This window comes from Toxotes jaculatrix, chromosome 21 (assembly GCF_017976425.1).
Source record: "Toxotes jaculatrix isolate fToxJac2 chromosome 21, fToxJac2.pri, whole genome shotgun sequence".
Taxonomy (NCBI): Eukaryota; Metazoa; Chordata; class Actinopteri; family Toxotidae; genus Toxotes; species Toxotes jaculatrix.
This window is the reverse complement of record NC_054414.1, coordinates 7,114,478-7,324,986: the sequence shown is the minus strand read 5'-3', so window position 1 is coordinate 7,324,986 and position 210,509 is coordinate 7,114,478. Positions and strand designations below refer to the sequence as shown.

The window sequence follows — 210,509 nt, the reverse complement described above, 5'->3', positions numbered from 1 at the left end:
TTGTATTATATCTTTGTGAGGACATCATTGACATAATGCATTCCCAAGCCCCTTACCTTAACCTTAACCATCTGAACTGAATGCCTAACCCTAACCATAACCAAAACACATTTCTAACCTGAACCCTAAAACCATGTCTTAACCCTCCAATTTAAAGTTGTGAGGACCGACCAAAATGTCCTCACTTTACCACAGTGTCCTCACTCCGTAAGCTCTATTCTCAAATTGGTCCTCACAAAGATAGATCTACAAACACACACACACACAATGACATCTGTATGCACATACACACACACACTCCCACACATGATCGCTCTGGCATTCATTAAGTCTTGTCTGTAATTGAGTCTAAATAAGTGTGTACTTATGTTAGAGAGGAGCTCTGAGAGGCTGAACAGCACAAACACAGTCAACACTGGTCTGCATACAAAATACAACACTAAGACTTAATCTGTTGGCACTTAATGCTGCATTAAGTTGATTTAGGTTTTGTAATAATCTATTGGGTGTTCATATTCCACTTTGACCTCTCCCTGTGATCAAAATACAATAAGATAAAATAAGTATAAGTATAAGAAAAATGGCCACTTAATTAATATGACATTTATATGCATACTACATAGCTTCAACTTTGACAAGTGGTCACATATGACAATTTACTGGTGCAGCCATGAAGATAAACAAAACAGGTGTGTTCACTTTCTGGCATTGCAGCAATGATGCAGTGTTTCCCTGTTCTTCCTCCACACACACACACACACACTCACATACACACAGAAACAGACAGAGCGTGATGGAGACCTTTGCTGTGGCTCGTCAGTGTTATTGATTGTCAAACTGTGTGACATTTCGGTTGTTAGGTTATTTCAGGGCAGCAGGAATTTCTGCACAACTTTTGCAGTGCCCTTTTTTATGAAGTCTTGTTGTTCATGTGTTTCTGAAGAGGGTTTAGTGCTTCTGCTGGCATTTTATTTGCGTGGGTGACAAATCAAGAAGGGAAGCAGAAAAAGTTTTTGCAGGGATAGTTTGACATTTTGGGAAATACACGTATTCTCCTCCTTGCGGAGATTTAAATGAGAAGATTGATACCACTATCATGTCTGTAGTGTTTGCTAAATATGAGGCTACTGCCAGCACAGGTTAGCTAAGCTATAGGCACAAAAACTTGTTTTTATACATTTTGTTTATGTGCAAATTAAACAAAGAAGACATAATGTATTAATTAATGAGCTTTACAGATTCTGGTATGTTGATTCTTAGCTTTGGACAGAGCCAGCCTTAGCTGATTCCCCTTATCTATAGTCTTTGTGATAAGCTGAGCTCACTGGCTACATATTTAGCATATAGACTTAAGTTTATATGACAATCTTGTTTGCACACAGTTTCGTATTTACACATGCAGCAGATATTAGCACAGCAATAATGTCAATATTAGCATTTATTTGGCGTTGTATGTCTGGTGACCTGGCAAATGTATTTTCAATGTTAACTCCCCTTTAAGTCTTCATCAGCTCCAAAAGGAAATATTTAGCTCTTAAGCTGCCAGATGTTCCACTATGTTCGCCAGCTACAAACTAACTTTGTCTGTCTCTTATTTGGTGTTGGGCAGGCAGTGAACAGCTATGAGAGCTGTGAGAGTCAATCAAAACAGAAACATTTCTGGCCAGAAACCCCAAACAATGAGCTGAAAGGCCCTACAATGCACTGTAGAGGTGACTGTAGGGGAACTGCAGTCAGGTGACATTTCCACTTTGAGCGACCCCTTTCACATTGTCACATTGTTTTCACATTGTGATATGATTTATTTTCATTGTAGAAATGTTTATTACAGCAGCTTTAAGCAAGGTCTGAATATTGTAAATTACACATATGTGAGCCAATATTCTCTGTCCCCCTCCTCTTTCTCTTTTTTGTCACTATAAAAGCTGGTGGTGCAGCTAATAGTGACAAATTAATGACCCTGCCAACATACAGATCCTGAAAAATCATCTCAGGACTCATCTTATTCTGTCATGTGGCTGCTTGGCTTAATAGAGGCAGCACCCAAAGCCATTAGACCCCCCACTCACTGCCTCCCCCATCCCCCGCAGACTCCTCATAAGAAATTATCTCTGCCCTCTCCTCCCACCTCCACACACTTCTCCCTTCTCCAATCCAACTCCCGTCACGTCCTCATCCTCCCGTCCATTTTGTGCCTCCCTATTTCTATCACTCATTCATCATTTGGTTTTTCCAACCCCCACCCCCCCAACTCTCCATCACGGCTCCTATAGAGATGGTAATGTGACATGAAGAGGATGGTATCTACGAGCCATTGATCAGCATCAAACAAGACACATTTAGATACCCCTTAGATACTACCCCCCCCCCCCCCCCCTTTCCTCCCCCTCAACTTACCTCATCGTTTAATGAATGGTTGTTTTTTAGGAAGAAAATTATGTCAGGTTTCCCATGTCAATGGCAGGTATTTGCAGTAAACAGGAGAGAAGAGAGAAAAACAATACAAAAGGCTGAGAAGAAATGAGATAGATAGATAGATAGATAGATAGATAGATAGATAGATAGATAGATAGATAGATAGATAGATAGATAGATAGATAGATAGATAGATGTAGCTGCTGTTGTGTCTGCCAAGGAGGGTGACCCTGAAATGGGACCCTGACAGCTGGCCAACAGGTGGCCACTGACAGACCCTCTCTCTTCATTGTGCATGGATCAGCCAAGAAACACACACACAAATACACACACACTCCTCAGACTTAGCACCCAGGCCATTGGGTGAAGGAGGCCAACCAAGAGGGGGGAGGGGTGTTTGTGTTTATCTGTATGTGTGTGTGTGTGTGTAAGAGAGCAATGGGGGAGGGGGAAGGTAAGGCCTAGCACACACCTGTCTGATGATCCCACCTATGGCAGAGTTGATGGAGAGTAATGTTATAGCCCCCTCCCCCCTCAAACCACATGGTCCTATACACCACCTGGACTGACAGTGAAAAAAAAAAAAACTCCTCCTGCTTGTCTGTGTTTTCACTGTAGTGTTTAAGTCTAGTGACTTAAACATCAACATCGTTTTTATATTTTCATTAATTTACCTGGAAAAAGAGAGGAATTATAGCACATAACAATTTAACTTCATACTGCTCAACTCATTTTGAACATTGCTGCCATTCATCCTTTTTTTCAAATTTACTGTCAGATTTTATTGTCTCAAGACCATTGATGCATGGTATGGAGAGCAAACAACAAATGCAATACAAAAATGACAAAACAATGGCACTGGACAGGAATGACGTGACTATAAATTTCTGGATTATCCAGCTGCGACAGAGAGCTGAAGTCTTGACATGACATGCTCATGTACCACTAGCTTTTATAACTCTATCTATCACTCTGCATTTTCTCCACTGGACATTTTTGAAGTCAGTACTTACCAGGTTAGGGTTAGGGTTATTACTCCAGTAATAGAGTAAGACATGAACTCAAACTGTGGCCCTGTTTGGGACTGTATCATCATCTGTTTGGGACAGTCCCATTTGGTTCCCATAGAAAAGGTCAGGGAAGTGATTGTGTGCTGCTGGTGGGGAGGTTAACTGGACATGCATGTGCCAAACCAACCAGCGAGTTACTCTGTGAAAACATTTCAGATAAGAGATAAATCTCATCATTCTCTCTGTTTGATCCACATTTACCAGAGAAATGAATGTTAATCGAACACTCCTACATTATCTGACTGAATTTAGTTTTTATTTTACTTTCTAGCAGCCTCCCCCAGAGGTCAGTAAATCTCTTTTTAACTTTTTAACATATTGGTATCTTCCAAGCTCCTCATAGACCACATAGTACAGGTTGTCATTTTAACTTATAGAGTTTACTTTTTCAACAGACAGATTTTTTTGAACCTCCCTACTTCACATGCATACAACATAATTACAAAAATAAACTGATGTCTGCAACTTGATGTAATGTTCTATATTTATTAATAAGGGCAAACAAAGCCCTGCTCCATCCTTGAAATTTACTCATTAGTCATTGTAAGTGGGGTTGAAATTAGTAGCTGAGTATGCATAGTGTAAGTAAGCCCTGTTTGATTGTTGCACATTTTTTGAGTTTGATACTGTTTCTCTAACCCTGTTTTCCCCTCAGAGAAGCAGATCATTAAAGTTCCATCTTATGTTCCAGTGAGTTCAGTAGCAGTTCATTTGCATTTTGCTTCCATCTTAAGTCCATGAGCTTCCAATTAGACACCATGAAAGGAACTATTGAGTGTCTCTTCCTCACAACACATGAGCGCTTTCAACCCAAGAAAGACACCATTTTGAGAAGCACATACATCTTGAACGAAGATGCTTTGTCTGGATGTGCTGCCTTTGTTTGACATGAAGTAGGTATCATAGAGAGAGTCGTATGCAATCCCAACATCACGTTACACTGAACTCTGGAGATTGTGCATCAACAAGGGGGACGAGCCAGCGGAAATAACTGGATCTTATATAGTACTGTAATATGACTTACTTCCTGAGCACACCCCCAACCCCCAACTCACCCCCCAGCACACACACACATTTCCCTGTCATCTCCAGAGGACAATCCTCCTCTTCCTTACCATGTGTCCTCCAGCCGCCCTGAAGACCTGCTCTTATCATCCACTCATTGGCTCCCGGTAACTAATTACACACACACACACACACAGGTGCACCTACACGCACACACCTCATTAGCGATCACTCTAACAATACTCTTTCCCTCAATGCCCTCTCAGAATCCCTCTGATGGTTAGTAATTCTCTCTTTCTCTCTCTCAGACTGTGTATGTGAGCGCACACGACCTCCCCCCTCCCCTCCTCCCGTCTCTGAGTGGGTTACGTCTCACTGGATTCATTTTCATGGAACTGTTACCTGATATTCACACGGCACACATGGGGCCCGGAGAGGAAGGAGAAGAAGAGAATGTCGAAAAAACAAACAAACAAAAAAAGAGAGGAAGAGGACATAAACAAGGTGAAGGTTAAGAGAGAACAGATCCGATGAAAGAAGAAGTGAAGAAGTGTGAGGTTCACACTTCAACCTGCCCCCGAGCAGGTGAGCCAAGTTTGTTAAAGTTAATGATGCACTGTCCAGTAACACTGAAGTATACAGTGGGTGTGCTTTAGGGATCTGTGTTAGGCCCCCTGTAGAATTTAGTTTATATAATTGATCTGCGCTGAAAGACAAGACTCTTGTATGGAAAACCTTCCATACAATCTATTTCCTCCCAGATTAAGGCAAAATCCGCTTGTTTCAAGAATTTCTAGAATCAAGTGTCACTTTTCTGAATACTTGAGGAGGAATCTGACTCATTTAAAAACAAAAGAACTTTCTAGTTCTTGAAAAGCCTTCAAGAAAGAAAGTATTTTGAACTCAACAACCTACATAATGTCAAAATATGTGTATTTTTGCAGAAGTAGACTAAGGTCAGATAGTGTTAAGTAGGTAGCACTTTCATTCTCAGAGCAAGTCCAACTACCTTTTAATATAACATGATCCCACTTAAAACATATAGTTTTTACAGTGTGAGGGGAAACTGAATGAGCACAGTCGTCGGTGGAATGCGGCTCTCCCACATTGCACCTCTCTTATTGTTCTTAATGAGATGGTCTGGTTCCCCTCTCTTCATTTCATTCTGTTCCAAGATGGGTCAATAGGGATGCATAGCTGTGAGGATGGGGCCATTGTGTCCGGTGTAAGACAAGCAGGACTAATCATTGTACAAGGCAAGTCTGGGCCTGCCTGAACCGAGGGGCGGCCGCTGGCTGTTACCAGTCAATCGAGGTGGTGTGATGGGCCATTATGACTCAGCATAGGTGGATGAGAAAGACATACGCACACACAGTAAAGCTGAAATCATAATTACTGTGCAGGTGGTTTGTCTTTGAAACTTGATCTTGCTTCTACAAAAAAAAAAAACAAAAAAAAACTTAAGACTCCCAAATAGGTAATTTACAGTTTTGTTCACTTGTCATCCCACGTGATAGTGAGAGGTCACGTAACAAGGCACTTCTCATATTTTATAACCGGTGTTGGAATATTACTACTCAAACCTTCTCAGGTCCTGAGTTCTCATATTTGAGTATTTCTGTTTCATGCTACTTTATATTCCTCCTAAAATTCACACAGAAGTATTGCATTTTTACTCAGATATATTTCTTTCAGCTTCAGTTACCAGTTTGCTGATTAAGGTTTTACAAACAAAATACGTAGTGTAGAAAATCTGTTGCGTTGTTATACTCAACTGTATTTAAAACGCCGTAGTAAAAATGAGCTGCACCTCAACAAACTACAACAGGAAATGCAACTTCCATATCAATGCACCACTTATAATAATATGATTATAGTAGAACATGTATACAGAAGAATTATGAGCTCTTTTACTTTTGACATCTTAAGTGCTTCGTGCTTGGGCAGCCATCTTCTAGCCGTTGAGACTGCATACTCGGGTATATTGGCATACAACATGAACAATCATAGAGAGAACTGGTGGTGACAGGGAGCTTGATGAAGAGCTTACTCCAAACTAACTGCTCGCTTTCAAGAACAAACACGCTCACATTCCTTGATGTCTCTTCGTGGTTACCACCCGAATTTGTTCGGGGGGTAGTTCTCAACACGACCCAATGAAACTCCAGGAGATATTGTTCAAATAAAACTCCACTGGGCTGCTGTGAATGCAGCATGACATACCTTCCACTCTTCAACATATTAATTAACGCAAATATGCAAACACACGCATTCGAACAAATCCCTCCAACTAAAACTAAATTATATTAACTTCAAGTTCTATAAACCATCACGTCTCACAGCAGGACATGGTGTTCCACTTCCCTGAGCGTGGCTGAGGAGGGACTTTTTTTGTTGGTCAATCATCAGCGTTTTCTGCAACAAGACAACCGTGAAATAGGATCTGATTCGAAGACTTCCAAAAATCGGATACTGTATGTTTGCCACTATTAGATGTATAACAAATTTATGCAAAGAGAGAGCAGTCACCCTGTCTGATCACAATGCAAATCAGCCTCAATCATCTCAATTCCAGTTCTCCAAATGTCTTAACATCCCATCTCTCTTGTTCCTCATCTTCCTCCATTATTTCTCCGGGGCAACAAATCAGAGCCTCCCCTGTCCGAGATACAATTTGACAACCAAATCAGTGTCTCAGGAAGGCACCACGCGCCATAAGATGAGGCCAGACTAAACACTATCATCAATGTCCATATAAAGTGCAATTTTCTCCCTGACTTTCTATTTCTGAAACTTGCTTGAAAATTCTCCTTTTGATGGGCTACAGTATTGATTGGTCTCCTTCCTTTGTGAAAAAGCCATTTCACTGGGAGTTTACAAATTGATCCTGAACTTCGGCAATCAGCTAATCATCCTCTGATAACTGAGAGGAAACAGTTTCAAGTGTCTAACGGTCCGTTGAAGAACGGGTACGAGAGGACAAGACTTATATTTGTTGGGTGAAACCAGTGGAAAATTCCACACACGCCCTCCAACAGATCACTACCTCCACAACAGCTTCTGTCAATACCTTTAAAAGGATTAAGGTTAAATCAACAGCATGCTCTTTCCTCTCATTGCTAGACATCTGTAAACTCCACTTTAGTTTGTTGTTTTATCATGTGTCTTTTGTGAGGTGTGAGGTAGAGAGAACACACACACACACTTTGTCATGTACTGTACACACCTGTACTTGTCGGCTGTTTAATCTTAAACTCTCCGATCTGTTTACTGTGGGTCACCTGCGTCAATAGTGCTCGGATGCAGCTCTTCCTCAAGATAAGCACCTCACTCTTTGTTTCCTCCTCTCTCTCTTTCTCCCTCTGTGCAATGGAGCGACAAAGACGCAGATTTTTTAACAGACAAAAATGCCAAGAAGCGTGGCTGTATCATGTAACGCAGCTTTTGTGCGACGGTTGGGTGTGTGTTTGTTCTTATAAGAATTACTGGCAACTGTCCTCCCTTTGCTTCTCGGGCTCTGTGCTGCCATCATCTTTCATTTCTGACAGGCTTTGTGGCATCGTCGGGGCAAGCTTGGGCTTGCACAGCCAGCCCTCCCAAGGTCTGAGGCATGCACACACACACACACATACACACACACAGACACACACACACAGACACACACACACATTCATACACGCAAACACAACCTCTCGTCCAATCAAATGGAGACCTTGTAAATGCCCCACAACTAAATTACTGATTTTGGAGAGAATGCAGCTCTTCAGACGAGGCCAATCATGTGTGGCTTCTGCTAAAGAGGCTACGGTTGCCTGCTAACCCGTCTGACCTCCAGCCATCGTCAAGGAGAAGGGGGCAGCATTTTGTGGCACCTTTTTTTGTGTGGTTTTGTTTTTGTTTTGTTTTTTTTGTTTTTTTGTATTTTTCCTAATTTGGCAATCATCAGTGCAAGACAGAACCACCTCCAGAATCTTTGGGGATGGTGGGTTATCATTACAGTTCAAACAGTTAATCTTCTTTTACTTGAAATTGTGAGTCAAACTGAAATTTGAGCTGTCTTCACTTTTTGAATAAGAAAATATAAATGAACATAAATATAATGATTGTGAATTCTATTATAAATAGCTGTCTGTTGTTCAGACAGGGATAGAACATTTGTGGACATAAGCTGGCTCGTTGCACTCAGTCTGTCATTACCATGTCTGGTCTTGAAACAATCTGGTCATAATCACCCTTTCCTTTATTCTTCCTCTCAAGTTAAACACAGAACAATTTGTACTTAACAGTTTTCCTGTCCATTCAAACTGCCGCTCCATCCTATTGGGTACATAAAACCCAACCCCTCCTCTTTCACCCCTGACAAAACCAAGTACATAAACTCAACAGCTCTACCATCCTGCCTCCTTCCCCTGGTAGTATATGCGGTAGACACAACAGGCGTGATGTTGGCCGTTTACAGGGGGGCTTAGTCGGTCCTGCCAGGCTCTTTATAGTGTGGGGTGGGTTGCAACAGTGAATGGGCCCCTGCCAGCAGCCAGCGGTGGTCAGGGCTATACATGGGAGAGGGTCTCGGCAGGGCTCTATTGTCATGGTAAACGGGGGTTTCAATGGAAGAGGATGGGCAGGACACACACATAAAACAGAGGAAAACATGAGGAGGGGAGGGAGGGAGAGGAGACAAACACTCGACCACCTCAGAGATGGCACACATGTAAGCTAGCAGACGGGCCCCAAGCATCTACCTTTATGAGACATCAGTTCGATCATTTCATACACTATACCAACACCCTGTCCTTAGCACTACACAGATATACTTGACTCCCTTTCTGACGCTATCACAAACCTCCATAAAGCCCAGGTAAAACCATTCGCTATTCTATGGGGGGGGGGCACGAGGGGTTATAGGCCACTATACATTCAGAAGGTGTTCTTGCCCTCTGGCTGCATTATGTCACATGATATCCTTTTATTTATTTGTTATAAAGGTAAACACACTGTTGCATATTGCAACCTTTATGGACGGAAACATAATGGGAGCATGTGTCAGCTGCCTGCTTTGGCGCAGGGAGGGCACAGAAAGGGTTAAAAGGCTCTGGCTGCCTGATAATCCTCCGCCGTTAAAAGCCCTCCAGAAAGACGTGACGTGTGTGAGGTAATCAGTAAAAGATTCAAGTGTGCCAGTGAGTGTGTATACACACACAGACAGACACACACATGAGGAAGCACAAACACTGCTGAATGAACAAAACGGGAGGGAAAAGACGGACTAGAGGAGGGAAGAAAAAGAACAAACACTCCTCCTCTCACTCTTTTTCTTTTCTCGTTTTCACTCAGCCCCTTTCTCCTCCTCTCCGTTGTCTCACTCCCTGCTGCGTCAGTACAATGTGATAGAAATTTTCACCAGAGTTCCCTCTCAATAAAGCAAACACACACACACAGTCAGATCCAAGGATGACTGATATGACCTTTTCCCTTTCTTCTCAGTCTTGTATTCCTGTGTCATCTTTCTGTTCTCTGCTTTTCTACTTGTGTTGCTTGCTGTGGGGCCGTTTTTGAGGACAGTGAGACCACCTTGTGAGATGCTACTCTCTCTCGTGTGTTTCACTACGGCCGGGAGCACACTGACAAAATGACCAACTTTTTCTATCCACACACTTTGCTGTGCATTTTTCGTCGTTGGCAGCAGGTGTAATTGTAAAAACATGCTTCTCAAAAGTTGAAGGGTGGGAAAAGAAAACTGAACTTTGAGAAAATGCTTTTGTATAAATGACATATAAATGAAAACTTCAACATAGCAGCAACTCTCTGTCACCTCCAGCTCTCTCTTTGGTCACTCATGCCAATATGGCAAATAATGTAATTTTAGTTCTTATGCTGCCATATGACTAAATGAAGGCCACACTACAAAGGTTTATCCTGCTGTAGTGAAGCAGATTATTCTATCATGTCCGTCACTCTTTCCCTCTATGTCTCTGGTTTTACAGCTACAGAAGGACTTCAATATTACATCCCACATATATTCATTCAGCTGTCATTACCATAATTCTTCCCCTCCCTGGCTCAGATGGACCAACCAGTCTCTGGCCAAAGATGTTTAATTGCCCTCTGTGTCGCAGCATCAAGCATTCAAAATCTGGCATTTAGATGCTTAATTGACTGTCACTGATAATGGGATTGTGTTCATTCAACCTGGGTGCTATGAGGGACAAAGCCTATGAAACTGACAGAGAGGGGAAGGGAGTGAAGGGTAGAGAGACAACACTGACCCCATTTCCTGCTACAGCACATAATCCTTAATTAGTTTTTAAGTAATAAATTTAGATGGTTTGTAACATTGCTAAAGGAAAATTTTTAGCTAACGCCTGTACATTTTTTTTCCAAGTCTAACAATACTCATGCCATATGAGACGTCTAAACTCCACAGTCCAAAATTCAGCCAAAGCTAACGTGACGGCTTTGTCACTTCAGCAAACGTAATGTGACTACTTTTACCTGTTAGCATTTCACTGACATTTTTGTTTAAAGTTTCTGTATAACTTTAGGTCTTTCCATGCACACAAATGGCAAAAGCATGTGCTGGCTGCACAGGTACATTACACACACACACACACACACACCGCTCTGTGCCCACTGCAGTTTGCGGGTAGTTGGCCTCTTCCCTGCAGCCTCCCGGAGGAACATAGATGTTAACTGGCATTGTTGGGGGAGGCTGAGCTGAGGGTGGTTTTTAATAGCTCATGATTACTCTGGAGAGGGGAGCCCATAATTACAACCACAAATGATTTCACGCCCCTCACCCCCATGATGTGCTCTGAACCTAATCACAGGGAAGCACAGAAGGGGTGTAGCGGAGGAACTGGAGCTTTGACAAAAGAGGTCTCCCCTTTGTTTGCTGACAGGAAATCGAGAAAATGAAATGTGCTGTGTTTCAACAAGTAAGAGTACTGCACCGCTGAACAGAAAGTTCAAAGACTTCTTCCTTGTCTACTAGATCTCTAAAATGCTGATCATACAAGCACCTTTGTGGTTACAAGTGGTGAAAAAGGTAGTGATGAAAACTCAAATAGCCCTTAGCTAAGTTCTTGCCTAGGTCCAAAGATATTGACATTTGAGGCAAGGTTGAATTTTCTGCCTTTTTACATACATTACATAATCTACATCTTCTGTATAGGATTTTAAAAAAACGCAGTCTTCTACTGCAATAACTATGTGCTATTTCTCGTCCCAAATTTAAATGTATGCAGTTGAAGCTGTATGCAGTTGAAGCTGCAAATAAACACAACGATTACTGTGTTTTTATTCACACCACTTTACTGTTATGAGGTACATTTAATGAGTTGCACTCCTTTTCCCAAAGCCAGAATAAAGGCCTGTCATTTCCCAGACATATCACTGTGCCCCCTTCGCTTGCGATTGTCTATCTCCTTTTACTCTGCAGGTTTTTGTCAACAGTTTCTCTCATATAGCCCGCTGACATCCTTTCATCTCTTCCCGAAAAGCTTGAGAAGGTTTATTTGTCATTGCCTCATTTGTGCTTGCTTCTTTTATCCATTAAATGGGCTTCCACACAAACCACAGTGAGACAAGCATAGTGGTACAACACAGGCCCTTGCTGCTTTGTAGAAAGAAGGAGCAGTTACTTGGTGCAATATCACATCGATGTAATGCCATTTTTCTAAGAAACCCGATGAACATCTTGAGCTTGGTGTCCTCAAACATGGCAACAGTCTTTGCACACACAGACACACACCTTCACATGCTTTGCTACTACTTGACAATGAAGCAGAGTTAGCATTCTGCCCACACATCCCTTTTGCCCAGCCCATGCCAGCCGGCTAGCCAGCCAGACACACAAACGCACAATGGCCAGACTACATGTCCTTAATGGAGGTGCAAACAAACAGAGGAATGCTGGGCAGAGGATGGTGCAAACCGTACGTCTGCCCACATCAGCCGGCCCTCAATAGAGATTGGCCAAGAACGCGTAAACTGGCCCTGCAGGAGTAAAATAGTAAAATGGGGCTTCTCTTCTTCTTCTCTTTCACTGTGTGACTCAAGGCCTGAAAGAGAAAATGCTGGAACGTGAACAAGTGTCTGACACTTACCCAAAGCTTTAACATTTACTTACAGTGACATTTTATAGGCAGTAAGCTTGCAATGGAAAGCCAGAGATACATTTCGTGATCAAAAGAAGAAAGCAGCCAATAGTACAAGCAAGAAAAGCAATCCCCAATTATTTTTTGTCTGCTGCACACTACACCCCGTCAGATGAACTCAAGCACCTCTTCATCGATGCCACACATCATGTTCAGATGGATGTTACAATGTGCAGTGTCCTGAAAATCCTAAATAAACCTTTAACAAGCTGCTGGAATTAAGATAATTCAAAACAATACTCCAGGATGATTCTGTTCTCACTGAGAAATTTACTAAGACACATCAGGTTTTTCAAGTACTGGATGTTTAATTCTAGAGCAGTGTCCATTGTTTCCTCTCGGTAAAATACAAGAAATATTTCATCCCACATTTTCCTCATTAATATTTCCCCTAATGATGTTCTTCAGCCTCAGTGTTGGAGGTGCCCCAGCTGTCTCCTTCAGTAGGAGAGTAAACAAGCTGAGAGCTCTCTGCAGCCGCAGACACAGATTGCTATGGCCTGTTACTCTCCCCACCACTAATTGACCATCGGCCAAAGGACACACCTCAGCCCTTCTGCTGCGTCCCTTCCCCCGCTCCCTCTCATCCTGTCTTTGTGCTCGTCTCCCCTCACCGCTACCGTCCTCATCCCTTGTACATCCCTGTTTTTCTTCTGCTTTCTCTGAACGTCAGCCGTTCCGTCTCTTCTCCATCTTCCCTTCCCTTCAATTCGCTCGCTTTCATTCATTTCATCTTCTCCTCTCTTCTTTTGCCGTACCCCCTCTGCCTGCCAGAGCTGTCTGCAGCCTTGCATAATTAGCTGGACCGAGCCGCAGTAAGTCTGGTCCAGGTCTGGCTCGGGCTCAACCCGGCTCATTACAGAGAATATGTCTGTCTGCCCTGCCCTCCTCCTCCTCTTTCTCCTCCTCTGCTTCTCTTTACTATCATACAGGGTGAGTTTGGGGATTCAGATGGTGAAAAGACATAACCACGTGTCTCTGAGATCAGACAGAAAGACACTGGATATGTTCACATTAAACTCACGGTGTCCCTTCTCAGTTTTCTGTCCTATATGAGTTTTCAGCTCTGATTTTAATTGCCTTGGGCAAAATATGGGATCCACAGATGATCCTGTATGCTTTCATGTATGCATATTATACTAGAAACGTGGAGAAACCATGGCAGTTGCCATATGAGCATATTTAGGGCTGCTTTATAGTCTTTCACAACCAGTTTATTGGAAATCAAATGTGTTTATAGCTGTTCTGAACAGTCACATTGGGAGGTCACATTCTGTCTGGTTGATGGTTTCAGAAGGTTACAGGAAATGGTCTGCACAGACCTGTCGCTATGCAAGGTTTAGACAGAGTATAAATCCTGATTTACACACTTTCCAGGAGCTGGTTCTGATTCTATTTCAACGGAATTCAGTCTAAACTTAGCAGCACAGTCCAGATTTGGAGACTTGACATGTCAGTAAAAGACCAATTTCACTGCTTGAATTTTAGTCAGATCCACAAATAAGAAATCTAAAGCCCAGCTTCTTCGTCCACTATGTCATAAATGCTCTTCTTTATTGAATTATATAGAATAGTTTTTCAGTAAGTAGCTGTTTTTGCTGGCTTCTGTTCCTTCATACCCTGGTGCCACAGTTCTGCCAATTTCAAAACAGTCACCAAGTACTTCAGTATTGCATATGAAGGCATGTGAATGTTACCAAGGTGAATGGTGAATATCAAGGAGCAAGACGGAGGACAAACACAGACTGACAACTTTTAACTTCTGTGTCATGTTAACTTATCTCCCTACAGTCAGTGCAGCGCTACCAACTCTCACATACCTTTGAAATTGATACAAAGTGTACAGGTAAGAACAAAAAAGATTGAAATAATGCTTTCACACATTTCTTTTTACGCAAAACTCAATAAAATGATGATGACGAATTAAATCTAAAGCACAACGTACAGTGGCTGCACAAGTAATTCAGACAGAACAGATAAGACGTACATAGCAGTCCTACGGTACAAATATACATTGAAAGCTGAAGAATTCCTCTGGCGTAGCTCCATTGTCTGAGTGTTCAGTCAGTGTGAAAACCTTCAAGGCTTGAAGGAGAACAGGAGCTCATCAGACAATGACAGGTTACGTAAGTTGTCCAGCCAAAGGACTTCTGTTACAACAGGGGAACTTATTTTTACAGTCTCAAAAAGCAAGGGTCTGAAATTCTGTCTGTGCTCATTGATTTTTTTTTTCTATGGCTTTGAATACATTTTTCTAACAGTTTTATCTTTCCTGTAGATATGATAACACCATACAAAGTACAGTTAAAAGAAAAGTTCAAATCTGTCCCCTATTTCTCTGTCATGACTTGCCCCTAAGGGGGCTGTTCTCTGAACACTTTTATGTTTTGAACTCTTTTGTGGACATTTGGACCTTTTCAGTCTTGTTTAGTTTAAGTTTTGTTAATAGTTCCTGTTTTTTTTTTTTTTTAATCATAGCCCTTGTGTATCTTGTCTTGTTCTACTTCCTGTCTTTGTCTTGTTTCCCTCCATTTGTGATTGTCTGCCCAGCCCTAATTGGTTTCACCTGTTGCCCATTGCCTTGTGTATTTAAGTCTCCTCATTTCCCTGTGTTCTTGTCAGTTTGTCTGTGTCCGTAACTGAGTCTGTGTCTTTGTCTGTGCCACGTCAAGTCCCTGTGTTTGTTCATGTTCCTGTGCCTTGCGTTTTCCCCCTCATGGACTTACCTTGATTTCCTTTGTTTATAAGTACAGACTTTTGTATTTTTGTTTAGTTTTGTTCCCAAGTGTTTTTCTCCTTCGTGGATGATTTTTAGTTGAGTTTTGTTCCCTCGCCCTGCACACTTCCAGTGATTTTTGGTTTGTTAAAAGACTTTAAGTTACTCCTAGCCTGTCTTGGGGGGTTATTGCATTTGGGTCCAAGTCCTTGCCCCGCTGTGACATTCTGCACAAATTCTCCCACAGGAGTTATAAAGAGGTGAATAGCCAATAACATGCATGTTTTCTGCATCTGATCTACTTGAAGGGCACTCACTCAGTTGGCAAACAGGGAACATGTCAACAAAAAAATAATAGCAAATTACAATCTATGCCTCTGGAAGACTTTTTTTTTTGCCTGAGCAAAACACCTTGGCAGGCTTATCAGGCAGCTTATACAGCTTCCTGTCAAAAACCTTTTACGGTGAAAAAATGTGTATTTTTGACACAAAATTTGGTTGCTTTGATGCTTTCATCCATCCTAGAGGAGTGGTGGTTCACTGTGAAATGTCTCAGCGATGATTAGATGGATTGCTGTGAAATGTGGCCCAAACATTCATGTTCATCACAGGATGAACTGTAAAAATATTAGCGATACTCTGATTTTTCATCTAGCACCGTCATCTGCTGCATGACCACACTGGTTTATGACCAAATACCTAATACATTTTGATGAGTAATGCAATTCACAGCTGCATGTTCAAGAGTGGAACAATTGACCCAAGGGTGCTCTACAATTGCAGGTCACGCCAAGGTTGCATTTTGTTAGGTCACTAATTGGCCATGAAGGGCATTCTGCACCATTAGGGACAACATGTTTACTCTCACCTTGTTCTTTTTGGTCTCAATATATTTTGTCATTACTGATGATAACTGTAGTCTCCCAGATCTGTAATATGCATGGTTAATTCCATAATTGTGGAATTATTTGACAGTATTTGCTCAGTCCATATTGTTTGTACTCCTTTGTATCCTATTGCCTGCCATCATATTTGGTTTTTAACTTTCTCTTATTTGGCTGGAAGTAACTTGAAGATCACTTTAGGACACAGTGTTGTCCTTTTATTTAAAAACGTGGTCTTTTAACTGTGTTTCTTTGTTCATAATGTCATCTCCCCATATTACACCACCAACTGTACCCCCTTACTCACATTGGCTAATTTTGCTGCTCTCTCCAGTATCTTCCTGTCTCTCAATTACCTATTGTCTCTCATTTTCCCGAGCTCTTCTTTTCTCCAATTCATTTACAACTCTCAATCGTGTCTTCGCTCCACGGTGCTGCCTCTGATCTTCCTCCTCTCTGTCATGTCTGTGCTGTTCTTTCTTCACCTCTCGCTGCATCTCCTCCTCACTCTCAGTCTCTCTTTCTCCCTCTTCTTTTGCTTTTTTTCCCTTCACCTTTTCCCAGTGGAGGCCTTGGATCGCTTTGTTCTCCAGTGGCTAATTTGACTGTTCTGCTTGCCAACCTAGCAGCGGGAGCTCTCTCTCTCTCTGTGTGTGTGTGTGTGTGTGAGTGTGAGTGTGTGAGTGTGAGTGTGTGTGTGAGTGCCACACTTCTCCCCTGCCAGCTGCTGTTATACAACACAAGTTCTTGCCTTTACACTCAAACACCTCACTTGCCAACAAATATGTACACACACATATGCGCACACACACAAAACCGCAGCCTTAATATGGGCCATCATGGTTTTTTTTTCATTGTTGTTGTTTTGTTGTTTATCACTTTCATGCAAGCATAGACTGTCTATATGCAGGCTTTTGCTCTCAGCATTCATGGGAACTGTAATGACACTTCAGCTGATTATACTTTATGTTGTGTACGTTATCTCAGTGCTCGGAAAGATCATTATATGAGGTTTAAATTGTATATACGTCTCCTCCTCCAGTGGCTCTCTACATGACAGACAGGCGGACAGGCGTGAAGTTAAAGCAAAGCAGCAATTGGTTCCGGCGAGCAGAGTCTAATCAGCCATCAGGCGCGAGATCCTTAAGTGGCTCTGAAAAGAAGGGACACACACACACACATACGCACACAAATGAAATGCATATCTGTCTACCCACACAAATCACATGCAAGTGCAGAGTTAAATACTGAAGGCCACACACAAATGCATATGTATAAACGAACGCACACTCCAATAGCTATCATCATGTGTATCATCTAATGGGACTGCTTTGAACTCAGAGCAGCAGAGCACTTGATGTGCTAACAGACTGATGTGCTAAGCACATATCCACACAGAGTCACACACATACACAAATACACACGGCTCATATGAGCCTGATGTCTTACCTGTCAGAAGCAGGTGTGGTCTCAGAGGACCCAATCAGTTTTAATTAACCCCTTGTGGTGGAAGGTGGACGGGGGACAGGTGTGGGAGGGAGAAAGGAGAGCAAGAGTAAAGGGAGAGAAAACCAAGTGAAGAGAAATGTGTGCTGCTATTGCAGGAGAGAGAGAGGAGAGATAGGAATCAACAGGGAAAAAAGCCAAAAACATCATGAGCTTCAGTTTCAACCCCTTCACTGGTAAAAAGTATCTGCGTGCATCCATTGTTTCCTCTCACTGACTGTATGAGCTACTGTTTAGCATTACAGTAGCTCATTGTAGCATTGTCACCCCATCTGCAGAAAAACTGACAGAGACCTGTCAGCCAGTAAGACACCAGCATTTCCACCGATTTTCCTGTAAACCCTCTCTGATTGGTCTCACCACCATTCATTAAAGATGAAGGTCTGTTTACTGAAGGTGCAAAAGTACAACAAGTACACCATTGCTGCCTTTTTTTTACTGATGTTCAAATATGTACTGACAAACAAAGTGGGGAATTATTCAGGAATAAAGAAAAAAAAAATCTTCAGGGCTACAGTAACCACTGCCCAGGCCAGGTGATGCCCATGCTTCATAGAAAGACATCAGTATCCATGAGTTCTACAATGGAAATTTGAAGTTGTGTTCAACAGACTTGAGTTAAAAACATTATGTCACACATATCTGTGTGTATGAGTCTCAAGAATAATTTGACAAGTTGAAAATATAGCGCTTGACTGCGTATCTTATTTAAATAACTCAGCTTTGGTCAGTAATTTCTCACACCTTTGACTGATCATTTCTAACAGGGTTCATTAAGGGAGTGTTCAGCTCGCTCAGGCTCAGGGGACACGAAGCTGCTCACCTGCGACACCCCAATGTACCCACAGTGGGACTCACTCAATATGATCATTTACCTTCCAGCTTTAGGTTTTATCAATAGACGGGCTTCTGAGCGATGATTTGCTTCCATGCAGGGGGCAGCTACCCAGAATGACTAAGAGCTTATGAGGACATGAACATGAAAAAAAATGTTTTTGTGCCGAAACTGCACAAAAGTAACGAGAGGAAAATGTTCATTATTTCAAGCAGGAAACCTGCCTGTTAACTCAGACAGGAGAATTAGCTGTTAGCTTCAGCAATCGGGTCAGGATTTAATAAAGGCTGTGGATGCTTTCACACTGAAACTGCAGGAATAAACACCAGTTTTAAGGTCACACAGCTCACACTGTTACTTTTAATTTGAGACTGTTTAATGAATATTGCTAAGGCTCTGTGTTTGACATGAATTTGGTGTTTCAGTTTGTGAGTATCCTTGACAGAGGAGCAGACTGGGGGCTTTGTCGAGTTGTTGCGTTTATAATTTGCCAGAGAAAAATAAAATGAACAGGGGCACAGTCTGATCAATAATCAGTGATTAAATCCTTTTAAGTTTTGCATGACTGAAGCTCTGCTTGGTTACACAGAAACTTGTTTTTTATTTCATGCATTCTTCTTCCCTGTCAAAACCTGGCACCTACACTACCCACAATGTAACTCAAACACCACCCATTCTGCCCAAGATTTGGGTGTGTTATTCTAGAAGCAGCTAATGTAGCCTCGAGCTGCTGGTTTGAAGCAGAGACGAGGAGCGGGAAACAGAGGTCTGACCGCACAGATTTGTTTCAGTTTCATACTTGAGGAAATGTATCAAATTTCTCACAGCTCCCTGTGGAGCCACAAAAGGCTTTATATAACTTTTTTGGGGTGTGCCATAGTGCTCCCCTACACCTGTAAACAGATTTAGGTTTGAATTGAAGAATTCTTACAAATAAACCCCTTTAATTGCAGTTTTGGGGACAGTTGAGACTTGGCTGGGCTAAATTGGAGAGACACAACAAATGCAAATGCTTCCACTGGAGCACAAGCGGTCACTGAGTGGTCAAATTAATGTGAAAATGGTGTAAAACATATGCTTTTGTATGAATCTTAACCCAACACCTATGGGAGATTACGCACCAGCGTGTATGTGCTCTCCGCCACTGTCATCAAAACTGATCTGTCTCTGTCTGCATCGTCCACGATGAATGAAGAGAAGACAATGGCGCAGGGGAGTCTGACATTGACACAATGACAGCCAGTGTTTGTTGCGTCTTTTGCACACACCTTTTACAGACGCATCCTCGCCAACACATTGACCCCACATTCATAATTGAAGGCATGGTGGTTATTGCAGCTAAGGCCTGGTAGATAGGGTGTCGCTCTGCAGTCATCCTTATGTAATCAGAGGTGATTTCCTGAGAAGGAAGGGATGAGGTCATGGTCAGTAAACAGATGTCAGTGAGTCACTCTTAAAGAAGCTGTTTGAAGGTGAATATTTGGATTTTCTTGTCACTGTAATGCCAAATACATTCAGAGGAGCTGTAAATATATATAAATATATATATATATATATATATATATATATAACTGTACATTTCTGCTATGAAATCTGTTCATTGCTTCAATGCACAGATAAAGGACGGAGACAGGGCTGTTGTAATCCTAAGAAAGAGCTGGATGTGAAATGTACTTAGGAGCACATATGTGTATTGGTGAGTGTTTTGTGTGAGAACCCCCACAGAAAGTGTGTGTGTGTACGCTGTGTACAGCTCCCCCGGTGAGCCAAATGCTACACCGCTTCACTACGCCAATCGCAGCTAATCAAATAAGAGCTCTCAGCGGTGTGCAGACATAGGGAGAAGAATTTAAGGACAGTGTGTGTGTGTGTGTGTGTCTGGAGGAGGGGATGGCGGAGGCAGTCTAGTGGCTTCAAGAGGTCGTGGATAGTTGGGGGTGGAAGGACACACACCTGCACCACCTTGTACTGCTGTCAAAGACACACACGCATGGATGGATGCACACATTCAAGCATCACACACCCTTAAATAGACACAACAGCCGATACATAAATGAAGCACACACATCTGGCGTCTTTTGTCTGTCTTATTTTTTGCTTTTTCGTTTTTCAGTACACCTCCTTGACTTTCTCAATCTTTCCGTACCACATGAATGGCCTTGTCGGGGAAAAAAAAAAAAAAATCAAATGCTAATGATGAATGACTGAATCCAAGGTCTCACTGAAGGCTGACTGCAGATGGCATTTTGATTTACTCTATATTTTGCAGTTAAAACAAGACATATACTGACACATTTTGGAGGAAAATACACATCCATTTAGGATTAGAAACTAGTGTCATACTGATCTTTAGTAGATTTAGTGTAACAGTAATCACTTCTATGTCATGTTAACCTCTACTTTAAAATCAACTGAAATGAGGACATTAGGAACATGACAGGTGGTGTCAGTGAAGGGGTACTTGAGCTGATCTGATCTCCTAGGGGTATAGCGGTACGTTTGACATGAACAAGTTGGAAGCCACTGATCTAGATAACCAACAACTTCTGAAGCAACTCGTCCATCTCAGACAAGACAGCACTAAGAGAACATTCAGCTGCCTCAGTGACAGAAAGTTGCGCTTCGTAAGTCGAAGCTGGATGTGGACAGCTCCAGATGAATTCTGGAGCTAAGATGTTTTCTAACCAGGAGTTTCCTGGCTGAGAATCAGGCAGAGCAGCAGGCCAGATTGAGAGGGTTGGTCCAGGCTTGTTTTCTGTTCTGCTCCTTGGCACTGAGATTGACGCTGTGTGAGTGGCAGAGCTCCAGCGCTGTCCTGGCTCGCTTTCTACACTCTCGTCCGTGCTCACCCTCCTGACACGCTGCCCTCTGGCTAGCCCTCTGTGTGTGGGCATGAGTGTGTGTGTGTGAGTGTTTGACCGTGGTGAGGGTTCATGCATTTGTATCTGTGAGCCTGAGTAATCTGTGACTGCCTTTAGTCTGTGTGAACGATTGTTTCTGTGCTATGCGTGTTTATGTGTGTGTTGTGTGTATGCGTGGCAGCTGTGTGTCCTCCTCCTGTCTGCCTGTGGGACAATCAGCGGCTCCCTGCGACCACAGAGACCGAAGGCACGGGGCAAGAATGTCTTTCAGTGACCGAGTGGTGGATGCCAAGATGCGAACACACACACACACACATAGGCCATAAGAACACACACACTGTATGTGCTGTCACACAAGTTGCTTTATTGTAAAACAATTTATAAAATTTTCTTATGAATATTGTGTTTTCCAGGCGAATGTTATGGAGCATGCACACTCTTAAGGTGTGACCACACCAGCATTTAAATCACAGACATTAATTAATTTCAGTGGAACCATCGTGATTAATGGAGTTAATAAATTTCCCTGTCACTTGCTGTTGTGACCAGGTCTTTAGAGCTGCCTTAAAGAACTTTCTTTTCATTATACAACCTGTGTGATAATGCTTTTTAGCAACGCTGAAACATAACCAGATGTCAGCAATGAAGTTGGTTAATGAAAGTAGATTAAACTGAATTAAATTAACAACTATAAATAATCAAAATGGTAGCCAAGGTAAAAATAAAAAATAAAAAATCAGAGTTAACCTCACTCACTCAGCAACACTGTCACTGAGAGGCAGACATGGAAGGTCTGCTCTGTGGAGTACAAGAAAAATGTAAAGGTCAAGGCCCTCGTGGAAAAGGCACTTTGAGCACTCAGGAGCATAACAGATGGAAATGGTTTGTAATGTCGCTGCACCCTGTAGCTAATGTCCAGTCCTGAGTATATTTTCCACATGTTACAGCCTCACCTCTGGAGAGGATCGTTACAGAAACAGGCCGAGAGAAGCAGGGGAGGAAAAAGAATAAGAGACACAATGAATGTCACATATAAGCCCTGCGCACTCCCGTGAATACAGTGGGTGAATACAGCCTCTTTGGCCTTAAAGAACCTCTATAATTGCCATCTGTGTGTGAGCAGTTGTGTTTGCACTCATTTGCACCCCTGCATTTATCTGCACTACATGCTCTGAATAAATAAAATTAGCACATCAAAACTGAAACAAAATCTAGAGGGTTTCTGTGTGGGTTCATGGCGCACTGGCAAATTGGATATCCAGTCTTCATTAGTCATCACCACATTCGGAGGAATAAAAGCTCTTCTGGACAAAAACTCCACCAATACGGCTTTTGATGAAGGACAATGCCAAGAAACATTCAGCTCTCATAGTAATGATCCTGTTCTTATTGTATGTAAACATGACCATGTGAACACTTGGACCACTTATGCAAGTAGGTAAAACCGCTATCTTTGTAAATGAAAGAAAACCCCCTTACCCTGCTACACTGCAGTCCTTTTATTCTAATTTACCATCCACAGTTCCTTTCAAAATGGAACAGGCCATCTAAATGGAAACCGAATTAGCATTTCATGCATAAACAACAGTCTTTCAGAAAGACTATTTAGGTGTGTTTCCTGCTTAAGCCCCTCCTCTCCTGTCAGACCAGTCTGGAGAGGCATTAATGGATGGTCTGTCCACTGAATATCATCCCAGTCTTTTTCCCTTATCAATATGTGATGAAGGCTTGGAAACCAGAGATGGATGACAATTTCCCGCCAGTTCGGAGAGATGAAGGTGACTCCTACTGAAGGTCCTTTCCTGATATATGCGTGTGATTATTTGCCTACATGTAGCGACCAGGAAATTTCATTCATCGAGTGATCTAACACTTAACCTGTACGTGTAATCATGCACACTCAGGGGTTCCCAAGGGGCTATAAAACAGGCTTAGGGCATTTATCCACTGCCACTTTTTTCTTTGTGACACAATGAAGGATCTAATTAGTGAGGGCCCCCCGCCATCATGTGTCTTCTATCTGTTCTGCCCCATAAAGAATAGCTCTGTGGCTATCCCCAATAAATGGGGAGCTGAACCCTGTGTCTATGTCACGCTGGGAGGGGTGCTTCTTTAGCAAAGCTGGTTGACCCTGTTTATGCCTGACTCTAATCAGGAGCAGTCCAGAGGGTGCCATGATGGCAATAAAAGACAGAACACACCCTCTTCTTGTCTCTGTTTCTGCTTGTGCCCTCCACTGTGTAACCTTCCCAAGCTAACACACGCATACCCAAATACAGAGACTGATGCAGGGCCTCCCAGAGGGGGCACCAGGGAGGGGGTTATAAAGCATTATAAGCCAGGTTAGCCTACAGTGACAGCCCAGCTTGTTCCTCCTTCTTTGAGCAGGTCCGCGTGCTGGGCAGTCCCAGCCTCTCATCCACCATGCTGAATAGAACCACGGGGCTCTGGCTCCACAGAGATAGTGTTATCTGGGCCACCACGGGGCCCCAATTGCAGCCGTGTACACACACGCTCAGCGGGCAGCACACACATCAGCGTGAGTGCAGACAAAGAAATCTGTGGACCAACACAAACATTATGGGCATATAATGTAACCGCACACAAGCAAAGGTGCACACGGTCGCAGACAAACAGAGACAAATGTGAAGGTTCACACATGTTGCACACACACACACACACACACACACACACACACACACACACACACACACACACACACACATATATACACACACACACACACATTCGAGAGTAATGGATGCCTCTTTAACCTTCCACTTGACAGTGACTGTAACACTGGTGTTTCTTCTCCAACTCTCCCATTTCCTCTGCTAACAGAGGTGACCTCCAGGCCTGTAACTGGTACAAAATGGTCTGAAGCTGCCAGAGAATCAGCGTCTCTACCAGCTGGAGCGATTTTCTCCGTGCAGGGTGGTCAGTGGTCGCACACCTCGGCCTAGAATCTTGCTGCAGTCCCTGCTGTTTCAAGGAATCTGAGTTATTCCACCCATTCCTGGAGATTTCCACACATGACCTGTCGGCGCTGGGGGCCGTGGGCCGGAGGGACGGGGATAAGCCGCATTTCTCCCCTTTTCCCCCCAACAATTTCAATTAAAAAGAGATTTGAGGTGGAAAAGCACATTTTCATACAGGGCATGCAATGAAAATCCTGGAAAAGGTTGAGATGAGATGTGGTGCTAAGGTTTGAGGGCATTTTCTAACAGCTACAAGATCTGTCTGTTTTTGTAGTGAATGCTCTGATGCAGGATCAACATGGTGAGTGCACCAACCAGGTGGATGCATGGCCTTCAACTATTCCCATACTGTAAATATACAATCTTAATCCTCTCTAACACAAGCTTTTTGATTTTAGAGGATGCATATATATTTTCCTGGAGTCTGTCTGTAATTACCTCTGCACCAATAAATGTTTTCTGACAGTGAAGTGTGTATTTATTGTCTATGGCAGTAATTTGGAGTTGGCAAAAGTGTTGCTTAGGGAGTTGTTGATCGTATTCTTCTTGTCTGTTCTGATATTTATTTATTCCATTTCTTTTATCCCTAAACCTTTCTTGCTTTTACACCCATTTTTTCTTTTTTCTCCACCAATGTGCCACCAACAGGTCAACATTTTCTCTTATCCAGAGAAATATCTAAACCTATAGATATTCATGGTCACCAAGGGATGAATCTTGGTGACTTCTCAAGTGTGAACATGAGGTTCACATTTGTGGTTTGGAGCAAAACAACAACTGTTGGATAGATTGTGATGAAATGTGGATCAGACATTCATGTTCCCCTCAGGATAAACTGTAATAACTTTGGCGATCCTCTGACTTTTCATCTAGTGCTATCATCAAGCCAACATTTCATTTTGTCCTGTACTTTAGTTTATGACCAAATACTTGCAAAACTAATAGCATTCCCATGAGCCTCAGCTGTAGTGCTAATTAGCAATAGTAAGCATAGTAGTCTCTCAGAGCTGCTAGCAAGACTGTAGACTCTTAATTTTTGCACAGAAATGTATTTTTATATTTGTAATCTTGTATGACATGTTACCCACTTCACTCTGTCTGAAAACCACTCTGACCTCAGACACTGGTGGGTTCAGTGCAGTTATGAGTGTTGTTGTCTGAATAATGATCATAGAGTTAAATACACACTTCACTTACATGTAAGTCTGAAGGTAGAATTTGTGATTGCCTAACATGGCTTATCACTTAATATTGTACTGGTGGATATGCCATTATATCTACCCTCTGTATATTTCAAATGCCAAGCAAGTTCAGACCTGTCTGTGTTGATTAATGATAAACCCTGATAGACTTTTATCTCTTGACTGCACACACAGAGCTCTAACCCAAACAATAATCCTGACCTCAGCAGTATACATACACCTTCCGTCATGTGTTCATGTTTTAATCTCTGATATTTCACAATGACAATTGAAGGATACATGTTTGTGTTACTGTTCATTCTTTAATTGACACCATTTATTGCATCAAGGCATGATTGCATTTTTAAACAGCTTTAAAAAAGTACAAATGAAAATAACATGGTAAGATTAAAGAGTTTGTATCAAACTTGATCAATGTGATAAAATAAGAAAATCTGGCCCTCAAGAGTTGAATTTATGTGTCTGCTCATCATTTGTCACCCCAAACCAGTAGTTACTATCCTCATACATAATTTGAAATTCAGATTTGTGAAAACGAACCATACAAATAAAAAAAAAAAACAGACATACACCAAAGAAATCAATAGGGGACAAAAAGAAATCCATCACCCAGTGACAGAAAACACAATGCTCTTCTTTTCTTATTAGTCAACACAGAAACACCAATGAACTGCATATTCCTTATCAACAAATTTGGCATAATATTATCAACAAATGCCCACTTTTGTATATATTGGAAAAAAACCCAGTATATTTAAGCAAACAAAACTTATTGCAGTGTTGAGTTCATTGTTCAAAAAGAAACCAATATGGACAATTACAGCATATATGCATCATTTTCATCATGGTCGGTAAACACCATTTTAATACCATAAAAAATAAAACTAAACATCCTGAAAAAAAAGCTGTCTTGCTTTCCTAAAACTGCTGCCTTTCAAAGTGCATAATGTTCGATTTCATGACTCAATTTCAGGTCAGCTCCACTTTTTGCTTTGCAATACATAACTGTAGACAAATGGCAAATGTTCCTGCCCAGCTTCACACTATATCCTTTAGTGAATATATATTTAATCGACTATATAACAAAGTTATAAGTGACTGATTTCTAATCTCAGGCTATGGATTTAAAGGTTTCTCATGTCCGTCCTGCTCTGATAGCTTCATCTTTCACCATAACACAACATAATCAACAGTTGAGATGAATGGCTGATTTCACTGCATGTTAGTACAAAATGTTAAATGCTAATGTAGCAAAATAGAATCCTGTATGTCGTCTGAGTCCCACAGTGACAGTGCTTATTTGTAGAGAGTGCTTTGAAAGAAGGTCGTTGGGTTGTCTTCTGTCACTGCGGTCATATAGCTGTAGCTTACAATTCAGTCCAGTTCAGCACTCGGTTGAACAGGCCTCCTCATATTTGAGTTCTTAGAGTTCCAAAATAAAATCCAACTTAAAGGATGTCCAGTTATGTGCACACGGATAAGCTCTTCTTCCTCGTGAAGAAGCCATTTACTGCCATTCATCCTACAGAGTGAGATGATCCTTCATAGTCTGCATGAAACTTTAATTTGGTTTATCAAAGTTACTCTGTTGTATTGTCATTTCATTATGTCTGCTGTGCATCACGTTACGCACTGCTTCCTGTCAACCACTTGACTTCCTCAGGAAGAAATGGGAGTCTCTGCCAGGAAATAGTCCCTTATTATGTTAACCAATAAACTTTATAGTCAGTGTCTTTTATTATGGGCATCTTTGTTAGCTGGGTTTGCCGTTCAAGTTCAAGATAGGTTTGATATGATTGTGTTTATATTTTAACAAAGAAACAAGTAAATGTTACAAAAAAAATAAATTACAGACGCAGTGTACTGTAGAATGATTGGAGGAAATGCAGAAGTAACCATGCTGTAGCTGTCACCAGTGTTATCCTTTTAGGGGTAATATGGAGTTGGACCAGCATTTAGCAATGTTTAGATCAGGGGAGTCGATTAGGAGTCAATGAGGTTTGATGTCCAAGGTCACAGATAGGCCTCCACTCGCTCCCATGGCTGCATCTCCGTGAAGAAGCCCTCGTACAGGCCGAAGCCCTGATCCAGAGTAAGAGGAATTGACTGCGCCTCCTCTTTGATTTCCTCCCAGGGCTGCAGCATGGCCTCCTCAGGCTGCTCCGGGAACAGTGTGGAGGGCTCGTCGAACTGCTGCAGGTGGTGGTGGCTCTGGAGCAGCTGATCCTGGTCCAGCTGCTGCGGATGCTGCTGCGGCACATGGAGCTCTCCCATATTGACAGTGCACTCCATTGAAGCAGCGCTCAAGTCCATGTAACCGTAGGGCTGATGGTGGCTCAGGTGTTGGCTCTGACCCATGAGGTCCCCGCCACCGCCGCCGCACCACCTCCCAAGTCCTGCCGAGTGCTGCCTCCCCTGCATGGAAACTTCCATCTCGCAGCCCAGGGAGCTCAGCGCTGTGTTGATGTCCAAATCCTCAAAGGTGCTACAGTTCCCGCTGAGAACATCATCGAACACTGACGCCAGGTCAAAGTCCCCCCTCAGGATGTCTGCTTTTTGGGCTTCTGTTGCTAATAGAGGGGACTCAGTTACCCTCATCACCTTGTTGCTGTTTTTAGAGGGCAGATGCTTCCGTTTGCCGCCCACCCCCTGGTAAGGGCAGCCATTTTGGGTGCTGTGATAACCCTGAACCAGTTTGCTCTGTCGATGTGTGCTGCTGTTGTTGCTGCTGTTGTTGTAGTGATTTGCAGACATTCTCCTGCGTTTAAAGATGCCATTGACAAACATGTCTGCATACTGAGGATCAATCTGCCAGAAACCTCCTTTCCCTGGCTCGTCTTTTTGTCTGGGGACCTTCTTAAAACACTTGTTGAGGGACAAGTTGTGACGGATCGAGTTCTGTGGCAAAGACAAAAAAAAAAAAAAAAAGGTATTTAACATGATCCCATTGGCTTTGAGTTGTTCGAGTTAGTCATGCAAAAACTGAAAATGCCAGCTTGTCTTTGTAAAGGAGGCAGGAAGAGAGAATGGTGTGTGTGTGTGTGTGTGTGTGTGTGTGTGTGTGTGTGTGTGTTGGGGGGAGCGTATTGTTGTTGTTTGTATAGGAAAGCAAATGTACCTAATGAGGCTTTCTAGTAACTGGCAGCTCTGTGCATTTCAAACATGATCAGCTGTGCTTAGCTGCCATCTCTCTCAGGAGCCCTCATTAACACACACACACACAAACACACACACACACACACACACACACACACACACACACACATTAAAGTGCTTTCTCCACTCCATCACCATTCCCCTCAGACAAAAAAATGAGCACTCTCTTGGAAGATGGAAATTTCAGACTCTTGCATTAAAAAAACACTTGCCAATGGAAATCATCAAAGGCAGAAATTAGACACTAATCCTGGAGGTGGGGGGGTTGGAGGTTTTCAAATTTACAATTCATCTGAAGATTTTTATCTTCCCACGCTGATATAAATAAAAGACCTTGTCTGATGCCCTGTTGTCTAAAGACGTGGTGTCTGATGGTGACACTGGAGTCAATTGCTCACCCTTCCCTCCCTCACCTCACCATTTATCTGACTCATCAATAATAGAAGGAGAGCTATCCGGTCTCGGTTACCTGCCAGCTGGGCTCCGCGTGTCTGTAGTAGCAGAAATTCTCTGTTATCCAGTTGTAGATGGTGGACAGAGTCACTTTGGGCTGCTTGCTGGCCTGCATGGCCATGCAGATGAGAGAAGCGTATGAATAGGGCGGTTTGACTTTGGGGTTGGTTTTGTAGTCGACCTCAACCGGCGGGCTGGCCTGGATGGGGATCTGTGAATAGACTGATGTGGGATGTGCGCAACTGGCAAACCGCGGCGCCGCCGTGGAGTCGCTGTCGGAGGTAACGGGGCTCCCGAGGTACAGAGGCATCCCGGTGGCGGCGGTGTCCCCGGCCGGAGGGCTAGACGGTGAGTCGGTGCCTCCTCTTGGGAAGCCGAGCCGCTTGAGAAAGAGGTGCTGCTGGGAGGACGGGCAGCCGGGTCCAGCGCCGTTGGGTCGCTCCGGGTCCGCGCTGAGGATCGAGAAATTCTGGAGCCAGTGGAGGCTGGTGAGACTGTCGTCAAGAGGGGCAGAGTCGGACCCGGTGACCTGATCCTCCGGGTAGACCGCCAGCCATTTCTCCTTAAACTTGTTAGCGATGTCAGGGCTTGTCAGGACCGGCATCCTGGCTTTGTGCGCACGGTGAGGGCTCAACACGACCAAAGGATCTTCAAATCAGCATTTAAAGTTTTGTTTTATCTAAGGGTCAAAGAAAAAAGTATAAAAACACAAACGCAGTTAATCTAATGAATCTTAATGTTCATCATACCCAGATGTCAAATAAATCACCACGGATACACTATGTACGGTAAAGATATATATATATTAAAAAAAAAAAAAAAAAAAAAAAGCAATATATTCATCCCATAAATTACCAAATGATGCGTAATTGCCCTACCTCCGGTGCAGCCTTTTTGGAGGAGATGCTCTGTGTGCACCTGTTGCAGTCCGTCCCTGCCTCTCCTCTCCAAGGACTCAGCGGCGCACCCAGTCTCTGCGCAACAAGTGCGGCGGGGGGAGGGCGAAGAGCATCCAGCAGCGGCTCATGTGGAGGAAAAAGAAGGGGAGAAAAAACGCAACTCAGGACAGATCCATGTCGACTCAGGCTAAAACCGGGCCGTTACGCATCCGAGCGCTCTGCTCTGTTCGAGTGTCCGTGGGAGGTCAAGACGTGAGAATGTGTGGAGGTTGTAAAATAAGCCGCTCTTAAAGCCCGAGAGACTGCCCACCATCCCTTTAAACGCCTGGGGGGGATTTCTGATTGGCTGGCTACCTCTGCTTCTCCAGGTTTCACTATAAGTCTCTCTCTCTCTCCCTCTCTCCTCTCTCTGCATCTCTCTCCATCTACAGAAGGGCGAATGTTAATGTCTTGCAGGGTCACTACACTTTAACCAGCCAGTTTCTTGTCTCTCTGCCTTTTTTCCCCCTCCTTCTTGGTCTGAAATGTGACCTCCGTGGCGCGCGTCACAGCCCCCCTCCCTCCACCCCACGGCTGGCGCTGAAAAAGACGCGCCACATGTCCCGCTTGTACACTTTTGCACCTGCAAGTAAAGAAGCTCACTTTAACTGATAAGCCTGTACTTGTCATGGCTTGACAGTATGGGTGTTATTAATCTTTCAATATCAGTTTCGTTTGATCATGTTGTGCATGTCGCTCTGATCATCTAATGTTTTTTTTAATCTCCAAGATTGTGCAGATTGATCCTCTGATCAATATTTCATCAGACATGTCAGATATTTATTTATTTAGACTTGAGTTCAGCACAGGACAAGATTTTTTTAAATAGGAGTGAGTAGAAAGGGTGTTGTCATCCACAGCCAAGATGCTTCTATTTATTATTATTATACACAGTGGAAAATTAAAACCTTAATGACCAGGCAGTGATAATCTAGTCTACACAGGTTGGCATGTAACACATTGTGTGCTTAATATTACGGAGATTCTGTGCGTGCAGAAGTCCACGGCAGAGTCAGGCTGAATCATGAAGAAACACTGCCACACTGTGGATTAATATTGAACTGCCGCTACACCAGAGGGATAAACCACTAAGGGTCTCACCTGCTGGTAAAACAGGCAGCATGGAGGCTCTGAAGGTAAGTCTCCTACAACCTGAAGATAGCGCTGAATGTTTCCTGTAGGGATTCGCTTGAGCAGGCCAGAGGACTCTTCAGGACTGCATACCAGCTGTGAGCCAGTGTTTATTGTAATGGCTTTTTACCCTGCATTATCCCTGACAGTGCTGTGGGCAATGTATGTTTTCACTGCAAATGTCATAGATCAGGCAGCTTGACCAGTCTCATTAAAATGCAATCAGCGCTCACTGATTGATTTAAACTTTTCACACATGTAAAGAAAGTTTCACATAAAATCTTGTGAAATGCGGTGAATACAGATGGCACGGGGGTTCAGAAAATGTCAAATCAAACCCTCCTCTCTCATTCCTGCTATGTTGACACTGTAATCTGGCTGAAATCCCATGTTGCAACTTCATGCTGTTTGAACCCTTTTGCAAGTACCTCCTTTCAAAACAGGCCTTGCCCTGACCCCAGTGTCCTATTTCACCAAAGCCAATGTCCAAGTTTTTTTTTTTTACAAAAACTCCTGCACCAAAAGTGTCTGCACATGCTGTTGCACCAGGCTTCTGATTTGAAAGATTATATATTTATGGCTTGATAATTATCGAATCATGTTGGGTATAGTGGTCACTGTTGTCTGTAGATATGGGATACATAGCTGCTATTTCCTGAACAAACCCAACATCTGGTGAAAGTCAAACATGGCATACTGTAACACTCAACGCAACTGAATGACTGTGGGATGAAAGTAGAAAGCCTACAACCAAGGAATTTCACAGGAGCTGTGGCCCACGATTGTTAATGATGGTTCTTGCTCAATGACACAGCAAAGCCTGAGGATATTTCATACAGTGTGCAGTGCCAGCCATCTTTTTTCCTCTCTCAAACAGATTTTATCAATACATCTGTTGAGGTTAAAGATTTGGAGAGCAGAGGCTGACAAGGGCTGGCATTCAGTACAGGGCACCAGGAGGGATGGGAGGCAAAAAATCCACGCTGCAGCTCTTCAAGAACTGGGATACGTCAGGCCAGCTGTTGCATCCCGTCAAGGAGGCTTGATTTTTAAAATGTCTCCAGGTTTGTTCAGGTTCTTGACAAAGGGTTTGCTGGTGAGACGGGTAAATGTTTGAACAGCTGTTCTTATTGTTGCCGGGCTTCATGCTGTCCTTCAGCAGGAACTAAGCACACATACAGTATGGCTGCAGTGCATCTAATGGGTTGAAAGAGGGTGCTGAGGACTGATACACCAGTATGGATTTCTTGTTAATAGTGCCATTAACCTTTACAAGGATTTTAATTCATAATGTCCCTGAATTTATGTCCTTTGGCTACCAAACTGTGAAGCTCACTAATACATTTTTTGGGGAACAGTGGAGGACCAGCCGATTAACACAATAAGATATTTAGACATACTAGACAATGGTCACTAAACTAACTTGCATGCATACATCCATGCATAGGTATATTGTAAGTTTAAGATGTAATTTTTGCCTTTTTAGTTTGATCTTTGCTTTAATGCACAGTGCTAAAAATTACCATGGTAAATTTTGACCCTTGAGATCAAAGCAAGGAAAATGCTTCATGGTATGTTTGTTTGTTTGTTTTTTCCAAAATTGTGGAGCACCTGCACTGCTGTCTACAACACTGGAACTTTGTAGACTGTGTCTCTAATCATTTGAGCATCACATTCATGCAAAATTGTTTTATTTTTATAACCACAATCTGTAGTTTGAGCTAATAAACACCAGGAAAAAATACAGCATGCTTGTCTGGAACTCTAATCTTCAAATTTTTAATGTTTCTGTCTTTAATTTGATTAAAGAGTCTCATAGTGTATTAATTTGTGGTAAGTGCCTGTGAATGACACTGATGAGGCTGTAAGTAACAAAGAACTAGATTGTGAGCCAGAGTATCAAAGATCACTCTAGAATATAAATATGTATTGTGAAACCTCCAAGTTTTTGAGTAATATGAAGTAGGAGTGAGTGATTTTATGATTTTATTACCATGGATGTCAGTGACCTCAAATTCACCCAGTGTAACAGTAAATGCTGTTTTTTTTTTTTTTCAGGGGCTTCGTTTCACCAGCAGGTGTCTCTGTTTCCAATCTTTCCTCAATCCTCTCACACAGCTTTAGCTGCTACAAACATGCCGTTGATAAAAGAATGTTTAGCGTATACAGTTACCCACAATTCTGAGCTAATCAAGGGCTCATTTTACGCACAGCATGCTCTAAAACGGATGATTAAGAAACCTAGATATTTCCTTTCACTTGAGTATTTTGCAAATGGAACAGCGAGGCATTTAGAGCGTTTGACTTTGCAGTGGGGGGAGCGTTTCAAGATTTATAATCTCAGTTTAACTCTGTCATTGTCTTTCAGATGCCACCTCTGTTTCAGCTACCACAAAAGGCTCTATTCTCATCTCTCTTTCTTTTTTAAATCTCAAAGAATACCAGCTGGCATTGGAAAGAATAAATTGTCCTGCTTTGCTTAACGACTTATTATTATATGCTCATTAATTTCAGTCATTTATAGTGGCAGGGTGGTTAAACCGTTAGTATGCGTCCTAATGGCCATCTGGATTAAGCTGGGAGTTGAAAGGCACGACAGCTTATATTTTCTATTGCAACCTGGTTTTAAACTTGGTATCTAACCTGCTGCAGTGTCCTTGAGCAAGCCTACATAGAATTTGCCCTGCAACCCATCACATGAAAGCCCGTACTCACTCTGTTACTACAACAAATGAGAAATGGGGATGATGAGAAAGGGTTGTAGTACCACCGCAGTCCGCAATGATGTAAGCAGATAAACACACACACACAGAAGTAGTTTTATGAGAAGAGGTACGCAGAGTAGACTTGAAGCTTCTAAGCATGCACCCATAGCTGTCGGCTGTCCCTAACTTAACTCCGAGCGATGTAATTGGCGATGGTGGATTTGTTTACCATATTTGGCAAGATAGTGACACAGCGCGCCTGGGAATTGGACGAGAGCGGCCGTCATTCACAAAAGTCTGCCTTCTGGAGCTTTACAAACAAAGCGCGTGCTCACGGGAGTTGTAGTCCAAAACAAACCCTTTCTGGGATTCCTCGCGTCGGGACTTATCTCCCGTGCACTGATTTCAGTGCCACGCGTGTTCCGACGTTTTAAAAGCACTGGCCGTGATGAGCTATTTTCGATATACGCAACTTTAAGTGGGAAAATTAAGCCTCATCAGGCGGCAGAGGACAGGCCGATCCGGGACCCTCCGCTTGCAGCATACAAATCCCACCGGCGATGCTCTCTCTTGATTGGCTGCGGCCCCCTGTCAATCACGCAGGGCTCCTTCCACTACCGCTCCTACAGTAAATATTTGTGTTTGCTCAACCGGCTGTAATGGTGGACGACTGAGGCAGGGGAACGGAATACAACCAGAGTGAAGAAAGAGAGGAAAAACGGTCGAAAGTCTGCTTCAGAGCCAGCCGCCGCGAGTAGGACACGGGCTTCGTCGAAAATGGATGAACTCAAACATCAAGTCATGATTAACCAGTTCGTCCTGACGGCGGGTTGTGCGGCAGACCAGGCGAAGCAGCTTTTGCAAGCGGCACATTGGCAGTTCGAGGTAAAAGCAAAGAGGAAACGGCAGAAGCTCCGGCGTTAGGGTCGACGGGGTGTCGTTAGCCGCACGGCTAATGTTTATGTCTGACCGGCCGTTAGTTGTGACCGGAGCTCGCCTCCGTCTGCCTCTCGCCACTTTTGACGCTCGCTCTCGCAGCTGAACACAAACACAACACAACACAACACACAAAACAAAGCGTTAGTGTTCGCAGTGTGCCCGTGTTCAGTGTGGCCGGAGTCGGTCCACTCTCGAGCCAGAAGTTTTGCTGTACGTGAAGTGGATCTATCTGTGCTTTGGCCAGACTAAATCAGTAGGGGACACGGCAGCCATGCAGTAGGGCGAAGCGTACAGCCAGCACATCCAATTAGACTTTACTCTAGATTAAATACTATAATCCGACACATGACAGCGGTGAACAGGCGAGGCCAGCGAGTGCTATTACGCAATAAAGATGACCGACGTGTTGTATCGACCAGCCTAAAAACAGCAGTTTGGTACATTATTGTTTAGTCTGCGGTGAACCGAAAATACATTTCATGTTTCTTCGCCGCATGCTCGTTTTATTGTTTGTTTTTTTCTATTTATATAAACGCTTAAATAAACGACGTTTAGACCAATTGTTTGCCTGAAAGCTGTATTTAATTATAATTAATCTTCTTTGTGTTTTGTTGTAGACTGCCCTCAGTGCCTTTTTTCAAGAAACAAATATTCCATATGGCCATCATCATCAAATGGTGAGTGCAGAGAGGAGGGGGTGATGATAACATACTTTTTTTCTTACGTTCTTCATTGTCCTATTTATTGAAATTTATCAGTCATATTTTAAAGATGGTATTTCTTTAAGGCTACTATGTTGTGTTGGGTGGGATGTGGGCCGATAAACAGCCCTTATAGGCCAGGAGGGATGATGTTGTACTAACAATAACAAAGCACATGTCGGCCATGTTGTGAGCTTCCAGAAATAAACACACAGGCAGGCATGCAGCTGCAGCAGCCACACTGAGAGAGAGAGAGAGAGAGAGAGAGAGGCTGTGAGTGTGTGTATGGGAGAAAGAGGGAGCGGGAATGATAAATGTAGATATATGAAATGCCACATTTTCACTGTATCAACTGAGGTGCATAACGAAAGGAAGGGCCCCTCAGTTTCTGGGTAAGAGAGAAAAAAGTCTTTTTCCAGGAAGAGGACAGCTACCTCTCACAATAGACCCTTGTGCTGTTGCAATTGCCTTGGGTAATTTGGTTGTTTCGCCCTGACTGGGTTGTTGCTGCCCCCGACACGACACACATTGGAGACTTTTAGGAGCAGACAAATCAGAGAGGAGTAAACTGGAAGGCGTTAGGGCTGTAGGAGACTCCCCACACACATACACACACACACACAGGGGTTGGACATTATGAAACACTAGCAGTATTTGGGCTTTTAGCAGCAGCCCATTTTGGCAGCACACAAGCCTTTGTTTGCAGCTGCATGCATGGCAGCGTCCAGCAACAGCTGCCCTCTGGAAGAGCCTGACATGGATGTGAGGGGATTTTGGATGAAATTGTTGATCATTTCTTTTAGCTCTCTCTCAAAGCTCACTCTGTGGTCGGTTGTGTTAGGCTTCACCGTTTGTGTGGGAAAGACAGCTAAACATTTCAGCTTTGCGTTTGGTAAACAGAGAGATGCTAGGGAAAAAAAGAGGATTTGATTTTTTTTATTGCTTTGTGTGCGAGTGTGTGCGTTTTTATATCCTCCGAGTTAGTGCAGTATCGCCAGTCAGCATAGAAATGGCTCATAGTGAGATGAATCGCTTTTATCACAGCTTTATTATAAGAAAGCCAGACCTCCTTTATCATCAGATCAGTAAATAAGAGCATCTCAGCCCCCTATTTAGCTCATGAAATGTGTCACTTTAATTTAGAGAGTAAACTGTCTGCCAAATAGGGCTGAGCTCGATTGCTGCAGACACTGGATAATGAAAGTCAGAACGCAAAGCACCTACGTGTGTTTGCGGTGTTATTGTTAGAGGCATGTTCTTGCATAATCACAAGTTGACGTCTCCCCTTTTTTGCATATGCTGGCGAGTGCGTGCGTCTCTGTTTTTGCTTGTGTATTTTACGTGCATGCATTTGTATTTTGTGCATGCACCAGAGTGGGTGTTTGAGTGTGAGTCACAACAGTACTACAGTAGGGCAGCCTGTCCAACCTTCCTGCAGCTTATCAGGCCACAGTGTTCGTTGGTATACAAATCTAATCCATTTTGCTCTCGCTCTCACTCTTAACTCCCTCTCTCTCTTTCTCTCTCTCTCCTGTGCTCTCTCAATTTCAGTTCAGTTCAATTCAGTGTGCTTTATTGGCATGAAGGTCAGGTGAACGATATTTCCTAAGTGTTATGGATAACGCATTTCAATAGTGAGGTGAGGAAAAAAATACACTTTAGAGTTAACACAATCAGCGTTAAGTTACAATTCTGTTATACACGGCGTTGCGTCAGTGTTTTGTGTTACAACACAAACTGTACTGAACTCATCCTTGAGATTGCTATTTTGGCTAGGGGCCTCACCCCAACCCCAATGGCCCCAACAGACAGCCCGTAGACATGCAGTTCTTGGCAGCGTGGTGAGTTAGGACGTCATGTAGGTCAGTTAGTTTCTGGATGCTGTTCAGTGAGCTGGTTTATGCTAATGTTTTTGAGGTCCAAACACAATGTATGAGGCTGAATGTGGGGTACCAGATCACTTTCCCATTTAAATTGGGCATTATAGTAGAGAAACCATCTCGGGTCCAAAAGTGCTGTTGTTTAATAAATACATTTGTTTATGTTATCCTGTATCAAATATCAGATAGTGAGTTTAGCTGGTCCTCTCACCTGTACTTTCCTCTCTGCAGTGAACACTGAAGGATTTAACTAAAGCTCTTGACATTATTATTTCTGTTTACTAACAGTCCCAGACCGTAGGGAGTGCCTTCGTTTTGGCACATGATATGAAAGAGCTACAATCTCTGCACAGGCACAAAGTTAAGACTGTTTATTATTTGCTTACATGTGTTTATGTACACTATATGTTTCGGTGAGAGCCGCACAGCCAGATGCGAATGTCGCCTTGAAAAGATTGTCTGTTTATCTCTTGTGTTTTTGAATGAAGTCATCAGAGCTTACACCTATGTTCCATGATGGACGCCCAGGCCTTAAGCTCAGTCCAACCTGCTCTGTGTTTTGTGCAACCCCTCCCTGTCTACTCCCAGTTTTCTCCTCCACACACACCCTGCCCACACAAACACAGCAACCACACCACATTCCTACAGGATGCAACTCTCGCACCGATCCAAAATGGACCCTTTCACGGCAGAAGGTATAACTAAAAACACAGCACCTTGTCTCTTTCTTGACTTTATACACTCTCACTCCTCTTGCCTCTCTCCCTCACTACCTCTCTCTCTCTCACTCTGTTTACAGACACAAAACATCAGGCTCTGGAATTCAATTTGCCGTTCATGTTTCCTGTTAGAGAATTTTATAATCATGGCCTGTCCTCGTGCTCTGGTTTTAGCCACGTTCTCGAAGCAGCTGCCACCTTCAGAACAGCGTGTTGGCGCGTTCGCTCACACTTGCATGTACAGTGTGTTTCTGTAGCTTCTGGCTGTTTGTTGCTCTTATCAAATATTATGCGCACATTCTTGTGCCCCTGCCTTTGTTTGTTTTCATACATATTCTATGGATTTCCAAGCTCATATTAAGGCATTGCTTATGTGAAGTCAGAGCTATTTCTGATACCTTGTTTACAATATCTCATTACACAGTTGAAATGCCAGCTGTCAGAAGTGCCCTGCCACATAGACATTGTCACCCCAATGTAGAGTAATGATAGAGAGAAAATCCCTGGTCATTTGTAAGCAAAACTACCTAAAATTCATTCTTGTGTACAAAAGAAAGATTTCATTAGGACTAGGTTCTTGTGCGCATGAACAACATCAGGAAGTAGTTTTATTTTTTTCTTTCATCATGGTTTTTGAGTGATCTAGTCTGGACAGTGTAACAACTGCCTGTTCATTTAGTGTCTCTGTGAATTTGGGCGGGGAAAAAACGGTCACTTCGCTTAACGCTCATGCCAATATCAGTGTTTCCATGATTTATATCTCTCCATGAGGGGCACACACGGCCACAATAAAGTGAATGAATCCTCATGTGACCACAGAGGAGGAAGTAGCCCAGCTGGATGACTTCCATTGCTGTCTGGGAACATGTGACGGCCATCATGTGACTAAGCTGGGAAACAAGCTAACTGAATCACAAAGCCTGGTTTTACATGTGTGTATGTCCTGCCAGAGTTATGGCTAATAAAAAAAAATTGCATTGAGGTCATCATGTGACAGCCTTGCAGTAAAGTCAGGACTGTGGTGTTGAGAAGTATGTTGTGTTTAGTAGGTCGGGGTAATAAAAATAATCTCCTCAAGAAATATTTCACATTCTCCTTTCCCTCTTGAATCATATCTTCACTTTTACTTTGTCTGCCTCTCGCTCTCACTCCGATATGCTCTTGTGCTGAAGTAAAAACAAAGAGACACCCTCCGTCTCTTGCACAGTCCCATTACACTGTAAATATTGTCCTTATTGTGTGGATCTGTCCTTTTTCCTTTTCTTAGTATTTAAATGTAAGCAGTCATCTTCAACTATATCCATTCAAAGAATTTTTAATGTTTCCTCCTACTGTTGAACACAACTTAGCCTGACCCACATTCTGCAACCCACAGGATCATGAAGAAACAGCTCCACGGTTTGAATGATCACTCTTTTTTTTATTGTGCTGTAATTGCCATTCATTGCTGGCATCGTGCACGAGGTAAATGAGACTGGGATTTTTATGAAGGCCAACGTTCAGCTCTGACTGTGTGCGTCCAGTGACGTAGCAGAATAGTATTGGGCACTGCAGGGCAAGTGATAAAAGTGGGCGTGAGGTTGTTTCAAGGCTGTTTCCTGGCAATATGAACACCCACCAGGAGAAAGGAGGAGGGCTTGGTGTGTGTGTGTGTGTGTTTCTGGTAACTACAAACATTTGGTTTTGGTGTCCGGGTGTGGCTTTAAAGAGGATTTTTAGAAATCCAAACTTTTCTCATCCATGTGAGATCTCATCTGACTCAGATTTGAAGTGTGTGGTGTGCCCATGCAGAAGAGCAAAGGTATAATTAGCTTCATAAATCACGGTGTGACAGCATGTACGACTCTGTCTCTACTTCTGTCTGTTTATCATCACACTGTAAGAGATGGAGGAAAGGGTTAGCTAACTAAAGTATATAAAGGATCGGGCTGTTTCTTAAATGGCAGTGAGGAATTGATGAAAACAAGTGTGGAAGGGTGTTTGGCTAGCACTAAGGGTGAATTAGGCTAGTAGCAGGGCAATGCCAGGTATTTGAATGGAAGATACAATAACTGGATTGGAACAGTGCTGCTTTGTGTCTGTGCCACAATACAGACAAGGTGTTCTCTGTCCTGTTGCAGACTTTACTTACGGAGTTATTAAGTGCAGAATGAGGTGAAATCCAGTTTATTTTCTCCCACTGTTTGGGTATTTGAACATGATTTCATGAGTATGTGTGTGCAGTTGTAATACCCTGGGTGTGCATGCAGCAGTGTGTCTCAGATTTCAGAGTTAATCATGTCTAGGTCTGTTAATGTTGTTAATGGGTGTACATGCATCTGTGCCTGCATCTGTGTGTGTGTCTGTACCCGTGTGTCGTACAGCCATGCCAAGCAGTTTGCCACATCAGAAGGGGCTTGGCCTGTGCTCTGCATGTTCCAGCGTGTTGCCCTGCATGTTTCCAGGAGCACAGCTTCCCAGAACCCTAACCACACACACAAAGAGCCATATGCACACACACACACACACACACACACACACAGGAACTTTGGCTCAAGGGACTCAGGCAGTGGGAATCCATGTGGGATGGCTGCAAGGACCAGATGTGTTTATGAGCGTTGGAGTTAGGTTGGGTTTCACACTGATTCTTGGAGTCACAGAGTACACTCAGAGACACACAAGAGGTTAGGCCTATGGCTCAGGAAACACAAGCAGCACATGGGAACCTTGTCTGTTGCATAAAGAGAGAGTTGTCACATTATGTCTCCCTGGCCTGTTTTCTCAGGTTAGCTATAGCCCGTGCTCATGTCAGCTGACTTCTGAGCACTGGCTCACTGGGACCTCGTCCTACTATTCCTGTGCTGTCCCCCTTCCATAGCCTTGTCCATCCCTTTCCTGCTTTCCGGGCTAACATTCATGACCCTTGACTCTTCTCACCAGTCCCTGTTTGATCCCGTTCACCCTCAGCGCAGCTCTTCAGTTTCTTCTCTTCTTTTATAGGAGCAGGATGTAACTTATTATAGCTGATATTTTGAATCTATATTTGCATTTTGTTTTGAAATTAGAAATCTCTTGGAACAACCAACCATTTGTCTGTTTTTTCCATCCTTGCATCTGTTGTCATCTGTGCAAACACGTCAGTCATGATTTTCTATGTTTTTGTCTCTGGCGAAAAACTCAATTTTCCTTCAGTGACAACAACACTGAGAATTTTTGATTTAAGATTTCAAAGAAAATCCCCATCATGTAGTGTTCAGTAGTTCAGACTGAGGCTGGAAACTGACACAGGTTAGAAAACCTTACGTATGTGTTGCATGTAAAGGTGGTGAAAGACAAACTAAATTTAATCTGCAATGTATGCGCAGCCTTAAGAAAGATATCTTTTGGCAAGCTCAGTGTTTGCATCGTAATCATGTTTTGCTCTCGCTCACGATGACCTTTGGCCTAGTAGTTTCTGTTGCCAGCCTGTTACCAGTTGACAGGCCAAACCCCCTTTTTTCTAGATACCAGTGGTCCACTGAACACCTATTGTTAGCCTGGTAGCCATTGTTGTGAGCAGTGTAGTGTGTGCTATTGGTCGAACACACCACATGCTCCTCTCAGTCCCTGTTCTACTATCTTCTGCCTGTAGCCATTTTCTTTTACTGTTTCTGTTTCTGTTCTTAACGTCATAACGCCTTTTTTTGTTTTTCTTTCTCCTGCTCCTTCCTTTAATATACAGTGTCAGAATACACAGGACACAGCCTGGCTAATGATCAGCTGAGTCCCTCGTGAGCTCCAATCCACCCGTGGCCCTGTGTGTACACAATATTAACTCACACACAGACCATACACAGACCCAGGCTCAGCTGCTAGAGGGTGGGTGAGGTGGAAGGAGTGGGGGGTCAGGGGTGAGGGGGCGGTCACTTGAAACGTTCAGTAACACCTGTCAACCTCCTTCATTTTGTTTGGGAAAGAAACATCTAGTTTTGACATCCAGCCATTCCCATAAAACCCTGTCACCTCCATGTTGGTGAGCTATGTGATGGGATAATAATAAAACACAGACACAGAGAGTTGCTGGTTTGGTTTCGGGATGATGTGGTGACACTAACTCGTGCCAAACCTCCAGTACATGTGTAGATGAAGGGCAGATTTCCATGCACAGCTTGGAGAGGATGTTGGCGAACGCATGGATGGAGCTCCTGTTGTTTAGTTCAGTGTGGAGTATCTCAGAAATATGCACGTAAGTATTATTACACCTTATTCTAAACAGGCAAATCTGCTGCTGAAACAGTGAATTTGCAGGTTTTTAAAGGTCAAAGAAAATGTCATGAAATTATTTGTTCAAATGGAAGTTCTTAAAAACGATTAAAGTCACTTAGCTGTTATCACCCTAATTTCACCACATAACAATGGCTTTAACTTTTTGTTTTGTAAGCAAACAAATACACACATAACTATCATTTAAATCCAAGTATTGTAATTAATTACTCATCATGTCTGTTATGGTTAGCATAGTTGGCATGCTACATTTGTTAGTGGGTCATGGTTGCATTGGGATCCAACTGCAGAGCTGCAGCTCCAAAACAAAAAAAAAGAAAGGATTGCTTGGCTACATACGCACCATAAGAGCACTCTCTATTTAAATATTTAACAGGCAGGCAGAATCATGTACAGTTAATGCAGCAATAGTCTGTGCAGCCTGGCCTCGCTCTGTTATTCTGTTACTCTCTTTCCTTCCTTATAGATCCCCTTCCATTTTTTTTTCTCAGCTCCTGTTTTACCAAAAGCTCCCCCTTCCTCCCCTTTAGGCTTTCTTTTGTTGTCACCCTTTTCTTTCACTGTTTGCCCCATTCATCTCCTTTCTTCTCTTAGTTATAATCTTCCTTGCTCTTCCATTTAGCCCCCATTTTCACAGTCCCCACAGGGCATCCGTCAGAATCAGCCCTACAATTATATCACTGACTGTAAAGCAACAGTATTAGACTTCAGTCACGTTCACACCATGTTTGTAGTATGATCCATAAATGTGAAGCTTTAATTTGTGGCATCTGATTGTGCTTCATTTACCTTTGACACTGCCAAGCTACAAGGAAACCAGACCTTGAATGTCAGTAATTGGAAGTCACATGGACTCACAAGTAGCGTGTTTATTGGACACAGTTTTGGTCAAAACATCCAATTCCAGTTCCCGTAACTATAGCGCAGCGGGCCTGTCTCTGCTCTTTGCCAGCAATATGATCTACTGTGGAGACATTTCATATCGTGTTGAGGCCAAGTTTGACATCAGTTTATCTTGTTAATCTTGGCTTTCAGACTGTGAGAGCTTCATAGCTATCAAGAGGTCAACATTCAGCCCATAACACGTTGCTTTTTGGGGTTCACGTCAGCTGTTCGGATCGCGTTGTCGGGTCTAACAAACCGCGCTGCAGCGTTCCTCAAAAATGGACAGAGACCCGCATTGTCAGTGTTGCCAGGTTTGAATGGCATTGTTCTCGCATGCCCAAACAAACCACAAGGAAAGAGTGAGTGTTTCAGAATGCATTCAAAGTGCTTCTAACATGCTTTACGTGAATGCACCTGAGACTAGTTCAGACCTGATGCTGGTGGAACCAAAGCATCCTCCCACACTTCCAGCACTTAAAACCAGTTAAGACATAATCTTCAGTTTATGTCTCGTCTTTATATCTGGAAACTTTGTTTTCTCTCTTTTATTTGCTGTAAGAAGCATGATTACATTTTCCCTTTTCACCATTGCACCGCTTTAAACCTCTGAGCCGCCCCTTAATGGTCCTGACTGTGTTCACCAGTTTCAGTGGAAAACTTGGATTAAGGATTAAGGTTAAATGCCTTTTTGACTTTGTCCAGTGTCGTGAGGTCATTTCCAATAACGCTGATGGAATACAAGCAGTGAGACCCATCAGCATTGAGTAAGAGGTTCCTAGAGTTGAGGCTTTTTGAGTTGTGACATGACCTGTCATTGTGTAGCCAAACCAAGGAGACGAATTCTGTCATAAATGTCAACAACAATGTGGAGATGTGGTTCCAGGAATACTACACATTTGTCTGTGATTATTTAAAAAAGGATGGAAAGTTCATTTTAGCCTCGCTTTCTCTGTGAAAAGAAATGAAACTTTGGTAGCTATCAGTAAAATGCCTGGAAACATGTGGAAGACCTTATTACAGTATAACTAAACTTCTTAGGCTGAGCTGTTTGTGGTTAAACATTATACATTGCCTTGACATTTAAAAAAAAAAAGCCAAATAAACATTTTGAAGTGTGTGGCATAGCTACAAGAGCCAACCCACCAATGCAGAGACTTAGTCTTGTTTTTGCAGTTGTGGAGCTTGTTTTATTTTGCAAGCTGACAGACTTTCTGGAGTGAAGAAACATTTCCTGACAGTCTCTCTGACCAGTCTCTGTCAGCAAGTGTTATTTTGAGTAATACCAAAAATCCACAAATCAAATTTCCTAATCTTGAAATGAACTGGATTAAAACAAGTTCCAAAAAATTTTAGATTTCAGGCCTGATACACACATAACTGTTTGTTTTTAGTGTCAGACAAGTTTCATTTTGCATGGTGTCAGATTCATGGTGAAGAGTATTATTTTAGGCTATAAATCATAAAGCAACATCCTGCTGAAAGTAGTCTTTTTGGCCAGTAAATACCTTCCATTGAACCGTTAAATGTTATAATCCAGACAGAAGATGCAGTTCTAGTAAGAACATGGGCTCGAGGATGGAGACGTCAAGCCGCGTGTTTCACCGTCATTCTCGTGTCTCACAGATTTCTCAGCACAGTTCGCTGTGAGCGCTGACAGAATGTGTGAACTGTACGCAACGAGCCACAGACTGGAGGGAGAAGAGGGCGAGGAGGGGGAAGTGAGAGAAAGATAGCAAAGGGAGAGAAAACAGACATGTCATAGGTTCACGGTGATGTTCACAGCAGAGGGAATGACTGAGAAAAAGAAGCTGGGCTTCCATCTAGGTATTGTTTTGCACATTTGGATGCATGCAACTACAAATACAAAACCTTTGAGCTTTATTTAAAGTAGATATTTCTTGGCAAAGAAACTAAGTTTGAGTAAGTGGTGATGCAGACATGGTCAAATTACTTCAGTTTAATTTCAATAACAGTTCAGTTCAGCTTTGGATATAGTGAAATTTTATATTGCCACTGTTTGTGTATTTATTTCATTGTGTGACAGCATTAGCTGGAACTAGATAACAGTAGTTTGAATATGACATTTTTGATCAGTGAGGAAGTCTGTTTATATGTTACAACTAAATGAATGCAAACAAGCCGATCACATTTTAATTATTGCAAAATTTGGCTTAAAATTTCTGTGTCAGCTGGACAGAAACATCCAGAAAATCTGAAATGAGATCAATAAGTGTGTGTGTGTGTGTGTGTGTGTGTCAGGTAGAAGGTCTGAGGTAAACGTTAAGCGGCGGGGGTCGCAAGTCAGGGTCACAAGACACACACAGACCCTCGGCACAAGTATGCAAGAGAATAGAAAGCTTCTTTTTTCAGACTGGCAGGCACACACACACTTGATATTTCTGAGGAATGTGGTCGGTTAGACTGGAAATAACTCCAGCTCATCTGTGTTTGTGGACAACACACACACACACACACACACACACACACACACACACACACACACACACACGTACACACACACACATATGTACACAAACGAAGGAGTGTTTAAGGTTTGTGGAGCCTCACCACTGGCTCAGACCAGGCATGTTTAGAGTGGTCTCTGCCAGTCAGCCATGCGTTCCCCGTGCTGGGCTCAGCAAACAGGCTTGAAGAGAGGGCAGACAGGGCCGGGCCGCCGTGGCCACAGAGCCAGGCCTGCATCAGCCCCGTCCCATCAACAGGAGATCTGCACTCTGCTTCCTCATAACAACCGTCCCCATGACAACCTCTCAGTTGGCTCTGTTTTGAACACAAACTGCCTCTCGCTGTCTTTAATTTCCCCTTTCTCTCCATCTGTAGATCTTGAAGAAATGGCTGCTGCAACACACTTTCTGTTGTATATGCGGTTACATGCACTTCCACATGCTGTCGATCACACTGAAGGTCATCACACAAGTGCTGTTAACATCTGCTTGTGTTTCTAAACACTGTCTGAATTAATAGATATTACTTGAGTGATCTTTTTAGTGCTGTTCTGACTTAAAATTCTTATTTTTTTAATTGATTTTTTATTATTATTTTTGAACTTGATAACTTCTTTTTTTATCTAAATGATCGTGCAGGCTTGTTAACTAAATAACAAAGCCCACAGACAGACCTTTTGTTGTTTACAGACATTTGTTTGGGTTTACTGATCTGACGCTTCTCAAATCACCCCTTATAATGTTTTGGAGAAAAGACCAGAAGTAGACAATTAACTGTGTCAGAGTAACATCAATTTAAAAACAAGTTTACCTCACCAGACCCCTCACTTTGTCCCTGAACATTGCTGAACTGGCACATACTTGCAATGCAAACAGCAGCTGCATATGTTTTTCTTTCTTTCTTGCCCAGTTGCTGTACTGTGCCAAACACCACTGAAGTAGTTTTTTTTAATTTCCTTTTCACACCAAACATTTGGCATTACAATAAACAAAACTGAGCCACAATTTCAAATATGCATCACAACATTATGTATTTCTATATACTTTTACAAAACATATTTATGTGGAAAAATGTCAAGTAAACGCACAAAGAAATGCTACAAGGCCAAAGTTAATGCTGATAAAGGGCTTTTTTCCTCTTCTCCCAGGCTTTTTCAGAGTAACTGGCTTGTTTAAATGTTTGATATTTCAACAGCCAACTCAGCCTTTGTGCTTTATTCCTATTATATATGAAATACTGAATGAGTTTCTCTTTTTATCTTATATCTTATTCTTGAGTAGTTCCAAGTATAAAGGGCAATAGAAAAGAAAACAACGTTCTCAACATCTCAACTTTCTATTTGCTCCATGAGATGGAACAAACAGAAAAGCGTACAAACTCTTGTGTGTCTTTTGACTGCGAGCTGATTATTTTTCTGTCGCAAATAAATATCTTTCTTCTCAGCCTGCTTTGTTTCAGATCAGTAACATATCTGAGCTACATGTATTTTCCAGTTAAACACACATGGTTATCGCCCCTCTGTAGACAGCTGTGTGTAAATGTGCACAATGATTTTCTTTAATAAATTGTTAACCCTCATGTTGTGACTACAGATAATCCACGTGCCCGTTAGTTGTCCGGGGCTCTGTTCAGACCTGGTGTTAGAATGTGTCTCGGGGGACACACAGGTGGACAGCCCCGAGGTGTGAATGCACCCATGTGTTCTCAAATAGTGTAAACTGGCTTTGTCCTCGACGCCTGAAATTTTGAAACAAGAGAAATGTTGTGATTGTGTAAAACACACAGAGGAATAGATTGAGTCTGTACTGTTTTGCTTCCTTCTTCCTCTTCTTCTTTTTGTTTGTAGTGGAATAGGCGGAGGTAGTGCACTTCTGCCTCTGGTTAAAACTGCAACACGTTTGATCTTTGCAAACGGAAATGATGTTTATTTGCATATAGAGCGGAGAAGTGAGATCCAATCACTTGTGGTCATTCGAGACACATGTGAAGACGCGCTTTAATGCCAGGGGCGACCTGACGCGCTTAGAGCCCGTCCACTTGTGATCGGATCTCCGGAGGCTCTTGTCGGTGCCAGGTCTGAACAGGGCCAGAGAGCCAGCTGGATGTGAACGTCCGTGCGCACGCAGCAGCCTCGGCAGCTCCTGCAGCATTCGTCTCTCCTTACCTCGGTGCAGTGAGAGTTAATCTGCTTCTCGGCTGCTTAATGCGCACAAAGGGAAAACACACAGTAACCTGCTTCCTCAGTGTGCTGCACCAGAGCGGTGTTTTAATCTGTGTGTAGGAAATCCTGTGGAGTTTTTACCTCAGGTGTTGTTTTCACCGCTCTGACAACCGGCAGGTCATGTGCTCTAATACTGTAGGCTTAAAACACAACACTTAAACTTGTTGTGTAGAGATCACATTTATGAAATATATAAATACATAAAATATACAATGGCAGGTGAAATATTTATCCCATATTTGTGTGTAATTTGTGTGTGTGTGTGTATGAGCATGTGTATGGGAGTTCCAGTGGAACAATGGTGAAGCTGACAGTTCTGGGCTCTGCTGAAGCTTTTATCAGTGACAAAGAGTCAGATCCAAACTCTGACAGCCTGGCAGAGAAGACAGCTGCTGTGTCTTTGGACCAGATCCTCTTCCCCGTGGGTCGATACCGTCTGCGTCTCTGACTCCGTCCAAGGTCCCCTGCACAGACAGACAGACAGACACACACATAGAGGTGTGTTGTGTTATTTTATGAGTTGGAGGAGTGTGAGGTGGGCATTTGTGAGGCGCACACATGGTGTTTGAAGTTTTATCGTCTGCCTCCCTCTCCCATCTTGCTTGTTTTGGTCTGCTGTTAAATGTGAAAAAATACATTTGTACAAGTGGAATGTAAATGTCCTTTAGCTGACTGCAGGTGTATATTTATACCTGCTCATCTGTGTATGTGTTTATGGATGAGTAAGTCATTTGCAAAGGTCTCAGCGGACAGTCTGAAAGGTCACGTGTCAGCATTTTTGGCTCATTTTCCTTTCCTCGGCAGTACACAAGGAGTAAAGGCAGGAGGCCTCGTCTATTGTTTTCTACCTGAGTACAACTGATCACGAGGTTTAGGAAATCCAACCAGTAACCTCCACTGCTGCCCGCCAAGAACACGAAGGATCATAGAGGTCACTGCAGCATTCCAGGGTGTCTCTTTACCACAGGAAACAGCCTCAGAGACATGAGACAGCGTTTCCTGTCAGAGTGCACAGTGGACACGCTCACCTTTCATAACAGCGTGCCACTCTGAGAACCCCTTGGCCCGGCCTGGCTTGGCTCAGCATGGCCTCAGACCGTGTATTCTCAGCGCCAACCTGCAAGCCGCAGCACTTTTAGGGGGCAAGGTAGTCCAATTACATCCCCGGGGGAGGAGTGGTGTTCCTGTCGCTCTGTTGTTTTTCTGAAGGCCGCATGTGCGTTAAGACTGCGTGCCACAGTCTGAGCATCGTGGGTAACGGAGCCAGGGGGAGATTAGATACCACAGGTCAGCCTGAGATGTGGTTGTCAGCAAGAGGAATGTGGTTCTCCAGCTTTTTTTTTTCCTTTTCAGCATTAACATTTTTTTGTCTAGTGTTTATGTGTGATTGCATCTGCTGTTTCCAGTAGTTGATTCATGGAGCCGATGACTCCCAGTTCCAGAAACCCCCCCCCCCCCCCCCCCCCCCCCCCCCCACCCCCACCTCTCCCCCAAAACACACAGCCTGAAACTGTAGAAAGTCTGAGCACGGAGCATTCTTGCATTGTAGAAAACATTCGGACACTGAGGACACTTGGGGGGAAAATGTGCATAAACACAGTTCAAGTGGTTAATAAAGTAACCACTTGGAGGTTTGTGGGCGCAAACAATCCAAGCTCATAATCTATCCTGTCAGTTTTTCTTCAATCATAAGTAAATTCGATCTCATAAAATCATATTCCTCGATGCTGCCAAGCTGTTTTCTTCCACTGCTTATGCCTGGTGATTTAGGATTATTTGGCCATGTAGGTGCCTGCCCTGTTAGCCTCTCAGCCCAGGCTCTTATTTTTAGATGGCAAGCCTCCTGGCTAAATGTAGCTCCACCTCTGCTTCCCTGTGGAATACAGTAGGTTGTTGTTTTCCTGGTCACAAATGGACGGGGACGTAGAGGAGGAAGCGGGGCATGAAGCAGTGGGTGAGAAGCTGTGTTAGAGAGGACACCGACATCGACGACGATGAAGGCTTACTGTATTTGAACAGCCAAACATGCTGGTTCACATGGCCTGTTAGCTGCAAGGTGGTAGGTCCTGTGTTGTTTTTGGCATGTGGGTGTATTATGTGTGCTCGGGGTGTGGCGCTAAAAGAACTCCTGGCAGAAGAACAATAACAGTGCTGGCACAAAGGAGGGTCGGAGCAGGTCAGAGCACAGGGGAATGTAATAAGTCCAAGGAGACTCGGTGTGTATCCATATGTGTTCTTACGTGTGTGTGTGTGTGTCCACAAAGCAACATTTGCTGTTATTCTCAGACTGTCCAAGTTTATCCAGTCTGCTAAATCAGATTGTACTTAAAACAGGAAGTGGATGTAAACAAAGGACTTTAATGTCATCATCAGGACCCTCTGGGGAGGCAAAGAGTGCCTGGGATTCCCCTAAATTTCCCTTCAGTTATACAAAACAGTCTGCCTCCTTTAAAGGCGTTTTAAACACTGCTGAAGACAGTTTTTTTGTGAAGGTTATTTCTGGAAAAATGTTGTTTGCTGGCGTGTGTTCTTTATACATGAAGGTAACTGGCCAGTGTAGACAGCACCACAGCAATCAAGAAAAGTATAGAAAAAAAGAAAAAATATATTCTACATGAGGAAGAGAGACCAATTTCCACTGCATAAACTCAGTAATACAGTTGCATTTGGCTCTGTCACCCTACACACAGACACATAAGCCACAGCTGAAAGAAGAAGTTCATTATGTGTCGTCTGTCAAGTTATTCTCCTAATAACTATTATTTTCTCTATAGTTTGATCTGATGATCATTGTCTCAATGAATTGATCAGTGTTTTCATCTATGATGTTAGAAAATAGGAGGAAAAAAGCAAAGAGCCCAGGCTCACATCTTTATATTGGTTGTTTTGTCCAAACAACAGTCCAACAGTCCAAACCCCAAAGATATTCAGTTTACAGTGATTATAAACAGAGAAAAGCAGTAATTCCACTATTTACATTTCAGAGGCTGGAGCTAGGGTTGTTGTTGTTCTTTTGTTTTTTTTTGGCATTTTTGCAGAAAAAAAAGTTGCTTAAAAAAAGCAGTCAATTAGAAAAATTGTTGCTGATGAATTTTTCTGGGTGATTGGCAAATCAGTTAATTGACACATCTTTTCAGCATATAATAGAGCATATAGGGTGGATTTCTCCTTTAAAGTCTGAACCTAATCATTAGATATATGATAAATGGACCTAATCATGAGATGTGTTTCCTTTCCTTTGGATATGCATTCATCTTTTCCCTCTCTTTCCTCGCTCATTCCCAGATGTGCACCCCAGCCAACACACCAGCGACGCCCCCCAACTTCCCGGACGCGTTGACCATGTTCTCGCGGCTGAAGGCGTCCGAGAGCTTCAACAGCAGCAGCGGCGGCAGCCCCATGGCCGCCTCCATGGCCACCTCACCCCCGCCCCCCCAGGTCGGCGGCTGGGGCGTCTCACCAAACGTACCTAATGTGCCGCAACCTCCACAGGGACTCTGGACTCAGGGGCAGCCCCCCACGCAGCCCTGCCCCGCCTGGCCCACAGGGGTAAACCCGCACGCAGGCGCTGAGCAGAAGGCTAGTGTAGCGATGGAGGCTGAGAGATGAATGGCCGCACGGGACTGAAAAAAAACCCCACCCCTCCTTGCACCCTGGGGAGGGAAGAAAACGGGATATGAAAGTGGGGGAGGGTGGGAAGGGTGGGAGGTGATAATGGGTAAAAAAAAAAAATGGGTATTGGTCTTTTTTTCCCAAAAGACGGATGGATATGGAAAGAGATGGAAACTACGCAAACCAAGAAAAACTCAACGTGGACAATTTAAGAAGAGGAGAAAACCAATGCAAATGTCAATACAAAAATATAAAAAAAAAAGATACGCACACACATAGTAATAAGAGAGCAACTGAAATCTTTGTTAGTTTTTTCCTAAGTAAATGCATAGATAAGAGAAATATTATTGAACTAAAAAAAAAAAAAAAAAAAACAGAAATTTTAAAAAAAATTGTCACGCCCAAGGATTCTATGTGATGTTCAAGGACATTCAAGGCAGCAAACTTAATTTTCTGTTTTTTGTTTAGTTTTTTTTTTCTTTTGTTTTTTCATCTTTTCAGCCAGTGTTTTTTTTATCACTGGTGTTTCTGTGTTTCTGCAACTGTCTGTGCTGCATGAGGAGAGAGAGGAACTTGCGATGCAGTGTTTTAGATTGACTCAAAAATCATCACGCACTTGAGTGTGAGTGTGTACGCATGTGAGCGGGTGGTCAGGTTTGTAATCAAAAATGTATACACACACACACACACATATATAAATATATATTCTTACACACACACACACACACACGCACTCACACACACTAGCGTTTAGTGGAAACACCTCCATACTGTCATCCCCATCGTCAAAGGTGGGACTTTTCTTACCTCACCTGGTGGTCACCTGACTTCTTTCAGCCAATCAGGGATTCTTCTTAAAACAACCATTGCCGCCGCCGACACAGGACATGTTTTTAAAGGTTTTTTCTTAAAAGGCAGCAGCCGCTCTGGTTTATGCTAAATGATCCTCGCTGCAACAACTTTTTCCTGACACAGTTTTAAACCTGGACTCAGACTACAGCTGTCCACTGTATACTTTTTCTCTGGAGATTTGGGTTATTACGAGAAAAAAGAGAAATCGTGGTTTAATGTAATATCGTTTATAATGCTAATTGTTCTGTTTTTGTTGACAGGTTAAGGGAGGTGGCTTTGAACTTGGGTGGGACTTCAGGTTGATTTTTATTTTTGTTTTCCTGGAAAGAGTGAATCAAACGCAGCTAATATGGCTCCAGATTTAAAAGACAGAAAAATGAAAAATGAAAAAAAAAACAAAAAAACACGACTACTCCATCTTTGTAAACAGAATTGCCACTTTGCATGATGTGTTCATAACGTGTAACATCTTTTGTAGCAAACATACATGAGGTCGAGACATGTTTATGAGAGGGGGTGGAGTTAAAGCTGAGGGGTGGGGTGGTGGGTGTTATTCCCGAAGCTAAAAGAAACGCAGTGGTGCAAAGTGTCTTGTTAGATATGAGAAACAAAAGAGATGAAAATGGATGTGGGGCAGCTTGGGGAAGCCCACCACAGGCAATTTGGGAACACTACAGACTACTTTCAGATATACAGCATATATAGTATATACACCCTCAGATACTGGACTACAGAGGGTTTTTTACAACATGTAGGTCTCCAGTTTTGACCAGTCCCCTGGTCCATTGATACTGCTGAGGGACTGTTCAGGGATGACCCTGATATATGGCAATATTTTAAAAGCAGGGTCTGCCCCCCCGCCCCTTCTTTTTTTTTTTTTAGTTTGTCCTGTTTGGATTATTTTTACATTCGATAAAAGAAGAGAGAGTTAGAAGAGATATTTTGAATAGCTGAGGGTCTTTTTTTAAAAAGATGGTTTGGGGGAAAAACAAATTATGGATATAATAATGAATAAGTAACCAACGTCCTTTTCATTGTTTAGACTAAACTAATGTTTGAGTTCATCCTTTCTCCATGCTTCATACTTTATTTGGTTAAATCAGAGCGTTTCCGGGTGGGCCTGTTCCTAAATGGTTTCTCATGTATGTTTCCCCCCTTGTATGACTGTATGAGACCATTCCCACAATATTTGTGGACTACCTGATAATTAACTTATCATTTTTGTGAACCTAAATAAATATTGTATGTCAACCTAATTGGCATGGTTTACTGGAGTGTGTGAGCATTGGCACTGCAGTTTGAACAGATTGAATATGACGTTTTTCAAAGGAAGGGGCCTACATACTGTAAATTGTTATTTAGTTGTGTGTGTGTGTGTGTGTGGGAACTATAGACACCAGAGCACTGTGTTAAATAATGACACTAGGAAGATGGATGCATCATAATCTCACGCTTGGCTGCCCCTCAGCCAGGCGGATTTAACAGTCACCCAGCCAGACAACAAAATCATGTTCTACAAACCTCTCCGTCTTTTTCTGTGTCTCTCTCCCTCTGTCTCTCTCTCTCGCTCTTTGTGTCTTAGAACTAAGCAATCTGTCTGATGCTCCGCTAGCTGAAGATGGAAGGGCTGGAGATGAAAGCCAAAATGGAGGAGAAGAGGGAGAAAAGCTTTTGAAAGAGGGAGTTCAGCTCTGCGGCCATCGCTGTCTTCGCCTCTCTGAATCCACAGCTCTTTAGATGTAAACACAAACAAACACCAGCTGCCTGCACGCATGCAATCGCCATAGATAAACTCCCACCACGTGCACACCAACACACACACACACACACACACACATGCCAGTGGTGTTGTGGTGGTGGTGGTGGTGGTGGTGGTAAAGGAGGGTCACAGAGTTCTCTATGTCCTCAGCTCACCTCTTGACTGCTTCCTTCTCTGCAGGAAATAGGAGAGAGATTCCCTCTGCTGATTGCCGTTTGTGCCACTTTGGCAGCGTTTGAGCTGCTGTGAGTGTTTCAGAGAGCCTCGGGTGAATGCCGACAACTTGGCATCGAGCACTGCGGTGCATCTGAGCATGTGGGAACCAGAATAGCAATAAACACAGCAGGTTTGTCCAAGAGCAACACGGAAATACCCAGTATGAGAAGGCAGCAAATGAGGGCTTGAGGCCACCATTGTTTAATAACGATGAGGCAATAAGTTTAATAACGACACTGCGTTACATATTCAGACAATGCTGTGATCGTTGGCCTTTTTAAAATCATTTACAGACAGTCCTGTTTTTAGTTTGGTGATAAATTTAGCTCAGAGTTTCTCCAGAAAACAGCCATTGTACTGCTGATGTAAACAAAACATAAATCACGTCATATTCTGACATCAACACTTCTTGGAAAGAGCTACCAGAATAGTAACTACATGTTCAGAGCAGCAAAAGCAAACGCTTGCATTTTCTGTCTCTCTCTCTGTCTATGGAAAAGTGTCGCATTCATCCAAAACATACTGTATATGCAAATTGGCTCTTGTTAGCATAGCAGGGGGAGACAGCTCTGTCCAGTTTATCTACCCTTCACACAAAACCAGGACATTGTTTTCTGGGTCACTGCATGGTGTGGACACAGCACAGCGTCACAGATGGCACACCATCGGTACACCTGTCTCACTTCAATGTGTAAACACAACTATGTTGGTTAACTACTGCAGAGCACTTAAACGTTTACAGCTTGACCTTAATTTTTATATGTTAACTGCATTTTCTGTAAAAAAAAAAAAAAAAAAAAAAGACTGCACTTGAGGAGATTACACAGATATGCTCCGCTAGATACCCACAGAAAAATCCCAGTGTCGTGTTTCAGCTTTTTTAGAAAGACAGATGGATGAAAAGAAGTGTTAAGAAATGTTCAGCCAAGAGCAGGGAAAAAGAAGCCAGCTCAGTGAGGTGAAGCGTAAATGTGTTTGTACGGGAAGAACAGCGCCCCCCTTCTGTTTTGTTTGTAAAAGCCATTAGGGCCTACGCCAGTCGAAATGGATGCTCGCAGATTAAAAAACTCAGTTTTCAAGTAGGTATTAGGAACACAGTGCTTGTAGGCATTATATTAGCAGGTACAGTGTTCAAGTCCATCTCTGTAGAAAGGGACAGGGTGGCTGTGCAGGCAGGAAGGGGATAGAGGACACTGCGCTCTGTGTGGAGGTGGGCAGGGGGACAGAACGGACACACTGACTTTGGGTGCGTTTGTAACCTGGCACCCCCCCCCCCCCCCCCCCCCCCCCGTTCTCTTCTACAGGTGGAGGCTCCGGCTCTGCAACGGATGAACTGCAAGCTGGTAAAAAAAAAAGCTCAAATTCATCAGCAGATTTTTGAAAGAGGATTTTGTCCTTTTAAAAAAAGTAACAATAAAACAACAAATGAATATTGAGATCAAAGAGAAAACAAAACCCAGATCTTCCACTCGCCAGTCGAAAATGGTTGGTGTTGGAGCGTCGCCCAAGATTCAATGAGAGAATGATTCATCATGTCCGGTCAACACCAGCCAGATTTCAAAGCTGGTAGAAATCACTCGGAAAATGAGCAGCTGTGAATTTTAATGATGCCACATCAGTCACTCAGCTTGTCTCAATCTGTATGTTCTGTGTTCCTGGAATTGTGTTTGTTCCCTTCGGAAAAAATTGGAAATGTCCTCAACTGGGCCATTAAAAATGTAAAATGTGATGTCTAAATTAATACATCATGGCACCAGCCATGTTTGTTCGTGGTGATTCCCCCTCTGTCAGACTCCAATGACCAAATAAGGTACTTTTGTCCTGTTTTATTTTGGCTTGAATTTCAGATGGATGATTATACATCACTGATTTTTCTGGTGTGTACATAGTCCAGATTTGCGGCATCTCCCATGAGCCCCCTTTGCCTCCTTGTATTAATCTCTATCTATTGATCTACTGTCTGGAAAAATTGAACCCCTTATTGTTTTAGCTAAGATAAAAGACCGTGTCACTGTGTTAGCATTCAGCAGCAACTACAGCTTCCATCATGGCGCTTCTGTGGCTAGGACACGAGATATGTTGCCATTGCTTTGGTGCTAACATAACAATTTTTTTTTTTGTTTTAGCATTTTTAAAAATGATGCTAAAATTTTAGGATCCAGTTAAACCCACCCCAGTGACACACAGTGGAAAACAATCCAGTCAGTCTGGATAGATGGGCTTGTTTGTTTACAGTGATTCACTGATGTTAGACAGTGTCACAATAACACCTTTATTATAATGGTCATAATATTATAATGTGCAGTGCCGGTGTTACCAGCTCTGTGTGTGTGTGTGTGTGACCACAGTAAACCTGTGACAATGGCTGTGTGCCATTTCAGCCACGCTGCGGCTGAGATCCTGAGTTGGACACAAAGCCGGCTTTATCTCAGCTCTCACTGTTGTATCAGAGCTGCCTGGCTGGACACATAGCACCGGGCCTAGCAGCCACACACACACACACAGTACTGAGACAATACATTACACTTAGACTGGAAGCAGAGGAAGTTGTGTGTGTTTGTGTGCAAAAGTGTTTGTGTGTGTGATTATAAAGAGACCACTGACCACCAGGGGAAGTGACAGAGACAGACGTGTTGTTTCTGTTCCCATGGTCTGTGGTGGCATTTGGCGGAAAGAAGCAACATGATGTATGGTCACTGTGTGTGTATGTGAGTGTGTGCGAGAGAGAGAGCGTGGACATCGTGTGTATGCCAATGTAACTTCACAGAGTCTGTGAAGTGATGTGTGAGTGGACAGACAGGTCAGATGAGCTTCATAACAACATCATGGATCAACATCTTTCTTTCTGTTCCTTTCTTTCTTTTTCACTTCCGTCTGTATTTTCTTCTCGATAACACCCTCCTCCTCCATGCACATGAGCTTTTTCACTCTCACTCTCTCTCTCTCTCTCTCTCTCTCTCTCTCTCTCTCTCTCTCTCTCTCTCTCTCATTCTCACTCTCACTCTTTCTGTCTGTCTCTTTCACTCCTTCACAGACAGACAAAGAGACAGGAATGTGGAGGAAGAGATTTTCTAAAGACACAGAGGAGAAAAAAAACCAAGCTATAAAACACATTTTACAGGTGAATTAGCAGGTTGTTACACTGCAGGGCATCACAGCGACACACAGTAGTGACAGTGACTGTGTCTGTTAACCCTTTATGCTATAGCCCTGCTTTGTGGCAGCAGTCTCTGTGCCACTCTGTATTTACGCACAGTAAAAGCCTCGCGGTTAATCATCAGCTGTTCTTCTGCTTGATAAAGTGACACAACAGAATCATTTCACGCTCCTCCCTTGCACTCAGTTTAATTTCTATAACCCAGTGTGAGCTGCTCTACATCAGATCAAACCTTGTTTTTCCGTTGCAGTCCAACTCTGCCGCTCGGCTCTGTTGTCTTGACTGCGAGGCAGCTCAGTGGTGACAGCAGGGGTTCGATTAGATTAGATGAAACATTAATGATCCCTGTGGGCCACTGCAGCAAGCAGGCGACGACAGCGTACATCAAAGAGGAATGTAGCACACATGAGGTGTATGCACACATGCAGCACTTACATGTACAAACATATCACAATGTGTGAATTAGCAATAGAATGAGTATTAAAATACTCTATTTTAATAATAGCCATGACTTTTAAAAAATGCCAGTATGCAGTACACTGAAAGACAACTTGTGAGAAGAAACTAATATTTTCACATCAGTGTTTTCTTTTTAATCACATTAAGTTCCACTTTTTTCCGCATTTATTCAAACATGCACTGTAAGCATTTCGTGCCTTTTAGCCATCAAGCCAAGACAAAGCTTGTTTGAACGCCTATGTTTATATGTTTACACTGTGTGAAATATTCAGACATAAAACTCTGATGTTTGTGGCTGCATCATTCCATCCAATGGAAAGTTTTTAGATCCCGCTTGCATCATTTTACGCACAATTTCCTCCCAATTCAGCCTGATATAATTGCGTCTTTGGAAAATTTGAGCGATCCACTAGAAATTCAAAGAAAGTTCTACAGGTCTGAACAAAGTTTGGATGCACAGAATGAGTTTGCAGTTACTGACCCTGATGTTTAAAGGATGGGTTCACTTTTTATTTTTAAGTTGACCTCAAAACAATACTCACAGGCCAAAGCTATTATAAGGCTACATCTATCTGAGTGAGCAAAATCATATGGGTGTCTTCCAGAGTTGTCTAAAAAAAAAAAAAGAAAGAAAAATATTTAGGCTACATCTTCACACGAATGCTTGTAGCAAATTTCATTGTAAAATCCATCCAATAGCTGTTGAGACATTTCACTCAAAACCATAAATGTCAACTTTATTGTGCCACTAAAGGAAAACCCAGAGGATCACCACTGTCAGCAGGACTTATCCTCTGGAAACCATGAACCTATGAACTACATGTAATGTCAGCCCTCCAAATAGTGGTTGAGATATTTCAGTCTGCACTAAAGTGGCAGAGAGTCAGACTGTCATCTCTAGAGCCTTGCTGCTAGCATGGCTAAAAATATATAATAATGCCAGCCTTAAGATTAACACACAACAGAATCCTCCTGCTGTTTTATGCCACCGAGAGACTTTGTAACCCAGTGACAGAGTCTTCTCCGTCCTCTCAGCCACAGTCTTGTGTCTCCAAGTTCACTGTACATCTCAAAATGAACATGTCAGTGACCCGCACATGTTAAAATACTGCCTGCATCTTGTTTAACAGTCTCTGCAGGTGATCACGCATGTGAACAGCAGTGGCCGCAGATGTGTTGACAAGTCAATCCACCTGAGAAAAATGAGCCTGCGCCCTGAGGGGAGGCACGCTGTGGTAACACACAAGGAAACTCTTGTGATTTGTCACTGTGATTTATCTTTGTTGTTCGAGGCATAACAATGAGGAGCCGTGCGGGTTTAATCTCTGAATTTTTACTGCTGAACGATGCTGTTTGGAGATTTTAAGGGAAGCTCTATTACATAACCCTCTTGTTGCAACAGATGATTTACGGCGGCGATATGTGTGCGAACATAACTCGTGTGCAGAGAGGTGTCTGCGGGGAGTGTGATGTGGTGTCTCTAATGCAGAACTGGAACCGTCCTCGTTTGCCTGTTGCTGCAGCTGCAGACATCGTTTTTCATATAAGACCTGCATGCTGGCAGCATGCCTGACAGCCTCTCTCCTGTCCCGCTTTCTCTGTCTGCTCCTCCCTCCTTTCACCTCCTCTCCCCTCTTTTTATGTTTCTCTCCTCTCTCACTGACTCACTGTCCCCTTACGCAAACACATTAAACACATGTCCCCTCTCATCCTTGACTGAGTGGCACAGTGATCTCGCCTGTCTGGCCAAAAAAAAAGAGATGGAAAACTGTTTGTTATGACATAATTTTAGCCAACATGTTTGACACAGTGACAAAAACCGGCTGCTGTGAACTTGTCTGCGTGTTTGTATGTGTGTGTGTGTGTGTGTGTGTGTACACACATTCAAATTCTCCCCCTATTACTCAGTGTGAGAGTCCAGCTGCAAACTGCTGTAGAGGAAGTGGTTCTAACAATGGTGTTGTTCAGTCAAGAGAACAGCAACATCCACTCCCTCACTCACCCACACTGTCATACCACACTCGTGAGTATCCTCAATGATGACATTCATTCCTGGCACCCTTATCTGTACCTGATGCTAATCTTGAGCCTAAACACAACCCTAAATCAATATACAGTGTGTTATATATTTAAAACACAAATACAGCTATAAAAATTAAGCAACGCAACAAGGAAATAGTAAAAAGATTAGATAAGATAAAAAAGATAAAGATTAGACAGCTGTTATTAAAGTAAAAGTATGTCTTAAATCGTGTTTTAAAAGATGTCCCTGACTCACATGGGTTTTAGTTTAGTCCTCATAAGTATAAGAAATACATGAACACATCCACACCCACACACACACAAACACACTCTAATCCTGGCATGACGCAACCCTCTGAGCAACTATATGTCATCATCACTGAGACGTCCGCTGGGAGGGAGAGCGACCCAGTACAACATGCTGCCTAATGGACACAATGGACAGCAAAGCGTGTTAACATCATCTGTCTCTTCTACTATACAGCAACAGCTGGTAAACACAGACTGGCCTATATCACAGCAGTGAGGTATCACGGTACTGTCACTGTAAAAGATTAAGTGGTTTGATCGGCCACCTCAACACACTGCTGAGATTGGAAATTATTCAGGGCTGTTCCAAAGCTGTGTGAAGTGTTTCAGTGTGTCCCACTGTACTGTTACTAACAGTGTTAGGTCCTGGTCTATGAGGTTAATTTAAAAACCAATGGGATATGGGGTGGGGATGGTGGGGACAAGTCCTGCTTTGACCTCCAAAAACCCAGTAAACATTACTTCAAACACTTATTTTGAATTGTTTGGGGTCAAGAGGATAACAGCGGTCTCAGTGTTTTAACATTTGCACTGTTACAGTAACGCTATTGTCCAACGACACGTGAGAACTTTTTGTTGCTGAATAATGAAGCTCATTAACCATCAATGACTGTGTGTATCCTTTCCTGGGTGACTAATACCCTGACAGGTGGTGCACACACATACTTTGCTGTTATTTGATCTGCATGCTTCTCTCTCTCTCACACACACACACGTGCTGTCAAACAAGCAGCTGAGAAATTAGGTCTGTCAGTAAACATACATGTGTGTGTGTAAAAAGTGGATGTAGTGTATGTGCGTGTAGGGGGTGAATAAAACTTGATGGAGAGAAAGAAAGAAAGAAAGAAAAATACGAAGCTTGCATAAGACTCCTTAATATTTCAGGTTGGTACATGCACTGAGGGATGAAAGAAAGGAGAGCTGGATGGGGGTCTGCCACTGCAGGACCGGTGACGTCAGCCCTGTAAACTGAGGATGAAATCCTCTTTAGACCTGCTCCTTTAATGTACCATCCTGACATCTAGTGGTCAGCCGCTAGATCAACGCTCAACTCTATAATTTCAAGGTTTTGTTCTTTTTTTTTTTTTAGCACTGAAAACACTGATAATAAAGTTTTTTTAATAAAGAAAAAAGTATAAACCGAATTTCTTATTTACTTGTCTGTATTACATCTGTGTTTTCTGAGGCTGAGCACTCTGGCCCAGATACAACTTCCACAGTGCCATGGAAACCCCAAGAAACAGAAACAGGTTGGTGACGACACCTTATCATGCTGTAATGTTGTATATAAAGTCACATAGGAAATTAAAACAAGGTCTCAGATAAGGCTTATGAAATACACTCTTTATCTGTATGCACATGAAATTACCGTCTGTGGGCCTTTATGTTGTATACGAATGGAGTGATTTTGTGCGAGGAATATAGGTCAGACATCATCTGCTCTGCTGATGTTATAAACTGGCTCCAGGCTTTATTGATGCTACGGTGGCTTGCTACTGTCATATGGGGCCAACTGCCGCATTTCACAGTTGAACAAGCCGGTACACTGTGTGCGACCATACACCACAAGGTTTGTGTTATTTTTAGAACAATAATCGACTGAGACATAAGTGTTAACCAGCACAAAACAGCGTGTGTTCAGGCCGTGACCTTTGAACTCAGCTTTGTCAGCGCAATTTGTATCTAAACCCTTTTCAAGGGTTTCTTGTGGCTAAAATGAAATGCTCAATTGTCCATCACAGCTAAAGGTCACCGGCAGGATGAGACATGTTACCAGATGCATTAATGCGTACACTGTGATTTCATGTGATGTATGATGTGGTGTGCCAGTAGTCCTGCTTTTGTCTTAAAATATGAACTCAAATAACTCTATGAAATTTTCATGACTGTTATCGTAATAGAGTTTTGTACATAACCTGCACTGGTACTGGTGTAACCCTATATTTGTGCTGCACAGAATTTTTAAAGCTGCTGAAAATTTAAAGCTACACCAGTGACCAATTTTATTTTATCAATGGATCAAATGACTACACGTAATGTGAAAGAATTTGCTCAGTGTGATAAACCCACAAGGATTTGTTGTGTGATCCTCATCGGTGCGCGACTGGTGCCTGTAAACTGCTGTCAACACCTCTGTATGACCACAGTCTTCCTGTAATGTCAGCCACTGTCCATTGTCCTGCATATGCCCAACATTTGGGCATATGCTGGCAACATTTGCATGTTTTACGGTTTTACGGCCACTTATTTGTTTGTGCCCAGTGTTTACATTACTTAAAATGAACTTTCAGCCACTGATGCCTCTGTTGAAGCTACAGTCAGAGTCAGGAGCCCGTATTGAGCAGATGATGAAAACATACCATTCATAGGAGTCTTTTTCACAATGCTTTGGATTTGTTTTTAAGGATTATTTTGAGAGAAGACAGACTTTTATAAACTTGTTCAAGAATTTCAAGTTTCTGGTTTTGAGCTTTTAGGATTCAGCACTTTGTTTAAAACTGCTTCAAAAACACTTTGATTGAAGTCTCTGAACCAGGATGGAGATTCCAGGCCATGACCAGGTGTGCCTTCAGTCCTTCATTCGGACACCAACCGTCACGTTGACTCCAGGCGCCAGTTCAGAGCCACAACAGGAGCAGCAGGATGAGTCTGAAACTGAGCCTGAATCCAGCAGGGAGACACCAAAGCCAAACAGCAGCCACCCGCCTCTGGTGCTCGTCCAGTTGCGCATACAACAGCTTTGCAACAGGCGGTTGGTTCTGCAGCACTTCAGGAATAAGGAAGGGAGTGATGGTGACGGGACCACAGAGGAAAGTGAGTCAGCCCCTTAATTTTGATGATTAAAAAAATAACACATTAGTTTAGTAAACGAGCCTGTGAGCTGTGACTCAGTAAATGTATATGAGCAATGAGGAGTGATTTAACTATCACAATAAATAAATAAATAAATAAATAAAATAAAAATAGCATTTGAATAATTCTTAGTCATTAGTTTGGTAAAACTTATTATAGAGTCTCAGGTGAAAAATGTTGAGATGAAAAGAAACTCACATTTATTGTTAATCACTGGCGACAGACTGTTATTGCAGCTATCAAAATACAGTGTAAAGAAAAATATTAAGCTAACACCTGTCCTATCCAGTTGGTTAAAAAAAACTTTTTTAAACAGCAGTACATTTAGAGACTGACATATGCATATAAAAGATAGAAAGATAGTGTATTTAGAGTTTTATATAATCCCTCTCTTCACTAGAACACTTTGTTATGGTTTGTAGAATAATTTTTTCCAATGGAACTGAGCTAAGTATTTTATTGAGGAAAAAAAAACCCACACAAACTCAGGTGCAGATTAATTATTGATTGAGCTTTAAATAGAAACATTTTTCAGAACAGTTGTATTTCTTCTATTTCTCATCTGGTGACAGTTTTTATCCAGATCCCCCCAACTTGATGTTTAAAGGTGTAAGTTTAAAATGAATGTTAATAAATAAATGTTTCGAAGCCAGTTTTGATTTTCTATACAATAGAAAAAAAATAGATTGTTTGAATTTCCAGTAGCCACACCGCCAAGGATGTTCAACTGTGATGACTTGAATTGTTACAGTAGCGTGATCATATCCTAGGCGGTCACCAGTAATACATTTTAATACCAATGGAACAAGAGAGGAGTTAAGAAAAGGATCAATACGACTGGCTTGTTGCCCACTGCCTGCTCCATGTATCTCTATTAGAGTCTGGATTTTGCAGCTACCAAATGTCCTCTGAAAAAAGGATATACTGTATATACATCCTTGGATTGGATGTGCCGTTCCTTCTTAGACAAAATCATAAACCTCCTACTATTACCAAGGCCTCAACTGAAGTATATATTCCCAGCTCATTCAAAAATTAAATAAAAAATGTGACTATAACTATTACTTACTGATGTATTTCCTCATATTTCTGACTACTAGTGGAGTAACTGAAAATGGTTCACAGGTAAAGTAGCTTTGTAACTTTGCAAACTTCCTCTCCCTGTGTGGTGTCTCCAGTGACCTGTGAGAACAGTGATGAAGTGTGTGAGCTGGAGGCCATCCAGAAGGAGCTGGAGGAGCTGCTTGTTAAAAAGAAGGAGTTGGCGAAACAGGGAAAGAGCTCCAACCACACACAGGAAGGTACACTTCCTCTCCAGGCTTCTTTCTTTTTCACTTAATATTTGAGTTTAAAGTTCTCTTTTTGTATTACTGGATAATATACATGAATACTACTTGTATTTTATAGGCAAAATTATGCAACTTCATATGTCATTAGCTCTGGCACTCAGTGGCTGGATAGTCCTCTTTTTTGCCAACCTAGCTTCATGTTAAAAACACTCATGTTATTTTACATAAAGATATTGCTCATTGCATCTGTACTGTCACTCTGAGGAAGATGTTTGAACTGCTCATGTTTTAAATCAGGTCAAAATGATGCACGTCCCACTTTTTACAAAACTAAGACGCCCCGTGGGGGGATCTACACGCTGCCGCCTCCTCAGCTAAAACAGGAGGACATCACACTACAGCAGGGGGCAGGAACACCAACAGGCCCGGTCGTTCCAGGTGAGCTACACCAGCTCACTCACACAGAACACACATATAACATGGACACCAGGCATTTAAATATATCCTACTCTCTATTAGGCCTGTAACATTGTCCTCTGTCTCTCTCATGGACAAGTGGACAAACTGGATCGGATGTCGGCCATCACTCAGTGTCCGTCCTGTGAACAGGTCGTCTTCACAGAAACCTACAGCACGATGAGCGAGGCAATGTGGCAGATGTGTTGCTTGTGCTCTGTGATGGGGTACATCTTCTTCGACCTGACTGACTGAAGAAATATTTACTTTGCTAGACTGCTGAATTAAAAGTGGTCATTTTGTCATTTTGTGAAAAATTCTTGTGGCGATGATCTTCTCTTCAAAGATTGACATTTGACCTCGAACGTCACGTATCGCATCTTTGTTCTCCTCCTAACAGGTGTGTCGCAGGCTGCTGTCTGATCCCTTTCTTCATGGACCGCTTCAGGAATGTCCACCACAAGTGCTCCCTGTGTCAGGCACACATACACACCTATCGACCATTCTGACGTGGAGGTTTTCCCAGGGGACTCCATGAAGGAAACTCCACAAGCATTTTCACATTTTGCTTTTCATCAAGGACTTTTTTTGCACATGCAAACATAGTCTTTAGAAACAGTGCTGACATGTGTCTATGACTGATGTCACTAGTGTCAGAGACTGATGCTGCTGCTGGGAAGAGACAGCTTAATGGCTTATCAGCAATCTAGTGGCCTTTGTGACCAGTTTCCATGGTATTAGGAAAATATAGTTGTGAATATCCAATCTGACAGGAAAATGGAACTCTATCTCTGAACATATGCAAACACAGGCATATAACCCAATGAGTCTAACAAAGAACTGTTTTCATACAGTGACAAAACACAACACAATTCAAATGTAGTGGCTCCCTTCTTTCCACTGTTTCTGTTCATGCACCAGTTCTTTTGAAGGCAATATTATTTAGTTTGTAATATATAATGTATATATAATGATATATGTTTTTTTTTTTTTTACTTCTGCAGAGGCATTCACAGTACACTAAATTTTATTGACACATAAAGGTATACAGTACTTATGTATATACATCTTTTTGAGTATTTACAAAATGGAGAGCCCATGGATGTTACACATGTATAAAAATATGCATTACTTCTGTATAGATATATAAACAATGTGCAAAACATATGGCATTACAAACAACAAGAGGTGGCTGGTGGAGACAGAGAGGAGACTCGGCTACAAAGAAGATTGTAAATCAGCTGATGAGAACCACAAAAAAAAAAAAAAAAAAAAGAGATGGGAGGCTATTATATGCCCTGTTGGTATTTTGAAAACTGTGTTTGACAGCTGATCGGGGTTTGGAAATACTTGTCTGTTTTATTGCTGCTGCTTCTTTCAGCATTGTCAGAAATCATCAATACATTTTGTCTAGAGTTTGTCCCTAAAAGGCATGTCAGTCACTTTGGGATTGTGTTTTGATTGTTGGTGGGCACGATTTTGTTGCGTTACCGATCTGCACTGAGGGAGTAAACGCTGGAAGATGTCTGCGAGTAAACTTCCTGGCCATAACCGACTGTTATAACCCACTCACTGTATTTTAAATGTTTGATCTCTGTTGGACAGACACAACACGAGGAAGCATTACAGTAATATGTTCACTAATATTCACTCTGAACCTGTTTTTCTTTCTTGAAAAGTGTGTCCCCTCTATATTGTGATGCTGCCATCTGCTGGTCACATACTGTAATAGCAGACCTCTGGAGATCTTTGAGAGCAGATCAGTAGCAGCACTTCCATCCATTTCCCAAAGAAATCTGCCATCAATTAAATCACCAAAACCGGATGACATAAATTAGATATTTGTCACCTTGGACTCTGGGTGTCTATGATCTATGGTAAAGTTCAGTTTGTCATAATAATGTGAAAAATGTTTTGCTATACTGTGAAAATGATCTTCTAAAAATGAGAAAGGTTTCTATATGTAATGACAAAATATTTAGTAATATTTTTGATACATTTTGGTCATGATTGCAGCAATACACCGCTGTATGTCTCTGTCCTTCCAAACAACAAAAGATCTCAATAAAATCTTTAATCTTGAGTTACTTTTAACTTTCAAGACAAATGGATTCAGTAAAAGATGTAAAACTACATCCAGATTTCACAAAATGGTTTCAAACCCCAACCTTAGCCGCAGGACACACATACCACCGCACACCTGGTCAGCTTGTCTTCAACTGTTCTAAACATTTAAAATTTCTATAATCCTGTGTAATATCCCAAACACAGTCACAGTGTCGTGTAGACCTAATCAAAACCCCAATTTTATTTTCAGAAAAGTTATATATTTTTCCCTTTTCAAAAAAACTGGTTAAGGTGTGTCCGTGTTGTTGTTTCGCTGAGCACAGATTTCAAGAAATAAACCAACATTTAAGAGCTAAATGCGCTTTTTTATCCTCCCACACATCCATCTCTCTGCATGAAAGTGGCACTCTTGTAGTTCCATGATACTCTAACAAAAGACTACAATTCCCAGTAGGGCTCTCGTGTCATATGACAGCTGTATGTTTGGTCATGTGACTTTGACACGGCTCAGTCGGTATCTACTCCGTTTCCCCTTTTTCGCAGTGTCACAGGCTCTGAAACTGAAAACACTTGGTCTCTCTCCCGAGCTGTTCATCACTCTTCAGTCAGGTGGTTTCATGGCTCTGAATTGACAGTCCGGTGTCTGCTTTGTACGGTTTATCTGCTTCCTCGGCTTTGTACAACTCTCGCATGTCAGAGAGTGCTAGACTCTCAGCCCCGGCGGCTTCCCGTCAGGCCTCTCTGTTCACCGAGTGAGCTTCAGTCCTCACGCCGCGGTTGGGTGGGTCCAGCTCGGCCACAGAGGCGGCATGGGCCCGGCGCATGGTTAGCCCGAGCTCTTTGTGAGTCAAAGCCGCAGAGAGGGATGAATCACATCGGCGTCGAACTGTTTAGCTCGGGTGTCACTGCCACCACGGTTTGGCTGTCAGAATGAACGGTGAGTTGTGTTGTGTCCTTGCTTTTGGTTTCAGCCATAAAAGCATAAACTGTGAAATCATGCATGCAAGAGGAGATCCAGTCACTTGTTAATGGCTTTTGTGTTCAGACTGGTAGTTGGGGGGATTTCTGCTGACGCGTTCAAAGCAAATAGGACACTAGTTCCCCGGAGTTAACATCCTGCAAATTGCATTTCTGGGGTTTTAAACTTTGGTGAATGAATAGATTGATGCTCAGCTTGTGCTCCAGAGAAAACAAAAGCCTTTCAACATAATTCAAATGCACTTTCTGAAGCTTTAAACTGTTAACATCTATAGAGGCTTTTTATGGAAGTCTGTCTAATGCATGACTAACTGCACCACCACTGAACCACTTAACTGTCCAGGTCTGTGGTCGCCTGCAAAACACTTGATAGTTTCATTCTGAAGTGGCAAGTACACATTAGAAGTCCACCTCTTAAGGCTGTAAGAAGTCTTGAGGTTATAGAGGTGGGGTGGTGACAGTCTGCCATGAATCCCATGTAAAAATGCAGGTTAGAGGAAAGTGACTGCTCCACCTTTCATTGCTCTGTGACTGCTGAGGTGCCTTTGAGCAAGCTACTTAACCCAGAGCTGTACCAGTGGGCCAGCAGACGGTAGAGGCCTGTGTAAGAACTGGAAAACCCCTTGTTAATATTAACAGCAATATGAAACAGCATAGATGTGAATCTGAGAAATGTTTTCATAGAAATAAAAGAACTGTAGATTATTTTTCTCGTGATCAGCAAACCAATGGATCAATTCAGCTCTAACTGTAAGTTACTGAGGGGAAATATAGAAATGTTGTCGAAAAAAAAATTGCAATATTGCAGGAATTGCAGCCAAACTTTATTGATGCACTTGTGTATTAAACAAAGATGTTGCATGGAGATAAACACAACTCTAAATGCTGTAGAATTAGCGAAAATGATTTCTTTCACCTGTGGTGAAAAAGGGATTTTTCCATCAGAAACAAACTGAAACTGAAACCAACTGATGGCTGTCGCAGTTTAAATGAAACTTTTTTTTTTCATGCTGACCGCATTAGCCCACGTACAATCATTTTCCTCTCATCATACTGCGTCTGCGTTGTGTCCTTTGTTTGTTGTCTCTTCTTCAGGCACTCAGCAGAGTGATACCAAGAGACAACACCTCCTGGAGAGGCTGCTGGATGCTGTCAAACAGGTGAGTCACCATTTGGCTAGTGGAGTCTTATAAAAATTACATATATCTAGAAGAGGAAATACAGATAAAGAGAGAGACTTCCTAAGAAGGCTGCATTTGCATGGTCAAGAAATCAGTTCACATTAAAAGTGTGAAGTGCTAAAAGTGGTGTCTTTCACTGGAACAAGGAAATGAACGAGTTCAAGTTCCCTTATGTACCGTACACCAAAACGTGTGAAGAAGTAAAACTGAGCTCTGTTTGCAGCTTTACCAGCTTCATCTTCCATTGAATGAAGTGGAAATACTTTGGGTAGATATGTGGTAAAATAACGGGTGGAATTCGAGTGATATTAAAGAGTCATTATATCACTGGCAGATATGTTCTCCCACACTTAGAGGGAAAGAGAAAGTGGGAACTGCCTGTTCAGTATCAGGGTATCAGTATCCTTTCTCTGCACTTCATTTCATCTGGTTATAATCAGGACAAGAAAATTTAGCCGCTAGTCAACTCACCGTCTGCTGGATTTGTGGTATTATACAAATATCTTGTATACAGCACCGTCAGTTTACTTTGTTAATAAAATACAGTGGCTGCTTCAGTGATTTATGTCCTGTAAATAGTTAGAAATGTGCTCATGGCGTGCTGGAGAAGGGTTTGAACTCAGCAGCCAAACACTGAAGAAAAGAATTTCTTGGGCATCTATTATCATTCCCCTCATATCTTTCCAGTGCCAAATTCGCTTTGGAGGAAGAAAAGAGATTGCCACAGACTCGGACAGCAGGTAAGAGAAGCTGCTTGTTACCTAGAAGCCCTGTTGTTACCAGCCGCGGCAGCGTGGCTGATATTGTTTTCACCTTGTGAACCTCTTCTGTGCTGCGATCTGGCGAATTGCCCGGCTTGAGGATCACTATCTTCACAACAAAACTATAGTAAAATGAAATGAGATCTATACAGTGCATTTTATTATATTTAAGCGAGAAGAATGTTTTTTTTCTTTCCGAGTGTATGAAATTTAGGAAGAAAAAAGAGGGGGATTGGGTGTGAAAAATGCTTCTTAGAGCTCCGATTCAGGCTGAAACTTAAGCTTTTGAACATTAATTACTGTTCAGGATTGAAGTAGTTCTGCCTTGCAGCCAAGAAAAGTTGATAATGGATCTTTCTGTGGCATTTTAAATGATTTTCTGGTGCCAGATCGATTGTATTCAGAAAACATGAGTGTAGTATGGGCTATTTGTAACTTAGCAGTGGTCTTCAATTTTCAAATCAATAAAAGTTGACATTCATTATTAAGACCCCCTTTCTTGTCCTTGCTAACATGTCTTTGTCCCTGCAGGGTGATCTGTCTGTGCGCCCAGTTTGAAGCGGTGCTGCAGCATGGCCTAAGGAAGAGCAGAGGTCTGGCCCTCACTGCCGCTGCTCTCAAGCAGGCCGCAGGTTTCAGCAGCAAGACGGAAGCAGGTATGATGCTTAACTGGCCGTTTGTTTCGCTGTAAGAGGAGACGCAGTCTGTTAAACTCAGGTCTGAGGTTGAAAATCGGGGCAGAATCTAAACATGAGCTGCCAGGCTTTTCACCTTGGAAAAAGGAGAGCAGAGAAAGCTGTAACCTCGCTACAGGGACGCTTGGCTTGTTATTTCACGAAGGGTTGGAGGACGCAGATGTGTCAGTGGGAAGCTCCGAGCTGCAGGATAACCACATGCACACACACACAACCTGGCTGTGAGACCAGATGGTTAGAATACAGATAGGACCTACAGTTCAAAGTGGCACACATGAAGATCTCCTCTTCATTGACACACTCTCTCTGCTGTAATCTCCTAAACGTCTGTCTCTCTGTCTCTGTCTGTGGTGGGCAGCACACGTGTACACACACACGTGCTGAATTTTGCCAGTCAGTCTGTCCTTATTAATGCTTGTCATGTATTCAGGTATTTTTCAAACCCACAAAAGTTTCCAGTCAACATCCCAAAGATCTCCAGCAGCCTGTGGCATGCAGAGCCTCAGGGAAATGAAATGATAACTGGTACAAAAATGCAGGACATCTGGTTTATTTCTAGTGGGTGTAATGGTGTAGCTGTGAAAACAGCCTTAGTAGTTTTATTATAATATTACTAAAATGTAGTTTGTAAAGAGGAGCTGAAAATAAAGACAGCATATACATGACAGTGTGAAAATAATGACACATTTTCCTAATTTATTTTTCTTAGAACAGAACTACATATTTAATGCATATACATATTTTATTTGCTTTTTTTGCAAACTTGAAATCATAATTTCTCTAAGTATGAAATGCTTTAATATTTATTTAATATTTATTTGCAGCCATCACAACTTACTAAAAGCATTCTGCTGCCTGAGAGACATTAGTTTCACGTTTTACTAAATAGTTTCACTGTGTCAAACTGAAGAACCTTGTGGCTATTAATCCCACGCTGGAGGAGGAAGGCATGACTTCTGTAATGGCTACCAGCCCATAACCATTAGCATATCTGACGTTTCCTGTATTTCACAATCACTTACCAGAAAGGATTGTGGCTGAACTCATGGATTTGGAGCTCGTTAATGAAGCCAAGCCCTCAAAGCCAGAAATAGCAGACATCCTTTTTACACACATTGTTCTGAGGTTATATGCTAATTAAATGCAAAAAAAGTAGCATAACACTCATTCCTAGTAATTACTGCACCACACCTTAGAAAACTTTACATACAACCCATATAGTTTTTTTTCCCTTTGTTATAGAAAAAAGTAAAATCCTGTGAATTTTGAGGTCAGTGCAAACTGTGGAGAGGTGACAGGTAGGACGTCAGGATGGAGCTGTGGGTGTTTGTTAATGAGTGAGTGAAGATGTGCTGACTCTCAGGACTTCAGATGTGTTTTTACCTCTGCCTCACTGAACCTTTGGACCTATTGTGTAACTCAAGAACAGTTGTCTCTCTCAAATGAGATAGAACTAATTCTCTCCTCCCTTGCCGCTCTTCCTCTCGTTCTTCTTTTCATCCTTCAAACTCTTTATCATCTCTCCTTCCCGCCTTCCCTCTTCTCTTCCTTGCATTCCCTCTGCTGTATGACATTTTTCTCTCCAATCCTTCTGCCTCACTGCTTTTTCCTCCCTTTTCGTTACCACTTCCTGCACCCTTTCTCCCTCCGCCCCTCCCTCATTTTGATGTTTGCTTCCTTATGCTGGCCCCATCACACCGCCTTTCACTCCCTTGTCTCTCCTCTTGTTCTCCCATCTCTTCTCTCTCTTTTGCCTTTTATCTCCCACCAGAGTTGACTTTCTGGTTTTACGTGAAGGAGCATCTGAACCGCCATGAGCTCCAGCGGTTCTACTCACTACGCCACATTTCCTCAGAGCTGGGCCGGGGTCGTGCATGGCTGCGTTGCGCCCTCAATGAGCACTCGCTGGAGCGCTACCTGCACACACTGCTTGCTGACCGCCCACGCCTGGGGTTAGTACAATGTGTGTGTGTGTGTGTGTATTTGCATTTTCATATTACGAGAAAATCTTACATCTTAAATTTTGCATATCAGTGTGATCTTGCATGCATGCTCTTTTCATAAGTCACCTGAACAGCTAGTGTTTCCTCAGACGTGCATTGATTAGAGATACTGTTAGCTCACCTCTTCTCTGTTCTCTAGAACTTACTATGAAGACTGGGCTTTTATTCTGGATGAAGAGAGAGCAAGTATGCTCCCCACCATGGCTGCAGGTGAGTTTGTGTCGTAACGTTAGGTAATTGCAGGTAAACACAACAACACACCAGACAACACACCAGACTGTGGTAAGGTTGGTCAGGATTTGAGCCATGCTAGCAGCTAAATGTTAGCTATGCTAGTGGAATGCTAAATATTAGTGCAATTTGACATATTACTCAGCAGTAGCATTAATATGATAATATATCATGTTATGCTAACATAGCATGGTTAAGTGGTGCAGTAGTAAAATATAAAAGTAAAAAACTAGAGACCATCTTGCGGTGGCATCACACCAGCTGCAACACCAGAGGTGAGGATGTATGAGCAGCAAAGTTTGCTGTTTGTTTATTATCCATCCAAAAATGTGATCTTCTGTTGTGTAATGAGCATTACAGCCTCACTTTCTATCTCACTGAAATTTAAACACGCTTCGCACAAACGGAGCTGCTGTAAAAGCAGTAAATTCACTGACGGTGCACTTTGCCTGTTAATCTCAGCAGGGTTTACTGAGAATTGAAGCCCTAACCCTATTAATGTTAATGGCTGTGCTCTGACTGTAGAACTGTTGATGAGCACATCTTAGATGACCACACAGTCTAAAATATTAAGAATATGTACCACTGATGCCAGAGCTTTTCATCTCTTTTCACATACAGTCAGATAGAGTTCATCTTAGTTTGCCCACGTTTGACTGTGCATCCCCAGAACTACTTACCAAGCACTTTGCAGAAGTTCAAAAGCTTCATGTGAATTAACAGTTCTGATTTGTAAAGAATTATATTTTGCCTCTCTCCCTCTGTGCTGCGCTCAGGCCTGAACTCCATCCTGTTTGCCATCAACATCGACAACAATGACCTGAACGGCGGCGTGACACGAGGAGGAGGAGGCTCGTCAGTTTCCAACCTCCTTAAGGAGTCCACGCAGGGCATCGGCAGCCTGTGGAAGGAGTCGACTCAGGGGGTCAGCAGCCTGCTGCGAGAGATCAGCACGGCCACGGCCGTGGTGCCGGGCTTCACCCCCAGAGGGGACGGAGCCTCAGACCCGCTACCTGTCCTTCCACGAAGCACCTCTGCTGGTAGGAAACAGCAACATTTAACATGAATTGTTTGTTTTGCTGCAACAGATGGGTGTCAACAAAATAATCCACAACACAATACCATAGCCAAAAATACAAAATTGGTTGTTTGTTTGTTTGTTTTTTTGTTGAGACTGTGCTATTGTGACCAGTGCTCCTGTTGGCTTCAGAATATGTAGCAGCATCATTTTTTAGCTGTTCTTTTTTTTCACAGATCACAGATTTTTGGCAGTTTTGGCCAGTTGATGCACCAGCAGCAGATATTAATAATTTCTTTGAAATAAATGTAGATATGGTACTTATTTTACTGAGCTGTAAGGTGATACTGTTAATTTTAATAATGTTCCTCAGGTTCTGACATGAAATAAATCAGACAGTGGAGGGACACATGCTATATTTTACTCTTGGAAAATGCGTTTATGTCACAAAGTCATACTAGAACCAGGACTAAACACTGAGACAACATATGGTTCAGTTTGAGCATGCATAATGAATGCACTGGTAGAACCAATCTGGTGGATGCGACACAAGACATCTGCAGCACAGGGCCGCAGCAGTGATGAAATCCCCCATGAAATGAATAAACTTCCAGAATGTCGGCCTCCCCGTTTGACCTCATTTAGCTGTCTGCCCCGGTCCTTCCCATCGGGGAAAACTCACACCATTTTCTCTTCCATGTGTTCTGCTCAGTGAGATGAACAAGCTTTTAAATTTTAACTGTGTGGAGGTAAAACTTCCCGCTGGAATGAATGCAAATGAAATTCCAAGTTGGTGAACCAGTTTCTTGAGGTGGGAAGTGCCATTTAGATTATTCACTGGTAGAAGACTTGCTAATGCACAGCTAGGCCTTTTGGCTCTGAACAGCTGAAACCACAGATAGTCAATGACAAATGCACTTTTTGTGACCTAATTGAAATAAACTCAAGATGCTGATGTCACCATTACTAAACTTTGTATGAGCATTTGGAGGGAACTAGTCTCCATAGACGAAAAGTACTGAATTCACTTTAAGCTTCAGTTAATTAAGTTGAGATTGAGGTTTTTGTTCCCTTTTTTTTTCCAGACTCAGGGCTGAGGAAAGAGCGCCGAAGGAAAAAGAAGATCACCAACATTATTTCCTTTGATGATGATCTGGATGGAGGGGCGGAAGATGAGGAGGAGGGGGAGGACGAATCCCAGAAGATGGGCATGATGAGGAAGAGTCACACTGCTCCTACTCAGAGCAGTGTAGAGGAAGGGATAGACCCTTTGGAGCCAGCCTTCTCCCAGTCACCGGCCCTCTCCCAGTCGCCAGCCCAGAACGGCGTTGTTGAGCCGGGCATTGTCAGCTGGGTGGGATCCCCCCATCCCTCTCGTACACCTCCCACCGCTACACCTCCTTTGCCTGACAGTAAGAGCATAGACAATGAGGAGGAAGAGGAAGAGGAGGAGATGTATAAACCCAGAGCACAAACCCAGGAGGAGGAGAGGATCAGCTCTGATCAGTGAGTCACATGACTTCGGCTGAATGTTATAAAATTATAAAGAAAAATATTTCACATTTCCATGTTTTTTTTTAAATGACAGATATGAATGTAGGGCCAGTGCAGAATACTCGTAAAGTCTGCTCAAAAAAATGCTTGTGAAATTAAAAAGGAGATCATGAAGAAATTCAGTTATAATTTAAAAGTGCGCATATTTTTATTTCCCCACTGTTTTATTTGTTGTGTTGGCAAATTAAAGGCTCCTGCAGTTGATTAATAGGCTTTATGAGCCTGTTTCCTCTGGGCAAAATGAAAGGTGTATTTTCATCAGAAGACATTCAGAGCCTGAAATAGTAGATAATCAACCAACATTATAAAAAACGGTGCCAGAGTTTGTTTGGGGTTATTTGCCATGGCACAGTGTTGCATAATTTTATATATACCTATAAAAGCGTTATTTCTTACTCTCATCATGATGTTTATTCATTACACAAGACTCTAAGTGTGCCTTCCTGGGCGGTGGGAGAGTTGAAAGGTGGGTAGTTGAGGGAGAGACATGCGGCAGAGGTACGTGAGGTGAAAGGGACAGGTGCGTGTCAGTGTTCAAAAACAAGAGGAAGTTTGTTAGTTTTGTCTAATGAACTTTGCTTCTGCTCTGAGTCATAACTCTGTAAAATCCGAGCAGAGAGACGTGATTCACACGTTTTTAGATTCAGTGTGACTTACTCTTGACGAGGATGTCATTATCTCTGGTGTCTACTGCAAATAAACATCCATAAATCCGCTGAGAAATCATAGAAAAAAAAGATGCTCCTCATACCTGCAGAACTTGCTTGAAAATTATTGTGTTTTTAAGTTCTCAGTGATCCAGTGACCGTTATCCTTACACGCATAAGCAAGTTGCAAAGAGGACCAGTTAATTGTTAATTCAGCATACTTTTAATGCTGCCAATTTGCCAAATATAAACATGGAGCTCAAGTTGTAGCCCACAGCTTAATTCAATGAGTCAATTGCAACATTATACTTCGCTTTTACATCCTTCAAAGTGTCAGACTTTTGACAGCCTTGGATAATATGCTATAGAACGTGCTGTGCAGCTGAGGTGTTAATCAGAAATGTCCAAAACTGACTTATGGGAACTGAAATGCTCTGGAAGAAGCCACAACCAAACTGACTCAGATTAAAATTATTTTGATTTAGGGCGGTGGTGGGAAGTCTGTCCAGTGTGTCCACGTGGAGCCCTCTACAGGTGATGACAAACCACAGCAGCTCAGACATCCTCATTCCTCTGAACCCTGCAGACCCTCAGCCAGGTACTGTACACACCAAAACAGAAACCACAGAGCTTATTCAGAGTCCTGCACCTACAAGGAAGTTAGAAGCAAATAAAAACGCTTCCTTATGCACCTGGTGCTAAATCAGTTTTTAAACTCTTCAGCCCCTTTACACTGCTGCACTGATCCCCATTGCCTACTTGCACTGTAAATGTTTTCCATTTTAAGATCCTGTTGTATGTGTTTGACTGTTTTTACTGTAAACAACAGCTGCAAATGGCTTCAATGAACTGCCTCCTATCAGATCATATTTAGGGACTTTCTCTGTTACTGTGTACCTTCACTTTCACTTCCATTTTGTTTCAGTGAGCTCTGTGGAGGACACGGTTGTATTTCCTGCGCACTGTGAGTCAACAGGACCGGTGGGAAACTGCGAGAGCAGCAGATCGGAGCTAACATTCAAGTAACTTTCACGCGGGAATAATATGTTGTCATGGGAATTATTTGCCGTTCAGGGCAACGTATGTATCAGGTGTAGTCACTTGACTAAACAGGGAAGTCTAGTCAGTCTAGCCTGAGCTTTGTGTACAAGAATACATCATGCCATTATTCAAAGAGATTCGGGATAGATGATTCCTCTTTCTGTGTGCTGCAGTATGGAGTCCAGTCCACCAACACAGTCTGCTCCACTCTCCAGTGTCCTGCCAACATCTGGTCTACCAGAGTCCATGACAGTGGGTGAGTGTTTCTCCTTTTTCCCATCTGTCTGTCTCTTACTGTTTCTCGCACTCTCTTGCTCTTCTTGTTCGGGTTGTTCTCAAACCTGTTCTGTGGAATGAATCACCATCAACAAAATGGATTTCTTTTTTTTTTTTAACGAATGATGACTATGGTTAAAACAGCATCACTCCAACTTCTCGGGAGTACACTTTGAGATTAGATGGTCTTCTTGTTAAACCTGGAATAAGTAGAGCATCAGTCATGAACTGCAAAAACTCTGCCAGAAGAAAGAACACAAACTATGCTGTGAAGTGGTGAAATGTGCTGATTTCAAGCAAAACAGTCTGCCAGTGGGGTAAGCGTAAATGACTTCTGAAGCTTTCTTTAAATTTGCATAAAAATCTGCCCACTACAAAACACTGTTTAATCTCTAAACATGTAAAAACAAAAGGGAGTTTAGCTTCATATAAGCAAGAATATGTCAGAAATTTAAGTTCAAGGTGGTTGAAACAAAAATTGTTTGTCTCGTGGACTGCATTTCCGTTTTTTTTGGGGTTTTTTTTTTGGTACTCTTCTGCTCCACAGCCAGTCACAACATACTGATGATTCACATTTGATGTGACAGTAAAAATCAAAAATAGTTGAATCACTGCTTCCTCCTGAGGTTTTATCAGAGTGTTTTCCCAGGAATGGTAATGTGATGGTAATGAATCCTTTGGAATTCCTGATGTGTCTTTGTCTGGAAACGTCACCACAGCTGTAGCAAATGAAATCACACTTGCTGCTTAGTGTTTTCAAACCTTTTTGCTGTTAAAAGTGATCTAATTGCAAAGAGTGTGGAAGCCCTGTGCCAAGAGACTGTTCAACTCATTTCCATAATTATCACAAACAATCCACCAGGTGGCACTGTTGGTCCAGTATATGCACATGTTCCTGTGCTTAGACAGACACTCATCTGCTCCCTCAAAGGATTTTGCTTGTGGGAAAGTCACTGTGCGATTGTGTGAATTCCTGCGATTTACATCAGCTATGAGATTTCAGATGTGGATAAAAATTTGAGATTCAAAAAAAAAAAAAAAACACTTGATGAGCATTTTGTGTGTGTGGCTGAATGTTCTTCTCTGTGCGCTGGAGCTAATCAGAGCTTAGACCGTTAGCTGCTCACACTGATGCTGTTTGATTCTTTGGACTCTCTGTGTGTGTGTGTGTGTGTGTGTGTGTGTGTGTGTGTGTGTGTGTGTGTGTGTGTGTGAGGGAGAAAGAGACGGAGAAAACAGTGGAGGAAAGGTGAGTGCAGCTGCCTGTAAGCGCTGGGATTGAGCCGTCATCCAATCTATTAGCCCTCAGTAAGAGGAGGTCACGGGGTCATGGAGAGAGCTGGTGGTCTAAAAGACGCTGGTGTAGAGGCAGAAAAAAATAGTCTTCAAGGTACAGAGCTACATGAGGCCTTAGACGGATATAAAGCAGCAGACCTCAGTCAAGGATAGGCTTTTGATTAAAAGACAAATCCAGCCCTAAAAGACTGTAACACGGCTGCGACGTGTGGTTTCGATGTCAGCCCCTTTAAAATCAAAGAGCATCAAGATTTTTCTCCAGACTCTCTGACATCCAGCAATCACACAGGGAGAAATCCATCGCGACGGAGGCAGAGATACCAATTTCTATGCCTACTGTCGGCTCAATAGACCAGAATGCAACGCAGCCAAAACAGATTTTGCATTTTGAGTGAAAGACCGTGACTTTTTCTCAACTGGAAAAATCTTGCTCTCTTGTTCTCGATATCTGTGGTTGCCGCCCACTCACGTAACCCAAAGCAACAAGTACAGCCGCGTGTCTGTAGGTGCCATGCAAGGAAACGTAGGAAATCGCAAAGGAAGAAGCAGATAATGATGATTTTCGTAAGAGACAGTTTGCATTGGTCTTATTTGCAACTTTGACAATATTTCTTACTTATATTAACTACTTAAATCTTCTAAAGGCAAGTTTAAAGGGGTGCGCCACCAATTATATACATCTACTAACATAAACCCATATTAGGGACTAAAGATCAGGATATCTCAACCTCGGCTGCTTCAGTTTTGTTCACTACAAAACTGACATTAAGTCAGAAATCCAAATGACAAGCGAGTAATAACATGTTCTATCAATAGAAAAATTAGTAATATATCATTAGAGCGTGTGTATGTTTAGTGCTAAAGAATAGTAAAAACAGCTAATGACAGTGTTTGCCCTTTTCGTGATTAAGGCTTTGTGAAACACACACACACACACACACACACACACACACACACACACACACACACACACACACACAGATGAGAACAAAACATGCTGGATATTTAAGGTGTGTGGGAGAAACTGAGAGGACAAATAGTGTTAGAAGAGGAAGAAGTCGAAGTGTGTATCGCAAGCTCTTGCTCAGTGATTTCCATCTGGATCTGACAGCGTGTGAGGCCAAGCAGTCCACTGATTGGAGAGTATAGAGTCTATAATTCACAAGGCACCTCGATTACATGGCCTAGCTCTCTGCTAATGCCTCTATTATTGGAACAATTGAGCAAGAGCGTGTATGTTCCGGTGGAGACGCACACATACACATACACACACACACACACACACACACACACACACACACACACACACACACACTTTTTACTCTTTTTCCCAGCTAAAGTGGCTCTCACACCTATGAACACAAAAGTTGCATGCATATGTATTTCCACTCTCTCACACGCACGCACACTTGTGCTGTAATTTGTCCACGTCCCCCTGTGAGGACGGAGGGGCGTCTGGCTCTACTGAAGTCCCTAATGGCTTGTCTGTGGCACCCGCTGTGAACGCGTGGTCGGACTAAAGGTCACATTTATTTCTGGCCTGCTGATGTGGTGAATGGAGCTGTGGAGATAATAGACTTACTCTTTTCTCCTCCTGTGTTGTGCTCTTCATCACACTCCTCCTCCTCCTCTTTCTCCTCCCCCCCAACCAGGCGCTTAGCTCGGGGCTGAAGGAGACCTACTTGTGTCTGGGGCTACATTGACACCCTACATTAGTTGTGAGAATAGAGTTGCGGTCTCTGCATGCATGTGTGTGTATGTGTGTGTGTGTGTAAATGGTGGAATACAAAGTGCAGGGTAGATTAACTGTTTGTCTCATGGTTGTTATTTTTGGAAACGCGTACAAACAGCCTAGTTTGGGGCTTTGAAACCTTCCTGTGCACCCCCAAGAGGAAGTCCAAGACCGAGTCACTGTACCACCACAGAGTCCAGGCCCAAATCTGTCCTTAACATCAGAATGGAGATAAACAACTTTTCCTTTAGCTGATACAGTTCAACGGACTGATGCTTTTAAGGCTGAAGTTGGTGGTATCTGATTTTTTTTTGTAGTAGCCATAGCAAAAAAAAAAAAAAAGCATGAGCAGGGCTGCAAATACTACTTCATTAAAATGATTGATTGGTCCAAAAAAACCCTCATTTAGTTTTAAATGATTAATTGAACAAATAATTGATTATTAAAATAGTTCAGCACGAGTTGTAAGTTGAGAGGGAGAAAATCAACACTGTGTTGTGTTGAAAATTTTGTGTCTTGACATGTATGGAAATACTATGATATTATGTCCATGTACAAATTTCAGTTACCTGATTTAAAGTTCTTAAAATGACATGTGCTTCATCCTTGCTGAAAAATCTTGAATCTATGAACTTCCCACTATCTCAGAGGTGGAGGATAGTGACAGCACCTTTTTTTTTTTTTTCTAAAGGGCAAACATCACCTTTATCCAGCTACTGTGGCTGGTAGCTGTAGGTTGGTTTTCTTGTCATGCTGACAGTAGTAACAGTGATAATTATAACCCTGATGACACTGGATTTCTGCCTTATGGAGGGTTTGGAGTGAGCGTGAAGGACGATTCAGCTCCTTGAGTTCCTCGCGATCGGTCGAGTAGCTCAGAATTGATGCAATTACAACAGCTGCAAGTTCGGGAAAACCCAAATGCAAATGACTGTCAGGTATTCAGACAACCATAATGTCTGAGTAATTGTGCTTTTTAGTTGACATTTAGCAAGTGTTAGCTCGGCTGCCTGACACGTTAATGTGTAGATGAATCTTGCTTCATTGATTGGACTCCGATCAGCTTTGGTTGATGTCAGCCAATACTGTGAATGTTTATTAATGATGTAGAATAATACAATGACTTGTGTGTTATAAGTTGAAATAGATTGTGTTTATTCATAATTGTAACTTCTGTGAAGATTTGAGCATATAGTAAGATAATACATACACACATTTATTTACGCTGGTAATTCCAAAGGGTTCAATTACGTCTTCTTGCTGCTCTAGTGTAATGCAAATGTTAGCCAGTGCTTTCCAGCCCTTCATTTATCTTGAATTTTTTTCTTTCTTCAGTGTTTTATAGTAGCTATCATAAAAGTACAATTTAGCAATAAAGATCCTGCTCTCTGTGAGTCGGATAGATACCCTGTGTAACTCCTCTCGATGGGAAAAAAAGTAAAACCTAATTTTATCGAAGCATTTCATCTTAGAGAAGGAGAAAAAAAGTGCAGCATTAACCCAGCAAGTGAGGAGTGAAAGTGGAATTTTCTTATTTCTACATTTCAGAACTGAAGGTTATTGGTTTATGCATATTGCTGTGTGTAGTATCTCAGGTTGTTTTAGTGCAGAAGTCTCACCCTGGTCTCTCTCCTCTGCAGTGGAGCTGCGTCAGGCCATTGTAGCCATGATGAACAGAAAGGACGAGCTGGAGGAGCAAAACACGTACGTTTGGGATATATCCTTCCTTATCTGCTGCTTGCAACCCCCCTGAAACAAGCACACTTACACATACACACAGACACACACACACACAGATACACACACACAGACACTCACACTCAGACTGGAAGAAGATATTGGATGACCTTTGTCTATAAATCGTGTCCGCTTGTTTTCTTTTCATCCTGAGACGAGAGGCAGTTTTGTGCTGACTTGAGGCAGGAAACAGTTTTGTTGTCTTTTTGTTTTTTGCAATAAACCACCAGGGACTGTGATTTACGCACATTTAACAGCTGCTAAAATAGATCATTGAGCAAACTGCAAGGCGCAGTAAAATAAAATTCTACTGGAATGACCAGAAAACACAATTTTATCCTTAGACATCTTTGCGATTAATCAAAATTAGTGTGAGCGTTCTGCAGAGTACTGTTTTGATTTTCATGTTAGGCTGTGATCTGTATTTGTGACATTAAAACAGCGATGCAGTCACAGATGTGCGTTAAGTGTTTTATATCAGAGCTGAATGTGATTCAGCGGCTCGGTTATTACAGCAATTAAGGAAGCTTAATAATGTTCATCTAATCCACTGTTTATGATAAAAGCATCACCAGAATGTCAACATTTAGTGTGTCTGATTGTAGAGGATTAGGTCTGTGTAAGACACATCACCTGAACATAACTGGGGAAGAAAGCTGTGTTCTTTTGCATGCAATCATGTTACATGCATGTGATCCACTTCATGCGTTTGACAGGTCTCTTCGCTGTCTGCTGGATGGGGAGATGGAGCACTCGGCAGGCCTGAGGCAAGAAACTGATCTGCTGAAGAAGAAGCTGGCAGAGCTGGAGGAGAGACACACGGCCAAGGTCCAGGCACTGGCCAGGTAAGAGGCAGCTGGGATGTCTAGAGAATGTGCATTAATGCAACCATTCCTGCCCACAAAGAGAAACTGACCTGTCCTGTCAACCTTTTAACACAGTTTAAGGCTGTGCAGAGCCTCACATCAGCCCTACTTGAGCCTGTTTTCACACTTCCCTGCTTCTCAAATGTTGTTCAAATGCATTTTTCTGCTGTTCTGTGTCTAACATTTATGTTAACTAAATAACTGTTTTTTTTATGCTGGTCAGATAAAAGCATTTGCTGATATCACCTTGTGCTTAGAGAAACTGTAACATTTTTCACAATTTTCTGACATTTTATAGCCCAGATGGCTAATTGATTGTTAGTTACTGCCTTCGAAATAACATATCAAAAGAGGTACAAAACTTCTACTCGCTTATAGCTGAATAGCTGGAAAAACAGAAACAAATTATCTTCTGTTTCCACCTGAAGCAGCTAAAGCGTGAAGTTTCCCAGTGTAGTTCTGTGCGGTATGGCCATTTACTGTCTTTTGTCATAGCATTGACAGTTAGTTGGCACAGTTTGTTGTTTACTCTAATCGACAAGCAGTAAATTTAAAAGTCACTGCGAGAAATGTGTCTCATTTGAGAAAAAAAAAAAATAACACAGCAGAAACCTCTAGTGAGGAGGTAGTACACCTAATGTCCAGTAAATACAGCTTTGAGTTTTTTTTTTCCTCCATCTTCAGCTGAAAAGTTGCAGGGTGGTGCTAAGTGGGAGGAATTATTCCAAAGCAGAGTGCAGGAAAGCATTTTAAAAAAGCCACAAATGTAATCACTTGACATTGTAATGGTTGGGTCATTGGTACTGACCATTAACCTGTCAACCCCCTGCAGATGTATAATGGCTGTTTTGTGCTGTGGGACAGTACACTTTTTACATAATGCAGATTTAATTCCATTGCCGTCCAACTTGTCTGCATCGACCTTTCTCATCGCAGACATTTTGACCTGTAACAACAGGAAACGCACAGGTGTCGCTCGTAACATTAACTGTGGCTAAGTGGGATGTGGTGGTTCTTAACATTATTAGTTATACCTGTGTTTGACAACTTAAAATGCCTGCACATCAGCTGAACTGTTGCTTCCCTCCATTTATTTATTATTCGTGTGTACACATTTAAATGAAGACCCTTTCAGTCAGCTCAGCATCAGTAAACACTGTGTGAGAGCTGTAATAGCCCAGAGGACCTTCACTTCTGTGATTAAAGCTGCTTTGTTGCTGCTGATTGTGCTGAGCTGTGCCTCGTACCTACAGTAGCTGCATCACTGTTTTGCACATAATCACAGTAATTACTGCTACACCCAGTCAGGAAAGGAAGCCGTATTTGTGCAAGTATCGGATTTTAAGACTATGCATTCAGCCCGGTCTGCTCCTGATTAAAAGTATTGGAGGATGAATGTCAGAGCAACGTGGCAAACTTTTTTTTTTTTTCCCTTTCTTACTTAGTGTGGATTGTTACATTTCCTTCCCCAGATCAAACACACGCACACTTTTGTCCCGATAAGTGACCACCTACAGTTTCCCCTGAAAGTGAATTGCGTCACCTCAGCATCTACAATTGATTGTCTGTATGTTAGAAGTCTTCAGCTGAGCCCTGAGCCCTTTAAATAGAGGATTAGTCATCCTCCAGCAGTCTGAACAGAAAGCCCCAGCAAGTCTGTGTTCAGATACTGGCCTCCTACAGTAAATCAAGCAACCAGCTAGGATTGATCGAGTTACTCAAAGTTAAGTGTGTAGGGGCTGCTAAAGCTGATGGGTTTGTAGTCTTGAGCGGACACGACGGGGCTTTTTAACTTGTGATGATTTTCATGTTCACATGGAGCACCTTAATGGAGTGGGAATGGTGAGAGGGAGGAAGAGAAAAAGAGTTTACCAGGAACCCGGGTGATGGCCTCGCAATTGCCTCCCTCTCTCTGCAGGTGACTGTGACATACAGTGTGCCTTTCCACACAACCAAACGCACACACATACACACACGCTGACACACAAAGCCGATTCTATAGTCTGCCGCTAAATCTCAAGTGCTGCTTTTCCTTCTCAGCCAAATCTGTCTCGATCAATAGCGGCTATAAATACCACTGAAGGAGCAGCTAGCCACTGAATGAGGGTTGGAAGCTGTCAGCATCATTCAGCGAAAGAGGCTACTGGCAACGGTTGCTATGTATCCCACAATTCTTTGTGATTCTCTCGCTCTTAAGGCCGGCTGGGAGCCAGAAAGACTGACATAAAATCTGACAACGAACAGTAACATCTTACCACCTGAAAGGACTGTTGGCTAACTCAAGTGCTTTAATGCTGTTGAGTTAATTGAGATGCTGTTTGAGACAGGTAGTTTCATTTGCACTAACTTCGACAGAACTCACTTTGCTGTGTTCAGGTTAAATGTTTATCTTCAGCACCAGATGGTCTTGCTGTTTGAGGAAGATGCCGCCAGTCATCTGCTTATTTTAGTGCTTCCACTACTAATACTACTTTTATAGTAGAGCAGCACCAAAACCCAAAGAAGTGGCATATGTGTGTGTGTGTGTGTGTGTGTGTGTGTTTTGAGCCCGTCTGTATATGGGGGTGGCAGAGGATGAGCGAGCCGCCATAGATAGATTTCGGCTGACGTAGACTCCGGCAGAGGGGAGTGAGCTAAAACAAGCCCCTGCTCACTTACTGAGTTACTCACACACAGAACTCAGATATACAGCAGGACCCTCACTCGCTCATCCATCCAAATATAACATGAAAATGTAAGACCCTTACTCGCACATTGACACATAACAGCCCACATCCTCGCTCCCAGCTTCTGCCAGACACGAGAGATCGAAGCTCTCATCCAACAGTCCTCATGTACGTATGTGCTCAGCGGCGACTGAGTAGGTAAACCTAGCTTACAGTAATACAGGCTAATACAACAGTACTGCAAGAAATCCTACCTTCATGAAGGTCTGTGATCACTTTGGAGGATGTAGTTTGTGGTGCAGATGAAATCTATTGCGTTATACAAGGCAGTGTTTCTGTTATTTAGCTTTCCCTCATTAATATACCGTAGAATGGACAACTTAATAGAAACTACTGTCAGATTACTGTCAGATACATGAGCGCCAAGTCAAGGAAGAAGTTGACTGTCATCAAGTAAATATGGACGTAAACAATCCAGGAATACAAATATTAAAGAAGAATCGGATTTGCAGAAATACTTATTTGGACACTATTTGGTTAGAAATACAATGTTAACATCACTTTGTTTACAAGAGAACTCCACAGAGCAGCTTGAAATCACAATTGAATATTAGTCAGAACTATTGCAATTAAATATTTCCTTCTTTAAGTGGAAGTTCATTTATAATAACCAAAATCTCACACAAAAATCTGGCTCATATCTCAGTGTCTTGATCACAGTGCCTTTTATTTGGTTGCTGTCACTGCTAATGATAACAGAAATAGTCATTAAAACACTGCCGCCTTAAATATAGATGTCCAAAACCAAAGTGATCTCGCTCTGAATCTCTAACCCTCAAACTCAGTCTCTCAAGGGTAACACACACACACACACACACACACACACACACCCCACAACCATTTCTTGTCCCCCTTTTTAGACGTCAGTTGGCAGAGCAGAAAGCAGGCCTCTCGCAGCAGGAAGACGGGAAGGCAGCCAGTTGAGTGGGCTCGGGCCAGGAAGTGGTACCTCGTCACAGGGAAGAGGGGGTGGTTGGACAGGCGGACACATACTCTCACACCACACACACGCACACACACACATACACACAAAAGAAACGGGAGCAGATGCCTTTTTCTTAGCTGGCAGAGCTGCCGTCTTTTCTCCAGGCAGTCTGGTGCGGCTGATCTAAGAAGTGGCAGAGAGAGCGGCTGTGAAGTTTGCCTAGTTTATTTGTTGGGAGTGTTTAGGCTCGCTGCTTTCTTTCTTTGGGAAGTCAATTATGTCACTCTGCCCATGGGGGCCTTTTGCCTTCATTGCTGAAGTTTGAAAAAACCCTGCCCCTGCATCCCAGCCCAGCCTTGTTGTGCTTGAGCATGGATACATATGTGTGTGTGTATGAGTTTGTACAGCTTTGGGCATTGGGCCTTTGGAAGTGTGACACAGGAGTGTATGCTTGAAGTGTTTTTTTTTTTTTTTCTGAGAGGCTGAGCAGTAAATTGCACTCAGGAGCATTACCCAGCGACTGAGCTGTCTCTCTAAGGGCGTCTTTGTAACTCTCATTTACTATTTCCAAACAAAACCAGACCATACCTGAAGAACAGCCAATTTAGCTGTGTTTATTGCACATTAAGACGACTACAGAGCGTGGGGATAATAAAGGAAAGGATGGGGGGAATATGAGAGAGAGAGAAAATCACCCCAGGGCTTCAACTCAACTTAAGTAATTACTGCGTGTAGTTTAAGTTTAAGCTTTCCTCTTGAGATACGTTTTTTGTTCGTTCTTCTAGAGAAGATAAGATCCTCCGTCCTTCCTCCCTCTCATAGGCTCTTTCAGTATTTGCTTTACGTACAGCACGCTCACACACTTTACAGTGGTCACTGTCCCTCTTTCACGCAAAATATTTACAATTTCTTTATCTCTCAAATGCAGTTTCCCGGTTTTTTTTTTGGCCATCTTCATTTGCACACAGAACAGTTTCAGTTTCTTTAAATCTCTCTCTTCAGGCTCACAGCCTTTCTCTCTCTCACTGTTTCAGTTGCACACAAAAACAGCCACAACCTCTTTTATAAAGCTTCTTATGCACAATCACTGTCTTTCTCACTTGTCTGTCACATGGAAGAAGATGAGATGACTTCAACAGTTTTATTAACCAACATAGTTAATAGGCTTATTCTCTGAGCAGACATTCACTCTAGCAATATTTCTGGGTCAGACTATCGCTCTTAATGAGAAAGCAGTTTGTGGCTGGTCCCACGTCAGCTGGACAAAGACTGCAGTTGTCAAAACAGAGATGCCGACCAAGTACTTCACTCCCGACACGCTCATTTAAAAACTTTACTGTCCCTGAAGGCAGAGAAGACACTTTAAGTTTCAGATGAGTTTGAAACACTCTGTGATACAGTTTTGGGGTTGAGAAAACTGCACAGTGTTTGCAGTACCCAGGGGGCTGTGTACTTTAGTTTTGTTTAGTATCAGTCATTCGTCTTCTGTCCTGTGAGTCTGAATTATGCTTCTCCACTAAGCTGAGTTTGTAATGATGGATTTGCCAGAGTTTTTTAGGGAGTGAATGCAGCCCAGAAATCTAGTACTGCCACCTTAGTGGGTACTTAAGCTAATAGTATACAGCTGTTTAAATGTATGGATGTAATATATGCACTGTGTATATTAGTTTACTCACTAGTATCCAGGTATACAAAGCAGAAATTAAACAGAGCATAAAACAGAAAATACAATGTTTTCACTGTTGAGAAAAGCGTCAACTGTGGCCGAGTCTTTAAATCAACCGCTTAGCTTTAAGTTGGTTTATCGGAATTCTTTTTGCTGAAAAGCGCTGCCTGCTGTGGGTGGGAATTGGTTTGATGCAAGCAAAAAAACCCAAAACAATGAGCTAAAAGAGGCTTAAAAGCTCCATAGAGTTGAACATAAAAGCAGAATTGGGTGATAAATCTTTATGAGCGACTCCTTTTACATTACACATAATCATTTAATCTGTATTTGATATGAAAATATTGATTAATACATCTTTAACAATGTCTTTTACAAGGGTGGCAAACATCACAGGACAGTGTGAGTACGAGGTGAGCACGTAGTTGTGTGAGCTTGAAGATTGATGTTTCAACTTTGTGGGGATGAAGTAGTGTCTCTCTTCTGTTTGTGTGCAGGTGAAAGGAACAAACAAGAGCTAAGAGCTGAAGTAATTAAACCATTAATTAGAAAAAGCTCTACATTTGCTGAAAGAACACTTTAACCTGAGCTTCAGGTATCAAGGCCAGTTCACTCACATTTTGTCAAGTGCTGTAATCTACCTGCTGCTATAACAACAGACACAATATTCATTCTCAGTAAAATGAAATGGTTCTGAATATCTGTGTATCTCCTCAAGCCCCTACACAAACACACACACGCACACGCACACTCAGAGCAAGTGGCATGTATTAGCTATAATTTAATCAGGCTGGAACAGCGTCTGGGCTGCGGGTGGTTCTGATAACAACGATGTGGACGGCTCCTCGGAGAGCTCGTCATGTGGATTCAGGAGGTCTCCCGGCAGGCGCCTCTTTTGTTGGTGGGGAATGAGGGCTGATAAGCAGGGCACCAAAAATCACCCATGGAGAATGAGGGGTTGGGGGGTGGTGGCGGAGCAAGACAAAGGCTGTTAAATTTAACTGCCAAGGGCATAAAGCCACACTCCAACTCTGATTGATTTCCTCCCCAAAGTCGATGATGTTCAGCCGGTTACGGCTTGTAAAGAGACTGCCTCCGTCTCGCACTCTGTTTCTTTATCTCTGTGTCTTTGTGTCTGCATCCTCAACACACACTTATATATACATACACACCACCACTTTCCTGAGCAGTGCTAATGTGTGATTGTAGCTTAACTGGGCTGTAACTTTGACCCTATTTACACATGGCATTAACCTCCACCTTCTACCCAGACTCTTTACCTGATATGGCTGGATTTACATTTATACACTGTTGTATACATATAGCTCTTTACAGCCTGTAAAATTTGAAATGAGCATTATGCAGCAGATGAAGTTTATTTACTAAGTGTTGTCGGCACTGCGCTTTATTATAGCTTCCCAAATATGTGTGCACTGGTTCCTTAGCTTTTATTTCTTCTAATAAAAAGCGCAGCCCTAACCCAAATGTATACAAATGTACATGTACAGGTCTGTCTGCCATATTGTGTACTTGCATTGGACCTGATTCTTAATGTTCACATGCTTAAAGATCCACAGTAAACACTTCGCCTTGCTTGCTCCCTACCATGAGTATGTCGACAGTCAGACTTGGACTGAAGCTGGAATTATTCATCCCCAGGCTGCATGTAGGCGAACATGCACGGGGGTCGCTGTGAGACGTTTGCACAGCTTTTTCTTTTATACTCGTATGTACAACGTTACTGTAAGGCTGTATTACTTTGGTTTTTGGTTCCAGTTTTGAACCTGCCTCCTGACAGGAGTTGAATTAACCCCTCAGCTTGCTTGATGCACAGGTCCACGTAATGCTTCAGTGGGATTTGGAAGATGTGTGTGTCAGCACCTCTGTGAACCTCTTCGATCTGTGGTTATTTCTTTCTCTGCGTAGGTTTGTGTTGACGTGTATCTTCAGAGAAGCATGATTCCAACTTCATATGTTACTACCCAGGCTGCCTGCCACCTGTTTGCTCACTGTTCGGATTCACATGCAAAAGTTAATTATGTATTTTTGCAGCTCCTACAGTATATATAATTTTAATATGCATGTCCAAATCTGTCCAAGTCCACCTACACAGATGATTTGGATGTTCATGTTACGAGAAAGCATGTTCATGTTAACATCAGGTATAAAGACGGTCTCCCAGCCACCTGTTACTGGCCTGACTGTGACTGAGCTGTTGGGGTGGTTGAAATCAGGTCACATCTCTGTGAATATATCTCAGTCTGACCACCTGGATTAGATTGCAGGTGTTTTTATTTTCATCGCTCCTCAGGTGACGAGATGTCACGTCGAGTTTCGCACCGTCTCCGTCAACCGCATGCTGTCATGAAATGGAGTAAACAACTTCCTGTTACCGGATTGTTACAGCTCTCAGAGTTTTTGGACAGAAAATGTGCCCTTTGTCATATTACACATAGTAGGGTCTTTACAGTGACCATCTCAGTCAGCAGATTATTTTGTCTGAATACGCAAATCTGATCCAGTCGGTTATGAATTACAGTAAGGATAGTTGACATAAAAACATCTAAATGGCTTGTCTACAATGTATTGTAGTTATATCCTCCTTATTTTTATTTGTCCCTGGTTATAAGCTGTGTGTGTGTGTGTGTCTGTCTATATGTGCAGGGAGAATGAGGTCCTGAAGGTCCAGTTGAAGAAGTATGTGGGGGCGGTACAGATGCTGAAGAGAGAGGGGAGCCAGGGCAATGATGGTAAACCACACACACACATGCACACACACTCTGCATCATTATGACCTGAAATTAGATTTCATATCTGTGTCCCAGTCCATCTATTTTGCTCACAAACAGAAACGCTTATAGATGCATACACAGAAAAATAAGGTCATCAGTTTCCTCCACATCCCAGATCGGTTCTGATGCATTTCTCAAGGGCTCAGATGACTAACCTTCCTTTTTATGGTGTGAAGCCCTGTCAAACAGTGCGAGCCTCTTTCCCCTCACTCTGACTTATCCTTTTCTTTTAGGTTTTGGTTAGGTTTGATAACTTTGACTTTGCTTGCCTGTTGCCGGGGGATGCAAGCGGTGCTCTGTTTAAAGACTGGCGAGATAAGCCCCTGCTGTATCAAAGGCAAATAAAATGAACATGGCAGATTATGGAGGGCCACATAATGGCTAATTGCATTTTGGGGGATAGAAGGGAGAGCTGTTATCTGTGACGCCCCCAAGGGTTTATGTGTTTGTGAGTTTTTTTGTATGTTTTTGTGCGACAGAGAAGTGAAGAGATACATAGAACTTTGGAAAATCAAGTTAATGGTGCCTTAGGTTTTTATAGTGATCATAAGAACAAACAGCTATAATTTGGTGTTTTAAGATAAGCCTTTTAATCAAGCACCACAATGCTTGCCGCTCACTGTTTTTTAAAAAGCAGCGTGGATTTTGGTGATTGCGTTCACAGTTATTTATTAAGCAAAAGGAAAATCAATTACAGCTTGGGTGTCGTGATTTTGGCATCAGTTCCATCTGTTACACGAACACGGCAACGTCAGTACAACAAGTCTAATGGTGCAGGAACCATTTAGGCAGACAATCAGACAATAACATCTGAGGAAGGTCAAATTTGAAGTTGGATGTTGACCTGTGATCAGTGATGTAGAGATGTTCTCTCTAGTAGCCAAGAGGACGCAGAATTTGAATAAGACAATTTACAGAGTTGCCGGGAAACACATTTCTTATACTTTGGGAATGGCTTCCCAACACCTCGCACCCCTGTGCCAAGATGGACACATCCTGCAGCAGTATGGCCAGATAACAAAAAAAATGATATCAACCCTCCATTAAAATTCTGGTAAAGCAGCCAACAAGGAGACGTTATGAATCAGTAACATTTCAGTTACTGAGTAGTAGCTGAAATGTGTTTGTTGCTTTGCTTCCAGATCTCAGGAATTAACTCAGGGAGTGCAATGATTTAATTAATGTTAGGAATGAGGCCAAAACTACAAACATCCAAGCTGTATGAAACTGGAATTTCCCTTTGTTGTGCAAATTCACTTAAAATCAATCTCCAAATAGTCAGTGTTTTCCTTCATGACAAAAAAAATGGATCATGCAAAGACTAAAAAACTTTTATGATATCTTTTCTGTAAGAGGTGTAGTTATTCAGAAGAGTTCAGCGGTCAAATAATGTCGTCAGGAGTCTTGACAACCCCCACTTGTTATCCAAGCACAGACCTGTGCAACTTCGGCCTACAACGCCATCATGTTTAAAACATCACGCCGCTGGTCTCTGGCTCCTCTCTGGTTCCCGGCAATTACCGTGTTCAGCCTGTCAAACTCTGGCCCCGTGGCCCAATGGCACCGGAGCACATGGCAGGGAGGAACAGTTAGGATGGGGGGATGATTGGAGGGAGAAACGGTGATTCCCTCACTCATGAAAACACGCATACATTATCAGGAAACAGCCATCACCCAGCTCAAACTCAGGCTCTGCTCTTGAATATGTGACTTTGTCTTGTTTGTTTTTTTGCCCTTCTTTTTTTTCCCCACCACTCATTATCTTTCTCGCTGATGTTGACTTTTCATTTTTCTGTCATTTGTACCCTTTCTCTCTCCTTTTTCACCCCTCCTTCTTCCCTCTTGTCTTTCCCTCTCCTTTCGTCCCCGTTCTCCTTATCCCGACAGGCGTAGTAATTCTCTCTCCACAGCGGCGTCTAAATGATTTCATCCTCCCTCGCCTCTGTCTTCTCCTGCTAATGATGTGCCTCGTTCCATCATACTTTGATGTCGAATACTAGAGTCTGCTTGTATATGTGTGTGTGTGTGTGTGCTGGGAGTAGAGGAGGAGGAATGATGTGTGAGCAGTTTAGGGGGAGCAAAAATCAAGGGGGAAAAAAAAAAGACGAGGATGAATTGATACACAAGCGCCCCTTTTTCATGTGCTGTCAGCATGCTTCCCCGTGATCAGTGCGCTGCCTTTCTGAAACCCCTCCTGTCTAATGACAGCGCTGCAGACGTGATCTCTCGAACACTCCTCAGGCGCTGTCAGCCCCACTGACATGCCACAAAAGACACTTCTCCTTTCCCTCTGTTTCAGACAAGTGATAATTATTGTTTCCTGCGTGAAGCCATCTATCTCTATTTGTTTCGGGGATTTCCCTCTTTACTTATACTTGCATCTGAAAGAATAGTATGTTTGTGTTCCTGTGTGTTCTTTATGTGAATGTGGGTAACAGTTCATGTGACATTCATGAATCCAATTTGAAAATCTGCATATGTCACTATAGTAGGAAACAGGAAGTACATAAACTTTACATGTCGCATTAGCGTGCATCCAATCTGTGTAACGTCAAAGCGCATTGAATGTTTAAGTGCTCTAATTATGAGTGTGTACATACGTGTGAGTCTTTGTATGTGGTTGTGTCGTTAAGAGAAGCCATTTGTCGAACCCCAGAGGACTTGTAGTGTAACGCTGACAGTCATGTTTACCGTGAGGCAGAGTCAGATGAAGAGAAATCTCCAGGGAGAGATACAGATCAGCACGTGGAGTGATCACACACACTAACCCAGTTTTACTCAGTTCCCGCGGGTCTCAAAGATCCTCAAAGGTTTGTGCAAACGTAATAAGACTGTACAAGTTTTTTTCAACAACAGCACTAGTATTAAGTATTATATCCTATGTAAGTTTACAGCACTCCTCCTTTTTATAGTTGGACAGATGCTAATAGGAGGTCAGTACAATCTGACAGTGATGGTGTAAGTCAGTTTGTGCTTTGGTTTTAAGACCTTTACCATGTGAGACGACCCGAAATGCATTTTTTTAATCCAGATGTTGTATGTTAACATCCATTTTCATCATCATCATCATCTTTCTCTGTTTGGAACCTGATCTGAAACAATCCGTGAAAAACGTACCCAAAGCTGGCCTGCTTTAATTCATTAAAACAAAAACACAGGCGCCCAGTACCAAAGGGACAAGGGTACTGTCATTCTGGATCCAGCTGGACTCCAGGATAATTATACCTGATTCTGAAGTGCAGTCGACCAAGACAGACCTAACTAGAGAGAACACTGATGATGACTGTGATGCAGCGTGTGATCAGAGCTGAGAGCGGGTATGCTTGGATACACACAGACTGTGCCGATACAGTGGGACGCTACTTGACCCCATTAAATTGACCTGATTAAAATATAATTTGGATCTGGCCCCACTTGGGTCCTGGGTTGCGTCTTGGTTTCTAGGAACTGATTGAACATGTGAAGAACTGTAGTCCAATTATCAGTACTTGGATTGTACACGCATTACACGCCATGGGTGGGTTAGGTTCGGGGGAACATGGACACTTGCAGTTGCCCTGGATACAGGATCCTGCTTCATCGTGTTTATGATGTGAACTGAGTGAGGTGAGTGTGTGAGAAACAGACAGGGTTAAGGACAGTTGGACTTGTGATAGAGTGTTGTCTGAAGTCAGTTGGTGCAGTGATAGAGAGTCAGACCTGGAAATAAGGGCATCGACTAGATAAAAAAAAAAGAAACATTCGTTTTCTCAGAGAACCTCCACCGTCTCGCCCTCAGTGGAAGCTCTTTGTCTCTCAGGCGATAGTGTTTCGTTCTCTCTGGAGGAGGTTTAATGGCTGGCTGGTTGACTGGCTGGTGTTTTACTGACTGCTTTACCTGGGGGATTGATTCCCCGGGGGGACGGTCACCGAACCTGAGGAGACGGGTTTCACCTCCTTCCGTCTGAGATGGCTGATTGCTGCATGCCGTCAGCTGAAATTGGCCCACAGTGCCGTATATAAAAAAGATTGGCCTGCCAGTGGCGGGATAGGGATCAGGAGTTATTAACCCGTTAAGTGCTGGCTGGGCACGCCGAGGACACTCGAAGGAGATCGATAACAGGTCAGAGGGCAGTTAGTCTGGCGAGATGGAATTCCCTCGCTTCCATTTTCTTGTCAAGAGCGTTGTGATATTTCTATTTCCCATTGTTTTTATCTGCACAGTGCATTATTCTGTCACATTAATACTCTTTGTTTTTATTGTGGAAACAGCAAAATGAAAGCGTGACCTTAAGATGTAAAAAGAAAACAGAAAATGAGAAGATTGGCTTGTTTGTTTGTTTCAACCATTCCTACTCCCCCAACTCAACTGTTTTCACTTGACTTTATGACCTTTTTTTTTTAAGTCAATTCATACAGATTCAACTCCCCCTGGTACAGCCCCTGGAACCAATTTGTTCTTTTGTTTTGGCCTGAAATTAACTTAAAAACTATGTTTGTCTTGCAAAGATACGTGTTTTTGTTAGCTCTGACCAGTTTCTGTGTTTCTGGTTCTTCAATCATTTCCCCAGTTTTTAAGAGGGGTTTAGACTGAGTGTAAATACACTCAATCTAAACCCCTCCTTATTCATTTTTCCCCCTCACCTGTGTTCTCCCCGCCAGGATTAGACATGAGCAGCCACAGACGGGCGCTTTGATTCATTTTGCTTTTTGCCTGTCACTGCATACGTGTTTAATTCGTCCATAAATAAACTCGCCGCAGACAGCAGCTTATTCATCTCCAATAAGGAAATGGATTACATGGCCGTTTAAAACCCAATAAGCCTCCCTCCCTCTGCCTTGGTCTCTCCTGCTTCCTCCGACAGCCAGTGGCCCAATGAGTGAATGAGAGGCATTTGTCACCGCTGCCTTCCCTAATAGGAGTGTGTAACTTATTCATTACGCACATAGATCTGCGTTTATTGTCCGTCTGCGCGCTCCGCTTTGCCCTTGTAGAGCCTCGGGGAGGTCAGGCGTCCTGCTGCAAGGTGTCAGCTGTATGCGTGTGTTTGTCTGTGTGCGCGCATCCTGTGGTTTTGTTAATATGCACATGTGCCTGCCCTGAATACGTGTACGTGTGAAGCTGTGTTTGCGTGTTAATTAAAAGTCGGGATTGTTTTGTGGCGCTGACCTGTTATATGTTGTGTATATGTGTAAATACGGAGGTGGGTTTTCATTACTTGTTAACTAATGAGTAGCTGAGTGTGTTTGGGGGTTAATGTGAGAAAAGCAGGTCATGGTGGTGAGAGGGGAGTCATTATTAAACAAATGTGTGTAGGTATGTGTTTTGTCGGGACAAATGTGCATATGTGCTCATATAGTGTATTTGTGTTTATTGTCTTTTTGAGTCCCATGACTCCCTGAGTGAGTGTAGGTGAGAGGTGTGTATGTGTGTGTGTGTGTGTGTGTGTGTGTGTGTGTGTATGTGTGTGTTAGAGAGGCCTAAATTAAACTGTGCATTAGCGACCGTAGGTGGGTATGAAACTGTTGTAACTGGTGTGTAAGTGGTTTATGTTATAAAGTTATTTACATCCCAGTAGGCCGACTGTAAAAGAGCAAATGATGAGTCATTCTCTATGTGAATTGAGCTTAATTGTGCCCACACACATTTAGCTGCAGCCTCTGATGATAGCAAGAGAAGCCGGGCAGCAGCTCACATTGTTTAGCCTCTCGGGTCTTAATCCGACAGATTGGGCATGTTTACCATCTCAAAGGTGTGAGGGACTTTCATTTATTCAGCTGAGGGTGGTCTGTTTGTGTGTATATATGTATGACAATTAATTCCGCAGACACTGTTTACTTTCCTGGCACGAGAGAGGTGACATTGCATATTGTTTGTCACAGGTGGGGCCAGGTGGTCAACGCCCGAGTGTCGTGCGTGTGTGTGTGCGTGCGTGCCTGGATTTATGCGTCCGGGGCGTCATACCTCACAGGCGTTTCCATGTGGGCGCCGCATGGGTGTGTAACAGATTTCATCACCTGGACGGATCAGTGTTAATGAACATTTTAATCATCTCACTGAATGCCAGGGCCTGCTGAGTGTCATCACGTCCGCCTTTTCCCTAAGATAAATATGGAAAATCGCAGCTGAGGAGGGAAAGCACTGCAGTGGGGTGCGGATTCCCATCTGATGTATATTTTGGCTCTCGAGCAGCCAAACTGTAGCTTTTGTTTGATTTATAGCCATTTTGTCTCAATATTTGATAACTCAGATTTTTCCGTGTTTGTTCGTCTCCACTGTTAGCTGTTAAAGAATTCCACTAATTAAAATTATAAATAAGGGTTGGTCGTCACAGTCTGTGTTAAGAGATGAGATGCATCAACATTTGTCGGAGCTCAGTTTACAGCAGTGAATCTTTTCACTGCTCGCTCCGACAGTTTTTCTTTGATTTTTGTCTGCCTAGAAAACTAGCCAGGAATTGTGTTGTCACCCAGCAACCCAGCTGCTGCGTACATAGCTCTATATTCAAAGTGGTTTTAATATACTTTTATATAATCTATTTTGTTATATAACATAAAATGTTAGTCTATGTAAATGGAACCTCTTTTTTTTTATATGCTGAAATGTTACTAAAATACAATACAATACAATAAATAAACATAGGTAAAGAATTCTTACAGCTTTGGTAATCACTACACCAAACGATTTAACACAGCAGTGACAGAATCTCTGCTGTTACTTAATTATGTTTGTAACAGCAGCAGCTTCTGGGAGTAAGCAGAATAAATAGGTTGACAGCATAGCCGTTGTGATGATGACCATCATGGCTGAGCAGTGCCCGAAAAAAACTGTCACGAACAGAAGCTGCATCTGCACGATCTCACAGTTTTTGACTGACAGCTGATCTCTGACAATTACAGGGTGAGAAACATCTCATCGGTATCTCAGTGTTTCAAGATGCAGCCACAAAAACACTTAAAGCAACTCAAACTAGATAGATAGAGATACTCTATTAAACTAGATGAATGGTAATGTCACAATTATCACCCAGCTTTACTTACAGGCAGAAAACTGTTAGAAGATGTGAGTTTTTAGTTAGTCTGTTTAGCTGTTGCTGTGCGAGGTGAGCAGAGGTTGAAATATGTCAGGTGTTTTTCAGGTGTGGGACCCCGACTGACTGTTGGTTAAAAACCTGTGAGCTGCACCTTCACCCATAAGTGTCATTTCCTCAGGGAATTGTCAGGGGAATCTGTCACTGTCACAGTTTGCAAGTCTAGGCCATTTTATAAATACATTTCCTGTGTTGAAAGGCCCTCGTATATAAACTATGTTCCCCACAACAGCTCGTATAGGTGAATATAAGTGAAAGCTAAGATCCTTTACTTGTTTCAAATATCAAATCATCTTCAAAAAGGATCAGAGAAAAGCTTACAGAGGCACAGGGGGATTTTCAAGCTTTCAGGCGACTGAGGCATTGTGAGCAAAATTTGAGAGCAACTCAACTTAAGGAGGAACGGTTCTAATGTTTGTGCGGGTTCAGTCCTCTCAAAGCTTTGTAATGGAGTCGGTCTCTGAGACTGGATTAAGCAAAGAGAGAGCAGCTATGAGTCTGAAGAGAGAGGAGACAGAGGGAGTAGGAAGCTTTCAGGTGAAGCGTCTGGAGATTCACCTCCTCTCTTGCCTCAGGGTGTTTTTGATTTCACACACACACACACACACACACACATTCTCACACATTTATACATACATACACACATACACATGCCTTCAGGCTCTTACTGTACCTGGTACACAAAGTCTCCGCAAGCTGCATCGCACCACCCTGCAACCGGACAGGTTTATATGTGTGTGTGAGACTGGGTGTGTTTTTGTTGCACATACCTTTAAACTAGCAAACACACTTTTGCAAGCTCTCCTTTTAACATCTCCTCTTGTGTCTCCCCCTCCTGCTCTCCCCATCTGCCTCCCACCTCTTTCTTGGTCTTGGGAGTGATTACATCTGGTCCCAGCTTGCCTCCCTGCCTCCCAGCCAGTGCAGGATCTTGTGCGGTATTAGCAGAGGCCAGGCTAGCCGGGTCATTTATTGCATGACTGCCCGTGCTGATGATAGCACCGCGCCCACTTTACTTCCGCTTGCTTTCCAGTGTAGTGAGGTCTAAACAGTCCCGGTTGCGATGAGCAGATGTCAGGGACAGAGGGGGCTATTGATTGCCGCTTGTTATGACGGCTGTTGTTTTACTTTGACACATGTTTTTGCTGCGGCGACGCGTGGTGGAGCCGTGACGGTTGGGCGTTCACATCACAAAGCGCAGAAGGGGAGCTTGAGGTTAAGTGTGTGTGTTTTGAATCACAGAAGGAGAGTTTGAGGTGGAGTGTCTGTGCACTTGTTTAAAGGAGGCAGATTTTAATTACAACAGCAGCTGCATGTCAGATACCTGCGGCTGTCCCACTGATTTCCACACCTCCTCTCACAGTTGTTGAAGTGCACTCTGGGTAGGAGGTGAAGGCATACGAGCGTACTTTGTTTGCAGTGATGTCATCGGCTGGTGTCGACCGAGGGGGATATTAATCAGAGCTGATCGGTGCTCTGCGACAGCCAACCTACGCGGAGTCCCACACACAGAGGTGATAATGAAATTGTTGGAGCATCTGTCTCTGTTGTCCTTTCCCCTCTTGGTGTTGTCTTCTCGTGCTGGTGAACATTTTGGTTTGTACGTGAACATTTTCAGCATTTACAAGACCGTTCCTATTATTTTTCCATCTTGGCCTCGTTGTTGTTTTGGCAAATATGTTGATTAGTCCTGACTGTGATTTAATTGACTTCACTGTAGGGCTTCATTAGCGATTAAAGGATGACATTGCAGTGCAATAAAACTGCTGTAGTCGTGATTCAGAAGTTGACTGTATTGTTAATTAGATATGTGATATTCAATAAATGATGCTCACATGTTGCTCATTGTTCTTTCAGTCTCAGAAGAAGCAGCGTCATTTTGTGGCTTTCATCTTCAAAGTGTTCATATGTTTCTTTTGAACTAGCAGCATCAGAAAATTGTTGATCCTCCACTGGATTTAAGATGGACCACATATGAACAGCAGCAGATGTTGCCCAATTTCCAAAAGCATAAATTCGTTTGGATGTGGAAGGTAATTTTGATGTTGATTACTTTGGACAGCTGACATCAGTGGAATCGCTGCGATGCTAAATGTTTCTTTCTGTTTCATTTCCACAATTTATGATGCCAGGTAGAAAATTTCAAAACCAGGTTAACATCCTCAGATGCGATGCTTATTATTGTCTCTACGTTTTCCCAACATGTAGCCGTCCACTAACGATGACTGTGCTTACATTCTGTATGTGGCATGAAAAGCTGGCAGGTTGAAAAGATCTGAAGGACTAAACGCAGCAAAATGAATGAAATAAAACAAAAGTTTTAATGAACAACAGGCAAAACCGATTCGACGTGAATGGTTGCTCGCAGTCTGCAACTTCCTGTTATGAGAAAAAAAATTGATGAAACACATCAGGTAACTCAAATGTTACCCTGCAGGAAGTAAAATTGAATAGCATGCTTGGCGTTGAAGTGGTCAAGTGGTCTGCTGCTAGGCAACTCATCACGGCAAGAGCTAAAGTCAGTGGATCACCAAAGTAATTGGGAATCATCCTCTTGTCACTGTGGATATTTGTACTTAATTTCATGGTAATCCATCCAATCGTTGTTGAAATATTTCAGTCTGGACCAAAGACTGCAATATCTCTAAAGTGGTGGACCAACCAACTCTGTCATCCATCGAACCACGCTATAAGAAGTGAGGGTTTCTTTCTGTTTCTTGGAGAGCAGCGGTCCTGTCAAACTCAAAGGGAGATAACTTGCACAGTGGATCATGATTAGAATTGACTGGTGTAATGGCAGTGACAAGGAAAATAAAGCCAAGTTTGAAAACTAATATGTTAGTAATCCTCCTGGTCTTATCCAGAGTAATTTTCAGTGAGTACTGACAGATGAGCTTCTGTTCTTTGGTCAGTGAGATTACGAGCAGACAGTACAAGGACCGCAAAGGTCAACGTCACAGCGCTGTGACAAATTACTGCAACCAGAGCAGCTTCATGTGGGAGTGCTAAGAGCAGAGTAAGTGCAACGAAAATGGCAGAAAATTGGAGTCACACAGAGAAAGACTTTCAAATTTATTCTGTTCGCCAACGTTCCTTTAATAATAATAATAATAATAATAATAATAATAATAATAATAATAATAAATTTGGTTTGAAGTGCTTTTAAAGGAACCTGAGGATGCAACGCAACACAAAAGAAAGATTCTTCTTGTCTAGTTTCAGATCGAGTCTCCAAACACGTGGGAGTAATCTGTTTTGAGTGATATGTCTCGGCTTGATTGTGAGTTTTATTTTTCTTTTTTGGAGTACTGCAGGGATTTGGGTATGAATATTTAGAGGCTTACACAGATAACTATCCACGCTCGTCTGGAGCCTTTTCATTTGAAACCCCATGGAGTCTTTGAGAAGCCGCTGCAACTCTCTCCTGAATAAGTGCCACCAGCAAATCTCAATCGCTTCATCGCTACCTCATAGCACATCTCACCCTCTCCCCTCACACTGGATCACTGCTTGTGCTCCCTTCCTCCAACCCCCACCCCCCTTCATGTATGTATATGTGTGCGTATGTGTGTGTGTTTGGCTAATGTCTAAGTGTTTAGCTTGTTAATGTGCTATGTGATAACAGTCCTGCTCTATAAACAACTTAATCCTGCTTGTTAAGTGTCAGGGAGCTCTCTGCTCCTTCAAAGACCTGGAGGCTTAACAGGAGCGGTGCAGGTGAGTGGGGTTAGGTCTGCATATCTGTGTGTGTGTGTGTGTGTATGTGTGAGAAAGGCTGGTGGATTTGTGTAAGTAAAGGAAATGAAAGTAGGTAAGAGCTGGGTGTGTAAAGTGTTTGAGGAGCACAGGGTGGAATGAAAGTAGCCGTGAAGTTTTTGTCAGGGAATTTTTTTACTTCAGTAGAAACTTTAAAATCTTGAAACTTGTAAGTTGAGCTGACGCTTTAATTAATTTTTGCTGAAATTAGTACACGTGCACCTCTGTGTTTGGTCTAACTTGTTTTGGCCAGAATTGGAATTTTGTAGGTTTCAGTATTTTTTAAGTAATTATCAATTGTAAATTGTCTTTTTCTGCAGAGATAACAACAGAACAACAAAAAATAGTTGGTAAGATCACACAAGCAGTTAGCCAGCTGAGGGGTCCATGTTTTTAGCTGTTTAAACACTCCCTACATGACTCCATACGTTAGTTATTCAATACAAATATCACTCCACATTGTGATTCAGTTCACTGGGTCATGTACGGAGTACAGTGCATGACAGTTTTCTCCTCTCCTCAGTTTCATTATAGTTTATATTTCATCGCACAAAATGAAGCAGAATTTCAGTCTCAGTGCGACGACCTAAGCAAAAAAGGAAGTCTCCTACCATACTTGGGCAATTTTTGTCGACCAGTTTATGTTTGATGTTGTGCTGTTCAGTTTTAGTGTACTGCTTTACGCTGCCATATCAGAAGGATCAAAAGTACTTTTATACTATTCCAGCACACCTTCCATAAACTTATAAGCGTCCACGCTGTGTGATGCTGAAATAGGATTTCAGCTTGCAGAACACATTTGATGAAAGAGTTAGATACTGAATCTATTATTCTGCAACTGCATTAAACTAGTATTGACATGTTACTTTTCTGGGAAAGGCAATATCTGAAGGTATCAGCAGAGGAGGTTACAGGGTGGCTGCAGAGCTTCCTCTCCGAACCACTTCCTGATAGCCTTCTCATCTTCACTCCAGATGGCTCATCTGTGTTGGTCAAATACCTGTGCTGAGGATGTGAAGAGCACTCTGAAGGCCTTTGCTGTATTTCGTCTCATTTCTTTTTTCCTTCCTCCTTGGACGGGACACGAGCTTTGTCTGTCCATCCAACCAGTTGTACCACATCAGACTCAGAATACTGAGAATAAGAGGTGAAATGGTTTTGTCTGCCAAGCAGCGTAATCTGCAGCAACACATGGAGGAGATGAGTCATTTACTGGTAATTTGTGTTCTCCTTTGACACTAACACGCGTCAAGGGTAATCAGATTTTAATTTGTGAACTAAAGACTGAATAAAATCCAGGTGTTAAGGCACCCAAGATGTCTTGAAGATCTTTCTATAACATCTGCAGCAAAAGAAGTTAGAAGTAGACGGTACATTTGCAGTCAAATCGTCACAATCTAAACAGCCATGTGTTGATTTTGGACAGCCAACACTGATATGTGATTCCTCTGAGCTGCTTTAATCAGTTCATACATCTGAATAGATTCTGCATTGAGTGTACTCAGAGCCTGTGAATGTGACTGAGATAAATATATTTTCTGTTTTGGCTCATGTCTGATTATGATATTGGATGTTTAGATCAGTGGGTTTAGAGAATGAAGGAGGTTTGAGATTAATTTGATCCGCAGTTTATTTTTAGCGTTTCAGTTGAGACCATATATTCTTAGGTCCCAGTATTCAAAACTGAATTACAAATTTTGTTTTCATACCAAGCTCGGCAATCTCATCTTACATCATCTATGCTGATGTTAACATGTATACATATGCAGACAATCCCTCCTCAGCTTTATAATTGCATTACAGCTGTGGTTGTGATATTGTAATAATGAAAAGAAAACCCTCCAAAAAACAAAAATCTCTTTGAAAGATAAAAATAAGAAATACAGGTACTTTGGCCTTGTCCAATAATAAATCAAAAACCAAAGTGTAATCCAGTAATTTGTGTTGTTTATGGGGAGTTACATGCTGTAACTCTTACTTAACTGGGCTAGTGATGAGCTTATGATGTGTTGTTAAGCTTATTTATTTATTTATTTATTTATTTATTTTTACCTTTGTACAGATCCAGGTTAGCTGTGTGCTAAATTGAGCTAATGGGATGCTGGCTCTAGCTTCATAGTTAGTGTACATTCGTGACAGTGCTATCCATCCTCTTATCTACTCCAATGTAACCTACACAGAAGGTCGTCTCTACAAACTGTGTCAAGTTTTACTTTATAATAAAAAAGTCTCTGGCTATTTAGCTGCTAAATAGCTAAAGCTTGTTTGAGTTCCTTGCGTATAATTTTCACAGGCCTTCACAACTTAATACCCTACGTCGGCTGTTGACACCTTAATTATGGCGTTGTCCTCTACATCCCCCTGCTATTGCCTGTTTCTTCTTAAATGGGAAAACTCTATTTCTCTTATTAAGTTAAATTGATTAAATTTATTAAATTCCTCTTAATTATCATGTTCCCAGTGCTTAGCATACATGCAAAACCCATGGCATCTTTTATCTTGGAATGAGAACAAAACTGCTGAAGATGAAAAGCAAACTTTCTACAACATAATGAAGATAACTCACTTGGTGGGAATCCACTTAGTGAGAAAAGTTTTGTTCTTTTTTTATTTTTTTTTTCCTTCAGAGCATTTTTTGGACTTTCTTCCTCGGTGAATCCCACAGTGGTGCAGCCAACTCAAAGAAATGCTTGTTTTGTAAAAGTCCTTTGGAGTCTGGATCAAAAGCATTTTCATAGCAACTCAATCTGTGATTGAAATATTTAATACTGGCACCATGCCTCATGCAATCTCTCTCTCAGTCATGCTGCCGCTTGCTTCACGTGCTGGCGTTCCCTTTCCCTTTACATTTTGTTCCTCCTGTTTTCTCCTTTGCTGTTCCTCCATCTCTCATCTCGACTGTCCCACGTTTATTCTCTTCCTCAAAGCCTATCTTGTTGCATTAATAATCCACCCTAATGTAGAGTGGATGTGGAGATATAAATAAGGCACTGTACATATATATATATATTTGATCATCTTCCGGACCTTTGACCAGCAAATGAAAGCAGCTGTAGCGGCTAATATGGGCCTGTGTTTGGAGCTGCTGCCGTGACTGAGCTGTCGTCTCAGAGAAAATAATGGAGGTAGTCGGAGAAAAAAACAGAGTGTTTTTGCCGCTCTTCACATCTCTTTCATCCTTTGCATGTGTGATAAGCTTCTGAAGTGCTGTGTTTTTTTTTCTTCTTCGGCTTTTTCCTCGTTGTGTAAATATGAATATGGAAAGAAGTGTCAGGATGTTTTGGGGGTAGCTGTTGACATCAGAGAAGTTGCAGCCTACTTCCTGGAAGTTCACTACTTAATGACTGTATATGTGTGTGTGTGTGTGTTTGTTTTTTTTTTTTTGCATATGCCAGGGACAAGACAGATGATCTGATGTGCTTTTGTGTTGTTGAAATCATCAGCTTAATGCAGATCTCTCGCATAAACACAACAGCAAGGGGTCATTTCACTGTTTCAACAGCGCACAGGCTTTGTTTCTCCCTCCTGTTTTCCACAGGACCACTCTGCTGATTAGGCTCAATGAAGAGAAATCTTGGACGTCTGCAGATAACTCAGCATGATTAAAGGCCACCTAATAAACTTTGACGAGTTCTGGTGTCAGAACGTATTAGCTGCAGCGAACTGAGTTGGTTCGTGGTTACGACTGAGCTGGGCGCCTCGCTCCAAAGAAAGGTTGAAGGAGTTTACAAAAACAAAATCTAATGTGGCACACTTGTTTTCAAGAGCAGCGAGTGAGGAGCAGGTGGTGCTGATTGAAACACCTTGTCACCTCCAGTGATTAGCTATGCCTGAACTTCAGTGTGTAATAGCACATCTCATCTCCTGCATAATTGGCTCTCCTATTGATTAAATAACATATGCAGTTGCCAATGTTTGTTTAGGAACTCAGGAAGTTGAAGTTCTTGAACTTTAGAGGTTGGGGTGTTAAACGTCCTCTCCTGCAGGGGGGTTCGGTGTGAAAGGCAGCTTTGTGATAAAAGGAAAGAGGCAAACACTTCAGATTTTCTCTGCGCTGTTTGGTGTCATCAGTTTTTAATGCATAACACATTCTGAGAGCTATTTTGTGATCATTTATTTCTGTGGCATATTCGGTTTCCCTTCACATACCTCATCCGTGTGCAGTTAAAAAGTGATTTACTAGAATATGTTTTGACAAACTTGTAACGTGTCTGAACTTGTAGGTTTTCAGGTTTCTCAGTCAGGACGTGAATCTGCTTTGTGGAGTAAATAATTAAACCAGCAGGAACTATCCCGCTAGCTTATTTTTTAAATCCTCATTCTCCATAAGTTTTGTGTTGTAATCACAAGAAAAGTTAGCAAGAAATCAGTGGGACGGTGGCTAGCTGCCAACTTAAGCTCTGCATCAGAAGTATGAACCAACCTTAACTTAACATGGTTTGGGATTATTGGATGGATTATTCCTTTAGTTGTAATTTGACTGGAGGTTTTTTCTTTTATGGCGTCAGCAGATTCTGTTGTTTCCTTGAAACAGCACTTGATGTTAGTCACTTAGCTTCCCTTCCTGTAGCAGCTAATGAAACAATAGCGGACTACCTACTGTGTGTCTGCACATGCTGTACAATGAACACACACACTTTTCACCTTATTTCTATCATGACTTGAGAATGAAAGTGCGGGTGGGAGCTCTGTTGTAGATGTTCATGGACATGGTGGAGTAAAACCTGTGACTCTCCTTTAGCGGGACAGGCGTTTTCCTACAATACACCACCTGCACCACTTCTCTCCGGGCCTATGTCTGTTACCTATAGATGGCAGTGTGTCCATGAGCCTCAAGCTTGGCGTCTATTGGTCTATAATGGTGTGAGGAGAGGCAGGCAGCCACTGACAGGCCTCCGTAATGTGGATTTACTGTAATGGCCTGCAAGGAAATGAGATGTACACTGTTAAATAGTTTGGAAAGACATCTTGCTCTGCTCGGCTGTGGCCTTACCTCGCTCTGTGAGCCAGCGAAACACCAGACCAGATCATTGATTTGACAAAGGCTTTGACTGATGATACTGGTGAAGAAGTGGGAGGAGAGGACAAAGAAGAAAAGCCGTCACAGTCTGTCTCTCTTTTTTATCGCTGCTCTTTTGTCAAGACGTGGGATGAAGTGATCTGAACCTGTTGATAAGGTCGTGGCGGCAGAGGGTTTGTCCATTAACGCTCGCCGTCGACACATGCTCATGTGCTCCCACCACGTCTGCTGTGAATGTGCCACTTCTTTCTCCCACCACTATCTCTTTAGTCCTTTTACTTTTGTCCTTTTAGTCACAATTAAGGCTGCCTTTTGTTCCTGAAGGTCCTATGCTGCCAGTGGTCTGTGTCAGTCTCCTCATTCATTATGGATCAGAAGCAAGAGGAGTAAGACCTTCTGGGTGTTTTAATAGAGAGAAGTCTTAGAGATTTTCTTCTGTGTCTGGACTGGATGGGATTGGATGATAGTGGTTTTGATGATGAAACTGATCATGGTGAAGATAATGACAATTTTCAACATACAGTGGGCTCCAAAAGTCAAACATACCTGGGTTCATGCACTGATTTACCTCCCATAGTCTTTTGAAGTCTTGGAGGGTCGGTTTCATGTAGACTGACTTTTTCTTTTCCTTCAGTAAACTAATAATCAGATAGAAATTTAAATTCCTTCATTGTGCCATTTCTTTTCTATCTTACATAGGACTGATTTGCAATGGATTCTGGGAAAATAAAGGCCACTGTGTCAGTGTTCAGTGAACAGAGCGTTGTCAGATAGTGCATGCATTTATGTACTGTTTTTAAGGTATTTGGCAGGTAGGCTGCTGGAGAAGCTGCCACAGTTCATCTGTGGATTTAGTCTGTCTCAGTGTCTTCTGTCTCTTCATGTAATCCCAGACTGACTCCATGATGTTGAGACCAGGGCTTTGTGGGGGCCAGACCATCTGTTGCAGGACTCTGTGTTCTTATTTCTGAAGATAGTTCTTAGTGACTCTGACTTTGTTTGTTCTCATTTTTATGATGCAGGATGAATTTGGGCCCAATCAGAAACCTCCCTCACTGTACTATGTGATAGAACCTCAGCATCTTAAGTGCCTAAAACTTTTTCACAGTCCTATATATAGTAAATATAGTAAATGTTGCCTTATTTTTTGATGAGGTGAAAAATAAAAAATTTATAGAAAAAAATAAAGAAATCTTATGGCACACTGTCTTTTTCTGCATCTCTTTGGCAGCAGTTGTCTTACATTTTGAACAGGTGTTAATATTTAATTCTGTGTAGCACACGGGTCTTGAGTCTGGGAGCCTTTCAGAGGGTCACTGCAGACTGGAGTGGATAATCCCAAGAAATACAGATACTCTTCATGTGACCGCCTCTCAGTGTGTGGTTTCTGCCTTGGACTGGATGTGTTGAATTGTACCTCTGAAGCGAGGGCTGCCCTGGCCTTCCCCTTTTTTCACTCATTGTTCTGACTGATGTTTTCCCCTATTGGTGTGTGTGTGTGTCTGTGTGACACTTTCATGGCACTGTCCTTCTCCTTTACCTCTGCTGATCCTATTTTCCTATTTACAGCCTCTGTGGCGTTGCTCTCTCTCTCGCTTTCTGTGCCCCTCTTTCTCATTATTGCTCCCTTTTCATCTCATTCCCTCTTTCACATCTTACTCTGTCTCGCTCTGTCATTTTCAGTAGCCTCCCTCTGTCACCATCCCTCTGGCTTTCCCTCAGCTCTAAAATAGGAAATGCCTAAATTACACTTGCTAATAGGTTGCAGCAGCCCTGTTCCCCCCCGTCATCTTCTTTTTAATTTAGTGTTAGGGATAGAACACATTTCATTTGATACTAAATGAAAGAATTGGTCTTGTCAGCTCATGAGGAACGAGGAAAAAAATCTTCTCCTCTCCTCTCCTGTCCTGTCCTCTTCTCTTTCCTCCAGATGGGTACATCAATTCTTAATGCTCATTCTGTCCCCTCCTGCCCCCCTCGGTGCACAAAACCAGAGCACAGGGCACCGGCCCAAACGCTGTGTTTCTTCACCCATATAAAACACCTACAAGAAAATCTTGTCTTTTCTTATTAAATAAACACTCCCATAATACCTGGTCCAGATCCTCATTAAAAGGACTTCATGCAGTGCGCACACATCAACAGATCATTAACATATTAACATTTTAAGACATTAGAATAACTTTACTGTGCAAACAGTGTTTTTTTATATTTGGTGCTGATGGGTCTGTCTTTGTGAGAACTTAACTTTAAACATTAAAAGGAAAATCAGTTTGTCCTGTGCAAATGGAAATAAAAGAGAAACTCACAATGTCAGATAGTGAAAGGAAAAATTAGTTCTGTCATCCACAACCAAAAGAAATAAACATCCTCTCTTAGTGTTGGAAACACAGGCTTTAATTATGACATTGCAGCGTTGAAGCAAAGTTAAAGCTGCAGCAAGTAATTATTCTCAACAAAAGGCAATTTAACACAACTGTAGGAAAAACTCGCCTTTCAGCTTCGTATAAAGTTAATCAGAGAAGCAGTAGACGGTAAACGTTTAGTCTTTTTTCTTACTTTCTTTGACTTTCCCTTTAGTGCCATCATAAGGTCAACATTTCACTTTGTCCAGCATCTGTAAGAGATATAAGATGTTGAACATGGCAAACTGTGTACCTGCCAAACATGGGTTTGTTGGTATTGTCATTGTCACCATCGCCACCATTAGCTTGCTTGTTATTTGACAGATAACATAAATTATCATTTATCAAAATAGTCACTGATTCATCTTCTGTTGATCAGCTGATCAAATAGTCAGCTCTGTTCAACAGAGCTAACAGCACATTAGGTCGGTGTTCGTCATCACTGACATAATGTCATTTGTTTATCACAGTTAAACCAATGTGACACAGTCTGCTAGTCATGTCAGTCTCTCTTGCATTACTCATTATTTCTCAGCAACACTTCCTGGCCTCATAAGTGTAGTTTCCTTGTATTTTCTGTCAAACTGGCAGGGGAGTCAGTCGAATCGCAGTAGATGACGTTACCTCAATGTATGTATGGGCAGCGATCCATGGCAGACAGGATGTCTAGACGTGCTCATTTGTTACTATGGCTTCATGTTGCCTTTTAAGTACACAAGAAACTCGGCCGCTGTACACCTGTAAATGTCAGGGCTAGATGTTTTCTGGTTGCATAGTTACATTTTTGTCTGCCATGGTGATGTATGACATGTGTTTTCACATTGCCTTTAGTATCCATTTTCTGTGTTGGCTTTCGCTGTAGTTTGGTACAGACGGGGAGAGTCATACATGCTGTTATTGTGAGAGCAAAGTGACTGCTCTGACCAGAATTCGAACTCTCCACTCCTTTTCCATCCTACAAGTATTTTAACCTTTATTTCACCAGGGAGGGCTGGCTGAGGGCTGGCTGAGCAGACAGCTCTTTTTTCATAAGCCTCACACTAAATCTTTCCTGCCCAATGCAGCCAGTCTTTTACTGCATGATGCTTTCATTTTCTTTCACTAAGGGCACCTTGTCGATACTTTTTGAGAGGTGGGATTATATTAACTTTTCCCACCCAGATTTTTCCATTTTATCCTGAATTCAAACCTTTTAGTCCTAAAAGAGTCTAAACTTTTAGGCTTCTTAAACACTCTCTCTAACCTTCCTTTACCTACCATCTAAATGTGGTTTAGAGGTTTTGCTACACACGGTTTACACAATGTAGTTTGTTAAAAAATTGACCTGTTTAACCTTTCTCATTAGTCGTCAGTGCTAAATGGTAGTTGGACAGTGGGCGTCTCCAAACGAATGGTCTGTGTGATTAAATTGGATATTAGCAGCGCAGGTGCCCTTTAACAGCACAGAGACTATTAACACAACAACAAAAAAGCAATTAGATTGACTTTTTAAAATGGCAGTCAATTAGCAGAGCTGCTTCGCTGCATGGTGGGTGAGGTGTTTGTGTGTGGGGGGGGGGCTAATAGACACTCAGGGATGGAAAGGAAGTTCTTTGGCTGCCTTTGCTTTCAGTGACGGGAGGAGAACAGATCCTGGGTGGCCGCTGACGTTGTCAGGAAATTAGCTGTTCTGATGTCAGAGGGGGAGAAACGTCAGATTACAGCTCGTCATTTGATTTAGTTTAGACTAAATCATCATTTTTATATGCTGTGAATTCTCTAATAGTGGCCGAGGCTTTCATTTACCTCCGTGAAAACTAGGCCTTTCTTTTGAACAGACTTATATAACCGACAGGCTTTTTACTCCTGCTTTTCCTTGTATTCCACTTAATGCAAACTCATAACAACCTCCAAGTTTTCTTGATGAACAGACATACCGATCTCTTTCACCAGTTTATTTTAGTCCTTGCTCTTTTCTTTTTCTGTTGGGAAAAAACAGCAGAAATGTGGAACAACTGGCATGGGTGAATAAAAAGGTTAACATTAGGAGCTCAGAGCAGCAAAATGCCGTCTTGACTGTTATTGTAGCAACTGGCTTTTTGTCTGTACTGGCAAATTTATGGTTCACCAACAAGACCTCATGCTCTGACTCTTATTGCCACTGTTAAGACTTCTGAAGGAGATTTGCATATCTAACCTCACCCATTAGATTCTTTTTTCACAATTCTGTATAGTTTACTGACGCTGATGGTCCTTTTTTAACTCTTAAGAAATGTATTAAAACATAGCTTACTCGTGGACTACACTGTCTTTGATCCATGTCTGTCCAGTCTCAGCAGTACACCGAAGAACAAAGGAAAAACCTGCTGAAAGCACTTTTTGCAAGATGCTACAAAGATTTTTTTTAATCTTACAAGAAAAGTTCTCCTTCCCTGCTTTCACACAGTGTCTTTGTTTGTGGCTTAAAACAGTTTAAGCTTTTGTTCAAAGTTTTGTTGCGCAGCCATCTGTCTTTGAGTAATGTCTTCTGTCAGAACAAAGAGAGGGCCAGATTGACAGTCAGGGATTGATTCTTATCCTTCACATTTCAATGGAGGTCTCTTTGAATGCTATTTAAGTTTGTAAGTTGGGAAATTCAAGTTTGTTACTTGATGTTTCCAGTGTTTTGTGTACTGGTTGATGATATTTAACCTAAAGAACACTTCTGCCTGTGGAGCCCTGTCTGTTTGTTATTCATGGGAGAAGTGCACAGCTTTAAAGAAAATGATGAAAAGCCCACTCTTCTCTCCATGCAAATTAAAGGAGTTTACTCTCTGGCACTGTTCATACCTAGCACTAAGATGCGTGATGCGATCACGAGTGGACAGCTCTAATCACGTCAGTTTATATCTGGCATTAAAATGCATCCCCACATGCGTCTCGAGTGACCACTTGTGATCGGGCCTCACTTCCCCCACTCTAAACACATGCAGCATTTCTCTTTACAGACCAAATGCATTGTTGTTTTTAACTGGCGGGAGGCAGCAGTGCGCTGCCTGTGCCTAGTCTGCGGGAAACTAGAAGAAGAATGGAAAGAAATCAAAACAACACAGGGCAAGTTCCAGGTAAAGTTTACCTGGATTTGGTTTACATGGTAAACCAAATTGCCCAAGATGTTTGACGCACTTATATCTCGATGTCTGTTGACTTGGACTGGGCTGGGTCTCTGGGCCTTTCAGGGCCTTTGGGTCTGTGGCAAATGTTCAGAATATCAAGGAGAGAAAAGCCTTTTACAGAATATTCAAATTACTACAGGGCAATGAAACCTGCATTGAAACTTACAGCAAAGAAATTCATTTAAACTATTTAAATGAAATATGAAATCATATGCAGACATATACAGTATTTCATGCGTAACTAATCACAAGTTCCTGCATGGTGTGTTATGTGCGTAGTTTTGTAAGTCACTCAAATGGGTGCATATTGTTTGTTTGTGAGCCACTTTGTAAAGCAAATGGCTGAACACGGTGTACGTGAGCATTGTTTTAAGTAAACTGGTTCACCGTTTGCATGTGATTGGTTCTGTAAATGTTCTGTAAATGTTTTGTCATGCATGAGTGTCGGGGTATGTGAGCGCTCTGTGAATGCTTAATAACTCTTTTAATAGGTTGCAGCGGATTGAGCTGTGTTGCTTTCCAGCTGAGACACTTTTGGGTCAGAGATTTTTTTTTTTTTTTTTTTGTCTAATAATTGCTTAGAACAAAGGAATAATTAGGTTTTCTTCTTTCTCCTGCTCAAAACACATACGCGCTAACGGACACAGGTACCTGAACACACATTCCTCTCCTCTATTCCATTGACAAACCTTTAAAATACACTGACAGAAGAAAGAGAGATCGTTGCTTCTGGAACAAGCTACAAAACAAGTGAAGTACTTTCAGGTCAAAGATTTAGAGGAAACTCAATCTTCTTAATGTGCACCGATAATGTGACTTTTAAACAGAAGCTTTGCTTTTACTGAGCCCGGATAAGAAGCGATTGTCGCTCCCTTGAAGCTGCCGTGCTAACCTATTTGTTGAATGGAGCTGGTCATGCTGTGCTCAAGGTGGAGACTTGAAAAACCCAAATTCAATTACAACATCCCCCACAGTGTTTCTTTGCTCCGGAGCCTTTTTATCTTAGCGGTACAATCATATCGTGTACTGAAGTTGGATATGAGTCACGAGTAATGTGGCAAGTTTTATTTTATTTAGATAAAATGGACTCATGATCATTTCCTGGCAGAAAAAATGCAAAATTTAGGTGACAAAGACTAAGTTGTATAATTTCCTTTTCCCTATTTCTGACTTTATTGCCTAGAACTCCACATTATGCTGAGGTGAAGTAAACCAACAGTGAGTGAAGAGAGAAAACATTTCTATTATAAATATGATTCCAAAAAAAAAAAAAGTTTGGACCACCATAGCAAAATGGTTTATTTTTCTGCTGCAGACAGAGTTTTAACACAACTGAGTTTCCCCTGTGGAAACTTAAGCCATCAAGGTAGTAAATATGCACTGAATGAAGAAAGGTTTAATTTTGTAAAATGAGATTTTGCATGGCCAATTCGGAGAAGTGAGCTGGGCTGTTTTGGATTCTGTATGTGAGCGTGTTTGTGTCTGTGTCTACCCCATGTGCCTGTGATGTGTCTGTGCATGGATGACACTGACAGTGACACATGCACACGTTCATCCAATTTTTGTTCTCAGTCAGATTATGAGCCTTTATGATTAAGCCCCTTACAGGCCTTTATGCGCCCTATAAATATTTATTAAATCATTCCACTACACATCATCCGAATATTGATCGCACGCCCTTCCCCTGCATGAGCAACGTCCTGTCTTATCATTTTCATCGCACAGTGCTGCACCCTGCTTGCATGCGGCTGTATTCTGTAACCTCTGGGAATGTTCATGTAATGCTGAGAGGTGTGAAGGCTAAACAAAGGCAGGGTACTTCAGATTAGAGCAGATGATAAAATGAAACTTTAATAATCCCTGTGGAGAAACTGGGTCATTGCAGAAGTGAAGGATAGAAGACGAGAACAGAGCAAGTGGAGACTTGAAGATAATGCAAGTAATTACAACCAAAGAACATTCTGTGCTGAGGGTAAAACACAGAATGGGTCGAGATAGGGCGTATTTGTTGGCGGCGTCAGCCGTTAAGAAATGTGATGTTCATTTGGACAGAGCTTGGAGCATATGCTCAAAACATATGTTCGAGGGATGCACGCCAAACCTTGTCATCACATTCACAGGTTTGTTTAGGCACATCTAACTGCAGCTTCCAGTTTGAACTGTGAACTGTGTAATAAAGCAGAAAAGCCTCACAATGAGCTTGTCAAAAAATGAACAAGTGTTGAATGCACATAGCAGGTTGCAGCTTGTTCAGGTCACACTGACGGGCTTACTCGGATTATGCGCTTGTCCAAACAATCAGCCCGCTGATTTGATCAGTATTGCAGTCGACGCACAGTTTGATTGCAGGCCGAATCTCTCATTATAGCCTCACCGTAACATAATCAGATTTAATCGTCTGAGTCCTTAGAAGAGCATTGGATGAACTTTATTGATCCTGGCAGCTAAATTGGGTCATTACAGTAACGACTATTAGAAGTGTATGTTGAAGGACACAAAACAAACTAATTTTCTGATTCTCTGTTGATCCCTGACGGAGAAATTAATGTTTGACCAATATTTTAGTTCACCCAATTCCATATTTAATGCAAAATCAATATAGTATGTGATATGTTATAGCCTTAATAATATAGTCTTCTTGCAGTTAGTATGTGAGAAATTAAAGTAATTTATGGTTTTGTACAAAGATGAAATTATGAAATGTGCAGGCAACGATTTGTGTCAAATGATGACATTGACAACAATCCTGATACCAGTGACTATTTATTTTCTTTTGTTCTACGTGTCAGTGACCAGTGTCTCACAATAAGCTGGATTTAGCATACTGACAGGTTTGAGTACACTACAAATTTGTTTCTTTTTCACTTTGTACTCACTGCAGTCTTATAGTATCAGCTTGAAAATCACTTTTCAAAGCCTGAGAACAGTTTAACAAGCAGGTGCCTATTTATACTTTGCAGATGCAGTGTTTTTGCTTAAAACTGCGTTTGGAAGTGATGTGGGCATGAGAGGAGTGAGAATGACCCAAAGCAGTAAAGTTTCAGCAAAAACAATTTGCTTAAAGACCCTAAAAGGCTCTGTAGATCTTAGCAGAACTGCGTTGTCGAGTGCTAATTTTTTTCCCTTGTTGATTTAACAGTATTGATACATGCATCTTTAAACGAGGTCATACAGCAGTGGTAGTGGTTGCATAGATAAAATATTAAAATAGAGACGAATATCAAATCTTAAGCTGCTGTTGAGTCTGTTGACGTGTTATTGACTGTTCCCACAGTATCACCAGCAAAGAAAAATATTCACTGACACACTGTTGCTGTTTTCTTGCCTTTACAAATGTTCTGCATGAGTCATGCTGTCATGTCACCAGCCCTGCGACATCTCCTTACTATGAATGACTGTTTAATAGGAAATGTTTGTTCATTAATATTCCTTACCATCTGCCTATGTATGATTTTATGATGTTTGTCTAATAATGAAGTGTTAAGCTGAAAACAATCTTTGACTCTAACAAGACATTGTGTTAAGGCAGCTGGTCAGTGCACAATCACAAGGCACAATCAGGTGAAATCAGGATATTTTGCGCCGTTAAATTTCCAGGAAATTGTTTTCAGATTTCTATTCAAAGGTTTGGGACATAATTTAACCTGGTGTGAGGTGTGAGAAAGGATATTCTGGGGCAGAGGAAAAAGTGCTTTCAACCACTTTCCACCTTTTGTGTGATTCCGGGCTGCACACTGGCTGTAGTTTGGTCGTGAGAGATGCTAGATGATAGTGGTTTGCTCTGATTGGAGCTATTCTGGACACTTCCAAGAACAGAGCAAAAAAACAGAAGCCCAAAGAGAACTCTTGAAATGAAAGTAGAGCATGCACACAAACAGCCAGATGGTTTTGAAATGATAGGTTTGAGTGTGTGAGTGTGTGTTGTACGTCTGTAGGTACATTTTTATACATACAGAGCTCTTTCTGCTGTGAATATGAGCTGATAAGGCAGTGAAAACATTGGCGTGGAGCAGGGTGTTGTAGTTTCACGTGATAATGCAAATCATGTAAATTGAATTTGTTTGATAGCTTGTTCAGAAGACAATCAGATGCTCTCAGATCGAGCCCGTGTCATTTATTCACATTCCTTGGTCTCCTTTGTTCAAGTCAAATCCCTTTACTTAATTCAAACTACAAGACACTGCTCTCTCGCTTTACTCATCTTTTCCCATCATAATTGGGGCGGCTCCTTTCACGCCACATCAGACAACTCAAGGATGCTTCAGGGACGTGTGCATGGTGTGTATTTGTGTATACACGTGTGTGATCGGCATGCTGGTGGTTCTTCCCTCACGATCAGCAGGCCTCTGAGGGAGCCGGGTCAGCATTGAGCTGCCCTGATTGGAGCCATCAAAGTGAGGAGAATAGCGATTTCCACAGTTTCTGCCTCGTGTGTGTGTGACTGAGAATCTTGTGCCGTTTGTCCCACGTAACAGGAGCAAGCTGGCCTGACCCCCCTCCACCCCACCCCACCCTTGTCCTCTCCATACACATGCATGGAGTGATACACAAAGGCTTGTGTTATCTGAAGGAGGCGAACGGGAGAAATGAACTATGAACGATTAGAAAATGAAAGAAGATTGCTTTTGATTAGCACTCGTTAATTAACTCTGCCAGCCGCCTGTCTGCTCCCTAGCCAGCCCATCAACAATGTATGGTCTGACTGCGTTATTAACTCAACTTGTGTGTGTGTGTGTGTGTGTGTGTGTGTGTGTGTGTGTGTGTGTGTGTGTGTGTGTGTGTGTGTGTGTGTGTGTGTGTATGAGGAATGCATGGTTATGGTTACACGCATTGTTAGCGTGGCAAGGCACAAAAACATTTTTTTCTTCTTTCTCTTGATTTTTGATTGTGTAGTTTTATAATGAAAAACAGACGAACCTTGAACCTCAGTTTGCTTTGACGTCTGTCTGTGTGTGTGACGCTCGCCTTTGTGGTCCAGAATTTACTCATGTTGTGAGGACCTACATCTGTTTATACACTCACATTATGGGGACAAAAAGCAAGTCCCCCGTAACGTAGATCCTTTGTTTTCAGTAGTAGTTATGGGTAAGGTTTGAGTAAGTCTCCAGGAACGGAATGTAAGTCAATGTAATGTCCTCTGAAGTCATGCATACATGACTGAGCGTGTTGATGTGTGTGTATGTGTGAAAAATGTTTTTATGCATGTTCTCATTGATATGCATGGTGGAAAGTGGCTGGCCTTCACAACATGCATGATTAGTGGTACGGGACTGCTCTGACACCACAGCACAGTGAGCTGCCAAGTGAAATTGAATGGCAATGGATGATTGATAAAGGGGAAAAAGAAATTAAAGGAGAGATGAGAGATTGACAATGAGGAGGAGGATGAATGCATAAGGAGTGAGGAGTGAGGAAGATTTCAAAGGTAAAATAAGTATGAAGAGAAAGGATGAATGAGTGTGAGGAGATTGGAAGAAAAATGCAACACAGACAAGAAAAAAAACTAAATCAATACTTCATAGAGAACTGAAAAACAACAAAAAAGGGGCATGTTTTTAAGTGAAAGGAGATGAAAGAAAGTAAAGGGCACAAAAACAAAAAGAACAAAGGATGGGAAGCAGGAGCTGCGAGGGATGGAGTGATTTCATAAGGAGATAAGATATGGAAGACGAGATTCACAAGAGCCCCAATTTCACAGTGGTGTGAGTGCCGTGGGTTTTGTGCTGTTACGGCATTACAAGGAGCGCTTCACTTGATTGCGCATTAGTCCCATTGTGGTGGGAGCCCAGCGCATGTTTTATTTAGCGGGCTCGCTCGGGCTCGGCTGGAGCAGGGTGGACGCGTGTTTGTTCTGCAGCCTGCTGTTTGCTCGGGGTCGCCGATGCAGGGCCACGTCTGCTTACTGCTAATGGACGGAGCAGCATTAGTCAAGTGTGTCAGCCTCTGCCCCGCTTTCTCCACAACTGGCACCGACGTTATTATCAACCCCGTCAAAGCTTCTGCTCTGGAGAGGATATTTCAGGCTTTTCTCGATTTCACAGAAGTCTTAAGTGAAATTTCTGTTTTCTTGCCCTTCTGCATTTCTTGTGCGTGATACAGAGTAGGTTGAATATGAACCCGCTGCTAATGGAAATGCTTATATGGTCAAACTGAATTAAGCCGACTCCTCTCGTCTCTAACCCGTCCTTCCAGCTGGTAGCAACAGCAGGTCACAAGGGAGAGGAAATGTCGCAGCTCGTCCATGTTTCATCCTGTGCCATCCCCGTTCTGCTGTGAATCTTTCTCTTGATCTCTTGACCTGCAGACAGTAGGCACTTTTCAGCAGCTTGCCCTCGACGCCCCGGGCCAGATAAATGAGGAAGACTTTGCTTCAGACAGCAGTTTGTTCGGGAACGAGCTGTGATGTCCATCTGCTCTGAGGTTCAGAATTAGAATAATTTTAATCTGCAAGGGAAAACAACAACAACATGGAAAATGCAGTGAATGGAAAATTCCAGTGACATTTAACGTCATGATTACTGGGCACAAATAAAAGTGCCATACTAGACACTGAAGACCTTTATTGATAGCCTTACTTACCTCATTAAAGATTTGTTTAACAGTAAAGATTTTCCCACCTTCTCTCCTAAAAACAACAAAAGGCTTGATATAAGGTCATTCACCACATGTAATGACTTGGTTTTGTTGCTTTTCTGTCTCTTTAAGCGTCTTTCACTCCACCTGCTGTCTCTGTCTTTCTCTAATTTAAGATCTCCCTTGTTCTGAGGGGAATCCACTGTATGTATGTGTGTGTACAGTAGACCATTATCTATGTATGATAGCCGTCTTGCCGCTGCTCACTCAGCTCTGTGCTCCTGGGAGTCTGAGGAAAAACGTCAAGAAGAGAAAGGACGGAAGCCTCTGAAACGACAAGACTTTTGTAATCAGCAGTGACCTGAATCTGTTATCAGTGGAAAGCCTTAATTACATGGTGACAGTTGTCTGGCTGATCTGACTGGATTCTGATCACATTACGTTCTGGGTGCATTTATACCTTCCATACGGTGTGTTTTTCTTTACTCTGGAAGGGATATCCAGAGACAGAGACCGGTCGTGTGAACAATACATCATTAATGCTGTGTTGGTGTGAGTGTGTCTTCTCTGCCAAGGACAAAAAAACATTGGGAATTAGTCATAGTCTGTCGATTTGTTGACAAAAGGTCTCATCCTAGTCTGTAACTGGGTCCTCTCGCCGTTTGTCAAAAAATTAGAAGAAGAAGGGTGACCCCATGGCTGAGGAGTTAAAGCCTTGATCATACCTGAGTACGGACTTGGACAGTGAACAGCAGGGGAGTCTCCGTGTGCAGCCACTTACAACAGATGCACTGCAGAAAATATGAGGCTGATGTCCTGACGGCAAAAAGAAAAGCTCCTGTCTTTGTTGGATTCAGCTGAACAACATGAGAAAGTCCCATGCAGAAAATGGTGTGTGCAGCAGCTTAATAAGAATAGGATCAAAGACAGGGAATATAAAACTCTCTGTTATTTTCTGACAAAAGTCCTCAACCAGATGTGACTCTCATGCTGTTTTACGTATTAAATCAGAAGTTCTGAACTGAAATTAAACACAGATTATAATGTGTTATGCTCAAAATGGTTTTAGCCCGACGTGAAACTGAAAACAAAAAAATTCAATAATGGAACATGACGTGTGTCATGACATAACGGTTGTATGTTGTACATTATGAAGCAGTCTGAGACCAGTTTTGAATTTGGGGCAGTAACAATAAACATGAATTATAAAACTTTAAAGCATGAAACTTTACCAGGAGCCACTAAAGCTACTTGTTTGAACACTTAGTCCAGTTTGTGGGAAACTCTCCTCAGTGTGTGTGTGTGTGTGTGTGTGTGTGTCATCGCTTCTCCACTAAACTGGCTCATTATCTCACACACTGTGATCATTAGAGAGACGACTCCAGACGCACACACCCAGGTGAAAACCCATTTCTGGGATGCAGACTTCTGGGAATGGGACAGCACGCTACAACACACACACACTCCAATAAACAGTTTTATAATATGATCCAACTCTGCAGCAGTTGCATGTGTCATACAGTGCATGGTTCAACATTTGTGAGGTTTTCTACATAGCACACACACACATACACACATGCAGCTGCTAGGGAGTGTTGCTCAGTTAGTTTTGTTATTAGAGACCAGCTGTCTGCCCAATTTCCTTGAGTCAGGAACATCTGTGTGCACCACCCCCCCCTCCACACACACCCCGTTCGCCCACACACCCCGTGTATGTTTCATTATTAAGAGCCTATCAATGTGACAGGTAACAGAAATCCAACTTAAGGGGGGGAAAAAAAAACTCAGAGCTGAGGCAAATTGGTATCGCAAGAGCAACCATCAGCAATCCTCTGTGTTTGTTTGTGTGTGTGTGTGTGTTCCAAATGTTTGTTTGCTATCTTTCTGCCACATTTTCATGTGTGTCTGTGTCTCTCACTGTGGACAGGCACCGTTCAGTATATTTTTACAGTGTATAAATATACGTGTATATGTATTTATATTTTCATTTTGTGTGTGAGTGAGTGTGTGTGAGTGTGTGTGTTCATGTATGTGTACAGGCTGCTGACTGAGGTGTATAGTACAGTGCTATTGGTGGGCCAAAGATAAGCTTGGGGATTGCTGTGCCGCTGGGGCCTTTGCAGGAGCCATGATAATGCGTTTCTGTCAGCCTCTGTATACAGTGGATGTGTGTGTGTGTGTGTGTGTGTGTGTGTGTGTGTGTGTGTGTGTGTGTGTGTGTGTGTGTGTGTGTGTGTGTGTGTGTGTGTGTGTGTGTGTGTGAGTCCATGTGTACATACAGCTGTGTATATTTGTGTGCAGGCTGTTTGTGTGTGCGTGCAGCCTTCTTGCTATTCCAGTAACTGTATGTTGTAGCATAACCAAACTTTGTTGTTTTGATTTGAGGCCTGTATCTGTGTGTGAATCTGTGGGTTTTTTCCATTTAGAGGTCTAAATTAGTTCTGAAACATTCAAACTGAATCAATGAGGTGATAACTAATTTAAAAAAAAACTAACAAAAAGAAAAACAAAAAACAAACAACAGCAATTTAAGTAATTAGTTAAATAGAAATGACAACTATTATAATTTGCACTTTACCAAAATAAACTGAATCCCTTTGGTTTATTAGTGGTGCAGTGTAATGCAATGCACACTATGGACCTCTATTTTTAATTGTTGTTCAGAGCAAATAAGCAAATTCAACACCCTTAAACATGTTTTCATAAAGATATATGACTCAAATAGTCAGGAGGCAGCAGCAGAGGGTCAGAGAAGCAGGTTTGTTAAGGGAACATCACCTCTTTGAAATGAAGAGCGCCTCTTAAGACCAGAAATGATAAAGTTAATTTAAAACTGAAGTGCTGAAAATTTGTTTTTAATTAAGAATGTTCCTGACTGTGATTCCTGTTTTACCGTGGCTTCACAAAATATTCAGACCCCTTCACTTTTTGCACATTTTATTGTGTTTTCATTTCATTTTAAATTGATGAAATTCCCATTTTTTGTCCATCAGTCTGCTCTCAGTAACCCATAACGACAGTGAAAACATGTTTTTAAAGATTTCTGCTAATTTATTAAAAATCAAAAACTGAAATCTGTTATTTACAAAAGGATTCAGAGTTTTTGCTGTGACTCCAAACCATGCTCAGGTTCATCCTGTTTGTTTTAACTCATGTGAACTTGATTGGAGTCCACCTGTGGAAAACTGAATTGATTGGACATTTCAGTTCAGAAAGACACATATAAGGCATATACACAATTCACACTACATCTCCACCTGCCATGAAATCCAAGGAACTCTCTGTTGAGCGTTCCCAGGAGAACCGTAGCTTCAATCTCCAGGATTCCTCGTACAGTTGCATAGAGTATTTCAAAGTCGATGTACAATTGACATATTCACACTGAGAACCGAGAACATGGTTCTCTTCATTTTCAAAACTCTATATAATTTTCTCCTCAAAATTATTCTCACCCTCCACCATGATGATTTCCAATGAACTGATGGAAAAGTGGTTTGAAAATGTTCAAAAGCATGATTTTTTTTTTTCGTCACTATAATTTGATCCAGTACTTTTCCCTCAACAAGTATTTCCCAGTTGCCTCTGAGTAAAGCATTAAACCATTAAACCACCTTGGTACCATGCTGGTACCCTCAATATGTCAGTGCTCTTATTTGTGTACCTGTACCTCCCTGTGATTCTCAGGAGCTTTTCCCTCCAGGGTCCTGTCTATTTGGAACTACAATGAGCCGGCGTCTTTCGTCAATACCTGCCTCACTCTGTCTAGACATTCAGACACTTGCTCGGGGTTCACCCTTTATCTAATCACAGTCCAGCTGTATATTTTTTAAAACTCTTCCCCAAAGAACCATCACCGCAAGTTTATCTGAGCTCTGAGCAGCCTTTAGACAAGCTGAATTTCTATCCCTGTACTTTACCTCCTCTCATTCTCTTTGTCTCTGCTCATATCATTCTCCCTGTCTCTTCTTCCTCCCAGCCTCAGTTTGCCTAGGTGTTAGCTGTGTGCAGTAGCAGCAAAGTAACCGCGTTAATTTGCTTTTGCTGAGGTGAAAAAACAATCCATCTTCCACCCACCCCTCTGAAAATCGACACAGAGCTTCTGCTTCTAAGTTCTGTTGGTTTTGTTTTGTTTTTTGTTTTTTTTGCAGAGGGAACCCGATTAGTTGATGTTTATGGGCTCAGCAGCAGCGCTTTAGGCTTCGCCATGATGATGTTAGCTGGTTAGTGAGCTACAGTAGTGCAAAGAAACTGTCTGAACAGAAAGTCAGAGTAAAACAGGCGATGATGAGAGAAGGGGAGTTTATCATCTTGACAGAGCAGAAAGAAGTTTTCTGGAAAAGAAAAATGTCAGTGTGTTACAGCGTTTTATATTTTGTACGTACAAGCAGGTATGCACACATGAAACTAGAGGATTTGTGTGCTAATGTGTTCCTTTCTGTGGATGTGTGTTTGTATGCCTCCCCTGCCTGATTATGTGTTTTTTCTTTTAGTTTTTTTTTTTTTGGCGATGGTGCATGACTCATATCTACTCCAGTGTGTGACATTAATTAAATAAAATGGGGATTCATGGCTCTTTCCTGGCTGGTAATGTGTATATTATATAGATCTGCTGCTCCCTGTGTATTGTTCTCTCGCTGCTAAAACAAAGGCATCAAACAGCCGCAGGTGTCACAGCTCATCTCAGACGACATAATGTGCATAATTAGCAGAAACCCACTGTTTTTAATTGGTTGTTCTCTCTCTCTCTCTCCCTTTCTGCTGCAGCCCTGTCAGTGTTGCGGTCAAGCGAAGACCAGGCCCCCGTCCCGCAGAATAAGTTCATGGGTGACATCGAAGAGCTGGCTGCCAGCTATGAACGCAAGCTCATCGAGGTGAGAGCCGTCTGTTTTTTTTGTTCTTCAAATGTGTGTTAGTCATGATACCTGCTGAGGAGGTGCCACAGGTCTCTGTTCCAGAAGTTCATTTGTCTCGGTGGGAAACAAGTCACTGTAAACTGCAGGGTTCTGCATGCACCACATTTTAAAAGCACTATCTACAGCACTTAAAGGAACAGATCAACATTATGGAGAATACTATCATTCACTCTCTTGCTGAGAATTTGAGAAGAAGATCAGTATTGTGAAACTGGAGCCAGGAGATAATTAGCTTAGCATAGCTCTTGCTTCATAATTACAGTATAATACAGGAAAGAGTGACATAAGTCACATTGCTCCTTGTTTCAAAAGTAGATTCTTCCATCTAAAGTTTGAGTGGTTTTTTTTTTCACTGAAAAAAGCTTGAAGAAAACATGATTTTCCATCTGCACTTCACTTTTTCTATCCCCTGCCAGTGCTAGCACCTCAGATCTTCTCTTTGCTCAAGAAGAGCAAGGCAGTTCAGTAGATTTCTGTCCAAGTCTGACCTGCTGCCACACAATGTAAAAAAAAAGAAAAACACAGTGTAGGATCCAATAATCTTGTTGGTTGATGGTAATTTAATTTATATGAGGTAATGACTTATTGATGTAGACTGGGGCAACGCATTTGGTCATACCTGAATCGGTGCGTTAACAAAGAAAGTTAAAGAAAGAACAGTAAGGTGAAGTTTTCTGGCCTGTGAGAGCCCTGCAGGGAGTGGGAAATTCTCACAAGCTCCTTTATCTAAATAAAGCAGAGACTTGTACTTTTCAGTTGCATTGATTTGAACTATTCCCTGAGCAGTTTCTTCTCAAATGTATTGATTTCAGTGCGTGGTGAGGCTCTCTAATAATTGGACATCAGACATAATGTTTCCAGCTACATGAGGGATGGTGGGAGTTGTGTCCAGTGTCCTGTCAGATTGACCAATGAGGTAACACTCGCAGCGAGAGTGACATTGGCAGAGGAAAATAAAGGCAAATGTCTGTGTATTCTAATGGGTAGAGAGGTGTGGGAGGGCGTCTGCATGAATAATTAATCCATGGTTTTATATTTCTTTAATAAGAAATAATTCCGCCTGTGTTTGGCCAAACTATGTTCTCACTTATTTATGCACATGTATGTGTGATGCATTTTTAATGGTGTTTACTTATTTATTTGTTCATTTGCTTGGCTGTCAGTCTCGATTGGGCTTTCACAGAGAGCCTGGAGGATGGTAGCGGGACACAATCTCACTGCAAGCTCTCCTCTGGACCCAGGCCAAGCAGGCCTTGATGGCTGTGTTTAATTAAGTCTGTCATGCAGAACACAGGTGTTCTCCTTTTCCCTGATATGTAACGAGTTTTCTAGCAGAAATATTGTGAAATGTGAAAGTGGCTGCAGCGGCAAGGCTAGTGCTGGCTCTACAGCTCAAAGAGCCACAGGGAAGAGAGAAGAAGAAAGACGTGCCGCAGACAAGAGATGCAGGATGTTCTCAGTATTGTTCACCACCAATCTGGTTTAATAGGAGTTGCCATAATATTCAGAGGGACGGTGGAAAAGTGTTGTAACATTCGTACGAAACGGGGGGAAGACAGATAAAGGAATGTAGAGAAATGAGGTGTGGCTTTTTATGTAGTTAATAGTATCTTAGTGTGTGTACAGTGCTGCATCTGTGTGTGTTCATTCTCTCGGTCCTGATGTGAGGATTCAGAAATTGTGCGGTTTACATGAGTAGCTGTCAGCACTCCTGATTCAGCTATCTCGCCTCAGCTACTGAGACAAAATCTGACCGAGCAAGTTATTGATTTTTGAAAATGTCACATCGAGCCTTGTTGGATACATACAGGCCTGCCCAGACACAAATAAATATTGGACAGGGCTCAGCCTTCATTAACCTGGGAAATACGCCTGTGTTTGTGACCTACTTCAGTTTTAATTTAATGATGCTAATGCATTGTATTGACTTTGTCTTTGTTTATATTTGAGCCAAATCTCAAGTGGCTCGATGCTCTTTTCCTGCTGCATCCTCATCTGTTCATGTGTCCTGTCAGGCTGTGCGCTGTGCATGGGTCCATGAAAAGTAGCACAATGAGTTATTTGAATGGAAATCGCTTAAGGTGACAGGACACAATTTTCCTATTGGCCACTGTCGGCCCTTCAACTGCTGATGGCCTCAGAATTTGGGGGTGGTGGTGGGATTTTAAACATCACCCATGTGATGTTTTGTGAAAAGGTACAGCAGATGAGTGGTACATTGTGGGACATTGTGCAGGGCAAAGCGTATCCCTGAATGTAGCCCTTCACTGCCTGTTCAGCTGAAACTGCTGATTGCACCATTCAAGCAATCAGATATGATAGTTTAGATGCTGATGAGGCAGAGGAATAAAAGACTTACTTTACTGATTTAGTTTGGCCACTTGTGGGCGGCAGAACAAGCTGCAAACACATCAACATATAATCACTGCATAAAATTATTATTGCAAACAGTTGCTAATTTACACATCCAGTTAAATATTCACTCTCTACGCCAGCTCTGTTTTGGTTTTCGCCGGCACATGAGGGAAATATCTGGGTCTGATCTTCCAAGTGCTCCACTATGTTCACCAGATAGTCACTAACTTTGTCTGCCTGCTGTTTGGTGCTGGGCAGGTGGTAGTGTGCAGTGTAGTGGGTCTATCAGATGATAGACCCACTGCAGATCCATTGTTGATATAAATCAGCGCAGTTTTAATTCAGCTGCTTCTGTGTTTGTATTTGCTAATAAATGAAGAACGGTATCAGTGGTGTAGTATCCATCCTTTCTGATTTGTGAAACAGCTGAACCTCATGTCACAGCTGCTTTTATAGCTGTGCAGTGAATAATACCTGAATTGTGTCTGCCCTTTGAATGTCAGGGATCTGTCCTCCTGATTTTCCTGATCATCTGTTTTGTAACAACCTCTTACTTTACTTTCGTCCACCCGTTAACCATTATTTAACCAAACTGACTAAGAACGTGAACTGTTGCACAGCAGTGACTTGCGGAGGAAGCGTTTATTTTTACCCTTTGATGATTCCTGGATCTTCTTCTGCCGCCTTCTTGCTCGCTTCTTCATGCTTCTTACTCCCTCCCCTCACTCCTTTAGCTCCTCTCCTCCACTTCTCAGCTGTGACAGTGACAAAGTGATATGAGGTGCGTTCACGTACGCGTGCGTGCATTCACCAGGTGTGTCAATCCCTGTCGCTGTCTGGATGAGTGGGATTTCTTACACAAATCAGCATGGATACTTGATCTCGGTTGGGTTTAAAAGTGGGAAAGCACTTCAGCGCATCCCAGTGGACCGGTGTCTGTCGGAAATGAAAGAAAAGACAATGAAGTGATGAAATGAGTGAAAGATGGATTCAGAGAGAGATAAAATCAAACAGGGAAGAAAGTGAAATTGCAACAACTCGAGGGGATAGACACATAAGCATTTTAATTTTCATCTTTATTGCGTGGTGCTTTTTGTTGTGTGTGAGTAATAAAAACAAATTACATAATGCAGTTAACATGTCCGCAGAGATTTCTGAGAAACAGCGAAGCTGCATGACATTGATCTGTGAGGCTCGAGCGATAAGGAAAGGGTGGGCAGGTAGTGATGTAACATGTCCTCTTATCAGTTCTCACAGGCTGTCGGTGTCAGGGTGAAGGTACACAGCACACAACGGCCTCTCTGCACCCATCGGCCTGCAAATCGCTCACACTCACCAGCGTGCGACTGTTCGTTTTTAATTCAGTTTTTATTCAGTTTTTTTTAAGCAGAGGTGATAGCTGCATGGATGTGGCCTTTTGTTATCAAATCGTTATTGACCTTTGTGCTATTTTTTTTTATTCATATGCTATAGAACAATGCGTGGAACACCGATGATGGTGCTGTCCATATTGTTATTGTTGATGCTTTTCAGGTGTCGCACACACACACGCACACACACTCACACACAGAATGGATTTCCAAAATAAATGAGTCAGCCTCTGTGGGGTGAGATGAAAATCATGGAGGAGGGAGTTGTAGAAAAGAAAAGAGGGTTTTCTCAGTTGTGGTTTCAGATGAAACACACAAAGAGCAGAGACTGCCCGTCTTCAGGCGCTTCAGATTTTCAGACTCCTCTGAAATCGTTCAAGCCACTTGTGGCCAGTGTCAAAGACATGTTCAAGGACACCTCTCAAGTGAGGCGGTGGTATATTTGAATCTTTTTTTTACTTATTACTTCAAAATTAATTTTACCTACAAGTGAGTTGAATGCTGATTTACAAACCAGAGTGAAATTAATAGAAAAGCTGGCAGCAAGAGACGTGTGTGTCAAACCTCGACATAGTGTAATTACTTTTACTTGTAAAACTAAATACTCTGTTTCGTATGTAGTGCACATATTTTTCTACTTAAAGAAATAACCAAAATCAATAACCAAATTAAACACATTAGTAATGAGATTACTGTAGCAGCAGGCACACTAAAGGGTTAGCCAGTTAATTAGAGTAGAGATCCAACAGAATTATCTGAAGAGATATAATCACTGGACAGATTAATACTGTTTTCTAGTTTGTCCATTTGGCCTGTGGACAAAATGTGTTACGGTGCTTGAATGTAATAACAGCTGGAGGATGGGTTTCTAAGCAGCTGTTACTCATGCAGATACAGTATGTTGTTGCCTAGTCTCTTACTGAAGGCACCTAGAAGTTTAAATCATTAGAACATGCCTCAATTATTTAGTTATTTCAGTTTTAGAAGAGAGGCGTTCATGCTTCATATTGAGGCCTCATTACATCATACACAAGTGGTGTAAACTAACTCGTCTGCAGCTTAAAGGCTGGATCATCCTAACCCAAATTCTTCAGCAGACGTCTGACTCACACCCAATAAACAAACACTAACTACATTCGGAGTCATGTGACTATGCATTTACAGTTACAGCACATATTTTTTTTGTTGTTGTTTTGTTTTCCCATGGTGTATTTTTTTATTTCTGCTGTGTTGTATTGATAAGTAGAGGGAGAGTGCTTTTGGAGAATAGAGAAGAGATATGGGTCGAAACTTCCAGTGGGATCAGCGACTCTCCCTTTGATCCACAAGCTCATTAATTAACCATAAACAACATCAAGAACAAGAGCAACAATTACAAGCCACCGACACAGAGTCTCCTCTGTTCAGAGAGAAGACACAGTAATAACCGGGAGAACCAATATGCCTGTATAATGCTGGTTGTCTTTGCTGTGTAATGCACGTGAATGTGACCCTTGAAAAGGCAGAATACTGCATAATGCATGCTATTCTTCTCAGAATAATGCAGGTGAATCTTCTTTGAAGTGTTTGCACATGCTCTGAGTACAAAAGCCTTGCTGGGCCTTATTACATTTTCTTTTACACAACTGATTTTTTTTTTGTTGTTGTTGTTTTGTAAGAATGTCTGTGTCCAGCGTGGGATGATAACACACGATCTCTCATCCCTTTGGATGCAAAAGCATAATACAATAATGATTTCAGTATTTCATTTACAATTTGTGAGCATTTTATTCCTATTTGGATGAATCATTGAAGACGTACAGTGCAATGCGATCATTAAACCAGTATTAAAACTTAATGTTCCTGCGATGGAGCTTGAAGATGTGCACGTATGTTAAAGTCAAACAGCTCGTCTCTGTTACTTTGAGTATTGAGCTCAAATGACTGCTGGAGTCGTGCAGCAGTCTGTTGCTGTTGAAGCTCAGCAGCAGGAGTGAAAGTCTGTTAAAAACAAGTCTAACTTTGTTACTAAATGTCTTGTAATAAGGAGTTTAAAATTTTCCCTTCATGACTACATGCCCAAGACAAAAAATCAGCATCCACAACAGCTGATCATCTATGTAGAAATGTGGAAATAAAGAAACAGCTTAGTTCTAGTACATTTAACATTTGATATCACACCGATATTTCATTCTCATATACCCATGTTTAGCTGCTCAGTCCATATGCTTGTTTCATTTGTATTTTCAAACTGTATATTTCACATTTATCAAGAGAAAGGGCTTTTGGGATGAGGTGTAAATGATGGGTTTTGCAGATGTAACGCCACCTAGGGTAATGCTAATGTTAGCCTGAACTCTGAAAACACCCAGGACTGCACTTCACACAGTGAGGAAATACTGTAATATTCTGAACTCTTTTAATGTGGGGTATTGCTCTTACTGCAGTCTTTTAGCATCATGGAAACACAAATTCTTTGACATGTGCAACAATAATCCATAACTACCGACTGTCATTTAATCCCCAGTACTCACACTGGCAAAGTACCGCCAGTGTATATTAAAATTTTGGCTCATGATAGTGGTAGTGACTACTTTCTGAATGTAAACCTAATCTTAATCTGTCCAAATACTGTTGGCATGTGTAGACTGGGAGAACATGCACTAAGAGAGGGTTTTAGTTCTCTGAATTTTCATCCGCATTGTGATGAAAACACCCCAAAATTAAAGCTGACAGACTGTACTTTAACATTGTCATCACTGCAGCGTTTCAAAGTAATAATACTACATAACCCAAAAGTGAGTGATCCAAGTGCTCATGGAGCTCGCTGTGTGATGCGGCAGTGACAAAGAGCTGCGTCTGTACCGCGGGCCAGATTTAGCCTTTTTCTATAAACTCCCATTTCTGTCTTTTCTATTGGTCCATCTGCCTCTCTCATGTGCTCACACTTCTTAACTCATCTCTCTCTGTCTCTCTTTGTATCCTTTTTTTTTCCACCTCAGTTCAGAGTGGACAGCACAGCTTGTGATGTCTATATTGGTCCTCTCTCACACTCTTTTTCTTCCTCTTTTTTTTTTTCCCCCCCGTCTCTCAGCCATGTCTCTTCCTGTTTAGGAGCAGCTGTGCTGAAGTGAGTCAGAGGCACAGATAGAGACACAAGCTGCATTTAGATTTACTAAGTAGCCCAGTATTGGCCGTATTCTGGTTGAGGTCTCACCCAGTAAAAGATGTTTAAATGAACCTTTGATGTGCTGCGACTGGGTCTCTCTTGTGCCATGAATAAAAAAAGATGAAAGAATTTTCCTTTCAAGTGGTGGTGTCCTGCCCACTATGAAATGGTCCCAGCTGTAGTATGAGCACTATGAACTGCCTGCCGTTAGGTTCTATCTAACATCACAGTACGTGTTAAAATATTCTGATGAACATTTCATTTTTTAAGAAATGTTTCTGTTGAACTAATACATACATGTCTCCCAGTCTGTCATCACAGATGCTAATAAACACAAATGTATGCTCAGATAGGAAGCAGCAGCGATGCACCAGTCACCAGTGAAAAGGTCAAAAAGTCATTCAAAACCTGGAGTCAAAACCAAGTGGCTTGAGTGCTTGGGTTGCAAAAAGACTTTACTGTGCGAGTAAATGTTGCCACTAAATGTCTGAACACTGACATGGTTTGATACTCGCTCCTTCCTCCTGACCTCATTTTGCTCCACCCCACTCTTCCTGTGTGTCCATTCGAATTAAGGTTATTAGGTTTTGGGTCAGCTATACCACCGCTTCTCTTGCTCTCCTTTTCTCTCTCCGTCTTTCTTTTTTTTGGGTGGGTGGGTGGGGGGGGGTTCTAGATCAGATCAGATCATACAGCGGGGGAGAGGAGAGGAGAGGAGGAGATTCTGCAGAGATGGGAGAGGCGAGCAGAGGAGGATGACAAGGCATTGTGTGAAGGAGGAAATTGTGTGTGTGCGCTTGAAGAGTGTGGTAGAGAGTGTATATGTGAGGGAGCGTGCGGTCAGCATCACTTGGGTGGCAGTTAGCTGTGATGACTCCAGCAGTGCTGACAGTTACATGATACTAAACCAGATTCACGAGGGGACACAGTGTCTGATAGCAAACAACAATTTGCGTCACTGCTCTGTTGGTACCTTTTTCACTTACCTCATATTAATCATATTATCACTATTACACTGTTTGCAGTGTTGGATGAAAGAAATGATCCCAATTTGTCTTTGTTGCATAGAGAAAAACAAACATACAGGGTAATGTTTTCTGCAGAGCCTACAGTAGATGGTACGTTTGTCATTATTAATCACATTGGGAGAGAATGTGTTAAAAAACGGGGTCAGATCCTAGTTATTTTTTCCTTTTCATGGTTCAGTTTCAGCCTTCGCATTCTCATTAAGTTAAATGTTTAATACCGTGAATAGACCAAATAACCGTATATCAGTTCCATAGAAAATGAAATATTCCAAGAGAAAATGTGTTCACCCTGAAAAAAACATGAATTACACTCCATGAATTACACAAGTAAAGATTTTATCTTTACTTTAATTTGTTGTACTACAAAATGACCATTAAAAGAAGTGTGTTGTCTTTATAGTTTTAGCTTGGTCCCTTTCCTTACCTGTAACATTTCTTTTCACATTGTTTCCACCACATTGCAGCACATTCTGGTCACTTTTGTCCTGATCTTTGATTGTAGGATGGCCTTGGGAGCTCCCTGCCTGAGTCACACAGCCATGGCTTCAAGGCTGCGGATAGACTGTGGCCTAAAGCAGACAACAACAGGCTGTCAGGCCTCTACTTTGCTGGCTTGTTGAGCTGTCAGGTTTATTGTGATGTTTTTATGGTTTCACACTGAAAGCTTTTCAACCTCAAACTGCTCTGGCTTGAAGGAAATTGTAAGCCACTCCATCACCTTCAAGGCTAACAAGTAACTGTTCAGGTTGTGTCAGTGTGTCAGGAGAAAAGACTTAGTAAAAGCAGGCACACATGCTGTATACTGAGGCCTGTAACACTCATATATTGTGTCATGCACTCCTCTGCACTCCTGTTAGAATTAATACCATCTCCCTAGCTTGCTCATTAATTTTTGTTTGTATGCCACATTCTTTGGATCCAGTTTATGTCATTGTTTGTCAAGTTATCGTTTTGCATTTATTGTCTTTGTTGTTCAAATCATTTGTGTAATTAAACTAAAACTGAACTCGTTCTGACAGCGCCCTTCAGCTCTGGAAACCACTTTGTTCTGGACTGATCGGTATTTTCCTCATTTATTTTGTTATGTGAAAGGGGTTTTTCTGCAGTTAGTTAGCCCTTGTCCTGCAGATATTTATTGGCTGATGCAAGCCTGAAGCGAGCCTTTGGGTGGCCTTGAGTCGCGGAAGGTTAGCCAGGGAGCGGGATAATGCAGCTGAGCAAAGCCCACTTCATGTCAGGTCCAGGCATGAGTGAATGAACACTGAAACCTGCTTGTGCATCTTAATGACCCTGCGTTACGAACAGGGGAGAAGATCAACTTGACCGTTTAAACAAATTGGCAATGCTGGCACGTAGCCACACAGCCGGTGCTTAATATAGACCACCACTTACACTCAAAGCAAGACACGTGCACTTGCATGCACAAACTAAACTGTACATGCAGACGCACACACACACACATGCACTGCCAGAGAATGACAAACTGATTAGCTCCCTCTTACTGAGAATTAATTGGGTTTCTTCACGCTTAAAATTAATTCCCTCTTTTATAATGTCCTATTTAAGAGCTGTGGCAGCTAAATAAATGAATGATGAATGGTTGGTGTGTTGAGGACAGTCTGGGTGTTTTAGGGTGTTACCACTTCCTGTTTGCCAGAGTGGACAGTGCCAGGAGGTGATATGTGCCTGATGGACCTGAACACAACGTGAGTGTTTTGGTGGGGGTGTCCTTTAAAGTTTTTGACACAAACATCAGGCTTCTTCCAGGATGCAGACAGAAACATTGAGATGTCAGGCCTGGGGATTCATTTTTGAGCTGGAGTTGTGTTGTGTTTTATGTTCAGAGATTACCATTTGCCGTGTTTTACTGCTTGGCAGCCCGATCTGATCCTGAGATTTCTAACGTCTCTGCTGTTTAGCGTCCCATAGATATTGACAGAGCACACTGATATATCTGTTTAATTCAGTTAAAATAAAAAAAGGGCCAAGACTGGGGATCAGCTGAGCCAGTTTGATTCCCCTGGTCTCAGTTGAACACTAGGCACATTTCTGAAGCGAAGCTGTCGAAGTAAAATAAGCCTTTTATTTTTCATTATTTCTCACACTTAAGTAAAAGATACTTGCATTTTTATGTTTCTATTTTTCAAAAAGCGTGAAAATGAGTATCGCTCACGTCAGATGCAAGTGACTGAAGGCCTTCCAAAAACTTAGTACAACTAGTTTATTTTATACTTTGGATGATTTACTGCCTGTAGAGCTCAGGTTGTGTTTGACAGTGAAGAAATTTAACAGCCTGCCCGAGGAGACTCACATTGTCATTCATAACTTGGGAGCTGCAGTTAAACAGTGGTATGGAGAAACAAAGACAGGCAGGCACACAAATCAAAGAGTCTCCTCTGTGGAACTTCTTCATTGTGGCAGCTGCTGCGTTGATGAGAGGCATTGTTAAGACCACTGATTACAGGAGCATCCATTTAACAGTGTTATTATATAGACAGAATTGTGACCATTATTTGTGGTGTGATTAGTTTTTATTTAGTGTGTACTTTAGCTGTGTGATGTGGGAAATGGGGTGAAGTCCTTATAATGTCACTCAGACACACAATAAATTGTAATTGTGATCTTTGCCCAATTTATTTAACATTCTCTCTCCGTCCTCCTCCGTCTTTCTGGTTTCTGTTAATACATATCTAACAGATGAAAGTCTTTTCCTGCATAAAACCTCTCTCCTTTTTACTTTTAAATATAGACATTAACAATATAGCAACAAGAAACTGAAGCACTATCATCTGACGCATCCGTGCAAGCAATATTTTGGCATTTCCACCCAAGTTAGCAATTAAGTTAGCTTCTGAGGATCTTAGGATTTTCCCGATCATGTTTTTTTAGCCACACACAGAACACACTTCCTGATTCAGAGTGTGATCTGTGCTCCTGTGACCTCGGCTGTGAGCTGGTGAATACTGCATTTGAGAATAAAGACTTATCTGTATACTCTCCAGCCATTAGGGCTTCCTTTATGCTGATTACCTTGCCTGAGGAGCTTCATCTAGTCAATGTAGCATCATCTTTTATATTAGCCCTTAAACTACTCTTGCATACTGTAGACTGTTTTTTGTTTTTTATGTATCACATTTGTACTTCTTTAAATTTCACCCAGTGTAACGCCTTCAAATATGAAATTCCAGAGGGAGAAATATTTGAATTATAATTTGACCCAGGGGCAGTGTGCTCCAGAGGTGGGGAGAACATATGTACGGTACTGTTGTACTGTACTGTTGCATTGCTCTCTGAATTTTTGAAATAGTGTTGTCATGGCAACTAAGGGCTTGAAACTCCTCTAATACTTTTCTTTAAAATCGCTGCCAAAATCGCTGCCAGTGAATTTTTATAACTTTTTTTGGGGGGGGAAATATTCATCAAGTATGTTCTTCTGAAATTCCACATCAGCATCACCTCTAGAGGGCAGCACTGTGTGATGGACAGAGCTGCATCTGGCTCCTGGCAGTGACTGCAATCCACCATGAATGACAGGTTCATATTTTTTCTGTCTGTCTTACAACAGCATTTACATGCCCATATGTATTTTTAAATCAGTTTTTGGTTGCTGTAATTTATTCCCTCTCTCCATACTGGCTGCGAATGGACTCCTAATATGATTCCACTGTGTCAGATGGGGAACAAAATCCATTCTCCTTGTACTGTCCAAAAAAAAAAGGTATCTTTTCTAGTTTTAGTATTTTTACTGCAAAATTCCCTCTGTGTGTGTGTGTGTGTGCTAATCCCTCCACTGCAGCTCAAGGAAACACTGTGTGAGGAAACACAAAGAGTTCTTACATTAGAACTGCATTAAGAAGGAACCGTTATACTCACCTCAAAGTGTTTCTGAGTACAAATGGGCATTTGAGTGTTGTGTTACTGCTCCCAGTCAAGAGGCAGTAATGAAGATGTATGTGAAAAAAATGTGAACCAGTCCTTTAACAAGGTGAATAAACTGGAGCCAGGGGTAAAAGGACCAGGTCTCCTTGGAAAAAGAGCATGTCAACCCCAGTGAAATTCAACTGGTTAAAGAAACAATAGATTAAGAAAAAATATAAAGATGAAACTGTTTTCCTCACAGTTGTTGTTTGTTCCATTGTAGTCCAAATGGTCTTCTGTAATGTTGGCTCAGGTCCTGACTCCCCTGTCATTGATTCTTGTTGCTCATCACATGCTTATTCAAACTGTCTCACTGCACAGTTGGATGAGTAGTTTTTATTTATTTTTTTGTTAGAGATGCAAATTCATTCTTCCTTTGTCCTTTCTTTCCTTTGTCTGTTCAGGTGTTTGACATTTCTTCAGTTTGCTTCTGTTGTAATTTTTAATTTTAGACTTAAACTGGTATCAGTGTTACTTTGCTGTTTTGTGAATTATTCGGTGAACTCTGCATCGAGTGCTTGATAAATCAAGTTTATTGTGATCATTAGCATTGTTGTTGTTATTATTACATAAGAGGCCTCTCCTCCTCCTTTATGGCAGTGTGTGGGCTCTTAAATGGGATGTGAATAAGTTAATGTATGAAGGTCGGTGGGGCACCAGTGGCGCGGCGGCTTGATTCACCTGTCAGCCGGCGATGGCGCTCTGCTGAAGCGGCTGTGACAGCAGGTGTCCTCCATACAGCACAATGTGTGTCACAGCTGTCAATCTCCTGACAGAGACCTGTCCACTCTGTCCAGCTTGGTTAGGCAGACAAGCTGGGGAACACACACACACACACACATACGCAGAATAGGTTGGCCATGCATATACACAGATGTGAATAATACCACGTCAAGGTTAGTTAGAGCTGACGGCAATTGATTAGCAGTCTGGCAGGAGTCTGACTGTTTAGGATATGAACTGGTTTCACCCCCTCACACTCTCTCCCTCTTTCTTTCCCTCCCTATGTCTCTCACTCCTCGCTCCTCTGTCGGGGGTTTGACTGTTTCCCAGAATCTGTCCTGCTGTCAACATCCATTACTTCTCACCTGGAGTGCTTCTGTCTTTTGTGTGTTAAACGGAAACTCAGAAATGTCATTTTGAATGTTCTAAGGCTATATATATGTTTACATGATTTTCTATTTTTTACATAATTGTGCGTTATATAATGATGTTGTACAAGATGATAAATTTATGTTCTTTTTGTGTCATTTCTGTGTGTGTGTGCGCGCTGCAGGTGGCTGAGATGCACGGCGAGTTGATAGAGTTTAATGAGCGCCTGTACCGTTCCCTAATGGCCAAAGACCACCTCATTGTCCAGATGAGACAGGAACTCATTGACCTGAGAGGACCGGTGAGTGACTGTACACACGCACAGACACACTAAAACACATACTGATGTCCCTCTCTCATCTGATTTCTGACTTTCATCTCCACTTAGCCCCGTTTATTTTTGCCGTGGTGCTCTTCTTGTTTACGTGTAGTTGTCATCTGTGACATTGCTGTGTTTTCATTTATATGCTAACTGTCCGTCACTACTTTTTCTCAGCACTTTCTAAGTTGTCCTCTATAGTAACAACAAACACAGAGTGCCAACATCTGGTCATGCTCAGGGGAGCTTGATGCAGCCTGGACGCACAAACATAGTGTCCACAGTGTGAGTTGATACAATGGCAGTGATGGGAGCCCCAGGCTGAAGATAGGACCTCTTATCCCTCAGCTTCAGCCCTGCTCTGCTGGACCGCTCCCTATGTCTGTGTGTGTGCATGTGTGTGTCCATCTCTGGCTCCTGAGTGCTGCCTGATTCCAGCTTCCACAAGCTGCTGCAGATGATCAAACCCAGGCCTCTTTCTCTCCGCCTCTCTACTTCACCATCTGTCTCACTCTTTGCCTCACTCTTCTGTTACTTTCTGTGTGTGTGTGTCTGTTTGTGTGGAACTCTTGGAGGGTTTCATCAAAGCCTGGAGGCTGGAGACCCCACAGAAGGGGCATTGGTGACAGTGTTTTAGCCCAGGTTTGGATAGTCTCTTTGGGAGAACTAAGAAGCAGGCCGGCCAGCTCTGGTTGAGAGAGATGGAGGGAAGGTGGACACAAACAGACGCGCTTTTTTTGTACACAGAGACACACACACACATTCATCTAGAAGGCTCACATCTGGGCCTGGTCATGTGGTTCCTCAAGGGACCTGGAAGCATACAAAGAGTGAAACAAACTACAGGCTCTATGAACTCTTCCCTTTTCTCTCTCTCTCTCTCTCTCTCTCACACACACACATACACATTTAGATAACACACAATTGTACAATTGTACAGAGGGTGTTGGATTAAAATAACCACGGCTACCTGAAAACAGTGGATACTCATCAACAATAACAGTGATCACACACACACACACACACAAAACACTACACATATGTGCATGTTGTCCAGATGTGTACTCAGTATATTGCTCCCAACCCAAAAGTAATGAACCTCTTTGCACCAAACCCTGGGGGAGGGACGGGGCATGGGGAAGGAGTTCTTGTACAGTTAGGTGCAGATCCTGATAATAATTCAAATTGGGAGGAAGACAATGCTGAATCTGTGTTACTCACTGAGTTGTACTTACTATGATTTATGACAAATTATTTATGTGATCAGACAGTTTCCTTTTTCCTTTTATTTTTCTATTATAAGAGCTAGACAGACATGTGTAGGATTGTTTGGCCTTGGCGGAGGTATGTGCTCTGCTCAGCAGATTCAGCTGTTTATCCAGTATGTCTAGTATATAGTGTGCAGTCGGGCTGTCGTAGGTGGTAGTTTACTGCTTATTATGACAGAAAATCTTCTATAGTTTAGCATCACACCAATTTGTAATCCTGTTTGGCTGTTTATATTCCTCATTAACACAAATATATGGATATATATATATATTTTTTAAAGTTTTTTCCATGGATCCCCTCAGGTACAAAGACCCCAGGTTGAATGTGGATCTTTTGTTTCTTCCTGACTCACTATCAACCTCCCCGCTCTCATTTTCCAGGTTCCAGGTGATTTAAGCCAGACGTCAGACGACCCCAGCTTGTCAGACTTTGAGACGTAAGTTACTCTCTTACCCTCACGCCCTTCTCTCACTCCTTCTCCAACCTTTCCCTCTTTTTATATTAATTCACTCTCACCCCTGGAGTTTCTCTTGTTTTGAATCTTGCAAGAGCCGCGTCTCATCCATGTAAAATACCTGTCCTCCCAGCATAATCGTGTCTAATTTATCCATTCTCAAATTTACCGGTGAACAAAGCTCAAGCACTGTTTGATTTCATACATTCATTCATTCGTTCTACTCTCAGTTCACGACCAAATTAGATTTTGAGGTGTTTTACCAGAGTGAGCTGTAATTTGCTCTAACTGTCCAAGCATAGTGCTGACACACTGTTGATGTTGCTGCTGCCAGTGATAATGATAATGATAATGATGATGATGATGATGATGATGATAATGACGACGGCAGTGAGGACGGTTTGTTGTTTGTGTCACTCAGGGCTCATCGCGCACTCATCAACGTGTGGATCCCCTCTGTGTTCCTGCAGGGCAGAGCTGCCAACGCCTACCACGTCTATCAGGTACGCTCATCCACGTTAATATCTCTGTGTCTGAGCAGCGTCTTCTGTCCACCAGACAGAACTAGCAAGTACCTTCATTTCATCAGGATGTATTAATTTATTCACATGTGGCTATGTTTAACATATGTCATATTCATGGTGGGGAATCATGCCCAGAGGACAAAGACATCATGGCAGTTTTTTTTTTATTTTTCTTTAAAATATAAACAGCATCATAAAGGAAAGTTAATTTAACCAAGGAGTGAGGGAGCAAATGAGCAGGCTCTGAAGAAATTATACATCAGCCCACGTTTGCATTAATACTTCATCATCAGTGTTCATTAGCATTGTTGCATTCAGCTCAGCTCAAGTGGTCAAACAAAACATTTAAATAGAAAGAGGATAGCTGTCTGGATTGGCTTGTTTTCCAAAGAGGCGATCAAACATATGGCTGTCATGTGAATAAAGTGAACAGTCCAACACTGTTATGCTTAGAAATTGGTTGTGTTAGAGTGCCAAGAAAAGAAAATAATTTAAAAAAAGAGAAAATAATACATTTTAGCCTCTTTTTCACTGATCCCCTCCATCACAGAAGAAGAGGCTTAACTTGACAGTCACTTTTTTGTGCTGTCAGCCCTCAGGCACAGCGCAGTGTGTCTCTCGTCAATAGTAGGTGTCTTGCCAAAACTTTTGTAGACATGAATAAATCCCAAAATAGTGACCCACTACAGCCGGTGCCATGTCTAGGTTTGTAATCAAGGCTTATCAGAACTTATGTCATTACTTCAATGATAATAGCACGACTCCTCTTAAATAAAATAGTGGTTCCTGAGCTCTGTGCCAGGTACTTATCTAAGTGAGGTATGCTGGGAACTGGACTCAAGAGCAGCGTAACAAACCAAACTGCAGCTTCTTCTTGTATCTGTCAAGTTATCGAGCAAAGTAGACAAGGGCGGCTCATTCCCTCTGTGACTGTTTTACTGTGTCTGTCACATTAACAAGGTGTTACACCTCAGCTCTCTCACCGCAGCCATCCCCCGGTTCCCCCCTGTGAGACAGAAACACACACACACATACACATACACACTCAGATATTCAGTCCCCTGGTTGAGCTTCTTGAGACAGAGACAGAGACACACACAGACAAACTGTCACACAGACACACATGGATAAATTCACATGTGTATTTCGGTACAAACACGAATATGATGCTCACAGTGTGGAATACACACACAGTGATACAAGAAAGCACACACATACCTGTTCACAGAAACCAGTGGACATTACATTGACATACACAGATACACATAGAAACACATGCAAGAGCAGGTACAGTAGACACACTTCATACTGTATAGAACCACTTGTCAGACAGAAAAGTGCACACATACATACACACCCACACACACACACACACACCTACACACACACTGTGCTGTTATTTGCTCTGTAGCCAGGAGGTACAGCTGTAACGTTAGTCAGGGGAAACCATATGGGACAGGAAAAGACAGGTGACACATCCTCAGCTCTAACTGATAGTCAGGACTGGCTGGCTACCGAGCTCAGCCCGGCTCAACTTATACATAATAGATGTAAATTCACAACTCGGGGCTCGAGCTGAGAGCTGACACCTTTTTGTGTGAAATTATCTCCATCTTCTCGACAAGATAGAAGCACGACGGTGGCAGATGAGATGCATTGTTTTAATTCCTCTTGTTCCCGTCACGTTCATCCTCGGAGGTGTTTGTAGCCACGTCCTACTCTTTATTCAAGCACGGACATGTTGATAGAAATATCAAGGCATTTATCAACACAAGGGATGAAAATGCTTTCGAATTAGCATTTTGCGGCATTGGTGATGGTAAAATGCTGAGTGGAAAGCAGATCACATTTAAATTGCAGCTCAGTGTTGGGAAAGTGACTTGTTCCCGGTATTTTGGCAGCTTATTTATGCAGCAGGACTTACATGTGGGTGCATCATAATGGTGCTGTCATGAAAGCACAGTTTTGGAGAATTCATTACAGACTGTTGTCGCACTGACACTGTTTATCACCAGCTAGCCCTGGTTTATGCCTCACATGTGTTACCATTAAATTTCAGTCACCGAGCTGAGCATCTGGTTTTCTGAAAAATGAATACTCAATCTTTGAAACCGTCGAGAGACATTCAACAACACCTACCGCTGTCGTGAACGTGTTTCCAGGTTCCTCAGAGACTCTTTTTCTTAACCCAAACAAAGATGGTGGCTGCAAATTACAAATCTTCTGCACAATGCAAACCACAATTAAAAATCTGATTATCAGTTATATTGGTGTATATTGATATTTTGTTCTAATATAATATATTTTTATACAAAATAAGATGTTATTATTTTGTATTTTCAAAAGTTAGAAGAGTTTTTGAGGATTCTGGAAATAACTTAAGCAGTGTAAGTTTTCTCTTGCTGGAAGTGAGTGGTTGCCTGCCAAGAGCTTCAGCCATCATTGCCTTTATGAGATAAGAGGTTAGTATGCACCCTCTGGGCAATGCTGCATCTTCATTCTCTCATGCTGAACTGAGGGCAGACTGGACAATCCAGTGGCTCACTATCCCAGAGTTGTTATACGAAACAGGAAAGACCAGGGCTAGCTGCTTAGCATGCTGGAACATCAGTAGAAGAAAAGAAATGACAGAAATGAAAGCAAAACGAGAGTTAAAATTGCCGTTGCTTTCCACCTCTGGAGACAGCTCTTGGTGAGTAAAGGAATGAAGTTTATCTGGGTATTTGGTTTTCTCAGAAATTCAAATGTGACTCAAATGTAATTGTAATACATGAGAGGCACAAATTGGGGCTAATCACTGATTTGATGGTATGAATTCCTACAAGCAAACAATGAAATAAATCGTTGTCCTCCTGACAGGTGAAAGACATGTTTTTTTTTGTTTTACTTGAGGAAATCCCACACTTTTCAAAGGAATTAAAAATGATAATAGTTTGGTTAAAAGTATGTGAAACACACTGGAGTATTCAGTTATCTGCCAGGCTCTGGGCAATAATCAGTGTCCACCTGCAGTTTCAGATTAGTGGATCGACTCCAGCATCGAACCTGAACATTTTCCATGTGTTTCACTGATTTAGCCTAATTTCTCCCCCTCAATAACAGTCTCAGTGAAACTGCTCTCCAGCCCTGGAGCTGGTATAAAGCGCAGCCCATCTGGTGTATTGGATAGTTCCCTTCCCAGAGCTATATTCGTCTAATGGCTCCCTATGGAAACAGCTTTTGTTCTTAGACAGGCTAATGGATGGCCAAGGTTACTGGAGTCATTGTTGTTAAGGTGAGGTTGTTGTGGTGATTGAACACCGAGCCAACAGTCTTAAAGACGTGAGAGTATCATGAAGAGAAGGCAGGGGTCCCTTTAAAATACCCTCGAGTGGGTGCATAGACTTTTTTCCTCAGTCTTTTTCCTCATTCTCAAACTTGCACACACACGCATATGCTTGCAAAATTGAACCAATGATGAGAGCAATGAGCCATAGCCAAAGCTAGAGAGGGTTCTGGGAGGCTCGGAGAGTGAATGAGATTTCAGAAGCTGGAGCCTAAGTTAGGTCACAGCAACCTTGTGATTGAAAGTAAGTACACTAACAGCTCTATGCTGCTGCTAAACTCCACCAGAGAGGTGGAAAGGCAGATCTAACCACCACCTCTCCACACTGTGTGTGTTCCCAAATGTCTGCTTCTTCTCCTGCGCCATCCCTCTTTCTCTCTGCCCTTCTTTTTCAGCCTCCTTATTTCGTCTCCCTCACTCTGCCAGATTGCATGGTATTATGGTGGGGAAAGGAATGCTTGTACTCCATTATCTCCTTTTGCATTTCTTCTGAGCCACTTTTCTCTCCAAGCTCTCTGAAATGACTTCCATCTAAAGCTCTGTGGAAAGGCCTGTGGATGGATGGTAAGAGACAGACAGAGATGGCGAGCGAGAGACTGATGGATTTGCTCCATTATCAGTCTGGTTTTGCTCTTTGTGGCACGCCGTGCCTCTGGGCCTTCATCCCTCCATCCATCCCTGTGCTTCTTTTCCCCTTCTGAACTCATAATGAGAGAATTATACCGGCCGCGGCAAATCAGTGTCTCCCTCCCACACAATACCAACAATAGAGGCTATTATGAAAGGAAGGAAGGAGGCATCATTTGCACGCCGTCAACGAACACAAGGAGTCATCTGATGTGTGCAGGAGTGCCTGTGTTTTCATTACCTGTGTATTTTAGACTGGCACTGTGGTTTGAAAAGAGCATCATTCAGAAGCTGATGAGGAACTCCTTTCTGTTCCCAAGAAATTAGATGCTGGCCACTCATTTGTTATCAGGATCTGACGTGTGGAGCTAACAGTGTGTGTGCAATAAGGTAGCTGGCTAAAACTCATATACAGAATGAAAGAGGGCTTTGGGAAAGAGAGCTGAAAACTAAACCAACAGTGCCGCTGTAGCTTTACTACCCTGTTGACTTTGATTCTCTGGTATCACCATGAGGTTTAGTCCAGCCACGATTTGTTGGCTCTAAATGAAATGTTGCCCTTATACTTAAGGGCAACATGAACCTTTTGGCTTGTGTCATTGTTTCAAATGCAGCTCCAGTCACGGGTGCCTTGATACTGTGGGCTGACACATCAGGACATTCGCTGCTGAAGAAAAAAGAAGTTCACTTCAAGTTCTGAGATAGTTCAGCTCCTGTTCATGTGCAACAAAACATCAGAGCCTTTAACTCTGAATCATTTTATCTGGCTAAAGGTTTTTTACCTTTTTGTTTTCTTCCCAGACTCTCTGGGGTAGTCCTGCTGAGAAATTCACTGCTGTGCTGCTGTCTGATGGGAGCTTTCAGGTCCCTGATTACTAGGTGTCACGCCTGTGGTTTTGCAGCAGTAGGAGGGATATACTCTTTGTATTGCAGCTGACACCTATGACATCGCCGAGATATGATAAAGTTTTGTTTGCAAACAAAGAAGAGACAAAAATATGTATTACTTGCCGACTTATCTGTGGTTGTACACTCTGTTGCCTGTAGTGTGAACTCCTGATAAATGCAGTTTCTTCTCCTGAGTTAGGACATCTCTCACCTTTTAAAGGTTTGATTAGTCACTATGCAACCCCTCCAAACACACCTACATATGAACTGCATTAACATGCAGGGCAGCATGAAGTGGAAAAGTTTCATTTTCCACAACTTTTAATAAGTTGTTGAGCACCGAACCTATAAAACTAGAATCACTGATAAGTCACCTTCATCTTTTTTTTCTTCTTAATATTTCAGCTGGAGAAAGGGCTGGGTGTTATTTAAGAGTTTTGGCCCAACAAACTTACACTCTGTTTACTGCCCCTTTCATGGATTTAGCCGCTCATCATCATCCATCTCCCTACCTCTCCCCCCTCCCACTTTTCACCGCTTTCCTTTATTATCTGCCTCTTGTTCTATTTTTATCAGTCATTCCTTTCTTTTTCTTTCTTTTAATTTCTTTTTCATTGCCCTCTCTCACACCCTTTTGTCAATCCTCTCCCAATCATTTTCCACTCTTTGACAGGTTGGGAGGGTGGTTTACCTCCTGATGATGAGTTCCAGGGCAAAACAGCAGTTTGACAACCACGATGAATGACTCCTTTTACCTCACACTCCTTCCCAAATGAGACAAAGGCGAATACTTCTTAGATGTGTTTTATCCACAGCGGAGAAAGTGAGGCACTGTTCACTCCAAAAACCTTTGTCCTGATCTTCATGTCCTCCCATCCATCCATGTTTGCACATACAAACACAAACACCATCTAAGTACCAAGCACAAACGTAATGAAGTATGAATGGAGTGTATGTACGTTACCGTATATGGAAACAGCAGAATGTCAATGTTGAGAACTAGCACCTCTGATCCACAACTCCCCAGCTGTTTTACATATACATTTATACAGTATGTGCACATATTCCAAATGAGCAATTCTCTTTGATCAGCAAAAAGCTGAGCCTATAATTTCCACACAAAGTCACGGGCTCACTGGAAACTTCTCGCAGTTTTAATTATGTTAATGAGACTCGATACTGTCGACTGTAAGTTTTCTCACTCTCATTCTCTTCCTTTACAGTTTTGTTGTGCTTCTTTTGAAGTGCATCAGACTTAAGAGATACTGTACTGTAAACAGGATATGTGCACACCTATAGATTTTTTTTTCTTAAGTACCTATTGTCTATTGTCTTGCATAGTCGAGAACCTTTAACTGTAGCTGTTTGTGTACTCTGAGAGAAAGAGAGTTATCGAGGGTCCCAATTAATAGCAGTTTCATAAACCATCTTTGGCTTCACTGTGCCTCCCAAAGCCTTTAATATGCACCATATGAAACCCCATAAATCAGCCACTCAATGAATAATTGAGATGTCCTCTCTGACACTCTTTCAGATGTGTGCACCACTGCCTGCAATGGCCTGCCATCCCCCAGAGAAATGCAATGTGGGAAATATGTTAGCACCTTTAATTTCTATATTAGCAACTGGGTATAGCCGGGTTAACACAGGAGACTTGTGGCTGCCGAGGCGGTAAGCTTTATATCCAGACCTGCTCAGTTTGAGTCGCTCTGATTAGCCAGAGGCTCAGACCCCATGGCGATGGGCTGCTTCAGCTATGCAGATGAGATAATACATCCATATTTATTAATGTGAACTTTGAGTATATGCGTGTAGCTATGTGCGTGTGCCGGTGTTGCATTCAAAGACATATGGATGTTCTGTTTTTAAATGCGCGCAATTTTTTTTCCAATGTGTCTATGAGTTGCCGTGAACATACAGGAATCTGAGTGTGTGCGGACGTGCGCGTGAGTGATTATGGTTATGATAATGGCTGGTTGGTGACAGAGGGAGATAACTATTATGTTGATGATGGTAATGATGAATGTTTTACAATGATGATGATGATAATTACAGTCGTTGTCTTGGTCTTACATCCATCAGTCATAGATTAAACACCCTCGGGAAAGCACAGAGGCCTCTTTTACTGCTGCACACTGCAGCACGGGCACCACATCAGCTTCAACATCAGCTTCAACATCAGCGTAATTTACATTACATTTCCATTTCAGGCACCCAAGTCATCGCTCTTATCCAGAGCGAACTACAATGGAGAGGTCGGGGTTCAGTGTCTTGTTCAGTGGCACTTAAACAAGATGTATGCATAGCTGTTGACGGACATGCGTATTTGGAGTATCAGAAAGTATGAGCTTTTAGCTAGAGGGGGACGCCACGATAAGAACACCCGCACCCGAACATACCTGGGAGAGTGAGCTGGGACTGGCCTCAGACCCCCTTCAACCCTGGACAAAATAAATGGGTATAAATACACGATGCATGCATGTCATCCTAAGAATGAAATCAAACCTCAAGCAAACAGTATAAACAAATCACTCTCAATTTTTCGAATACATTTACGGCTATAAAGTCCCTTTTTCGAGGCACTGACTGGATCTTTTTCTTGTTCTAAAAACATATGGATCCTAACTCCACAGTCATTTATAAGACTGTAGTTTGTGGAGCTGTTGTGTGGCACTGACTTGCCAGAAGGCAAACTAATACACACACCTTACTGTACAATGCAGTCCATCACCAAACACACAAAGTTACAGCTGAATAGAATCAACACCTCCTGGACACAGTGGAAACTAAATTTGAACATTATAAGTCTCACAAAGGCATTGCAGAGCTGTGTTATTGGAATCCATGACATTGTACTAGTGTTGATTTCATTGTGTAAACTGACTATATGCCTATAAAGCCACACTGGATTGGCATGAAGCCCTTAACAGCCTAAAAAGCCTGTAATTTGGACTAATGAAGTCTGGTTCAGTGGACTTTTCATTTTGCCACATCATGCAGCTGACCTGTTTATGAAGCTGAAGTGTTGACCTGCTGATAAGTGCAGTGTTTGTTTTTTTGTTTTTTCATCATGCAGCACGTTCCAGTATATTTGTCTGTGCATCATCTGGATCTTAACTTTATTTAACACAGCAAAGAAACACTGAGCAGTGCAGGCTCTTGAAGGGCACCCGGCCAGTCAGAGCTAAGGTGAAGTCCTGCTGTGGGACTTCATCAGTGAACCGCCCTCCAATAAAAACTTCAAAGGCGTGTTGTTAGCCAGTGGAAATGGGATGTGAGTGGTGGGATGGAGACTTTGGTCTGCCCGTTTTCCCTGTGGGGGTAGAGGCAACGGAATCAGGATTTGGCTGGTGACGGCGTTGTCCCTTCGAGGGAGAATGATGATCTCTGCTTTAGCCCCAAGACATCTGATTAGATCTTGGGCTGGGACATAATTTGTCAGTCTGCCTCACCTCCCCTCTCTGCTCTGCTCTCTGTGCTCCTTCTTCCTTGTTGCTCGCAATTTATATTTACCCATTTTGTTTTTGTCCCTAATTGTCAGCCTCTCCCTCTCATGCTTCAGTTTTCCCATCACTCCGCTCTCCCCTCCCCTCGTTCTTTCTGCCCCACTCAGCTCTACTTTGCTCTGCATCCTCCACTCCGCCCTTACCTTCAATCATTTACTCCCTGGCTTTCTTAATACGCTCAAAGCCAATTCTCCAGGACTTGTCAGTGACTCATTCATTCACATGAAAGAGGTGAGAGAGGAGGAGTGTCCTACTGTGACTGAGGTTTTAGTCAAGTTGTTTGAAGAGGGACACGCAAGGAGGAGGAGTGGGAGGGAGGGAGATGACAGGAGAAGGAAGTGGGAGATGAGGAGAACAGAATGAGGGAAGCAGTTGTGATAAAAGACGGAGATAAGAGCTGCGGCTTGTCCTGTTTTCCTCCCGCTGTGGCGTCAGACAGTTTTTCCAAGGTGGCCTCCAACTTAGACATTTAGCGCTCATATCTGGTTACCACCCGCTGGTCTTAACGAACTTGTGCTGAGTCCTCAAGTGATAAAAGGCTTACAGTGTCTGGTGTATAGATGGCTATTCTGTATGAGGAAGAGAGGAAGACTGCCTGGAGTATAGGAAGATCTGTTTTTTCCTCTGGGCCTTCAAAGCCATAATATTAGTGGGATTCGATCTTTGTCAATCCTGCTCAATGAGCATGATCCTGATGGTGTCCTGTACCTGAGTGTGTGGCGTCCAGACCTTAATGTATGTTTCTCTGCTCCTTGACAAAAGTGATGTATTGTTGGATGAAATACAAAGTATAATAACAATTTGTTCCTTCTTTCAAACAAATGAAATACAGACATGTAAATCCTCATTCGACAAGTTACCTCCTGCTAAATTTTCTCACCCTAAGTTAAAAAGTCAAGGGAAAGGTAATTGGTGAGGCAGATTTAAGAGAAGGTCTTTTATTTTCTTCTGGGTTTGGAGACTTCACCTCTACCTCATAAACTTCCAGTGACCTCCCCCAAGCAGAGACACAGTGTGTAGGGCACACACAAGGTGAATGCCTTTATTTTATCTGCCAAAATAAATATCTCAGCCTTTATCAGTAGATGGGGATTATTTATATGTGCACGACCAAAGACCCTAGGAGGGGATGAAAAGTGGAGCTTCAACAGAAGGGTATATTTCAACATATAAAGTGTATTATATTCCTCGTGCAGCAAATCCATATATCAAGTTAATGAAAAGCAGTAGTCTGTTGGTGTGTAGTGCAGCAGCTTTGTTGCGTTCATTAGCTTCCACTTAGCAACAGAACAATGGAGTTTGGATTGTTTTGGTTCGAGTGCACACCCGTCGCTTCATCACGCTGCCACAGTGATGCTGGCTGTTGTTTTGCTTGTTGATTTCTTTGTGGACTCACTCATTCAATCAGACCTTAATTTCCCCCATTTAATCATTCAGTCATTCGTTATAATTTAAAAGCAAGCACACTCGTCAGTAGAATGCTCAGTTTGTTTTGCGGCTCCATGCCTCTGCCCTCTGGCCCTCTTCACTCCTTCTTTACTTGCCCCTCCACTTATTTTCTTGTTTTTCTTTTTGCCGCAGGTTCAACTGTAGTTGCCTCTTGTCTTGATTGCCTTTTAGTTCCTCCTCCTCCTCCTCTCCACTCTTCCAACAACCTCCTCTTTGGCTCTTCCTCATCTACATCCACTGGCTCCTCTCCTCACAGTGTATAATTCTGTGGGATGTCAGGAGCAGCAGAGCTCTAAAATAAACACCTTTACTGCAGTTAAGGTTGTAATCACCCTTTCTCTTTCTCTCTGGCATTGTCTCTGTGTTCCTGTTTCTTTTTTATCAGCATTTCTTGATTTCTTTCATTCTCGTTGTATCGGGTTTTTCTGAGTCTTTGCTGCTTTTTAAAAATGATTACTTATTTCCTTGGGTCTCAGAAGACTTGGGCACAGTTCCTGAAGTCGTTGTGTAGTCGAGTAACTAATAATCCATAAATTCTTCCACATTTCTCAGGGACCATGTCAGTCAAACAGTGGGTCCTCTGTGAGGACACATTGCCATGAAATTCAGTGCAAACATTCATGGTTCCCACTTAACTTTCTAATGTCATCATCAGGTCAAAATTTAAAATTGCTCAGTACTTTGGTTTATGACAGTTACCTGTACTTTGTGTTTAGTGCTAATTAGCAAATGTTAGATGCTAAGACAGCATTGGCGTTATGAACATGTTAGCGTCAAGGTTGACTGTGACTTTAAATCCCTATTTTTTGGTTTGTTTTTGTTTTTGTTACCAAATAGCATATTGCTCGCTTCCAGAAGGGTTTCAGGCACATGACAAAGAGGCACACATATTCAGGTCTTCACTTTCCTGTGGTCCTTTGCTGCTGCCCCTCCTCTTCAAGCCTCTAAATGGATTCGATTTTCTGCCTAATTGGGCAAATGTTCGGGCCTACAATGATCTGTGAAGAGGGAGAGGTGATGACATGAGGCTCTGCTGCCTTTGCTTTGGTTTGACTTGGCTCTCTTCTCCATTTGCTCGCTCATTCTCTCTCTCTTTCTCTCTCTCTCTAAAAACACTTAAACATTCACCTTTAAAAACATCTTGCAACTTCTTTTTGCAATTTGTTGCTTTAGTTTTCTGTTCTGTTCCTGTTTCCTTCTGGTCAGATCAACACTTTCAACTAGTGTTAAATGTTAAAGTTAACCAGAACATGTTGGAACCGGTCAGAAGCAAATGGTGTTTGATTTCTTTGTGTATTTAAATCTGTATAAGCGATAACCCTCATTACTACATGATAATTTACAACACATTAACAACCTCTAAACATGATCTGATGTTATCATACATTGGAACAAAAAGATGTCGGCCATCTTGTGCTTGTGCCCGGTGGTTGTGTAGTCTCCTAACTGTGAAGTGAGCAAGAGGGCTCTCTGTATTGGTCTCCTGTGGTGCTGGAAATGGGTTTGCACACAGTTTTTACCACAGTCTGAACTCCTACAGTTAGCCTGGCTGTCAGATGGGGGAACAACAGACCAGGGTCTTCTCAGAGAGATAACAGCAGAGAGAGAGAGAGAGAGAGAGAGAGAGAGAGAGAGAGAGAGAGAGAGAGAGAGAGAGAGAGAGAGAGAGAGAGAGAGAGAGAGAGAGAGAGAGAGAGAGGGGGAGAAGCATCATTATCATCTGCACTTTCTGCAGTTCTAAGCCGGGGCTCACGGCTGCTCCTAGTTCCACCTGCTTGTTGGAATACCCTTAGGCTAAAGATCCAGTTAAATGTCAAGCAAAGAAAAAGCTGCAATTATCCGTTCACAGGCTTCCTGTTTCAGATCTTTATTTCTGAAGTTATTTCATGGTATGCAAGGACCGTCTCCCTCAGGAAGCTGTCGTGCTGCGTCTGTTAGCCTGGATTAGGCCACAGAGACGTGTGTTTGGCTTACTCAGAGTGTGCACTTTGCATGTTCTCCTCAGCTGTCATGTGGGTTTCCACCAGGTGCTGGATGTCCCCCACCCCCACGTTTCACACGCACAATTAAAAACTTTGAATCATGCATCATCATGCCGGTTTGCAGCCACTGAGGTGTCTGCTATTGGGGATCCTAATGAATAAATGAAAGCGCATGCTTGTCCTCTTACAGATTAGCAGGCTGGGAAAACTCAGAGCACAGCTTTAGTGTCACCACCCAGGCGTAGTTAATGTCACTTGATAACTGTCATCTGACATCGATTGTTGAACTGAAATATCTCTCAGTGGAAGAACAAAAAATAACACATACAGTGGGGGTCCAAAAGTCTTTCTCATTTAAGTGAATGGGAAAGTGTTCTCGTTGTATATATACACACATTCTCACAAGAGGTGAAACTGATTTCTTTTGTTTTTTGGTTCATTTGCTGTCTGCTGGCCATTTTATTTTCTCTGTCATTTCTAGTCTCTCATATTTATGTGGAGGGCTTCAGTTAAAAGTGAGGGTCCTGTTCTTGCTCACTGACGTTCTGTCTTAAATGTCAGCATTGATCTATAGGAATTAGTCTAGCTCATTGAAATGAGCATCTAAAAAAAGCTCAGTGTTCATCTTTCAAGACACAACAGAGAACAAATAACAGTTGTTCATATCAAACTTCTATTTCTATTTTTAAACAACATAAGGATTTCTGATCTTTTTTTTAGGGACTAGAAGATGATGATGCTTCTCTTCAAAAGTATTTAAAATGTGCCAAAAGAAATAGTTCAACATTTAGAGAAATGTTTATTTGCTTTCTTGCGGTCGAGCTAGACAGGTCTCCAGACCCAGTCTCTGCTGGTTGCCTGGCAACCTGAGAGTAAAAACAAGTTCTTCCAGGAAGTCACTGCGCACAACCCCCCCCCAATGAAATCACAACTTGTCGCTTGTATGCTTTGGATTATGTACAGGTTAAACAAACAAGATATATGTGACGTGTTAATTAGTGACCTCAAGAGATTTATTTGTTTTACCCCATCCTGAATGGACAGAGATGAGAGTGATATCAGTGAATAAGCCTATTTCTCAAATGTTGAAGTATTTCTTCAAGTTGTAACATTTTAATTTTACAATTTGAAATCCACCATATTGAAGGGTTTTTAAGGAACAGTCAATTTTGGCTTGAATGTAAAGCATATGATGGGTTACAGTGTTGGGTTCAGCCACATTTTTCATTCGTTCCATCTCATGCACGTCTGAAGGAACAGATACACTCTTGTTATCAGTACAGCTGTCTACACAGGCTGCGTGACAGCTCATCCATTTTTTTTTTTTTTTTAAGTTTCACATGCATAACTACAGTGATTATGTGTTGGGATCTGAGCACTGCCAAAGTGTAGGTAACCTGCCCCCTACACAGTACTGTGCCTGAATGCATGATGTGCAGACACAAACAGAGGGCTGAAGCTTCTGCCGCTGCTCTACTAATGTGCTTCTCACACTCTGTCTCCTGTGTAGACACGGTGAGGCTGTTACACTTTAAGCCTATGCCTTTTTTTGGGTGGGAATTTTAAACCTTTATTACAGAGAGTGGAGAAACCGAAATCTATAAACTGACAGTTAAATCTTTTCATTGTGCACCCTGGGTTTGTGAGCCAGTTTTGCTTTATTTCTCTGTCAGATGTAGACAACATCTTTCTAGTGTAGCTCAGAAGAGTTTGATTAGGTAATGTCATCCAAAATGTCAACCGTAAACCAACCGCTGTAGGCAGCTCCTCAAACTCATACTCCTGTTTCTGCAGTAATGTGTATCACAGAGTGAGAAATCCAGCATGCAAGAGGCATATAGAGACCAGTGTTTCCCTGACTGTGGCCTTGAGGGGAAGCAGCATTTCACCACTAAAAAGACCTTTCTTAGCATCATAAATTGCTTATACTTCAGTAACCAAAGGTGGATTTTCCTTCTTATGTTGACTCATTGAGGTCATATTTTTCATCAAACGTGTTATTATCCTTTCTCAGATATTCTCATAAGCCATTTAAATACTGACAATAGCACTGTGTCCATCACAGTCGAGCTTTCAACAACAGCCAAAACCCATCAACCATTTTTCCACAATGTCCCTCTGAACCATGATTAGAGACCCTGTCTCTGTTTGAAGACAGCTTTTGTTGGAGGTATCTAAGCGTTGGTGCTCAGATATTCGAGGATGCCGCAGTTTGGATGTTGCCAAGATTTTTGTCAGAGATAATGAAAGACTATTTGTGATTAGTCAGGAGGAGGGAGCTGGTAGCTGTGTGCAGAGGCTAATGTGTTGCCATAAATAAGTATGTCAATGAGACGGTGTAAAGTGGATTAAGCTCGCTGTGCTAATACTGCCATATGTGAGGAGCCATTTGATGTCTGAGAAACTACAGACACTATGGGACTGATTTCTATCATCACATTTTTGCTAATGCAGCTCCCAGTGTGTATTCAAACCCAGGAGCCGTATAACATGCAGTACATAAGCACATTTTACCATACGCACCCGCCGTAGTGTGGTCTTTGAAGCAGACTAGAGAATGTTCATTTTAGATTGTGCAGAAATATGATGACAAGATGATCTGATTTATTAATTCATTATTTTTGACTCAGGATACATTTTACACCAGGAGGTGACACACACTCATTGAAGTGTTACTCCTGCATCAGTGAGGTGGATTTTATCAGATATTAGAAGTTTAAAAAATTGATCGAAATGCATTAGTTTGTCTGGAAATGTACTAGAGGAAGTAATTTGCTCAGCGGGGTGTTTCAGCAGACCGTATGGAGTATTTAAAAGCACAGTCCTTCCTCTCCCCAGTCGAACAATAATGTATGGACTGCATTATTGAAATGTCTATCCCTCAGCTTAATGCTACAGTAATTGCTCAGTGTGGCCTTCACTTTGACTCTGACATGCCTGTTTTTACATTGATGGAGTGATTCAGGCAGAGCATGCAGATGTTGATGTGTGGAAAATCAGCTTTCTTATGTTTTTATTCTCTTGTTTTGAGACTATGAAAGTGATTAAAATGTCACACTGCTTATTCTTCAACATGCTCCTGCACATAAATTTCAACATTTTTGACTTTTGAAGTACAGTCTAAAGTTGTGAATTACTTTGATCGAGATGGAAGATGCCGTAAAACACACACACTGCCAGATCATAACAAGTCTGTGCTTCTCTTAACTTGCAAAAACTTAGATGTGCTTCTGTAGGTCAGACATAAAGTGCTGAGATGACAAGTCTCTAGTCCATTAGTGGCCTTGTCTTCTCTCATCTTGTCAAACAAGATGTCATTTACTGGATTCAGATCTGTCCTTTAATGCTGCTGCTCTTAATGCAAGTTGCTGTAAAGCAGGGTTTTTTTTTTTCAAAGTCTGTACAAATTTGTAGCAAATTGGCACCATCAATAGTATGCTGAATCAGTCAAGAGCCTTTCCTGTTTGCAGTGCACCCACTAATGTACATATAATTATTGCCAGATTACCCTGAGAAAGAATTAAAACGTGATGATTCTCAGGCAGGTCCTGGAGTTATAAGGAGATTTGTGGACGTTTATTCATGAGGGGTCACAGATAAGGATCTCCCCATAAAGTGCAAGTCACCCTGAATATAAATATATATATATCATGTCTGTGTGTTCAGATTTGACTGAGTTATGACTATGAGAAAAAGCAGCTTAAGTACCTTAATTACCTCAGTGAGCTGTGTGCCACAACTGCTGCTGCTGCAGCTGCTGACCTTGTCGGGATGCCGGCCGAACAATGGGCCAAACTACAATAAATTCCTTTGCTGTACCTGTTACTTTTCATCTCACACAGTATCTGTGGCTCATATCTCTCCCTTCACATCCCTGTGATGTCCATCATGCTCATAAATTATGCCTGTCTGTTATTTATTGGTTGTTCTTCCAAAGTCAAGGATTAGATTTCTTTGGTCTTTAATCCTGCTTTACATAAGAGAGTAGATAAAACGAGTGTTAGTTGATACAGTAGACAGAGAGAAGCCGACACAGGGTTAGAAAATAAAACCATCTTGGGATATTTTCTCACCTCCCACTTATCCGCTGGATGTCCATTTAAATGATGGTACATGCTTTAGAATAGAGAAGAGAGAATTTAATTGAACTATACTGTGAAGTGTCAGTTTCTCATATCTTTTTATAACATTAACAGCGTCTAGACATGTCTGTCACTCATGCTGAGATATTAACAACAAGAACTTCACAGCAGGACAGCTAACAAAGCTTCAGCTGTCACTCTTCTCTTAATGGCTGTCCAAAATGCCACATTTTTCATGTTTCATGTTCATGTAACCTAGACTGCCCAGCAGGCATGCTGACAGAGATCACTGAATAAACCATCACTTCAAAACAAAAAATTCTGTCGTTGTCTGTTTGCTCCTATGCTCAAATGTATGCAAAGTGTACATTTGACTTTTTTTCTTCTGAAGTAAATACATTAAATAACATTAAATGTCTTTTAAGTGTAATTCAAGTGTCTTAAAGTCAAATAATGACAACTCTTATTTTTTAGCTATTCAAGTGGCGTAGAGATAATAATGTTGGTCTGTCGGTCAGTCACTTTGGTCCTGACTGAAATATCTCAGCAAACACTCACAAAATTTGTACTGACATTTGTGGTCCTCAGGTGATGAATCCTACCAACTTTAGTGATCCTCTGGCTCTGGCTCCTCTGGCTATCCACTGGATAGATTGGCACAAATTTTTGCACAGACATTCACAGTCCTCAGAAGATAAAACAGAAAAATGTCTGGTGCCATCTCAAGGTTTTGAGTCAAATGTCTTGACAACTATTGGATGAATTGCCATGAAATTTGGGACACACTCATAGATTCACCTTCTGCACACATGGCCAATTGCTGGAATGGGCATGAATGTTAGATTGTCGATTTTGAGCCACTGACCAGCGCGGCAGTCTTGGCTCCAGTGGCTTAGCAGCTGACCAGACTGCAGTGTAACTGGGCAGCACTCTTGAAAAAACAGCATGCCTGCTCAGTCAACTTCATGTGACCCTAAAACTCAGTCAAACTTTAAAAAAAAAAAGAGAAGTTATGTGAAAGATGACCAACAATGTGAAGTTGAATGTTGCTGCTCGGGGTTTGTTGTCCATCCATGACTATATTGACTTAATCTATTCTTGATTATTTTAATCTTGTTTCTTGACTTTTTGGCCATTGTGAACACTATCAGGACCGTGTGGGTTTGGAAGGGAACATGCAGTACGACATTATGGCACAGTTTTGACATTGTTGTCTTTTGTTTACTTTATTTTTTGATCTGCCTGGTAGGGGGGAGCTATGGCTGGGTACATTTGGTCGATTTTTAAATCAATTCCTGTTTTCATGTACCAGAATCAAGTCTACTTTTTTTGTGGATGGGCATTTTGAAATTGAATTCTCGAAAGCCTCTCTGCTTCCTCTTTTGTCTCTGTGTATTCCCCGTTTCTTTTTATGATTTTTTTTTTGACTGTGAAAATGGAACCCAGCTCCTGCTCTTTCTCTCTCCCTCTTTCTTGTAATAGGCCCATCTTTCCTTCTCTCTCTCTCTCTCTCTCTCTGCTCCTTCTATCTTTTGTGAGTCTGAATAAAGCAGCTAATGGTGCATAGAAATGGTGGCAGCACAGTCACGTCTATAGTCTACAGACTCTTTCTCTGTTATGTGTCACAGTATATAAGTGGAAATACGCATTTACAAGGATAAGAGGAAGTCATTCTTTCACCCATCTCATTCATTTACTGTAAGAACTTAATGACAAATATGTAAATTGCAAAAAAAAGACTGTTACACAACAGTGTGCTATTGGTGTACTTTTCATTTTTCCTTTATTTTTTATTTTTTTATTTCTTTCCCTCATAGCATATTTAATAACTGATTTCTGGTTTAGTGAGCTTCTTACAGGGGGATATGCCTGTACGCTGGTGAACTCATTAACCAGCGTGAGCTGAAGTTTTGTGAGGAGACGACGATGATGATGGTGACCATGATGTATCTTACCTTTCCTTAGGTGTACATCCGCATCCTGGACAATGAGTGGAATGTGTACAGACGTTATACAGAGTTCAGGGAGCTCCACAATCACCTGAGAACCCAGTTTCCACAGGTGGACACCTTCAACTTCCCGCCCAAGAAAGCCATAGGGAACAAGGTGAGCTAACAGTAACCCTAACCTGTCTGACTGTTCTTTTATCTGTGCCTCTGTCGCTTTTTCACTTGTTTTAATTCTGTAAATAAGAAAACAATCAGTTACAGACTCAGTTGACTGTTTGCTAAGCCTGGCTCCCCCTTTGTTACTGTTGCTCTACCTGTCAAACTTTCTGCTCTGGCATGGTACGTCTGGATGTGCAGTTTGCAGCAATAATGGTGGCTCATCACGGCTTGGAACTATCATTGGTTTAGCTTACTACTGTACCTATTGTAGTAGTTAGCTGGACAAGCTAAGAACAGATGTTTAATCCATACCTAAAACTTTTGCTGCTGTGTTTTTGCTTTCGGAAAGGTCAAAAAAACACCAGCATCCAAACTGTTTAAATGCAGAATATCACTCTCACTACAGCCCCATGTACATCAGTTTGGCATGTGGGGAAAAAAAAACAAAGCTTGACAGACTTGCTGTGCATAGTTATGGTTGCTAAACTCTGATTGGACAGTCGTTGGTTGTTCAGGCGAATGGTCGATTGAACCCTTTTTCCTCCCATAAAAGATACGGTCCCCACATGACTTTCACCAGTTCTCATAAAAATTTACATCAGGCTGTAAAAATTTATTTCAGGCTTTAAACTCTGTTGAGCAAAGAAAGCAGTGATCAGATGGGGTTAATCACCTATAGTTCCCTGCCAGCAGTTAATCACTCCTTCTCTTTCTTCGTCTCTTCTATTTTGCTGACACACACACACACCCAACCTCACTCTTCATCTACAGGGGACAGTTTCCTCTCTAGTTACTGGGAGGTCTCTCTTACTCCTCTCTCCCTCCTTTTCATCCTGTTTTCCTCTGTCTCCCTACAACCTTTGGAAGATAATTTGGTTCTGACCTCGATTCCCTGGCTGGTTGGATTTGATGCTAGCACAGCCAGAAGCTGTCGTCTGACTCCCCACCTTCAAAGACACGGCGCTTTCATGGCTCGAAACTGGACTGAACGCTGAGTTGCAGGGGCTGCAAATGTGAGGAGAGGTTGAGTGTGTGTGTGTGTGTGTGTGTGTGTGTGTGTGTGTGTGTGTGTGTATATGTGTGTAGGTGTGCATGCTTGTGTGGGATCATGTGAAAGAGCAACTGTCTGTCAAAGGCCAAGGCAGTCGGTGTCATTGTGCCCTGGAAAGCTCTCTGAAAGCCCATTACACTGCAGGTTTGTGTGAATTATTGGTTTTCAGCGTCTCTGGGAAGTCGCCCATCTCTGCAGAAAAAGCAGCCAATTTTAAAGCAGGCACATCACATGCTGCTGGAAAGACCAACGCACACTGAACCCTGAGTTTAAGGATGCATCAGAGCGACTTGACACCAAAAAAAATGTTTTTTCTTGTTTTTTTTCTGACCTGCAGTGGTTGAAGTTTCACCTCACGTCAGTGATGTAGAGCTGTACTCAGTACACTGTGATGTCAGTGAGATATTTGTTATCATGACACTTCAGTCACTCTGAATAACACACATAATTCCTCTCTTTTGTTTTATTTCATCCATTTTCATTCATTATTTATCTTACATTGTGAGATTTCTTTTTTGTGTGTGTTGTTCCCCTCTTTGTTGAGTTTTCATGCCAGATTCTCTCTGTACCCTAATCACCTTTTGCTCTGTTTTCCTTCATGTTATTTTGTTTCTTTTCATTTTGAGTGGAGCCATTTTTATAGCCCTCTTGAGGTCTCTTTTCCTCACCCACACTGTTTGTTTTTGCTCTCTCTCTTTTAAAAGTTTCTAGTACTTTACAAACACACTGTACCTACGGTGATGATGTTTGAATCAGGTTGTACCATGGAGAGCTGATTGATCCATCTGTCCTCCAGTTTGATACTAAAACCTAAAATTGCCTAGAACCTTGAATCGTTCTCAATTTGCTACCACTCATAAACTGGGGATAAATTTAAGAGTCCTGCAGGGCTGTCACATGTTCAGGAACGAGTTGTCATGTCCAAAAACTTCAGGACTCACTGGGCACATTATCTCTGCCTCACTCATTAAATGAAGGTGATGGAACCAGATATTTTTATTAGAATATGCACCATGAACATAGTATCATACAGAAAGCTGCATCAAAATGGCATGATTGGAGTTACTGGTGTTGCTTTTGATGAGGTTGATATTTTCTGTCTGCTTTCTGATAAGAACTCCACACATTTTTTGCTGAGCATTCTGATCCGCTCACAAATGTATACTCAAATTGGAAGAAAATTCTCCTGGAGATGATGTTTTTCAGGACCATCTGAAGCTCAGCATTTTGAAAATGAATCAAACATGAGCAATACATGCTGCAGCTTTGCAACTTTCAACAAAGTATAGCCTCAGTTGAAGATATTCTTTCATACACCGCAGACCAGTGGATATTATGAAGCCCTTCAAGTGGTAAAATTAATTAAACTTAGTAATTTGCTGCTCCAGCAACAGAAGTTTAGGAGAAATTTTCCAACACAAAACAGAGCTCAAGGCCTTAGGGCCAGACTGAAATGAAATGAGGGAGCAGGTGGAGGGCTTTATAGCTTAAAGATCTGATATCTACCAGACTGGTGAAGTTTGAGGGTATAGTGTGTTTGTGTGTGGGTGTGGGTGTGTGTGTGTGGGTGTGTGTATGTGTGTGTGGGTGTGTGTGTGTGTGGGTGTGTGTGTGCATGCAAAACAAGAATTTCTTCATGAGAGCTGAAGCTGCATGGCATAAAAAAGCAACTGTACTGTTTATGTGCGTGTGTAAAACACTGCTGTTCTTTGTGAAAATGTATGTGCGTTTCTATATGTGTACAACTACGTTTTTATGCCTCAGAAGTGAGTCTCTCTCTAATAAATGTGTATTTTTGTGTGTGTTGTGCGTAGTAATCAGAAGGCCTGCCGTGCTGAGTTTCCCTGTTATTTCAATCCAATCAGCATTCGCTTCTGGCTCTCTAGGAGTGGTGTGTAGTGTTGGCAGTGAAGACCTTCTTCTTCAGGTGAAGTGGAGAGCAGTGCTGCAGAAGTGTGGTGTACAGTGACAGTTTACTCGAACAGAAATACAGACATTTTGAACAGGTCTCAGTGGAGCTAAAATTACTGGTAAAAACTATACAAAGTGAAAGAAAAGTGAGTTTAATAAAAATCATTTCTTATTGTAAAGTCAAGATCTGGCCATAAGTGTCCTTGTTTGCCTTCGTGTGTTTGTTCAGGATCACTGTCCTGCTGCATTGTCCTAAAACTGGCGGGTTATGTATAAATGGGCTACTGTATACCCATTGAACTCCCTTAACAGTGCAATAATAGTCAGTGCTCTAACCGTAGTCCATGTTTCATTTCAAATCCAGTGCACTGGAGTAAAGAGCCGTGACAACAGAAAATGTGTCTCTGTCCCAAAGTCTGCACTGCTTTCAACCTGCCAATAAGATTAGCAACCCAGACACCAGCCAGACTAACACAGACGGAACGGGCGGCTTCTTGGTTAATGCTGGATTTTGAAGGTCCCCTGTGAAGTTTTTTGTAAACAAACAAAATTGCAGTTATATTTACAGTTACTCCCCAGAATATATCCTTGAGACTGTATTGACTAGTGGAATAGGGCGAAATTGTCGGCAAGGACTGTGTGAGTCCTTGTATGTGAGTGCAAGGTCCATGCAGAACGGGGACCTGCTTAAAAAAATGCACAGTGCTACAAGTTGTCATAAACTACAGTGGACACCTTTAAGGTTTGTGATGCTTATGGATATGCTGCACAATTTGTTCTCCATCATCTAGCTGATGATGGAGAAATGTTAATGTTAGGAATGGGTGACTGGGTTTGATGTGAGAGGGACAGACCTTCAAAAGCCTTTTAACTGCACCGTGAATATCTGCTCTGCTGTGCTTTGCTCTGGTGAGGATGAAACACACGAACTGCCAGTGGAGATCAGGTAGCTGGGGAAATACGTGCACACACCCCTTACTAACTGTATTACATGCCAAGGACTTTCTCACTTTCATCCTGCATGTTCACACACACACACACACACACTTTTTAAAATGATTGACGTCTCAGAGAGAAACACAGCTAAAGCTGTCAAAGGGCATCTGCTATGTTATGGATTTACATCACAAGGAAACTTATGGAACACACCTATCACATGTAACAGCTAACCTGCACAGGCACACACAAACACACAGACACACACACTTACTCTTGTGAGATTATCTATGCTAACACTTGACTGACTTACCAGGCGATTTGCATGCCAGTGCCCTGTGATTGGACTGTTTGACTAATCTCCTGCCTTGTGTGGTGTCAGGACTCATCATTATTGCAACAGAGGAACTCGGAGGGAAGATGATTCACAGAATTGCTACCTGGACGTGAGCTTAACTCCAGCACTCTCCACGTGAATCACGTTACATCGGACAAGACAGGAGTTTTAACTAATCTGAAATATATGTGTGCAGATCTGTGTATTGTTTTTGCTGTAGACCTTTTTAAACCCTCAGTGAATATCATACCTTTCCCTCCAGTCATTTAGTAACCTTTTACAGCTCTTATTAAGGTATTATTGTCTAATGGAAAAACAGGAGTCAGGACTTATATTTCAGTGCTTCTCCATCACTGCACGTGGCTTTCAGTCTTTCCAGCACAAAATATGATAAGTTTGTGTCGTTGCATGCCAAGACTACAGATGATATTGCTTTGATATTTTAGTTACTTGTAGGCAGTGAGCTTCTCCTTGCCTACAGTTTCCAGGTCAAGCTGCAGTCAAACATTTGGTACATGACTAAAGATGTTTGAAAACTACGTTCTGATGAGGTGGAGAATGAAACATTCGCATTAACTTGTCCATGTTTATCCTGCTACCATTCGAGTTTACACTGACACCTTATTTTAGCCAGTTTGGAATCAGCCAAATATCACAAGATGCCAAAATAGTTTTTTTTTTTTGCATAATGTTGGATCCACTCTCTATCACCTCCCTCTCCTAGTTACTGATTGGTTGTTCCTCTCTGAGCCCACATGTCATTAATTGTGTGATTGAGAGAGCTGCTTGGAGTGACAGTGGACCTTTCATCACATGATCACAGGCTGCTTCTACACATCAGTAGTAGTAGGAGTGAGTTGCTTAATAAATGTGGCCTCTTCTCTTTTAACAAATAAGATTTGAAGCTATTTTTTTTGCAACATCCAGCAGAATGACAGTTTTGTAAAAATTGCTTTTTATCACTTTTTATTTTTAGAATAATTTGACTGCTCCCGTATTCTCACCCACATGATGTTCAGTAGTCTCTGAGAGATTGCAGATCATGGTCAGTGTTTATGTAACACACCCCTTCATTAACATTACTGACTGTAGAGCTTGTAAACAGGACACTTTAAGCTATCACAACATAATTAGCAGTCATGTAAATACTGTTGAGGGAGTCAGTATTTGGATTAATTTCATTCAGGGAGAAAAAAAAAAAAAAAGTTTGGCTCGTGTCACAATAGCCAGTGGCAGAGTTGACCCCTGACAGTGGTAGCTGTGGCCCTGCGAGGCCTCGTCACCATCGAGACTTCGCCTCTTAGACTCATTTGTGCATCTGTGTCTCTCTAGTCCTGTTAATGAGCCAATGAGACTCTCCCTCTGTGTGTCTCCAAGTGCTTTAGGCGAAACTGCCAAGCTGCGTAACCTAACAATACAGATGATATTACACACACATATACAGATACAGATGCACACACACGGTCTGTGACAGCTCTTAATCAGCTGATCTGTCAGGGGCCTTGGCTAGGCATACGAGCTAAATGTTCCTGAGTCGCGCCTGTCAAATTCCTCCTGATGCTAACGCAGAGACAGAGAGGGGCCAGAATGATGACATCAAAACCATGTTGTTGTCAGTCCCCAGAGTCCAGCTGTCAGGTTTTCTTCACTGGCCGCACCTCATCCACATTTTAGGGCTTTTTTGTTCTCCTCCCTCAATATCAGTTTCTCTCATTTGCCCACGTGTATCACTGTCTCCAGGCCTGCTCACTGAAGTAACTCACCTGCCTGAGGCTTTGATAAAAAATGGCTTTGTTTTTGGTTCTGCTTTTATCTCTGTCTGTTTTTTCTATCAAGGAAGGAATATTTACGTGACCAGTGACCATGGACTGTTAGCTTATCCATGTTCAGTAAGCAGTTGGATGAGGATGTGTAAAAGATATCTTTTTACTGTGTACTCCAAGGCGCACATGACTACTTGTGCTTTTGATAGTTGTGGGTGACACAGAGTCTTGATGTGGGAATTGTCTTTCTCCCTCTCAGGATTGGGCTTCTGATTTATCCTATCACATTTGGTGTTACGCTGTGTGCCGCTGCTGACAAAATGTTGTATGGTTCTCCTTGTCTGTTTTATTGAAGTCAGAGGGCATGCAGAAGGGATCGCTCCCATGAGCCAGTCATGTGCTTCACTCAACAGTAATATAAATTTGCACAGCAACACTTAATTAAACAGGATGACATTCACACAAGGGAGTAGAAGCAAGATGAGAACAATAATTAAAATAATTTATTGATGCTTTCTTAAATACCAGATATTTGTTTAAATGTAATTAACAACAATGGCAATGGGACTTCATGGCTTTTGTCATCACTTTGATTACAGTAACACTGTGTAAGAGCTCTGAAATATAATCATGCCAGAGGAGTGGCACTTATGCAACTACCATTTGCACTTTGCAGTTGCCCCATCTTTGCATACAAAGAGAGAGGGAAAGGAGCGCCAAGGCTTCCCTGATTAATTAATCAGAAACTACAAAGTGAATTATTAACCAGTCTTAGTATGTTGTGTTCACATATTATGCAATATACATGTTTTGTGCTTTTAATTATGACAAGGAGACATTGTGGAGGCCTTGTATGAGCATTCCTGAATTGCCTGTGATGTTTTATGCATGGCTTGGACCCACGGTTTAGTGTGGGTTTAAACGCAGCGTTGAGAGAACAGGCTGTTCAGCCCCGCTGTGGTCCAGTGTGGGCTGACTTGGTGGAAAGTGTTGACCTTGTTTTCCAGTCTGCGTGTACCAACGCTGTCCACTCTCATTTAATTCAAGTGGACTGCAGGTTCAAATCAGAACTCAGGTTGATTTTAAAGTTGTTTAAAGTGGTGACCTGGGAGATTCTCTGCTTTATTTCAGCTGCATATGTGAAGCTGAGAAGTTTTGTGTTTCCAGGAAGTGGTCAGCAGACACCAAGGGCCAGATACGAAATCCTTGGAATCATTTTGTTATTTAAGATTTTGCTTACAGTCTCTTTATAACAAGTATCTGAATTGCCAAAACAGCAGCTTATTGTACAATCAGCAGGTTTGGCTTCTGGCTTGACTTCTATCACATGACACCCTTACATCCCTCCTCCCTCAATTTCCACTGTAGAGGCATAAAGCAAAAACAAAAAAAGCCACAACGGAAATCAATTTCTCTGTAAACACAAAGTAATTCAAGATTTTCATGCAGGATCAAGATCTTGGTCAAAAGCATTGATTTCCTGTTGGAGTAAAAAGTGGTTGATACTGTAGGGTGTAGTTAATTTTCACTTCTGAAAGTGTTTTTTGTTGCCAGGCAACATTTTAATCCTCAGATGTGATATTTGGAGTTTTTTTTTCTCCCCCAGAGTTGAATGGCTTATAACTGCCACCAAATTCACTGAGCAGCTGTGGAGAGCCTGATGTTATGCTTCTCTTCCATTGACAGCTCCCCTCCTGCTTATCTACAGTATGTGTATGCTTGTGCATGCACTGTATATATACATCCATTTTTACTTTCTGCCTTTATATGACCATTCCATGATCCTATATCATGCTATATTCTGTGCACATAACCACTAATACACATATGCTGCTGATAAGATGCGTAGAAATGTGTCTTATCTTGCAGCTGGAATCCATGACATTTATGACATTTAGAGGTTGAGGGAGGACAGAAGAAAACATCCATAAAGCATCTATACTGCCCTACAAAGGCAGAGTATTAACTACTGAAGCAGTTCAGAAAACAGGGTGTAAAGCTTTGTCATAAAACCTGCATCACATCTAAAAAAGGCAAATACTGCACTTGACCTTTGGATAATCTACACAGAATGTGATGGGCAAAGCAATATCTACTAACAAGTTGTGTTCTTTAAGTTTTTGTATGCATTTTAAATTGATTATTTTAAGAAAACAAACTTTATGTTGAGTATTTACAGCTTATCTTATTTGAATTAGATATATCTTTGTTTTGCCAGGTGTCTGTCTATTAATTCATAGTTTAACTTATTTAAAGATGTTGGCTTATTTTTCATTAAGAAGTAGGGAAAATAAATAAGTAAAGTTAGTGGTTTACTTTAGCTAAGGCAAGCCGTGGCTTCTCGCCAGAGTGCATTAAGTGCAAGTGTTAGACTCTAATATTAAAAAATGACTAAACCACAGCGTAGTTTCTTCAGTCAGGGCAGCAGCACAGTCCCAAAATATGTTAACTGCACAACTAGAGTGCAGTTACAGCAGTTTAGCTTGGTTTTTAGCTCCATTTTGAAGCTGGTTGAAATTTTAAAATAGATTCAGGTCTTAAATCAACTTTGACCAAATGTAGTTACTGCCTTCATGGGCCAGTACAGCTTCCTGCATCTTTCTTCATTTGAACAGGATGCTTGTTATTTATGTAAGTTGTGTATAAGGCAGAAATAGGCCATAAGATGTACAAACAAAGCCTTGCTCACCTCCATGTTTTATATGTGCTGGTATATGTACTCTCCTACATAATAAATAATAATAGACTGATTTAGCCTTCATTTCATATCAGTATAGCGGCGTGGAGAGAGAGAGAGGGAGGCAGGAAACTAAGAGAGCGCAGTGTTGAGATAGGTGCATATAAGCAGACAGATGTAAGAGGACAGAATCAGCCTTGTACCTGCATCAGTATGCCACAGTAGTTTCTACTCTGCCGTCTCGTTCCTCTCTGCAAACGACAGACAGCACCTGGCCTCTTCAGCCCTCCTCCCTGTCTCCACAAGAGGATGAACCTGTCATGATGTCCATTAGTGTTATTACTGCTCTGACATCCATGAAAGCAGTCAGGGTGTCCCTTATGGTGTTGACATAGCATGAAACCAGCGCTGGCGTACACAGCCTAATCTGACACATCAGATTTGGCCTTTCCTACCATGTCTGTTTTACCCTGCGTGAAGTAGACTTTAGTTATCCGCTCCTACTCGTCTAAACTTGCGTACTTATCCACTACTTGGAGCAACAGTCTGTTTGGAAAGTTCTCCCTGGCCACTGCACTGCATATTATCTACAGTGTGTTTGGTTGGTTCAGAGTAGCAAAATGTGAATATACTTTACCATACAGTGAAAATATAGCGAAAGGCAGCAGGAGCCTTGTCATGGCACAGTGTCTCTCACTTGTTGGTTATGTTGGTTATACAGATCTAAATGAGCCATAATTCATACCACACTGGTGTATAAAGGTTTTCGCAGCCTGGTCTCTTCCTTCAAGTTGTAGGTTTAAGTTAAATCACAGATTTTAAGTTTCGCAATGTAACATGTACTAAAGCCTCATTATTTTTTTAAAAGAAAAAAAATTATTTCTTTTTTTAAAAGAAATATTGGTTTAAACTGATTTTCACCCAGATTATTTGTCCCCATGCATCTAAAATTTAGTTTTGTTTCCAGTTGCACAAAAGTACAGACCACCATAGTTTATAGTAAATGAAGTGTGGCTGACAGCTCCCAAAAGCTTCTTTTTATAGAAACTGAAAATTATAAGAAAGAAAAAAAAAAACCTTCAGATGAGCTGTTGATTATGCACCCGTGGCTTCCTGCGTAAGTAAATAAACAAGAGACGCTGAAATTACTGAGTATTTGAGTGGCAAATTGCTCTTTTAATATCAGATTTTCTTATGAATTGCAATAGTTAAAGGAAACTGATAATTATTTCCCTGATTTGTTTATTATTTTTTCCTCAATCAAATCAAAAGCATTGGACTGTAAATGTCAAGTTGCAGATGCTCTGCTTCTACTAAATCTTATTTCCCAGTGACTGCTGGTGTTTGTATTTGTTTTTTAAATGATTATTATTATTATTTATGTTTATTTTATCTCTTTGAGAGCTGTTACAGATTGTCTTGTCTGCTTTGCTGTAAGCAATTTTCAAATTAGGGGCAGTGCAGTCTTAAATTTCATTATATTTTATTTCAAACACATTGCTTATATTTCAAGTGTGAATGTCACTGCTCTGTGAAAAAAGCAGGTAGCTTGTTGAAAACAAATGCAAGAAATCCCCACGGGCTTCAGATGTTAAAAAGCAATTTCAATGCTCTTGCTGATTAATGAACGTAATGAACGTCAGCTTTGTGTTATCAGTGCTTTAACTTTGAATTGTTTTTTTGACACAGTGGTTACTACATGCAGTATTCTTTTTAATAAAGTGTAATTTTATTTTTCACATTTCCCATGATTGCGTGTTCTGCAGCCGTTGAGCCCCGGTACTACAAAGAGTTCATTGTTCTTGTACAGAAGAAGCAAATGTGTATTTTAAGACAAGACAAATTCACTTGGGTTTTAGATCAAAAGAGAAGCAGCAGCTTCAAAAACAGGAGAATTTGGCCTCCTACAGTAGCTGTTTGTTCCAGTCCCAAGCACCACAGAGTGAAGCAGAGCATTGCCCAGGCTTTGTTCTGTGCCTTTTCTGGACACCGATTAGCTGTGCTAACACAGCCACGTGGCCCTGTGCCTCTGTCTTCAGACTCCCTCGCTGAAGGGGGTCTGAATACTGTGCATCATTTTCATTCAGCATCAGCAACCCAATAACAAAATGAACAGGAATATTGTGGCGTATTAGTCTTCAAAAATACATGCTTTTAATTAAAAGCAGACCATTGCTTGTCTTGAGAGATATGAGATTTGGAGGCTTGGTCGGTGGCCATGTTATGGACAGTTCAAACTGTTACTGCTTTTTACTGCAACCTCACAATATTTGTAATGACAGTAGGAAAACTCACAGGGGACTCCTGAAGATTTCATTCATGCGCAGTAATAAGACATAATCATTCCAGAGTCTCAGGTCTTTAAGTCACAATATGAAACTTTTTGCCTCGAGGTAGCATGTGTTCATCAGACCCACCACCCACAAGCTGAGCTGCTCAAACCTCAATACATGTCAGTCATCTTGATGAGATTTGAAACATCATTTGGCCGGAGGCTGAGGGAAGCAATTGGTACAGGCAACAACACTGAAGAAACTCCTTCCTTTTAGCTCTGATTTTTGTTTCCACTAAACTCCTCATGGTCATATCTGATTCTTCAGCTGCAAAATGATCTTCAATATCCTCTCATTCAGCTGTTCATTAACTTTGTCTGTCGTGTATGGAGGGTTTTTCAGAGCTTTTTTGCTGAAAACATCCATCCATGCATTGGCTAGACCGCTTATCCTTTTGAGGGTCGTGTTGGGGCTGAAACCAATCTGACCGAGAGGCGTGGAACAACCTGGACAGGTCACCAGTCCATCACAGGGCTGACATTTAAAGACAAACAACTATTCACGCTCACATTCACACCTACAATTTAGAGTCACCAATTTAACCTAACCTACTATGGGTGGAAGCATGCAAACTCCACACAGAAAGGCCCCAGCTGGCTGACAGGTTTGACCCCACAACCTTCCTGCTGTGAGGCAACAGTGCTAAACACCGCAGTGCTGTGTTGTCCTTCGCGGAGAACACCTGCGGCCAAAAACAGCGCTATGACAGCAGTGAGAGCAGAAACAGTAAAGCTGCCGACCAGAAAACCAAAAAATGAGCTGAAAACGCTTTGAAGCTCCTATGAGCTGAGGAGAACTGAGACTTCTCTCAAATAAAAATGAACAATTATTGCTGCTTTAATACATTTGTTGATTTATTGTTTTAATGTGACAGAATAAGTTGCATGTTGCAGCTTTAACCTCAGCTTCTCCAGACATCAGTTTATCTACAACTACCAGGTTCCTCTCCGTCTTACTCTGCTCTGTTTGTCTCTCGCTCTCTGTCTGCAGGATGCCAAGTTTGTGGAGGAGAGAAGGAAGCAGCTGCAGGGCTACCTTCGCATGGTGATGAACAAACTGATCCAGACGCTGCCAGAGTTCACAGCCCGCCCCACCAAAGAGACCCTACTGTCTCTTCTGCCTTTCTGTCAGTAAGTGGACACATGCAAGCATGTTCAACACAGGATCTCAGCTTTTATGTGAGCATGTGCATTTTGTGTGTGTGGGTGAGAGAGACTCAGGAAAAAAAAGATGCCAACACGTGTGTGCAGGTGCAGGGCTCGTGTCGGTGAACGATTGCTGCAGTGTTGCAGAAATTTGAGTAGTCCAGTCCAAACAGGAGCAGCCAGGGAATGGAAGTTATTTTCTAACCTTGTGTATTCATCCAAATCATTAGGTGGCAGTTTTGTTTTTTTGTCAAATATGACAGAATCCACATTTTCTTTAAGAAAATGTAGAACTGCATTTTGAAATTGTAGAAATCCCATTGAATGCTCACACAGCATCTAACAAGAACAAACTGCCTCTCAGTTTTTTGGCAATAATTTGTATGTATTATACCAATTTAATATACAACATTTTAGGAAGAATTAGCTGCCACGGCTGTTGTGGTAGTAGTTGTTAGAGGATACAAACAGGGAGGATTAATGTCACTGAAAATGCCAAATCCCTTGTAAACAAACTTCAGCATTTCCCTGCGTTTTACACTCATATTCACACATACAGCGTATACTGTATGTTCTCTCACGCACACATTCACACACTCTCAGACTAGCAAGTGTGAAAGTGCATGATGCCTCGGCTTCCCACCTACCTACCAGGCTACATCAGAAAATGAGATGTTCCAGTCATTTCCTGTCAATATTCACATCAGTTTCCACTCACTGCAGTCAGCCAGCGAGCGTGACCTGTCACACCGTCTGACTGGAATGTCATTTCCTCTGTGGAGACATCTGAGTCATTGGGCAACAACAACAACAACATCATCATCATCAACAACATAGTTGACACAGATATAAGTTCTTCACATTGTGTCTGTGTTTAAAGTCACTATGTGTAGAATTTCTTTCAAACCATTTTCATTTAAAAAAAGAAAAACAGTCCTGGTGAAAATAGGTGCAGTTTACTTTTCCTCTCATTCATCTCAGTCTCGATAGATGTGTTATTTTATGACAGATTCAAAGGATAAACTACTAAATCTCTCTGCTGATCATGGGAACAATTATCCAAGATCCTTTGGTAACCATGGCAACACATATGCACATCAGCGTGTGATTACAGAGATTTTCCCAGAAGGAAAAGAAGTTAATCAGAGGTATTTGTCCTGTAAACTGTCTCCCTCTTATCATTACAGGACAAGGGGCCTCTTCTTCTTCGTCCTATTTCTACCTGTTCTACGTCATTTGTAACGTATGAAGTCCAGAGAGAGAGAGAGAGAGAGAGAGAGAGAGAGAGAGAGAGAGAGAGAGAGAAGATAGAGTTATCTGTCAGTCCATTCGGTTTCATGTTCAGATGTCTTAATTCTTTTGTAACAAGTCAGAGCGAACATGAAACCAAAATGGCAGAAATGTAGCTTTTTTTTTTCTTGATTTCAAACAACGTAACCAACAAGAAGACATTTGCTTTAATAAGGTCTTTATTTAGATATTTATTTTAACCTCACTGGATTTAAAAGGTGTGTTCAACATTAGGATTGTCTGGGATTTAGATCATTTCTTGTGGGAAGTCAAAGTATCAGGGTACTTTAGAACCTGCTGAATATACTGAAAATACTGTGGCTGATTAGAACTCTGCTCAGGTTGAAAGCGAGGTGGAGTTCTACTGGCATTTAATTAATTAAATAAGAAATTGAATTTAAAAACCCTTTTTTTCAAGGGGCAACACACCGGGTACAATCATTAAAAAAAAAAAAAAATCAATTTTCTATGTTATACAAGTAGCGATAAATTCAAATTGAGAGGCGAGTCTTCAGAGTCAGTCCAGTAGAATAAGAGTACCAGACATATAGGCCTGTATAAACCCCGAAAGCACAGACTGCTCATTATTTAGTCTGTCCTGAGAGGCTTAATAATCATATCTCTCTTTCTCATATCTCCGAGCTGAAATAGAAACCTTTCTACTGCATGTCTTTGAATGGCATGAAATATTACGGTGTCAAGCCACCAGAGTCTGCTGGAGACTTCACTGTCTGCTGTTCTACACAGACTGAAATATTGTTATTCAGAGTTTAATATGTCTATTGAATGAATGTACATCCATTCTCACACAGTTTCTGCATGGGTTTGGAGTTGTGAGTTCCTGCTTATGTGCTGTTTCCTAATGAATTGTATCCCTGGAACACAGCAGGTTATCCATTATGGAACAAAGGTTGAACAACAAAATAACAGGAGATGCTGGACAAGATATAGTTGGTGGTGTAAGTCAGTGTTATGGGGAAAAACTCTCTCCTTTGACAAGTGCCTCTCATTCATCTTCATCGTTATCAGATAAGACTCAGGGATCAGGGGATCATGTTGCGGAGACGGTCGTCAGGGTAACTAGGGCGATGATGTCATCAAGTGGCCAAGATTATTTCCTCCCTACTAATGAGAAGCCTAAACATCATCATAAGATCAGAAATGACTACAATTTGATTTCTGTGTGTCTCAAATAATGACTTCTGGAGGTGAGTGGAGGAATAATGAGGTTTTTAAAAGTTGGAAAAGCTACAAAAATGTCCCGGAAGCTAAGCTAGAAAATTAATTTCAATTAACTGTTTGCTAAGTCCCTCCCCCAAACAGCGATTGTCCAATCATAGCTTAGCAACTGTTACTAAAAAAATAGTTGAAAATGACTTTTTTGGTTGATGAAAGCTTCACCATTTGCTGTTTTGACTAATGTCTGTTTTTCCAGGAAAACATCTTCTTGCAGAAAGGAAATGATGCATTTAAGCCTCCAGATGCAGCATCAGTGGTTTGTTTGAATAATAAACTCGGTCATAAACATCACCAGATGTTCATTTAAAGTCCACGACTTTTTTCTTCCCCTTCCCGCCATTCTCACTTATCTAGAGACACACCCCAGGCCAACGACAGCGGAGCTAAGACGCCCCGTTCCAGAACTTCTTCCCGTTTCCCCAGACTGGGCCGCAGCCGCAATCAGGAGGCCAGACCAGAACCTCAGAGTGGAGACCTTTAACAGCAGAGCCTTTGGACTCATAATGTCCCACTGTATAGGCAGAGGACAGCAATGTTCCTGTGTCTCTGGACTATGACACATTGGCTCACAGTGTGAGGACATCAAGGGCGCCTAACGGACCCACAAAGCCTTACAGATAAAAAGCCTCAGTGCAGGAAGGGGCAAAGGATGCGTTCACATCGCATGCCTATCTAGGTGAATATGTAAATGTTTCTGTGCATTGCCTGGCTGAGTAAAGGATAAATGACTCCTCCAAGGCTGCCTGTCAGTGGACCCAATCATACAGCACCTCTTACCTCAATGAGAGACCAAAAGACTCTCTGTAAACTGCACACGGACTAGCTAGGACTGCTTCCTCTTATCTCAAACACAAAGAGATGATGGGGACATGTTTTTTTTTCTTACTCTGCGCAGTTTTGTAGTGAAAGTGTATCATGGTCACAGTGCCTACAGTGTTTTGTAGCTGCTTTCCTGCTCTGGCTAAGGGGGATGGGGGGTATACAGAGAGGTGAAGAGGGTCAATGTGTTCTCTTGGGGGACAGAACGTTGTTTCTCAGCTTATTTGTCAGCATTATGGTGCCATTACATTTTAGACAAGGATGATTCTCTGGCGTGGACCACCAGGCAATGGGCATTCCTTTTTCTTACTTCTGTGATATTATTGTTATTACAGCTTACAGATAATCTGCAGAAAGTGCAACAACATCTCTCAATGTTGTCAGGGAGGCAGTAATTATCAAAAATAGATTTTAAATTCTACTTAATGATCATTAAAGGATTAGGGTTAAACACCACTGATAAAACCAAAATCACTTATGGACTGTATGGAAATTATCGGGGTGGGGAGGTGGTTGAAATATATTTCACTTTTTGAAAAAACAAAACTCTCTCTGGTGTAATCAGTATTTTCTTTGTACCCTAACCTTGACTTAAAAAAACATATAGTACTGAGCTGGCACATTTCACCATAAATAACAAAAAGAGGCAAAGCATAAAGAATTTAATATAGAGTAATCCAACCCAGACCTTAATATGTTAATGGAATACTTTCACAAAACACTGCATATTTTAAGCGGAATTAGAAATGTCCAAATTTATGGCACACATAACAAAATTCTGAATTTTCCAGCCAGTCTGTATTTTAGAATAAGGATATACTAAAAACTAAAAAGAATTTGTTAAACTACAGACTAAAGTACTAAAAAATAAATTAATGGTGGGTAAAAAAAAAAAAAAAATCTCACATGCTATCTTATTAAATTCACACCTCTCTCCCTTCTGGGGAAAAAAAAACATACCCTCCTTCTCCTTTTCTCACCTCCACTCTATCCCTAATAATTTTCTTACAGTCCCTTATTGAAGAAGTACACGAAGAGGTATGAATTCTTGCTGTTTGCGCTCAAAGATATGTCTCTTCATATCCACACATCTTAGATCAAATATCCTGCTGAGATGTATCTAATGAATTTATGTGACAGAGGTTTTTTTTAATTAGAAAGGAAGGGAAATACCATTTAACCATTAAAATAGACGAGTAATCTGTTTTTCGGTGGGTTTACCCTTCAGTACATCACGTAAATAAAGGTCTTCATCAAAGGTCAACTGGCTGTGCTGACAAATTCAGTGTTTAAAGATTGTTTAACTAATGTGTCTTAGCAGGATTTAATGCAGCGTTATGTTGCAAATGAATGTTTTAACGATGATTAAACACTTGAAGAAAAGCTGCTTGTTAGAGTGCAAGGAGGGGGCTGCTGAGCATCAAGTGTGTGTAAAACAGAAGCTCATGCATATGTATAGATTACCCAAGAGTAGTCAGAGACTATGTTCAAACGAGGAGTGATTGTGTTAGAAGGTTTTGGAAAACTTGAATCAAAGGGTCGCCTCGCAAAATGGTAAACACTGTTCGCCGTCGATGAAGGGAGGTGAACAAACAAGGCTTGTGGGTTTTAATCAAGTTGTTATTCGTACACAGAAATGACCCTCACAAGTATCCAACTACTGGTAAACACTGTGCAGTGTTGTCAGGAAATTCACACAAGGATGCTGTCAAATAAATGTTTTTTATCAGATTTCACAGAAACCTATTAACAGAGAGATTCTGTCTGTGGGAAGCCAATAAAACATCAACATAGGAAAGAAAAGAAGATGCAGTAACAGTAAAGAAATTATTTCACATCATTGGCATTCTCTTTTTCTCGGTCTGGTGTTGCATCCCATCTCAAACATCTAACTTAAACATGAATTTCTATCACAATTCCTTTCATTAAAGACTATTGTCTGCTGTGACACAGTACAACTGGTGATATTTTAGGTGTAGCACTGCCTTATATGTATTAGAAAAGTCAGCTCATAGCACCACACTATACTCTGTACTGCTGATGAACAACATTGTCTATAATAAAAAAGTAGCTTTTTTTCACAGATATTTCTTTTACAGCAAAGTTTGGCTCTGGGACCACTTCTCTGCACAAGTATCCATTCTGTATTTGTGATAATGTACAGTAACTATGCACAGGATCATTCACAGAAAGCCATCTTTAAAGGTCTGCTCCACCAATTTAGCATTTAATTCTTATAACTTGGTCGCATTCGTGAGGGGCAGTTAACCCTGGAGGCAGCTTAAAGGTACCCTGTGGAGTTTTTGACCACTAGTAGCGCTATGGAGCAATGTTTTTACTGTAAGTGTGGGTCACCATTTTGGTTTATCATATCCGCAGTCATTTTGCTTGTTTCATGCTAATCTGCAAAGTTTTCAGTTCCACCAGGGGCTTTGGAGATTTTTTTGGTTTCAGAAAACTGAAGCAAGTGCAGGTCTGTTCTCTTACAGTTTCTAAGCACTTACTCTAATAATTTTGAATTGGGAATATTTTGCCAAAAGTCTAAAAGTTTGTTCTATGGCTTGATGCTGTAAAAACTAAAAGCTTTTCATTGACAACAGCAAGAAAAAAATAGGCCACTGCTGTACAGAGAGGTTCCCGGTGGACATGGCAGGTGTAGTCCTGTAGCTTGGGGTGTAGAAGTTTTCATGATATGATCTCAGACATCAATCTTCTTTTAAGTGGCTCCATCTCTTTCCCCCACCATCCTCCAGATGCTGGATGAATTGGATCTTACTGTACCTGGAGGCTGGTGACCAGAGCCATGAGAAGCAAAGGAAGTGGGATCGGGTTATGATTAGGATGCCTCCAAAGTGTTCTCTTGCAGTATGCTATGTCTGTTCTTGTGTTCTTTTCTGTCCTTGCCTTAGTCAGCAGTCGGGCCTTATCTATCAGTGCCACAGCACAGAGGGGTTAACAATAAAGTACAGTGTGTAGAGTACATACACTACCAATGCCTCTGTATCAGCGTTGTCATTGTGAAGCTTGTTGCTTGCATTTATGGATAAAGTCAAAAGGCCTCTATGCAATTCTGCTGCAACAGGAAGCTTTTGTGTGTGAACGCATGTCAGCGTACATGTATGCATGCATGCATGCGTAGGTACATGCAGTAGCCGTGTACTAAAGCATACGTGTGTTTATGTGGCAAGATGAATGTGCTATATTCATATGAACCGTGTGTGTAAATGGATGGGTAGATAATGAGTTCCATCTTCAGAGCATCTGTTGCCCATCGTGCATCTGTTTTGCTTGTCGAATGGCTGTTTAACCTTTACTGAGCTTTTATTCAAACGACCCAGCCATTTTGGGAAACACTGTGGAGTTTGTTTTTGTGTGTGTGTGTTTGCTTGTTTGTCTTGTGTTTAATTTTGGACTCTGCTGTGTTTGCTGTACTGGGTCAGTAGAGAGAAGAATGGCAGGGGTGTACAAAATGCTCATTGTCCATTGACCAGAAAATTGGTTACAAGCCCGTTTAGGATCTGGGTGAATGCTTTTAGCAATGTTAGGTATTACACACACGTATACACACAAAGTACACTGAGCCCTGACACAAACATCCTCCTGTTTTAATAGTGTGGAGCAGAATAGCCTGGTTTGACCTTGACTTTCATCAGATAGAAGTCATTGTATTAAGATACATGTTCTGAGTGGATATGACTCATAGGATACGTCTTATAAGTTAGTAGATTTGTTGTGCAGCAAGAGATTGGAGGGTCACTAATCATGTTACACTTGGGGGGATAAGTCTGGCTTCCAACCACTAATGCAACACACCAGGGAGATGCCAGGAAAGCAGTGGTGCAAGGGTGAAGTGTTTGATTCGATTTTGTACAGGTGAGTCAAACCTGTTCCCACCAGTACAGGGAAAGAGAACAAACACACACACGAGGGACCAAGAGAAGGATCCTCACCTTTCTCGGGTTTGAAAGGCTGCAGGCGTAGTTTGGGTAGAAGTTGTGCCATGTTTTCACATTTCCAGCAGTAATTAAAGTGATTACAGCTGCTTAAATAACTACAAGTGCAACATCTGTTTTTTTCAGCAATAATTAATAACATGAGCTCTCACAATAAATTTACTACAAATGTCACAGGAAAGTGATTTGAGGCCCTGTTGGTTCACGGAGCTCTCTCACTCCGAGTTGAGCCTCCTCCCAAACTGTGTTGCCTTAATTAAATACTTAAGTTATACAGTAAAGGTTGAAGTAGTTTCAGTGAGTCTTTGTATGTTTACATGACTCTTAGCATATCGTGCGTGTGTGAATATTTTTTGCCTTAGAATGACACCAGCAGCTGTAGCAAAAATGTCTTTTTGAGTTCATCTTATTGTGTTGCTTAAGCTCTGTATATTTTTTTTGTTAAAGATAAAAGTAAAAATCCTTGACTTGTAAACTCATGAGAGAAAGGTATTTATCAAATTTCTTATGACTGAAAACTGCTGTTTTTCACCAGAGATCTCTTCAGTTTTTTGAAGCATAGATCTTCGATCTGCTCTAGCTCCTGACCCATAAGAGAACAAAGAGGCGTGGAAACAAAAAGAAAGGTCCCTCCGCCAGAGGGAGCTGGTTCTGTCCTTGTGACAGCGTACACCAGTCAAAGTATGAATACATTTTCCACGTTTCATCTCCTCATCCCTGTCCACTCTTTCTTTGTCCCACTCTCCTGCCTCTCGTTGAATATATGTAGGTCCTTCTTGGCTCATTCTACTGTATGTAATTACCAAGCTCTTACCTCTGTGTGAGGAACATCAAGGAGACAGGGACCCTGGTTTAAACAAGGTCACTGTATAAGCAGAACCCCTATCTCTACAACACACAATGTCGGCTTGGCAATAGGACGCATCTTCATTATACTGAAAAGGAAGAGGCTGACGTCTCGGGCACCCTATAGACAACAGGCCCTTCAGGAAGGAGCTTCCTAATAGAAAGCAAGATTAGCATGTGCTTTGTATTTATGATTGCAAGAAGGGCAACAGCAGATGTTCCTCCGAGGCCGAGGAGTCTCCATCATCTCTGCTGAGCTGCATCTATCTGAAACGCTTGTGTCAGTAATTACAGTAACTTTAACCTGTGCTGTTTTTGATTGCTGCAGCACTTTGCAGGCTCATGGAGGATACTTTCCAACACCCTGGCTTCCTGATAAAAAGTAGTGTGGTCTGTGATATGCAGGGCATAAACAGAAATTAATGCATATGCTTACTATAACAATTGGTCATGATAACATTTTACTCAGACCACCTCAACTGTAGAAATTTCTTACCACAGTCACCAGTGAGAATGACGTCAGTCAGGGCTAAAGGTGTGAACCTCCTACAGTTTTTCGAAAAACTGTGATTCAACGGTTGTGTTTTTTGAGTCCCACCAAAAGTAAACAGTAGTAGGAGGTAGTCACGTTGAAGTCCTTTGGGAAACTTTCACAGACAAACCCTTTTCTTGTACTTCTCTATCTTGTACACAACCTTCAGTGAAAGTGATCTCCCTTTTCACCTCTCACTGCTGTTAGCAAAGCGGCATGTACTAATGAAAACAGCAGGCGAGTAAGATTTTTTTTTTCCTTTGTTTTGCAGCATCAAACTGTTGATTGTTTGCTGATTGAATTTAATGTCACTAAAATGAGTCTTTGCATCAGGTCAGGCAGAGAACTGAGGTTACACTCATTGTATCTCTGAGTGGAGAAAGTTTTGATATATGAAGTAATGTAAACTTGTGTCATTGTGAGATATGATTAAATGTGTCATTAATACATGTCCACATTACTTTTTAATGACAGTACTGTGAACTCTTCTGCTTTATTGGGGTTGTAGAGCAGCTCAAACATACCGGATAATGCTAAAAACTAAAATGTGTGTTTTGGCCTGTATCCTTGCAGCAGGAGCTACACCGTTTGCTTGGAGTCACATTTTTGACTTCATTTATGTTTCTGGTGTCACTTTCCATCACAGCCTGTGTTTCATCCCTGTGTGTTTGTTTTCTTTTTCAGGTTTTGAATTATTTGTCGGAAAACAAGCCCCAAATGTGAACATGAGCAACTTTTTGTTATGTTGGGAGGCTCCTGTTCTCCAGCTGGCAGAAGTCGAAATGAAGGTTCAGTGTATTCCCTGCAGATGGTTAAACTCACATCCTCTCCTAACACCTCTAACAAGCCTAACTCGCACATACTGTGGCTACTCTGAGGTCTGCTTCTGTACTGAATGTTGAGTGTTGTCCCTCACTTCTAAGTCGCTTTGAATAAAAGCATCTGTCAAATGAACAAATGTAAATGCGCCTTTCAGCACACAGCACCTTCTCAATCTCTCTCTCCTTGCTTTTTTCATCTTTCCCTCTTCTCTGCTCCTGTCTTTTCTCTCTGTTTTCTATCGTTTCCTTCATTTTTCTTCTTCTCTTACCCCTTCCATCCTCTTCTCCTCTGCTGGTTACCCCTTTCATCTTGCTCACCTCCAGCCTCTCACTCTCTACCCCTCCCCCACCGCCCCCAATCTTTTCGATCCTCACCCAGTCACCTGTCTACCTCCATCCTTCTCACGCTGCTTCCTTTCCTTCCTGTCTCTCCCTCTACCTCTTCCACACCCTCCTCCCATCACCACCTCATCCTCTGTCTCTCCATCTCTTGAGACTCTGCTTGGCACATTGTATTTACTCAGCCCGTCACTGGCTGCCTCTGTTTATTACCTATTCAGCGACGAGGCAGGAGGGACAGAGAGAACCAGCCCCTCGGAGGATTTTCCTCCCAACTCTCCTTTCTGCTGTCTGTCGCTGAATCTTAAAACACTGCGTTGAAAAATTGATTGTTTCAGGGTTCTTTTTTTTTCCTTCCGTCTTTTTCAATTTATTCCGTATTGAGTGCCGACTCCTGCCTGTTACGTCAAGCAAAGTTCACATGACCTGTAGTTACAGGGAGCGGTGATCATGAAAATGGATCACCTAAGGCTCTGAACAGAGGATAAATTTCTCTTGTATCTTATCTGAATGAAATCCTAAGTTAAGCTGTAATGGATTATGTTAATTAATATGCTATCAGTTCTGGGAACATGGGAAATAAACTGTGCTTTATCCTTAAGCTGTTTATAAACTTCTTCAGCATTAAGGCTACATGCAGCACTGTTAACATCAACTTAATTAGATCGGAACGGACATGCTGATTCTCACCATGTTTGGGCCCAGATAAGAAAAGAGAAACAAATAAGCATGTGACACGCCATGTTAATTTGAAGATAATGTAAACAGGTAGGATGGATTATGCAGTGCTTTCCCATTTTTCCATCATGAAAGCTCCAGCTCGGTCTTCAGCTCACTTACCATAGAAAACCAATATTTTCTTGGATCTCACAAAGCTCTCCTTTGTTCTTGTCCTCTCATTTGACTTTGTTTCCTCTACCTGCAGGCTGCCTCCCCTTCACAAGGCGATCGGATCCTGAAGTGTGCTCTGCCTGCCTCTCAAAGCTATCACAGTCTTTCACAATAGCCCGCAGCACTCTTTTGATCAACCCAGAGGCTTGATCTGAACACCTCGAAGCGCTGCTTAAACCGCAGCAGGGGAGGAAGCGCAAGTTGGGGTGGTGGGGGGTGGGGTTTAGATGTTGCTGCGCTGAGTAAACGACAAGACTGCCAACGACGGTGGGGACTTTTGAAGAAGTCGGGAAACTTGTATCAGCTCAGAAACAGAACTAAAATTTAATGATGACTACATTTAAATAGACTGCTGTGTGTTAATATGAAAACAGTTAGCCAGTGGGGGGGTGTTAGTGCACTTAAGTACAGCTTTGAGGTACCTGAGTATTTCCATTTTTGACTGGTGTATAGTTCTACCTCACTACATTTATTTGACAGCAGTAGTTATAGTTAACTTTACACACACACACACACACAGTGACACTTTATCATTGTATGATTCAGCACTGATATTTTATCTGTAATTCAGAAAAGGCTTCACAAAGTATTCAGACACCTTCAACTTTTGCACACTTTTTTTTTTTTTAAGTTTTAGATTTAATTTTAAATGGATAAAACTGCCCATCAGTCTACACACAGTAACTCAATGAATTCTCTCATTTGCAAAAGCTTTGCTTATAAATGAAATATGAACAGCCTGAGTGAGAGTCTTACTTTGAATAAAGTCTGTATTTATTATATTACGCCACACAAACCTCTGATCATTGACAACACCCTCCTTTGATTTTTCAGAAATCTCAGTCCTGCAGTGGACCTGAAGGTTGCAGAAGATCCTGGAGCGTTTGTGTCAAACCTTTATTGGGGATTTTCTCTACCTGCTTAATCCTTTCCAGGGTTACAGAGGCTGGAGCCAATCCCAGCATCCATTGTGTGGAGGGCATGGGAAACATCCTGCGGGTGGTGACTCCACTGCAGAGCTGCAGAGTGAGGCACGCTCTCACATTCATACCTATGGGCCATAAAGGCTACGTTCACACCTCAGGGCTTCAAGGTGAGCAGTGGAAAGCTTAGGAGACTTTTTATATCTGTTCCACGACACAGCCCTCGCTGCTAATACAAACTGGCAGGGAGTTCAAAAAGCATGTGTACACAGAGTAACAATAAGAGACCCATCACAGATGTTTTTTTGTTTCTGATTTTCTCCAAACACATTTTGATTCCAGGATGTTCTTTCAGTCTGTTTGTCTTTCTGCTTCATAACTGTGGTTTGCTGTCTTTAATGCAAATCCAGGCTCAGCTCAAGTGGTGTGGGTGTCGTCAGGTCAGTGATGAAAGACTTTTTGAAAAATTATGGCAACAGATTTAAAATGCAAGTGTGTTAAAATGAGAGTAATAAGAACAGTGGGTTGCAGGGTCTCAGTGAGACCAGGACTATGCAGTTTGCTGTCGTCACTGACAGAAGCACATCTGATCTGTCTCAAATGGGTGATCAATTCAAAATGGCGGTGCAGTCTTCTGTCTCCATGTGATCAGATTGTTGAAGAAAAGCCACCTGAACATGGGAACACAGTCAGAATAAATCCCCCAAAATTAACTGCTGGACCCTTGTGAACCCAGCCCGAACTCCACTCGCAGCGTTGCACTTGTGGTTATTCAACGCTGCCTGGCCCCACGTTAATTTGATTTCACACTTTACAGTTGTTCTTTTCACAAAACACTCACCCAGAAAACATGCTTTGCCAAACATTTAACATAAGTGCAGGTCAAGAGAGGCTGCGTGCCCCTCCATCAATATCAACGGCCTCTCTTCCTGAATGGAAATCAGATTTTATCCCAGGCGTCTGACCAGAGGGAGCATTACAGCAGGTGTGATGGGAATAAAAATCAGCGGTCTGCTGTAAATGACAGGTATGATATGGAGCAGAAAACAGACTGGCTGAAGTATTTTTTTACTTTTATTGTTGGGTTTGTTCATGATTGCAGGTTTGGATTTTATTTTTTCTATTTGCTCCTTTCAGTGAGGAGTTTTGTTACAGTTACAGTAATTTTATGTTTGCATTTTGAGAAAACAACATCTCACAGGGCATGCATTTGTTATATAATATATATTTTGTGTTTGTTTTACAGATTCCTAAAACTGGGCTTTTGTTTCTAACACTGGATGAAAACAATAGAGAAAAGCTGTTATTTAGGAACATGTAACATACAAGCACCAAACTGAAATAACGAAGGTCTTGAAACCAGGTTTTGACCCAGTGAAGCATGTCAAGAATGGCCCGCAAGATCAGGTGGACTCACCTTCAGGCTGTTTTCATGTCAGTTCAGATTAGCTTCAGTGGTGCACTTTTCCAAACAAAGTTTCAATTAAACTGCACAAACCACGCGCAGTGAGCGAGGGGCTTTCAGGTTCCTCGGAGTTCTTCGGTCCTGGGGCAGACTTTTCCCTGTTGGCGATCCAGTCTTGCAAAGGAAGAACATGCTAACGTAATCAAACCTGCTTCTTTCTTAACGTTACATGACAGAACTGACCACTGAACAACCTCACTGCTCCTCAAGGTAAATTTGATCTGTAATTTCAGGGATTACATCAGGTTTTTCCTCCCACTGGCTGTGACACATCCAGATAGCGTGATTTGAAATCCCCTCTTGTGAAATGACTAAGAGGAGAAAAGGGAGGCGAATGGGATTGTAATTGGACACTTAATCACAGGAAGTGGTGTCTTTATGGCCAGAACTGATGACCCTTAATAGAAGTGAGGGTTGGATGTAGTGGTGGAGGAGGAGGGCTGGCTTTGATGACCCTCTTGCAGAGGAACTGGCCACGCTCGTTGAAATACCGCTTTCGTACGGTTATGTACGAAAGCGGTATTTCACCTGCTCACATTTTCTGGCTACAGCGTGACATTTTTAGTAGTTAGCTCTGAGGCAGAAATCACTGACCCCAGACAGTAACCCCTGTCATTACTACTGAGACTATATCTTTTCGCTGTTCAGCCAAAGCACGCAGACAGAAAGCAAAAGAGGGCAAAGAGAAGTTGGAAGGGGATAGGCAGTCGAGCAGACAGGGTAGGAAATGACAAATGTGGAGCACAGGAAGAGAGGAGAAGGAGGGGAGTGAGAGGAGAAAAGCAAAGATGTGAGGAGGAGAAGGAAATGAGAAGAAGTGAAGGAGCGATCCAAACACAGGAAACAAGAAATGAACAGAGAGGAGGAGAGTGGGCGGAAAGAAAGGGAGAAAATTGAGATCATGAGATTGAGACAAAAGATGGAGAGAATGGACAGAGAGAAACTACCCGCCTACCCTCCTCTTCAAAAACGGAAATGGAGCGTACAGAGGAGACGGAATTCAAAGCCACTGCCGAACACGGCGCAGCGGATCCACCTCATGTGCGTCGAGCGAAGGTCAGCCTCATTTATTCTCCGCAGAGACAAGGGGGGTCCTTCATGTCACGAAAGAGAGAGATGGAGGGAGCGCAGAAAGGATGAAGGATGGCACCGTCAGTGATGGGAAACATGAAGGTTGATTCCATCTTGTGTGTCCTCTTCACACGCAGACACACACGCAATTGACAGGAGGGAATACATTTGACTGTCAAACAGGTGCTTCTCATGAATATGTGATGGCGTTTCCTGTGCAGCGCTGCATATGAATGAGTATGAAAAGACGGCCTTCGTCGATGAGAAATGACACGGTTTGATGGCACTCGGCGAAGAACTTGCACAAGTTCTCTCTGCCCAGGTCGCTCTACAAGGCTGAACAAGGCAAGTTTTGCGCGGCAGGAGCCCAAAGTGACAGTGAGAACTTTTGAATTGCGAATAATTTAAGTCCAAAAAAACGTGTCCACGGTGAGAAAACGATGAGGGATTGTGGGTCTGTGAAGTACGTGCGAAATTAAAAATGCAAGAAAAATGTTTCTGAGTTTCTGCTTTTGCGTTTCACCGTGGTGACACTTTATTAGCTGGGACATCCAGACCCCTCACCTAGCCCAGCCACAGTACCGTCCCTCATGCGTGTCGTTGGTTGATTCTTTTTCAGTTCATAGCCAGTGAGAAATATCAACAATTTTTTGATCCAAGTACAAAGGCAGCCACAAATCACTGCACAAAAAGTCAAACAACCCTCAAACTTTTTTTTTAAATCATTCTTTGCTAACAGGAAATGACATTACACGTGGCTGATGCATGCACTTTTATTTTTTTGTTTTCTGAGGTGTCCCTGGAGCTGTTTCACCACCAGCTGCAATTAGTGTTAATTTCCTCCAGCTGTAAGCAGCTCTGCCATTTTCTTTGTGCAACTGCATTGTGAGAGAATAGACCCTTTTCACAGCAGGAAAAGCACAGGTGGAAGTAATCACATTAACAGTGACTCAGTTCCATTAAGTGTCCCAGTAAGCCATTCCAGTGACCCTGCGTAGTAATAGGGCCTCTGCTAAGTGGAATGTAGCCATCGTTAATACACCTGTGCTTTTCCTGCTACAACATGTCAACATGTCTGCTGTGAAAAAGGTAAAGAGCTACAGTATACATATCAACAGCACACTCAGAATTTAAGGTTTTCTTTTTTTTAATCTGCCTACTCACCAGTGAGAACACGCTGCATACTCAAAAACTAATTAGTATGTTGTATTAGTAGGATCTGGAACTGTTTGGCTAACTGGGACAGAACAGAACAGAGCCATTAGGTACGTTTACATGGAGCCTAATATTCAGATTACAATCTGTTTAAAACCCCAAACAGAATAATAGATAGAATTGTAGACAATGGTGAGATGGTTTCCAAAAAAAAAAAAAAAAAAAAAAAAGCTAAGTTTTGCTTTGAGTTTGTGAAGTTTACTCGTCGGTGAGTGGGTTTCTACAGTCGCAGTTTGTGGTTGCACATGATGCCTCATTTTCACTCAGTACGAAATGGAAAAACATATTAATTTACTGTATGGTAGTATCTGCAAAAAATAGTCCACTATGAAAATTATACTATTAGTATGGAGTGTGAAATTTGGACACAGTATACAATCTCTGGTGTGAAAAACATCTTACATAATAAAATACAATATTGTATTTTAGGTTGCAGACTGAAAATTATGCATGCTTGGTGTCAGCTTGGTAAGGATTTACAGAAGAATAAAACATTTTTCTCTTTTTGAACAAATCAGTGATGGAAATAATTGCTTTTTGAACAAAAGTTGACGATCCTGAGGTGTGGTGGAGAGTACAAACCCCACTTCCTGCTGTGTTAAAATGTCCGTAGCTGACGGAATAACTTAAAGAATCAAGGTTGAGAACATCTTGAAAGCAGACAACATCTGCTGCATGTTTCACAAGTGTTTTTTTTTTTTTTTTTTTATCCCACATCACATCAACTATCACTGAATGTTAAGCGTGTTAGTAAAAAGGTATGTTTATGCACAGACGGCTTCTTTGATGCAGGGAAGTGACAGATTTTCCTTCAGGAAGAACATTGATGGCAGAAGTTTCCTAACTACTGAGTCATAAGTGGAATCCTCGTGATTTAGCGCCATGAAAGACGGCACGCTAAGCTGTTAAATATCACACTCTTAGTACTGTAGAGTCCCTCCTCGCCTACGCAAGGCTTCCCTCACATGCTGCAAGTGTTGGTGCTTTGTTGAAAGAAGGTGCATCTGTGAGTGTGTGAGTGTGTGTGTGTGTGTGTGTTATTTGCATTGACTTTGTTGCTGTTTTTAATTTAATTGTACGTGCATGACTGGGTGAGACTTTTATTGTTTGTCCATGTGCAAAAATTGTGTGTATGTGTGTGTGCGCAACCTTACCATTCTATTGCTTCTGCTAATTGTCTTTACGTCTCAGCAACAGTGGCGACTGCTGCTATTTCAGAGAAGTGCAACATCACACCATCTCAGGTCGGCCCGGCTGTTTGCCCTATTTTTACAGGTTATCTACACATTTTTTAGGTATTTTAATACAGCGTCATCACAGCTGACAATTGGCTGTTCAGTTCCATTTTTAACAGGTCTGTGACTGTTTTTGTAAAACAGGTGGCATTTTCACAGAGACAGGCGACGGTACATCTAGCATCCTTTAACGCGTCAAAATTATGTCAATTTATATCCCATGTATTTTAAGAAACCTCTATTTGCAACTCTAACAATGTTGATTTTTGGTTCATGAAACTTTTTATCCCAAACGCGTATTTCTCACAACACCAACTCCTCATCGTTCTTTGTTAAGCCGCTAAAAACGCGAATGGAAGTCTGGGGGATTGGGAGCTGCTCCAAAAAGTTTTATTCAAAAATGGATTATAGACCAGGAATTTAAAAATCTCACTCAGTGAAGTCATTTATATTGACATTCAACCCTGTTAAATCCCCAAACTGTGATTTATTTTATTTTATTTATTTATTTTTGGATAGTACAGTAGCTCCAGCTGTGACTTTTGTTAACAGTAACCTTCAGTGTGAGTGTGCACACACCACACTTATTGGAAGTCCTTTTTCTCTCTGTCTGTTTGTCCAGCCCAGTTTTAACCAGTCTCTCAGGTTACATAAGACTCTGTCCATGAACCATCGTGCTCCATGAAACCTCAGGGACTCCCAACAATGCTGTTGTTGTGTGGCCATCCACTTGTTGTGTTTGTGTCCTTTCCTGTGTGTGCGTGGACTCCTGTCAACAAACTGAGCCATGTAAAGCTGAAGGTTATGTTATGGTTCATTATTTATGTGTGTGTGTGTGTGTGTGTGTGTGAGAGAGAGAGAGAGACAGTGTGGAGAAGGGACAAAACTCTGGGACAACGAGAGGAGAGAGTCTGGAAACCTCTCCTCTGTTCTCTTGTGCTTCTTGTTGTGGGAGTATTTACATGTGGCCTGTGATCTGGAAGAATGCCACCGCTCCACCTACAGCTGGAACAGGACCTCTGTGCTCCAATGTGGGGCTGGGGATTAAATAGGAGATAAAAGGAGCATCGAGTCTGAAACAGTTCATATATGGTAGCTGTATGTGCCTGGGTAGATCTGGACAGAGTAGTTAAATGGTCAGACAGCAGGCCCATGATGTTAGGTAGAGATGCAGAGTAACAGTCCAGTGTTTTACTGCAGGATCATTTGTGTGTCTTGTTTGGCTCAGTTCCATCAAGGAGGCTACGGAGGTCAAAGCAAACTCATAAAAAAGTTTCTTATCTGAAGTCATGAAAAAGGTGGCCTTTTTTTTCTTATTTCTTGCTTAGTCACTTTTCCCTAATGGAAAAAAACAAAGGATGTTTTACTGAAAGTCTTTTTGGACAAAAGCATCTGCCAAATGAATGTAAAGTGATGTAATAAAAAAAAAAGAATGAATGTTGAATCCCTATGAATTCAGTCATTCAACAATAAAATCTCTGCAAGGACTTGGGGTACAGAAATGTCTCCTTTTTATAAGGTCAAGTGTCCCCAAAGCTAAAGATGATTGAAACTGAATCATTGAATCACCCATTTTTATTAATGTTTCCAAAAGATAAAGAACAAAGAAAAGCTAATCTGGGAACACTGAAGTGGTCAGTTCAACTGGAACGAGACAAAGCAATAAACTGGAGAAAAAGCAACGTACAAATAAATCATTTTTTTTATTCTTCTATCCAACATGAATCCTATGTTCTGTATAACAGGGCATGTGTGTAAATTTCCACTATGTAAATTTACCCACTGAATTCAGATCTCTTTCCCAAATGAAACCCCTATTATTTATCTTTCATCAGTTTGTAATCATTTCCTCTTATTTCAGATCTCGTCATGCTTCACCTGTGTCCTCTAGTTACCTCACTCCTGCTGATTACTCCTGTGTCACCTGGCTGCCCAGCTGCTCCTCATTAGTTGTTAGTTCTCTCCAGTATATATAGAAGCCAGTTCACCACTGCTGCCTTTCACATTATCTGTGTTTGCTCAGAACCCATGCTTTGTACCAGCCTGCCTGTTTTTTTTTTTCTTCCCATAACTCTCTTAGTTTTTACTTTCTGTCTGGACACTCCATTAATGTAACAAAGGCCAGTCTTACAACAAGTTGGTAGTTAAAAAATAAAAAAAAGCAATCTAGTGGGGGGCTGAGAGTTTTAGCAGCTCAGCAGTTTGGGAGGTATCATTGCACTGAACATAGTTGAGGGAAGGCATCTGCTGCCTACACGTTTTGACTGATTCTGGCTGATTAGCCTTCTGCTCTGGTTGTAGCTGAGTGGATCTATGACACTGACATTCAGATTTGAAGTTGGAGATACCAGCACCAGCTGACAAATGTGTATCACACAGATTTTAGCTATAATTTGGTCTCCACCATCTCCTGAGGGAAACATCTGCCTTTTTAGCTGCTAAATGCTCCACTGTGTTCACAAACCGCTCTGAGAGCAGAGAGAGGGAACTGAAAGAGTGAAGTTGCAGGTTGGAAAAACAGAGCAATGAACTGAAAGATTCTGTATATTTCATAGAGTTGAGGAGAACTGCAGAGCCAGATGATACTGAGCTCATCATTATGTACCACCCCCTTCACACAAGTAGTCATGTGATCTGTTGCTAAAGTAGAGATACTGATTATAGCCATATTAAGATATAATTTGTCTCCCCCTTATTTGTGGACCTGCAGGGCAATGATATCCAGTGAGTTAAGCAACTTTCTCTGATGTTAAAAAGTTACTAGTACTGCTGAGAATCAACACCAGACTGTGCACCTGAGTATATCTGTCGGCTGCTTTCCTTTCATCTTGGCTCAACTCTTTCCTGGCCTATAGGAAGTCACTGTGAGCAAGTCACTGTGTGAAGAACCAAAAATTCATTTAAAATGTCAGGGGAAGTAGAGACTGGCAGCAATGCTGGAGGACCAGAAACAAACATGAGTGGTCAGGCTATCAACTAGAGGTATAGATACATGTTCAGACCTTGTCTTTTGCTTCGTGGCATAGTTTCTCTAAAGAGCTGGCAGCTCATTCAGTGTTTTGAATGTCTGAGCTTTTCATAAATTCTGGTTTTTAGTGACTGCTAAAATAAGACTGCCCTACATGCGAAAGAAGGTAGAAATTTCAATTTAGTCAGTGTTGCATGAAAAGATAAAGGATACCCTCTCATAAGGTCAAAATTTAGCACATTTCCATTTTTTTTTTCCACAACATTTGGCTGGGGAAAAAAAATTGTAAAATCTCTCTTGCCATCTGTGAAGTCCTTGTATGGATCAGTTTGTTCTTCTGCTTACTGTACTTTCAATTTGTTCCTCTGCCTTATTAAATAAAGGTTTTTATTTAACAGCTGCTGCATATTGCTTCTATAGGGTAGAGCAGCTTCCTCACATTTTTGACACTTTTCACTATGACATGCAGCTTTAACCGAAGCCAGACATTAAAGCAAATCAGATGTTAAGTTTGGAAATCTGTCATTACATTTTTTTCTGATGCTTGACATAGCCTTGTGTTTAAGTGTGTTCACCCCCTGTTTGCATGAGTCAGCGTGTGTGTGCATGTATTCATGTGTGTGTGTGTGTGTGTATATGTGCGTGAGTGATCAAGTGATGGATCCTCCCTATAATGTCCCTGGAGACTACTAAGTGTGTTGGCAGTGTATTTAGGTAGCTTTTAACTCAATATATGCTTCAAACCCCATGGCAACCAGGCCTTTTTATTCCTTTGCATATCACCATGGAAACACTGATGTTCATTAAATTTCACCCTCTCTTTGAAGATATTAAGACAGAATGAGAAAATATTCTATAAGCAAACAACTAACCTCTACAGTGTTGTCCTGTAAGATAAATGTCATGTTTGTGGTAAAACCGTGTGGAGGTTCTGCTGTGGGACCTGCAACCCTCCAAGGATGCTGGTTTGCTTATTACCGAGGATCCCTTGGGTCTGTGCTGCTTGCAAACTCATGGACACCTTCAGTATTCCACACGGGATGTGGAGAGGGAGATGGTGACAGCTACATACTGCATCTGAGAACTTTACATAGATCCCAGCTTCACTTTGTCACTGTGGCCCCATCATGACACACATACACATGAATGAACAGAGTTAGCCGCAGGAAATTTATGGTCAAGCAGCTGAAAGGCTGACTGAGATGTCCCTTTGGGGGGAAAATCAATTTCCATAGATGTTGTGTGGGTGCTCACATGCAAGTTAAAGTCAACAGTGCCTTATAGAAGTGATGCATCTGCTTCATGTGAAGGCGCAGGAGTGGGACTGCCCTAGCGGTGACACACACCGACGCACTTTCTCAAACTGTACACAGACACTGGCTTGAACAGACATGCACACACACCAGAGACGGACACAGAAACACATACGGGACACACACACCACTCCATATGTAGTCCACCGAGCAGCTACACCTACGCAGGGCTCCACCCACGCAGCAGCAGGAATGGAGTCTCTCTCTCTCTCTCACTCTCTCTCTCCTCCTCGCTGTCAGCCGTCCTCAACTCATTACAATGAAACCACAGTGCAACTGCAGCTGGGGACCCTGGGAAGCTATGTTTATCTAAAGAAGATAGAGACAGATTGAATATGTAAAGCCAGCAGCAAGTGGAATCCCATCATACTGATTGCTTTAGACCAGCTGAGTCTGAGATGGATTCTCTATTGCGCTCTCTAACTGAGGTTTAGTGGGATGGGAGATGTGCTGGGGTAAACAGCAGGCGATCTTGCGTCTGGAGTATGGATATTGGCTGGGGAGAGTGTGATGGATATGCATATACACCAACTGTATGCTCGTGGTCACAAAATGTAGATGATTACAACACAGAAGAGCTTATTTGTGTTGTAGAATTTGGTTTGCTCATGTATTCCCTAGTAAACAGGATTCAGGACATGTTCCACAGTAAATCTATCTCAGAGTCCAATTTAATGTGTCTTCTTTTCAACATAAATCAACAGAAAAAGATCCAGAGATATAGAGATCTTTGCTAATTCTTTTACTTATTTTATGGGGTTTTCTCATACAAGTGTCCTGAGTTTCTGAATTATCCAGACTCTCTTAACTGGACCAATTCCAATGGTAAATTGCTTGTCCCAGCCTGCTGAATACCACCTGTTCATGAGGAGGTGTGCATTTGAAAAATTTCCTCATTAGTATAACGTATACCCCCCTCACCATATGAGGCTACCTGTTCCGCTCCATTTCTGGGAAATGTTACCAAACAGTTAAAAAAGAAAAAAAGCGTGGAACAGGGGAACTTCAAGTCTGCTGCTGGACATCAGCAGTGTCAGTACAGTGGTATTAGAGGACCTGGAACATGTTATATTATAGGTTACAGTAGGTGATGTTACTCTATTAGATGCAGCAAAGGAGGATACTGCGCAGCGACCTGCGTATAGGCCCTGAGGCAGCTGTTGAAGGCAGAATTTTTCTACTGAACTGAAGAAGCTGCAGTGCTGAAATGTGCCAGTATAAATCATAAAACCTAAAAAAAAAAAAAAAAAAAAAAAAAAAAAATCTCTCAGAAAACCGACAAGCCATGACGATGATGATCTTTTTTTAGTCATGTTTTATTTTCATTAATTTTGGTGTTATTTAAACTCAAAATTCCTTCAGATTAAAGCGTTATGACTCTCAGGACTGACTTTATGTTTTTCCCCTCCCTGTGGAAAGAGGCAGACTGTCTGTTTATGGCTTGTATGACCTAAAAGAGCCTAAGAGAGAATTCAAAATACAAGAAGATTGCTAAAGGCTACAAAGTCTCTTAAAGCACTGGCCCATACCACCTGGTTTTTGCATGAAGACAAATTCGATTTTTTTCCTCCAGTATTTTCCACATGTTGCTGGATTCATTTTCCCCTCTGCCCCCATAAACCTTCCAGGGCCAGCTGCAGAGAGGCATCCACATGCTAAATTTTATACTGATTTGCAGCGTTTGATTCTCTTCAAACACGATTAATCTTATGGTCAAAGGGTTACATGTAAACTGTTCTTCCAGATGATCTTAAAGTAACTGACGCTTCAGAGTTTCCTTGGGTTTCCTGCTGGCCTCCCTCACTGGTCCCCTTCTTGAACAGTCACTCAGTTTTTTTTTTTTAGGACGGCCTGCTCTAGGCAGATTTACAGCTGTGCCATATTCCCTCCATTTCTTAACAATTTAACTTCACCCCAAGGGATGTTAAGGTCACTAAAAGCTTCACCTTCCAGATACAGATGTGTTTCTACTATAATCAATTGAAACACTTTGACCGCACACAGGTGATCTCAACTAATTATGTGAGTGTTAAACCCAAGTGCTAATTGGTTTGGCGTGTTACACAGGTCTAAGTCTGTATTCTGTGTTTTATATTTGTAGTTAATTTCAGTCCCTTTGTAGTGATCAGTTTTTACTTTGAAATTAAAGGCACTTCTTTACTGTTGATCAGTGTCAAAGCCACATTAAATTCCCTGCACTATACTGTTTTAGGCCTGCTGCCTGATCAATTGTAGAAATTGAATGTTTTTTTTCCTCAAGATGCAATCCAAATAGTTCTGCACCAGTTCACCTGAAATGGTCCAAAATTGCTGGAACACTCAAGGAAAGAACTCAAGGGAACTTTAAAAAGCTCTCTAACAAAGGTTGTCTAGAAAAGCATGAATACAGATGTTCTCACTCATGAGCTGAGATTTTTCTGTGGAAATCCCTTCATTTGGTTAGGTGCAAATTCGGAAGAGCAGATTGAGACACCGATGCCACAGTTGTTAGCAATCTGAACTTCTGCAGTTGGCTGGAACAGCAACTTTGATCCTTAATTAGCTGAAGAAATCAGCAGAAACCCTGCATGTTTGCCCCCTTGTTCTCATTATGCCTGATTGCCCATGTACAGTGTTTTCAGACACACACGCACACATACAAGGTCTGCCACACAGCAGTTACTGTACGCAGTAGTCTTACTTGAATCCATGGAACTATATCATCCTCAATTACAGCCTGGAGCAGTTTTCCTTTTGATGTAAATACTGAATAACCCCTGAGAGATTATACACACATACACACACATATACTAAGAGAGCTCTCTGATTATAATAGCGTTTTTTTAGAATCCTATTTCTAGAGTGAAGAAGCATGAGAATCCCTTCACTATTCATTGAGGCCCGTCCTCTGAAGTATAGTCAACAGCAGCATGCGGCGATTAATTAGAGATTTGTCTCGATGAGGGGAGGTTTGGGAGGCAGAAGGATAAAGCAGGCAAATCTGCTGGCCTAATTAGGGGAATTTAATTTCTCACAGGCTCACATTGACTCAGACCTTGATGAGGCATTTTTGGGAGAAAAGGGGAATGGAGAGAGAGAGGGAGGGAGGGAGGGAGGGAGGGAGCACAGAAAGCAGCTCGTCCCTGATGTTACATGCAGTAATAGATGGGTTAAGGGAGACTGCCAAAGGGAAGTGTGAGACACTGCGAAATCATGTAGCGCCCTGACAATAGAGCTCATCAAATGTGCTCATGTATTCTCAGTGAGGGTGTCTCTCTGTGTGTCTGCAGTTTAAGGGGCAAGAAAGTTGGAAAGTTTTGCGAGGGTTTGGTAACCTTTTTTTTTTTTTTTTAATCTCATTAAAGCCCAATTTTGTATGGTATTTTACAGCCCCATGCAGTCCTAGTAGACTGCATGGGGCTGTCTTCAAGACCAGTGACACAGTTTAATCTCTAACTTGTTTTCTGCTGGTTGAATTTTTCAATTCAATAATAAATTTGACAGAGAATTATTACCTACCTGTAAAGCTGTATGGAAATATTTTCCTTCTTAAGCTTACTGTTTTGGATTAGCAGCCAGGTCACTGACTCTCTGAAACAGTCTGACTACTCTCATAAGTCCTGTTTCCAGCAGCAGCAGGTAACTATTTGCTGCAAACCAGTGATAAACCCACTGTACCCACCCAGCACCAAACATTAGACTGGTTTTCTTAGAGTAGTTAGTAGCTATACACCCAGATTTTGCGAAGGACTTTCTGGAGACCAAATTGGAGCTAAATCACGTCCCGCCTAGAGACCCACACAGATTCATCAAAGCTTCTTCCCATTCTTCACATTCTCCAAATTAAACTTCAAAATTTGTTGCTTGCCCATGCCGTTACTTGTTCATTCTCATTTAACAGCAGAACACTGAGTGGCAACGTTATCAGCCAGTGACCTGAAGTTGCCTTTGAACAAAATTTGTGTAATTATTTATTTTCTTGGCCAGGCACGGTGACTTTCTGCAGACTCTGCTGGTGGCCTAATACTTCGACAACAAGGCTCCAGGAAGTTAATGCTCCCAGCCTAGAAATATTTCTGTACATAAGTCCCCTTTAATACCACAAGTTGTCGTTTTTACACTTTGATTTTTGTACTAATTAAACAAACAAGATATAATGTGTTTAATAGTGAGCTTTAGAGGTACTTGTAGGCAGATTTTGCTACCTTGAGACAGAGCCAGGCAATCTGTTTCCCTCCTTTTCCAGTCTACATGCTAAGCTAAGCTAACTGGCGTCTGTCTCCAGCTTCATGTTGAACAAGCTGATACGCTGATATATTGAAAGGAAAATTCCCTTTTCAAAGACATGTATCAGTAAATGGCAGAACAGTTCCTAGTCTTTTTCTTCAGTGTTCAACCTCACCCCAAACTTTAACCAAAGTTTGAGTTACCTGAATTAAATCTAACCTTATCTTTATAAATGATGCTGTTCTAGATAACAGCTGGTTATTTTGCAATCAGTAGGAAGTGATGGGTTTTCCTTAAGGTGGCACTCTTTTTATTCCAAATTCAAATACCAATTTGCCGAGCATCTCATCAAGCCTAAATCTAATGTGAATCGGGTTTTGAGGAAAGAAGATCCCAAAACAACAGGAGACACTCACTGAAGTCAGACTCTATTCCATCAGGAAGATGGATACTGATTAGAACAGAAACAAATGGTTTGTTTATTGAATTAACTGCCTTGGTGGTGGGAGGAGCAGACAGAGATAAAGAGAGGAAGACTTGCAGTGTCAGAGGTAGTAGAGGAGCTTATTTTTTTTCGGAGGGAAGCTTGGTTCATCTGTACTTAAATCTCAACGGGGAATGAAGCGGCAGAACAGCGAGGTTCGTCTGAGCCGACAGGACAGCAGCTGGGCTCGTCAGCCTCCTTTTTACTGGAGTAAACAGCTCATACTACAACATCTAAATACTGTAATTAGTGCAGGTCCACAAACAGACCTAACCCTTCTTCAGATCCTTTGCCCATCTGTGAAGATGAGTCATGCCGAGTGTGTAAAGAAACATTAAAGTGATGCAGTCAGTCCATACACATTAGACTTACAGCACCCAGAGGACTGCTAAAGAGACAGACCCTACAGTAGAGGGGACTAATATTCTCTTTTAAAGACCATTGGCCTTTAGCGGTCAATGGAAAGGTGACCCATCATTGCTCGCACTCTGTCTCTTTCTTTCTGTCCCACACAATCGCAGACACACACAGGCACACACATATGCAGAGCCTAATGTGTTCTCGGCCTAATAGCTCTTTCATTAGTGCCAATCCAGAGACAAATGGATTCAATAAGCAGCCCAAATCTATCTGTCTGTTTGGGTTTAGAAACACCCCTGCTCCCTTACTCCCCGCCTGGCATTTATGTACTCTGAAATGGCTGGAGAGAGAGAGAGGCACGAAAAGAGATGAGAAAGAGGATGAAATAGACAGCGCGTTGACAAAATAGGGCATAAAAGGGGGAGAAAGCGACAGGCTAATTTGAACAGGCTGTATGTCAAGATGGTGTTAACAGGATATCGACAGAGCCATTATGGAAAGCTAAAAGGAATGAGCTTGATTGTGCATTTTCTAGTAAACAGATTATGATTGTGAACATTGGGCGGTGTCGAAGATAATTTTGTGAGTGGAATAACAAGGAATTTTATTGTTTAAGCTTCCCACACATATGAACAGAACATTAAAAGTATTTCCGTGCTGAGACATAAAATGGGATTCTGAGTTTCTGTACCTCTCGGGCTGCGTTTATGCAAGCTATCAAACCAAAGGAGAGGGGCGAATTAACACCTTGAATACAAAAGACCAATTTGCATGCACATACTGTATATTCATTCACCCATGGGTAAAATGAATCTACACACCCTTGTCCATGCTTGTCACCGATGAGCATCGATGGTGTGTGTTAATTACGGGCCCTAGCCACATGCAGGGCGATGTGGCGTAACGGTGACATGCAGCCGTGAACGGTACTGGTGGAGCCTCTAATCGAGTCTCGAATTCCAATTTCCCAGCGGTGCCCTTTCTTTGAACCGGGGTCAAGTCTCCTTTGCTAATTTGTTTGCCTTGGCAAGAGGGAGTCCGCTGGCATAAAACCAAGAGGCCGCCCTGGCAAGTGTCAAATAGCAGAGCGTGACGGGTGGCTTTAAAGAAACTACAAATCCGTGTGTGTGTGTGCGCGTGCACGTGTCAAGATTTTCCCCCGTCACTGCAGAGTTTTGTGGTTCACGGTTTCTTAAAAAAGCTGCTAACTGACAGAAGAATTTCATTAGTCTGGGTTTCAGTGAAGAGTTTCATGTCTAAATGTTGTTTTGGAGGCTTTCCCATTCTGCCAACAGTGAAATTTTTGGAGGGATATGTTTATATGTATGTGTGTGCGTGGTGGTGTGGGTAGGATGGTGGGCGGCGGTGTAGGAAGGGGATGATTGGAGTGTGTGTGTGGGTGGGTGGTTCGTCCGGTGGTGGGGGCTCTCTAAATAACAATGGTTTGTCTGAAAGCCTGGAATGAGATACCTCTCTCTCTCTCTGTCTCTCTCTCTTTCTCTCTCTCTCTCTGTATGTGTGTGTGTGTGTGTGTGTATGCGTGAACATGCCTTTTTCTGTTCTCATGATGTGACAGGACACGAACAAAAGGATTTGGTTAGAATTAGTCAAGGATTAGACATCTATTTTAATGTCTTTTGTCGAGTCAAATGTGTTATATGCCGCCCGAACGAACGAAGTGGGCCAAGCCACCGTGCTGCATACCAAGCGATCTTCGGCTACTGGAAAAGCTGAAAAAGCAAATACATGCTGTTAGATGCCACAAAGCAAACACCCCACCTCACAGATAAATCAAATAAACTTATTCATGACTTGTTGATGGCATCAAAAAAAAAAAAGTGCTTACATTTTTCTTTTCTAATACAGCTATTTTCCTGCGAGTCAGAACCTCTCAGAGTACATTTTTTTTGCATCCTTCAAAACTCTTTGCCCCTTTTGAGGGCCCTGTTTCCATAGCAACTAGGGTTGGGTATGCGTGTGTGAGTGTGCGCGTATAGATATGTGTGTCCAGCTCGACTTGTTGCATTTTGTGATGCTCACAAGCACCGAGCTGTGCCTGATGCTTCAGAGGACAGCAGCACACACAGCTGAAACACGGTTTGTGGTTTCTTTTCAGTGTGACTGCACTGTTAGTTTGTACGAAATCACACACACCTCCACCCATACGCATAGACAAAAGTATGTAGACACCTACCGACTATACCCATGATCATCTGACACATGCATATAGTCACACACAACACCTGCAGCTGCTGCAAACGGCTGGTCTGAGTGGTGAATATACTCGGTTGGTCTCTCATTTTCACCTTGTGATGATTATTTTTTCCTCGTTGATCAGTGCAGCAGCGGCTTTGTTCTGCCCAGCATCATGTTTACAAGCTGCAGTCACTAATTTGGAGGCAGAACAACATCTCTCTCATCCTGCCAGTTATCACAGTTTACTGAGCATGGCGACTCTTGCTGTCTGTCTCCCCCCCCCCCCCCCTTCTCTCTGTCTGTTCTCCTTCTGACTTAAATCTCTATTTCTAGTTATCAGTCTGTGGATGTGTACATGTGTCCCTCCATGTGTTCAGCCATTTATCCACCTGTCTCCTGACCCGCCTGTCTGTCCCTCCCTCTCCTTGAAACTTCTCACATTTTCTTCCCTCATTACCTCAGTTTCACTCGTCACTTTCCCTCCCTGCCTATATCCTCGGATCCATGTGCCACTCCGTCTTCGCCCCCCACCCCCATGCGCATCACATATCCCAGACTGCCATTTGTCACCTGTATCTCCCGTTGATGATAACATCTGTCTGTGTGTTGATAAATCAGTCGTCTGCTGTGGATCAAAGTGCAGAAAAACTCTCAGATACAGGTAGCTATCGTTGTCATCCATACACCTGTCAAAGCCAGCCCTCCCACTGTCCCTTCCCCCTCCTCTCCTCTGCTGCCCTTGGTGATTGACATTAAAGTCAGAGACGGTCAGATGCACACAGTAAAATGCAAATACTGCAGGTTAATGTCCTCTAATGAAATGACAGATAGTGTAGTATGCAAGAGCAATGCCACTACTGGTTGTGTTATAGTTGCAGGTAACCTCAAAATGCAATAAAATGTGTCTCAACGGTCTACAAATGTCAGATGCGTTAATGGAGTGTGTGACAACACCACATTACTGAACATTAGCTGTTCTATCAGAAATGAGAGGATATGTAATGGATGGTAGAATATTACTACAGTCTAATAATGCCATAATGATAGAAAATGCAATGTGTAGCATGAAGTTCATAACAGATGAACCTTGTGCTGTTGCCAACATTTGTGGTCTATTTTATGTTATATTGTAACTATAATCAAACTGTTGTGTTGAAATGAATGTGTTGTCAGCTGAAATGTGCAAAAGTACAGCTGAAGTAATTGATATGATGTGATGATATCGCTGCTAGCATGGACATCGTGTACAGTATTTACAAATATGTACCCAGAGCTCCAGGTGCCAATCAAAGCTGTTGGAATAGCTGTTGAATCGAAAACTATTGGACGATCTATTTTGTATATTCATGGTGCCCAGAGGATGAATCCTACTGACTCTGGTAATCCCTTGACTTTTCCTCTAGCATCACCATGAGGTTGATGTTCCCGGGTTTTTAGTGAATTGTCTTGACAACCACTGGATGGATCATCAGGAAATTTGGCAAAATTAAAATTTTTATTTGTTGTTCCAGTTCTGTATGTACTTTGACTTAGACTAAAGTACTTGTTTTTTTTTTTTTGCCACAATGCAGGAATTTAACACTGCACACAAGTTATTTGTAAGTCAAATGAAAACAATCAGTCTTATTTAAATAGTTTTCCAAACACAAGCCATTGTTTAAGCTCCATTAAATGATGTTTGACCACTAGAGAGTAAAAAGGACACTGTGAAACAAACGCATAGCAACAAGTCATAATTGGATACCATGTTTGCATTCAGAGAGCTGTTACTCATCACCTGTTGTCACATTTTTAGTTTGTTTGACAAAGGAAATGAGACTTGCTCATCAAGTCAAACTCCCATTTCATGCTGGGCGGTTTGAGAACAGTCAGCTCGTGTGTAAAACAAACCGACAAGATTAAAAGGTACATTTACAGGTGCTCACATTAAATCTGTGTGGTCCACTTTAGCTGATAATTATCACTTAATGGAAGAGGAGATGTGGGGTGGTTTTGTACTGTGGAGCTGTTTTTATTTCGGTAATTGGGATGCATTGGCTGGGCACAGCATTCGCCTTTAGCCAGGAGTAGTGGACGCAGTGGGGTGTAGCTCTTTTGGATGAGCCCAAGTATTTGGCATTCAGGTGGACCAGTCCCAAACTTGGCAGTAAGAAAGGAGCCAGGCAGTGTGACAATTAGGCTAATGACCGCTGGGAATGGGCTCAGTGACTGGCGTGATTGTTGTGGGGTCATGGAGGAGAAGCAGGACAAGGATGGCAAGGATTTGAAGGTGGGGTTGTCGTAAAACCTCAGCCCAGTCAGGTGTGCCAAACAGAGTAGAACAGTTGGCTGGGCATAGTAGAGCCTGGAATAGCACAGCTTGGCTCAAGGCTGATGTGACCTGCTGCCACTTCTAACAGCTAGTGTGGGAAAAGGCAGAGGAGGAAGAAGAGGGAAGATGGCACAAAGGGATTGGAGGGTGTTATGGAAGGGATGGAGGCAAACAAGACAGGGATAAGAAACAGAGATGAAGACAGAAGTGGGAGGAATTAGAAGCAGCAGGGGAAGTGGTGAGGAGTGATGAGAATTTAAGGAGGAGGATGCAATGATGGAGGGGAGAAAAAGACTAGTGGATCCAAATGGAAGAAAGGAAGGGAAATTAAGTGGAGTAACAAGATGTAGTAGGAGATAAAGGAAAAAAATTAATGTTACAGGGAAACATCAACATGGATTAGCACATGACTCCATGGTTCCTATCACCACCACAGAGCATTTTATCATCCTTAAGCTCATTGTTTTGGTTTTAATTTTCATGTTATGACTCCCTCAGTGTTCTCATCAACACTGTCTTTAACAGGACGCAGCTGTTTTCAGCGAAAACATTGTTATAAACCCATTGTATGTTGCTTGCTTAGCAATAAAGGGGTGACACACAAAGTTAGTGATTAACATGGTGGAGCATAAAGCAGCTGAGTCACATTTATCACTTCTAAACAAAGTAAATTAGAAGTGTATAAACATATTTTGTAGGACGGGGTTAGAATTGAAATGGTTTTGTAAGCGAAACTCTTGCTGATGAAATGAAACCATCCACCGGGGGGTTAGCGGGCAAACAAGTGGTTGTAAGGTCGGCTTCTCCTTCATCCTTCCCTCGTTGATGCTGGCAGAAACATATGAGCCTGTGATGTGTGATGATCGATAGAATTGAATTAGCTGGGATACACTGACTGGACTGAGGGAGGATATCCTCTGCTGGGTATTCTTGATTAGATTGGAGATGTAGTCATCACATTCAAAGCTGATGGCTGTTCCCAGGTCGCCTCTTATAAATGTCAAAACTGTGTTGATGAAAGCTCCCAAACTCAGTTTTAACCATGAGATGTTTATCTGGAAAAGAACAGAGCCAAGCAGTTAGAAGCCAGAGCTTTCAGCAGACTGGTGAGTGGTTTATGATCAGTTTTAACTTTTCAGTTCTGCATCTCATGAGCATGGCATCTGAAATGAGGTCTAAAATTAGCCCATAGGTCGTCTGTACAAGCAGCTTGTTACGTCTTAGTTACGCTTTACATTTAGGCAATGTCTGGTGGCCGTAGTAATTATAACAGGAGCAAAGGAGGAAGTCAGGTGGGGTCGACTTGCACAAAGGTTGTTGTTCATTTCCCACGTGAAACCATTGTCAATGTTTCTTTTATCCAGGACTGTTCCACAACCTTACCGCCTTGTTTATTAGTGTTACCACGGTGACAAAGGTCCAGTACACCTTCTGCTGGTAGGGTCTCCCAAGGGTTGTATCCGAAGGTAGGGACCAAATGGTGCACATGGTTGTTGGGGCTGGAGGACTTGTTGGCAGAACCATAAATCTGCAGCCAGAGGAAGACAGTGTGCACTTTTTATTTCATTTTATTTTTACTGCAGAAAGAGCTTCTTCTTTTCATGTATGACACTACTAACCCATTCGAATGCCTACTGAGCCAAGACTGACCGCGGTGAGCGAAGCAACACTTGTGGGTCGTTTGTGTGAGGTTCGTACCAGAGCACACAAACACAACCAATTTTCTAGTGTCATCTTAGTGGCAGTTATTTGCAGTGGAGTGGGCTGTTTGTCCACTCACAGAGCTTATACAGCTCAGAGGCAGCTGTTCAAATTAACTCTGATGGGTGAGGACTTAATATAAACACAGATACTGTTGATTTTTGTAGAGGCAAATGAACACTGTCAGGTTCTCTTCCTGAAAGGCTGTTGCTCGTGCTCTGGTGAAAGGATAATAGCAATGTCACTTTATTTTTGTTACAATTACCATTAATGCTTGTTGTGCTGAAGCTTTGCCTCACCTCCCTGAGGTGCAGGCTCTCAATTTGTCACATATTCATTAAAAACAGACACACAACACTGGACAGATGTACACAATCCAGGGTTTTTACTTAGAAGACTATATTTCAAAATGAAAATTAACATCTAGCCAACTTTCCAGAGGGTGAGCTGCCTACCAAACTTCAGTTAGATCATCCAACAAACATACTGTGAATAACTTTCTTCTAACTTTATTGGCAGAGAAAATAACAGCATCAATTCTAAGCTTGATGGGAATAGGATTCTGCTTAATTAAATCACATTAAACACATCAGAAGAAATACTCATGAGATGCACTGAGAAGGTGAGTCAGTGGTGGTGAATAGAGTTGAACAGAATAGGCTATGCTGAACTGGTTGGAAGTGAGTCTGAGTTTATAAACTCAGACTCACTTAATATCCTCTGAAGAGCGGATTCTTTTGAATAGATCACATAATATCGCCCATGCTTGCCCGGTTGCTGTGAAGATACCTTCTCAGCTCCACTCTCCAGAGAATCAACTCTGCTCATACCTGCTCAACGGCTCTCTGCAGGAGGCTTTCGAGAGATAGTGTGTTGCCAGGAGTTTCTGTCTCCAAAAACTTTTTTTTTGTCCAGTTCTTGAATTATTTAAAAGGGAAGTTGAGGCTCTGTTTCTACATTCAAACTTTTTCTCTCAGTGCTGGTAGTGGAGGAGAAGGAGGAGGCTGTGGCGGCGGCAGAGGAGGAGGAGGAGGAGGAAGAGGCTGTTTTGGGTGTCTGTGATTGCGTGATTTTCTCTCAGCCATGCCACAAGCTGGGTATCTGCACCCAGAGCTTAGCATCAGAATTAGGGTTGCAGATATTAAAATGATTAATTCGGCCTCACCAAGCAGAGCGCCCATTTAGCCCAACTACTTTTATGTTGCTCTCCTCTCCCCTGCTCATCCTGTAAATGTCCTATTCATGCAGATGTTCTATTATGAGCCTCCTACACACAGGCGTGATGGTGGAGGCACAGAGGGTGTGTGTGTGTGTGTTTGTGTGTGTGTTTGAAAATGACAAAGCTTCTGGTTGGAAAGGGAGGAGAAGGAGGAAGGGGGTAAAGGAGGAACAGGGAGCATGAGGAGAGTGTGTACACAGAAACAAGGTGAGAATGGCTGCTGTGTGAATTCAGGACCTCCGACTGTCAACTCAAACATCACTCACAGAATTATTCTCTCTTGTGAGAACAATGCACAGCCCGGCATCCCATACACTACAATGCTGCTCTCTTCCTCAGCCACATCCAACCATTCAGCCCTTTGTTCCCCGGCCTTTTTCTTTTAGAAGGCACCAACGTTTGCAAGTCAAGCTTTTGTGCTGGAATTCAGTGCTTGGGGGGACAAGTGGTGGAGACAAAGGAGAAAAAATTTTACTGAAAAACAGAACTTTCTTCACTGTGCCTGGCTCATATTACAAATTACCTTCTTACATATGACACATCGCACTGAGGATGCAGGTGATACTACTACTACTTCTTACAATAATAGTATCAAATACTGCGATAAACTTAAGAACAAACTCTGCCACACCAACAATGTACAAAGTAAATATCATCTACAACAACCCAAGAAGGGTGGCATAGTGGTGCAGTGGTTAGCACTGTCGCCTCACAGCAAGAGGGTTCCAGGTTTCTTCTGTGTGGAGTTAGCATGTTCTCCCTGTGCCTGCGTGGGTTCTCTCCGGGTACTCCGGCTTTTGTTTATAGCAGTTTGCCAGTATGTGAAACCAGATACAGTGCATCGCTTCTATAAAATTAGCCGAATTGATTGTATCTGAGTTCATTTTGATTTTGATGTAACTGCCGGTGGTGGTTCATTTGCAGCCATTCAGCCAAAAGTTTGTGGACATGTCTGTGGTTAGATCCTGTCCTATGAGCTTTTTTTGCCACAGAAAGACAGTAAATTCCAATTTGACTGCAACATTACATTTTAAATGTAATGATGGCAAAAAAAATAAGTGAACTTCAGATGACAAAGGAGAAGAGGACATTATTAGCTTACTGTCTTCTTACTGTACTTGCAGGTATCATGACATAAGATGTGAAACTGGCTCCTGCTGTTTTTCACAGAGAAGAAACAAACTAGTGTTTTTAGTGGAGCTCTGTTAATGACTGTTACCAAGAAGCTGCAGCCGATGTCAGAGCAGAGTCTCACAATCAAAGGAGAATGTGTCCCCGACCTGTAGCCTTGCCTGACCCACTTCAGCTCTGTGCAGCACATTCACTCTCCTAATTGCCCACCTGTGGGCGTCCTAATTGGGTTAGTGCAGTGGCTTTAATCAGAGAGAGTACCACGATTAAGACCCCAAGACTACTTCCTCAAAGTTAAGACATGGCAAGAAAGCAGACTGAGAGAAAGATGGAAAGGAGAGAAAGGGACTTACCGCATCAACAGAGTTAGAAATGACTGTTTAGTAAATGAAAACAAAGTACTTGTGGCATTTTGAGCCACCTCACACACAGGCGAGTACTTAATGATGCGCATTAAAGCAGAGATTTATTAAGGAATCTGTAGAAGGCCATTAGCTACGCCTTTGATTTATTCATCGGAGACTGAAGCAGCACAATAAATATGGAAATAACTCCTGGCCTTTTCAGACCACAAGTCTAGGGAACACCCAGCCAGAATGAGAATTTGGATCCAGAGGGTGTCGATATCTTGTTTGGAGATGAGCTCATGATAGCTAGTTAGAGCTTTCTGTCCGTGCGGTCATAATCACTGATGGCAGAGGACTGCAATAAATTTACTTCTCTCCAATCTGATCTGCACACAGGAAAATCCTCGCAAGCAGATGCCCTTAATACAATTTGAATTTTCATGATGCAATTCATAATGCCGGTTTTTCTCGGTCACTCTGCACTGTGAGCCAAATAAAAGAAATTCATTCATTTATTGAGATGTGTAAAGTCAATTTCAAGTCAGGTAATGAGCTTCAGAGGAGACAAGATGTTCTTGTCCCCCGTCCCTGCCAGTTATCAACTGTCTGATCCTAAAGTGATATGATGCAACAGATCTCATCACCACTTTTCCATTATAATAGCAGTGTTAAAGCACCTTAACAAATAAGGCTCAACTGAGCAAAATTGAAGTCATTTTCAAAAGTCATCTCAGTATCTTGGATTTCACCCGGGGGATTTAACATCTGGTAGCTTTTATTGTTTGTAAGCTGATCATGTCAAAAGAAATAATTTAGTCTGCTTTAACATCTGTGTATGTAATTAACCAAGGGTTAATTAAGGGTTAAGAGCTTCTGTCCGCGTTAATTTAATTTGTCTATACTGCACTTCTAAAATGCATGAATCTCCTTCTCTGTTTGTACTTTATGTACAGTGCGCAGACACTCTGCAGCTCCTACCCTTTTGTTTATCATCAGTGATGTTCAGTTTTTTCAAAGGTTATTTTCTGTTGAAGAGTTATAATTAACTCGTCTGTTTTACCCGCTTTGCCTCAGCCTGCTTATTTTATTCTTCTCTGGTTACTGATGTAACTGCATTTCCCAGAATTTCTTTTAGCAAAGATTTTTGCATGTAGATCACCTGTCCACCCCCTTGTGATTTTATTGCACTCTGATCTATTGAGGCTACAGTTTGTGGATGGGCTGACAGCATATCCGGCTGTTTACTGTAATATTTTTGTGTTTTCACACCCATAAAAGTATGTTGTGGTAACCCTATATTTTAAAGCTGAACCAATCATTTTTTATATATTAACAAAGGATGAAATGACTAAATGACTATGCCAGAAAATGAATGGCTTTGGTTTACTATTCTCTTCTATCTTGTTTTAAGCCACAGCAGGTTTTCTTTGTTCTTGTTTTTGTTTTTGTTGTTGTTGTTGTTGTTTTTTTACCTGCCAAGCCAAGCCGGGTCAAATATTATTAATAAAACCCATGGATTTAAATGTCTGAACAGTCAGACAGTCAGATGTCAGCAGGGAGGTTGTTCCGGAGGAAGGGGGTACGACAGAAAAAGGCCCTGCAGCCTGCTGACTTCTTTTTAACTCTGAGGACAAAGTACTTTGTTGTAGTAGTGGGCAAAAGTAAAAGGAAAAAGTACAGAGTCACTGAAATATGAGCGGCCATGTTAATGTAACACAAAGTGCACAGTCAGTCGCAGTTTTTGAGCCACAGCTACTGAAGCACTAAAATGTTATTCTTACCAGACAATTTAAAATGAACCATTTGGTGTTTATGAACAACTCAAATAAAATTCCAGAGAACATTTGGTCCGCTTCAGTCACTTAAGGAGCTGTAAGTTCCCAACCAGAACGTTATCATCTGCATCATCACGAAAGACATCTTTTCCAGCGTCACCAGTTCACTCTTTATAGAGCAATACATCACTGTGACAGATCTCATCACTGAACAGGGACGGTACAAGCGCTTCTTTTGTTTCTACTGTACTAGATAACTGCCTGCTGCTGTATGTGAACTGCTGTGCTTTTGCTCCATATTGGAGATAAGTTACTTTTAGCGGTGATCATGTGACATGTTTTTCTCCTGCAGAGACACAAAGGGTGGCTCTGAGTGTTTTTGCATGTAACAGAAACTGCAAAAAGGCCACGAGGATGGTAACATCAGTTACTATGCAACTATCTAATTAGCAGCTCAGGTAAAGTAACAAGGAAACATTAACACTGCTGAACAGGATTTCTGAAAATAACCAATTAGGTGTCCATGTGCATAATGGGCGGGAAGTTAAAGGGGCATTCCACTAATTTTACGCATGAGGATCAGTTTATTAGCATGGGCAGTACCACTCAGCTGTGAAAACTGTGCTGTAATGTCTTTGGTGGCTCTGGTGGAGGGACACTTTGTCAAGTCTGAGGATGTAACCCTGATGATGTCAACAAGAGTGGAGACTGGAGACCACACATTTTTAACAAATGACCTGATTGAGGATGTAATGAAAAGATGCTTTTGGTTACATAAGGGGAAATTTTGTGCTTTCACTGACGCTAAGAAAAAAAGGGTGAAAAAAGTGAAAATTCTAAATATAGCTCTAATGTAGTATTTGGACATCTGTGTGCTTCAGTTTTCCTGCCTATCAGTAGAAGTTAGTGATATATCGAAGCGTGTGTTTTCAAAAATGCATCCTCCTGCATGTGACCACAGATTCACCCGCCATCTATGATATCACAGAAGACTGCAGAGCCTGTAAAGTGTCAAAGATAAATCCAGAAGTCTTGTACTCATCTGATTTCAGCCCAAAACATAAGCTACTGTGTGATCACTGCATGACCACAACAACAAACTCACAGATGGTTTTCCAAGTGTTGGTTTTCAAGTTACCTTTCATGAGGCTCTAAAGAATTGTCTTTTGAATCTTCTTACTCCTCATGCTGCACATTGCATCAGTCTTTCCGTGACACATTGCATATTGGACTGTGTGTGGATCTCTGAGGACCGAGAATTACTCCATTATGCGCACTCCCTGCAGTCATTTGCGTTGTGTGTATGGGGGCGTGTCTCATGGTGCGGTGATCTACATAGGATCGTTTCTGAGACTGGTGCTTCTACTTCTACACTGCACATCCTGCCATATGTCTCTGAATGCATTTAAACACATGCAAGCTGTACATGCACAATAACACAACTGTAGATTCCGCAAGCATATTTCTACACTTGTACAAGTAAACACAAAGCACACACACACACACCTACACACACCGGCTTTCTCCCTTTTCTCTTTGCCTCTGAGGAAATCTAAATAATAATTCTGTGTGTAATAATGCCAATAATGCCAATCCACACCGGAGCGAGCGCAGAGCGTCCTGTGGGAGTGCTGCCTCACTCGCACATCAAAGCCATGATAGAGAGATTGGCATCCAGGCAGGCTGCTGTGTTTGTCTATATGTGTCTATTACAAACAGTAATGTGGAACCAGATGCTCCCATGTGAGCATCTTACGGGGCGTAAACCTCAGTCTGCAATAATCAGATGAGTCCTGCATTATTAGGGGCTTCTTGTTTTTCTGCAGGATCAAGCCACAATCTACACACTGTGGTTTGAGTGCGCAGGGCTGACATGAATGTCTGCAAATGCACACCATAGGACCACAAACCCATGCATACACGCCACACAGTAACTGATAACTGTCCTGCATTTCAGATATCATTGTTAAGGCAAATTGCCACATCAAAAACAAACAATAGACCTGCAATTTCAAACAGACTGAGGCAGAGGATGTGAACATATTTACACAGGGCTCCATGTACAATGGCTGCATATCTCTAAGTCTCTGCTGATCAGAATAGCAGATAGACTTTACCAGCATTGCAATGTTTACATATGCATACACAAACGCCACATGGGTCTCCAAAGCTACTGCTAGCTCCTGGGATGGGAAAGGATCCAGCTGTTGCCCTTGGCTACAGATTAATGTCTGTGTGCATGTGCAAGTGTGTGAATTGTATAAATGCGTTAAAGAGCCATATCTATCTCTCAAACACCTGTGATCCACTCTCTAATACCCCTCCACTTCCTTTATGCACATAAAGGAACCTTGAAATAAATTCAGAGGAGAATTTATTCCAGTAAAAACTTTGCAATAATTTCTTTGAGTTTTGCAGCTCATGAGCATGTGCGAGGCACTGCACGGACGATTCCACAGCTTCACAATGCTCATATTGATTTGTTAAGATGGATTATGGACAATATGTATAGCATGATCAATGAGATCAAAGCCAGGTAAGCTCTTGAATATAATGCAGGGGTCATAACCAGCCATTATTCATCTAAACTGCATAAACATAGGATTATAGAGGGTTTCTCAGCAAGGTTATGGACCAGCATACTAACTGCAAGAGGGAAAGTGTTTATAACACTTATGTGCACTTGTCTGTTGATCAGTAAGAGAAAGTGCCTGTTTCCCAAACAGGCTTCAGGTTCCTCAAGTTCTTCAAGTATTTCAGTGTAAACCAAAAACGTCACCCTCATGGTGGCAGTAGATGAAAGGTCAGGGAATCACCGGCACTCGTAGGATCCATCTTTAATGGACCATGAATGTCTCTAGAAAAAAATCATTGCAATCCATCACATAGTTCTTGACATATTCCACTGAGTACCAAAGTGGTGGACTGTTTCTGTTTACAGGCCTTTCTCCATTTTGGGATCTAAAGGATTCATTGTCGCAGCAATCAGCATCACTGCCATAATCAGAGTCCTGATCAAACGCCCTAATACCATCTCTTCCTCTTTATCCTCCTAATCAACTCCATCAGTATCACTATCATCTACGGCAAACTTATCTCCTTCTGAACATCCATCCCTTCCGCCTACTGATCTCTGTCTCCATCATTACATTTTTGTGTCATCATCGTGTTATCGTCTGATGGTTGCATGCAGATAGCCTCAAAGTCACCTTTATCCTGCAGATGAAAGCTGACATCGATGACTGAAGACCAGGGAGTGATGTTTGTGGCCCTTGCTGAGTTAAAACTCCCTCATTGTGTGGAAGAAGTGGCTGACAGCAGCAACACATAGCCCCCCGCCCCCCAGTGATTGCGCTGCATTTCATCATGCATGTGCTTTGTTGGTGCCAGTTGAACTGCTACAGACTTGCAGATAGATTTTAACAGTTTGAAATGAGAATCATTGACTGATTTGTTTATGGGTGTGTTGTTGATTCTCGAGCTGTCAATAAACGGAGCATGGCGGCGGGCGTCTCCGACGGATGCCTTGAGCTGAAGATCCTCATCACACTCCATTAAATGACAGCAACTGCAATCCCATTTTAACTGTTACAATATTTGGCTGCCAGAGGAGAGAAGTGTAATTGCACTATGTTGCACATCTTCTTTTACAGAGCATTTCTTTATGTTTTTTACACTGTAAATCCAGGTATAAAAGCCCTTATCCCTTATGGACCTATATATATATCTCAAAGACGGAGATGAACTGTAGATATGAAAGTGATTTTAAGATGTTACACAGCTGAGATTGTGCAATATTGGCTGCAACTTAATATCCTGAAGATCTCTTTGATATTTTACACTTGTGTGGAAGTTTATCTTCTTCTCGCTGCGTGTGCTTGCTATTGAAGTGCACTGAAGTGCACTTGTGTTAGAATAAAAAAAAGCCCAAGTTAATCATTCAGTAACCCTGTAGGCCCAAGCTCACCAGCATTTAAAGCAGCATGATTTCATGACGAAATCATTTTGATGGACAAATGGTGGATTTGCTTTCAAACACTGACATGGCAACTTGGGCTGGTGCTCAACAGCTGAAGCTGAAGCTTCTGAAGCTGGATATCTCACCTGTCTTAATGAAAAAAGACAAGTCCATGAGTGAGATGAGATATGTCTGA

The 210,509-nt window shown here is 42.0% G+C and overlaps 4 protein-coding genes across 9 annotated transcripts; 3 read left to right on the top strand and 1 right to left on the bottom strand.

Moving 5' to 3' along the window:
• Positions 1–27,641: 27,641 nt before the first annotated feature.
• On the bottom strand, positions 27,642–29,841 carry foxj1b (forkhead box J1b). The gene is made up of 2 exons (XM_041029232.1): positions 29,254–29,841; positions 27,642–28,526 (listed from the first exon to the last, which is right to left on the bottom strand). The coding sequence occupies exons 1-2, from the start codon at positions 29,839–29,841 to the stop codon at positions 27,642–27,644; spliced, it is 1,473 nt and encodes a 490-aa protein (XP_040885166.1).
• Positions 29,842–34,495: 4,654 nt separating this feature from the next.
• On the top strand, positions 34,496–52,960 carry ubald1a (UBA-like domain containing 1a). 4 transcript variants are annotated; one of them, XM_041066953.1, is made up of 4 exons: positions 34,496–34,896; positions 35,568–35,627; positions 38,020–38,226; positions 38,331–39,467. In XM_041066953.1, exons 1-4 carry the CDS (start codon positions 34,789–34,791, stop codon positions 38,505–38,507), a joined length of 552 nt encoding a protein of 183 aa, XP_040922887.1. In that variant the 5' UTR covers positions 34,496–34,788; the 3' UTR covers positions 38,508–39,467. The 4 variants fall into 4 exon arrangements, with proteins under 4 accessions (XP_040922887.1, XP_040922886.1, XP_040922888.1 ...); XM_041066952.1 differs by lacking the exon at positions 38,331–39,467 and adding an exon at positions 51,350–52,960 and having other exon boundaries at positions 34,568–34,896; XM_041066954.1 differs by lacking the exons at positions 38,020–38,226; positions 38,331–39,467 and adding an exon at positions 51,350–52,960 and having other exon boundaries at positions 34,628–34,896.
• A 10,027-nt stretch (positions 52,961–62,987) lies between these two features.
• On the top strand, positions 62,988–65,661 carry LOC121175620. Its single transcript, XM_041029425.1, has 5 exons — positions 62,988–63,264; positions 64,482–64,604; positions 64,890–65,030; positions 65,149–65,275; positions 65,449–65,661. The coding sequence occupies exons 1-5, from the start codon at positions 62,988–62,990 to the stop codon at positions 65,555–65,557; spliced, it is 777 nt and encodes a 258-aa protein (XP_040885359.1). The 3' UTR covers positions 65,558–65,661.
• A 1,981-nt stretch (positions 65,662–67,642) lies between these two features.
• snx29 (sorting nexin 29) lies at positions 67,643–174,695 on the top strand. Of its 3 annotated transcripts, XM_041066947.1 has the most exons (21): positions 67,643–68,052; positions 69,189–69,253; positions 69,962–70,014; positions 70,567–70,691; positions 72,502–72,682; positions 72,873–72,943; positions 73,741–74,004; positions 75,068–75,488; positions 76,669–76,781; positions 77,109–77,205; positions 77,398–77,480; positions 82,169–82,232; positions 82,982–83,110; positions 91,110–91,195; positions 123,960–124,066; positions 137,204–137,320; positions 138,988–139,043; positions 139,483–139,564; positions 157,410–157,550; positions 169,551–169,690; positions 172,589–174,695. In XM_041066947.1, exons 1-21 carry the CDS (start codon positions 68,046–68,048, stop codon positions 172,713–172,715), a joined length of 2,529 nt encoding a protein of 842 aa, XP_040922881.1. In that variant the 5' UTR covers positions 67,643–68,045; the 3' UTR covers positions 172,716–174,695. The 3 variants fall into 3 exon arrangements, with proteins under 3 accessions (XP_040922881.1, XP_040922882.1, XP_040922884.1); XM_041066948.1 differs by lacking the exons at positions 157,410–157,550; positions 169,551–169,690; positions 172,589–174,695 and adding an exon at positions 144,152–144,677; XM_041066950.1 differs by lacking the exons at positions 137,204–137,320; positions 138,988–139,043; positions 139,483–139,564; ... (1 more) ...; positions 169,551–169,690; positions 172,589–174,695 and adding an exon at positions 132,512–133,362.
• Positions 174,696–210,509: the final 35,814 nt, after the last annotated feature.

Coding starts and splice junctions, on each gene's coding strand:
- ubald1a (XM_041066952.1), top strand. CDS start 34,789: ATGGATGAACTCAAACATCAAGTCATGATTAACCAGTTCGTCCTGACG. Junction 35,628..38,019: donor ATGGCCATCATCATCAAATG/GTGAGTGCAGAG, acceptor TTTTGAATGAAG/TCATCAGAGCTTACACCTAT. Junction 38,227..51,349: donor GGACCCTTTCACGGCAGAAG/GTATAACTAAAA, acceptor GCTCATTCCCAG/ATGTGCACCCCAGCCAACAC.
- foxj1b (XM_041029232.1), bottom strand. CDS start 29,841: ATGCCGGTCCTGACAAGCCCTGACATCGCTAACAAGTTTAAGGAGAAA. Junction 28,527..29,253: donor ACGCGGAGCCCAGCTGGCAG/GTAACCGAGACC, acceptor TCTTTGCCACAG/AACTCGATCCGTCACAACTT.
- LOC121175620 (XM_041029425.1), top strand. CDS start 62,988: ATGGAGATTCCAGGCCATGACCAGGTGTGCCTTCAGTCCTTCATTCGG. Junction 64,605..64,889: donor CTCCAACCACACACAGGAAG/GTACACTTCCTC, acceptor GTTTTAAATCAG/GTCAAAATGATGCACGTCCC. Junction 65,031..65,148: donor AACAGGCCCGGTCGTTCCAG/GTGAGCTACACC, acceptor CTCATGGACAAG/TGGACAAACTGGATCGGATG.
- snx29 (XM_041066947.1), top strand. Junction 72,683..72,872: donor GCTGACCGCCCACGCCTGGG/GTTAGTACAATG, acceptor TCTGTTCTCTAG/AACTTACTATGAAGACTGGG. Junction 77,206..77,397: donor AGATCGGAGCTAACATTCAA/GTAACTTTCACG, acceptor TGTGTGCTGCAG/TATGGAGTCCAGTCCACCAA.